This window comes from Grampus griseus (genome assembly GCF_964374135.1).
Source record: "Grampus griseus genome assembly, chromosome: 8".
In the NCBI taxonomy this organism is placed as follows: domain Eukaryota; kingdom Metazoa; phylum Chordata; class Mammalia; order Artiodactyla; family Delphinidae; genus Grampus; species Grampus griseus.
In genome coordinates this window covers 31,920,130-32,208,487 of record NC_139002.1, presented here as the reverse complement: position 1 = coordinate 32,208,487, position 288,358 = coordinate 31,920,130, and the positions used below count along the sequence as shown (strand labels likewise).

The window sequence follows — 288,358 nt, the reverse complement described above, 5'->3', positions numbered from 1 at the left end:
ATTTATAGCTGGGGTCAGCAAACTATAGTTAGTGGACCAGCAACTATTTTTGTAAATAAAGTTTTGGGGGGAATATGCAGAGTGATATCTGTTTCATGGCAACATAATATGTCCTTCCTATTAGTGCCCCATTTTTAACAACTAAATTTTGGCATCCATCCATGAACAAAAGTACCTCTGTGGGAGTTGTGGGATCCAGCACCATATGCCAAGGGACCCAGGAGAAGTCTCTTCCACCTATGAATTGGCAGACAGATCTCTCTACAGGTTGTGAAACCAGCAAGATCTGACAAATGGGTCCAGTCCCTTTCAGGCTTGGTTGGAGAAAACCTAGAGAGTGCTGCTTTGGGCAGACACCCATGGATGAGAGAACCTTTGTAGAAAAGTCCAGCCTTCCCAAATAGAGATTCCAACACTCCACTAGAGCAAAAAGAAAAAGGGGGGCGACCCAAGTTTGGACATATTGGAGAAGGTAAGAGGAACTTTGCAAGCACCACTCCTCTCCCAAGGCAACACAGCATGGGGACCTCTCTTTCAGAGGGGAAAGCAGCTACTCCAGTTGTGTGGGGCACTGCTAGAGTAACACATTTCTCTCCTGCAGCACCCAAAGTACTGCATTGAGCCTCCCTGATGTGGATGGAGGGGGAGGTCAGGAAAGAGTCAGATAAGAATATGAAGGGGCATTAAAAGGATGCCATTCCTGCTGTCTGCTTTCAAGACTCCAGCAAGAAGCCTACCCAAGAGCTGCTGGGAGAACACTTTAAGATTCCCCTACCTCACATCCCCAATCTCCTGAGTTGTAGGCCTATATTTCCACCAACTCTGGAACTGGATCCTGTACACATACCTGAGTTTGGTGGCCAAGCTCTGCTAGACAGAGTACCCTCAGAAAACTAAGCCAAAGTATCAGCAAGGGAGAAACCACAAACGTGAGCTATAGCACCACATTTTGAAAAACAACAGAGAGATTTCCTGAAGCTGGCCTGGTGAGCTGTAAGAGCCAGATAAGACATAAGACCTCTGCCACAGAGTGAACAAGAAGTATGGAGCAGGTGTATCCATACAAGGTTGGATAAAGTCCCAGATAAAAGCAGGCCAATAAAAAGTATCTCCCAACTGAGGATAACTGGTAAAGATTTGAGGAGGTGATACATCTAGTGCAAAAACAGCAATGCAAAATTCCAGGAAACATGAAGAATGAAGGAAACATGTTATCACCAAAAGCAATGATAGTCCTCTAGTAACTGAATTCAAAGACACACAATTTTGCAATATAAATGAAAAAAAATCAAAACAGCTGTTTTGAGGAAACTCAACAAACTACAAGAAAACAGAAAGCCATTTAACAAAATCAGGAAAACAATACATGAACAAAATGGGAAATCAACAGAGATAGGAATCATAAAAAGGAACTAAATAGGAATTCTAGAGCTTAAGAATTCAACGAATGAAGTGAAGAATGCAATATAGACCATCTACAGCAGAATAGACCAAACAGAATAGAATCAGTGATATATAGGATAGGAACTTTGAAACACCAAGTCAGAGGAGAACAATTAAAAAAGAGAGATATTCCATGCAAGTGAAAACCAAAAGAAAGTGGAGGTAGCTATACTTATATCTGATAAAGTAAACATTAAGCCAAAAATAATAACAAAGACAGTCATTATATAATGATAAAGGGGGTCAATTCATTAAGAAGACAAAACAATTGTAAATATATACACACTCTACATCAGAGCACCCAAATGTATTAAACAAATACTAACAGATCTGAAGGAAGAAAGAGACAATAAATACAATAATAGAGGATTCAATACCCCACTTTTAGCAATGGATGGATATCCAGACAGAATGTAAATCAGGGAAACATTGAACCTGAATCATATATTTCACGAAGCTGACCAAGAAATTCCATCCGACAGTAGCAGAATACACATTCCTCTCAAGTACACATGGATCTATCTCCAGGATAGATCATTTTATAGGCCAGAAGCAAGTCTCAGCAGATTTTTAAAGACTTAAAGTATACCAAATATCATGAAACTAGAAATCAACAGCAAGAGGAAAGCTAGAAATTTTACAAACATGTGGAAACTAAAAAGCACACTCCTGAACAAGTAATGGGTCAGGGAAGAAATTAAAAAAAAAACACTCAAAACAAATGAAAATGGAAACACAACACACCAAAACTTGTGGAAGTTGCAAAAGCAGTTCTTTGAGGGAAGTTTATAGTGAAAAATGCATATAGTAAGAAAATAGAAATATCCCAAATAAACAACCTTATTTATACCTCAAGGAACTAGAAAAAGAAGAAGAAACTAAGCCCTAAGTAAGAAGAAGGAGGGAAATGACAAAGATCGGGAAGAAATTAATAAAATAGGGACCAGAAAAAATAATAGGAAAGGTCAAAAAAATTAACAGCTATTTTTTTGAAAAGATAAAATTGACAAACCTTTAGCTAGATGAATGAAGAAAAAAGAGAAAAGACTTAAGTAAATTAAGTATTTAAATGAATGAGTCATCACAACTGATATTACAGAAATATAGAGGATCATAAGAGACAACTATAATCAATTATATGCCAAGAAATTGGATAAACTAGAAGAAATTTTAAAATTTCTAGGAGGAGACCCTCAAGATGGCAGAGGAGTAAGATGTGGAGATCACCTACTCCCCACAGATACATCAAAAATACATGTGGAATGACTCCTACAGAACACAACCTGAATGCTGGCAGAAAACCTCAGAATTCCAAAAAGGCAAGAAAATCTCCAGGAAACTGGGTAGGGCAAAATAAAAAATTTTTTAAAAAGGAGAGAGGGCTTCCCTGGTGGTGCAGTGGTTGCGAGTCCACCTGCTGATGCAGGGGACATGGGTTGGTGCCCCAGTCCAGGAAGATCTCACAGGCCGTGGAGCAGTTAGGCCCATGAGCCATGGCCGCTGAGCCTGTGCATCCGGAGCCTGTGCTCCGCAACGGGAGAGGCCACAACAGTGAGAGGCCCACCTACCACAAATAGAAAAAAAAAAAAAGGAGAGAAAAAAGAATCGGGACCAGACCTGTGCCTCTGGGAGAGAGCTGTGAAAGAGGAAAAGTTTCTGCACCCTAGGAAGACCCCTCACTGGCAGGGATCAGGGGAGGGCTTTGGAGCCTCAAAGAAGCAACAGGGCAAAGCAGAGAGAATCCCACAGAGATGATTGGTGCTGACCAGCAATCCCCATCCTGAGATGCTACTCTTCCCACTGGGGCAGGAGGGGGCTGGATGCTGAGGCTTGGGATTCAGAGGTCAGACCCCAGGGAGAAGACTGGGGTTGGCTGCATTAAGACAGCCTGAGGGGGCTAGTGTGGCACAGCTGAGGGAGTCCAGGAAATAGCCTTGGCCAGCCAGAGAGGCAAGGGACTGCTCTTGTGGGGTGTGCAAGGAGAGGGCCGGGCCCATCATAGGAACTTTTAGTTCTGTGTGTTCACAGACAACAGAGCACCACATATGCAAGCTCCAGAGGTGGAAGCAAGCCGCCACTGTTATCTCAGAACCCAGAGGTGGGTGATGGTTGCCACCACTGCAAGCAAAGGTCCTATGTGCAAGTGCAGGTCACTGCACACACCTTCCTGGGAGCCTGCACAGTCCACCACTGCCGAGGGTCCCACGATCTGGGGAAATTCCCCAGAAGAATGCACAGTGTCCCTCAGACTGCAGCAACATCCTGCCAGCCTCTGCTGCTACAGGCACTCCCTGCACATACCAATTGTGGCTGTCGAATCCCTCCCTCTCCCCAGCCTGAGTGAGCAAGTGAGACCTAATCAGCCGCTATTTTCAACCCCTCTTGCCTGGCCTGGAAACAGATGGCTGAGGGTGGCCGACAAGCAGGAGCAGGGCCAAAAGCAAAGCTGAACTCCAGGGGCGGTGCAACCAAAGAAGACGGAGGGAAGTGTCTCCATGCAGCCACAGGAGCAGTGGATTAAAACCCTGTAATCAGCTTGGTAAACCCTGCACCTGTGAAATATGTGAATAGACAATGAGTGTTCCCACAATCGAAGCTGTGGACTTTGGGGACAGTTGTGGAATTTGGAGGCAAGTACAAGTGGGAGTAAGGCCAGATCACAGTCTAAACTGGCCCCACAGTGCCCACAGCAGGTCCAGAGACCTACCTAGAAGTATTGGAGGACTTCCTGGGTAGGCAGGGAATAGCAGTGGCCAACTGTGAGGGCAAGGGCACTAACAGCTGAGGCCAGAGGAAGATATTACTATCATTACTATTATATATCTTTTTCTTTTTTTGCCATTTTGTTCTATTGTTGTTCTTTTTCAATTATTCTTTTAATTTTTATTTCTTTATTTACTTTTGATTTTCTTTTATTTTTAATATATTTTTAATCTTATTTTTTCCTATTTCTACTGTACTTTTTCATTATATTGTGTTTTTTCCCTGTTTTGATATTTTCCTTTGTTTTGCTTTGTTTTTATTTTTTTAACTGTATTTTATATTTTTCTATTTTTACTCTACCTTTTTTTTGTTTTGTGTTTTTTCCTTTTGTTTTCTTCTTTCTTTTGTTCTTACCTTTTTTCTTTCTTTTTTTCTGTTTTTGTTTTTTGCTTTCTTTGCCTTTTTCTAGCTTGCTTTCTGCTTTCGATTTCTTTTTGGTTTTTTTTGTTTTGTTACTTTAGTTTTTAGTGTTGTTTTCAATTTTGGTTTTGTTTATTTATTTGGTTTCTGTCTTCTTTTTAGTTTTCTCTTGTCTATGTGTCTGTGTGTTTCTTTGTGTGTTTTTGTCTGTCTAGTTTTGGTTTGACCATTTGTCTTGGAGTAGTGTTGTCTGTTCGTTCTTTTCTTTTCTTTTCTTTTCTTGTCTTGTCTTGTCTTGTCTTGTTTTCCATGTCGTGCAGCTTGTGGGGTCTTGGTGTTCTGGGCAGGGGTCAGGCCTAAGCCTCTGATGTGGGAGAGCTGAGTCCAGGATGTTGGACCACCAGAGAACTCCTGGCCCCAGGGAATATTAATTGGTGAGAATTCTCCCAGAGGTCTCCATCTCAACACTAAGACCCAGCTACACCCAACAACCAGCAAGCCACAGTGCTGGACGCCTCATGCCAAAAACTAGGAAGACAGGAACATAAGGCTACTCATTAGCAGACAGGCTGCCTAAAGTCATACTAAGCTCACAGACACCCCAAAACACACCACCAGACACTGCCCTGCCCATCAGAAGGACAAGATCCAGCTCCACCCACAAGAATGCAGGCACCAGTTCCTCCCACTAGGAAACCTACACAAGCCATTGGACTAACCTCACCCACTGGGGGCAGACACCAGAAGCAAGAGGAACAAAGACACTGGAGCCTGAGGAAAGGAGACCTGAAACACACTAAGTTAAATAAAATGAGAAGACAGATAAATATCTTGCAGACAAAGGAGCAAGATAAAAACCCAGAAGACCAGAAAAATGAAGAGGAAATAGGCAGTCTACCTGAAAAACAATTCAGAGTAGTGATAGTAAAGATGATCCAAACTCTCAGAAATAGAATGGATAAAATACGAGAAACGTTTAACAAGGGCCTAGAAGCACTACAAAGCAAACAGTGATGAACAACACAATAACTGAAACTGAAAATACTCTGGAAGGAATCAATAGCAGAAGAACTGAAGCAGAACAGATAAGTGAGCTGGAAGATAGAATGGTGGAAATAACTACCAAGGAGCAGAGTAAAGAAAAAAAATAAAAATAATTCAGGACTGTCTCAGAGACCTCTGGGAAATAATTAAACAAAACAGCATTCAAATTATAGGGGTCCCAGAAGAAGAAGACGAGAGAAAGGGTCTGAGAAAATACTTGAAGAGATTATAGTCGAAAACTTCCCTAACATGGAAAAGGAAATGGTCAATCAAGTCAAGAAGCACAGAGAGTCCCATATGGAATAAACCAAGGAGAAACATGCTGAGAAACATTTATCAAACTATCACAAATTAAATACAAAGAAAAACTATTAAAAGTAGCAAGGGAAAAGCAAAAAATAACATACAGAGAATCACCATAAGATTATCAGCTGGTTTTTCAGAAGAAACTCTGCAGGCCAGAAGGGAGTGGCAGGATATAAGTAAAGTGATGAAAGGGAAAAACCTACAACCAACATTACTCTACCCAGCAAGGCTCTCATTCAGATTTGATGGAGGAATCAAAAGCCTTACAGACAAACAACAGCTAAGAGAATTCAGCACCACCAAACGAGCTCTACAACCAATGAGAAAGGAACTTCTCTAAGTGGGAAACACAGGAGAAGAAAAAACACCTACAAAAACAAAGCCAAAACAATTAAGAAGATGGTAATAGGAACATACATATTGAAAATTACCTTACATGTGAATGGATTAGAAGTCCCAGCCAAAACATACAGACTAGCTGAATGGATACAAAAACAAGACCCATATATATGCTGCCTACAAGAGACCCACTTAAGACTTAGGGACACATACAGACTGAGTGAGTGGATGGAAAAAGATATTCCATACAAAAGGAAATCAAAATAAAGCTGGAGTAGCAATACACATATCACATTAAATAAATTTTTAAATAAAGACTGTTGCAACAGAAAAGAAAGGACACTACATAATGATCAAGGATCAATCCAAGAAGAAGATACAACAATTATAAATATATATGCACCCAACATAGGAGCACCTCAGTACGTAAGGCAAAGGCTAACAGCCATAAAAGGGGAAATCGAAAGGAACACAAAAATAGTGGGGGACTTTACACCTCACTTACACCAATGGACAGATCATTCAGACAGAAAATTACTAAGGAAACACAACTTTAAATGACACATTAGACCAGATAGATTTAATTGATATTTATAGGACATTCCATCCAAAAAAGGAGAATACACATTCTTTTCAAGTGCACAGGGAACATTCTGCAGGATAGACCACATCTTGGTTCACAAATCAAGCTCTGGTAAATTTAAGAAAATTGAAATCATATCAAGGATCTATTCCAACCCCAATGCTATGAGATTAGAAATCAATTACAGGAAAAAAAACTGTAAAAAGCACAAACACATGGAGGCTAAACAACATGCCAATAAATAACCAAGACATCACTGAAGAAATCAAAGGGGAAATAAAAAAATACCTAGAGACAAGTGACAATGAAAACACAGTGACCGAAAACCTTTGGGATGCAACAAAATCACTTCTAAGAGGGAAGTTTATAACAATACAATCCCTGCTCAAGAAACAATAAAAATCTCAAAAAAACAATCTAACATCACACCTAAATGAACTAGAGAAAGAAGAACAAACAAAACACAAAGTTAGTAGAAGGAAAGAAATCATAAAGATCAGAGCAGAAATAAATGAAAAAGAAATGAGGGAAACGATAGCAAAGATCAATAAAACTAAAAGCTGGTTGTTTGAGAAGATAAAAAAATTTGATAAACCATTAGCCAAACTCATCAAGAAAAAGAGGGAGAGAACTCAAATCATTAAAATTAGAAATGAAAAAAAAGAAGCTACAATGGGCACCACAGAAATAAAAGCATCATAAGAGACTACTACAAGCAACTCTATGCCAATAAAATGGACAACCTGGAAGAAATGGACAAATTCTTAGAAAAGCACAATCTTCCAAGACTGAACCAGGAAGAAAAAGAAAATATGAACAGACCAATTACAAGTAATGAAATTGAAACTGTGGTCAAAAATCTTCCAGCAAACAAAAGTCCAGGACCAAATGGCTTCACAGATTAATTTTATCAAACATTTAGAGAAGAGCTAATACCCATCTTCCTCAAAATCTTCCAATAAATTGCAGAGGAAGGAACATTCCCAAACTCATTCTATGAGGCCACCATCAACCTGATACCAAAACCAGGCAAAGATATCACACAAAAAAAGAAAATTACAGACCAATATCACCAATGAATATAGACGCAAAATCCTCAACAAAATACTAGTAAACAGAAACACATTGAAAGGATTGTACACCCTGATCAAGTGGGATTTATCCCAGGGATGCAAGGATTCTTCAAAATATGCAAATCAATCAATGTGATACACCATATTAACAAATTGAAGAGTGAAAACTATAGGATCATCTCAATAGAGGCAGAAAAAACTTTTAACAAAATGCAACACCCATTTATGACAGAAACTCTCCAAAAGTGGGCATAAAGAGGAGGGAACCTACCTCAACGTAATAAAGTCCATATATGACAAACCCACAGCAAACATCATTCTCAATGGTGAAAAACTGAAAACATTTCCTCCAAAATCAGGAACCAGACAAGGGTGCCCACTCTCATCACTATTATTCAACATACTTTTGGAAGTCCTACCCACAGCAATCAGAGAAAAAAAAGAAATAAAAGGAATCCATACTGGAAAGAAGAAGTAAAACTATAACTGTTTGCATATGACATGATACTGTACATAGACAATCCTAAAGATGCCACCAGAAAACTCCTAGAACTAATCACTTAATTTGGTAAAGTAGCAGAATGCAAAATTAATGCCAAGAAATCTCTTACATTCCTATGCACTAATGATGAAAAATCTGAAAGAGAATTTAAGGAAACACTCCCATTTACCATTGGAACAAAAAGAATAAAATACCTAGGAATAAACCTAAGGAGAAAAAAGACCTGTATGCAGAAAACAATAAGACACTGATGAAACATATAAAAGATGATACAAACAGATGGAGAGATATACCATGTCACTGGATTGGAAGAATCAATATTCTGAAAATGACTATACTGCTCAAGGTAATCTACAGATTCAATGCAATCCCTATCAAATTACCAGTGACATTTTTTACAAAACTAGAACAAAAAACTCTTAAAATTTTTATGGAGAAAAAAAAGACCCCGAATAACCAAAGCAGTCTTGAGGGAAAGAAATGGAGCTGGAGGAATCAGACTCCCTGACTTCAGACTATACTACAAATCTACAGTAATCAAGACAGTATGATACTGGCACAAAAATAGGGATACAGATCAATGGAACAGGATAGAAAGCCCAGAGATAAACCCACTCACCTATGGTCACCTTATCTTTGATAAAGGAGGCAAGAATATACAATGGAGAAAAGACAGCCTCTTCAATAAGTGGTGCTGGGAAAACTGGACAGCTATATGTAAGAGAATGAAATTAGAACACTCCCTAACACCATACACAAAAATAACTTCAAAATGGATTAAAGACCTAAATATAAGGTCAGACACTCTAAAACTCTTAGAGGAAAACATAGGAAGAACACTCTCTTTTTTTGCGGTACACGGGCTTCTCACTGTTGTGGCCTCCCCCCTTGCGGAGCACAGGCTCTGGACGCACAGGTCCAGCAGCCATGGCCCACGGGCCCAGCCGCTCCGTGGTATGTGGGATCTTCCCGGACTGGGGCACGAACCCCTGTCCCTTGCATTGGCAGGTGGACTCTCAACCACTGTGCTACCAGGGAAACCCAGGAAGAACATTCTTTGACATAAATTGCAGCAAGATCTTTTTTGACACACCTCATAGATTAATGGAAATAGAAACAAAAACAAACAAATGGGACCTAATGAAAATAGCTTTTGCACAGCAAAGGAAACCATAAACAAGATGAAAAGTCAACCATCAGAATGGGGGATATTATTTGCAAATGAAGCAACAGGTAAAGGATTAATCTCCAATATATATAAACAGCTCATGTAGCTCAATATCAAAAAAACAAAAAACCCAATTAAAAAAATGGGCAGAAGACCTAAATAGACATTTCTCTGAAGAAGACATACAGATGGCCAAGAGGCAGGTGAAAGATGTTCAACATCACTAATTATTAGAGAAATGCAAATCAAAACTCCAATGAGGTATCACCTCACACTGGTCAGAATGGCCATCATCAGAAAATCTACAAACAATAAATGCTGGAGAGGGTATGTAGAAAAGGGAACCCTCTTGCACTGTTGGTGGGAAGGTAAATTGATACAGCTACTATGGAGAACAATATGGAGGTCCCTTAAAAAACTAAAAATAGAATTACCATATGACCCAGCAATCTCACTACTGGGCATATAACCAGTGAAAACCATAATTCAAAAAGACACATGCACCCCAATGTTCATTGCAATACTATTTACAATAGCCATGTCATGAAAACAACCTAAATGTCCATCAACAGAGAATGGGTAAAGAAGATGTGGTAGATATATACAATGGAATATTACTCAACAATAAAAAGGAAGGAAATTGGGTCATTTGTAGAGATGTGGATGGACCTAGAGACTGTCATACAGAGTGAAGTAAGTCACAAAGAAAAAAACAAATATCGTATATTAAAACATATTTGTGGAATCTAGAAAAATGGTAGAGATGAACCATTTTACAGGGCAGGAATAAACACTCAGACATAGAAATCAAATGTATGGACAACAAGGGGAGAAGGGGGGGTGGGATGAATTGGGATTAACATATATATACTAATATATATAATATAGATAACTAATGAAAACCTGCTGTATACCACAGGAACCTCCACTTCGCTGTACAGTAGAAACTAACACAACATTGTAAAACAACTATACCCCAATTAAAAATTTTTTTAAAAATTAAAAATAAAACTGGATACATGGAAAAATAAAAAGATTAATAATCTGTTTAGAAAAAAAGAAATGCAATTGATTTTTTGCCTATTTACCTTACATTATAAAACATTGTTAAATTCACCCATAAATTCTAGCAATTTTTCTGTTGACTCCTTAGGATTTTCTATATAAGAAACTGCATGGAGCCAGGTCTTAGTGTTGAGATGGAGACCTGGGGCAGAACTCTCACTGATTAATATTCCATGGGGCCAGGAGTTCTCTTGTTGTCGAGCAACCTCAACTTGGCTCTCCCACCTCAGAAACTCTGTCCCAACCCCTGGCCTGAGCACCAAGACCCCACAGGCCGCACAGCACAGAAGAAAAGGGAAAAAAGAAAACAGACGAACAAAACCAAAAAAGAGAAGAATGGTAAAAGCAAAACTAAACGGACAAAACACACAAAGAAACACACACACACACACTCACAAAAAAAAAAGGTGAAAACAAAAAGAAGAGAGCAACCAAACCAATGAACTAACCCCCAAACGAAAACAAACCCTAAAAATTAAGTAACAAAAACAAAAGCAAATCAAATACAGAAAGCAAACTAAAAAAACGAAAAGCACAAAAACAAACACACAAAAATGATCCAAAAAAGTACAAACTGAAAGATTAAAACAAAAGGAGAAAAATGCAAAACAACAAAGACATAAAGTAAAAATAGGAAATATAGTTAAAAATAAGATAAAAACACAGCAAAGCAAAGGAAAAAAAAACACAATATAATGAAAAAGTACAGTAGAAACAGGAAAAAATAAGATAAAAAATATATTAAAAATAAAAGAAAATCAAAAGTAAATAAAGAAATAAAAATTAAAAGAATAATTGAAAAAGAACAACAATAGAACAAAATGGCAAAAAAAGAAAAAGATATATAATAGTAATGATAGTAATATCTTCCTCTGGCCTCAGCTGTTAGTGCCCTTGCCCTCACAGTTGGCCACTGCTATTCCCTGCCTACCCAGGAAGTCCTCCAATACTTCTAGGTAGGTCTCTGGACCTGCTGTGGGCACTGTGGGGCCAGCTTAGACTGTGATCTGGCCTTACTCCCACTTGTACTTGCCTCCAAATTCCACAACTGTCCCCAAAGTCCACAGCTTCGATTGTGGGAACACTCATTGTCTATTCACATATTTCACAGGTGCAGGGTTTACCAAGCTGATTACAGGGTTTTAATCCACTGCTCCTGTGGCTGCATGGAGACACTTCCCTCCGTCTTCTTTGGTTGCACCGCCCCTGGAGTTCAGCTTTGCTTTTGGCCCTGCTCCTGCTTGTCGGCCACCCTCAGCCATCTGTTTCCAGGCCAGGCAAGAGGGGTTGAAAATAGCGGCTGATTAGGTCTCACTTGCTCACTCAGGCTGGGGAGAGGGAGGGATTCGACAGCCACAATTGGTATGTGCAGGGAGTGCCTGTAGCAGCAGAGGCTGGCAGGATGTTGCTGCAGTCTGAGGGGCACTGTGCATTCTTCTGGGGAATTTCCCCAGATCGTGGGACCCTCGGCAGTGGTGGGCTGTGCAGGCTCCCAGGAGGGTGTGTGCAGTGACCTGAGCTTGCACACAGGACCCTTGGGGACAGTAGTGGCAGCCATTGTCTACCTCTGGGTTCCAAGATAACAGCGGCAGCTCAGGCCCACCTCTGGAGCTCACATAGATGGTGCTCTGCAGTCCACGAGTGCACAGAGCTAGAAGCTCCTATGATGGGCCTGCCCCTCTCCTCGCACACCCTGCAACAGTGGTCTCTTATCTCTCTGGCAGGCCCAGGCTTTTTCCTGGACCCCCTCCCTTCTAGCTGTGGCATACTAGCCCCCTCAGGCTGTCTTAATGCAGCCAACCCCAGTCCTCTCCCTGGGGTCTGACCTCCAAACCCAAGCCTCAGTATCCAGCCCCCACCCACCCTGGTGGGTGAGCCAACATGTATCTCAGACCGGTGAGTGCTGGTTGGCCCTAATCCTCTGTGTGGGATTCTCTCCACTTTGCCCTCTACACCGCTGTTGCTGCCCTCTCCTCTGAGGCTCTGAAGCTCCCTACCGTTCCCGCCAGTGAGGGAACTGCCTAGAATGTGGACACTTTTCCTCCTTCACAGCTCCTACCCAGAGGCTCAGATCCCATTCTGATTCCTTTTTCTCTTTTTTTATTTTTCTTTTTTCTTTTGCCCTACCCAGTTATGTGGAGAATTTCTTGGCTTTTTGGAAGTCTGAGGTCTTCTGCCAGCGTTCAGTAGGAGTTGTTCCACATGTAGATGTATTTTTTTTATTTATTTGTATTTTGTGTGTGTTACGCAGGCCTCTCACTGTTGTGGTCTCTCCTGTTGCGGAGCACAGGCTCCGGGTGCGCAGGCTCAGCAGCCATGGCTCACGAGCCCAGCCACTCCGTGGCATGTGGGATCCTCCCGGACCGGGGCACAAACCCGTGTCCCCTGGATTGGCAGGTGGACTCTCAACCACTGCGCCACCAGGGAAGCCCTGTAGATGTATTTTTGATGTATTTGTTCAGAGGAAGGTGTTCTCCATGTCTTACTCCTCCGCCGTCTTGAAGCTCCCCTCAATTGCATTTCTGTATGCTGGCAGCAAGCAACTGGAATATAAATGTAAAACAATACAACTTGCAAAACTTCAAAAAACATAAAATATGTAGGAATAAACGTAATCCAAAAATGTGCAAAATCTCTCTATTCTAAAAACTAGAAAATATTGCAGGGAGAAATTTAAAAGAAATTTAATAAATGAGAGATACACCATGTTCATGAATTGAAAACTCATGAACTAAGATATTAATTCTCCCAAAGTTGATCTATACATGCACAAGCCAAATCAAGATCCCAGGGGCATTTTTTTGTAGAAATAAGCAGGTTGATTACAAAATATTATAGAGAAATGCAAAGAAGCTGGAATAGCCAAAATAATCTTTTAGAAGAACAAAGCTGAAAGACACAACCTGATTTCAAGACATATTATAAAACTACAGTAACCAAGATAGTGTGGTATAGTCACAAAGACGGGCATATAAATCAATATAATAGGATAGAGAGTCTAGAAATCTATCCCTATATTATCCAAATGTATATATGGACAATATATACTTATCCATATATGATTCATTGGCTTTTGAACTATTTTTTAACAAATGGTGCTGAAACAATTGGTTACCTATATGAAAAAAAAGTGAACCTCAATCCCTATCTCACACCATATAAAATTAACTTGAGAAAATCATACATCTAAATTAAAAAGATCCATAAACCTTCTAGAAGAAAACAAAGGAGAATATCTTCGCAATCTTGAGAAAAGCAAATATTTTATAGGACACAAGAATCAGTAACCGTAAAAGAAAAAATAGTGATAAATTAAAGTCTAACAAAGTTTTTAAAAATACTTCTGCTTTTTACAGAAATCATTAAGAAAGCAAAAAGCCAAACTATACATATACATGTATATATATGGCAAAGTACTTGTATCAACTTTTTATCCTACAAAACAAAATTTTTTTAGTGGAAAATATGGACAACAGAATCTTTGAAAAAGAAGATGTATGCACAATCAACAAATATATGAAAAGATGTCAACATAAGGAAATACAAGTTTAAAACCACCATGAAATATAATTTCAAACTCATGGGTAAAATTAAAAGCCTAATAATATTGGAAAGAATTTAAAGCAACTGGAACTCTCATACATTGCTGGTGAAAATATAAACTGATGCAATCACTTGAAAACAGTTTAGCAGTTTCTTTATGAGGTTAAATTTGCATTTACAACATGATACAGTAATACTGCTCTCAGATGTTTACCCAAAAGAAATGAAAACACATGTGCACAAAACACTTAGACAAGTCTATTCATAACCACTTTATTGATACGAGTTAAAAAGAAAAACAGAAACAACCCACATATTCTACCAACTCTAGAATGGACAGATTTTGGTGCATTCTTTCAATGGAAAACTACTCAACAGCAAAAATAAACAAACTACCAAAACACACAAGTGTATAAATCTCAAAAATATCATATTGAAATTAAGAAACCATGTACAAAAGAGAAAGGATTGAATAGAAAGAGGAAAGGAAATTTTATAGAGGTGATGAAAGTGTCTGTTATCTTAAGTGGGGTGGTTTTGTTGCATGGGTGCTTACATTTATCAGATCATATTGAACTGCAGGCTTATAATTTATATACAATAAAATGAACAAATTTTAACTCAAAAAAAAAAAACTGGCAGCTTTAATACTACCATCATTTCACATGTATGTTTTGTACACAAAGAGATAAACCACCCAGATTCCCCTTGGAAAAAGAAATTGCTACCTAGCTGTGGAGAGTACACCTTCAGATAGTCTCCCAGCCCTCGGCAACCAGCCGCCTGAAGGATCTAACTTGCCCAAAGTACTGTGCTTTCTGAGGCAGCCTGCATTCCGTGACAGAGGCCAAAATATAAAGGCCCAATCATTTTGGCCTGACCTGAGCCTCATCCCACCCCCTCATACCCCCCCACCCATGGACCCCCCTCACTTGACTGTGTTGGCCACTACTTTGCTAACTGTGCTGCAGGCTTTACTTCTCCCTCCACCCAATCCTGCTTCTTCACCCTTCCTTTTGCAGGTGTTGATCTCTGATACCTATCTTACACCCTAAACTCCATCTCCTTATCTACTTCCAGAGAACCCAACTTGTGACAACTCATGACACCTTGGCACCGCATTCCTGTGGAGTTTCTCCAGGAAGTTTCTTGGCCACATGCCTCAAAATCCTTACTTTGGGTATGTTCCACCTAGCTTCCCTTAGCAGAATGTGAACAGTCCTTCAAGAGGGACTTCCTAAAACTGATGCATAACAATTTATCTTTTCTGATGGCACATTTGAATCTTTTCTGGCTGCTCTGCTTCTATTCAGTCAAGTCAAGATAGCAGGAAATACATGGCACACTCAAACTGGGTAATTGGGAAAAAGAAGGAAATAAAGTTAATTTATAAAGGTTGGGCAGGCTGTAGGGAAATCAGTGAGGGATAATTCAGTACCTTGAACCTAACACTAACAGGATGTCATAAAAAAACCCCACTGGGCCTGAAATTGTGGAAAAGAGGCATGGTAATTGGAACCAGAGACAAATAGATTTGTGTGAGAAGGGCTGCTGAGATAATTTTGCTGGGAATTACCACAATTTGTTAATAACAATTTATAATTATTATATAATTTCAGTAAAATAATGAAAATAATTTCTAAATTTAATTCTACATTAACACTCCTAAATAATTACTTGGCCAGCAGTTTTATGCCAATTATTTTATTCATTCATTCAACAAATATTTATTGAATACCTACTGTGCCAGGCATACATATAACCAAAAATTTATATTTATATTCAAACTACATTGAGACTACATTTAAAGTTTCCTTAAGGTATTCTGTAATTACTGGATATTTTTACCACTTGACACATCCATACCACCTATATACATCATAGAATGAAGGCACATTTACCTAGTAAGAACTTATATCATAATTAATTACTTGTGGAATTGTTATACTAAGTCACTATTCTTGACACATTCAAATATATTTTTGTGAATGATTTGTGTGAGTACTCAAGTACATTTCAGATATAAGGTGAGAAAAAGTACTATGTAATAAAATACTCAATGCAAAGAGGCAAACAACAAGGAACAGAACTATTCAAACGTGTACTTTGAAAATCAAAGTCATTATTACAATAATGAAAAACTGAAAAACCTCTGCCATCTATTGGGTCTTCTAGGAAGCAGATGACCAGGAGAAGGTAGACAAGCAAAAGGCTTACTGGAGACAGTGTCCATGAAAATAAAGGGGAAAGGAAGCAGAAGTAGACAAGAAAAGTCTTCAGACTGTGATGTAGTTCTGAAACTTGTGAAGAGATGGGGAAGGGCTGAGCAGTGAGTAAGAAAAGCCTCAGACTGAGGTGTGGCTCTGCAAAAGTCTCACTTTGCCCACTAAGAGCTCTAGAGCAGAGATTGCTGGTAGAAGAGTCCAGTGTTGGGCAGAAAGGGTCAAGCCATGTTACCCCCACTGGGTTCAGCCATCACCTGGGGCTGCCTGGGAAGACGGAGTGGCTGCAGTTCAAATGCTGTGATAGATTCAGAAGGTGCTACAGTTGGAAACTGTCAGCTAACTACGCTCTTCACAACTGATCTGCACATTTTTCTCTTAAAGGAATATCTAAGCAGTGGAACTCCATGGCCACCACTTTCTATTCCACTCATGGAGTAATTGGTAAATGGGTTTCATGCTATTGATCTCACCTGAAGCCACATCCCTGCCCCACGACCACTCTATTTCAGTTCAGGGTGACCAGTGGCAAGGCTGGCTAACATCAAAACATTTTATCAACTCTATTAGTCATTGCCTCACCCATGATGGGTACTTGCTTCCTGGTGGGCATTATCTATGATATAAAATCTTCATAATTTATACCCACTCCCATATATCCATTCACAATTCTATCTCAAACTTCCTTGTATACAATCTTTCAGTTCTTTTCCCTTTGGGCTTTTGACCATCCAGCCAGATCATTCACCACTGTCCAGATTTTCCCTGCCACTGTCTTTCAAGTTCACCCTTCGGTGTGGCTATGGTGTACCAGGCATCTGTTTTTGTATTGTACCCACATACCACACCAATCAATCCATAAACCAAGCTTGGGCTCCTTTAACTAGTTGTACATGATTCCCAACATGGCCACAAGTGCAAGCTAACAAATGATGCTAACACCAACCTTGAAAGTGACATGGGGTCTGGGCTACTGTTGATTCACAAATTGACCCCCATATATGAAGGGCAAAGAGAGACCAAAGAAAGAGGCAGCAACTCCAGATTGATAGGTGGCAGGGCTGGTTTTTTTTTTTTAAGATTTATTTCTTATTTATTTTTGGCTGCATCGGGTCTCAGTTGTGGTGCACAGGATCTTCGTTGAGGCACGCAGGATCTTTCGTTTTTGTGCATGGGCTTCTCTCTAGTTGTGGTGTGTGGGTTTTCTCTTCTCTATTTGTGGCGCGCGTGTTCCAGAGCGTGTGGGCTCTGTAGTTTGTGGCATGCAGACTCTCCAGTTGAGGCACGCGAGCTCAGTTTTTTAAAATTTTTTGGCTGTGCCTCGAGGCATGTGGGATATTAGTTCCCCAACCAGGGATCAAACCCATGTCCCCTGCATTGGAAGCACAGAGTCTTAACTACTAGACCACCAGGGAAGTTCTGATAGGTGGCAGCAAAGGAACTAACATACGAGGCTTGTCTTGGGCAGCCTCAAGATGGGTATATCTCCACACCTGCCTGCCAGAATCTTAAAAGTTTATATAGAGGTCTTAACTGGATTCAGTCATGTATTCTGTCCAGATAATCTCAACAACACCTAACTTTCTCAGGATTATGTCCTTGAAAGAGCTGCTACCATAGGAATAGTAGGAGGAACGTACACTCTAAGGACAGGGGAAAGGGTAAGGAACCTCTGATTTCCCAGGTCCAGCTCACAGGTCAACCAGTGGTCACGTCCTTTTGATAACCTCCTCCAAATGCTACCTGCAACTGACTCATGTGCTTTCCAGCTTAGGATCAATTCTGGAAGTGCCATTTCCATTTTAAGATAAACTGCTGCTGGGCCCACTCAATATTAAGACTTGGTAGATCCAAGAGAATCCATTATAATGGTAGATCCATTACAAGCGTACAATGGCCAGTTGTGGAAGTATGGTCATTTGATGAAAACAATAAAGTGTTTGTACTTTACCAGGGTCTAGTAATACACCAGGAGATGTTTCTTGAAAGGTGTAAAAATGTCCTGCTCCAGAAACCCAGGGGCTTGCATTTTAATTATCCTACTGGGTTTGCCATAAACTCCATGCTGCATCTTTTCCCACAACTGACATCTCCAGTATCGTAGTGTCAGACAAATCATATGGCCTAGGCAGCAAAGCTAATTACACCAGAGCCTGGTCCTACTGCAGAAACAATTCCTGCCCAGGCCCTACTCAAATCTGGCAGCCTTCTGAGTCACTCAGTGCATGGTCTAGAATACAACTACTAAGTATGGAATGTGTTGCCCTCAAAACCCGAAGAGACTCAACAGATACTATGCTTCTTTCTTTGTGGTAGAGGATGCAAGATATTCTGTAGGATGTTCCGATGGTACAGATTTCTTTTGACTATATTATGACAGAGAGCCCTATGGCAAAACTCATGTAAATTTTTGCCCATTCCATATGAATGCAAATAGTTTCTGATACTTTTTCCTGACTGGGATAGAAAAGAACACATTCGCCAATTCAGTGTCTACATACCATATGCAGCAGGCCTTATTAACATACTCTAGCAATGATTCCACACCCAGTACAGCAGCCACAATAGGGAATAATACTTAGTTGAGCTTTTAGCAACCTATAATCTCTTTTGAGGATCCATCCAGCTGCTGCAGGAAAGAAACAGGTGAATTAAAGACATAGATGATGGGAACCACCACCCCTGCATCCTTATGATCCTTAGTGGTGGGAATAATCTCTGTTATATTTCCTGACATGTGAGATGTAATATTGTTTTTATTTACTATCTTGGCAGAAACTAGAGGTCAGAGAGGAATGTATGCAGTTTTAGAGGCTCCCACTTGGCCTTCCTCACTGCAGGCCAAGGCCTAGTCTGGTAGTTACACCAGCTGCTATGTATATCAATGCCATTAATACACTCCTGAACCAAGGAAATGGTCATGAGATTCCTCAGTCTTGGACTCAGTAGACCTACTGCAAGCTGAAACTTGGCCACTACTCCATTTATTACCCAATAGGGAACCACAGTGGAGCTTCTGGTCTCCAGGTATCAATGTCAACTCAAATTCTGTGTCCAAGATTCCTCAGAACATCTAGTGCACTGTCATCCAAGTAAATAGCCATAGGTCCCTTCAGGAAAAGATCAATCAAATGAAGAATCAACATAGTTTATATGTTATTGTGGTATTGCAGATCCTTTTCTGGGAGTAGGGTGGCCAGATTTAGCAAATAAAATACAGGACACTCAAGTAAATTTGAATTTCAGATAAACAATGGATAACATTTAGCCTAAGTATTCCCCAAGTATCGTATGGGACATATTTATACTATTCGTTGTTTATCTGAAATTCAAATTTAACTGGGCATCCACTATTTTAGCTAGCAACTCTGTCCTGACCACCTCTTCAGTCAACAGATTCCAGGTCTGAGAAATGGATTAGGTCCAGGTCTTGGACAAGATATTATGTTGGAGCAGGGGGTGACTGACTTCAGTCTCCTGCTGATGTATTCTTGCCTGCTTCTGCTTTCAGCATGTAGGGCAAAACCTGTTTTGCCCTTGGTGACACCATGTTCTTTAATCATCTCCACAATTCCCTCAAGGTCAAGCCATTTTGATGACTGCTCTTCAACCTTACTGACCCTTATGGTAATTGTGACCACTCAGCTTCTGGAAGCTAAGCACCACCAACCTCTATTGCTTTGTGGCCCCGTCATTTCCACTGCAATTAATAAGTCCAGCTGTATGACCACTTTTCCTACTGTCAACTCTGGCCTGCAGAGAAGTCACTGCAACACTTTTACATGATGCTGATTTCCTCTCATCAGTAGCTTCCTGATTGTGAATGCATCCCTTGGGCCCTTCAGTGAAATAAAATAATTCTCTGTCGGATCTTCTGGCCTCACATGACATATCCATTTGAGCATGTCTCTTTTCCTGCATCTTTTAATGCTTTCCTACAGATAGTCAATTACAAAATTGTATATTATGTATTCTATTATAAAACTGGGTAAACAGGTACATATATTTGCACTTCAAAGTTACTTAGAGTATGTTACCAAAGGTTGGCACTGAGCGATGAGATTATGGGCGACTTTTTTTCCTTTATGCTTTTACATATTTTATAAGACCTTTTTTCAGAATAAGGAAAATAAGTTTTTTAACACTTAAGTTTACCAGTTTATTATAAAGGATATTATAAAAGATACAAATGATCAGCTAGACGAAAAGGCACATAGGGTGAGGTCTAAAAGGGTCCTGAGCACAGAAACTTCTGTCTCTATGGAGTTAGGGTGCACCAACCTCGCAGCATATGGGTGTATTCACCAACCGAGAAGCTCTATAGTTTAAAAATTTTTACAGAGGCTTTGTCACATGTAGGCATGATAGTTTACTAACTCACTCTCCAGCCCCTCTCCCCTCCCCTGAGGGTAGGGATAAGGCTGAAATTTCACACCTTGTTCTTGCCAGTGACCAGCCCTTTTGCTGACACTAACTAGGGGCCCCCAGTCACCAGTCATTTCATTAGCTTACAAAAAGACATTCTTATCACTATGGTGATAAGAAAAATAACTTTTAAACAATAAAGGTGATGACAAAATTAAGAGCATTGGAAAGGATACAGAATATCCTTGAGCAGCATGAAGCATTTCTTTCCATTGTCAGTTTCCATGACTATGCTGAGTTTCAGGTACTATATAGACTGAAGCAGTTTGATGGGCATAAATACAATAGATGTCCAAAAAATTAAAAAAACCTAGGAGACCATTTGTGGCACTGTTGTATAGGAGCTAAAAAATTAAAAGCCCACCAAACCGAAGTAGTATTTTTAAAATTAGAGCCAGGCTATAATTCTCAGAAAATTCAATCAGTTTTCATTCTTATCTGGAATTACATCATGGCTTCTCCCACTTTAACAGGACTAAATTGGACTATGCAAGTAAAAAGTAGGTAGAGCTTTTTCAATTTTATGCAATATGAACAGATTCCCTATTATTGATTTTTTTTCAAATTGCAGCTCTAAATTCATGATTTGAAAACGTACTGGCAGGCACAAGTATTGACTGCATTCTTCTTAATACACTGTATTTAATTGTTTCAGAAAAATGGAGGAGTCACAAGACTCATACACCAAATATCAGCAGAAGCTCTTTTATTCCAGCCACTCATCTTTATTTTATAATGTGTCCGAGATACCAGAAAATTACTCTAAGAGAACCAGAAAAACAATGAAGGGACCTGCACCAGATTCATATATAGCCACTGGATTCTCTATATTTCTCCTGGGTCATTCTTCCTGGGAGTTTGTAACCAAGATCTCACATAGCCAGACCCGATCACATCAGCCTTCACCACATAATGGAATTCATTATCACAGCTGACACCAAAATGCATATAATCATGGTAATGCTACACAATATTATTTCTTCCTGCCTCACCTGGTTTTCAGAAACCTGAATCAGTCACCACAGTGAGTTAGTTCTCCTCAAAATAAAAATGTCTCCAGAACTTGCCCTCTTTGCTCCAGCCACATCATTACTATTACTGCAGTGTAAGACTTTGGAGTTGGACAGTTTGGGGTTCAAGTTCTAGCTCTCATGTCTGACTTTTGACAAGTTACTTAACCTCTTTGAGAAGATACTTAGCCTGGATTTCATCATCTATGAAATGAGAATATCTCCTATATGGCATATTTATAAAGATAAAAGATTATGTATAGTAAGTACTTAGCATTATGAGTAGTACAAAGTAGCTTCTCAATAAAATGGTGGTTAACTTTGTTTCCTACCTTAATGTCTAATCCAGCCTTTATTATATGATATCCTCCTAATGGGACTCTCTGTCTTCAGTCTTTTTTCTCTTCATCCTCATCCTCTCTGTTTTTGCCAAAACTTCTATATTTATGTTTGTAAGATCAACTCTCAAATCCTTAGGTTACCATAAAATGTCTTTATGGTTTGACTCTCATTTTTTCCACTCCTATCATTCTTTGAGCCAAAGGCAACATTTGAACATTCACTATATGCTAGGTATAGTGGATATGGTGGGAAGCAAGACCCACATTCACCCGTATTCACAGAGCATATTTAATAGCCACTATCAAGTATTAACTCTTTACTGAACAGAATATTTATCCACCACATTTTTTACCCCATTCAAGGAGGTATAAATATTCATGCCTTCAAGTATCAAATAGGAGATACCCCCATACAGTCAAAGATGAGGAAAGGGATCAAATCTGATTGAGGGAGAACTCAGAGGAAAGGAAGACAAAAATTAAAATGTTAAATTTAGCCTCTGGTTTAAGTTTTAATACTAACAGGAGAGAAAAGGAGCCAATAGAGCTATGCACAGCTGGAGGAAAGTTCAAGTCCATTAGAGGTGATTATCAGACAGACCTTCTAGACAAATTGTCATTAGTGCAGGGTCTTAAATGTGGGTAGAATTTCTGCAACTAGAGGAGGTAGAAGGACTTTTCAACCAGTGGGAAGAGCATCAAGCCAGGCCAATCACCTTGCCAGCCAAGTTTAAAATTACTATCAGAGAAACAGATTGTTCAAGTAATAATCTTTGGGATAACTCAGCTACAAGAATTCTAATTGTCTTAAAACAGCCATCCTCAAACTTTGGTGTGAGTCAGCATCACCTGGGTTCATTGACGTATACTAAGGTCTGAGCCTGTTTTTACCAATTTTCCCAGGTAATTCTGATACACACAAAAATATTGAGAACTACTGTCTTTAAAGAGCTAAGCCAATTCTTTTCAAAGTGTGATCTATGATCAGCAGCAGCATCACCTGGAGGTTGGTTATAAATGCAAGAAATGAGAACCCACTTTAGACCTACTGAATGAAAATTTGTGTATTAACAAGATCCTCATGTGATTCATATGAACATTTAACTTTAAGAAAAACCGGTCTAAACCAGTGACTCTTAACCCTAGCTTCACATCAGAAGTTGGTACTAGGAACTTTAAAAATTACTGATACCTGGATCTCACCCTCAGGTTTTTATTTAATTTGTATAGATGAGACCTGGATGTGAGTTTTAGGTGCTTCCTAGGTGATCCTAATAGGCAGTAAAATTTGCAAATCACTGATCTAAGCAATTTCCAGGTGTTCCTGATTCTTTGTAAGTATACTAAACTAACATGGGCTCCTTGATAATTTTTATAATTAGCCCCATAAAACCAAAGGAAAACTAACTTAAGAAATTTTAGTTAAATTATAAAATATTAGAATAAATTAATCTTTTCACTAACCTCATTTTACAAATACATACACATGCTTAGTTTATATGTTATAGAAGGAAGCAATAGAATACAACCATGTATCATAAATGGAAGCTCTTCAAGTTATAGAAGTCTTCAGGTCCAAAATTCAGCAGCTCATTGCAAAAGTTTCTGTTGCTTAATTAGTTGGGGATATTGGGGGAAAAAAATAGAAGGGCTCCCCTAACTAATAAGGTTCTGACATTTAAAGGACAGTATTTTGAACCTTAGAAGTCAATAATACTTGCGTATAGACCATGTCTAAATTCTCATAAAATTAGAACTAGCACATATAATTTAGTTTGATTTTACAATTAAAGACTCATTCTAATGATACCATATACTTTAAAAGTCATAAGACTTATCATTACAATATTGAGTCTATCATTGATTAACATGGTTTCTAACAGTTTAGGGTTTTTTAATGTATTTAAATAAATTTTAAATTTTATTTAAAAATAAAATAAAAGTCATAAAATTAATGACTTTTTATAGCTCTGAAATAGACATAAAAAGACCAAAAAAAAGTCTTGGTGCAAGAAAATTATATGGGTGAAATTGAATTTAATCTATGGGTTTAATATGCTATTTCCGTCTTTTATAAATTATTTAATTACCTATGACCAGTAATATTTATGATTATATTGCCATCTGCTGGTGAATAATTTAAGCTTATCCTATAATGATGTTTTAAAGTAAACTTGACTTTTTGCTATTGTTTTCAGTGAATGTATGTTTCACATTAAAATTTAAAACTTCATAAGAGAAAATCTTTGAACCATCATATAAACTGGAACATAGTTAAAGCATATTACAAAATACGCTTTGGAAAAATTCACAAACTGAGGATTTGTGAGGAGTATTGATTTACATGCAGGGTTTGGTCCATTGTCATCCTCGGTTCTAAGACTGCAGGATAGAGTGCGCCTGGGCCGTGGGTCCAGGGTCGCCCTGAGCAGGTTCTTGGGCCCACGCTACCGCAAGCTGGTCAGAAACTGAATTCCCATGGTGGGCACATGGAGCCCCTGGGCACCATGGGGTGGTGTGAGCCACCGCCTGGCAGCTGATCCTGGACTGGGTGTTCTACATCAACGGCAAGTTTAAGGATGATTAATTAAATCAATCCCCCTGAAGCCCTTCTGGTATCTGGTGGTGCTGCCTCTTTCCATCTGCCTCTGGAACAGCCCAACCTCTCAGGATGGACCTTGATGAAACCCACAGCGCGACTTAGACTTTCGAGGTTTTTGACAATAGCTTTGGTTTGTGAATGCACACAGCATTAAACCTCGCTCTGAAACTTGAAAAAAAAAAAAGAAAGAAAAGACTTCAGGATACTTAAGCATGCCACTAAAGCCAAGGTTAGGTTATCAACAACCAGGAATAGAGATGTGTTATTTGGCAAAGGCATTAAAATCAGAGAAAGCAGACGCGTCCAGAATTCTTGGGAATCTTGAAAGTGCAATGCGCACATAATTATAACTGGTGGCAAAAGAGAAAGAAGGCAGAGAGAAAAGGCATGTGATTACACATATGATACACCTATATTAAGAGGAATGTTAAGACGTGTAAAGAAAAATATAGGTCATTCTACCCCTCTGGATGTGGTTGGACTTCTGCTTCTAAAGAAATAAGTATGTGGAATCCCTTCCAGTCCACTGTGGCTCTGGTGAAGAGCAACCTAATTCTTGAAATGGGAATGGCTTTGGGAGTGTGCTCTGACTTTTCTCCCTGGAGAACACCTTGGGTGTTTCTCCAGTTTCTGCCCTAACCCACAGAGGAGAGAGAACCTTAGCCAAGGCTTTAGGCTCAGGGCAGGGGTGCTGGGCTCCAGCTGGGTGATGGCCCTTCTGTACCAGAAGATGGTTGCCTGCAGAGGGGACACTGCTGCCTCTCTCTCCCTCTCCATACTGCATCAAGAAAGCGCTGTACACTCTATGCCTTCTCCTTTACCTGCCTCTTCCTTCCTGACCAAAAAAAAAAAAAAAAAAACTGTATGTGGAACCCAAAGAAGGGGCCAACATGTGTCTCAGCTTCCTAAAAATAGGATCACTCTTTTAGACCTCCACTTATCTCTTAGACAAGGCAGTTCCAGCATTGCTAGTGGTACAGAGACACCTACACAGACTATATTGCATACCAAATGGCACCAGTGTAACATTATGAATAACGAATTTTCTTTAGAAACAAAGCATGGGCAGCTTCTAGTGTTTATGACCAGTTTTTATACCAATAGTATGCAGTATAGTCTGATGCAAGTCACTTCATCTGTTTTCTCTCTATAAAATTAAGGAGTTGACCAGACTAAGAAAGGCAACTAGGTTTCATGGTGTGATGGTTAATTTTATGTGTCAACTTGGCTAGGTCACAGTACCCAAATATTTGGTCAAACTTTATCCTAGATATTTGTGTGAAGGTATTTTTTAGATGATATTAACATTTAGATCATTCAAACATTTTGGGTAAAGCTCATTACCCTCCATAATGTGGGTGGGCCTCATCCAATCAGTTGAAGGCCTTAATAGAAAGCGAGGGAGGTCTCCTAATGGCTCTGTTTCTCTGGGGAACCCTGAGTAATACACATGGTAATGGATTTATTTTAACTTAGGTTATAAAGAATGTTCATTTATATGTTAAAATGAGACATATTAATCCTTAATACTATTCCCCCATCAAGGGGGAATGACAAGCCAAATTAGTCATCAGAAAGGTAGATTGATGGCTTTGAAGAATAAAATATTCTTGGCACTTGATATTATGCTGAAGTTATTCTGCTATATAGTACACATTTGCCCTTTTTTTGTTACTTGATCAGCATCTGAGAGGTTGTGGCCAAGAACCCTAAAAGTCACCCTAAAAGTCATACTCTTGTAGCCCTGCTATAGTCTTAACCAGCTGAGGGTAGTCATGACTCACACTTTTTTTAAAAAATTTATTTTATTCTTTTTATACAGCAGATTCTTATTAGTTATCTATTTTAAACATATTAGTGTATATATGCCAATCCCAAACTCTCAACTCATCCCACCACCACCACTGCCCCCCGCTTTCCCCCCTTGGTGTCCATACATTTGTTCTCTACATCTGTGTCTCTATTTCTGCCTTGCAAACTGGTACATCTGTAACATTTTTCTAGATTCCACATATATGCCTTAATATATGATATTTGTTTTTCTCTTTCTGACTTACTTCACTTTATATGATGGTCTCTAGGTCCATCCACATCTCTACAAATGACCCAATTTCGTTCCTTTTTATGGCTAATATTCCACTGTCTATATGTACCACATCTTCTTTATCCATTTGTCTGTCAGTGGACATTTAGGATGATTCCATGACGTGGCTATTGCAAATGGTGCTGCAATGAACATTGGAGTGCATGTGCCTTTTTGAATTATGGTTTTCTCTGGTTATATGCCCAGTAGTAGGATTGCTGGGTCATATGGTAATTCTATTTTTAGTTTTTTAAGGAACCTCCATACTGTTCTCCATAGTGGCTGTATCAGTTTACATTCCCACCAACAGTGCAAGAGGGTTCCCTTTTCTCCACACCCTCTCCAGCATTTGTTGTTTGTAGATTTTCTGATGATGCCCATTCTAATTGGTGTGAGGTGATACCTCATTGTAGTTTTGATTTGCATTTGTCTAATAATTAGTGATGTTGAGAAGATTTTCATGTGCTTCTTGGCCATCTGTATGTCTTCTTTGTAGAAATGTCTGTTTACGTCTTCTGCCCATTTTTTGATTGGGTTTTTTTTTTTAAATATTGAGCTGCATGAGCTGTTTGTATATTTTGAAGATCAATCCTTTGCCTGTTGATTCATTTGCAAATATTTACTCCCATTCTGAGGGTTGTCTTTTCGTCTTGTTTATAGTTTCCTTAATTTTTCTTTCTGGTCTTTTGTTGTTAGTGTATAGGAATGCAAGGGGTTTCTATGCATTAATTTTCTATACTGCAATTTTACCAAACTCATTGATTAGTTCTAGTAGTTTTCTGGTGGCATCTTTAAGCTTTTCTATGTATGTGACCATGTCATCTACAAACAGTGACAGTTTTACTTCTTCTTTTCCAATTTGTATTCCTTTATTTCTTTTTCTTCTCTGATTGCCTTGGCTAAAACTTCCAAAACTATGTTGAAAAATAGTGGTGAGACTGACACCCTTGTCTTGTTCTGATCTTAGAAGAAATGCTTTCAGTTTTTCACCATTGAGAATGATGTTGGCTGTGGGGCTGTAATATATGGCCTTTATTATGTTGAGGTAGGTTCCCTCTATGCTCACTTTCTGGAGAGTTTTTATCATAAATGGGTGTTGAATTTTGTCAAAAGCTTTTTCTGCATCTATTGAGAAGATCACATGGTTTTTATTCTTCAATATGTTAATATGGTGTGTCACATTGATTGCTTTGCGTATATTGAAGAATCCTTGCATCCCTGGGATAAATCCCACTTGATCATGGTGTATGATCTTTTTAATCATTTGTTGGATTCTGTTTGCTAGTATTTTGTTGAGGAATTTTGCTTCTATGTTCATCAGTGATATTAGCCTGTCTAGTTTTGGTATCAGGGTGATGGTGGCCTCGTAGAATGAGTTTGGGAGTGTTCCTTCCCCTGCAATTTTTTGGAAGAATTTGAGAAAGATGGGTGTTAGCTCTTTTCTAAATATTTGATAGAATTCACCTGGGAAGCCATCTGGACCTGGACTTTTGTTTGTTGGAAGATTTTTAATCACAGTTTCAATTTCATTACTTGTGACAGGTCTGTTCATATTTTGTATTTTTTCCTGGTTCAGTCTTGGAAGCTTATACCTTTCTAAGAACTTGTCCATTTCTTCCAGGTAGTCCATTTTATTGGCACAGAATTGCTTGTAGTAGTCTTTTATGATCCTTTGTATTTCTGCAGTGTCCATTGTAGCTTCTCCTTTACATTTCTAATTGTATTGATTTGAGTCCTCTCCCTCTTTTTCTTGATGAGTCTGGCTAAATGTTTGTCAATTTTGTTTGCCTTCTCAAAGAACCAGCTTTTAGTTTTATTGATCTTTACTATTGTTTTCTTTGTTTCTATTTCATTTATTTCTGCTCTGATCTTTATGATTTCTTTCCTTCTTCTAACTTTGAGTTTTGTTTGTTCTTCTCTCTCTAGTTCCTTTAGGTGTAAGTTTAGATTGCTTATTTGAGATTTTTCTTGTTTCTTGAGCTGGGATTGTATTGCTATAAACTTCCCTCTTAGAACTGCTTTTGCTGCATCCCATAGGTTTTGGATTGTCATGTTTTTATTGTCATTTGTCTCTAGATACTTTTTTACTTCTTCTCTCATTTCTTCAGTGATCCCTTGGTTATTTAGTAACGTACTGTTTAGCCTCCATATGTTTGTGTTTTTTACGTTTCTTTCCCTGTAATTGATTTATAATCCCATAGTGTTGTGGTCTGAAAAGATGCTTGATATGATTTCAACTCTCTTAACTTTACTGAGGCTTGGTTTGTGACCCAAGATGTGAGCTATCCTGAAGAATGTTCCATGTGCACTTGAGAAAAAAGTGTAATCTGCTGCTTCCAGATGGAATGTCCTATAAATATCAATTAAATCTATCTGGTCTATTGTGTCATTAAAGCTTGTGTTTCCTAATTAATTTTCTGTCTGGATGATCTGTCCATTGTTGTAAGTGAGGTGTTAAAGTCCCCCACTATTATTGTGTTACTGTCAATTTCCTCTTTTATAGCTGTTAGCAGTTCCTTATATATTGTGGTACTCCTATGTTGGGTGAATATAGATTTATAATTATTATATCTTCTTCTTGGATTGATCCCTTGATCATTATGTAGTGTCCTTCCTTGTCTCTTGTAACATTCTTTTTCAAAAGTCTATTTTATCTAATATGGGTAATGCTCCTCCAGCTTTCTTTTGATTTCCATTTGCATGGAATATCTTTTTCCGTCCCCTCACTTTCAGTCTGTATGTGTCCCTAGTCTGAAGTGGGTCTCTTGTAGACAGCATATATATGAGTCTTGTTTTTGTGTCCATTCAACGAGCCTGTATCTTTTGGTTGGAGTGTTTAATCCATTTACACTTAAGGTAATTGCCGATATGTATGTTCCTATTGCCGTTTTCTTAATTGTTTTGGGTTCGTTTTTGTAGGTCCTGTTCTTCTCTTGTGTTTCCCACTTAGAGAAGTTCCTTTAGCATTTGTTGTAGAGCTGGTTTGGTGGTGCTGAAGTCTCTTAGCTTTTGCTTGTCTGTAAATCTTTTGATTTCTCCATTGAACTGAGTGAGATCCTTGCCAGGTAGAGTAATCTTGGTTGTAGTTTCTTCCTTTTCATCACTTTAAATATATCATGCCACTCCCTTCTGGCTTGTAGAGTTTCTGCTGAGAAATCAGCTGTTAACCTTATGAGAGTTCCTTTATACATTATTTGTTGTTTTTCCCTTGATGCTTTCAGTAATTTTTCTTTGTCTCTAATTTTTGTCAGTTTGATTACTGTGTGTCTTGGCATGTTTCTCCTTGGGTTTATCCTACCTGGGACTCTCTGTGCTTCCTGAACTTGGGTGGCTCTTTCCTTTCCCATGTTAGTGAAGTTTTCAACTCTAATCTCTTCAAATCATTTCTCTGATCCTTTCTCTTTCTCGTCTCCTTCTCAGACCCCTATAATGCAAACGGTGGTGCATTTAATGTTGTCCCAGAGGTCTGTTAGGCTGTCTTCATTTCTTTTCATTCTTTTTTCTTTATTCTGTTCCACAGCAGTGAATTCCACCATTCTATCTTCCAGATCACTTACCGTTCTTCTGCCTCAGTTATTCTGCTATTGATTCCTTCTAGTGTGGTTTTCATTTAAGTTATTGTATTGTTCATCTCTGTTTGTTTGTTATTTAATTCTTCTAGGTCTTTGTTAAACATTTCTTACATCTTCTCGATCTTTGCCTCCATTCTCTTTCCAAGGTCCTGGATCATCTTTACTATCATTATTCTGAATTCTTTTTCTGTAAGGTTGCTTATCTCCACTTCATTTAATGTTTTTTCTAGGGTTTTGTCTTGTTCCTTCATCTGGTACATAGTCACCTGCCTTTTCATTTTGTCTATTTTTCTGTGAATGTGGTTTTTGTTCCACAATCTGCAGGACTGTAGTTCTTCTTGCTTCTGCTGTCCACCTTCTGGTAGATGAGACTATCTCATGACTCACTCTTATACCAATAGAATATGGCAAAGGTGTTGGGAAGTCACTCTCTTGATTAGCTTAAATTATATAAGACTCAGAATCAGCAAACTGGAGAGATTCTCCAGCTGACCTGAAAGAAACACCTTTTCCAGTCCAGCACCTCTCAAACTTGATTATTCTGTGATTTAATAATGATAGGCCTACTGGCCAGGACAAGGGTTTGGGAGCAGGTTCTGAGGGGATGTTACTTTGCAGCAGAAATGCCTATGTATTGTCTTTCAACACAAGAAACCACTAGCTCATAATAAGAAGACATGGGCCATTTCGGCAGATTCAGAAAATTCTGGGAAGCCAAAATTTAGGGGACATCTACCCAGATAGCCCCATCTCAAGTGTTAGGGTCCAGATTCTCTCAACCAGGGCCCTCAACTTGATATAACAGATCTACTTTGATTGGGCTCTTTAACCATCTTTCACATTCTATTACTCAGACAATTGGATTCTGTTTTGGGTCATCTTTTTCTGCCTTCCTGATGCAGGAAATAGGAATTTCTTCATATACAATTAAATAGGCCCTCTGGCTTTCACACATCTTTTCAATTGCCCATTTATTATCTTTCTGAAGCATGAAGATGTTTAGCAATAACCATCCAATTCATTCATTCGTATAGCTTCTATTTCTTCCATGTCTCAAACACCTGACACATTGCACCCACTAGTGCTATCCTTCCACATAGTAGACCATCACCATACACCACCAGTGAAAGTTTGCATGTGCTCCTCCTACCAACAGTGATGGGGTCCTCTTTACCTGTGGGGCAGTGAGTAACCCAGATCCAAAACCCCAACTTATCACCTATTTATCAGTCCATACCACTTCTGGTACCAATTGTTGCAGGTTGTATTTTCCAGAAGCGAAATCTGAGACTGAATATAGGGTGCAAGCCCAGCAAATTTTCTAACAAAACAGGAGGGAAGCTCAAGAGTGAGTACTGCTCACCAGAGTTGTCCTGCTTCAAGCTACAATTCCCAGCCTTTTTACCCTGCCCGATTCAGTCACTGGACATGAGTTTCCCCAACAAGAGAGTGACATTGAGTGAGGAAAGTGACCACTGAGACAGACCCTGAAGTATCTGGCAGCTAGAAGCTGTCTGTGCCCTGAACTCCCCACACTGGGGCTGGAAACCCCTACATCAAGTGATCTGGGCAGCACATCTCTACATCTACCACATGGTGGCAGTAGAGGAAGAACTGGGCTGAGATTATGAAAGGAAAGCTTATCTGCCAAAACAATTGCAGAATATTGCTGCCTAAAGTTGGCTAAATATGTGGAACACGTAACAGACTGGTTTGGAAAATGTGAAGCTGCTAGACCAAGCAAGTTCTAAATTTTACCTTGAGGTTTATTTAGTGATATGGATATAATTACCAGATTATGGATTTAACTATAAAAGCTGAAGTAGCCAGGAGTTGCTCTCTTGCTTCTGAAATAACTCATAGAAATTTGAACTCAAAGGTGGTCCTAGCTAGGTTCTGGCTTCTATATTGTAAACAAAGAATTTCTGTCAGTTAAGGACTTCACAAGATAGAAATCCAGTGTGGTTTATAATATATGAAGTAGAGAATCACTGTCTATTCAATTATATCCTACTAAAGGATGCAGAAGGCATACCCTCTCCATCAAGACTTAGGAAAGGAGCATGCCAGCATCTTTAAAGTTCTAGAGTGGTGGTTCTCTGTAGATCAGATATGCTGATGGAAGATGCTGTAAATTAAATGACCTCTCTAATTTCAATGTTAAGAAAGTCATTCTGAAGTGGCAAAATCAGGTAAAAATACTTCACCAGACAGCCCTATAGTGCAAACCATTCTGTATCAGAAAACTCAGCTTTTTTTTATAAAAATTATGCTATTTTGACTCTGCTAATTGTTATTTAAATATGAGATCACTAGGATCAAAATATATGGGTAGCCTAGTAATGTTCAACTCTTTTGTATAACAAAAATTCTTTTAACAAAAATTCTATGTCTTGAGAACAAGGGTCTAATTTAAGCCTTCAATGTGGAGAGCCATGGGCCTTCACCGAATTCCTAGAACTGTTAGTTCACAGACCAAGAACCTTTCGAATACAAGGCAGGCCAGCAGGAACCACCACATACATTCAGACAAATTGTGCGTTGCTCAACTTTAGAGGATACCATTCACAGTTATAATGATTTTGCAGCATAAGGCAATAAGGTATCTTGAGGACCAAGTGTTGTTTTCCAACCTATCCAAAGTCAGTACTGAAAGAGAGATATGCCTGATGGCAAATTCTATCTCAACATCATAAACAGATATGATATTGCATCCTCCTAGCTCTCTCCAATGGAAACTGCTGAAATTTTCAAGACTAAACTGCATTGGAGAAAGGAAAATACCCAAACCTTTGAGGAATTATTGGACATTAGCCCTGATGATTACTTCCTGGGAAACCAAAATGCTACTATGGTCTTCTTTCCATAATGGAGACTTATAGGAATAAAAATATAAGTGGATATTTGACTGGGCCTGCGCGTCCAGAGCCTGCTCTATTATAAGCCCACTGGGACCCAAAGGCACCACATGGTTATTTCCCCAGTTCGCTAATGTTTTATTGAATAGATATCTTCAGCAGCTAGTAGAATTTGCACAATAATTTAGTAGGAAAAGCCAAAAAGAAGCCCATTTAGCTCTCCAATTCTATCAAGAATAAATCAAAAGCAATGCTTCATCCATATTAGCATCTCTAAAATCTTGAAGAAATTCAGGGTGAGGATTCATACCACATCCCTACCTGGTTTCCTAGTTTGGCCACTGTTGAATGTAGATAATTCTTAGAAAATGAGGGAGAAATATTTTAAGCGTAATCAGGTTGAGACTCCTTTTACCATTCCTGTGCATGAAAATCTGATTGAACTGCAAGTGTCTGCAACTCTTTGTCTAAGGCCTTTCTTGACTGAGTACACAACAGGCCAGAAGTACCAAGAAGTAGCCACCAATCAATGACTTATGGGAGTCCTTGGTTGGGTTAAGTCTTAGAGGATTTCTTCACTGCTTCCCAGAGTTTCCCAGAAGGATTAAGACTCAGTTGATCGTAGAAGTAACCTGCTTAAAAACACATCCCATTTGGCTTCCATTCTTTTCCTGTATCATTCACATCTCTACTCCTTTATTGGTGCTTTCTGAGATTATCTCCTAAATAACCATTTATGTGCAAGTCCTGGTCTCAGGGTTTTCTTCTGAGGGAACCCAGTGTAAGATAAATCTATGTCAGGAACAATGGATTGTAAGTTAGTTCTGTTATAATTAAAGGAAACTTTATTTAGAGGGAGAACACTCAGGAAAACCCTCAAGATTTCATTTACAAAATCAGTCTGTGACAGAAATCCAAAAATACTGACATCAAGGAAAAAAGCATAGGAAGATATCCTTAGTTTGTGAACCCTCATTCCCAATTTGTAGTCTTAGGACTGTTTTCAGCTTCCAATCCTCCCAGAACTTATCAGTGCTACCATGGCCTCTGGGGTCCACAGTATCTGAACTTTGCTCCCAGCTGATCTCAGGTTCTTACAGGACTATTCTTTCTGTCAGCTTCCCTTCCTGGACAAAAATGCTGACACACCCCAAAGGTTGACTTCTACCAAAGTACTATGTGACCCTTTCTGTCTCTTCCCCTTAATCACCTCTGCTTCTCCTCTGTTCAAACCCAGACATCTTATGACACTAGTCACTCCATAACAGGCCCAAATTTCATTGGCCAATTTGGGGAAGCTAGATGCTCTGATATTGAAGATAATTGAAAGTCTAGGAAAACCCTTATATCCACTTCCTTCTAGGGCAGGGAGATGGACATAATATATATAGGCCCTGAGCAACTAATAGAGGAAGCAAAAATTAAGCTGCAACATGGATTAGCTTTAATGGGATGTTAAGAATGGCGACTGCATTTCATCAGCATCTACTATCTGGACAAATTAAATGCTTGCTCTCTGCTCCACCAGGGCGCAGGAGCATGGTACAGTGATATTGGGGGAGTGTTAAATAACCTTGTCCATCTATAGTAATAGGCTTAGAGATCACCAACATGAGGGGTGAAACTTGAATTCTTATTTAAAAGTAATAAAAACTCAAACTCATCTACGCTAAATGGGGCATTTATTTTAATGATAGTTTCTATGAGCTCTGAAGGGAGATCAAGAATCTTGTGATAATTGAAATTTCTGCTGCCCATCTTCAAGAGGAAAACTGAAAGCCTATGGTCTTTACATACACATGCTCCTGAAGGTCAGACTCCAGCAGTGCAGTCCTATCAAAGAGGATGGGTTCATTACAAAGAGATACAAATCTGTCCCTGGCCCTTAATGACATATTAAAATGGACTCTCCATTACAAGCTTGTACTTTAATGTTTGTAACTATGTCATCATAACTCCACCCAACTGATAAAGCAGCCCTCTTACAAGGAGTGAAGACAATAAAGCCTAGACAAGTATTAGAAACAACCCTTTGAGCACAAGGAGATCTTCTCATTAACCTCAACCTTTTTCTCTAAAACTCCAAATTCAGGATGCATTTCTATTACCTGAACAATTTCCTAGGGAAAACATGGTGATGAGGAAGGACACAAGGCTAGCTGGAGTCTGCAAGAGAAAAGAAAATAAGCATTCTCCAGCCTGTGATGCAATTCCAGGCCAAACCACCTATGGACAGGGACTACTAAACAGGCTCTGGGGAAAATTTAGACTGTCAGAGGCAGATGTGACACAGGGTCCAGCCTGAAGGGAACTGAGCCCAAGGTACCTTGGCCTCCAGGAAAAGAGTGCTTACATAGAACCATCATAATGGAAACTCAGGAATGATAATAAAGAACAGAAAAGAAGAGTCCTAGCAATAACTGGGGATCAGAGCTCTTTCCCTCACTACAGTAGCAGAATATTGCTTCAATACAATGAGGCATGGGTTCCAGAGTTCATTACTGTTTGATTTCCTGTTCTGTAAGAATATTTGATTGAGGGAATGAGACATGCGACATTCATCAGGGAGGATCAGGGAGTCTATCTCCAAGTAAATAAGACTTGGAAGTCCCAGGAATGTTTTTTTGTTGTTGTTTTTGTTTTGTTTTGTTTTTTGCGGTACACGGGCCTCTCACTGCCACGGCCTCTTCCCGTTGCGGAGCAAAGGCTCCGGACGCGCAGGCCCAGCGGCCATAGCTCACGGGCCCAGCCGCTCTGCGGCACGCGGGATCCTCCCAGACCAGGGCACAAACCCGTGCCCCCCGCATTGGCAGGCGGACTCCCAACCATTGCGCCACCAGGGAAGCCCCCAGGAATGGTTTTGAAATCAAAAATAAATGGCTAGGAATGACCATCATTAAAAACTCTACAAATAATAAATGCTGATGAGTATGTAGACAAAATGGAACTCTTTTGCTCTATTGATGAGAATGTAAATTGGTAGAGCCACTATGGAAAACAGCATGGAGGTTCCTCAAAAAATTAAAAATAGATCATATGGTCCAGCAATCCCACTTCTGGGTATATATCAAAAGGAAATGAAAACACTATTTCAAAGAGATATCTGCACCCCATGTTCACTACAGCAACCTCAATGTCCATTGACAGATGAATGGATAAAGAGAAAGAAAAGAAATGTACATAATGGAATAATATTCATCCATAAAAGAAAAGAAGGAAAAACTGCCACTTGCAACAACATAGATGAACCTTGAGGGCATTACACTAAGTGAAATAAGTCAGAGAAAACCAAATACTGTATGATCTCACTGTGGAACCTAAAAAAAACCCAAACAAACAAACAAAAGAAGCCAAGCTCATGAAAACATAAAGTAGAATAGTGATTGACAGGGGATGGGGACTGGGGGAAGTGAGGACATGTTGGTCAAAGGTACAAACTTCCAGTTAGAATATAAATAAGTTCTGGGAATCTAATGCAAAGCATCATGACTATAGTTAACAATAGTGTATTGTATACTTGAAAGTTGCTAAAAGATTAGATCTTAAATTTCTCACAATAACCAGAAAAAAATATAATTACATGAGGAGAAGGATGTGCTAACTAACTTCATGGTGGTAATCATTTTGCAATGCATATATTTATCACATAATTATGTTGTACACCTTAAGTTTGCACATTATATTTCAATTTTTTCTCAAAAACTGCAGAAAAAAGCAATGGCTAGAGTGACATCAGCAAAATGATGAAGTAATAAGCCAAAAAAATTGATATAAAACTGAATTATATATTTTAAAAAAAAACTGAATTATAAAAAAGAGTCGATTAATCCAAAAATGGAGAGGTAGAAAAAACAAAGAACACATGAGACAAATACAAACAAAGAGCAAGATAACTAACTAATCATATCAATAATTACATTAAGTGTATATGGTTGAAAATCCTCAATTTAAAGGTGGAGATTTTAAGATTGGATAAGAAAGCAAAACTGAACCATACACTACCTACAATAAACACATTTTAAATATAAAAATACATATTTTAAGCATGGTATATCTTTTTCCATTCCAACACTAATCAAGCAAAAGCTGGAGTGGCTACCTTAATAACCAACACAGTACCCTTCAGAGAAAAGAGTATTTTCAGAAATAAAGAGGGTCCATTTTTTATAATAGAGTAGTTAATTTATCAAAGGACATAAGCCTTTATCTGCCTAATAATCTAGTTCATAAATTATCTCAGCAAAATAGAAATAGAAGGGAATATTTTCAACCTTATAAAGGGAATCCACAAAAACTTACAGCAAACATCATACTTAATGGTGAAAGATTGAAGGCTTTCCCTAAGATTATTGCCTAAGGCTCCAAATTGGGAAGAAATAAAATTATCTTTATTCATAAACAATGTGATCATTGATGTAGGAAATCTAATCAAATATATTTAAAAATTACTAGAACTAATAAGTAAGTTTGTCAAAGTTACAGGAAACAAGATCAATACGAAAATCAATTTTAGAATGGTAAAAGAAATGGTGGTAGATCCAACCATGGAATACCACTTAGCAAGAAAGAGTAAGAAATGACTGATATACACAAAAATTTGGATGAAACTCAAGGAAATTATGATGAGTGAAAAAAGCCAACTTCAAAATTTCAAAAGAATACACTGTAGTGTTTCATTTATACAACATTCTTTAAATAACGTAATTAAAGATGTGGAGAGCAGACTAGCAGTTGGGAAGAGAGAGAGAGCCTGCTGCAGGGAGCACAGTCAGGAAACCAAGAGGCTTCAATGCTAATTCTTTCAGGATCCTTCAATGTTTGACTTGAAGCCACAGTCTTCCTGGGAAGCTCCTGCCAGTGATTGACCACGTGGGGAATAATAAGGCCTGGTAATTTCTGCCCAATATTGGACACTTCTAATAGAGAATCTTTGCTCTAGAGTTCCCTGATAAGCTAGCCAAATCTTTCTCAAACCTAAGAAATCTGAACCACAATCTGAGGTTCTTCTTATCTAATCTTCCTTCTTTTCCTTTCATGGGTGTCAGTCATATATCACATTCTTATTCCATTTTTTATTTATTTATTTTTGCGGTATGTGGGCCTCTCACTGTTGTGGCCTCTCCTGTTGCAGAGCACAGGCTCCAGACGCACAGGCTCAGCAGCCATGGCTCATGGACCCAGTCGTTCTGCGGCATGTGAGATCCTCCCGGACCGGGGCATGAACCCGTGTCCCCTGCATCGGCAGGCGGACTTTCAACCACTGCACCACCAGGGAAGCCCTCTTATTCCATTTTTATTCCTGCTCTGCTCCCATTCCCTTTACCTTTCACAAGTATTGCCCCCAATTAATTTATTACAGAAGACCCTTTCAGAGGTGACAAGGGGGAACTACTGCCCCTCAAATGCCAAAGAAAGACTTTGTTCAATAACAGAACCACAGGTCACTGTATAAGTATTACCTTATTTGATGAATTATATAGAAAAGTGTCCAGATATAATGGCTTGGCTACATGCCCAATTTATCATTGTATCATGTGCCCTAATGCCTGTAGACCATGTTTTTGTGGATGAAGGACAATAATCAAGGTAAAGAATGATAGGCAAACAAACCAATGTCAGTTGAGGTGACTTGGTGGGCTTATATAACTACTACCAATAGCCCATTGTCTGCCAAAAACATCTATGGGAAGCTCTTGGCATAATCACACTATATTTTGGCCCACTGCTACCCATGTGGCATTGTTCTGTGGAACTGAACATTTTGGAGTCCAAACTATACAGTCAAAACTACCCAAGAAATAAGTACTCTATGGTAACAACACTTTGGGTGACTAAACCAACATTGGTCAAAACATCGTATAAGAGCCCTGGGTTCAAATGGTCTAGTAGTCATAGAACAAGCCAAATTTATATTTAAAGAAGAGAATCATACTGAGGAAAAAACTTATTGGCCCATGTTTTATGCTTAGCAGAGATGTTATTTCAGGAGGAACGGAAAGAGTGAAAGGAGCCTGGACAGGTAGTACAGATTTTCAGAAGCAAATCGGAGGCTCAACAGATAGAGAGAAAGAGATAGATAGATAGAGATAGCCTCACACTGACCCAAGATGGACGAGTAAGCATGTTCTTCCAGATGGAAGGAGAAGGAGGGGCATTTGTTGAAAACAATTAGAAGCAATTGTTTAACATTGCAGCTGTCTAAAGTAATAGATAAGAATTGGGAAAAACAATAGATTAATCAGAAAACTTAAAAGGAAAAGCTGGCAAATAAAATGTCAACAGAGGTTTTAAAAAGCTGCATATCTTTTAGTATAAAGCATAGGAATCTTCCTGGGATTTTTCTAGATTCCTGAGAATCAAGAAGGCCATTTGCATGTGTAGAGCTGTGTGAACTCACAGGACTATGTGCATGCTCAGGAAAGACCTAAGAAGGCCCTAAACTCTTGCCTCTGGCTGACCTTAAGTTTCTGCACAAGGAGCAAGTGAAGGCTAAACCAGTGTTGTCAAATGCCTGACTGAGTGTTGAAGGCATGTCCCCAACACACATACAGAGGCACTTAGTAGAGACTGGAAGCCTTATTGATTCCAGGCAGTTAAGGAAATCTGTGTCCAATCATTAATTGACCGCTAAGCTAACCAAGTAGACACTTCAGTGGCCACCCAGGAAAAAGAATAAGGACTTTACAAAATTAGTTCTGAAAACTCACTAAACAAAAATGCAAATAACAATAGAAGCATCAAAAACAGAAAGCCCTGAAGAATGGAGAAGAATCTGAATTCCAGAGCTGCCACATTATATTATTTTAAATATCCAGTTTTCCACAAAATATTATAAGACATGCAAAGAAACAAAATAGTATGGCCAACACACAGGACAAAAACTGAATAAAACCAACAAATAAAAAAAAACAATCAATAGAAACTGGCCCTGAGGAAGCCCAGCTATTGGACTTAGTAAACAAAAACTTTAAATTCACTGTTTAAATAAAGAAAAATAACCATATCTAAAGACTCATAGTATAAGAATGATGTCTCATCAAATAGAGATTATCAATTTAAAAATAGAAATTATTTAAAAGAACCAAATATAAATTCTGGAGCTAAAGAATATAATAACTGGAGTAAAAAACTCATTTGAGGAACCCAACAGCAGATTTGAGCAGGCAGAAGAAAGAACTAGAGAACTTGAATATAGGTCAACTGAGATTACCTAGTCTGAGGATAGAAAGAAAAGGGAATAAAGAAAAATGAATAGAGCCTCAGAGTCCTGTGGGACACTATCAACTGTACCAACATATTGCATAGTGTGAATCCAAGAAGGAGAGGAGAGAAAGAAAGAAGCATTAAAAAATCTGAAGAAATAATGACCAAAAACTTCCCAAATTTGATGAAAATCATTAATTTACATATTCAAGGATCTTAAGAAACTCTAAATAAGATACACTCAAAGATTGGATAAAAATATTCTACCATTGATTGTGGTGAAGGTTGTACAACTCTGAGCATACTAAATGTCACTGAATTGTACTCTTTAAATGTGTGAATTTGGGTAGTATGTGAATTATAGTCTCAATAAAGCTGTTTTTTAAATGAGGTACTGATACATGTTACAATGTAGATGAAACTTGAAAATATCATGCTAAGTGAAAGAAGCCAGTTACAAAAAGTCACGTATTGTCACATTTATATGAAATGTTCATAATAAGCAGTTCCATAGAGAGAGAAAGTAGATTCGTGGTTTTGCAGGGGCTTGGGGAGAAGGCAAATGAAGAATGACTGCTAATGCATACAGGATTTCTTTTGGGAATGATGAAAATTTCCTTCAATTACATAGAGGAAATGGTTACACAATCTTGTGAATATACTAAAAATCGCTGAACTATATACTTCTAAGGGGTGACATTTGTGGTTTGTAAATTATGTCTCAATTCTTAAAAAAGCAGCTCCCTCTCCTCCAAATATTTCAGTGGTGGAAGGAGATAAAATTATTGTTAAGTTTGTACATGATTATGCTGGAAATTTAGCAAACTTGGTTTAAAAAGGCATTTAAGCAATACCTATTTAAAACAATATTCATTGGGAAACAGTTATTATTTTGGAAAATGTCCTTTTTTGTTTTATGTTCTGTAAATAGCCCAAGTTTCAGGGAAGAGAATAATACGCAATATACAATTTAAAAGGCATGACCAGTAGTCAGAGTGTAGATTATATAGGATACTTATGTCACACCTGGACCAGAACAACACTGCTTATCTCTGGGAATGCCTGGGATTCTGGCACTGACTCTTAGCCAAGATAAGGGCAGTGAGCTAATGATTTATGATGTGCTATTTAAAGTTTGAACTCTCCTGGTGTCAGCCAGGACCAGCTTTTTTATTGATTGCTTGTACCCAGTGTAACCAGTTGGACAGCCTGGTTTGGCTATGTGACCAAGAGACTCATAAAAGTCCAAGATGGAAACTTAAATTCCTCTCCCAAAACAAAAATCTATCATCACACAATTCTTGGTAATTCAATCTGGAAACAAAATACATCCTTGTGCAAATAAGAACACTGGGGAGCTACACTGGGATGTTTCTTGGGCTCCAGATGCTTGCTTGCACTCTCTTTCTCCTGCTGTTCTATATCTTTTGCCTTTATTGATCATGATCTGTGAGGCCTTGTAAGTCTTTCAATTATCCAACCTAATATACTCTGTACTAGTAATGCATTCCATAGGCAAATCTTTTTTATAAAAAGTAAAGGAGTGCAAGCTGCAGAAATTCTATTCCAGTGAAGCTCTTACAGTGTGAACAAATATAAGTAGACTGTAGTCCCATTCTTAGGGCAGTGCCAACGTATCCAGCAGTTGTTCATGAAAAGAGAGGCCAAAGAGAATTTAGCTCCTTCCATACCTCAAAACTCAAACCTGGTTGCCGAATTCAAACCACCAAAATTGGTGCATTTGATAGGCACCAGTACAGGAATTATATATGTGAAAGAGGAACTTATGCTTCTGAAGATCTTTCTCAGTGAGTCAAAGATCTAAGGGTCAGGCAACCAACCCCTGAATCTAAGAATCTATGTTTAAGTACCAACCCACATCATATCATCTAGCATCTAAAATATGGTCTAAGTCAAAGACTCTCATAACCTTCCAGAGTACTTCAGCACACTTATTACAAACATCCTCTGATCATGTCTAGGTTGGAAAAGGGTTGGGGTTAAAATTTACCAGAACAATCCTGGAACCCAAACATCCAGTTCAGGAGGACAAGATCCCCAAAAATCCCACACACAATTCACTGTCAGGTCCTCTAGACCCACCAGAGCCTTCCTCACATACAATCCTATCTCTCTGGCACAGGTGTTCAAATTTCTCCAAATTCCACCATTGATAAAGTATCAGAGGCACATGGTTCCTTATCCTCACAGCTTTGGAGTAAGCTTTAGATGCTTCCCTCTGCTTTTCCTGAGTTCACACTGTCAAGAAAGTACCCAGGGAAAGGCCTGACTCACCGATTCTAATTACCAGACCCACACCCTTTGGGTTGCTATTTAACCACTCTCATTAATTCTATCATGATGATCTGTCATCCTTTTCACCCAAAGTGTAACGAACGAGTGTACAGCCTGACTTGATGCCACCCCAGAGGATTTCAACAATATGCTGGTTCTCAAGATACTGGCTTGCATTTGTCACTCACTCTCATGGTCATATCCTAGACCTCACCATCTGGAACCATATGGCTCTAAGATCCATACATTCAGACAGAATTCTGATCCCAGCAGCCAGTTCTTCCCACTTACTTAGGTGATAAAAAGGACTCCCATGGCCTGCAAGAGCCCTAATGCAGGAATTCTTTCCAGGGAATAATCAAGGCCAGCATAAACCCCTCTGAGCCATGGATTCACTTGTCCTCTTTGAGATACCTTTGAGTATTTCTTTGAAAGCTGACAGCACAGGGAGGAAATGGGTTGTTTTTGTTTGTTAATTTTGGGGTGTGAAGGAAGCCAGTTAACCTTTCCTTCAGGACCACCTATTTCCTAGGGGAGAGAGTGAACACTGAGGAACAATTCTCTAAAGACTCTCCCAGAAGAAGGCTCTGATCTTAGTCCTAGCTCCAAGGAGAATGACTCTACCTCCCAAGGCAAATTGAAAAACAGTGAAGGACTTTTTTTAAACACACACACACACACACACACACACACACACACTACAAACTGCTGACTTTATTGTTCCTCACACATTTGCTTAAGGCAAAACATAAATCATTATTCTGTCTAAACTGTTTCCATTTTAAGCTCAGTGTTGGCTCTGTTAGTTCAGTACATCACCAGCTGAGCACCTAAAAAGAACAATGTGCAGCCTAAGCCATGAGGTGTCATCTGGCTGCTCTTATAAGTGTCTGCCCTCAGTGCCCAGAACACTTATAAACACCCATGGGACACAGACACCTAGCAGGGAACTAACAGAATTGGAAACATTTGACCTGAGACAAGACAATGGTTCACATATACAACAGTTGCACTATAAAGAAATTTATAACTGTTTATATTCATACTCATTTAGAATTAATAGTTAAATTTAAGCACTGCTGTCCAGATGATAGACTTGTCAGATTATCAGCTGTTTTAACATTTTTAATTTAGGATACTAAGTCTGTTTACTTCTTGCATATCTGGCAGATTTTAGGTGTCTTATTTGAGATATTTATGAAGTTTTACCACCCCCAAAAATGTATTTTTGAATCAAAATACTCCAAGTGTGAAATTATAGTATTGTTAAGATATAAATTAATTGTGTTTTCAAATGTGTTTCTAAGAAATCTGTATAACTTATAAGAAATCAAAGTTCTCCTTAAACCATTTGTTTCAGTTTCAAAAGACTAGCCTTCCTGAAATACAAAATGCCTTGGGCATTAGTGGAAAATGAAATACTTTGTCTTATTCTGGGCTGTTTAATGCATTAGATTCTTAAATGCCACGTAACAAGTATTTGATTTCTTAAACTCTGCTTTTATAGAAAACAAAAAGCATGACTATATTAATTATAATACTAGGAACCATAAAATGAAAATAGCCTTTTATATGCTTCAATATTACCAATTTTTCTCATTTCTGTTTCTCAACATTTCTAGTTATGCTTGTTTATTTGAGTTGAAAGCACAGGTCCTGTGAAGCTCTTACATCATTTCTTGGATTGTAAGCAACCACTATGAGACTGATGGCAAGCCTGGTTGTGGCTGATTTCAATAGAAAATATAGTTCTGTTTTTGTTTTCTCCTATCTACCTTCATATCTCCTATTACATCAACAAATGGCTTTCCAAGCTTTTCTTTATAAATCACTGAAAATTTATTTCAGATTAGCAAAGGGATTGACTTGTCCTTAGTTATAAGAACATTCACTGCACAGTAGTACAATGTGGACAAGAAATATATTGGGGGCAGGGCCAGACGTATGTAAGCCTCCATATGTCACTACATCCAGCTGTTTCATCATGGTGGAAGGGGTTCAGAAGACCTGTGTTCAGGGGGGAGTGGCCAAGATGGTGGAGTAGAAAGACCCTGAGCTCACCTCCTCCTACAGACACATCAAAATTACAACTATTTAAAAGGAACTATTGATGAGAAAGCCTGGAAGACTAGCAGAAAAATCTTCTATACATAAAGATATAAAGAAGGAACAACTACTAGATGGTTAGGAGGGGTAAAGACACAGAATAGTCAAGACCTATATCCCCACGTGGGCAGCCCACAAACTGAAAGATAATTACAATTGCAGAGGCTTTCCCCAAAGAGTGAGAGGTCTGAGCCCCACATTGGGCTCTGTAACCCAGGACTCCTGCACTGGGAAGGCAAGCCCCCAGAACATTTGGATTTGAAGATCAGCAGGGCTTACTTTAGGGAGATCCCGAGTGCTGTGTGAAATAGAGACTCCACTCTTAAAATGTGCACACAAAAATTTCACATGCTTTGGGATCCAGAGCAGAAGCAGTAATTTGAAAGGAGCCTGGGTCAAACCCATCTGCTGATCTTAGAGACTCTTCAGCATAGGTAAGAAAAAACTGGAGATCACCCTGGGGACATAAACACTGGAGACAGCCATCTGGGGGAGCTTGTTCTACCACAAGGACACTGGCACTGACAAGTGCCATTTTGGAATCCTCCCTCTCGTTTATTAGCACCAGAACCCGGCCCTACCAACAAGCCTATCAGCATCAGTACTGGGATACCTCAGGCCAAGCAGCTAGCCACAAGAGAGCCCCATCCACCAGCAGGCCAGCTTCCTTAAGACCCCCTAAGGCCACAGCAGCCCCAGGACCCAGCCCTGCACACCAGTGCATCAGCACTAGCCCCAGGACCTCCAGGGCCCTGCGGCCAGAGACTCCGGGACCCAGATCCACTCAACAGTGGACCAGCACTAGCTCTGAGACAAGCTTTATTCACCAGTGGGCATACACCTGCCCCAAGACACACAGGGCCCCAGCCCCACCCACCAGCATGCTGACATACCAACTGTGGGACCCCCAAGGCCCCACAGCCAGAGACCTTGGGACACGGCTCTGCCCACAAATAGACCAGCACTATCCTCAGATCCCAGCTTCAATCACCAGTGGGCAGCCCCAGCCCTGAGATTCCTTGAGCATCAGTCCTGCCCAAGAGTGGGCAGACATCAGCCCCAGGATCACTGCAGCCCCACAGACTGCAATGTTAGGATGCAGCCCACCCACTAACAAGCCAACACCAGTTCTGGGACACCATAGGCCCCTCAACCAGAAGCACAGGAATCCAGCCCCATGCATGAGTGGGCTGACACACCAACTCTGGGACCATGAGGGCCCTATAGCCAGAGATCCCAGGACCTGGCTATGCCCACCAATGGGTTGCTACCAGACCTGGAACCCCAGTTTGCCCTGACCCCACCCACAAACAGGCCAACAATAGCTCCCAGCTGCCTTGGCCCCTCAGCCTGCTGCCGCAAAATCCAGCTCCACTCAACAGTGGGCCAACATAAGCTTTGGAAAATCCCAGACACTATAGCCAGCTATGTCAGAAACTGGCCCCACCCACCAGCAGGCCAACACTAGGTCCAAGACCCCTGGCCTCACAATATTCACCCCAGAAGCAGGCTCCTCCAACTAGTTGGCCAGCTTTAGCCCTGGGACAACCCCTCCAGGGCTCTGCAGCCAGCTGCCTCATGACCCAGCTTGACATATCAGTGGCTGGCAGCCTCCACACAGGGCAAGCCCTGGCAACCAACCAGACTGGAGGCTAACCATGCCTACCAGACCACACACAGTAAGAAGTAATCATGCCACAACAGAAGAAAACACACAGCCCACATTAGGGGCACCTCTGGAGCATCTAGCTCTGGTGACTAGAGGAGAGTATGCTGCTGGGACACATTTGCAGGATGTCTCCTACAAATGGCCATTTCTCCAAGGTCAAGAAACCCAACCAACATACCAAATACATTAGAATAAAAACAGCAAATTAGGTAAAATTGCAGAGGAATATGTTCCAAACAAAGGAACAAGATAAAACCCAAGAAGAAGGACTAAGTGAAGTAAAGATAACAATCTATGTGATAAACAATTTAAGGTAATGATCATAAAGACACTCAAAGATCTCAGAAGAATGAATGAATGAACACAGCGAGAACTTAGAGTTTGTTAACAGAATATATAAAGAAGAAACAATAAGAAATGAAGAATGTAATCACTGAAATAAAAAGAATATACAATAAAGGGAATAAACAGTAGATTAGATAATACAGAGGAACAGATCAGTGCTGGAAGACAGAGTAGTGGAAATCATTGAAGCTGAATAGAAAAAAGAAAAGAGAATGAAAAGAAGTGAGGACAGTTTAAGAGACTTCTGGGACAACATCAAGCATACTAAGTCATATTATAGAGGTCCAAGAAAGAGAAGAGAGAGAAAATGGGGCAGAGAACATATTTGAAGACATAATAGCTGAAAACTTCCTTAACCTGGAAAAAGAAACAAACATCTAGGTCAAGGAAGTACAGAGAGTACAAAACAAGATTAACACAAAAAAGACCACACCAAGACATGCTGTAATTAAAATGGCAAAAAATTAAAGACATGAGAGTTACATACCAGGGAATTCCCATAAGGCTATCAACTGACTTTTCAGCAGAAACTCTACAGGTCAGAAAGGAGTGGCACATATATTTAAAGTGATGAAAGGGGAAAACCTACAACCAAGAATACTCTACCTGACAAGGCTTTCATTCAAATTTGAAGGAGAAATCAAAAGTTTTATAGATAAGCAAAAGCAACAGGAGTTTGGCACCACCAAACCAGCTTTACAAGATATGTTAAAGGGACTTGTCTAAGCAAAAAAGAAAAGGCCACAATTATAAATTTTAAAATTACAAAAGGAAAAAAATCTCATTAGTAAAAACAAATATAAATTCAAGTTAGTAAATCAACCATATATAAAGCTAGTATGAAGGTTAAAAGACAAAAGTAGTAAAAAAAAAAAAGTATATATCCACAATAAGTAGGTAAGGGATACACAAAACAAAATGTTGTAAAATATGATGTCACAAATAGTAAACGAGGTGGGAGGAGTAAAAATACTGGGTTGTTAAAATGCATTCAAACTAAAGAAATCAACAACTAAAAATAATCATATATAGTATGTCTATATCTATAGATACAGATATGATATTGATACATAGGCCTCATGGTAACCACCAACCAAAACTCTATAACAGATATACACACACAAAAGAGAAAGAAATCCAAACACAAAACTAAAGATAGTCCTCAAATCACAATGGATAAAAGCAAGAAAAGAAAAGAACAAAAAAGAACTACCAAAGCAATCCCCCCAAATTAATAAAATGGCAATAAGTACACACCTATCAATAATTATTTTAAATGTAAATGGATGAAATGTTCCAATCATAAGACATAGACTGGCTGAATGGAAACAAAAACAAGACCCATATAAATGCTGCTTACAAGAGACTCACTTCACATATATGAGACAAAGTCTGATTGAAAGTGAGGAGTTGGAAAAATGTATACAATGCAAATGCCAATGAAAAGCAAGCCAGGGTAGCAACACTTATATCAAACAAAATAGATTTAAAAACAAAGACTATAACAAGAGACAAAGAAGGACATTACATAATGATCAAGCAATCAATCCAAAAAGAAGATATAATAGTAAATATATGTACCAATCATAAAAACACCTAAATACATAAAGCAAATATTAACAGACATAAAGGGAGAAATTGACAGTAAAATGATAATAATAGGAGACTTTAACACCTCACTTACTTCAATGGACAGATCATCCAGGTGGAAAACCAATAAGGAAACACTGACATTAAACAACACATTAGTTCAAACAAGTTTAATAGAAATATATATAGAACACCCCATCAAACACAGCATACACATTCTCTTCAGGTGTTCATGGAACATCCTCCAAGATAGATCACATGCCAGACCACAAAATAAGTCTCAGTAAATTTAAGAATATTGAAATCATGTCAAGGAACTATTCCAAAAAACATGGTATGAGACAAGAAATCAACTACAATATTAGAACTTCAAAAACCACAAAAACATGGAGGCTAAACAATATGCTACTGAACAACTAATGGGTCACTGAAGAAATCAAGAGAAAATTTTAAAATTCCTGGAGATAAAAGAAAACAGAAACACATGCTCCAAAATCTATAAGGCACAACAAAATAGTTCTAAGAAGGTAGTTTATAGTGATACAAGTCCACTGCAGGAAACAAGAAAAATCTCAAATAAACAACCTAATCTTACACATAAAGCAACTAGAAAATAAGAACAAACAAAAGCCAAAGTTAGTAGAAGGAAAGAAATCATGAAAATCAGAGCAGAAATAAATTAAAAAGAGAAAAAAAAAACAATAGAAAAGATCAATGAAACTCAGGTTCTGGCTCTTTGAAAAGAAAAATAAAATTGATAAAAATTTAGCCAGACTCATCACGAACAAAAAAGAGAGCCCAAGTAAATAAAATCAGAAATGAAAAAGGAGAAGTAGACGTGCCTCCCCATCCCAGAGAGGGCGGGGAGGTGTCACCTTCGTCGCCTTCCTCCCTTCACCCCTTCCCTGCTGTAGGGAGATGCTGAAGAACCGTTTTGTGCGCTCCAAGCTTATCTCAATGCCTATCAACTTCAAACACCTGGTGCATGTGGGCCCTGCAGATGGAAGGCCCAGTGCCAGAGACCTGTCCCTGGTGAGTGTGAGTCCTCTGGAGCCAATCCCAAGCCTCCCTGGTGAGGCTGAGTCAATCACCAGCCTCTGCTTACTTGAGACCCGGGACCTCAGGGCATCCAGGCCGTATGCAGTTCATTTGACCTGGTTCCAGCCTTCCACACTGTCCCCAACAGGCTCAGAAGAGAAAGGCCAAGGTGCCCACAGCAGTCCCACAGCTTCTCTGAGGCCTCACGGCACCCAGCTTCCATGGGCAGTGACAGTCTCACTGGAGACACAGACCACAGTCTCAGAACAGCCCCAGAGCCTCCTCCCGGCCCCTGAATCTGATAGCTCCCCTTGACACCCTCCAGCAGGGCCCAACCCCCAATCCCAGGACTGAGAGATGCGAGAGAGCAAAGAATTTGAGGAACGTCATATTCCAGCTGGTCCAGGACGTGTGGAAATTCAGACTCAGGGAGGGCCTGGGCTGGGCAGCCATTGTCTGGGTTGCTAGGACAGGGCTGGGGGTGGGGTCTGAATCCCAGCTCTCATTCCACCCTTTGTTCTGCTCCCAGCCCCAGCCTGTACTAGTCATGGGGAATAGGTTGGCCCCCTTCTGCCCTGGGGAACCTCTGCACCAGTGTCCAGGGGTGATTTTTCCAAAGCTCTCACTTCCAGGGCCAAGCCTCAGGAGTCCTGTGAGCAAGAGTCCAGAAGAGGCACAGAGAGGGGCCGGGTTCCTGGGAGCAGTCTGATGTCTAGGCTGTGGACTGCCTAACCCCCAAGGAGGTTAACTTGGGGTATTTCCCAGTCTCTGCTCAGGGTCAGGGCAGGAAAGACAGGCTCTAATCCAGAGGAAGAAGTAGAGATGGAGGGAGAGGATGTTGGTGAAAGAGGTGAGAGAGGCAAGAGGAAGGAAAGGAAGCACAAGAGGAGGGGATAGTGATTGGAAGGAGGTGAAAGCCATCCAGAGGAGAAGGAGAGAAGGATAAAGGAGGAGAGATGGAGAAGAGAGAAGCTAGAGGAAAGGGGTGGAGGGAGAGGGAGCTGGGAGAGCACACACATAGGTGCTTTCTGTCTGGGGGGAGCCAGTGGGGGTAGGAAGAGGGAGGGGCTCCATGAGCCAACTGACATTGTCATCTAATCTGTCCAGGAGGAAGATAAGTCCGAGCCAGGGAATGGATGGGGAGGTATTTATAAGGGCTACTTGGTTGGAGATGGGCACCCTATGGGTTTCCAGGCACATTCTGGCCCTTCACAGAAAGGCCGGGGTGGAGGGGTGTCTTTTTTCTCAAAGCTTCAACCAACTGCATATTAGGGGATCATAGGGGCATTTTATTATTGATTGCAGTCATTATTATTGTTATTATATTACTATTTTTATTAAACCTCCCCCTACTGATGAGTAGGGAGCAAAATAAGTATTTATCTCCTCAAATGCCATATTCCTGGGAGGGATAGACACTGAAACCCTGTGAGGCAGTAAGAAACCAATAAAGACAACTTTGTAAGCTAAAGAAAAAAAAAAGGGAGAAATAACAGCCAATAGCCCAGAAATAAAAAATATCATATAGTATGACTATGAACAATTATATACTCATAAAATGGATAACCTAGAAGAAATGGACAAATTCCTAGATATGTACAAACTCCCAAGACAACCAGGAAGAAATAAAAAATATGAATAGACCAATTACCCGTAGTGAAATTGAAACAGTAATAAAAAAAAACTCCCAACAAACAGAAGTCCAGGACCAGATGGCTTCACAGATGAATTCTACTAAACTAGTAGAGAAGAATTAACACTCAACTCTATATCAATAAAATGGATAGGGCTTTCCTCATGGCACAGTGGTTGAGAGTCCGCCTGCCAATGCAGGGGACACAGGTTCATGCCCCAGTCCAGAAAGATCCCACATGTCACGGAGCAGCTAGGCCCATGAGCCATGGCCGCTGAGCCTGCATGTCTGGAGCCTGTGCTCCACAACAGGAGAGGCCACAACAGTGAGAGGCCCACGTACTGCAAAAATAATAATAATAAAATTAATAAAATGGACAACCTGGAAGAAATGGACAAATTCTTAGAAAGTTATAACCTTCCAAAACTGAACGAGGAAGAAATAGAAAATATGAACAGACCAATCACAAGTAATGAAATTGAAACTGTGACTTAAAATCTTCCAACAGACAAAAGTCCAGGACCAGATGGTTTCACAGGTGAATTCTATCAAACATTTAGAGAAGAGCTAATATCCGTCCTTCTCAAACTTTTCCAAAAAATTGCAGAGGAAGGAGTACTCCCAAACTCATTCTATGAGGTCACCATCACCCTGATACAAAAACCAGACAAAGACACCACAAAGAAAGAAAATTACAGACCAATATCACTGACATAAATGCAAAAATCCTCAACAAAATTCTACCAAACAGAATCCAACAACACATTAAAAGAATCATACACCATGATCAAGTGAGATTTATCCCAGGTATGCAAGGATTCTTCAATATACACAAATCAGTCAATGTGATACACCATATTAACATACTGAAGAATAAAAACTATACGATCATCTCAATAGATGCAGAAAAAGCTTTTCCAAAATTCAGCATCCATTTATGATGAAAAAAAAAAAACCTCTCCAGAAAGTGGGCATAGAGGGAACCTACCTCAACATAATAAAGGCCATATATGACAAACCCACAGAAAACATCATTCTCAATAATGAAAAACTCAATGGTGAAAGCATCTGCTCTAAGATCAGGAACAAGACAAGGATGTCCACTCTCACCACTGTTATTCAACATAGTTCTGGAAGTCCTAGCCATGGTAACAGAGAAGAAAAAGAAATAAAAGGAATCCAAATTGGAAAAAAGAAGTAAAACTATCACTGTTTGCAGATGACATGATACTGTATATAGAGAATCCTAAAGATGCCACCGGAAAACTACTAGAGTTAATCAATGAATCTGGTAAATTTGCAGGTTACAAAACTAATGCACACAAATCTCTTGCATTCCTATACACTAAAAACGAAAGATCAGATAGAGAAATTAAGGAAACAATCTCATTCACCATTGCAACAAAAAGAATAAAATACCTAGGAATAAACCTACCTAAGGAGGTAAAAGAACTGTACTCAGAAAAAGAACTATAAGACAGTGATGAAAGAAATCAAAGATGACACAAACAGATGGAGAGGTATACCATGTTCTTGGATTGGAAGAATCAATATTGTGAAAATGACTACACTGCTCAAAGTAATCTACAGATTCAATGCAATCCCTATCAAATTTCCAATGGCATTTTTTACAGTACTAGAACAAAAAACCTTAAAATTTACATGGAGACGCAAAAGATCCCGAATAGCCAAAGCAGTCTTGAGGGGAAAAAATGGAGTGGAGGAATCAGACTCCCTGACTTCAGACTATACTACAAAGCTACATTAATCAAGACAATATGGTACTGGTGCAAAAGCGGAAATATAGATCAATGGAACAGGATAGAAAGCTCAGAGATAAACGCATGCAGCTGTGGTCAACTAATCTATGACAACGGAGGCAAGGATATACAATGGAGAAAAGACAGTCTCTTCAATAAGTGGTGCTGGGCAAACAGGACAGCTACATGTAAAAGAATGAAATTATAATACTCCCTAACACCATACACAAAAATAAACTCAAAATGGCTTAAAGACCTAAATGTAAGACCAGACACTATAAAACTCTTAGAGGAAAACATAGGCAGAACACCCTATGACATAAACCACAGCAAGATCGTTTTTGATCCACCTCCCAGAGTAATGGAAATAAAAACAAAAATAAACAAATGGGACCTAATGAAATGTAAAAGCTTTGCAAAGCAAAAAAAAACTACAATCAAGATGAAAAGACAACCCTCAGAATGGGATAAAATATTTGTAAACAGATCAACGGACAAAGGATTAATCTCCAAAATATACAAACAGCTCATGCAGCTCAAATTAAAAAAACAAACAACCCAATCAAAAAATGGGAAGAAGGGCTTCCCTGGTGGCACAGTGTTTGAGAGTCCGCCTGCCGATGCAGGGGACATGGGTTCATGCCCCAGTCTGGGAGGATCCCATGTGCCACGGAGCGGCTGGGCCCATGAGCCATGGCCGCTGGACCTGCGCGTCCGGAGCCTGTGCTCCACGGTAGGAGAGACCACAGCAGTGAGAGGCCCGCGTACCACAAGAAAAAAAAAAATGGGAAGAAGACCTAAATAGACATTTCTCCAAAGAAGACATACAGATGGTCAAGAAGCACATGAAAAGCTGCTCAATATCACTAATTATTAGAGAAATGAAATCAAAACTACAGTGAGGTATCACCTCACACTAGTTACAATGAGCATCATCAGAAAATCTACTAACAACAAATGCTGAAGAAGGTGTGTAGAAAAGGGAACCCTCTTTCACTGTTAGGTGGGAAAGTAAATTGATACAGCCACTATGTTGACAGTATGGCAGTGCCTTAAAAAACTAAAATTAGAATTACCATATGACCCAGCAATCCCACTACTGGTCATATACCCTAAGAAAACCGTAATTTTAAAAGAGTCATGCACCCCAATGTTCACTGCAGCACTATTTACAATAGCCAGGTCATGGAAGCAACCTAAGTGCCCATCGACAGATGAATGGATAAAGAAGAAGTGGTACATATATACAGTAGAATATTACTCAGCCATAAAAAAGAATGAAATAGGGTCATTTGTAGAGATGTGGATTGATCTAGACAGAGTGAAGTAAGTCAGAAAGAGTAAAACAAATATCGTATATTAACACATATATATGGAACCTAGAAATATGGTACAGATGAACCAGTTTGCAGGGCAGAAATAGAGACACAGTTGTAGAGAACAAACATATGGACACCAAGGGGGGAAAGTGGAGGGGTGGTGGGGTGGTGGGATGAATTGGGAGATTGGGATTGACATATATACACTAATATGTATAAAATAGATAACTAATAAGTCTCTGCTGTATAAAAAATAAATAAAATAAAATTCAAAAAAAAAGACTTAACACCTATCCTTTTCAAGCAATTCCCAAAAAATGGCAGATGAAGTAACACTTACACATTCATTCTGCCAAGCCAGCATCACCCTGATACAAAAAACAACAACAACAACAACAAAGATATCACAAAAAAAGAAAATTACATGCCAATATCAGTGATGAATATGATGTGTATGGATGAAAAAATCCTCAACAAAATATTTGCAAACCAAATTCAACAACACATTAGAAGAATCATACACCATGAGGAAGAGGGATTTATCCCAGAGAAGCAAGGATGATTCAATATCCACATATCAATCAATGTGATACACCACATTAGTAAATTGAAGAATAAAAATTATATGACCATCTCAATAAATGTTTTAAAAAGGTTTTGATTAAATTTAATACTCATTTATGATTAAAAAAATCTCTCAATTAAATGGATATAGAAGTAACATACCTCAACATAATCAAGATCATATATGACAAGCCCACAGCTAATATCATATCAGCTGAAAGCAGTGTAGCTGAAAGCATTTACTCTAAGATTAGCAACAAGACAAGAATGCTCATTCTCACCAATTTAGTCAACATAGCATAGTCCTAGCCACAGCAATCAGACAATAAAAAGAATTAAAAGAATCCAAATTGGAAAGGAAGAAGTAAAACTGTCACTGTTTGTAGATAACATAGTATACATAGAAAATCCTAAAGATGCCACCAAAAAACTATTAAAATTCATCAATGAATTCGTTAAAGTTGCAGGATACAAAGTTAATATACAGAAATTTGTTGAATTCCTATACACTAACAATCAGAAAGATAAATTAAGAAAACAATCCCATTTACAATCACATCAAAAAGAAAGAAATACCTAGGAATAATTCTAACTGAGGTAAAAGACCTGTACTTGGAAAACCATAAGACACCGATGAAATGAATTGAAGAAGACACAAATGGATGGAAAAATATACCTTGTTCATTAATTGGAAGAATAAATATTGTTAAAATGACCATACTACCCAAAGCAATCTACAGATTCAACGCAATCTCTATGAAAATACCAATGATATTTTTTCACAGAACTCGAATAAATAATTCTAAAATACGTATGGAAATACAAAAGACCCCAAATAACCAAAATAATCTTGATAAAGAAGAAAAAGCTGGAGGTATCATACTCCCTGATTTCAAACTATACTACAAAACTACAGTAATCAATAGTATGGTACTGGTACAAAATCAGACACATAGATCAATAGAACAGAATAGAAAGCTCAGAAATGAACCCACACTTACATGGGCAATTAATCTATGACAAAGAAGGCAAGAATAAACAATGGGAAAAACAGAGCTTCTTCAATAAATGGTGTTGAAACTGGACAGCTACATGCAGAACAATCAAACTGAACTACTCTCTCACACCATGCACAAAAGTAAATTAAAAATGGTTTAAAGACTTAAACGTAAGACCTGAAACCGTAAGACTTCTAGAAGAAAACATAGACAATAGCTTTTTGACATTGGTCTTGTTAATATTTTTTGGATATTGTTCCTCAGGCAAGGGAAACAAAAGCAAAAATAAACAAATAGGACTACATCAAATGAAAAAGCTGTTGCACAGCAAGGGAAACTATCAACAAAATGAAAAGGCAACCTAATGAATGGGAGAAGATATTTGCAAATGATATGTCTGATAAGGAGTTAATACCCAAAATACACAAAGAACTCATACAACTCAACATCAAAACACAAACAACATAGTTAAAAACTGGGCAGAGGATCTGAATAGACATTTTTCTAAAGAAGACATACAGATGGCCAACAAACACATGAAAAGATGCTCAACATCACTAATCATCAGGAAAATGCAAATCAAAACCACAATGAGATATCACCTCCCACCTGTCAGAATGGCTGTTATCAAGAAGACAACAAATAAGAAGTGTTGACAAGGATATGGAGAAAAGGGAACCCTCATGCACTGTTAGTGGGAATGTAAATTGGTGCAGCCACTATGGAAAACAGTATGAAGATTTCTCAAAATTTGAAAATAGAACTACCATATGATCTAGCAGTGCCACTTCTGGGTATTTATCTGAGAAAAACAAAAACACTAACTGGAAAAGATATATGCACCCCAATGTTCATTGCAGTATTATTTATAGTAGCCAAGGTATGGAAACAACTTAAGTGCCCATCAATAGGTGAATGGATAAAGATATATATGTAATGAAATTTATACTCAACCATAAAAAAATGAAATCTTGCTATTTGGGACAACATGAGTGGACTTAGAGGGCATTATGCTAAGTGAAACATCAGACAGAGAAAGACATATACTGTGTAATTTCACTTATACGTGGAATCTAAAAAACAAACAAATGAACAAACATAACAATACAGAAACACAATTATAGATAGAGAGAACAAACAGGTGATTGCCAGAGGGGAGGGAGGTGGAGGAAGGAAAGAAATAAGTGAGGGAGATTAAAAGGTACAAACTTACAGTTACAAAATAAATGAGTCACAGGTAAGAAATGTACAGTGTGGGGAATATAGTCTATAACCATGTAATATCTTTGTATGGTGCTATAAATAGACAATCATGGTATAGAAATATTGAATCACTATGTTGTGTAACAGGAACTAACATAGTGTTTTTGACCAATTATACTTCAAAAACAAGCAAAAATTATACTTCACAAACAAGCAAACAAACTCATAGAAAAAGAGATAAGATTTGTGGTTATCAGAGGAGGAGGTTGGAGGGAGAGAGAATTGGATGAAGGCAGTCAAAAGGTACAAATTACCACTTATAAGACAAATAAGTAGTAGAGATGTAATGTACAACATGATAAAGATAATTAACACTGCTGTATGTTATATATGAAAGTTATTAAGAGTAAATCTTAAGAGTTCTCATCACAAGGATAAATTTTTTTTCTATTTCTTCAATTTTGTACCTATATGAGATGATGAATGTCCACTAATCTTATCATGATGTATGTAAGTCAAATCATTATGCTGTATACCTTAAACCTATACAGTGCTGTAGGTCAATTATATCTCAATAAAACTGGAAGAAAAAAAAGAAGCCCTTCACCCAGAAAAAGACCTGCATTCAAATTCCAGTTCACTTACACATAAGTGGTATAGTTATGGGAGGTATATACAGGATTTAAATTTCTTCATCAGTAACTCATAGGATAAGTAAATACTTAATAAGTGAGTAGATACTAAATGTTAGCTATGACTGAATATTCATAACTGTGTATGTGGATATGTTATGGAATTGGGAAAATCTGGATCCTTCTGACTATTCCTCAGCTCTAGATGAGAATTATCAAAGGTATGCTCCAACAAGTTTATGTCAATTTACACTAAAACAAAACATATGGTTAAGCCCATTTCCCAACTTCCGTACAAACACTGAGTAGTGCTACCTCATAAATGCTGACAGGTCCAACATTAGGTCTTAACTTTCATGATGATTCATGACATAATTCCATGTTTATTGACCATTTATATTCTGTGAATTGCTGTTCATGTCATTTGCCTATTCTATAAAGATTTCTGTTATTTTAGAATGCATCATACATAAGAAATAGAATTTTTCATTTGCTAAAATACTTTTTCTAGTTTTTCACTTGTCTCTAATTTTGCTTCTGTTGTTGGGGGTATATGGAACATTCAACTAATCAAATGAAATATTTATGCCAAGCCTATAGAGAGACCTTCAAGATGGCAGAGGAGTAAGATGTAGAGATCACCTTCCTCCCCACAAATATATCAGAAATACATCTACATGTGGAACAACTCCTACAGAACACCAACTGAACACTGGCAGAATACCTCAGACTTCCCAAAAGTCAAGGAACTCCCCACATAACTGGGTAGGGCAAAAGAAAAAACAGAGATAAAAGTATAGGGATGGCACCTCTGGGAGGCAGCTGTGAAGGAGGAAAAGTTTCTACACACTAGGAAGGCCTTTCATTGGCAGAGTTGGGTGGTGGCGGTGGGGTGGGGGGGGCGGGAAGCTTCGAAGCTATGGAGGAGAGCACAGCAACAGGGATGCAGAGGGCAAAGCAGAGAGATTCCTGCACAGAGGATCGGTGCTGACTAGCACTCACCAGCCTGAGAGGCTTGGCTGCTCACCCACTGGGGTAGGTGGGGCCTGGGACTGAGGCATGGGATTCAGAGGTCAGACCCCAGGTAAAGGACTGGGGTTGGCTGTGTGAACACACCCTGAAGGGGGCTAGTGCACCACAGCTAGCCAGGAGAGAGTCCAGGAAAAAGTCTGGAACTGCCTAATAGGCAAGACATCATTGTTTCGGGGTGCGTGACGAAAGGGGATTCAGAGCACCACCTAAACAAGCTCCAGAGACAGGCACAAGCCGTGGCTATCAGCGCAGACATCAGAGACGGGCATGAAACACTAAGGTTGCTGCTGCAGCTACCAAGAAGACTGTGTGCAAGCACAGGTCACTACCCACAACTCCTCTCCTGGGAGCTTGTACAGCACACCACTGCCAGGGTCCCATGATCCAGGGACAACTTTCCCAGGAGAACACACGGTGCATCTCAGGCTGTTGCAATGTCACACCAGCCTCTACCGCTGCAGCCTTGCCCCACATTCCTTACCCCACTCTCCCATGGGTCTGAGTGAGCCAGAGCCCCCTAATCAGCTGTTCCTTTAACCCTTTTTTTCTAAGCTGGAACAGATACTCTCAGGCAACCAACATGCAGAGGTGGGGCCAAATCCAAAGCTGAACCCCAGGAGCTGTGCAAACAAAAAAGAGAAAGGGAAATTTCTCCCAGCAGACTCAGGAGCAGTGGATTAAATCTCCACAATCAACTTGATGTCCCCTGCATCTCAGGAATACCTGAATAGACAACGAATCATCCCCAAATTGAGGGGGTGGACTTTGGGAGCAACTGTAGACTTGGGGTTTGCTTTCTGCAAATCTAATTTGTTTCCAGTTTTATGTTTACCTTAGTTTAATATTTAGAGTTTATTATCATTGGTAGATTTATTTACTGATTTGGTTGCTCTCATCCTTTTTTTTATATATAGATATATATTTTTTCCTTTTTCTCTTTTTGTGAGTGTGTATGTGTATGCATCTTTGTGTGATTTTGTCTGTATAGCTTTGCTTTTACCATTTGTCCCAAGGTTGTCTCTCTCCTTTTTTTTAAATTAATTTTTTACATTTTTTATTTTTAATCATTTTTTATTTTAATAACTTTATTTTATTTTTTCTTTCTCTCTTTTTTCTCCCTTTTCTTTAGAGCCGTGTGGCTGACAGGGTCTTGGTGCTATGGCTGGGTGTCAGGCCTGTGCCTCTGAGGTGGGAGAGCCGAGTTCAGGAGATTGGTCCATCAGCGACCCCCTGGCTCCAAATAATATCAAATGGCAAAAGCTCTCACAGAGATCTCCATCTGAATGCTAAAACCCAGCTCACTCAAAGACCAGTAAGCTACAGTGCTGGACACCCTATGCCAAACTAGCAAGATAAGAACACAACCACAACCATTAACAGAGAGGCTGCCTAAAATCATAACAAGGTCAGGGAAACCCCAAAACACACCACCAGACACGGTCCTGCCCAACAGAAAGACAAGATCTAGCTTCATCCAACAGAACACAGGCACCAGTCCCAAGCACCAGGAAGCCTACACAACCCACTGAACAAACCTTACCCACTGGGAGAAGACACAAAAACAAGGGAAACTGTGAATCTGCAGCCTGTGAAAAGAAGACTCCAAACACACTAAGTTAAGCAAAATGAGAAGACAGAGAAACACACAGCAGATGAAGGAGGAAGGTAAAAACCCACTGACCAAAAAATGAGGAGGAAATAGGCAGTCTACCTGAAAAAGAATTCAGAGTAATGATAATAAAGATGATCCAAAATCTTGGAAAAAGAAGGGAGAAAATACAACAAACAATTAACAAGGACCTAGAAGAACTAAAGAGCAAACAAACAATGATGAACAACACAATAAATGAAATTAAAAATTCTCTAGAAGGAATCAATAGCAGAATAACTGAGGCAGAAGAATGGATATGTGACCAGTAAGATAAAATACTGGAAATAACTACTGCAGAGCAGAGTAAAGAAAAAAAGAATGAAAAGAATTGAGGACTGTCTTAGAGACCTCTACAACAACATTAAATGCACCAACATTTGAATTATAGGTGTCCCAGAAGAAGAAGAGAAAAAGAAAGGGACTGAGAAAATATTTGAAGAGATTATAGTTGAACATTTCCCTAATATGGGAAAGGAAATAGTCAATCAAGGCCAGGAAGCACAGAGAGTCCGATACAGGATAAATCCAAGGAGAAACACGCCAAGACAAACATTAATCAAACTATCAAAAATTAAATACAAAGAAAAAATATTAAAAACAGCAAGGGAAAAACAACAAATAACATACAAGGGAATCCCCATAAGGTTAACAGCTGATCTTTCAGCAGAGACTCTGCAAGCCAGAAGGGATTGGCAGGACATAATTAAAGTGATGAAAGGGAAAAACTGACAACCAAGATTACTCTACCCAGCAAGGAACTCATTCAGATTTCACAGAGAAATTAAAACCTTTACAGAGAAGCAAAAGCTAAGAGAATTCAGCACTACCAAAGCAGCTTTACAACAAATGCTAAAGGAACTTTGCTAGGTGGGAAACACAAGAGAAGGAAAAGACCTACAATAACAAACCCAAAACAATTAAGAAAATGGGAATAGGAATATACATATCAATAATTACCTTAAATATAAATGGATTAAATGCTCCAAGCAAAAGACATAGACTGGCTGAATAGATAAAAAACAAGACCTGTACATATGTTGTCTACAAGAGACCAACTTCAGACCTAGGGACACACACAGACTGAAAGTGAGGGGATGAAAAAGATATTCCATGCAAATGGAAATCAAAAGAAAGTTTGAGTAGCAATACTCATATCAGATAAAATAGACTTTAAAATAAAGATTATTACAAGAGACAAGAACGGACACTACATAATGACCAAGGGATCAATCAAAGAAGAAGATATAACAATTATAAATACATATGCACCCAACATAGGAGCATTTCAATACATAAGGCAACTGCTAACAGCTATGAAAGAGGAAATCGAGAGTAACACAATAATAGTGGGGGATTTTAACACCCCACTTACACCAATGGACAGATTATCCAGACAGAAAGTTAATAAGGAAACATAAGCTTTAAATGACACAATAGACCAGATAGATTTAATTGATACTTATAGGACATTTCATCCAAAAACAGCAGATTACACTTTCTTCTCAAGTGTACATGGAACATTCTCCAGGATAGATCATATCTTGGGTCACAAATCAAATCTTGGTAAATTTAAGAAAATTGAAATTGTACCAACTATCTTTTCCAACCACAATGCTATAAGACTAGATATCAATTACAGCAAAAATCTGTAAAATATACAACACATGGAAGCTAAACAATACACTACTTAATTATCAAGAGATCACTGAAGAAATCAAAGAAGAAATCAAAAAAATACCTAGAAGCAAGTGACAATGAAAACACGACCACCCAAAACCTATGGGATGCAGTGAAAGCAGTTCTAAGAGGGAAGCTTAATGCAATACAATCTCAGCTCAAGAAACAAGAAACATCTCAAATAAAAGAGCTAACATTACACCTAAAGCAATTAGAGAAAGAAGAAAAAAAAAAAACCCAAAGTTAGCAGAAGGAAAGAAATCAAAAAGATCAGATCAGAAATAAATGAAAAAGAAATTAAGGAAATGATCAATAAAACTAAAAGTTGCTTCTTTGAGAAGATAAATAAAATTGATAAACCATTCACCAGACCCATCCAGAAAAAAAGGGAGAAGACTCAAATCAATAGAATTAGAAATGCAAAAGGGGAAGGAACAACTGACACTGCAGAAATACAAAAGATCATGAGAGATTACTACAAGCAACTCTATGCCAATAAAACAGACAACCTGGAAGAAATGGAAAAATTCTTCGAAAAGTACGACCTTCTGAGACTGAACCAGGAAGAAATAGAAAATAAAAACAGACCAATCACAAACACTGAAATTGAAACTGTGATTAAAACTCTTCCAGCAAACCAACGTTCGGGACCAGATGGCTTCACAGAAGAATTCTATCAAACATTTAGAGAAGAGCTAACACCTATCCTTCTCAAACTCTTCCAAAATAGAGCAGAGGGAGGAACACTCCCAACTCATTCTACGAGGCCACCATCACCCTGATACCAAAACCAGACAAAGATGTCACAAAGAAAGAAAACTACCGGCTAATATCACTGATGAACATAGATGCAAATATCCTCAACAAAATACTAGCAAACAGAATCCAACAGCACATTAAAAGGATCCTACACCATGATCAAGTGGGGTTTATCCCAGGAATGCAAGGATTCTTCACTATATGCAAATCAAACAATGTGATATACCATATTAACAAATTGAAGGAGTAAAACCATATGATGATCTCAATAGATGCAGAAATATCTTTTGACATAATTCAACTCCCATTTATCTTAAAAACCCTACAGAAAGTAGGCATAGATGGAACTTATCTCAACATAATAAAGGCCATATATGACAAACTCACAGCCAACTTCATCCTCAATGGTGAAAAACTGAAACCATTTCCTGTAAGATCATGAAAAAGACAAGGTTGTCCACTCTCACCACTATTATTCAACATAGTTTTGGAAGTTTCAACCACAGCAATCAAAGAAGAAAAAGAAATAAAAGAATCCAAATTGGAAAAGAAGAAGGAAAACTATCGTTGTTTGGAGATGACATGATACTATACATAGAGAATCCTAAAGATGCTACCAAAAAACTACTAGAGTTAATCAATGAGTTTGTCATAGTAGCAGGATACAAAATTAATGCACAGAAATCTCTTGCATTTCTGTACACTAACCATGAAACATCTTAAAGAGAAATTAAGGAAACACTCCCATTTACCATTGGAACAAAAAGAATAAAATACCTAGGAATAAACTTACCTAAGCAGACAAGAGACCTGTATGCAGAAATCTATAATACACTGATGAAAGAAATTAAAAATGATACAAACAGATGGGGAGATATGCCATGTTCTTGTATTGGAAGAATCAACATTGTGAAAATGACTATACTACCCAAAGCAATCTACAGATACAATGCAAACCCTGTCAAACTACCAACAGCATTTTTCACAGAGCTAGAACAAAACATTTCACAACTTATATGGAAACACAAAAGACCCCAAATAGCCAAAGCAATCTTGAGAAAGAAATATGGAGCTGGAGGAGTCAGGCTCCTGTACTTCAGACTATACTATAAAGCTACAGTAATCAAGACAGCATGGTACTGGCACAAAAACAGAAATATACATCAATGGAAGAGGATAGAAAGCCCAGAGATAAACCCATGCACATATGGTCACCTTATCTTTGATAAAGGAGGCAAGAATATAGAGTGGAGAAAAGACGGCCTCTTCAATAAGTGGTGCTGGGAAAACTGGACTGCTATATGTGAAAGAATGAAATTAGAACACTCCTAACACCATACACAAAAGTAAACTCGCAACGGATTAAAGACCTAAATGTAAGGCTAGACACTATAACACTCTTAGAGGAAAATTTAGGCAGCACACTCTATGACATAGATCACAGCAAGATCCTTTTTGATCCACCTCCTAGAGAAATGGAAATAAAAACAAAAGTAAACAAATGGGACCTAATGAAACAAAATCTTTTGCATAGCAAAGAAAACCATAAACTAGATGAAAAGACAACCGTCAGATTGGGAGAAAATATTTGCAAATGAAGCAACTGACAAAGGATTAATCTCCAAAATTTACAAGCAACACATGCAGCGCAATATCAAAAAAACAAGCAACCCAATCCAAAAATGGGCATAAGACCTAAACAGACATTTCTCCAAAGAAGATATACAGATTGCCAACAAACACTTGAAAGGATGCTCAACATCACTAATCATTAGAGAAATGCAAATCAAAAGTACAATGAGGTATCACCTCACCCCAGTCAGAATGGCCATCATCAAAAAATCTACAAACAATAAATGCTGGAGAGGGTGTGGAGAAACAGGAACCCTCTTGCACTGTTGGTGGGCATGCAAATTGATACAGCCACTATGGAGAACAGTATGGAGGTTCCTTAAGTAACTAAAAATAAAACTACCATATGACCCAGCAGTCCCACTACTGGGCTGAGAAAACCATAATTCAAAAAGAGGAGTCATGTACCACAATGTTCGTTGCAGCTCTACTTACAGTAACCAGGACATGGAAGCAACCTAAGTGTCCATCGACAGATGAATGGATAAAGAAAATGTGGCACGTATATACAATGGAATATTACTCAACCATAAAAAGAAACAAAATTGAGTTATTTGTAGTGAGGTGGATGGACCTAGAGTCTCTCATACAGAGCAAAGTAAGTCAGAAAGAGAAAAACAAATTCCTTATGCTAACACATATATATGGTATCTAAAAAAAAAGTTCTGAAGGACCTAGGGGCAGGGCAGGAATAAAGACACAGATGTAGGGAATGGACTTGAGGAAACGGGGATGGGTAAGGATAAGCTGGGACGAAGTGAGAGTGACATGGACTTGTATATACTACCAAATATAAAATAGAGAGCTAGTGGGAATCAGCCACATTGCCCAGGGAGATCAACTCGGTGCTTTGTGACCAAACAGAGTGGTGGGATAGGGAGGGTGGGAGGGAGACACAAGAAGGAGGGCATGTGGGGCTATATGTATATGTATACATGATTCACTTTTTTATAAAGCAGAAACTGACACATCATTGTAAAGCAATTATACTCCAATAAAGATATTTTAAAAGAAAACTGTTTATGCCTTTGAAATAAAAGATTTACTGTTAACGTTTGCCTCATATTTATCCAATAATTTGGACTTTTTAATATGTTTAATGAATCTGTAATCTATTTTTGTATAATTAGATGTTCCTTTTTATTTTCAAGTTGTTAGTAATTTTCCCTCTTTGCCATTTTTCAATGTGTCTCCTCCCCCACTAATATAAAACTCTACTTTTCCTGTATACTACCTTATATATTTTTTAATAATTGTAGAATTTGTACTCTACTGACCTTTCTGCTTTTCTCATAATAATTATTTTGTCACTTTATTGCAGTAGGCAGAGTTCTAAGATGGCCCCAAGATTTCCAGACTCCATTTTACATATACCTTCTCCTAGTTATTCAATTAAACACTAATTTATGTATGGCTTCAAAAAGATTTTGCAGACATAATTAAGGTCTCAAATCAGTTAACCTGAAGATAAGATTATTCAGGTGCATCTGACCTAATCACATGAGCTTTTTTTAAAGCAGTGAGCTTTCTGTGGCTGGTCTAGCTGGCTGCAGAATAGGAAGTTAGAGAGCTGTTCTGGCTGCCTTGGAAGAAAACAAATATCCACCCTATAAACTGCACATCGGACCACATGGCAAGGAACCACAGGCAGCCTCTATGAGCTGAGAGTGGTCCAAGCTCACAACTAGCTGGACAACTGAGGCCTCAATCCTACAACCACAGGGAAATAAATTCTACCAACAACCAATGAGTTTGGAAGAGGTTCCTGAACCCAGAGGAGAGCTCAGCCTGGATGACATCTTGATTTGAGCATCATAATACCCTGAGCAGAACAGTGAGCTGGTAAATGAGTGTCATTTAATTTAAAGTCACTAAGTTTGTGGTAAGTTGTCCCATAATAATTTTTTAAAAATATATTTACAATATCAATTCTTTTTCAAACATTATCTGTTCTCATTCAATACACTTCAAGAAGCGCTTCAAATTTTCTCAAGTAAAAAAAAATCGTACTGACAATTCATGGTGTCCTTATGTTAAATTTATGGACTACTTTGGTGACAGATCCAAATAGTCTCCCTCCCTTTGGTATAAAGGAACAGGCTCAGAGGATCTGCAGTGGCTCAATGGAAAGAACAAGCTGGTACCAGCTGCTGAGTGAGTGAGCTCCCCTTTCAAACAAAGCCACTTTCTCAACCATGAAATTGTACTGTTACAAAAATGCCCTCCCGGAATGCACTATTCATTAGCATAAGTAGGCTCTCCTACCTGCCAGCCTGTACATTTTTTCCCAATAAACCCTATTTCATATATGCCAGTGAAGCAGTGTGTCAGTGATCTCCTTGGCATGACCTAAGTCCTCCTCACATATTGTTCTTGCAACTCCAAACTGCTCTTGGTTCTCAAACCCACTACTCCATTCATACATCTGGGGATATTTGCACCAAGTCCTCTATTCAAAGAACAGGACTGTGCTGCTATTTAGAGTCATTTATGTTTCTTGGTAATGTTTTATAATTATTTTTAAATAGATTATTAGCCTACTTCTATAGCTCTCAAAGCTATTATGAATGTTAACCTTTTTATTTATAACTAATATATGCTGGTATAGAGAGAAGCTTTTGGATCTGTATAGTTTCCTTTTGATTTTTAACTGGACACAGTTTCAATTTTACTGATAATTAAATTGACAAAATAATAAATTATTTGTATTTTTAAATGGGACCATTTATCCAGAGAAGTCCTCAGATTCTGAAAGAATGAATCTACAATGATGTCATGTAGACCTTGGGTATGATACTCCAATCTTTTATGCTTACTTCTAAGAGATGTGGGCATGGTGTTGGGATAATAGAGAGCAGAAAAGGAACCGTTGTCTTGATACCATAACTTCTCCCAAGGTTAAGGTCACTTCATTTCTGGAAGTCTGAAGCTTAGGATTATTAACCAAAATATAGCTTCTCATTTGCAGTGTGGGTTAAGGCCTCTTAGTACTTTCACACCTTCTCATAAGGCATCCTGGGGGCCATTGTCTCTTACCCATTCAAAGTCAAATACATCTTCTTATTCCCAAACCCAGAGAAATTAAAATTTCTTGCTTTTGTCTGGGTCTGTCATTCCGTTAACATCCCAACATTTATTCCCACTCTGCTTTTACCCTCAGTACCTCCGTAACCTTTATGGTAGGGTAAAAATGTGAAGCCCTTAGACCTTGCAGTACAATAAAGGAGATTCCCCTGTATAGGACCAAGAATTTCAAGGTCCAGAATCCACACATTAGACGTAGCTTGCTGAGTAGCAAAATTATTTCCTTAACTGTATATAAATTTGTTTCTAGTACTCGTATCACTGCAGGCAGTGAACCTACAGTTCTCTGCTCCTGCAACCTAGTAGACATCTTACTCCAATGTAAAGACACAGAACCTCAACTGTGCTTCTATGAGATGGACAGGAAGCCATGGGGAACCATGCTCAACCATTTGCAACTGTATCCCATCTATAATCTGTACACGGTTTATTCACTGCTTGGTGAGGAGATCAAAGTGAAAGCAATCTTGAAAGGTGACCATGTCATTTTTGCTCATCCCTGAACTCAGATGAGGTTCTATGTTCTGATCAAACTAAGCCCTCTGCTGTACTCAGATAACTCACCGTGATCTCTATACCCTCATATGTATTTTTAATTCAGACCTCCTCCCACCTCACTTTTCAGTTACTTCTACCCACTGTATAGCCCTAACTCTGGACAAAGTACTTTTCCACTCAACACTAATTTTCTTAATTAACTGAATGTGGTCTAGCACATTCCTTGCTGTATTTTCCCATGGAAGCCTTACCACTCCAACTCCTTCCAACTTCCTAAAAAAAGCTTGCTCCTAGAGCCACCTCTAGACCAGTGATTCATTGTTCTTTCTCCTTCACTTAAAGCTCATACCATTCCTATTGCCTTAAAAAGAGTTAGGATATAAATGTGTTTTAGAATGCAACTGATCAGTATGCAAATGTACAGTAAGTTCATTACAAATAAGAATAAACTTATTAACCACAATAAAATAGGAAAACAAGAAGGACTTTATTTTTGCAGCAAACTCTTATTACCTGTAAAATATTATGGAATCACCTGGAAATAGTAAGGTTTTTAAATTATGTGAAGCTTATATATTAATCTGCACAAAATTATTCCTTGTAATTGTCTTCAACAGAAATTATCTGTAGATTATATATTTAGCCATTTCAAATAAATATAGAAATAAATATAACACTTTCTTTAATTTTCCTAATAATGCACTATGGTTTATATGTTTTAAAGAAAAGGGAAAATTTTTTAAAAGGACAACAGATTCCAGGTAGACAGGTTGCAATACACTCAAAACAAATTTTATTACACATTGTTAATATAATTAGTAGTAAAAGCATACATTGAACCATGTTTTCCTTTATAAAACTCTACAAAATTAAAGATTTCTATTTAGACTCATAATACCTAGATGTCACCTATGGTTAAATTTTGGCTAATATGCTTGAAACACTCAGTAAAAAGAGAAACTATATAAAATTGTTTATATATTATTAAAAATAACTGTGGAACACTCATTACAATTTAAAATGAGATTACTTAAAATATGGATTGTAAATTCTTCTAATTTTCATTGAAACAGATTTAATCTTGACAGGTGAGTTGTTTTTGGTCCATGTGCCCCATCGAATTCCAGTTGCAAGCAATTTTCCAGGGAAGTAATGAATGCCATTCAGATTTGCGAGACCACACTGGTTGAACCACCAGCCGGTATTGTTACTGAGGTGGCTGCAGCTCTTCACAGGCTGACCATTGATGAAGCATACAGGGCGACATCCATCATTATCAACATCTGATGTGCTAAAAGGCATTGCATTTTGATTATCTTCTTTTCTGAAACCCCGGAATGCATCACCTAGGTAAAATAGATTTTTTTGATGATGAAATTGAAAGGCATTTTTTGTAATTTTAATCAACCTTTACCAACCCATTATGCAAAAGCATTACATCCCAGAACTAAGGTTTAAATTATATTTTAATAGGTGTTATATTAAAATCTCTCCTCCGGGTGCAATATGCCAAAATCTCGTAATAAATTCCTCAACATGATAGGCATGTTTAAGTAGACATTTGTTGGAACAAATTATGGTGGTCTGTGATGGCCTAGGAAAACTTTGCATATTATCGGTTAATAAATTGAAAACTATTAAATCGTTGCATAATTGTATGAAAGGACCAAACAGTAGCAGTATAAATTGAATGATAGTTTCCTTCGTATGCTTTAAAAACTAAATCCCATCCCTTACCCCTGGTAACCAGGGGTAATGTGCTCTCCATTTCTACAATTTTGTCATTCCAATTATTTCATATAAATAGGCTCAGAATATGTAAACATGAATAAGTGGACATTCAATATAAAATCACAAAATGGAAGCTTGGCTGTGTAGACAGAAGCAGATAATTTAGGTCAAAAATATGGTGTATAAACCTGTCATACTTTGGGGAAGAATAATATGGTAATTGGTAATTTAGGAAAAGAAAATAATTTACACACAAATTTTTATACCAGTACCATTTTACATCACTTTAGATAGAGAGGTATGGATGAAAGTGAAACCTCTACCTTTCAGGAACAAATTTATAACTGCAAAAGTTGTTTGATTTTATTTAGTGGCCACCAAGTTTACATTAAATGCCTAATGCCCTCAAGAAAAAAATCAGCTATACCACTGAGGTATGCCTTTTCTTCATGTCTCTCCATATGATATGCATACTAATTGGATAGTAGTTAAAACACCACCATATTTTAAAGACTTACATTGGACATTCTATGTATGGTATCCCTGATAGTCACAGTAATCTTCAAAGATTAAGTATCTTGGCCAAGGCAACCTGGCTAACTAAGTAGCAGGGGTAGAAGTCATGTTTGTTTGTTTCTTTTAAAACATATAAATAAAAGATTCTAATTAGTCCCATTGTACTTAGATTTCACTTATAGATAAAATTTGCTAAGATGTTTGAAACACTAAGTAAAAGTGAAGCTATGTAAAATCTTTGAAGAATTCAAAGCCCATGTTTGTTTCATTATGTTCCAAATGTTTGGCATCTTTTGAGATGTCTTTGAGGAACCTGGAGAACTTCACTAATGGTAGTGGCCTATCCTGTACCCCAGTCCTGTCTCTGACCATGCACTTCATAGGAACAAAATGTCAAAATTGCACATATTTGCAGGGAGAATATCATTTTCAATACCACATGGTGCAAAACCTTTCAGAAGTTCATGAGAAAGACAACACTTACGGAGCATTACCTAAATTATATGATCCCTCCACAGATACTCTCCCTGGTTAAGTCCAACCATCAGAAGGATCATACATTATATGAGCTCCTCACTGGATTATATTTAATAATTTACTCTAAAAATATAATGCATAGGTCTATTTTTAAAGAAATGGCCCATTAAAACTCACTGTTACGTTTTCTGTCCGAGTGTAATTAGAAAACATGACACTTTGTTTTCGCTAAGAACCCAGAGAAATGTCTCTCAAGTTTTAGAACCAGGGCAATGTGTCCTCATGGAACAACTGTGCTCCTCAAATGTTCAAATTTCATATTTCTATTTTTGTTCTGAGCTCAAAGTCAAATGTCTGGCTCACCTCTACCAAATATCTGATCATACTTAACTATACTGCTATCTTTACATTCTTTTGACATCTTTTTCTTTATCTTGATTATATTATGTGATCAACATTTGAAAGTTACTTAACAACTTTATTGGGAAAAGGCAGAATAAGGCATGACAAAATTTGAGGCTTCCAAAATGAAAAAATTCTTGCCATTATAAATTGTATCCTCTAATGAGATCCTAGTCATCTTCTAGAGAAATCCCACATAAACTTTTCCTAACATTGTATGTTCCATATTTAGATAGTTCGTTACTCTTTTAGAGATGAAGCCTCAAAAATTATATAACTCCTTAAAATTGCCTCTATATGTCAATATTTAAGTTTCAGACTTTTACTTAATATCCTAAGTCTAAACCCCCTCAGATATCAGAGATTCCATCCATACCAGACAACCAGTAATTTTCCTTCTTCTGTGCCTTGACTCAAGCTGCTCTGTTTGCCACCATTCATTTGCCAAAAGCCTATCCATTCCTCCAAGTACAGATCAGTGATTCTCAACTATAAGGATGCCAACATATCCATCTAGTGAATACAAATACCTGGGCCCAGACTTACTGAATCAGATTCTACATGAGTATGTACTTTCACAAAGCATCCCAGGTTGACTCTACCATTAATTCTTTGTTGAAAACTACCCTTCTCTGGATGTAATCCATTGGAATCATTCTTTCTCTTTAGCCCCCAAAGCTCTATCGGTATTCTGTGTTTTCAGTTTTATTTAATCTCCCTCTCTATATTGTGATCAGTTAAAGAACTGGAAGCATAACTCATTCATTTTTGGATTTCTAACACTAAACATACCTAATGAACAAGTACAATGATGAGCAATGAACAGGAGAGCTGAATTTAGTATTAACTCAAGTTAAAAATATCAGCATCAAAATATGAATTTAATATCAAGTATTTTGAAGTTCTAAAAATTTAACTTATTTAGAAATGAGTAGATGTACCGAGATATAGCCAAAAAAAAGAAAAAACCTCACTAAACTAGTTGTTCTATCAACCTGGGTCCTTGCCCTTGCTCAGATGTGATGAGCTGGGACTCTTGGGCAAGTCACTTAATCTTTCAGGTTTCTTAACCTGCAGAGTGAGAAGAGTGAAGATCAGCTCTAACATTCTATGACTTCTAAACACCAGCCTCTCAGTACATGAAAATGTAAATAATGCCTTCCCAGCCTGCCCCACAGATTTGCTATCTAAATAATCAATTGTGATTACATATGGCAAAATTGTTTTAAAGTGTATAAAGCACTTCAAAATCACAAGGTGATGCAATCATCATAGCAGAGTTTCATAACTCAAGACTTAGCCAGTTTTCGCATTCCTAACCTATTCTGTTATCAGTTATGTGTCATATACCAAAAGAAATGCATTACTTTTATCTTCATCTAATATTGAGTCAGCTATATTTAAATCTTTTGGGTAAATTTAGGAATAAAAAACTTACCAGCATTTCCCGAATATCGTCCTAAGTGCATTTTAAAAAATCTTGTTTCATCCTCTAGCCAAAAATTATCATATGATGCATAAGCGAATGTGTCATCTTCAGATTCCAGTGCCACATACAGCATAAAACTGGTATTCTTCTGATTCACTATGTAAAAAATCTTTTTCAGCCCTAGCCAAAATTCACCTGTTTAAAAAAAATGCTTTTTTAAATATATTTTAATACAAGTTAGAATAACCCTTTGTTATTAAGTCTTTGGTTTTGCTTAGTGTTTCAATAACTCCAAGATGGCACACATAAATTATTTGAGAGACTAGATTGCCCTGGTTCAAATTATCAGTGTTTGCCTAATTTACCAAAACATATATATATGTGTATCTTCCCACTTCTACTTTACTAGACTTGGGATAACTAGTCTCTGTTTCATTTTTTTATCTCCCCAAATTAAATTCAAAAATTCATTTAAAGATCACATAAAAAGTCAAGTTTTACCTTAAGGCATGTCAACAAAAAATGAGTTCAAATATTATGACAGGTAACAAAATGATGTGTACCAGTAAATATAAGAGGTTTAGCCTCCAAATCAGCAACTCCTAAAGAACTGTTTTCTGAAAATGCTCAGTAGAAATTATTTTTTCTGTCTTTGAGAATAATGTTTTGTGAACAAATATTTCTTTGTTGTAATGAAGCTCGTCAGTTACCTATGAATGAAGACATAATGTAGCAACACTGGAGCATACTCAGGTTAAGGGTCAATATTTTCAAGATGATTATAGATCCAAGATGGATTATTGAACTCCCTAATTCAGACTGCATTCTTCTTGCATGTTCTAGCCAATGACTTTCTACCTCCCTCTACCCACTGTGGCATAACCTAAATGTAGAAACTCCTGCTCTGAAGTTTATCCCTCTGCTTGAATCATGAAATTACTGAAGGAAGTAAGGTTCCAGTCAAAACAAACTTCAAGAGCTGGGAGACAATGTGACAGAATTCAAATCTTAAAACTATAGCTAAGATACTAAGTCACTCTCCAGGCCTTACAGGGGCATTTTAGCTACATACCCACTTAGAACTGAAAAGTATTCTGAAGAAATACTGGAAGAAAGGGAGTATAGGAAGTAAAAAATAAGTACAAGAAGGAAGGTGGGCCTGCTTAGTTTCTCACAGTCTGACACTACTATTTAAGTGTCTTTGCCATCTTTCCCCTCTACCCCAACCTCAGATTTAACTGAACAATACATTTTCCTTAATCCCAAGTTTATTTTTTTAAATAGGCCAAGTACAAAGCAGTCTGCTTATGTGAAGTATACCTTCCTGAAGACATTTTTTGTCAAAACTCAGATAATTTTCCCATGGAAATAAGCATTAAGTAAGGAAGATAACAACTTAGAGCCTGCAGATCTATGACAGCTCAATTCAGAAGGCAGCCCTTACTGGAAAATTGGAGGTAATGCTGAGAAAACACAAGTATTTCAAAGGCATTCCTTAGCATGGCAGCTATTTGGCCTTACTTATGACATTTTATTACATTTCATGTCCCTTCTAACACCATTGGCATGCTGTAGGGTTTTTAGCAGTAGGACAAACACCACCACTTATTAAATCCTTGGATGACATTATTATGGGATGTTAAAGACTCTAAATTATAACAACAGTAACTTAAAATAATAGCATGAAAATGATCAAAGTCACCTGCAAATGTTCCAATTAATGTAAAATTCTGCAGGGTTCAGAAATACTGGTGCTTCTATTCACCAGCAAAAGTTGATGCTGCCATTTGGTAATAACGTGAACAGATTTTACAGTTCACCCGGGGTTTACATTTTTCAAGTTTTGAGCATAGTGATTTTTATTGACATTTACATAATTTGAATTCCTACAGCTATGGACCTCAATTCTCTATTTCATTTGCTTATGTAGACACAGCACAAATCTCAAGAATTTCAAGGTCCCTGCTCATTCAGGTTTTCATTCTACAAATAGTTATTGAGTATCTGCCAGAATTCTGCTGAGAGCATAGTCAATACTTAATAAATAACACAATTTAGAATTTTCACTCAAATCACATTTCAACTAAAAATAAAGATTTTCATATCTCAACTGAAGACCTATTTATTTTAAGTAATTTGGCATATAACCAGAGGGTAATTTGTCATATTTTTATATTCACAAGGATTTGCTATTTTTACTAACTATTTGACCAATAGAGACAGAGTCCATAGGCATATTATCAAAAAGAAGAAAAAAGAGGAGAAATAAATAAAATTTGACCTAAAAGGTCACCAAATCCATCCAGATAGTCACACCATAACCTTTGGAAGTCAATTATCCCATCGATCCTTTTCTGTATCACAGTCCATCCACCTCCTCTGTAATCCATGTCACACATTACCTAAAATAAACCCAGAAAAGACAAAAATAATGTAATATTATTTTCATTCTTTTATATAAAACTCATACTTCACCCTTAAAGCCTAGAGAAAGAGAAGATACTTCCACTGAAAGCTTCAATGCAACTGTATGTCATTAATGTATTCAGATTTTTTAAAAATCTCTAGAAATAATACTGTTTATTATAAAACAAACCTAATTGTGGTCCCTGTATCAGTCATTTTTTTAACATATGTGTTTGTAGCATTTTAAGGTTACCCTCTTATTCCTCAACTCCATAAATATTTTTCAGTTGAGTAATAACTGTACCAATCTGATATGGCAGAATGATGTATTTCTTTATAAATTAACTCTTCCTTTTAATTAAAACACTGATTTTTTAAAAGAACAGTGTTAAATGTGCCTGTCTTTGATTGCTCTTTTCCTCCAAAAGCCTGGAAAGCCTGTGTTCAGACTGGGATTTTCAGACAGAAAGGCATGATTTGTGCCCCATCTCAGCAGGCACTCATAGGTGCATCTGTGGTGCTCTGTTAAATGCCTCTAAGAGGACAACTGTAGGGGACCCATAGAAGTGACACAGCGAGAAAATCAGACCAATCCTCCCCATCAGAAACTTCCCACACACAGACAGAAAAAGGCCGTGTGGAGGAAGTTAGGGAACCAACACTTTCCCACAAAAGAGGTAATTATGCATCCCACTCTTCACAAAATTAGAAGCCTTCCCTTTTCACATCTGTTCAGGTCCATTTTTGAATCTGTAGGTGAAGTAATTTAGGTAATTTAAAATTATTTCCCACTTAATTCCCAATTTTTGACATCCTGTCAATAGATGTCAAAAAATAACGTTAGTAACTCTGAGACGAGAAACTGGTTTAGAAAAAATATTTTAATATTTTAATAAAGACTATCAATAAGGTATGATATTGGTATTATAAATTTCTTATGCACAAAAAAGTAACCAGAAAATTATATATATATAATGTTTATATATTATATATACTGTATGTAATATAGTAATATTATAATACTAATTTTAATAACACAATTTCTAGTAGAAATTTCTTCTAGAAATCATGGTATAGAACTACTAAGGATAAATATGAGTAATATATTTTATTTGATTTAAGAAATGGATCAGCTTCTCAATCTGTCTCGCAATTCAGTGAAAGGATTTTTTAATTATTAATTTTTTATACAATCACAAAATTCACTTATCATCCAAAGAAAGTATAACCAAGTGTAGGAAGAGAAACTAAAGTATTTTTAGCAAGCCCCAAGGCAAAGCACACAATTATTTTTTAATATCCATAAGCTAATTCAAGCAAGTATTTATTTTGCATAGTTCTGCCTACTGTAAGGATAATATAAGATCTTGCACCAAATGGATTTACTTTAAAGAGTGTAACCATGAACACTCAAATAGAAAAGTGAAAGACCCTCTAGTTCCTTTATTGGTTTGCGGTTTGGGCAAAGAATTCCAGAAAACAAAACTTTTGAAACTGGAACTTACACTGATTTATTTTTAAATTGTTAAGAAAAAATAAAATATTAAAACAATTAAAATTCTAATATTATTTAAATAAATTAGATGTCTATCCTATTCCATATAATAAGGGAAAACTTTACCTCAAATGGGTAACTAGATCCTTCTGGGTGGATTATATACAAACCACTTGGTGTTTTAGTGACAGAGCCAATGGTATCTTTAATATCAGTACAATCTAAACCTAGAAAAGTAAAATTAGTTATTTAGGATATTTCCACATATACACTTAAGACAATCATTTTATAAAAGAGAATTGACAGTGCTATCTGAAATTGTTATTATTAAAATGTTCAGTAATGATGATGATTTTAACTTTTTGAAAATGAAAAATTATCTCAACTTTAGAAATAAGAAGAAACTAGATAGATAGGTGGAGGAACTGGGATTGAATAAGTTATGCTGCAATAAACCTTCACTAATAACTAACTCACTGTTATTGATTAGTATTCCATTTGGTATCAACATTTATTTAATATATTTTATGATTATGCATTCTCTTGTCCAATAAATTATGCCCTTTAAGAAACCTAGGCTTACTTTGGGAACATAATATGTAACAGAAATCTGTGTGAATGAGGAGGAGAAAATCCAAATGAATAAGTAGATTAATTACTATTGACACATCCTTTCTCCACTATTTGAAATTTCAGAGATTCTGGTGTTTTGGGGCCCACCATTACAAACAGGCAAAGGGAGAGGAGGGGGGAAATCACTTTCTTCACCAGAGAAAATGATGCTGAGGCTAGAGCCTGCTCTGTTGACAATAGCTAGAACTGTAGCAGTCTATAATCACCTTCTCTTAAGCACTCCCCTTTCTAGGGGATTGTAAATATATTATGTAGATATGATATTATAGTTTACACTTTGTGTTATCTTTTATGTAGATATGTAGATATGTATGTAGATATGATGTTATAGTTTACTTTACTTTGTGTTATCTTTTATAAATGTGATAAAACAAATTCAACCCTTACAGCATCAGTTACCAGGAGAAAAAACACATGAAAGCCTGATACTTCAGAGCCAGAAGCTTGGGTTAGATTCCTAGTACTACTATTTACTAGCCAGAACCATTAACTAAGTTACTTAACTACTTTTCTTCATGTGCAATATTGTTATAATAATAATACTATCTACTTCATAGTGTTATTCTGACGATATACATAGTAAGACATTATATCAATATAAAGCACTTAGCACAGTGTCTAGCGCACAGTATTTTGTTGCCTTCTTCTGAATTGCTAAGAGACATTTTCATAATAACTTTATGCTCAGAGATATGATAATAGAAGTTTACAATGAAGGACTAATCTGAGTTGGAATATCTGCTTTGCCATCACCATCCAAATAAATATGAACAGGTTATTCAGATGTTTCTGGGCTCCATATTCCTTATCTGATGATGAAGATCATCATAGCGAATGCTTATACTGTCTTACTATGCATCAAGCAATATTTTAGGAGCTTTTGGTGTATTTATTCATTTAATTCTCATAAGAACCATATGAGGTAGGTACTATCAGTTTACTGATGAGGAAACTGATATCAAGGAAACAGTGGATGAGGGATTTGAAGACAGGTGATCTGACACCAGAGTCCATGCTCATAACCACCATGTTACACTACCTACCTACACTACTCACTTATGGGAAATAAATGAGATATAATAGAACAACAAAAAATAACATGTGAAAGTGCCTGCCATAGTACCTGACACATAGGTGATTCTCAGTAACAGTTTATTTCCTTCTCTTTGTAAGGAAAAAAGAAAGATCATTCACTAGGCTGTCAATAAATATTTACTTGCTTGGAACTTTTTGTTATTAATTCACAACTGTAAGATATATAGGGCACTTTTCTTAGAAACCCATGACTTTAGGAATTACTATATATTGTTTTAGTATAAACAGTGCTAAATTCCACTTTCTTTTGTCTTAAGTTTCTTTTTCTTTTCAAATTTTGTGTCCCAATTTGAAACATCTCAAACATGTGAAAAATAGATTTTACAGGTGGGAGGAATTCTGAGACCTTCTTTTCTTCTAGCTGAAGGTTGATTATTAATATTAAAATGCAAAAGGAGAGCCTGAATTCAGTTACATAAAACTATGCTATTTTCAACAGATTCAGAATATCTGTATACAGCCATAGCTTTCAAATGGTCAGAAAAGCTTCCCAATTCAGGAAAGTACACATTGTCTGGGTTGAAATTTGGCAGGTATTACTCCTCCAGTCTGTTAGATGATAATGAGCTGTATTTTTTAAACAAAAGTTCTAAATGCTCCAACCTGTCCAGGAAATTTTTAAGCAATAAAAGACAAGTATGAAAAGGGTGAAATACCAAAGTTCTCACCATGTGACTGAACTGGTCTGTGAGGAAAAGTATCCAGCTGTTTTCTAAAAACTTCCGTAGTCAAAATGAGAACTCGATTCATGAGCTCATTAACCTAAACACACATGCATACATTTAAGCAAATTTATATTTGAACAAAACTCTCTTAGCTGAATTTTATAAGTGATATCTCTAAGCCTCTTATAAATCCAGCTTTGAAATATATATATAATGTCCATTTTTCTTTTGAATTCCTTACTGCTCTAAGCAGTAAAGAAAGGCATTACTAAATAGCAGTCATTAAATTGAGTACTGTTTTCCTCCTACACATTGCTTTCATCTGCCCAGTTCTGCATTTGACTGCTCTTGCAGATCTGTTCTTTGTATCTTGCCTGCTCCTTTTTTGTAGTTTCTTATCTGATCTCCCTGTCTCCTCCCTCTGCTCTTCCTCAAGTCATCCTCCTCACTAGCTGTCAATCTAATCATCCTCACTAGCTGTCAATCTAATCATCGCATTTCCCTCCTTGGTGTGGCATGAGTTAGCTCCTATTTCTTTAAGTCAGTTTTCCTTATACACCTCAACCTCACCAGCCACTCCACCCCTGCACCACTTCAAGCAGTTCCCCAGAATGGAAGGTCCTACTCTTCTTACCCCACATTTGTGACCTTTGAAGCATTTATCCATCTTTCATGATTCAGTTCATAATCTCTATCATCTGGGAACACTTCTCATAGCTCAGATATTGAATTTCTTTGGTGCATCTTTCTGACAGCAGTCACAACATTTTCAATACATTTTTCTGCTCTCTTAGACTGTATAAGCTTTAAGTGAAGATCTTTTTTTGTTGTTATTGCTTTCTGTTTGCCTGAGGCTTACTATGGTGCCTCTAACATAGTAGGCACTAAATAGTTGTATGGACTTTAATGCATTAAAAAATTAAACAATTATACCTCTAGCTAAGTATATCAATGTACACATACAATAACAACACAATTCTAAAAAATCCATACCTGATTAGATAAATAATCCAAGGAAGCTTGCTGCTCATCCATCATATTTCTTAGTAGTTTTTTGGTACTTCGTGTATAAGAAACAATAGAATTTTGCAAATTTCCTTAAATCATAACAAAATGTGTTTGCTAAATATTATTTTGTTATAGAAAACAATTACAGTGAAAAATAATTTCAAAATGATTTTGGATAAATATGTAACAATAAAGCTCAATCTAATACATAGAATTGCATATTCTAGTCAGTACTTTTTTGTTTAACTCAGGATTATCCAAGAAAACAATTATTTCAATACCTCACAATGAAAGTATCCTTCCTAATAATTTAGATTACCCCCAAATAAGTTAATCTGATATAAATGCGAGACAACATTCTGAATATCAATTCTCACTTTATAAGATGAGCGGTACAGAAGCAGGAGGTCCAAGACTCATCAATTCTTACTACATAAGAAAGTAAAAGGCAATAATTCCATATCATGTAAGTTAATTTTAAAAGTAAATCTTTCTTTAAATTTTTTCTATTAATGATATATTTTTATATAAACAAATTACAAACACACATACATATATACTCATAATAAATCTTAGTCAAAAGTTTTAGCTGGTTGGTTTCTGGTTAAACTTTTACTATGTATTTTTGTTTTTATTTTAAAACAATCTTACTTATAGAATAGTTTCAAGAACAGTATGAAGAACTTTTTCTTAATTCTTTTGAGCATGCCACCATGATGCCCCTGGATACTTCAGTGTGTTTTTCTTACACCAAAGACATTCTCCCCAACACAGCCATAAAAATCAGGAAATAAACATTGACTACCATGCACTTCTCAGATTTTATCCAAGTTTATTCAGTTATACTGATGATGTCCTTTACAACAAAAGGAGTCACACATTATGGCATACATTATTCTTTTAAAAATTATTTATTTCTATGTTCCTAACTTTTACTCTAGCAGTAGAATCACATTAATAATTCATGATATTTTAAAATCTACCTCACCCAGCTTCATCTCTCATTTTTACTTTCAATCTCTCACTTTATATTAGATACTCCCTGGATTTAGACATCTGTCTTAATGGATCTAAAGCCACACTCATAGGTTTGAGAAGCCTGAGATACCTGTGTTACACATAGAATTAAACACAATAAAGTGAGCTTTTTATACTTTCTGACCTAGGAGTTACAGTCCTATAAGAACTGGATCAGAACCTCCTCCCTTTCTGATCCCCTGTCTCATTTCACCGCCTATGTACATATAAATAGATCATGAAAATTACTGCACTATTACTAGTTTTAAACAAAAATGGAGATTTAAAAACTTTTTATTTTTTATGCTTTGCTACATAAATTCGCTGTGAATTTGTATTATATCTATTGTAGCATTTACTCAATATTAGTGAATTCCTTCTCAAAACTCAGGTGAAATTTGCCATTTGTTCAGACGGAAGTAAGAAAATAGTGCTAGGCGAATTGATACCATCAGTGCGTTGTGGCTCGCCCCTTCCCTCTGTGGCTAGTTGGTGTCACTGGGCCATATTATACAAAAGAAGGATTTGTTCATTTACCAAACACTTACGAAGCACCTACTATGTGCCAAACACATAAAACTCCTGGCCTAGGATGATCAGGATATATATAAAATGACCCACACAAATGCTAATGTATATTTTTCCATCTCTACCCTAGAAATAATAAATCATATCCTTGTATAATTGCGGGTGGGGGTTTGTTTTGTTTTGTTTGCGGTACGCGGGCCTCTCACTGTTGTGGCCTGTCCCGTTGCGGAGCACAGGCTCCGGACGCACAGGCCCAGCAGCCATGGCTCACGGGCCCAGCCACTCCGCGGCATGTGGGATCTTCCCGGACCGGGGCACGAACCCGTGTGCCCTGCATCGGCAGGCGGACTCTCAACCACTGCGCCACCAGGGAAGCCCAATTGTGGTTATTTTTAATACTTACTACACATGAAATGTTTTTCTTCTCGTGTAATTTTAGTTTTAACATCACATGATTCCTCACAATCTTCTTTATAAACAGTAGCATTACTTTTACTTTCACCTTTTGCATTAGATTCATCTTCTACAATGTTAACTACTGGAGAATCCTTTATATTAAAAAAATAGAAATAAGAAAAAATATATGAAATATGTTATATTACCTAATATGTCATAAATAAGAAGAGTGTAGAAAAAAAGATGAGATTTCAGGACATATACAAGGATGATCATTAGAAAAAAACATAATTAACTGGTTAGTTCAAACTTCCACAAATAAACCTTATGGGTAAATTCTAGGTATGAACAATAAATATATGTTAATTCATTATTTTTGCTCTCTTTTTTTCTTCTCCAATTCTAAAAGGAATCATTTAGGGTCTACGTTCTAGTGTGGTGGCTCTATGGCCTTGACCTTTAACTTTTACACAATTCCATGTGCGATATAGTTCTGACCATCCCTCTTCCAGAAATTGTGCAATTTGAAGTTCTTTGAATGGGTACTAAGAAGGTTCCCTGAGATGCCTACAACATTTCTATGCCAAAAACACTTTCTGCCCCTAGTTATTAGGAATCGTGGTTTGGGGAAAATGTGCAGGAGAATTGTCACTCTTGTATAAGCTAAAGTATTTACAGATTTGAAAGGTAAAGTATGCATAGATTTAAAAGGTACCGCTGAATATTTAAAAAGGATACCCAACAAGGACCTACTGTATAGCACAGAGAACTCTGTTCAATGTTATGTGGCAGACTGGATGGGAGGGGAGTCTGAGGGAGAATGGATACGTGTATATGTATGGCTGAGTCACTTTGCTGTGCAACTGAAACTATCACAATATTGTTAATCGGCTATACTCCAATATAAAATAAAAAGTTAAAAAAATTTTTTTAAAAAGGTAGCAGTGATAACAGAAAAACAGCACGGAATTTTGCTTTGCAAAATCAACAACAGATATCATTTTAAAAAGCCAGCAACCTTATATATAGAATGGATAAACAACAAGGTCCTACTGTGTAGCACAGGGAACTATATTCAATATCCTGTAATAAGCCATAATGGAAAAGAATATGAAAAAAGATATATATATATTCAGTTACATATGTATAACTGAATAACTTTGCTATACAGCAGAAATTAACACAACATTGTAAATCAACTACACTTCAATAAAATAAATTTTAAAAAAATTAAATTTAACTTAAAATAAAAAGCCAACTACAAACCTGTGATTGCTAGTGGGGAGAAGGAAGGAGAAAGGTGCAAGATGGGGTAGGAGATTAAAAAGTACTAACTACTATTCAAAAAGAAAAAAGAAAGAAAGCCAATTACAGATGTCATTCCAAAGGTATCTATTCTTGTTGGCACACTACTGTTTTTTTTAATGTTGAAACATCCTTTGGTATAAGTTATGTGATTTAGAATAACTCTGTAATTTAAAGAAAATAATAGCAAGCTTTGTCCTCTTTGACCTGGATATTGAGAGAAAGGTAAAGAGCTAATCACAATATAAAAGATATTTGCCCAAAAAGATGCTTACATTTTGTTACATAGATCTACTTTTAACTTTTTGCTCTTTCCCCTAAACTCCTATAATAATTGACATAGTAGATGTTTTCAAAAACTTAGGTTACAACTATATTTTTTAGATCTAAATAAGATTCTTAAATTTTTAGTATAGAGAATTGTTATTAATATTTCTGTAGCTTTTTTAGAATTTATTCTTGCTTCAGCTTTGGAATTTAGTATTGATACAGTGGTAAATACATTTTATAACATTTAAAAATTATAAGCCAACATTTATATGTATAGAGATTCAAATCACAATCTACTCATAGTATTGCATACACTATCTTAGCTATCAATCACTCTGACATTGTTTTGAATAAAATTTTCTAATTCTAAATTTTAACATTTCCTAGGTAACCAGTCACAAGACTATATTTGAAGTATGAAAGTTTCTAGAATAGTTTTTTTTAAGCAAAGTGAATTTTTTTACTACCTACCAGATATTTCATTATTAAAGTTAACTGGAAAGTTGTTGGCTAGTTTTTAACCAAGGCCTGCAATTTCTTTAACAATTTTTCACAAGAAATGTATTAAGAGTCAATCTTCAGTTTATGGTTTCCTAAGTTTAAAAGTCATATTATTTAAGCATAAGTCTCAGCATTTCTAAATAAACACTTTAATTTTCCCATAAATTATATTGAGTACTGTAATTAATCTTTTCAAACATCTAATATATATCTTGAAAACTATATAATCATGCTTTCCTAGATGAAATAATATTGCTGAAATTCTTACCGTAGAATGATGAACACAGTTACATTGTATAACTTCTCCACAAGTAAAAATACATAGATTTAAAAACAAGAGTGAAGCTTGGAAAAGATAAATCATATTTTTCTTGGTTGGAGAAATGAAAATTTTCTTCAAATATCAGTCAGCTCTGTGTGGAAAGAACTCTAGTACACAGAGTCTTCAGTCAAAAATTTCTGGAAGGTGTACAACAAAAACAGAAGCCAGTACTTACTAGTTTCCATGCCCTCATTTGAAACACCCTTCATATGAGAAACAAGGTAGCCTCTAGAGATCCAGTCATTTTAAGTTATACAAACCTTTTTTATCACTACATGCCTGCCTTGTAAATCCACACTTTTGGAATACAGGCAGTAGCCAGCCAGCTAGGTAGCTAAATCAAGTAAGCAAGCAAGAATTTATAGCATCATCTAATTTTTATGTCAGATTATATTTTTTTTGCCCTTAGGAAAAAATGCCTTTGATACGATATAACTCTATAATTGCGAACCAGTTTACATAAAAATAGTAAGAAAGTAGAAATGAGTGATGTAGAGGGAAGAATATTACATTGGAACTATTTCTACAAAATACTAAGTAGAAATTTAATCAGTGTGGACACCCAGAGCAGATAATTCAGACTTAAAATATGTTTGCAACTGAATTTAGCTATCAGTGATGGTCACATTAACCACATAATGCCAAATTTCTAGGACTCTAATTGATTTATATGTTTTACATCAATAGTGTCAAAACTTCAAAAATTGTGACTATAAGGGGACTATTGTTATTGAAAATTACCACTCTCTGAAAGTTGATAGATCAATGTCTGTGATGAATTTTCAAATTCTCCATGATAGTGGCTCCTGTTTTTCACCACTTAAGCATGCCTAAGTCTTCACTATCCTAAAATTAAGATTTTCCTGAGTCTTGCTTCCTATTCAAGGTATTATTTTATCCATTTCCTTTCCTAGCCCAAGAACAACAGGGCAGAGATCATAGTTTTTATGGTACTTGCATAGTGACTGGTATGGTATAGGCACTAGGATATCAATTAATGAAGTAATATCTTAAACAAATTATCTATTTTCTGACTTTACATCCTCACGCACTATTTAAATGCAAACACTCTTATCTCTTATTCTACTGAAAATTTCTCAGTTTCTCCAGTGAGGCAGCTTGGAGGGGGGGTTGGGAGTGCTGGCTCTGGTACCAGAATGCCTGGGTGAATCTTGACTCACCACTCCCTTGCTCTGGAAACTTGGGCAAAATTACCTAATATCACTATAGCTTACTTTCTTTGTAGAATGAGGATTGTTGTGTGGATTCAGTTATTTAATATATGTAAGCACTTAGCACAGTGCAAGAGACACGACAAGTACTCAAGTGTTAGGTGGTATAATTATTTTTTTTATTATTATCATCATTATTATTTGACTTGCTCTAAAATACAGTTCTAACATTGCTGGCAATATTGATGACCTTTAAAATCTATATTAGAACTAGACGAGTATGTATCTTTAATCTTAAATTTCTAGTTGACGTCTCATAAAATTGAAAAGAAGATGGCAGAACTTTAGCAATTTTAAATCAATCAGACATTAATATACTTTATTCTTTCACAGCATGCCCAGAGACAAATTCAGGAAATTCTTACTTGAGCAAGAAAATACTTCAGCAGAAAAAGTAATAGCCTCAGCAAGAAAATACTTCAGCAGAAGAAAAAATAGCCTCAGCCAAGATGAAAGTGAAAGCTCAAGAAATTGTCCATCACATGCTGCCTCACATAATTCACAATGTTATTTATAATGGTATCCAAATTAGATAAATTACGTGAACATGTTTTGTAACCATAAATTGGTTATTATATTTTCTTTTGTAAACAAACATCATTAACAATTTCTGAAACCATGTTAATGAAGTTGGGTGTCTAATAGGCATCTCACATTTAACATATTTGAAACCTAAATCTTATTCTTTCTCCCACCCTCAACCTACTCCTCCCCATTTTAGGAAATGGCAATACCCTTTAGGCAGTTGGTTCCAGCTCCAAATCTGAGAGTCACATTTGACTCTTTTTTAAAAAATTCCACTCACTTGCCACAACCATGCACCAACACATCTTACTGGCTCAAGTTTAAAATCTGGAAGACTTCTTGCCACCTCTATTACTACCATCCTAGTCCAAGCCGCCATAATCTCTCACCCAGCCTACCATTACAACATTCAATCTAGTCTCGTTTCTAGCCTTATCGACTGTAGCCTAGTTTCTCCATAGCCACTAGAGTGATCCTTTTGAAAGATTAAATTAGATCTTACTCTCCTACTCAAAAGTCTCCAATGGCTTTCCCTCCACTGGAAGCTGGATTTTATATTAATCCCTTGTATACTACATAAGTCTCCACTGCACTAGAAGGATATCCCCCATGCACTGTTCCAATTTCAAGTCCTAGCACACTTCCCCTACCCCACTCTTTTCTAGATACAGTGATCTTCTTGCTGTTCCTTGAACATATCAAATAAAATTCTGCCCTCAGAGCCTTTTGTATTTAAAGTATCCACTGCTTCTAGATAATATTCTTCACCCAAATATTTGAGTGGCAACCTTCTTTCTTCATTCAGACCTCTGCCCTAATTTCCCTCCTTGGAGGCCTTCCCTGAGCACCGGATCTAAAATAGAACTGACATCAGTCTCTATCCCTCTATACTACTCCATTTTTCCTCATAGCACTTTTCACTACCTCATATATTCTAGTAGGAAAGAAAAATAAATGTAAGCTTAATGAGCATAGGGACTTTGAAGTTTTGCTCACTACTGTATCCCAGCACCTAGAAAGTGCTTGGCACATAGTAGGTGCTCAATATTTATTTCCTTCATAAAAGAATGAATTATTTTATGGTTTTTGAAGTGTGAAAAGTTAACCATTATATTTAATTCATATGTCTCTTTTAACAAAATAGAGAGACTTTAACGTAATACTCTTTTTTATTGCTTAAATCATACTCATCTTTCCTGCCAAGAGAAAAAACTTATAAATGTCTCAAATTATCTTTCTATTATCCAAATATCTAACCTTAAAGCCTTTTTTTTTAGAATCAATACAACTTAATAAAGGACTGTACAACTTAAATAAAACATGAAAAACCTGCTTAAAATTTTGAAGAAAGAAATAAATAATTTAAAGGTGAAAAAATAGATCTGTAATTTTTTAAAAAGTTGGTAACATTGTGTTTAAATTTTCTTTTTTCTTGGGTATCATTGTAAAGCAACATTTGAATGAAGAATGATTATAAGAGTAAACATCTGTAAGCAACTAAGAAACCAAGTTATGCTTCTTAATGCTAATACACCATGTGACAAAGCAATAAGGTGCCTATGAGTGATGAGATATCAAACTAATAATACAGAAAACACTAGACTTTCAGGAAGGCTAACCAGGCCCAAATACTTCAAACAGTAAGCACAACCTTCTCATTTTTATTTGCACTTTACACTGCCCTACTTTGCTTACTCTCTCTCAAATTGGCCCTGGAGAAACAGACTTTTGATGATAGCAGTGGGAATAGAATCAACTTAAATTCCTGTGACTAGGCCAGTTAAAAATTTGCAAAGATAGCTAATCGTCCCAGTATACACATTTAGCCTTTCTTTGTGAAGATCATCTATTCTACCCTCTTGGCATGGTCCTGAAGGGGGCTTATGTGTTTTGTGTTTTAACTCAAAACTGGATTCGTTGTGGCACTTTTGAATCTCAGTCACCAGAACACATTCCAATTTGAGTCATTGTATCCAACTTTGCAAAAACTCTGTTTTAAATAGCTTCAACTGGAAAAGTTTATTATTTGAACTCTAAAAATGAACAAATTGATTCACAAAGACAGAGGCATTTGAATGGTGGGCGAGTGATTTTTATTCTGTTTGTACATTCTGCTTCCAATCTGGGAGTTTTTTCCACACAAAAAGAAAGAAAGAAAGAAAGAAAAAAAACCTGGCTGAAATACAGTCAGAATTTATATGTACTTTTAAAATGAACTCCAACAAGGAGTTTCAGCCTTTGTTCAAATTTTTACTTGCAAAACCACTAAACCTGGTGGCTAAAATATCCAATTTTCCATAAGAGCTTGAAACAATTTCAATATGATGATCTCTTTTGGCATATCTTCCCAGGAGATTACTGAATTAAATCTGCACTACTTTCCTGGCCGCCGATGATCTATTTCCAGAATCTGGCAGCAAGGCTGGCACCATTAAAAGCCTTTGAAATGCGACGTTATAAGTAGGGAAATGGCAAGGAGGACGACTTGCAGACGGAATGGCAGAAGCGTCAGGGAGTGGGTGAGAGAATGTAGAGAAAGGAAATTTCCACTCCACAAAGCCTTTTAAAAGAGATGGTGTTTGGGGATACTGATGCTCCAGAAAGACACAACTCAAACCCCACAGCAGGACTCGGTAGTTAAACCAAAAATCCTACCCTGAATTATCCCCGAGGCAATCATTTCAGAATCCCCACGGTGGCGTTTGCCTGTATCTGAAGATTCTGCGTCTCACTGTCTTTCATCACTCTCAATACCCTCACGAAAACATCATCATAAAAAGGGAGGTAGAACGGAGTCAGGCTCCGAGGAACAAGTCAGCTTCGCATTCCTGCGAAGACTTGCGTCCCTGAGGAAGCTAGGCTTCCAGGCCGCCGCCAGCAGTCAGCTCAGAGGGGTGGGGGGAGTAGGCGGTAGTCCGCTCCTCCTATTGGCTGCCTCTGGCGCCCCGCCCCCACACCCTGGTAGCCGTCGCGAAGGACGCGGTGTCGGTTGGCTGTCAACATGGCGGAGGCGTTGGGGTCGCGGCCGCCACCTCTGCCATTGCCAGGCAAGGTCGCCGCTGCTGCAGCTGCCGTCGCCACCACAGCCAAGAGCGCCACTGTGCGGGAACCAGAGCTGCCGCGGCCAACCTTCCCGCCGCAGTGACGCGGGGCCTGAGAGACGGAGTGCAGGGAGGGGCGGAGGAGGAGGAAGCCGGAGCTGCCATGAGGGAGGCTGTGGGGACGAGCCGAGAGGCGACGCTGAGGTGAATGAAGGATGATGACCGGGAGGCCCGGAGCCCGGAGCGCGGTCTCGAGACAGGGCACTGAATCCTCTGACACCCGCGTCAGAGCCCCCCTCAGCCCTCGGTTGAGCGACGGGCGTCACCGACCTGGCGCTTACCTGTATCCTTCCAGCCGTGGCTGCCGGCGTAGCGATGTTGGAAGCGGGGCCCATCTTTTTTCCCATTAGATTCCCATTATCACAGATGCAAGGTGATAGAAACTAGCTAGTCATCTTAGTGCGGATATTTGATTCAGTAACTGTCGTTGCTCCCCTTAAACCTGAAATACCATTTTATCCTATTCTAGGACCGCTTTCCCGTCCACCTTGTTATCTCACCCCCATTCAACTTTGGTGTAAATTTTTTGTGAGTTTTCAAATAGATCAACCGTGTGTTCTGTGGGGATTGTTTTGTCTTCTAGAGTTATGCCATTATGCTCTTTACTTCATATTATCCACACCCTGATTAATCATGCTGCTTGGAGAAAAGAATTCCACAAACAGGTAAAATGTTTTGCTCTCCTGAAACAGTCCGTTTTAACAGTTAACCTAGCACTTCCCTAATTTATTTACCAGAGCTGCTAAAGCCTAACACAGTTGGTTAATTTGTTTTGTTTTCCATCCTCTGCCCAGGCTGTTGTCAGAGAGACAACAGACAGAAAATTAGAAGCAAAGGACTCGGAGGCTTCACACTGGATTATCTCTGACTTGTCCCTAAGAATTGGTCTAGCCCACCTTTGAGATTGCTGTTGGTTGCATTGTAGAAAATTGAAAGAGTGAAAAAGTTTTGTTTTCAAAATATGTAAACCATGTTTATTCCTTCAGAGAATGTTATGATAATTAGAGTGTAACCTTTGTATTCTCAAAGGACTTGGTTGGTAGTGATGGTGCTGTATAATCATCTTCATTCTTGTGAGAGAATGGAGTGTCTTCACTTTTCAAGTTAAACCCCATTTTCTTATCCTTATTGTCTTCCACTTCTGGGATGTTGCACTTTTAAAAGCAAGTCAATCAATTTTCATTTAGTGCCTGCTCTTTAACTAGGTGCTTGGGATACAACTCTAGTGAGGAAGACAGATATGTACAAAGCTTAACTGATGGTAAAATATCCCCCCCTCTGATCATGCTTTCCTCAAGCTTTTAACCCTTCTGTCTTTTCTTTCTTTAGTCAACTTCTCAGAAACCCTAACCGCAATAGCAGCTTCTAATTCTTTTCATCTATTCATTATTAACTCCATTCACTTTGGCTTTTGCCCTTACTACTCCTCAAAACTGTCCTCGCTCAAGAAGTAATCTGAAATAAACTGTATTGCTTTCTGTATGGATTTGATTCTGTCCCCTTGACATTGTATTTTCTTGGACCCCGAACTCCTATTACACCGACCCTGATTTATAGCTAAATCAGAAAATAGGGAAGCACTGTAAGTGGCTCATTGACAAAGTGTATCTTTCCATCATTTTCATTAGTGAAATGGTCATAAACTTAATATTTTTAAATTTATGAGGTATGAATATTGATACAACAAAGGAAATATTTGTAAATAAATTCAGCAGTACCTCAAATGAACAAAACCAAATAGACATAATTCCAGAATTATGTTGGTTTCCTATAAAGAAATGCATTACTAAAAATATACTTGAATTATAAATATATAGTTAAAATTAAGAAAGTTGTAGATGATTATTTCAATAGATGCCCAGGGCTTTGCTAAAATCCAACAACTTTTGCTAGTATGTGTGTATATATATGCATCTGTATGTATGTATAAGTATATATACTTTTTGCTAGTTTATGTATATATATATTTGCTAGTATATATAAAATTAGTATATATATTTAAATTGGGATAGAGGAATTCTTTTGAACGTAATAAAGACTATGACACTAAATCAAGAATATCATTATGTTACTAGTTGGAGAAACACTTAAGCACCTTTTGTATTATTTTGGATGTTCTTAGTATCTGTAATGTTTCATATTGGATACCTGGTACAAAGTAGGTATGCAAATTTATTGAATTAATGACTGAATTTAAAAAATGAACTGCAGACTTAAAATAAGCAAGTGGCTTGGTAAAATTTCTACATGTGATTTCCAAATATGAATTCAATACTCAGAGGCCATCCAGCTTTCTGTTGAAGTTCTCTCACTCAAGTTAGAATTCCCTGACTCTAAAGGCAAGGAACAAAACCTTATGAAGTTCATCTAATTAAAATTAGCTGAAGTTCTATAATTTCAATTTCTTAAAATAATTCAAATATATATAGAAATAGAATAAAAAAGTGAAGTTTTCATGTCCCCTTCACACTATGCCTCTTATTTTCTCATAAATATCTCCAGTCTTTTCCCCTTCCATTTTATCCTAGCCCCCACTTTGCCTCTCTTTATTCCCTACCCAGTTTACACCCTATTCTTAATTATCTACACATATTCTCTCACCAACATCCTTGGTTCTTTGCACTCCTATTCTTCCTCAACCACCCAGTAACTACTACAACCCTATTTCTCTACTCCTTCACTCAACAATAAAAATGCTGTCAGAGAAAAAATCACAAAACCGCTACAGCTTGATGGTTTCCAGCTTCACCAGAACAAGAACAGGGTTCTCTCTTGTTCCTCTTAATTAGTTTCTGTGCCGGATCTTGATCACCTCCCGTCACTCGCAGTAGACTGTCTTACTACAATACTTCATAAGAGAATGGATGCCATGAACTCCCTCAGGTCCCTCCCAACAAACAACACAAACCTTCTTACTTCCATCACCACCCTCAATCCCCTACCCTGTTTTTATTCCAGGCTTACTGATGGGATATCACTTTTACTGTAGAAGGTGAATCCATTCACTTGTGCCCTATTTTCATCACCTCTCTTCTCAGTAACCCTGGATTGTAAATTATCCTAACTCTCTCTTACAATTTACTTACAACTTTTTTCAAATAGCCTTCTTTCCCTACAGCCTGTAAACATGCTCTGGTCTTAACTATCCTTAAAACTAACAATCAAACCCTTTTAACTGTGTTCTAATATCTCCTGTCTCCTTAGTCAAACCTCTAAAAAAGCATAGTCTAAATTCACCATCTCTATCTTGAGTCACATTTTACACTAAATTCCAAAATATGCTTGAACTGATAAAAAGGGTAAATATAAAAATAAATACAAAATCATAAAGGAAAACTGACAGAAAATAGAACTTCAACACTTTCATAGTTTGAAGGTATAGTAACTTTACCTTTTGAAAAGAAAGAATCAATTTCAAGTGAAAAATGTCTCAAAAATAACATTAATTTAAAACTTCAGTGTAAGGAGAAATTGTATAATTAAATAAAACAAATTATCTGGGGAAAATACTTGTAGTAACTATGATAGAGTGTTAATATTTACACTATTCTATCTCTATTGAATTTACTGAAATTGATTTTTTAAATGACATTCTCAATAGATAAATGTCCAGTGACTCTGAACTAACGATTCACCAAAAAGGAAAATAAAAATTAGTTGCCCAACGTGGCAGTTATTCTATTTTGCTAATACATACATAATAAAACATGACTTTCCATTCGGTCTTTCTATAAAAAAAAGTACTACCTTATGCTTGTGAGGTGTAGAAACTCATGGTCATATATTTCTAATGACATGTAGATTTATAGAACCCTTTTAGAAACCAATTTGTCTGTGAGGCACTAAAAGCTATAAAAATGTGTATACCTTTTTTCCTAGTTTATCTACTGAGAATTTTCTCCAAGGAAGTCATTCAGTAAGCTTTTATTAAGCCATTACCATATTCTAAGCACCATGCCAGGCATTGGAGTTACAGAAATACAGAGGAGACACATATGACGTACCCATGAGGGTGTTAAGTCATCCAGTGAGGGTTAGAAGAAGCTTCACAGGGGAGGAACTTCTTGAGGTGTCCCTGAAAGGATGAGTAGAATTAGCCAGCAAGTGCCAAAAGATAATGGCATACTACATCATGGCTTGTTCTGTTAATAAGTATCTTAGTGTGGCTGAGCATCGGAGACATGCAGGAAAATGTTGAAAAATGAAGTTGAAAAAACAGACCAGATTATAAAATGCTGTATATTCCAAGAAATTTTTAATGCATCATGAAGGTGATAGGGAGATTTTAGAGAATAACAAAGAATGAGAAACCCAATTAGATTTCTGTTTAGCTGGTTTTGTGGAGGTTCAAATGGAGGACGGCAAGTTTAGGAGTACTGTAATAAGATGAGTTAGAAGACTACTGAAGTAGTCCAGGCAAGGGATTTAGAACATCTGAGCCAAGTCTGTGGAGAGGTACAGAGAAGAAGAAAAAGAATCTGGATGGCTCTAATAAACTTGACAAGAGTATGGGTTATATGATTCATAGTTATTAGTGATGGTAACATATTTAAAACAACCTAAATAAGCTACAATTAGAAAAAGACTAAATTGGGAGAAGAAGAGATGAGGATGAAGTGGGGTAGATTAGGCTATGCTTTTAAATTATAATCATTATGTATTACGTGCCCGTAGTATTCTTGGGTTTGTTGTTGGTTGGTTATTTTACTGTTAAATATATAAAAATTACCTTCCTTTGAACAAGTATTTAACAGTGATTCTTATGGAAATATCTTACCTTTACAACACAGCTTGTATGAAAAATAAAAGTTTAACCAACCATCTAATATTTTTTAAATTTGGATACCATACTTTGAAGAGATGCAAAGGCAGCAGTATATTTTACAACTCGGCAGGCAATATTATACATATATTATATATAATACATGTGTATATTATATAGAGTAAGAGACATTTAATTAAATCTAACAATATATAGTTGTCAGAACATTATTACAAACGTTACATTTGTGATTTTCTTTATGTTCCTGTGGTGAGACTTCAAGCATGTTAAACAGAGAACAGAATTATCTCCACATGCATCTTAGTCCTGCATATTTCTCACCTGAGCCAAAGCAACGTCTCCCTTTTCTCCCGACAATGTTGCTCTTGGGTACCCTGAAAGGAAGTTGCACTTTCCTCCACTGCCATGTTGTGACTTCGTAGTTAGCTATCTTGTTAAAGTCTGACTCCTTCTAATAAAGTACTCTATTAGAAAAGAACAAGCTAAATCTTTAGCTGTTTCTATGCTAACAAAAAACAAAAACAAAAACAGGTTGCTTCCCTTTCTGTTTCACTTTTATAAATCCTTCAAAAGAAACTTTAAGTAAAAATATTGTGTGTGAGTGCGTGTATTTGTTTATGGTGAGGTAGTGCAAAATTTTTAATACAGGTAAATTAATTATGAGCAATGGCATAAAAATGGTTAAACAGCAACATAATTGAAAGCCTCTATTAGCAAAGTTTCAAATGACCAAAAAGTTCAAATAGACGTGCTTGTTTTGAAATATATAAGGTTTTTTTTACTATGTTGATGCTGAAGCACTGCAGGATCCTAAAATTAACATATTTTGAATTAACAACTTATGTATAGCATAATTTATTATTTAATGTATTTCTTATATTCTGTTTTACCATTAATATTTATGACATATAAAAAAACTTGATTAAATAGAACTCTTAAAGAGAATTTCATACCTTTATTTTGAGGGGAGAAAATTTAAACACACTGTTTATTCTAAAAAGACAAATAGGCATGCCCTGCAATAAATAACTTCAGTACAATCTTGTATGCATCTACCTCTAATGATGAGGTACTGAAAATGGTAATTGAATGACCACTTTTTAAAACTTCAAAATCATTAAAAACAGAAAAATACTGTGATAAATTTGGTAAAGGCATTCATTAATGCCAGTTGAAATGTAACTAAATAAGCTCGGACATCAATTAACCATATCAATTCAACTTATTTAAAGAAAGTTTAATTTTATACAGTAAATTTCAAATGAATGGATAATTAGGATAACTAAAATACTCCATATTTGGCAAAATTCTGAGTAAACATTACTGTGTATGGTTTTCCTAATGGTTTGTTTTTTAACTTATGAGTAAATCACTAAGTAAACTATATTGCCAAACTTCCCAGTTATATTGCTATTTGATTTTTAATATTTGAATATGACTTTCATGCTATGGATTAAAGGATCTACTGAAACGTTTAATTCATCGGCTTTCTATTAATGAGATATAACCTTCTTTCATTTTTCTATGTACATGCCTAAGATAGTAACTTGTTAATAAGTACTCAAATATCTGTATAATGAATGAAAAGATATGTAGTCTCCTTATCTGGGCTCATGATGTCTAAAAGTAATTAATTTTTTTCCCCAAAGAAAGTAAAATATATCTTCAGTTCTAATACCAAGCCAAGAGTTTTTTTTATATAAAACATGTGCCGGTCATACACTAACAGTGATGTGTACACATACTAATTGTTCCACAAAAAATCATTACATCATTAGTATGAGGCTGTAATTGTACTTATCAGATAGCACTGATACTCATCCAGTAAAGACATAAACCACTGTCCTTAACTTTATGCTACCATTAGAGATATGAAAATCCATTTTGAGAAAAATTTAGAAGAAGAGCGCCAAATCTTACTGCAGCAACAAAAAATATGTCGAAATCAAGCACGTAAATATTTTGTGGAGTCAAACCGGAGAAAAAAGTAAGTAACTGTATTTTATTCAGAAGCATAGAAACTCAAAGTCATAAATTAATCATTTCTCTACTTTGTAGCATTTTATGAACCTAAGTCATGACAGTGTTTTATCTATAAAATTGATCAAGATTTTTGTGGCTTTTAAATTTTATTGTTTTTCTGCCACAGCACAAAGATAGTGATGTATCATCTAGTTTACTGACCATGACTGTAGCAGTCTTTTCTTGTCATAGAACTTATTAGTGTCATATTCACTTCTTAAAATGACTATAAAAAGTATTCTTCATTTTTTGTAACATTTTATGATAAAAGGTTACCAATTAGCATTTAGGCTCTAATAGAACATATTTCATTTTAATTCGTTATTCACTTATATATAATTTTTCTATATGTGCTACCCTCATTCATCCAGTCAGAAAAATGGGGAAAATATGAATAGTTGTGGAAATATGATAAAAAAAATTTTATAAATGATTACCATGAAAAAAGATGCTTTCTAATATAAACTGGAAACTAAATAAAGTAAAAATGCAAACCATCCTATCCCTGCTTGACATTTTTCAAGAGTGTTTGAATTATTAGATTTTTTTAATACAGAGTGGTTATGCCATTTTTATTGTTGTTTTTGCTACCTTGTTCATAGTTCTACAATAGGTGAATAGTAGAAAAGCCCTAGAATTTATTACTACATCATTGGGCATATGTTGCAAATCCCATTTGGGGAATACAAAATTGTTTATCTGTAATTTTTTTCTGGCGCTGAATTATCTTTAGACTAACTCTATATTGCCTGGCGTAGTTGAAAGTATTTAATGAAGCTTGTTTTTGTTTTTGTTTTATATTTGTGTATTTCTGTTTTTCTCCTACCTTTCAGCTCCTGAAGCTTATAAGAGGCACATGATAGGAGTTCAATAAAAATGAATAATCATATGTTGAAAGGGTCATGGGCTTTGGAATCAGAGATCTAGGTTTAAATCCTAGCTCCATGAGTTAGAGCAAGTTATTTAATCTCTTTGAGCTTCAGTTTCTTATTTATGATTGGAATTAATACAATATTTTTCAAGGAATTGTTACATAGAGCAAAAAAGGTAATATTAGAGATGAATATTTGAGAACGCATGTAGAAGTATTTGTCTGTCACATAGTGCTCTTCATTAAGCTTATTTTATTGATTAATAAATAAATATTTGTCAGTTGTATATTTTCTAATAATTGTCTTGCTGTATGAAATAGCAGGCTTTACATGTGGAATTTGATTCATAAAGTTCCAACCTGTCTTCTCTTATCAAACACCCATAAGAATTCTGATGTAGAAAATATAGAAGAAAATTTTTGGTTTAAAATTCTAAGAGGCAGAACATTTTCCAATACAATTTGATTATATTTTATTTTTCTGTCACCCTACAGCGGTGTAAAAAAAAAAACAAACCCTTTTTGTTTTTGTAAAGCCACATAAAAATTTATTTTAAAACACTAATCTTTTGTTTCTATATTTCACCTTTTAAAAGGGAACCAAATTATTTGTACGCTTCTGAATTTCAGAATATGTCTATCATTATGGATTTTTTGGCCTATCTATGCTTAACCTCATCTAAGTTTATGCTGTCTATTCATATTATGGTCATAGAATTTAGAAAAAAATATTTTTCCTACAAGTAGAGATATTCTCCTAACACTGTTTTTTTCTACAGAAAGAGACAAATTTATACTTTGACATTGTCAGTACTGTTTCCCCAATAGTACTCAAAAGATGTTCATAGCACCAAGTGCTCTTTGTTTACTTGCATTAATCACTTAAAATCACACACTTTTTAATTTTCTTGTTATGTATTATTTTTTGAATTTCTATTGCCAGTATTTTTCTTGTATGTTTTTATCACATTCTTAAGTTTTCCATTCTGTCACTCAGTGTCCATACAGTGGAGTCCCCTTTGTTTCCCTCCAAGTCCTCCTCCTTTCATCACTAGGTACTGCTACAACAGATACAGGTTACCTTTTAGACCTAATGCACAACGGGCATCTGAGACTTCCCTTTATTGGTCTCAGGAACTGGAGCCACAGTTTCTTGCCTCATAGCATCCCTTTTTTTGTTTTGTTTTATAACATTAGATTGCTGGATTACATCCTCAGGTAACTTTCTAGTAGGCTGCTTTGTGGACCAAGTAATTTTAATATATACACACATAAAGAAAATTAAATTATTTCCTACATTGTTTTTAATTTTCAACTTTAGAACTGTCTTTTGATAAATTAGTGAATAAGCATTTATTCATTAGCAAGCATAACTAATTGAGTACCAATTATTAAACATCATATTGGAAGAAAAAAATAATTTTGGTTAACCTATTTTATCACTAAACATTAGAAATGTCAATAATCTGATTTAACGTGACTTCATGAGGAAAATAAATTGAAATAAATTTTAGGAAGTAAAGAACTCAAAAGGAACCTTCAGATAGTTTTAAAATAATATAAGCATGTAGGCTTAAAAGTTCAGATGATCAGACTATATAACTAACTGGCAGAATAAGAAAGAAAAGGACAGAATGGGGAAAACTGCCCAAAAAAAGAGAAGAGGAAACACTACCAAGTGGTGAGAGACAAGCACTTAGGAAGAATCACTAAAATCTATAATTAAAAAAGATTCCTTACATATCCTATAGGCAGAAAAAAAAATTACCTAGAGAATCACGGAATGAATTACTTGGTGAACATGAAGTATGGGGTAGCTGCATTATCTATTCGTGAGAATGATGGAGTTTGGAGTTCCCCATGAAGCAGGAAAAATGTACCTTAGAATAAATAAGAAGGAATTATACTTTAAGCAATAAGTCATATTAATCAAACCTGCATATATAGAAGTTTGGTATAAGCTAAAAAATATAAACAGATTCAAATAAATCCAGGTATCAGTAGGTTTAAATATCCATGGGTATATTATCCATAATATATTCATAATGTATTAAAGGAAAATTAAAGGAATTTAGTATATTTAGAAGTTATCTTTGCCCATTTAAAATGTCATACAGGACAGCACTTATTCATTCAACTAACATTTACTGGGTTTCATATACTAGAGGATAAAAATAAAATGCATGATTCTTGCCCTCAATTTACTAATAGTGAAGTAATAAAGGATGACAATGCTATGCAATAAATACTATGATTGAGTCACCTACAAGGTGCTGTAGAAGTACATCTCATATACTGCAGGACAAGGAAGAACTCTTGGAAGAGTAAAGTCTTATTAGATAACCAGGAGTTAGGGTACTTGAGAGATAAAGGAGAACAATAGGTGAAAAAGCTTAATGTTATGAAATAAAAGACAAAAGTTTTATGTGATTTAGGCACAGGAAAATGTGGAAGGGTATCAGGAAAGGAAGCTATAGAGATGATAGGAGTCATTTCATAAAATAACTTTTGTGTCAATCTGAAGAAATTAAACCCTATCCTTAGGACTCTGAGAGGTTGTTGAAAGAGTTAAATCATAAAAGTATCATGATTATGTTTATATTTTATCTCATTGTAGCAGAGGGGTAGAGGATGAATTGAAAGCGCACGCTGGAGGCAAAGAAGACAGGTAGAAAGCTGTTACAGTGATCTAAGCCAGAGAAGGTATGAAGGTAGAGTATGAAGGTAGAGTCGGGATTGAGTAGGTAGGGTCAGTAGGAGTCAAAGGTCAGTTATGTGTGGTGCATGAAGAGCATTGTCAGAAATGGAATACTTATCAATTATGCAAATGTTATTGACATTATTAATATAAATCCTTCTAAATTGCAATGCATATTTCTGTAATCTTTTATACAAATTATGATAAATGCAGTTTGATCTATTCTTTATGCCTTAGAATCATTATTATGGGCATCAAATATTCTATTCTGTTATATTACTGTATTGTCCTTGAGCTATTAAGCTTTATTTAGTTTACAGTACTAGCCTCAACTGGTAAGCTTGGTGAATTTTTTTTAATTTAATTTTTATTGAAGTATAACTGTTTTACAATGTTGTATTAGTTTCTACTGTACAGCAAAGTGAATCAGCTATATGTATACATATATCTCCTCTTTTTGGATTTCCTTCCCATTTAGGTCACCACAGAGCATTTAGTAGAGTTCTCTGTGCTATACAGTAGGTTCTTATTAGTTATCTATTTTATATGTAGTATCAATACTGTATATAATCAATCCCAATCTCCCAATTCATCCCCCCCCCCCCGCTTTCCACCTTGGTATCCATACGTTTGTTCTCTACATCTGTGTCTCTATTTCTGCTTTGTAAATAAGATCATCTATACCAGTTTTCTAGATTCCACATATATGCGTTAATATACGATATTTTTTTTTCTCTTTCTGACTTACTTCACTGTGTATGACTCTCTAGGTCCATCCACAATTCTACAACTGACCCAATTTCATTCTTTTTTATGGTTGAGTAATATCCCGTTGTATATATGTACCAGATCTTCTTTAACCAGTCCTCTGTTGATGGACATTTAACTTGCTTCCATATCCTGGCTATTGTAAATAGTGCAGCAATGAACATTGGGGCACATGTGTCTTTCTTAATTATGTTTTTCTCTGGGTATATGCCCAGTAGTGGGATCACTGGGTCATATGGTAGCTCTGTTTTTAGTTTTTTAAGGAACCTCCTTACTGTTCTCCATAGTGGCTGTACCAATCTACATTCCCAACAACAGTGTAACAGGATTCCCTTTTCTCTACACCCTCTTCAGCATTTATTATTTGTAGATTTTTTTGATGATGGCCATTCTGACTGATGAGAAGTGATACCTCACTGTACTTGTGATTTGCATTTCTCTCATAATTAGTGATGTTGAGCATCTTTTCATGTGTTTGTTGGCCATCAGTATGTCTTCTTTGGAGAAATGTCTGTATAGGTCTTCCACCCATTTTTTGATTGGGTTGTTGTTTTCTGGGGGTTTTTTTTTTTTGACATTGAGCTGCATGAGCTATTTGTGTATATTGGAGATTAATACCTTGTCAGTTGCTTCATTTGCAAATATTTTCTCCCATTCTGAGGGTTGTCTTTTCATCTTGTTTATGGTTTCCTTTGCCGTGCAAAAGCTAATAAGTTTAATTAGATCCCATTTGTTTATTTTTCTTTTTATTTTCATTACTCTAGGAGGTGGGTCAAAAAAGATCTTGCTGCAATTTATGTCAAAGAGTGTTTTGCCTATGTTTTCCTCTAAGACTTTTATAGTGTCCAGCCTTACATTTAGGTCTTTAGCCCATTTTGAGTTTATTTTTGTGTATGGTGTTAGGGAGTGTTCTAATTTCATTCTTTTACATGTAGTCGTCCAGTTTTCCCAGCACCACTTATAGAAGAGAGCATCTTTTCTCCATTATATATTCTTGCCTCCTTTATCAGAGATTAGGTGACCATAGGTGCCTGGGTTTATCTCTGGGCTTTCCATCCTGTTCCCTTGATCTATATTTCTGTTTTTGTGCGAGTACCATACTGTTTTAATGACTTAGTAGTATAGTCTGAAGTCCGGGAGCCTGATTCCTCCAGCTCTGTTTTTCTTTTTCAAGATTGTTTGGGCTATTCGGGGTCTTTTGTATTTCCATACAAATTGTAAATTTTTTATTCTAATTCTTTATAAAATGCCATTGGTAATTTGATAAGGATTACAGTGAATCTGTAGATTGCTTTGGGTAGTATAGTCATTTTCACAATATTGATTCTTCCAGTCCAGGAACATGGTATATCTCTCCATCTGTTTGTGTCGTCTTTGATTTCTTTCATCAGTATCTCATAGCTTTCTGATTACAGGTCTTTTGCCTCCTAGGTAGGTTTATCCCTAGGTATTTTACTCTTTTTGTTGCAATGGTAAATAGGATAGTTTTCTTAATTTCTCTTTCTGATTTTTTTGTTATTAGTGTATAGGAATGCAAGAGATTTCTGTGTATTAATTTTGTATCCTGCAACTTTACCGAATTCATTGATTAGCTCTAGTAGTTTTCAGGCGGCATCTTTAGGATTTTCTATGCAAAGTATCATGTCATCTGCAAACAGTGACAGTTTTACTTCTTTCCAATTTGGAATCCTTTTATATCTTTTCCGTCTTTGATTGTTGTGGCTAGGACTTCCAAAACAATGTTGAATAAAAGTGGTGAGAGTGGTCATCCTTGCCTTGTTCCTGAATTTAGGGAAAATGCTTTCAGTTTTTTACCATTGAGAATGATGTTTGCTGTGGGTTTGTCATATATGGCCTTTATTATGTTGAGGCTGGTTCCCTCTATGCCCATTTTCTGGTGAGTTTTTTAATCATAAATGGGTGTTGAATTTTGTCAAAAGCTTTTTCTGCATCTATTGAGATGATCATATGGCTTTTATTTCTCTATTTGTTAATATAGTGTATCACATTGATTGATTTGCATATATTGAAGGATCCTTGCATCCCAGGGATAAATCCCACTTGATCAGGGTGTATGATCCTTTTAATGTATTGTTGGATTCTGCTTGCTAGTATTTTGTTGAGGATTTTTGCTTCTATTTTTATCAGTGATATTGGCCTGTAATTTTCTTTTTTGTGATATCTTTGTCACCTCTGGGTATCAGGGTGAAGGTGGCCTCATAGAATGAGGTTGGGGGTGGTCCTCCATCTGCAATTTTTTGTAAGAGTTTGAGAAGGATAGCTGTTAGCTCTTCTCTAAATGTTTGATAGAATTCACCTGTGAAGCCATCTGGTTCTGGACTTTTGTCTGTTGGAAGATTTTAATCACAGTTTCAATTTCATTACTTGTGATTGGTCTGTTTATAGTTTCTATTTCTTCCTGGTTCAGTCTCAGAAGGTTGTGCTTTTCTAAGAATTTGTCCATTTCTTCCACATTGTCCATTTTATTGGCATATAGATGTTTGTAGTAATCTCTCATGATCCTCTGTATTTCTGCACTGTCAGTTGTTACTTCTCCTTTTTCATTTCTAATTCTGTTGATTTGAGTCTGCTCCCTTTTTTTCTTGATGAGTTTGGCTAAAGGGTTATCAGTTTTGTTTATCATCTCAAAGAACCAGCTTTTAGTTTCATTGATCTTTGCTATTGTTTTCTTTGTTTCTATTTCATTTATTTCTGCTCTGATCTTTATGATTTCTTTCCTTCTACTAACTTTGGGTTTTGTTTGTTCTTCTTTCTCTTGTTGTTTCAAGGGTAATGTTAGGTTGTTTATTTGAGATTTTTTTTTGTTGCTTGAGGTCGGATTGTATTGCTACAAGCTTCCCTCTCAGAACTGCTTTTGCTGAGTCCCATGGCATTTGGGTCATCATCTTTTTGTTATCATTTGTTTATAGGTATTTTTTAATTTTCTCTTTGATTTCTTCAGTGATCCATTGGTTATTTAGTAGCATATTGTTTAGCCTCCATGTGTTTGTGATTTTTATAGTTTATTTTCTGTAATTGATTTCTAATCTCATTGCATTGTGGTCAGAAAAGATGCTTGATATGATTTTGATTTTCTTCAATTTACCAAGGCTTGATTTGTGACCCAAGATGTGACCTATCCTGAAGGATGATCCATGTGCACTTGAGAAGAAAGTGTATCTGCCGCTTTCGGATGGAATGTCTTATAGATATCAATTAAGTCTATCTGGTCTAATGTGTGATTTAAGGCTTGTGTTTCCTTATTAATTTTCTGTTTGGATGATCTCTCCATTGGTGTGAGTAGAGTGTTAACGTTTCCCACTATTATTGTATTACTGTCAATTGCTTTTATGGCTGTTAGCATTTGCCTTATGTATTGAAGTGCTCCTATGTGGGTGTATAAATATTTACAATTGTTATATCTTCTTCTTGGATTGATCCCTTTATTCTTTATTCTTATGTAGTGTCCTTCCTTGTCTCTTATTACAGTCTTTATTTTAAAGTCTATTTTTTTTCTTATTCTTATGTACTGTCCTTCCTTGTCTCTTATAACAGTCTTTATTTTAAAGTCTATTTTTTTTCTGATGTGAGTATTGCTACTCCAGCTTTCTTTTGATTTCCATTTGCATAGAATATCTTTTTCCTTCCCCTCACTTTCAGTCTGTATGTTTTCCTAGGTCTGAAGTGCATCTCTTATAGACAGCATATATATGGATGTTGTTTTTGTATTTATTCAGCCAGTCTGTGTCTTTTGGTTGGAGCATTTAATCCATTTACATTTAAGGTAACTCTCGATATGTATGTTCCTATTCCCATTTTCTTAATTGTTTTGGTTTTGTTTTTGTAGGTGTTTTTCTTCTCCTGTGTTTCCTGCCTAGAGAAGTTTCTTTAGCATATGTTGTAAAGCTGTTTGGTGGTTCTGAATTCTCTTAGCTTTTGCTTGTCTATAAAGCTTTTGATGTCTCTGTAGAATCTGAATGAGAACGTTACTGGGTACAGTGTTCTTGGCTGTAGGTTTTTCCTTTTCATCACTTTAAATATATCCTGCCATTGCCTTCTGGCCTGTAGAGTTTCTGCTGAAAAATCAGCTGATAACCTTATGGGGATTCCCTTGTATGTTATTTTTTTTTTCCTTTGCTGCTTTTAATTTTTTTCTTTGTATTTAATTTTTGTTAGTTTGATTAATATGTGTCTTGGTGTGTTCCTCCTAGGGTTTATCCTGTATGGGATTCTCTGGGCTTCTTGCACTTGGGTGACTATTTCCTTTCCCATGTTTGGGAAGTTTTCCACTTTAATCTCTTCAAATATTTTCTCAGACCCTTTCTCTTTCTCTTTTTCTTCTGGGACCCCTGTAATTTGAATATTGGTGGGGTTAATGTTGTCCCAGAGGTCTCTGAGACTGATCTTATTTCTTTTCATCCTTTTTTTTCTTTATTCTGTTCTGTGGCATTTATTTCCACTATTCTATATTCCAGTTCACTTATCCATTCTTCTGCCTCAGTTATTCTGCTATTGATTTCTTCTTGTGTATTTTTCATTTAAGTTATTGTGTTGTTCATCACTGTTTGTTTGTTCTTTAGTTCTTCTAGGTCCTTGTTAAACATTTCTTGTATCTTCTCGATCCATGCCTGCATTCTATTTCTGAGATCTTGAATCATCTTAACTATCATTACTCTGAATCCTTTTTCAGGTAAATTGCCTATTTCCTCTTCATTTATTTAGTCTTGTGGATTTTTACCTTGCTTCTTCATCCGAAACCTATTTCTCTGTCGTCTCATTTTATCTAATTTACTGTGTTTGTGGTCTCCTTTCCACAGGCTGCAGTGTTGTAGTTCCTCTTGTTTCTGGTGTCTGCTCCCTGGTGGGTGAAGTTGGTCCAGGGGCTTTTGTAGGTTTCCTGTTGGAAGGGACTGGTGCCTGAACTGGTGGCTGGAGCTGAGTCTTGTCCCTCTGATTGGCAGGGCCTCATCAGGTAGTGTGTTTTGTGGTGTCTGTGAGTTTAGTACAACTTTAGGCAGCCTGTCTGCTAATGGATGGGGCTGTGTTATTGTCTTGCTGGTTGTTTGGTGTGGGGTGTCCAACACTGGTGCCTGCAGGCAGTTGGGTGGAGCCAGGTCTTGCCGTTGAGATGAAGACCTCCAGGAGAGCTCACATCGTTTAATATTCCCTGGGGCCGGAAATTCTCTGGCATTCCAGCATCTTGGACTTGGTGCTCTTACCCGTGAGTCTCAGGCCTGACCCCTCGTTAGGGAACCATGACCCTGCAAGCTGTGTGGCACAGCCAGGAAAAAGAAAAGAAGACCAACAAAACCCAAGACAAATGATAAAAACAAAATGAAAGAAACAAGGAAAGAAAGATAGAAAAGAAAACCAAAAAAAGAAAACAAAAATCCAGAGAACAACCTAACAAACAAAAGAAAACAAAAACAAACAATAAAAACAAAATTAACAATAAAAACAAAACTAACAAAAACCAAGAACAGAACAAAAACAGTAAACAAGCTGAAAAAAAGAAAACATTAAACACACAAAAATGATAAAAACAAAACAAGAAAAATCACAAAACAATAAAGTAAAAATTTTAAATTTAAAAATATATTTTGAAAATTTTTAAATTAAAGCAAAAAAAGAAATAAGTAAAGAAAAAGTAAGTAACAAATAAAATATAATTAAAAAACAGAAAACAACAACAGAACAAAATGAAACAAAAAGGAAAAAGAGAGAAAAAAAATAATACTAGTAATAATATTTTCCTGAGTCCTTCACTGTCAGTGTCCTTGCCCCCCACTGACAGCAAGCCACAGTCAACCCCCACCTCCCCAGGAGGCCCTCCTGTACCTCTAGGTAGGTCTCTGGACCTGCCATGGGCACTGTGGGGGCAGCTCAGACTCTGACCTGGCCCAACTCCCACATGCACTTGCCCCCAAAGTCCACAGCTGCCAAAGTTAGACCGGTCTAAGTTGTGGGAGTACTCAGTGTCCATTCAGATATTCCACAGGTGCAGGGTTTACCAAGAAGATCACTGGGATTTAATCTGTGGCTTGTGCAGCTGCACAGAGAGATTTCCGTTCCTCTTCCTTAGTCAGACAGCCCCTGGGGCTCAGCTTTGGTTTTGGCCCCACCTCTGCATGTGGGCCACCCTCAGGTTTCTGTTCGCCATCCAGGTGAGAGAGAGGCAAAAGCAGTGGCCAGTTGGGTCCCTCAGTCTGATTGGGGCACTTATTCACTCAGGCCAGGGAGGGAGAAGGAGACCACAACTGTGGCACATGCAAAGTGCTTGTGGCAGAGACCAGCAGGAAGATGCAACAGACTGGGACATGTGTCTGGTGGGAGTCCCTCCCAGTACCCATGGAGGCAGGGATCAGCAGGTGGGGAAGGGTTTTGCAGTGGTGACCCTGCCCCTTGTGCACCACTCAACAATGGCACCTTGTTTCCAAGGCAGACCATGCTTCCTCTAGCAGCATTTCCAGCCATGGAGCCCCTCACTCCCGTCTCCTCAAGTTGTCTCTGCACAGCCAACAGCAGTCCTCTCCCCACATCCACTCTTCTAACACCACACTTTAGCACTCAGCTTCTGCCAGCATTGGCGTCTTTCTATCTCAGTCTGGGGTGCCCAGGGCTGATTCTGGATGAGGCTTTGGCATGGGCATGATGAGCAGGCCCCATGTGCACTCAAAGGAGGCTTTGGCAGTGGTGGAGCTCAGGACTCTGGAGCCTGTGCACCAAAGAGACCTTGGCTTGAGGAGCAGGTGGGCCTGCACAGACAGGTGCCCCTCCCAGTGCCCACAGAGGCAGGGGGCTGGCAGGTGGGGAAGGGAGTTGCAGTGGCGGCCCCGCCCCTTGCATGCCACTCAACAATGGCGACTTGTTTCTATAGTGCTCCAGGATTCTTCAGAAAACTTTCCAGGTTGTGAAGCTCCTTACTCCGGTCCCTTCAGGCTGTCTCTTCACAGCCAGCAGCTGTCCCCTCCCTGGGTCCACTCTCCAAACCCCACTTTCCAGCACCCAGCCTCCCTCCACACCTGGAGACACACAACTCAGGCTGGGGTGTGCAGAGCAGCAGCATGGGCCATACACACAGTTCTTACTTTGTCCTGCCTTCCACAGACCAGTTGCTGCATTTCCCTTCAAACCCCTGAAGGTCCCTTTCTGCCCCAGCTGATTTCCCTGCCGTGAATGGGCTTTTGTGAGTGCGGGAACCTCTCCTCACCTTCAGTTCCCTGCCAGGGGTGATGCTTCCTTCCTGTTTCCTTTTTTTTCTTTCTTTCTTTCATCTGTCCTGGTTGTGTGGGGATTTATCTTGTCCTTTTAGGTGTCCAGGGGCTTCCACTAGTGTTCAGCAGATGCTCTGTGAGAATTGATCCATTTGTAGATGTATTCTTAATGTACTTGTGAGGAGAGGCAAATTCTGAATCCTCCTATTCTGCCATCTGACTCCTCCCCACCAAATTTATTCCTTTTTGATTTTAGTCTTTCTCTTTCTAGAAGTTCCCTCACCTTTCTTCTTTTATATTTCTAATACATTATTACCTAAGTAAACAAAGGATTTTGTTGGAACTGAATCCAATAAGAATTCATGTGAATAAGGACCTAAGAGACTCTTATGATTAAAATTTATGGGCTTCAGTTAATTGATATTGACATGTTTATTTTGGCTGACACCTCAGCTTTTAGAGAAATGAGGTGCTATTATATTTTGCCTTTGTAGTATGTACATTACTAATTCTCTGTGTTAAATCAGAATATGGATCTTTGTTGTTTGGGTATTTTCCATTCCAATAGTCTGTTAAGGGTCATTTTTAATTTTTTATTTGTTTTCTTTTCCAGCAAAGTGACAGACAATAAGTTGGAAATATGATATTCAACATAGATTGGGGGATTTCAAATAAGTTTAAGTCTTGGCAAGTACAGGATTAATAACCACTGGGACATATGTGTTTCTTTGCCAAGCAGTGAAAACTGACAGTATATTCTTCAGTTGTTTTATTTCTTATAGGATGTTGACATTATCGTTTGTTTAAAATGTTATTCTTTATTTTTAAAAACTATATTTCTCCAATTGCATTTTTTAATTTAAAAGAATAATATTTTATCCTATTTTAAATGTCTTTAGTTTCTATCTAAAATAGTGCTGAGTTTTAAACTTAAATGTGATCATGTCTCTAGAAAGTTATATTTACATAAGTCTGAATTATGGTTCCAAACAGGAAAAAGAAATACATCACAAATGGCTGGTCTCCAGTTCTAGTGGTGTCCCTTGTGACCTCAGTTACTCTTTCTTCTTTTTATTAACATCTTTATTGGAGTATAATTGCTTTACAATGATGTGTTAGTTTCTGCTTTATAACAAAGTGAATCAGCTATGCATATACATATATCTCCATATCCCCTCCCTCTTGCATTTCCCTCCCTCCCTCCCTATCCCACCCTTCTAGGTGGTCAGAAAGCACCGAGCTGATCCTCCTGTACTATGCAGCTGCTTCCCACTAGCTATCTATTTTACATTTGGTAGTGTATATATGTCCATACCAATCTCTCACTTCGTCCCAGTTTACCCTTCCCCCTACCCGTGTCCTCAAGTCCATTCTCTACGTCTGCGTCTTTACTCCTGTCCTGCCCCTAGCTTCTTGAGAACCTTTTTTTTTAGATTCCATATATATGTGTTAGCATACGGTATTTTTCTCTTTCTGACTTACTTCACTCTGTATGACAGACTATAGGTCCATCCATCTCACTACAAAAAACTCAATTTCGTTTCTTTTAATGGCTGAGTAATATTCCATTGTATATATGTGCCACCTCTTCTTTATTCATTCATCTGTTGATGGACACATAGGTTGCTTCCATGTCCTAGCTATTGTAAATAGAATTACAATGAACATTATGGTACATGACTGTTTCTGAATTATGGGTTTCTCTGCCTATATGCACAGTAGTGGGATTGCTGGGTCATATGGTACTTCTATTTTTAGTTTTCTAAGGAACCTCCATACTGTTCTCCATAGTGCCTGTATCAATTTACATTCCCACCAACAGTGCAAGAGGGTTCCCTTTTCTCCACACCCTCTCCAGCATTTATTGTTTGTAGATTTTTTGATGTTGGCCATTCTGACTGGTGAGAGGTGATACCTCACTGTACTTTTCTTTGCATTTTTCTCATAATTAGTGATGTTTAGCATCTTTTCATGTGTTTGTTGGCCATCTGTATGTCTTCTTTGGAGAAATGGCTATTTAGGTCTTCTGCCCATTTTTGGATTGGGTTGCTTGTTTTATTGATATTGCGCTGCATGAGCTGCTTGTAAATTTTGGAGATTAATCCGTTGTCAGTTTCTTCATTTGCAAATATTTTCTCCCATTCTGAGGGTTGTCTTCTCATCTTGTTTATGGTTTCCTTTGCTGTGCAAAAGCTTTTAAGTTTCATTAGATCCCATTCGTTTATTTTCATTTTTGTTTCCATTTTTCTAGGAGGTGGGTCAAAAAGAATCTTGCTGTGATTTATGTCATAGAGTGTTCTGCCTATGTTTTCCTCTAAGAGTTTTATACTGTGTGGCCTTACATTTTGGTCTTTAATCCATTTTGAGTTTATTTTTGTGTATGGTGTTAGGGAGTGTTCTAATTTCACTCTTTTATAGGTAGCTGTCCAATTTTCCCAGCCCCACTTATTGAAGAGGCTGTCTTTTTTCCATTTTATATTCTTGCCTCCTTTATGAAAAATAAGGTGGCCATATGTGCATGGGCTTATCTCTCGGCTTTCTAACCTGTTCCATTGATATATTTCTGTTTTTGTGCCAGTACCATACTGTCTTGATTACTGTAGCTTTCTAGTATAGTCTGAAGTCAGGGAGCTTGATTTCCTCCAGCTCCATTTATCTTTCTCAAGATTGCTTTGGTTATTCAGGGTCTTTCGAGTTTCCATACAAATTGTGAAATGTTTTGTTCTAGTTCTGTAAAAAATGTCATTTGTAATTTAATAGGGATTGCATTGAATCTGTAGATTGCTTTGGGTAGTATAGTCATTTTCACAATATTGATTCTTCCAATCCAAGGATGTCGTATATCTCTCCATCTGTTTGTATCATCTTTAATTTCTTTCATGAGTGTCTTATAGTTTTCTGCATAGAGGTCTTTCACCTCCTTAGGTAGGTTTATTCCTAGGTATTTTATTGTTTTTGTTGCAATGGTAAATGGGAGTGTTTCCTTAATTTTGCTTTCAGATTTTTCATCATTAGTGTATAGGAATGCAAGAGATTTATGTGCATTAATTTTGTATCCTGCTACTTTACCAAATTCATTGATTATCTCTAGTAGTTTTCTGGTAGCATCTTTAGGATTCTCTATATATAGTATCATGTCATCTGCAAACAGTGACAGCTTTACTTCTTCTTTTCTGATTTGGATTCCTTTTATTTCTTTTTCTTCTCTGATTGCTGTGGCTAAAACTTCCAAAACTTTGTTTAATAATAGTGGTGAGAGTGGACAACTTTGTCTTGTTCCTGATGTTAGAGGAAATGGTTGAAGTTTTTCACCATTAAGAACTATATTGGCTGTGGGTTTGTCATATATGGCCTTTATTATATTGAGGTAACTTCCCTCTATGCCTAATTTCTGGTGGGTTTCTATCATAAATGGGTGTTGAATATTGTTGAAAGCTTTTTCTGCATCTATTCAGATGACCATATGGTTTTTCTCCTTCAGTTTGTTAATATGTTTTATTACACTGATTGATTTGCCTATATTGAAGAATCCTTGCATTCCTGGGATAAACCCCACTTGATCATGGTGTATCATACTTTAAATGTGCTGTTGGATTCCGTTTGCTAGTATTTTATTGAGGATTTTTGCATCTATGTTCATCAGGCATACTGGCCTGTAGTCTTCTTTCTTTGTGACATCTTTGTCTGGTTTTGGTATCAGGGTGATGGTGGCCTCATAGAATGAGTTTGGGAGTGTTCCTCCCTCTGCTATATTTTGGAAAAGTTTCAAAACGATCGATGTTAACTCTTCTCTAAATGTTTGATCGAATTCGCCTGTGAAGCCATCTGGTCCTGCAGTTTTGTTTGTTAGAAGAATTTTAATCACAGTTTCAACTTCAGTGCTTGTGATTGGTCTGTTTATAGTTTCTATTTCTTCCTGGTTCAGTCTCAGAAGGTTGTGCTTTTCTACGAATTTGTCCATTTCTTCCACGTTGTCCATTTTATTGGCATGTAGTTGCTTGTAGTAATCTCCCATGATCCTTTGTATTTCTGCACTGTCAGTTGTTCTTTTTCATTTCTAGTTCTGTTGATTTGAGTCTGCTCCCTTTTTTTCTTGATGAGTCTGGCTAATGGTTTATCAATTTTGTTTATCTTCTCAAAGAACCAGCTTTTAGTTTTATTGATCTTTGCTCTTGTTTCCTTCTTTTCTTTTTCATTTATTTCTGATCTGATCTTTATGATTTCTTTTCTTCTGCTAACTTTGGGGGTTTTTGTTATTCTTCTTTCTCTAATTGCTTTAGGTGCAAGATTAGGTTATTTGAGATGTTTCTGATTTCTTCAGGTAGGATTGTATTGCTCTAAACTTCCATCTTAGAACTGCTTTTGCTGCATCCCATGGGTTTTTGGGTTGTCATGTTTTCATTGTCATTTGTTTCTAGGTATTTTTTGATCACCCCTTTGGTTTCTTCAGTGATCTCTTGGTTACTTAATAGTGTATTGTTTAGCCTCCATGTGTTTGTATTTTTTACAGATTTTTTCCTGTAACTGATATCTAGTCTCATAGTGTGGTGGTCAGAAAAGACACTTGATATGATTTCAATTTTCTTAAATTTACCAAGGCTTGATTTGTGACCCAGGATATGATCTGACCTGGAGAATGTTCCATAGGCACTTGAGAAGAAAGTGTATTCTGTTGTTTTGGGATGGTATGTCCTATAAATATCAATTACATCCATCTTGTTTAATGTATCATTTAAAGTTTGTGTTTCCTTATTTATTTTCATTTTGGATGATCTGTCCATTGGTGAAAGTGCAGTGTTAAAGTCCCCTACTATGATTGTGTTACTGTCAATTTCCCCTTTTATGGGTGTTAGCATTTGCCTTATGTATTGAGGTGCTCCTATGTTGAGTGCATAAATATTTACACTTGTTATATCTTCTTCTTTGATTGATCCCTTGATCATTATGTAGTGTCCTTCTTTGTCTCTTGTAATAGTCTTTATTTTAAAGTCTATTTTTGTCTGATATCAGAATTGCTACTCCAGCTTTCTTTTGATTTCCATTTGCATGTAATATCTTTTTCCATCCCCTCACTTTCAGTCTGTATGTGTCCCTAGCTCTGAAGTGGGACTCTTGTAGACAGCATATATAAGGGTCTTGTCTTTGTACCCATTCAGCCAGTCTATGTCTTTTTGCTGGAGTATTTAATCCATTTACATTTAAGGTAATTATCAATATGTATGTTCCTATTACTATTTTATTAATTTATGGGGGTTTTGTTATTGTAGGTATTTTCCTACTCCTGAGTTTCCTGCCTAGAGAAGTTCCTTTAGAATTTGTGGTAAAGCTGGTTTTGTGGTGCTGAATTCTCATAGCTTGCTTGTCTGTATAGGTTTTGATTTCTCCATCGAATCTGAAAGACATCCTTGCCAGGTAGAGTAATCTTGATTGTAGGTTTTTCCTTTTCATCCCTTTAAATATGTCCTGCCACTCCTTTCTGGCTTGCAGAGTTTCTGCTGAAATATCAGCTGTTAGCCTGATGGGGATTCCCTTGTATGTTATTTGTTGTTTGTCCCTTGCTGCTTTTAATACTTTTTCTTTGTATTTAATTTTTGATGTTTTGATTAATATGTGTCTTGGCATGTTTCTTCTTGGATTTATCCTCTATGGGACTCTCTGGGATTCCTGGACTTGATTGACTATTTCTTCTCCCTTATTAGTGGAGTTTTCAACTATAATCTTTTCAAATATTTCTCAGTCCCTTTCTTTTTGTCTTCTTCTTCTGGGAACCCTATAATTTGAATGTTGCTGCATTTAATGTTGTCCCAGAGGTCTCTGAGACTGTCCTCAATTCTTTTCATTCTTTTATCTTTATCCTGCTCTCTGGTAGTTATTTCCACAATTTTATCTTCCTGGTCACTTATCTGTTCTTCTGCCTCAGTTATTGTGCTATTGGTTCCTTGTAGAGAATTTTTAATTTCAATTTATTTTGTTGTTCATCATTGTTTGTTTACTCTTTAGTTCTTCTAGGTCCTTGTTAAACGTTTCTTGTATTTTCTCCATTCTATTTCCAAGATTTTGGATCAGCTTTACTATCATTACTCTGAATTCTTTTTCAGGTAGACCGCCTATTTCCTCTTCCTTTGTTTGGTCTAGTGGGTTTCTACCTTGCTCCTTCATCTGCTGTGTGTTTCTCTGTCTTCTTATTTTGCTTAACTTATTGTGTTTGGGGTCTCCTTTTCTCAGGCTGAAAGTTTGTAGTTCCGTTGTTTTTGGTGTCTGCCCCCAGTGGGTAAGGTTGTTTCATTGGGTTGTGTAAGCTGGGTCTTAGCCTTGAGATGGAGATCTCTGGGAGAGCTTCTTTTGCCACTTGATATTATGGGGAAGTGGGAGGTCTCTGGTGGACCAATGTCCTGAACTTGGCTCTCCCACCTCAGAGGCATAGGCCTGACACCCAGCCAGAGCACCAAGACCCTGTCAACCACATGGCTCAGAAGAAATGGGAGAAACAAACAAAGAAAGAAAAAAAGACAACAAAATAAAGTTATTAAAATTTTAAAAATATATTAAAAATTTTTAAATATTTAAAAGTAATTTAATAAAAGACAGACAGAACCTTGGGACAAATTGTAAAGGCAAAGCTATACAGACAAAATCACACAAAGAAGCATACACATACACACTCACAAAAAGAGAAAAAGGAAAAATATATATATGTATATATTTTTAAAAAAAGGAAAAGAGCAACCAAATCAATAAACAAATCTACCAATGATAATAAACTGTAAATACTAAACTGAGATAAACATAAAACCAGAAACAAATTAGATACAGAAAGCAAACCCCAAGTCTACTGTTGCTCCCAAAGTCCAACACCTCAATTTTTGGATGATTTGTTGTCTATTCAGGTATTCCGGAGATGCAGGGTACATCAAGTTGATTGTTGACATTTAATCCACTGCTCCTGAGGCTGCTGAGAGAAATTTTCCTTTCTCTTCTTTGTTCACACAGCTCCTGGGGTTCAGCTTTGCATTTGGCCCTGCCACTGCATGTAGGTCGCCTGGGGGCATGTGTTCTTCCCTCAGACAGGATGGGGTTAAAGGAGCATCTTATTAGGGGGCTCTGGCTCACTCAGGCCAGGGAGAGGGAGGGGTACAGAATGCAGGGCAAGCCTGCGGTGGCAGAGGCTGGCGTGATGTTGCAACAGCCTGAGGTGTGCTGTGTGTTCTCCCGGCAAAGTTGTCCTTGGTTCATGGGACCCTGGCAGTGGTGGGTTTGCCAGGCTCCCGGGAGGGGAGTTGTGGATAGTGACCTGTGCTTGCACACAGGCTTCTTGGTGGCTGCAGCAGCAGCCTTAGCATTTCATGCCCATCTCTGGTGTCTGTGCTGATAGCCACAGCTTGCACCCATCTCTGGAGCTCATTTAGGAGGTGCTCTGAATCCCCTCTCCTTGCACACCCCAAAACAATGGTCTCTTGCCTCTTAGGCAGTTCCAGACTTTTTCCTGGACTCCCTCCAGCTAGCTGTGGCACACTAGCCCCCTTCAGGCTGTGTTCACACAGCCAACCCCAGTCCTGTCCCCGGGATCTGAACTCTGAAGCCAGAGCCTTAGCTCCCAACCCCCTCCAGTCCCGGTGGGTGAGTAGACAAGCCTCTCGGGCTGGTGAGTGCTGGTCAGCATTGATTCTCTGTGCGGGAATCTCTGTGCTTTGCCATCTGCACCCCTGTTGCTGCGCTGTCCTCCATGGTTCTGAAGCTTCCCCCCGACCACATGCCGTCTCCACCAGTGAAGGGCCTTCCTAGTGTGTGGAAACATTTCCTCCTTCACAGCTCCCTCCCAGAAGTGCAGGTCCTGTACCTATTCTTTTGTCTCTGTTTTTTCTTTTTTCTTTTTCCCTACCCAGGTATGTGGGGAGTTTCTTGCCTTTTGGGAAGTCTGAGGTCTTCTGCCAGCATTCAGTAGGTGTTCTGTAGGAGTTGTTCCAAATGTAGATGTATTTCTGATGTATTTCTGGAGAGGAAGGTCATCTCCACGTCTTACTCTTCCACCATCTTGAAGGTCTCCCCCTCAGTTACTCTTAATTACTACAGCTTGGGTTCTATTGTTAAAGAAAGTTATTGCAATGGTGGTTATTTGTTCTCTTCTTAAGAATATTTCCAACAGAAGAAAATTATATGTCATAGCTGTAAATTCCCAGGAAACCAGAACAAACAGTTTAGTATATGGCCATCATTTTATGAGGTGTCTCGCTTTGAGCCAAGGTGGTCTACATCTTTCATGAGGCAAATTGTACATGTTAAATAGACCCTTTTAATGTTTGTAAGGCACATTATTCACAATACACAATCTAAAAGTCTGTTAATGGATGAATGGATAAAGAAAATGTGGAATATATATACCATGGAATATTACTCAGCCTTAAAAAAAAAGGAAATCCTGTCATTTGCAACAACATGAATGAATCTGGAGGACATTATACTAAGTGAAATAAGCCAGACACAGAAAGACAAGTATTACCTGATCTTTCACTTATATGTAGACTCTAAAAAAAAAAGTTGACTTCATAGTAACAGAGTGGAATTGTGGTTTATGGAGGCTGGTGGGAGGGTGTGGGCTAAAAGGAAAGAGATTGATTAAAGGATACAGACTTTCATTTATAAGATGAGTAAGTTCTGGAAATCTAATGCACAGTGACTGTAGTTAGTAATAATGTATTATATATTGGAAATTTGCTAAGAGAGTAGAGCTCAAGTGATCTCACCACACACACAAAAGAAGTAACTATGAGAGGTGATCGATATGTTAATTATTTTGCTTGTTGTAATCATTTCATAATGTATACATATATATCAAAATATGTTGTAAACCTTTAATATATATACTTTTTATTTATCAAAAAAAATGTTTTTCTGTTGCCAAGACAGACCATGTTTCTTCTGTGAAAAAGGCTAATCCCAGGGTTAATGGGATGCAGCAACATACTCTTCCAACTCTGCATTCTACAATGGTAGAGAAGCTGTCTTTCTCATTTTTATCACCAGATCCTTCTATTCCCACAGCACTTACGACAGTGCCTGGCACTTATTAGCATAAAAGAAAATCAGTAACTAGTCATTAACTGAATAACGAAGGAACTACAGTAATCATCACTACAATTGCTTATCAAAACTTTTTATTATTGGGCCTGTTAGTTTAGGAGTGGAAACGTCTGCTTTTTGATCACATTCCATCTCTGGTTTAATTTGATTCAGTCTATCACAGGCTTTATTTCCTATGGTCCAAGAAAGGGCTGTGTGAAATTATTATTACTATCTATATATGTTTTATCCCAGAGAACAGGGCCACTGTGGAACAATATAAAAATTGTTGAGGATGAGGTATAAGGAATCATTATTGCTACTCATTATCACTTCTAATAATTTCTCTCTCTTTTCTTTAAAATTCCCCAGTTCTTCTGAAGCAAATCCCATCAAACTATGTTGCTCACCACTTCCTCTCTGATTGTAGCCACTTATAGATCCTCTATGTCATCCCTTGAAAGTTTTAGCACCTGGCTCTTTTTGTCTCCCTACCACTATTACAGTGATTGTTCTTTGTAATTTTAATATTTGCCTAGACCACCCATCCAACCTGGTGACCTGTTATTTTCTTGAACTTCACCCAGTCAATGGCACCTCACCTCAGCTATTACCAATTACTCCTCCACCTCCAAAACCTAAATTTCAAGCATCTCAGTCTCTAATCTATACCTCCTATCTTTCCATATCACCTCCTCCTAGTACTCTGAATTCAGCAATTCTAAGACTACACCCCAGTCCACTTATCCTATCACCCATTCTCTGTTCACTCCATGCCTCATATCTGCACTTTTATTCAAACTGAGCTTCTCACTCCATGATCTGTCATTATCATTCCCTTGCATATACCCTCAAATCCCTTGTAGTTAATTTCTACCTTTATAACAACCACTGCTCTGATTTCTGTCATCAGAATTCGTTTTGCCTGTTTTTGCACTTTTGTTTCTGGCTTCTTTTTCTTAATGTTGAGAGTCATCCATGTCATTACATATATCAGTAGTTCATTCTTTTTTATTGCTGAGTGACATTACATTGTAAGAAAATACCATAATTTGTTTATCCATTTTCCTATTGATGGACATTATGTTTTTTCAATTTATGACTATTAATAAAGCTGCTGACTGAAAGATAATTCACATGAAAGAATCAATAATTAAGAAAATTTTTTTGTGGACGTGTGTTTCATTTCTCCCAATAAATACCTAAAAGTAGAATTGCTGGGTCTTAGGGTATGTGTGTGTTTATCCATATATGAAGCTGTGAAACAGTTTTACAAAAGGGCTAACCATTTACACACCCACCAGCAATGTACATGAGCCCCAGTGGCTTTTATAACCTTCCAATCCAATCTGTTTCATTTTAGCCATATAATAGGTTTTAAATGGTTATATTTTGCAATTCCTTGACTAGCCATTCCTGTATGGTTTTTGTGAAGTTTCTCTTCTAATATTTTGTTCATTTTTTAATTGGGTTGTCATTTTCTTCTTGTAAGTTTTTTAATGTATTCTGGATACAATTTCTTCATATCATAAACATAAATCCCCTAATTCAAAGACAAAGAGTTTCCACAGGAAAAGCAGTAGCCAAAGCAATATCTTGTGTCAATTCCCCAACCCCCAGTCCCCAAAGGGCAGTGTACTGAAGGCCAGACAGCAGTTATACATGCAGTGGGGTTCATTACAGAGTCGGAACCACAGAATTGGGAAACTGATCTTATGCATGGCTACTGCCCATCCTCCCCTCCAGAGAGGGAGAGAGAGGCATCCTATCTTTACTCTGGAATGTAAGCAAGGAGAGATCTCTATCTTTACTACCCCAGGTTGTCTCCAGGAAGAGAAACCTCTCTAAGCTTTACTATCCTGGAATGTCTCCTTATACAAACATTTTGAACTGGGCTGTAAATGCCTTCACACAGAGGACCCGGACTGTGTGGAAACATGAAATATTCATAGAGAATTATCTCCCAAAACCAAGACTCTGCCTTTTAAATGGAGTGTTTCATCCATTTCCATTTAATAATTATTGAAATGGTTTGATTTAGGTCTATCATTTAACTTCGTTTTCTATTAATTCTGTATTTTTTCTACTGTTTGTCTTTTCCTCCTTCCCTGTCTTACTTTGGCTTAGTAAAAAAAATTTTTTTTCAATTTTCCTTTATTCAGTGGCACCTCTAGGAATTAAAAAATCCATTCTTAACTATTTAGAGTTAATATTGGATCATTTCACATAAAATATGAGGATCTTTTAACATTATAATTCTGTCTACCCCACCCCAACTCTGGCATCGTTTGTGCTATTATTGTCATTTCTTTTACATCTTTACATGTTATAAACCCAAAATACAATGTTGTATTTTTTTGTATTAAACCCTCAGTAGTCTTTTTAACAGTTAGAGAAGAGAGAATTAACATACTGTTTTCCATTTACCCACAAATTTATTTTTCCAGTGTTCTTCATTCCTTTATGGAGATCCATGTTTCCATCTGGTGTAATTTCCCTTTAGCCTGAAGAACTTCCTTTGGCATTTCTTGTAGTGGAGGACATCTGGCAACAAACACTCTCAGCTTTTGTTTATCTGAAGATAACTTTAGTTTGCTTTCATTTTTGAAAGAGAGTTGCACTGAATACACAATTCTGAGTTAAGAGCTATTTTCTTTTAGCACTATAAAAATGCCACTCTCTTGCCTTCTGACCTTCATGTTTCTCACTGAGAATTAGCTGTCATTCATATTGTTGCTCCCCTATATGTAATGTGTCTTTTTTCTGTAACTACCTTTAAGATTTTTTTAAATCATGCAAGTAATATATGTTTAATATAGAAATTTTTTTAATTTAACTTTTATATTAGAGTATAGTTTATCTACAATGATGTGATAGATTCAGGTCTACAGCAAAGTGAATCCATTATAAACATATATCCATTCTTTTTCAGATTCTTTTCCCATAGCAGATGTTACAGAATGTTGAATAGAGTTCCCTGAGTTATGCAGTAGGTCCTTGTTGATTATCTGTCTTATATATAGTAGTGTTTGTGTTAAACCCAAACTCCTAATTTATCCCTCCCCTGCACCTTTCCCCTTTAGTAAACATAAGTTTGTTTACTAAGTCTGTGAGTCTGTTTCTGTTTTGTAAATAAGTTCATTTGTACCATTTTTGAAGATTCCACATATAAGTGATATGTATGATATTTGTCTTTATCTGTCTGGCTTACTTCACTTAGTATGATAATCTCTAGGTCCGTCCATGCTGCTGCAAATGGCATTATTTCATTCTTTTTATGGCTGAGTAATATTCCATTGTATATTTGCACCACATCTTCTTTATCCATTCCTCTGTTGATGAACATTTAGCTTGCTTCCATGTCTTGGCTATTGTAAATAGTGCTGCAATGAACATTGGGGTGCATATAACTTTTCAAATCATGTTTTCTCTGGACATATGCCCCAGAGTGGGATTGCAGGATCATATGGTAGCTCTATTTTTAGTTTTTTAAGGAACTGCCATACTGTTCATAATAGCTGTACCAATTTACATTCCCACCAACAATGTAGGAGGGTTCCCTTTTCTCCACACCCTCTCCAGCATTTGTTATTTGTAGGCTTTTTGATGATGACCATTCTGACCAGTGTGAGGTGATACCTCATTGTAGTTTTGACCTGCGTTTCTCTAATAATTAGTGATGTTGAGCATCTTTTCATGTGTTTATTAACCATCTGTATGTCTTCTTTGGAGAAATGTCTAGTTAGATCTTCCGCCTATTTTTTGATTGTTTTTTTTTTTTAATTGAGCTGCATGAGCTGTTAGTATATTTTGGAGATTAATCCCTTGTCAGTTGCTTCATTTGCAAATATTTTCTCCCATTCTGAGGGTTGTTTTTTCGTTTTGTTTGTGGTTTCCTTTGTCATGCAAAAGCTTTTAAGTTTAATTAGGTTCCATTTGTTTATTTTTGTTTTTATTTTCATTACTCTATAAGAAGTGGGTCAAAATATCTTGCTGTGATTTATGTCAGAAAGTGTTCTGCCTATGTTTTCCTCTAAGAGTTTTATGGTATCTGGCCTTACATTTAGGTCTTTAATCCATTTGGAGTTTATTTTTGTGTATGGTGTTAGGGAGTGTTCTAATTTCATTCTTTTACATGTAGTTGTCCAGTTTTCCCAGCACCACTTATTGAAGAGACTGTCTTTTCTCCATTGTATATTCTTCCCTCCTTTGTCATAGATTAGGTGACCATAAGTGTGTGGGTTTACCTCTAGGGTTTCTATCCTGTTCCACTGATCTATATTTCTGTTTTTGAACCAGTATCATACTGTTTTGGTGGCTGTAGCTTTGTAGTATAGTGTGAAGTCAAGGAGCCAGATTCCTCCAGCTCTGTTTTTCTTTCTCAAGATTACTTTGGCTATTAGGGGTATTCTGTGTTTTCATACAAATTATAAAATTTTTTGTTCTAATTCTGTGAAAAATGCCATTGGTAATTAGATAGGGATTGCATTGAATCTGTAGATTGCTTTGGGTAGTATAGTCATTTTCACAATATTGATTCTTCCAATCTGTCTGGTTTTGGTATCAGGGTGATGGGGACCTCATAGAATGAGTTTGGGAGTTTTTCTTCCTCTGCAAATTTTTGGAAGAGTTTTAGAAGAATAGGTGTTAGCTCTTCTCTAAACATTTGATCGAATTCGCCTGTGAAGCTATCTGGTCCTGGACTTTTGATTGTTGGAAGATTTTTTATCATAGTTTCAATTTCATTACTTGTGATTTGTCTGTTCATATTTTCTGTTTCTTCCTGGTTCAGTCTTGGAAGGTTGTACCTTTCTAAGAAGTTGTCCATTTGTTCCAGGTTGACCATGTTTCGCCATGTAGTTGCTTGTAGTAGTCTCTTATGATCCTTTGTATTTCTGTGGTGTCAGTTGTAACTTCTTTTTCATTTCTAGTTTTCTTGATTTGATTCCACTCCCTTTTTTTCTTGATGAGTCTGGCTAAAGGTTTATCAATTTTGTTTATCTTTTCAAAGAACCAGCTTTAGTTTTATTGATCTTTTCTATTTTCTTCACCTCTATTTCATTTATTTCTAGTCTGATCTTTATGATTTCTTTTGTTCTGCTAACTTTGGGTTCTGTTTGTTCTTTCTCTAATTGATTTAGGTGTAAGGTTAAGTTGTTTATTTGAGATTTTTCTTGTTTCTTGAGCTGGGATTGTATTGGTATAAATTTCCCTCTTAGAACTACTTTTGCTGAGTCCCGTAGGTTTTGGATTGTCATATTTTCATTGTCATTTGTCTCCAGGTACTTTTTAAAATTTTCTCTTTGATTTCTTCAGTGAGCCATTGTTTATTTAGTAACATATTGTTTAGCCTCCAAGTGTTTGTATTTTTTATGGTGTATTTTCTATAATTGATTTCTAGTCTATAGCGTTGTGGTTGGAAAAGACGCTTGATATGATTTCAGTTTTCTTAAATTTACCGAGGCTTTATTTTTGACTGACCATATGATCCATCCTGAAGAATTTCTATGTACATTTGAGAAGAAAGTGTATTCTGTTGCTTTTGGATGGAATGTCCTATAAATATCAATTAAGTCTACCTGGTCTAATGTGTCATTTAAGGCTTGTGTTTCCTTATTAATTTTCTGTCTGAATGATCTGTCCATTGCTGTAAGTGGGGTGTTAAAGTCCCCCACTATTATTATGTTACTGTCAATTTCCCCTTTTATGGCTGTTACATTTGCCTTATATATTGTGGAGCACCTATGTTGAGTGCATATATATTTACAATTGTTATGTTTTCTTCTTGGATTGATCCCTTGATCATTATGTAGTGTCCTTCCTAGTCTCTTGCAACAGTCTTTATTTTAAGGTCTATTTTATCTGATGTGAGTATTGCTACTCCAGCTTTCTTTTGATTTCCATTTGCATAGAATATCTTTTTCCAACCCCTCAGTTTCAGTCTGTATGTGTCCCTAGGTCTGAAGTGGGTCTCTTGTAGACAGCATATATATGGGTCCAGTTTTTGTATCCATTCAGCCAGTCTGTGTCTTTTGGTTGGAGCATTTAATCCATTTACATTTAAGGTAATTATCAATGTGTGTGTTCCTATTCCCATTTTCTTAATTGTTTTGAGTGTGTTTTTGTAGGTCTTTTCCTTCTCTTGTGTTCCTTGCCTAGAGAAGTTCCATTAGCATTTATTGTAAAGCTGGTTTTGTCATGCTGAATTCTCTTAACGTTTGCTTGTCTGTAAAGCTTTTGATGTCTCTGTAGAATCTGAATGAGATCCTTGCCGGGTAGACTAATCTTGGTTGTAGGTTTTTCCCTTTCATCACTTTAAATATATCCTGCCACTGCCTTCTGGCCTGCAGAGTGTCTGCTGAAAGATCAGCTGTTAACCTTATGGGGATTACCCTGTGTGTTATTTGTTCCATTTCCCTTGCTGCTTTTAATATTTTTTCTTTGTGTTTAGTTTTTGTTAGTTTGATTAATATGTGTCTTGGTGTGTTCCTCCTTGGATTTATCCTGTATGGGACTCTCTGGGCTTCCTGGACCTGGGTGACTCTTTCTTTTCCCATGTTAAGAAAGTTTTGGACTATAATCTCTTCACATATTTTCTCAGACCCTTTCTCTTTTTCTTCTTCTTCAAGGACCCCTATAATTCAAATATTGCCACGTTTAATGTTGCCCCAGAAGTTCTGAGACTGCCCTCATTTCTTTTCATTCTTTTTTCTTTATTTTGTTCTGTGGCAGTTATTTCCACCATTCTATATTCCAGCACATGTATCCATTCTTCTGTGTCAGTTATTCTGCTATTGATTCCTTCTAGTGTACGTTTCATTTAAGTTATTGTATTGTTCATCTCTGTTTATTTGTTCTTTAGTTCTTCTAGGTCCTTGTTAAACATTTCTTGTCTTTTCTCGATTTATGCTTGTATTCTATTTCTTAGATCTTGCATCATCTTTACTATCATTACTCTGAATTCTTTTTCAGGTAGATTGCCTATTTCCTCTTCATTTATTTGGTCTTGTCTATTTTTACCTTGCTCCTTCATCTGTAACTTATTTTTCTGTCATCTCATTTTGTCTAACTTTCTGTGTTTGTGGTCTCCTTTCTGCAGGCTACAGTGTTGTAGTTCCTCTTGTTTCTGGTGTCTGCCCCCTGTTGGGAGAGGTTGGTCCAGAGGCTTGTGCTGTTATCCCCTTGATAGGGGCTTTGATTTGTGTTGTGGTGATCAGATATTGCCCTAGATATTGAGCAGGGGCTCCCCTTTGCTCTGTGGTTGTCACTGCCCTGTCAGGGGTGGAGTCTGCTCCCTAGTTGTTGGAGTAGAGGCCCCCAGATCTGTTTCTTCACTGTGATTCTGATCTATGGTGCAAGGTAGGAAGAATTGGAGCATTCCCACTAGGAGAGAAGCCACTGAGTTTTCCTCCTTTAGAGCTGTTCACCTGTGTATATGCTCTGTTGTGTCCCCTTTCACCCACTGTGTGGGGTCAGAAAGTATCTGTTGTTGGCACTGCTCTCAGTCCCACCTTAACTGTGGGTATGCTGGTAATTGGCCCTGGTAACTCTCGGACATTCTTTTCACCCAGCCACCAGTGCAGGTCTACTGAGGTTAGGTCCCAGTACTGCAGTAATCATGCACCTGGACCCACTGTGGGGACTATGGAGGCAGCTCAAACTCGGTCTGGCCCTACTCCCACATGTACATGCCCACAGAGCCCACAGCTGGTAAAGCCAAACCCATCCCAGATGCAAGAGCACTTGTCCTTTCAGATGTTTCGCAGACACTGAATTTAGGAAGCTGTCAACCGAGGTGTAAGTCCACAGTTTGTGCAGCCACGAGGAGAGATTTAAGCTCTTATTTCTTAGTCACATAGCCCCTGGGGCTCAGCTGTGGTTTCAGCCCCTCCTCTGGGTGAATTTCCTAGTGCAGGGAACTATCTGCACCCTCCTGGGACACCATGGAAAGTCCTGGCACCCACTAGCAAATTTCCTAGTGGGAGGCGTTATCCACACACTCCCAGGACACCTGGCTGGTCCTGGAAGCCACTGGTGGATTTCCTAGTAGTGAAAGGTTTCCGTGCACTCCTGGGACAGCAGGGCCGGTTCAAGTACCCACTGATGGATTCTGGGGTAATTCTTGAAGGATATTGTTTTGAGAAGTAAAAATATCCTCTCCCACCTGTGGCACCACACCACTACCTCATACCTACCACAGAGATTGAACCACTTGAAGATCTATGGCCCTACTGCCCAGAATTATAGTTCCTAAAATCTGAGTTATTAAACTAGAATAATGCTCCAGCCAGTGGAGGTCTTTGGAAGGATGGTTAATAGTAACCTATGGCACTGAAAAATTTAAAGAGTTCTTACCAACCACCTCCCAACCCCATGTATTCCAAAGAGGTACTTGGAGGTTTCTCTACCAGTGAGTTGTAAACTTGCTTCTTCATTTTTCTCATTATCCAGAAGATAATTATTGAATCACTCAAACACACACATTCTTATGAACATAATTAATTCTTTGAAATTAATTCTTTGAATATAAACTCAAATGCCTAGGGACAATCAGAAATAAATGAAACAGGAAGGTTAAGAAAAATAGAGATGGTAAGAATTATGGGCAGGTGTTTATAACCATGTGTGAATAAGAGTCCAGGGTTGCCAAATCTTTCATATTTTCAAGAGAAGTCGAGAATCAAGATTTTTATGTAAATTGTCCAGATTTTTAGCACAGTTCAGACTCAACATGACTGCCAATTTTGAACTTTTGGCTAAAAGAAAAAGAGAAATATACAATATTTTCCTGGTTACTCCATAATTTGCAAGACTGATTTTTTTACCAATGAGTTAGTTCTTCACATTATAGAAAATAGTGTAGCTTTTTAGAAAAGACTTTTTCCACAGCAGGGCTTGGGAAGTGGAAGGGGGACGTGTGTGCAGGCCTGCCCAAAATTAGAAAGAGCTTCATTAAAGGCCTTCTCTTAGTTGCAAAAGACCTAGATAAGGTTCTGAAATTACTATTTGCAAAGGTATTTAAATTCTTAGCAAAGGGCCTTTTTTTATTTAAAACTTGTTTTTTCTAAGTAATTAAACTTTTGAAATATGAAAACACTCATATAATAAATGTATTGTTTTGGAACTATTTTCTGTGTTGTGATTTTATAAACTTATTGTCAGTTCTGTTGTCTACCTTGTGTTTTAAATACAGAGCTTTTGAAGAGAAACGAAAACAACAAGAAGAAAGAGAACACCAAATCAGAGAACAAATACTTCAACAACGAAAAAAAAAGTTTGAAGAAGTTACTGAAAAATTCCAGCGGGCCCATATTCCTCTTTCACAGCGGAAGAGAACAGGTGCCTTAATTTCTAGAACAATATAAAAACAAAAAATGAAAGTTATAATCACATTCAGCTTGAGTAGACAATAAAATAAATTAAGAAACAAAGTGGAAATTCAGACTAAAAAGGCTACTATGCCTTTTGAATAACAGGACTAAAGTGAAATGAAATGAAAAATTGCAATTTGATATAGGTTTAATTTGGAGAATTAATATTTTGTTGGCTCTATTTGTAAATTTGGAAAGCACACAAGTTTGATTCTACTTAATACTGGCTTACAGTGTTTTGTCTTTTTAAAACTGATTTAATAAATAGCTTAACATAAAAAGAAAATTTAGCATTTAGGTTTAGTAAATTTGTATATATATACATATATATATATATATACACATATCCTTTCTTTTTTTTTTTTTTTTTTTGGCTGCACCACACGGCATGTGGAATCTTAATTCCCTGACCAGGGATCAAGCCCGTGCCCCCTGCAGTGGAAGCATGAAGTCTTAACCACTGGACCAGCAGAGAAGTCGTTAGGTTTAGTAAATTAATGTCAGATTCATTTTGTCCACATTTTTGCTCAAATTCATATTTGAGAGACTGGCAAAATAAAACAAAAGTACAGAGTGACATAATCCAACAATCTAAGACTGAAACCAATTCAGAATTTTTAAATGATTATGTTTGATTCTTCAATATCACATCTATATTTTTTTATGCCTTACATAGTAACACAGAATTAGCAACAAAATGTCAAAGCTTCAAAAAAATAGGAGAAGCAGAACCTTTATGTATTCAGGAAACATATGTTGTGCTCCATTGTACACAGCCCTGGGCTAAGCTGAGATGCTGAGATACAGAGAAATCTAATTGTACTCTACCATTAAAGACCTCACAGTTTATTTTGGAGATGAGAGTGATATAAACAATTAATGTCAATAAATATAATTGCTATGGTAGCAGAATGTGTAAAGTACTATGAGAGCACAGAGGAAAGAACACTAAACTTATACAGGGATATGAGGGATATCATCCCTGGAAAATTTTGAATCTTAAAGAATAAGCATTTTGCCAAGCAAAGAGACAATTTAAAAACATCCCAGACGTAAGGAACAGCTTTTACAAGTAAATTATACATTGCAAATACAAAGTGTATCCAAAGCATAGGATGGGGAAAAAAATGGATATAAGGCTAGAAAAATGAGTTGGAACAATTCTCTAAGAACTTTGTATCCCATGCTAGGAATTTTGTCTTTATCCAATATGCAGTCCACTTAAAGTTTTTTAACTGGAAAGAAGCCAGTTAACTGGGTCAATAAAAGATCTTACTGAAAGTAAGGGCAGCTAGTAACACTGCTAAAAATAATAATATCTTAAACATCATAGGGGTTTATTTTTCTCTAGTGTAATATGAAGTCCTCAGTTCGGCAGTCAGGAGCTGGTTTGATGATTATGCAAAGTCACTGGGAACACAGACTCCTTCTGTCTCTCAGCTCAGCTGCCCTCAGTATGTGATTTACATAGCTTTACCCTCATGTTCATATGGTAGCAGCTGAAGCTCCAGACATAATGTCAGTGTTGTAGACAGGAAGAAGGAAGAAATGGAAAGGACAGAAGGGTATACCTCTGAGCTCCCTTTAAATTGTTTTCATAGAAGCCCCCATCTATCTGCTTATATCTAATTGGCAACTCCATCTGCAAGGGAGACTGGAAAATATAGTTGTTTTTTTTTTTAATGTGGCTGTATTGCCACCCCTAACAATATAGGGTGTGTCACCAAGGAACAAAGGGAAAATGGATATTAGGTAGGAAACTAAGAGTCTGTGCTAAAATTAGATTTGTTGGAAAGATAATTATCCATACAACATGGAAGGTGAATTGAAGTAGAGACATATTAAAGTAGGTAGACTAGTAGTAGACTATTTCAGTATTTGTGGCAAGAAGTGTTAAGCTGCTAAATTAAAGCACTGCACTGGATATAGAGACAGGAGGTAATATGTTCAAGAGATATAATCAATAGATTCAGTTACTAATTTATCAAGATGGCGGGAAGAAAGACTAGGAGAACAGTGCCCCTAGGAACTAGCGCATAGCCTCACAAATTTTTAGCACTTGGTAAGGACTTGGTTAATGAATCAATTATTTTGGTGGATGATGATATTAATCAAGGTTGCAAGTAAAGAAGAAGAATCAGGTTAGAGATAAAGATTATTAAGTTTTAAATGCATTGATTTTGAGCTTCCCATGACTCATGCAAATAGGGAAATCAAATCAACAACTAGAAATATGTATCTGAAACTTAAGAAAAAGATATGGAATAGAAATTACATTTAAGAGTCACTGATGAATAGATATATAGTTGGTAAAGGAAGCCACGTGGAAAGGTAAGGTAAATATTGGATATAGATGCAGACTGAAGATAGGGCCTAAAATAGAACCTTAGTGCACAGTAGCATTTATTATAAGTAGAGAAATGAAAACTAAAAATGGATTTTGAAAAGTAGTTATCAAGAAAGTAGAATGGGAAACAAAAGCAAAAAAAGAAAATTGTTATAAGAGGCAAAAGAAAAGGTAGTTTTAAGAAAGCGGATGTGGTCAGTTGTATTAAATGCCTCAGAGTACTCACCACTCATGAGTATCATTTGCCCCAGAGGGGGTGCTGACTACCCAAGGGCCTACGTACAGAAAGTGAGGAGTTTTAGTAAAAACAAATGACGTACACATTCACTCAATGGAATATAATGCAGCTATTAAAAAACTGGGAAATTCTTTATGGACTTATATGGAACAAACTCCAGCGGAGATAGATTTACCATAAAGCCAATAAGGTTTCAGTTTCACTGTCATGGCCTCTACATCTAATTTTATATTAGTAGTTTTGCAGTATTTTTTCTTAATGAAGCCCCCCAAATTGCATAGATTCATATCAGTATACATAATATTCTACCTTCTGTGTAAGACAAGAGGGAAATTAGAATATATATTAAGGGAGGAGATCAAGATGGTGGAGTAGGAGGACATAGAACTCACCTCCCCCAACAAACACATCAAAAATACATCTACATGTGAAACAGTTCTCACTGGAAACTGGTAGAAAGACTCCTGTGCAGCCAAGGCTGAAAGAAAGATCCACATGGAATAGGGTAGGAAAGAAAGAGAAGCGATCAGGTTGGGACCTGTGCTCCAGGAAGGGTACTCAGAGGAAAAGGGAGATTACACAGGCAGAAATCCTCCCTGGGGAGTGAGTGATTCTGTTCCAGCCACATATTGGGCGCCCCAGTCCTGGGCTCCAACACAGGGAAGATGAGCCCCTAGGCTGGTTGGAGGGCTGGTGGGACTAACAGGAGGGCTGTGGGAAGCCTGTACTCGAGTTTGGGGGGAGTACACGCACACTTGCTTACTCCCAAAAGAGGGCAGAGAGGCATATTGAAACTGCGCAGGTGGCTGACTGGTTTCCTGAAACTGCTCTGGAGCACACCGCAGCCTGAGCCAAGTGAATGCTCAATCCCTGCTTACTTCATGTCACAGCTCCACACTGGAACTAGGGCTGCCACAACCAAAGAAACAGCTCAGCCATGAGACACAGAGGCAATTCAGAACCAAAGTGGTATCCTTTGGGTGAGGGCAGCCATTATGGACACTTGCACAGGCAGCACATCAAAAGCAGCCCAAACTCTGTATGTGGCCAAACTGTTGCAGCCTGCACCTGGTCACACACCAAGAGCTCACACTGGCCCCTCTTGTTTCAGCACTGGTTACGTCAGGGGCAAGAGTGCTGGTGCTGGGAGAGGGGAAGCTCACACTTAAATGGAACAGAGCTAGCTCAGACCCAACCCTTCTGGGCTTCTGCTCCAGCAACTTGGGACCCGACCCTGGCCCCAATAAGGCGGTGACAGTCCCTGAGCAGAGAGGAAGCCCCAGCTCACTCCTGGCTCTGGCCCTCCCCCACCCCCTTCTTCAGCCCCACGTCCTTCCAAAGTGATAGCTGCCAGCACACCCTGAGGAAATACATGACTTGTGTTCATGTCAAATCCAGCCCTCCCACCAAAACCACTGGACACACAGGCTGTATAGGGATGCTCCCACATAAGGACACCCCTTCAAGACAGCAATAGGTAGCTGTTTCACCTAATTTCATAGAGACAGAGACTGTTAAGCAAAATGAGAAGACAGAAGAATTTGTCTCCATTGAAAGAGCAAGAGAAAAAAACAAATAATGAAACAGAAATAATTTACCAGGTAAAGAACTCAAAGCAATAGTAATAAGAATTCTAACTGAATTAGGGAAAATATATACAATGGAATATTAGCCGCAAAAAAGAATGAAATTCTGCCATTTGCAACAATGTGGATGGCCCTATAGAGTATTATCCTTATTGCAATAAGTCAGAGAAAGACAAGCTCTGTTATCACTTATGCAAAATCAAAAAAAGAAAACAAATGAATGTATATTTAAAAACAGAAATAACCTTACAGATACAAAGAACAAACTAGTGGTTACCAGTGTGGAGGGTGAAAGGGTGGAACAAATAGGGGTATGGGTTAAAACAGGGGTCCCCAACCCCTGGACCGTGGACCACTACTGGTCTGTAGCCTGTTAGGAACAGGGCCGCACAGGAGGAGGTGAGCAGTGGGCAAGTGAGTGAAGCTTCATCTGCCACTCCTCATTGCTCCCCATCACTCACATTACTGCCTGAACCATACCCCCCAACCCCATCTGTGGAAAAATTGTCTTCCACAAAACCAGTCCCTGGTGCCAAAAAGGTTGGGGACTGCTGGGTTAAAAGACACAAACTACTATGTATAAAATAGACAAGCAGCAAGGATATACTGTACAGCACAGGGAAATATAGCCATTATTTTTTAATAATGTTAAATGGAGTATAATCTATAAAAATATTGAATATCTGTGTTGTACACCTGAAACTAATATAGTGTTGTAAATGAACTATACTTCAACTTTTTAAAATAGAATATATACTTATGTATGTTTGTATTCGCATAAACAGTGATAGAATACACAAATGACCAATAAGAGCAAGACTTCCAAATGTGTATTTTATTTTTTTGATTTCTGAACATGAATATATTACCTGTACAAAATATTAGATTAAAATTTTAAGAAAATGTAATGCCATGAGTGAAGAGCAATAACAAAGCTATGATAAATAACTGTTTATTTAATTGTCTATTGGTTTAGTTTATTCCCAGATTATGAGAGTTAAACCAAAGGTTCACCCTATGTGCATGATAGCTGATGCTTCCCCTTGCTTCGAAAAAGGGATTGGGAGTTCCGATGAGGTCAGAAAATTTTTGGAGTCAGAGAATGTTGGAGTTAGAATATTAGAGCAAAAGAACTGGAAGGAGGAGCCTAGTGGTTTAAATGAAATAATAAAGCCCGAATACACCATAAGTACACAAAAAATGTAAACTTAAATTTTCATCAGTGAGTATGAGGTAGTGACTAGAAGGTCATTAGACAACAGCAACAAGAAAGAGTAATGAGTGTTTGTAAACTGTTTGTAAAACTACCTTAGTTTTAAAGGTAGTTTTTAAGTTCTCTTTGATAGACAGTAAGTGGTGAGTGTTAATAAAAGCAAAGTCTCAGACTATAGTCTAGCACAACTAAACATTTTTTAGCAAAGCAGACAAAAAACGATTGGTACTACTTGTTCGCTAAGCTCAATAAAGTCCCAGTTCTGTGTCCTTTTAGGTGCTTTGACTACACTTTATATGAAAGGTTCACTCAGACTTACACAGTCACATTCCAGAGACAAAATTTACGTGCCTTCTGGTATTGGACCATCAGAAATATTCCTGTTTAACAGCTGGAGCCAAGACTAATCAGAGATCAAACCTCAATACCATCTGTAAGGGTATAGGGTATAGACCTCCCTAGATTCTTATTCTCTGTTCATGCAAGGGTAGAGAGTGATTAAAATATTTTAGGAAAGTCCACTTAAGTATCTTAAATTTCAACAAAGAAAATCCATTTTTAACATTCATCAGGCTGTACAACTGGCCATTAGTTTTTCCAATAAGGAACCATTTGAGACATTGATTATGCTAATTAGAAAAACAATCAAAATCTAAAGCTTGATAGTTTCTGCCTCAAGAGGATTGGCCCTTTATGATTAGAATATCCAGCAAACCATCTTGTAACTGTGCATTTTTCACTGGTATTTTATGCAATCACCCCTTGACTCTAGAGTTCAAGTTTGAACTAACCCATTCATAAAAATATACTGGTTTTGCTTAAACATTTTAAGGTAAATAACAAACACTATAATAGTGGAAAAGTCTGAGGACATGGGTTTTTTAAAGAAGAAAGGAGGAAACAGTTTGGTAGTGTCATTGGAGAGCTAGAAAGTCACCTATTCTACCTTCAGACGTTGAGTTATTTTTAGTTATTTGTGCCTCCCCATAAGAGGGCTGAAGGAAAAGCAATATCCTTTAAAAAGAAGCTATGTTTCAACTGAAACAAGAAGGTGTGTACCAAAGTGCACAATGGAAATTCTTGGGAAAGTGGATACTTATGGGATCTAGGGTTGGATTAGAGGTTGTGCAGAGTGGTATGTGGAGGAGTGTCCATATAATGTATGACCTTGAACAAGTTACTTAGCTTCTCTATGCTTCAGTTTCCTCAGATGCAAAATGGAGATTCAAATAGCATCTGCCTCAAAGGCCTTAGTAAGAATTAAATTAGTTAATACTTATACAGTGCTTAAAAATAATGTCTTTAACAGTAAATGCTCAATAAATGTTAAATGGTGTTTTTATATCTTCCCCTTTTCTTCATAAGAATATTTATAAATTTTGTCAGAAGTTTATGGAACTATGAAATCAGATATCATGGAGTTTGCATGCCACACTAAAAAGGCTGGACATTTCTCAATGTTTCATTTTTCCAAATAAATATTCTTAAAATTGGTGATGATAATTTTGAGGTAACTGTTTCTTATTGGGGAATTGGGTGTCTACATTTAAAATATTTACACTATTCTAAAAAATATTTTTTACAAAAATTTTAAGGTAGTATTTTATCATTGACCAATTAAGTTATATATAAAGAGAGTGTTGAAGATGAAGTGCTTCTGTACTATTTGACCTTTATTATCCCCTTAGTTTTTCAAAAACCAGTTCCTCCATTAGAAGAGGCCCTCAAACAAATTCAGGAATCCAACTTAAAATCAGAGGTAAACCTTCCCTCTTCCCACAGACCAATAATAGGCTGGAGGTAAGTAATTTATGATTATCATGTGTAATTTACTAATATATAATAATTAAATAGTTCTCTAGTTGCTGAGTTTGTAGGCCTTTTCATCAGTTACTCCTTACCTCTGTTTTAGAGTTTACTATTTTATTTTCACACATTGAATTGAGGTAGAGTACAATATAAGCTGCTTCAAGAGTAAGGAATTTTAATTTGTTGTCTTTGGTATTACAATGCTGCCTATGTTAGTACTTTTCTATGGGAATTATCATAAAACCCATTTAAAAATATTGATATTGGTTTTACTGAGAGAAAAAAAAAATTTGAGTTGTAATGATATAAATTTAGGTAAGAGGAGTAACTTTATGGTAGAAATGGGTTTTTCCTCACTGAAAATCTTTCCTGGATATCTTTAAAAAGCTACAGTCCCTCCTGGTTCCTCTCCAGGTTAGTTTAAATGAATTATCTTGAAGCAATAGGATGGACCAACCAACCAGAGAGTACCCTCTGACATCCTGTATTTTCCATTTATTTATTATAAATGTTTCTTGAACCTACTATGTACATAGCATTATATCAGGCATTGAGAAGGGGATATGGAGAAGTGTAATATTCAAAAATATAATCCCAAGAGTATAATCTAGGAGAGAAGTAAAATAATGCTTCAAAAAGTATAGAACAGTACCAAATGGGTAATGATAATAATATTTAATATTAATTTATGTAATGATGTCTACAATTCATATGTAATTTATGTTAATATTTTACCTGTTTATAATGTTATTTACTAAAGTACTTCCATTTTTAGAATACCTGTGGCAAATAGTTCCCTTGATCAGATCTAAGAACGATTAAATTCATTCAGTCTTTATTATAGTTCAAGAAAGACTTCATGGAATAAAAAACTCTTCAGCAAAACTTTGAAGAAAATAGGAGTTAATCATGAAACAAGTGGATAGTTGGTATTCCAGACAGAGGGATGAGCATGTGGAAAGGCCAAGAGTAACAGAAGGAATGATGTGTTCTAGGAGTCAGAGATGGCTGAATAATAGAATGCAGAATACCAATAGCTCACTAGATGTGAGATTGGAGAGGTAAATGACCTACATGCTAAGGAATATAAACTTTATCCTGAGCATTTAGGAGAAGTTAAGGATTTGAGCAGATGGGAGATAAGATCAACTTTTCTTTTTTAACATATCTTTCCAATCTATTGTGAACAAGTGTTGATAACTGATTGAAAGAGGACAAAACAGGAGGCTATTTCAATATGTGTAATTGAAATTATATGGGTCTAGAGCTCAAGAGAAAGATCTAGGCTTAAGACATTTGAAGCCAAAACAATGGATGAGATCACCTGTGGAGATCATATACTATGACAACAGAACTAGGTTAGAACACGAAAGAACAGTAACATTTAAGGAAGTGAAAAAAAGAGAAGCCTACAGATAGGAACAGAATGATTGATACAGGACTATATAGTGAGAGAAGGTAGAACTAAGGAAATACAGACTTTCATGGGGAAAAAAGCAGTTTACAGAGATCAAATGGCTTCTAGGGAATCAGTAAAATAAAAAGTTTGAAAAAAAAAAGTTTGTATCAGGATACTGGCAGAAAACATGTAATGTTTAAAAGGGGTAATGAAAAAAGGTTAGTAAGGAGACTGGGAAGCCAACAGTGGATGATGAAGCAACCCTAGAACTGACAACAAAGTCAGTATTACCACCACAGACCTGAACTGAAAAGAGCTATAGCTATACGAGAGGGCTGCTAGGTAGAGTAACATTGCCACTACTAAACCAAGCCCAGAAGAGAGGAAGCCAGAGGAACAAAGTCAGCCATAAATCAAAAGGCAAGGGATCATTTGATCTCTGCCTAGCAGAGACAAGTAGAGAAGGATGGGAAGTGAATCAGGAGGGGCAAAGAAAAAATATCCAGCTTAGAGGCAATGTGTCCACTATACTTCACAACAAAAAAGTCACACTGGCAACTTTTGTCAGAGAAATTTCAGTGGAGGGATAGGGACAGAAAAGAGATTGTGATGAGTTGGAAAGAAATGGAGAGCAAGAAAGAAAAAATACCAAGTGTAGCTTGGCTGTGAAAGGAAAAGAACTGTAGAACAATAGCCAGAGGGGATATAGGGCCAAGATATGGCTTTTTCCCTTAAGATGGAAGAGATGTTATCATGTTTAAATATGGATGTCAAACTGATGAGTAACAGAATTGCAATCTAGAAAAGTAGAGAATAAAAATGTTAAGTGTCTTAAGTACCTATTATTTGGACATTGATTAGCAAGGGTTATACATATGAAAGAGATATGGTCCTCTGCCCAAGAAGGGTTTGCAGTTACATTATAATACTCTTTAATGGTAGTTACAGTTACAGAAATACTAGCAAAATGATAAAGAATTATGAAATTTGACGTTGGAGAGGAGACTTAAAGAATGAGTACCCATTGTCTTCTAAAGTAGCATAGGTTGATTTTAGGCATGTTCAGGCCTACATTGTTGTAAAAGACAAAGACACCTAAGGAAATAGAACTTGTTCAGAGTGGCAGGACTGTAGTATGTGTTGCTGGTAGGACAGGAGATTATCTAGAAATGTAGATTGAGATCAGATATGAAATGCTTGTATGTCTAGGAACTTTTAATTTCTATCCTATAACTAGTAGAGAATCAGTGGAGGTTTTTAAGCATGAAGTGATATAATCCTCTTTATTATTATTGAAAGATAATTGGTATGAATGTTGGAGAATGAAAAGAGTGGAAAGAAATTGGAAGCAAGGAGACTAAAAAAACTTAATGGGCTAATCCAAGGGATAGATCATTACTGCCTAAACTAAAATAGTACTATTTTGTATAGTGAGAAAAGGATAAATCTGACAAAGAATAAAAATATTTTCAGTGGTTAGAAGGAAAAGATGAGAGAAGAAAAAATGAAAATGCCTTTTCACAGCAGAGAAGAGACATAAATAAGAGTTTAAGAATATTGATCAAATAGAAGTGTAAGAATTGGAGTAGGGAAGGTGGGAGATGAAGAGGATGTGAGCTTACCTCCCCTGACAAAGAATTCAAAAATACATCCACATGTGGAACAATTCTAATGGAAAACTAACTGGAAACATGTAGAAGGACTCCTATACAACCAAGGCTGTAAGAAAGATACACATGTAATTGGCTAGGATGGCAAGAAAAGCATCAGGTAAGAGGCCTGTGCCTCTGGGAGAGGACTAAGAGGAAAATGGAGATCACACAGGCAGACATTCACCCTGGGAAGTGAGTGGGTCAAGCCACAGACTGGACGTCCCCCTCCTGGGGTCCTACATATAGGAGACAAGCCCCTTTGGCTGCTTGGAGAACCACTGAAAGGCTAGAGAAGCCTAGACTCCACTCATGAGGAGTGTGCAAGTGTTAGCTTACCACCAGACAGGGCAGAGAAAGGTGTGCCCTCATGGCTGCTGCCTTGCCACACCCCCCAATCTGAGCCGAGTGAATGTCAAGCCCTGCTCACTCCAAGCCACAGCTTGGCCCTGGATCTAGGCCAGACAGGACCTGGGAAAAGACTCAATCTAAAGATGCAGAGGCTACCTAGGGTCTGGGGTGTGGTCTAAGTGGAACAGTGTCCATTGTTGGCAGTTACTTAAACAGCACCCCAGAAGCAGCCCAGATTTCTGATGGCAGTGCAGGTGCTTGAACTCCCATGACCACCATTCCATGCTCCCCAGTTCCAGACAAGCAAACGCTCCAACCCCTCCCACTCCATGCCATAGCCTTACACTAGATCTGGGACAATCACAACAGGGGAAAAGATGCAAACTTAGGCTACATCTGAGTGGAGTCACAGATGCCTACAGGGCAGCATATCAGCCCTCTATAAGCACCTGAGCCCCATTTGCTTCAGCACTCCCCACCTTTGGGTCAAAGGCCCAGTGCAAGAAGAAGGAAAAACACACACTTAAAGGAAGCAGAACCAGCTTGAGCCGAAATCTCAGGGCCTCTGCTTCAGCAACTTCAGAGCAGATCTCACCCCTGACAGGGCAGTGATGGCCACTAAGCAGAGTGGAAGTACATCTCATGCCCCACACAGGCTCTAACTCCTCCATTACTAGCCACATTCCCTACCAAGGTGATAGAGGCCAGCATACCATGAGGAAAGATATGACTGGCATCCACATCAAATCCACCAAATGCACTGGGCACACACAGTCTGCATAGGGACACACCCACATAAGAACACCCCTTCAAGACCACAATAGGTAACTGTTTCACCCAAAATCATAGAGATACAGAAAGTTAAATACAGTAAAAAGGCAGAGGAACCTGCAACCTAAGATTGTCTACCCAGCAAGATTATCATTTAGAATAGAAGGTGAGATAAAGAACTTCTCAGACAAGCAAAAACTAAAAGAATTCAGCAATACTAAACCTACCCTAAAAGAAATGTTGATGGGTCTTCTCAAAATGGAAAAGAAGTAAGAATCTATCAGAAAGGGAAAAATCCCAATAGGAAAGACATATGTATGGGGATTGAAGATCACTTAAATAAGCCAGTACATAGATTAAAAGACAAAAAGTTGTAAAAGCAACTCCTACTACAATAAATACTTATGGGATAAACATGAAGCTGTAAAAAATACATCAAAAACAAAATATGGGGGAGGGGAGTAAAAAAAGTAGATCTTTTAGAATGTGTTCAAAGTTAAATGACTATGAGTTCAAAGCAAGTAGATATAATTATGAGTTAACATATATGAACCCCATGGTAACCACAAAGCAAAAACCTACAATAGATACACAACAACCAAAAAGAAAGAAACTCAAGCATACTACAAAAGAATATCATCAAACCATAATGGGAGAAACAAAAAGAAGAAATCAACAGAGGAAAAAATACAAAACAACTGGAAAACAAGTAATAAAATGGCAATAAGTACATACCTATCAATAAATTACTCTAAATATCAATGGATTAATGCTTTAATCAAAAGAAATAGGATAGCTGATTGGTTAAAAAAAAAAAGAACAAGACCCTTCAATATGCTGCCTACAAGAGACTCACTTCAGGGCAAAAGACACAAACAAACAGAAAGTAAGGGGATAGAAAAGGATATTTCATGCAAATGGAAATGACAAGAAAGCAGGGCTAGCAATACTCTTATCAGACAAAATAAAACAGAGGCTATAATGAAAGACAAAAAGAGCATTATATAATGATTTAAAGGGATCAATACAAGAAGAGGATATATACTCTTTAACATATACACACCCAATACAGGAGCAACTAAATGTATAAAGAAAATACTAACAGACATAAAGGGAGAAATTGACAATAGTACAATAATTGTAGGAGACTTTAACACCCCATGGATATCAATGGACAAATCATCTAGAAAGAAAATCAATAAGGCAATAGTGGTCCTAAATGACACAGCATGACTAGTTGGACTTAACTGATATCTTCAGGACATTTCATCCAAAACCAGCAGAATACACATTCTTTTCAAGTGCACATGCAATGTTCTCCAGGATATATCACATACTAGGTCACAAAACAAGCCTCAACAAATTTAAGAGGATAGACATTATATCAAGCATTTCTTTCAACCTCAGTGGTATCAATTAGAAATCAACTACAGAAAGAAAAACAGAAAAGAACAAACACATGGAGACTAAACAACATGCAACTAAATACCAAGGGTCAATGATGAAATCAAAGAGTAAATCAGAAAATACCTCAAAACAAATGAAAGTAGAAAACAACTTTCCAAAATTTGGGGGATACAGCAAAAGCAGTTCTAAGAAGGAAATTCATAGCAAAACAGGCCTTCCTCGAGAAATAAGGAAAATCTCAAACAACCTAACCTACCATGTAAAAGAATTAGACAAAGAACAAACAAGGCCCAAAGTCAGCAGAAGGAAGGAAATAATGATATCACATACACATGGAATCTAAAAAATAATGCAAATGAATCTACATACAAAAAAGAAACTGACAGAAAGATTGGTTCAAGATGGCGGAGTAGAAGGACGTGTGCTCACTCCTTCTTGTGAGAGCACCGGAATCACAGCTAACTGCTGAACAATCATTGACAGGAAGACATTGGAACTCACCGAAAAAATACCCCACATTGAAAGTCAAAGGAGAAGTTACAATGAGACAGTAGGAGGTGCTCAATCACAATAAAATCAAATCCCATATCTGCTGGGCGGGTGACCCACAAACTGGAGAACACTCATACCACAGAGGTCCACCCACTGGAATGAAGGTTCTAAGCCCAACGTCAAGCTTCCCGACCTGGGAGTCTGGCAATGGGAGGAGGAATTCCTAGAGAATCAGACTTTGACAGCTAGAGAGATTTGATTGCAGGATTTCGACAGGACTGGGGGAAACAGAGACTCCTCTCATGGAGGGCACACACAAAGTAGTGTGCACACTGGGACCAAGGGGAAGGAGCAGTGACCGCATAGGAGACTGAACGAGACCTGCTACTGTTGGAGGGTCTTCTGCAGAGGTGGGGGGTGGCTGTGGCTCACCGTGAGGAAAAGGACACTGGCAGTAGAAGTTCTGGGAAGTACTCCTTCGCGTGAGCCCTCCCAGAGTCCACCATTAGCCCCACCAAAGAGCCGGGTAGGCTCCAGTGTTGGATCGCCTCAGGCCAAACAACCAACAGGGAGGGAACCCAGCCCCACCCATCAGCAGACAAGCTGATTAAAGTTTTACTGAGCTCTGCCCAGCACAGCAACCCCCAGCTCTACCCATCATCAGTCCCTCCCATCAGGAAACTTACACAAGCCTCTTCGATATCCTCATCCACTAGAGGGCAGACAGCAGAAGCAAGAAGAACTACAGTCCTGCAGGCTATGGAACAAAAACCACATTCACAGAAAGATAGACAAGATGAAAAGGCAGAGAGCTATGTACCAGATAAAGGAACAATATAAAACCCCAGAAAAACAAAAAAAAATGAAGTGGAGATAGGCAACCTTCCAGAAAAAGAATGCAAAAAAATGATAGTGAAGATGATCAAGGACCTCAGAAAAAGAATGGAGGCAAAGATCGAGAAGATGCAAGAAATGTTTAACAAAGACCTAGAAAAATTAAAGAAAAAACACCTACAAGAATTAAAGAACAAACAAACAGAGATGAACAATGCAATAACTGAAATGAAAAATACACTAGAAGGAATCAATAGCAGAATAACTGAGACAGAAGTATGGGTGAGTGACCTGGAAGATAAAATAGTGGAAATAACTACCGCAGAGCAGAATAAAGAAAAAAGAATGAAAAGAAATGAAGACAGCCTAAGAGACTTTGGGGACAACATTAAATACACCACCATTCTAATTACAGGGGTCCAAGAAGGAGAAGAGAGAGAGAAAGGACCCAGGAAAATATTTGAAGAGATTATAGTCGAAAACTTCCCTAACATGGGAAAGGAAATAACCACCCAAGTCCAGGAAGCACTGAGAGTCCCAAGGAGGATAAACCCAAGGAGAAACACGCAAAGACACATAGTAATCAAATTTACAAAAAATTAAAGACAAAGGAAACTTATTGAAAGCAACAAGGGAAAAATGAAAAATAACATACAAGGGAACTCCCATAAGGTTAACAGCTGATTTCTCAGCAGAAACTCTACAAGCCAGAAGGGAGTGGCATGATACACTTAAAGTGATGAAAGGGAAAAATCTGAAACCAAGATTACTCTCCCCAGCAAGGATCTCATTGAGATTCAAAGGAGAAATCAAAAGCTTTACAGACAGGCAACAGCTAAGACAATTCAGCACCACCAGACGAGCTTTGAAACAAATACTAAAGGAAATTCTCTAAGTGGGAAACACAAAAGAAGAAAAGGACCTACAAAAACAAACCCATAACAATTAAGAAAATGGTAATATGAACATATGTATGGATAATTACTTTTAACGTGAATGGATTAATGCTGCAACCAAAAGACACAGGCTCACTGAATGGATACAAAAACAAGACCCATATATATGCTGTCTAAAAGAGACCCACTTCAGACCTAGGGACACATACAGATTGAAAGTGAAGGGATGGAAAAAGATATTGCATGCAAATGGAAGTCAAAAGAAAGCTGTAGTAGCAATACTCATTTCAGATAAAATAGGCTTTAAAACAAAGAATGTTACAAGAGACAATGAAGGACACTACATAATGTTCAAGTGATGAATCCAAGAAGAAGATAGAACAACTGTAAATATATATACACCCAACATAGAAGCACCTCAATACATAAGGCAACTGCTAACAGCTATAAAAGAGGAAAACAACAGTAACACAATAATAGTGGGGGACGTTAACACCTCACTTACACCAATGGAGAGATCATCCAGACAGACAATTAATAAGGAAACACAAGCTTTAAATGACACAATAGACCAGATAGATTTAATTGCTATTTATATGACATTCCATCCAAAAAAAACATATTACACTTTCTTCTCAAATGCACATGGAACATTCTCGAAGATAGATCACATCTTGGGTAACAGATCAAGCCTCAGTAAATTTGAGAAAACTGAAATCATATCAAGCATCTTTTCTGACCACAATGTTATGAGATTACAAGTCAATTTCATGAGAAAAACTGTAAAAAACACAAACACATGGAAGCTAAACAATACGTTACTAAATAACCAAGAGATTACTGAAGAAATCAAAGAGGAAATTAAAAAATATCTAGTGACAAATTACAACAAAAACACGATGATTCAAAACCTATGGGATGCAGCAAAAGCAGTTCTAAGAGGGAAGTTTATAGCAATGAAAGCCTACCTCAAGAAACAAGAAAAATCTCAAATAAACAATCTAACCTTACACCTAAAGGAACTAGAGAAAGAAGAACAAACAAAACCCATAGTTAGTAAAAGGAAAGAAATCCTAAAGATCAGAGCAGAAATAAATGAAATAGAAGCAAAGAAAACAATAACAAAGATCAATAAAACTAAAAGCTGATTCTTTGAGAAGATAAACAAAATTGATAAACCATTAGCCACACTCATCAAGAAAAAGAGGGAGAGGACTCAAATCAATAAAATTAGAAATGGAAAAGGAGAAGTTACAACAGACACCGCAGAAATACAAAGCATCCTAAGAGACTGCTACAAGCAACTCTATGCCAGTAAAATGGACAACGTGGAGGAAATGGACAAATTCTTAGAAAGGTACAAACTTCCAAGACTGAACCAGGAAGAAATAGAAAATATAAACAGACCAATCACTAGTAATGAAATTGAAACTGTGATTAAAAATCTTCCAAACAACAGTCCAGGACCCAGATGACTTCACAGGTGAATTCTATCAGTTAGAGAAGAGCTAACCCCTATTCTTCTCAAACTCTTCACAAAACTTGCAGAAGAAGGAACACTCCCAAACTCATTCTATGAGAACACCATCACCCTGATACCAAAAACAGACAAAGATACTACCAAAAAAAAAAAAAATTACAGACCAATATCACTGATGAATATAGATGCAAAAATCCTCAACTAAACACTAGCAAACAGAATCCAACAACACATTAAAAGGATCATACACCATGATCATGTGGGATTTATCCCAGGGATGCAAGGATTCTTCAATATACACAAATCAATCAATGTGATACACCATATTAACAAATTGAAGAATAAAAACCATATGATCGTCTCAGTAGATGCAGAAAAAGCTTTTGACAAAATTCAACACCGATATATAATAAAAAAACTCTCCAGAAAGTAGGCATACAGGGGACCTACCACAGCATAATAAAGGCCATATATGACAAACCCACAGAAAACATCATTCTCAATGGTGAAAACTGTAAGCATTTCCTCTAAGATCAGGAATAAGACAAGAATGTCCACTCTTGCCACTATTATTCAACATAGTTTTGGAAGTCCTAGCCACGGCAATCAGAGAGGAAAAAGAAATAAAAGGAATACAAATTGGAAAAGAAGAAGTAAAAGTGTCACTGTTTGCAGATGACATAATAGTATACACAGAGCATCCTAAAGATGCCACCAGAAAACTACTAGAGCTAATCAATGAATTTGGTAAAGTTGCAGGATACAAAATTAATGCACAGAAATCTCTTGCATTCCTATACACTAACGATGAAAAATCTGAAAGAGAAATTAAGGAAACACTCACATTTACCATTACAACACAAAAAATAAAATACCTAGGAATAAACCTACCTAAGGAGGTAAAAGACCTGTATGCAGAAAACTATAAGACACTCATGAAAGAAATTAAAGATGATAAAAACAGATGGAGAGATAAACCATGCTCTTGGATTGGAAGAATCAACATCGTGAAAATGACTATACTACCCAAAGCCATCTACAGATTGAACGCAATCCCTATCAAATTACCAATGGCATTTATTACAGAACTAGAACAAAAAATCTTAAAATTTGTATGAAGACACAAAAGACCCCGAATAGCCAAAGCAGCCTTGAGGAAAAACACTGGAGCTGGAGGAATCAGACTCCCTGACTTCATACTATACTACAAAGCTACAGTAATCAAGACAATATGGTACTGGCACAAAAACAGAAATATAGATCAATGGAACCGGATAGAAAGATGAGAGATAAACCCATGCACATATGGTCACCTTATCTTTGATAAAGGAGGCAGGAATATACAGTGGAGAAAAGACAGCCTCTTCAATAAGTGGTGCTGGGAAAACTGGACAGGTACATGTAAAAGTATGAGATTAGATCACTCCCTAACACCATACACAAAAATAAGCTAAAAATGGATTAAAGACCTAAATGTAAGGCCAGAAACTATCAAACTCTTAGAGGAAAACATAGACAGAACACTCTATGACATAAATCACAGCAAGATCCTTTTTGACTCACCTCCTAGAGAAATGGAAATAAAAACAAAAATAAACAAATGGGACCTAATGAAACTTCAAAGCTTTTGCACAGCAAAGGAAACCATAAACAAGACCAAAAGACAACCCTCAGAATGGGAGAAAATATTTGCAAATGAAGCAACCGACAAAGGATTAATCTCCAAAATTTACAAGCAGCTCATGCAGCTCAATAACAAAAAAACAACCCAATCCAAAAATGGGCAGAAGACCTAAACAGACATTTCTCCAAAGAAGATATACAGACTGCCAACAAACACATGAAAGAATGCTCAACATCATTAATCATTAGGGAAATGCAAATCAAAACTACAATGAGATATCATCTCACACTGGTCAGAATGGCCATCATCAAAAAATCTAGAAACAATAAATCCTGGAGAGTGTGTGGAAAAAAGGGAACACTGCTGGTGGAAATGTGAATTGGTACAGCCACTATGGAGAACAGTATGGAGGTCCCTTAAAAAACTAAAAGTAGAACTACCATAGGACCCAGCAATCCCACTACTGGGCATATACCCTGAGAAAACCATAATTCAAAAAGAGTCATGTACCAAAATGTTCATTGCAGCTCTATTTACAATAGCCAGGAGATGGAAACAACCTAAGTGTCCATCAATGGATGAATGGATAAAGAAGATGTGGCACATATATACAATGGAATATTACTCAGCCATAAAAAGAAACGAAATTGTTATTTATAGTGAGGTGGATGGACCTAGAGTCTGTCATACAGAGTGAAGTAAGTCAGAAAAAGGAAAAGAAATACCGTATGCTAACACATATATATGGAATCTAAGAAAAAAAATTAAAAAGGTCATGAAGAACCTGGGGCAAGAAGGGAATAAAGACACAGATCTACTAGAGAATGGACTTGAGGATATGCAGATGGGGAAGGGTAAGCTGTGCCAAAGAGAGTGGCATGGACATATATACACTACCAAACGTAAAATAGATAGCTAGTGGGAAGCAGCCACATAGCACAGGGAGATCAGCTCGGTGCTTTGTGACCACCTAGAGTGTTTGGATAGGGAGGGTGAGAGAGAGAGGGACGCAAGAGGGAAGATATATGGGAACATATGTATATGTATAACTGATTCACTTTGTTATAAAGCAGAAACTAACACACCATTGTAGAGCAATAATACTTCAATAAAGATGTTAAAAAAAATAAAACCATAAGAGAATACTATGATCAGTTATAGCCAACAAACTGGACAACCTAGAAGAAATGGACAAATTTCTACAAACATAGAGCTTACAAAAACTGAGTCAAGAAGAAACAGACAATTTGAACAGACCAGTCACTAGATGTGAAATAAAATTTGCAATTAAAAAAAGACTCCCAGCAATCAAAATTCCAGGATGGGACAGCTCCACAGGGGAATTCTATCAAATGTATAAAGAAGAACTAATAACTGTCCTAATCAAACTATTCCAAAACTTTAAGAGGATAGAACACTCCCAGATTCATTCTACAAGGCCACACTTACTGTGATACCAAAACCATGCAAAGACACTACAAAGAAATTAAATTACAGGCCAGTATTTTTGATGAATATAGATGCAGAAATCTTCAACAAAATATTCACAAACTGAATCCAACAATACATAAAAAGGATCATATATCATGATCAAGTTGGATTTATTCCAGGGTCACAAGAGTTGTTCACATTCACAAATCAATCACTAGGATCCACCACATTTAGAAAAGGAAAGATAAAAATTATGATTGTCTCTATAGATACAGAAAAAATATTTAACAAAATTCAATATTTATCATAAAAACTCTCATCAAAGTTTGTATGGAGGGAACATATCTCAACATAATAAAGTTCATTTATGACAAACCCACAGCCAAATCATACTCAATTATGAAAAATGAAAGTTTTTCTTTAAAATCAGGAACAAGACAAGAATGCCCACTTTTGCTACTTCTGTTTAACATAGTGTTGGAAGTCCTAACCACAGCAATCAGACAAGAAAAAGTAATAAAATATATGCAGATTTTAAGAGGAAGAGGTAAAACTGTCACTATTTGCAGATGACATGACACTCTATATAGAGAACCCTAAAGTCTCCACCGAAGAACTATTAGAACTGATGTATTCAGAAAGGTTGCAGGATACAAGAATAATATACAGAAATCTGTTGTCTTTCTATACACTAGTAATGAAATATCAGAAAGAGAAAGTAAACAATCCTGTTTATAATCACATAAGAAAATAAAATACTTAGGAATAAACTTAACCAAGGAGGTGAGAGACCTGTACTCTGAAAAGTATAAAACACTGATAAAGGAAATTGAAGATGATCCAAAAAAATGGAAAGATATCCCATGCTCTTGGGTTGGAGGGAGTGATATTATTAAAATAGACATACTACCCAAAGCAATCTACAGATTTAAGCACTCTCTATCAAAATACCCATGACATTTTTCATAGAACTAGAACAAATAATCCTAAAACTTATATAGAATCACAAAAGATGCTGAATTGCCAAAGCAATCCTGAGTAAAAAGAACAAAGCTAGAGGCATAACCCTCCCAGACTTCAGACTATACTACAAAGCTACAGTAATCAAAACAACGTGGTATTGGCACAACAACAGACACATAGATTAATGGAATGGAACAGAACAGAGAGCCCAGAAATAAACCCACACACTTATGGTCAATTAACCAATGACAAAGGAGGCAAGAATATACAACGGAGAAAAGACACATAGTCCAGGGAAAACTGGACAGCTACATGTAAAAGAATGAAATTAAAACATTCTCTAACACTGTATGCAAAAATAAACTCTTAATGGATTAAAGACCTAAATGTAAGACTGGAAACCATAAAACTAGAAGAAAACGTAAGGGTAATGCTCTTTGATGTAAATTATAGCAATATTTTTTTGGATCTGTCTCCTAAAGCAAAGGAAATAAGAGCAAAAATAAACAGATTGGATCTAATTAAACATAAAACCCTTTGCACAACAAAGGAAACCATAGACAAAGCAAAAAGACAACCTACTCAATGGGAGAAAATATTTGTAAATATTTTTTACAAGGGGTAAGGGGTTAATAGCAAAAATATATAAACAGCTCATACAACTCAACTCAATACAGCAAAAAGAAACAACCCAATCAAAAAACAGACAGAAGACCTGAATGGATGTTTTTCCAAAGAAGACATACAGATGGCCAACAGGCATATGAAAAGATGCTCAACATCACTTTCGACTTAGTAGAGAAATGCAAATCAAAACCACAATGACGTATCACCTTACACCTGTCAGAATGGCCATCATCAAAATGTATACAAATAACAAATATTGAAGAGGATGTGGAGAAAAGGGAACCCTAGTACACTATTGGTGGGAATGTAAACTGGTGCAACCACCATGGGAAACAGTATGGAGATTCCTCAAAAAACTAAAAATAGAACTACCGTATGATCCAGTAATTCCACTCATGGGTATATATCTGGAAAAAATGAAATCACTAATTCAAAAACATACACGCACCCCAATGTTCATAGCAGCACCGTTTACAATAGCCAAGACATGGAAGCATCCCAGGTTCCCAGATGATTGGATTAAGAAGATGTGTTTTATATATGTGGTGGAATATTACTCAGCCATAAAAAAGAATGAAATTCTGCCATTTGCAGCAACATGGATGGACCTAGAGGATACAATGCTTAATGAAGTAAGTCAGACAAAGACAAAATACTGTATGATATTACCTACATGTGAAATCTAAATAATAATACGTATGGATGTCCATGCAAAACATAAAGACACACAGATAGAGAAACAAACTTATGGTTGCCAGAGGAGAGGGGGGGAAGGACAAGTTAGGGATATGAGATTAGCTGATACAAACTACTATATATAAAATAGATAAACAATAAGAATATACTGTATAGCATAGGAAATTGTGCCCATTATCTTACCTGTAATGGAGCATAATCTGCAAAAATACTGAATCAGTTGCCATATACCTGAATTTAACACAATATTATAGATCAACAAAAAATAAATTAATTTTAAAAAATAAGAGTAATGTGATAGGTTTCATATAGAATAAAATGTCCCTTGATAGTAAAAAAAAAACAACTGGAGTTTGGATAAAACAGTGCAGGAAAATCAAGAGGTATCCAGCCATGAGTTTAAAAGGACCTATGTTAAAAGGGTGGTAGTGAAATAGAAAAGAAAGACAGAAGGAAAAGGTATTTCATGGAAAGACTAGATTATGACTTTGGTGTATGGTGGAATAATGAAAATGAAAAAAACAGAAAAATCAAAAGAACCTGAAATTTTGAGTCTTTGATAATTGAGGGAACTTGATGAATTTAAAAATTAAAAAGAATGTAATGAAAACGTACAGGTTTGGCAAGATATTATTAAACGTCATTTGAGCCTTCTGAGTTTAGGGAGTAAATATCCAAGTAGAAATGTATAAAACCAGTTTGACCTAAGATGAAACAAGAGGTCAAGGCTATGGAAATAAATTTTAAAGTCCTGATTGTGTATGTTGCTCAATTTTTATGTGTACTTATGTCTCCCCAACCAGATTGTAGTATTGTAGAGAACAATGGCTAAATCTTACACTGCTTAGCTCAGTGCTATGCATGTTGGAGGTATTCAATAAATACTTTGAATACAGAAACATCACTGGCATAATGAAAACTTCTCAGAGGATATAAACTTGACCTGAAGTTTAATAGATGAGAAAGATATTCATCAGAGACATTGAGAGGGAACTTCAGAAAGAGGGAACTCCAGAAAGAGGGAACAAGTAGTGCATGAAAAGGAAAGAAGCTATGAAAGGACATGTTGTATTAAGGGAGCTGAAAGTAGGTCGTTCATTTTGTGGGGTTTTTTGTTTGTTTTTAATTTTATTTTATTTTATATTGGAGCATAGTTGATTAACATTGTTGTGTTAGTTTCAGATGTACAGCAAAGTGATTCAGTCATGCATATACATGTATCTATTCTTTTGCAATTTATTTTCCCATTTAGGTTATTACAGAATATTGAGCAGTGTTCCCTGTGCTATACAGTAGGTCCTTGTTGGTTATCTATTTTAAATAAAGTAGTGCATACATGTCAATCCCAAGTCTATCCCTCCACCCCACCCTTCCCCGCTGGTAACCATAAGTTCATAGGTAGTTCATTTTGTCTAGTGTGTACAGTGAGAAATTGTAGGCAGTTAGGTTGTTTAGAAAGGAAACCATGAGTTAAATCATGAAGAGCCTTGTTAAGGAGTTTGTCCTAAAAACAATTGCTGAAAAATTTGAAGAAAGCATATAACATTTACATTTTAGAAATATTGCCAGAATGAGAAAGAGTAAGGTAAGACTAAAAGTGGGAAAATCAGATAAAATGGTACTTTATTTAATGAAAACAATGGCTTCTTAAGACCTGTTTAGGAGGTAGAATCAATGTGATTTGGTAATTTTTTAAGAACTGAAAAGTGAATGGGAGGAATCAAGGATGACTCTGGAGATGGAGTTTGGTCAGTTAATGGATAGTGAAACCATGTAACAAAATAAGGACCATTCAGTACAAAGAGGTTTAAGGGAGAGAGTAACTGGAAGAATGATGATAAACTGTGAGTTTGAGTTACTTATGGGCTACTCTGGAGTCAATTTCTCATTTGTAAGATGTCTGGGCCGTGAATATAGATATGATAGCTGTCAATGAATGGATAAAGTTAAAGCCATGGTTCAATACCAACCAGTGGGGGTCTTGGTTCAGCTAAACAATCAAACTCCCATGACTACAATAGACCAGGTTTGCCTCAATTAGAAGACATAAAACATTGCATGTCGATAGGCAACATTCTTCAACAGGAGGACTTCTCATGGCATGCCACAAAACAGTCAAAGTGCTGATCTTTGCTGTGCCCCTATTCCCACAAGTGATGACATCACAATGAGCAGACAGCCACCCTGGGTTAGAAATCCCATGTTCCAAACAGAAGCCAATATTTCTTGTAATGGCTCTATATGAATAGTTTCCATGCAAGAGATATGTCCAGTTATAAGAATTACCACACTCAGGGAAACCTAAAGCTATAGCTTCCTACCAGGTATCTATGATTTATTCACAGTTGTCCGAGTACAGATAGAGTTTACCAATAAAGGGTCATTTTTTACATAGTCAATGTGCCTGAAACACAGTTCAAGTCCTGCTAGTAATCCAGGGAACAGAGTTAGAAAATTAACCCAAAGTTGAATTGGTCCACAGAGGATGGATTTTGTTAACCCTTCACTCAGATACAGATACAGATAAGATCACACAGACAGTATAAATAAGATTACACAGAGTATGGATATATAAGCAAAGAAGAGGATGACATAACTCTCAAAAATTCCAGCATATCCAAGCAAAGAAAGAAGAGCTCAAAAAGACCCTGAGAAGAAACAACCAGAGAAGTCAGAAAATAACCAGAAATGTATGATGATATGGAAATAAAGGGAACTAAAGTCAGGAAAGATAGTGGTCAAGAAGTGTCTAGGTCTGCAATTAGGTCAATTAGTTAATCGCTAGCAAAAGCAGTACATTGGAACAGTAGAGGTAGAAGCCAGATAGCAGTAAGTTAAGGATCAAATGGAAGTTGTGGCAGTGAACACAGTATAATTTTAGAGTACTCTGTGGAAAGTTTTATCTGAAAAGGAAGATGACAGACAATTAGTGGGGATGGGGGGTTAGGGTCAAGGGGAATTTAGAGTGATAAAAAATTCCAAATCATTTAGTATAGAAGTAATGTGCATTTTTGTATACAGGTTTTCTTCACTATTAGATTTCTTTTTCTGTGCATTATTACCCTTTGTGTTATCAGACATTTTCAATTAAAAAAGCTCTTTTGCATTATGAATGAAAAGATAGACTTTTTTGTTCAACAATGTCTCTTCTAAGACTTCCTTAAAGTCTTAGAAGAGATAACGCGTCAGACAATTTTGATTTCCCTGTAGCAAACAAACATATAGTTATTATACCAAATCTTGCTAGGACCATTATATCAACTTTGTTTTATGAGAAATTATCTCCATTCTAAATTAGAATACATAGTTTTCAGTTGTTATTGTAATATACTATTATGACTATGACTTCATGATATTTATATCTACCTATACATACACACACATAAATTTTATGTGTTTGGAAAACAAATGTATATAATTTATAGAGAGAACACTATTGTTTACTTATTTAAAAGTTGAACTCCTCTCCACAGATAACTAACAGTATTAAATCATGTATGTGAAAATGCTTTGTAAACTATAAAATGCTATACTATAAATATGACAGCTTGGAATATTAAAGATCAAGTATTAGGTTAATAGAAATATTTATATGTACTGTTATTGAAAATATAATTAAACTACAAATACTTATAAGCTATTGTCACATTAAAAATACATTTTCTGTACAATATAAGCCTAAAATGTGTTAGAGAATAAAGTAATGTCAAGAAACAGGGAGCTTCCAAAGAAGGGGAGGTATATCAGTACTCACAAATGATTGTTCTAATGTAGAAAATATTAGTTGTAGATTAAAATAATTTAAGATGTTGTAATGTGATAATCTAAAGGAGAAAAAAAGTTGTATGAAAAAAATGGAGGGCATTCAATGCTTAAGCCTCAAGAAAAATCAGAGACTTATGTCCATATGAAAATAAAAGCTACTTAGGAAATAATGAGATATAAGAATATTAATAAATGACTAATAAAATAAAAGCCTTCCATCACAACCAAATCCTTATCACAAAGATAATGTACTTGACCGTTCTTCTGGTAGATGTAGGGTAAAATAAGCTATATTTTCCCCATATTTTTATACTTTAAAATGATGTTATTAGATATCTATCTCCAATATCCATGTATTTGTGGTGAGACAGTTGATCCTGAACCACAGGCTACCCTGAGAAATCTGACCAGAGCTAAGCAGTAATCTATTTGACCTCTTTTTGCCCTTTGTACCAGTACTTTAAACCAGATTTTCTAGCCCATATTCATTATCTGTATGACTATCAGACTTCTGAGAGGTGAAAATACTCTAAGAGCAAGGAATGAGAAAGAGGAACCTGAATAAGTAGGCTATGTACATTTCTCAGCTCATGAGAGGACACTGGGTGATCAGAAGAACATCATGCATGGACCCTCAGAACAAAACATAATATGAATTGAAAGCCTCGAGGCAGCCCAATAAATCAAAAAACCATCTTAATAAGGCTGTCTCTCTACTTCCTGTTCAAATGCTTTTCCACCTGTGCAGATCCATTCCTGCCTGTCCAGCTGTCTCCATACCTGATCCCCTCTTACCTAATCAGCTGTCTCCTTTAAGAGCCCCATTGCTGTCCCACCATTCCCAAATTCTTCCTAGCTATCCAACTGTTTCTCCCACCCACCAGCCCCATACCCTGCCTATCTGTCCATCTGTCCCTTCTACTCTTCCAAAGAACTTCTTACCAGCCCCATTACTGTCCTACCCAATCAAATATCTTCCTCGCCCTCCAGCCCCAGTTACTTCCAGCTTTTCTAGCAGTTTCCCTCGTCTACCAGCCCCAATTCCTTCTGCCCAATTCCTATTTACCCCACCCACCCCGAGGTTCACCAGTCATTCCTGATTCTGACTCACAGAGTAAGTTATTTTACAAAACTTTCAGACCCAAACATTTCCTTCCAGCACAACGTTCTACCCCAACCACTCTAATGCCGGCCCTTGTTCATCATTCCCTTCCAGCTCAACTGATTGTTTCCCCAAACCCTTTGGAAGGTCTCCCAGTTTTGAAGCCTTCCTGTTTGTCCAGTCATCCCCCTCATCAACCTATCCCCACTCTTTCTTCTATCACTCCATTGCCTGAATATCCTGCTAGCTTAGATCATTTTCAGTCAGTCCAGCAATCTGTTCCACAAACCATAACATTATCAAATCTGCCCCAGGCCTTTGTAGATCATCCACCTACAACAGTTTTCTCCCATCCACCTCCCTGTCATTCTCCATCCTCTTCTTTGTCTTCATCTTCTACTTCCATATCCTCTTCTTCATCCTCTGTACAGTTTCCTTCCTCCTCATCTGTTTTTTCCTCTCCTTCACCTTCCACTTCTACCTCTCCATTCTTACCGCTTTCATTTATCCCTTTTTCCTCTCCTTTGCATTCATCTCCCTCTCTGTATTTGCCTCCAACAAATTTAGATTTCCCGCCTCTAATTCCTCCTGTTTCTTCTTCCTTTATGATTTCTTCTTCCCATGCTTCACTCTTCCTCTCTTTCTACCTCCCCATCTCCTTTTATTCCTATCCATTCCTTCAACCCTCCTCACGAATTGAAAGTAGAGAAGAGAAGAGAAGCAAGTGGAGTAGAGAAGAAAGAAATAGAGAAGAAAAAGTTGACAGATGACAACCTTAAAGGTAAAAAAAAATTAGTTTATTAGGTATTTTGTAGATTTAGCAATACTTCATTTGGGAAGGGTGACTGAAGAGGAAGGAATATGTAAGAGTATAAGAGTAGGAAACCTAAAACCAAGAGAGAGAAACATATTCTCAGTGTTCAGGAACTTGTGTTAGGTACCTTTTTGCTCTTGTTGATCCCTCTGTGGTCACAAAAATGATAGTCAGGAATCTAGTAATCATTGACTTTGACTATTCCAGTCTGTCCAAATAAAGATATATATGGGTATTGGAGATAGATATATGTCACATGTGGCCAAGTGTCACCTTCCAAAACATTTGAATCCTCATTGAACTGGGAATAATTCCAATGAATTGGGAATAAATACCCTTGGGGTTCTCACTACTGCCCCTAATGCAACAGCAGTCAGCTATTTGATATACTTCACCCCCAAAAAAGAAATTATTCCTTTGTTCTTTTCTTTTCACTTTGTACATATATTGAAATGTTACATGCTATAAGTTTCCAGAAGATGTGAAATTCTAAAAGAAGATGATGTCATCCACTAATAATTTGCGGATGGCACTTTAACACACTAAAAATAAAGGTAGCCCCCTCTGTGGCATGAAAACCATGCTTATATTTGTGGTACAACTGAAAATAAATATGTACACTCTTCTCCATGCAATAAAATCCAAGCTTCCAAAACTAGTAAAGTTAGATGGAAATTCCTGTCTACCCTAACAAGAAATTTTATTTTCTATCTGCTTGAATCTTCAACCAACTCTATTAGGGTTATAGGGATACCTACCATCCATGACATCAACTCAGAACTAAGGGTATGCAGCATATCATTATCCAGATAGGAATTCTCTTAAAGAGCTGAGGACTAACTCTATACATCTACAGGAATTACTTCTATATCTATCCCAAACAGTAGATAGAGGAATAGGATTTAATAATCAGAGCCATGAATAATTGGATATTCCTACATGAAGACGGAGTGCTTTATTGGCACTGTAATCTCACATCCACTTTTATTCTACTGTTGACTCCTTGAAATTCCCATTCTAATATGTCTATATATTTCTCCAATATCCTTATATGTGATTATCTGGACACACACACACACACACACACACACACACACACATACATATGAATATATCATATGTATGCTAACTTTATTTAAATGTACTAAACATTTTTTATGTATGGTTCACAGAGTCATAGATAATTCCTTGCCTTCATCATTGTCAAAAAATGATCACAAGCATCAGAAACATCTATCCAAAATCAATTCTGATAAAGAAATGAAGGAAAACAGCAAGGCAAACTTGACTACTAACAAAGATGCATTCCAGCTTAAACTGGAGGAAACTCAGAAACTCCTAGAAGATCAGCATCTAAGCAGTTTGCAAGTATGAAACTCTAAATACATTATTAATATTTTAATATCTAGCAATAATTCTGTCCCATTTTTGCAGTGTTCTCCACTAAAGAAATGTATACCACTAGCCAAGGGTGTGTTTAGATGAATCAGCACAAATTCATCACAGATACTAATGAAATAAGTTTTTAATATTTTTTTAACCTTTTACTCCATTTTTCTCTCTGCTTTTATTCTTATTTTTCCATCTCTCATATTTAGAAAAATATGCTTTATGGATGCTATTTTCTGAAAAACATGAAAGCTATTTGAAAGTATAATGTAATATAAGTAACATTATTAAAGACTGGATTATAAAAAGCAACTTGAAAATTATAATACATATGGACATAAGGTTCTTAATGAAAATATGGCACAATTAGCTAGAAATGGCGTCTCTATTCTGACTCTAATATGGTATTTACTTTGGTTTTTCCCACAAATGAGCATGGAGTTCATACTACATTTCCTGAAATATTCATGCACTTTATTTTTTATGAGTAATTACACACAGTTATGAGATTCTTAGTAGGCTGATATCAAGATTAAATTCATAACCTTGGCCTAATTTATCCAATAACTGAGCAATTATGGCAAGACTAGAAAAGCGAAGCAGGAGACTTCTGGCTATGATGAAGTGCCTTCCTGCCTATAATTCTATAATTCTGAATAAATAATATGAAACAATTATTTTTAGACAGTATAGAACAGGTAGTATAAGATATGATCACTAAAAATAAGGGAAACAAATGAGGTAAGCCCTAAGATTACATAAGCTTTTTACCTGTACATGTCCTCTGGAAAAGCCTAAAAAAATTCCACAGGTATTCCAACTACCTGTCAAAAAAAAACCCAACCCTTTCTAAAGAAGATTGACATCTAAACATTCAGCATAATGTTCACAACGTCCAACACTCAATCAGAACTTACTAGACATATGAAAAAGCAGAAACCTGTATGGCCCATAACCAGGAGAAAAATTAGCCAATATAATCAGACACATAAATGACAGAGATAACAGAATTATTAGGCAAGAATTTAAAATAACTTTTTAAATATTTTCAAGGAATTAAAGAAAAATGAACATAATGAAAATGGAATTTTTGGAAGAACCAAATAGAACTTCTAGATCTGAAAACATATTATCTGAGATTAAAATTACACTGGATGGACTTAACAGAGCAGGCATTATGGACAAAAAGATCAGTGGACCGAAATCATCCAAACTGAAGCATTGGGAGAAAAAAGACGGAAAAAATATATAACAAAATGTTAGTGACCTGAGGAACAATATCTAAATCTAACATACATTTAATTTAAATCTCACAAGGGGTAGAGGGAACCTTTAAAGAAAACAGTGGCTGAAAATGTTTCAAACTTGATGAAACTATGAATCCACAAATCAAAGAAGCTCAACAAACTCCAAGAAGGATAAGTGTGCACCCATGTGCATGTGCGCACACACCCTTCATAAAAGCACATGAAAATTAGATTAAGCTGGGGGGGGGGGAAGATGTATTATGTGCAGGTGAACAAAGATAAGATGGACCATACTAATTTCAAGCCAGAAGACAGTGAAACAATATTTTTAAAGTTCTGAGAAAAAAACATATGACCAACTTATAATCTATATCTAACTAAAATGTCCTTCTAAATGTCCTTCTAAAATGAAGGCAAAATAGGCATTTTCAAACAAACATCAGCTGAACACCACCACCAGTATCTGCACTATAAGAAATGCTCCCAGAAATTTTTCAGGCAGAATGAAAATGATAACAGATGAAAACTCAGATCTATAGTGACAGAAAACAGATTAGTGGTTGTTAATGGGTAAGTATTGACTACAAAGAAGCATGATGGAAATTTCAACAGATGGAAAGGTTCTAAAATATTTCAGTATGATGGTTTCGAACTATACATTTTAAATGAGTGCATTTTATTGTAGATAAGTATATCTCAATAAAGTTGATTTAAAGACTAAAACACAAGGCATGTTAAGTCTAGTACAGTTTTTATCAGTAACTTACAAGCAAAACTTGAAGCTGATCATAATGTTTCACTTTTTAGTATAAGAAAATTTCTGAGGGAAAAAATAGTATAATTTAGTGAAATCAGAAGTTGATGAATTTCTTCTGAGGTGCTTTGGGAAATGAAGCCATCACAGACATATGCGAAGAGAAATCTTAAAGCCATGAACATCACACTTACAGCTAGAAGGACCTTCTAACCCAGATTTCTATATCTCATTAGATGCAATCTCAAAGAAATTCATATTAGAGTCATAGAGGTTTTAGGAGCCTCATTATCAATTAATACAACTCAATTCCAAAAACAGGCACTGAAGAAGCTGTGCTTTGATTTGTTCTAGTTAGGTAGAGTGACAATCTCTTTAAAAAGATATCACAGTACTGAAGGATGTGACAGGCAGGGAGTAAATGCTAGTAATAACAAACTCTTATGAATCATTTTCTAAACATTTCACAATAATATATCAATAAGCATGAACTATACAAAGTAAAATATTTTATATGTAACTGATTTCGTTGGTTTCTCAGTTTATTTGGGGGGCTATAAAAATAATAAATTTTTGTTTAATACCAAAATATTTAAATTTTCTAAAATTTTAAGGGAACTAATTTTCTTTGAGTCTTCTTGACTAGATTAACAATTTAAAGTCTTCTTGAATTTATTTCTACATATGTGATACAGATTAATGCATTCTAAACATATGTCATATATGTGAGAAATTAGAAATAGTTTTAAACATTGACTATACTTTGAAGTGATCATGAAATTTTATTAAAAACTGATAATTTCCATGAAATTTCATTGAAGTAGCGATAAGAACATGTAAGGAATTCATAGAAATTATTACTGTGCTAAATCTCCAAAAACGAGTCATTAAAATCAATCCTAAATCCACATTAGAGTTACCTGGGGAATTTAAAAATAATAATAATACCACCAGTACCTGGACCCCATCCAAGTATTCAATCAGCAGGACCTGGCATGTTTTTACAAAGCTTCTTATGTGGTTCTAATATGCAGCCAGAGTTGAGAACGCTATTATACAGACCATGAGATTAACTTTTATAAAAAGATGTAGCCTGACCAATAGGAAGCTCATATTAGAGTCATAGGGCTTTTAGGAGCCTCGTTCACGTCCAGTGAAGGTTTCAGGAAAAACATACCATTTGTAAATTACTATTTTTCAGAATTTCACATGCCATTATGAAATCTTCAAGAAACTCCATTCTCTGAATGGAATAGCAATAGCAAAATTATTTTTTAAGCTATAACTATGGCTAGGATAATTAAGTAATTATCAATACTTTAAGGTGAAGAAATTAAGGCACACACACTTTATTGTAAGTCTTTGTTGGCTCCCTCTTTTTCACTCTGAGGACTACTCCAGGGATATAGATTATTTATATACCTATACGGTTTGTAGTCGTACTACTCTATTTTATATGCCAAATAGAATTGGGCTCAGTAACAATGGTGTGTTGAATCATTAATTTTGGCACTTAAAATTTTCTAAGCTATAAAACAATGTTCTTTTTTTTCTTTCAGAAATTTTGTGATGAAGTTAATCATATAACAAATTCTGAAACCCTCTCAAGTATAGACAGTCTTGAGGCTAGGGAATGTGAAGAAATATATTTAAAACTTAATAAGGAGCCTTCTACATCAATCCAGCAGCAGAATTCTATTTCCCTCAAATCCGCAAATCTTCAATCAACTAATCTAAGCTGCTTTGATGAAGATAAGCTGTCATTCTCTAAAACTCAATATATAAATAATTGGCTTATAAATTTAGATGATCCAAACACTCAGACTGTCACACCTTTCTCAGATATTTTAAGTAAACCTAATGTTCTACCTTCACGTAAATGTCTTAATAGTGAAGAACAAAATTCATCTGCTCTGAGTAGAACTGTGGAAAGAGCCACAAATACTGCTAACAATTCAGTAGCCTTTGTATATAGTCCACCCATATTTGTAAAAGATATAAAAAGCAAAAAGACCTCTGAAACTAGTGCTATGAGGACAACTGACACCAATCCTGGATCATTCAAAAGGGAGAGACCATTAGTTACTGAGAGCCCAACATTTAAATTCAGCAAAGCCCAGGCCAATCCAGATTCTCCAACCCAGGAAATGGCAACAATTTCAGACCAAGAGAAATATTCTGAATTGACTCAAGAAAATAGAACTACTTCAGTACCCACTTCATTTGTACCTGTGGCAAAACCTTTAGTTTTGCCATCGAATACACAATCAGCTAGGCCTTTACCCAAAAAAAGTATACATATAAAAGAAATTGACCCAGTGCAGTGTTCTGATAAGTTAGGGGAAATGAAAGACATTAAAGATGAAAAGATAAGATATTCTAACTGTGATGAGGAAGAGTTGTCTTTATTTTCAGATAATTTTCAAGCTGGCTGTATACCTTACAACTCTGACTCAAAAGATAAAAAACAGAAAATAGCTGAAGCATCAACATCATTGTATAGTATAATTTCTAATTGTGACTTAGTTGGTCAGCACAAGAAAATGAAATGCAATATTCATGAGAGAAATGGTGTGAGGTTTCTTAAAAGTATTTTAAAGAAAGAATCTAAATATGAACATGATTATTTTAAGGCACTGGTTACAAACCAAGGCTTTAAGTTAGGAAATCAAAAAGCAGCAGATATCAGAGATAGTATTGAATTAACAAAAGAAAAAGGGAAAAGTGCAGAAATTCCAAAGATTATTAAAAAACTGAGATGGATTGATGAAACTGAAGATACAGAAAAACATGTTGAAGATAATCATTCACTGAAAAATAGAATAGGAATAACTCAACAGTGGTCTCAACAATTCCACATTCAAACTAAAAGTGTTGCTGCCAGCAACATTACTAGTATTATTCCTGCTTCTTCTGTGAATTCTGCTGATAAGAAAAAGCCCAAGGATGATTTTATCTCTGAAAATGTCACTGCTTTAGGAGGATCTGGAATAGACCATGTGCCTTTGAACTGCTTTATACCTTCAGGTTATAACATTGCTAAACAAGCCTGGCCAGACTCAAAAGAAGAGGAAAGTAAATCCCCTGTAAATAGTGGTGGTTCTAAAACTCAGAAAACTAATCCACAAAAGGGTGGAGCAAAAGTAATTAGAAGAACAAGATCTGCTAAAGTTCAATCAGGCTTTATATATACGAACAGAAAAGGCGCTGTTATTCGACCACAGTCTGCGAGCAAAGCCAACACATTTTTACAAGCTCAGGGTAAATTAATTGTGCCTCATCCTCCTCCTAAATCTCAATTAAATATTAGAAGTTGTAAAAATATACAAGTATCTCAGTATCAAACTGTAATGCCTGAAAATTCTCAAAACATCAGTACATGTGACTATGTTAATTCAAAACATGTGCTTCCAACAGAACACAAGTTAAATCAGTGGAATCAAGAAAGTAGTCTTCCACTCTCACATGTTTGTCCTGACTTAGTCACTGCGATGCCATCTCTACCATATTGTTCTTCTGAGTGCCAAACTTTAGCAAAAATAAATCATTCAAATGGCAATCAAATGGTTGCCCAGCAAGATGGGACATTATATTACACCCAAAGATGTCCAGCATATGAAGAAAGTCATTCCTCTGTGACTCTTAAAACTACTAAAGAAGAATTTGTTCCCTTGTGGAAAATACAGCATAATATTCTGGGTCAAAATGAAAAGGCCGCTGGTAAGAATAAATTTATATATTTTTATAGGTAAAAAGTACAAGTTTTTAAATTCATGTGAACTTTCTCTTCTTGAGATATGGCAATATGCACCTTATAAGATATTAATATTAAATAATAACAGCTTTATAGAAATAACTTATCACCCTTAATATTGTACCCTTGTCTATCTAGTAGCTATTGCTTTTAAGCGAATGACCCAACCTTTGCTCAACTAAAACTAGAAACTTTTGCCAACCTCCATTTTTTCCATGACTTTTCTTGTTAGTTTAAAAATAAATTCTGTTATTATCCCAATATTACAGTCAAAATTTCTGTCAAGTAAGCACAGTGAAAAATGTTGTTTAAAATATTCTAAATAGGTGAATAAATGTGATTATAATACTTTTCTTTATTATTCTTTAAAATGTTTGTTAAATTTAATTGTTATAAGCTAATAATAGGTGTGCCTACCCCTCTCATTCTCTTTCCAAAAGAGTGGCAACTTTACTTTTATCTGTTATGTATGTAGGGTTTCATATGGAGAAAAAATGATAGCATTCCTTTAAACATTTTTGAAAATTAATTCTCTATATTATGCCTTTGCCCTTAGTAGCTGGTTGATGCCTCATGAAGCTACTTTCCTCTAAGCAAATGGACTATAGGCCCATAAATTTTCCTACCAGTAGAAATCAATTGCCTATTCAGAAATAGATAAGACTTGGGAAACATCAGAAAAGCAACCCTTTTCTTCTCCCAAAGGTATAAATAAATATAAAGAGGATATAATGAGGTAGTTAGTTTAAATTTAAACTATTTAAAGCCTTCTTCAATTAGACCATGAAATTTTAAGGACAAGGGACTATTTTTATAATTCTTCACCTTATCCCCAGGTTTTAACACTGCCTGGCACTTAGTAGGCATCCAGTCTTTTCTTGAATTGAATGGACACAAGCCAGATTAGCAGATGGGAAGCTAAATGCAAAGACCTTAATCTAAACCTAGATTTTTAACTATTATTTCTCTCACTAAAAGGTTTCATTTTCTTTTTATCCAGCCACTTCACAATGTAACTTCAGTTTTCACACTCCTTCCAGAAAATGAAAGCATCATGTAGATTTGATATTTTAAAGGAAATTATGGTAAATAAATTATAATGGTTGCCTTTCTTGAATTCCTACTCTGTGCCAGTTATAGTGCTAAGTGCTTTACAATTATTGTCTCATTTAAACCTCACAGCAACCCTGACAAATAAGTATTTTTTAAAACCCCATTTTGCAAAGAAGGAAATAGAATTGCCCAAGGTCATGAGCTAGGAAATAGCAAAAATGGTACTTTCATTCAAATATCTATGGCTCCAAGTCCCATAGTTTTTCTACTAAAACTATGAAATAAATATAATTATTAAGTGAACATGTATCAGAGTCTGAGCTGATCAGGAAAAATATTAGGAAATATAGTTTCCCAATAGCTCAAGCATAAAAGGGTAACATATGAAAATTATGATCTCCTTCTCTGCTAAAAGAAATATATATATATATATATATATATATAAAATCTAAAACACCAATATTTTTCTAACATTTAACCAAAGTAGGTAATAGTTCTTAGGGGTCTTTGTATGATGAACACTGGAAAATGTAATGAATTTTAACATTTTTTGCCATGTTTTTAAAGAGATAGAAATATTGAAATTGTTATATATGTCTATACTTATTTTTTTGTTCATTGTTTTGCTTTTATTGAAGTATAGTTGATTTACAATATATTAGTTTCAGGTGTACATCATAGTGATTCAATATTTTTATAGATTATACTTTAAAGTTATTGAATATGATGGCTATATTTTCCTGTGCTGTACAATATATCCTTGTTGCTTATCTATTTTATACATAGTAGTTTGTATCTCTTAATTCCATACCCCTGTCTTGCCTCTCCCCCATTCCCTCTTCCCTCAAACCACTAGTTTGTTCTCTACATCTGTGAGTCTGTTTTGTTATATAGATTCATTTGTTTTATTTTTTAGATTCCGCATATAAATGATAACAGAGTATCTGACTTTCTCTGTCTGGCTTATTTCACTAAGTATAATACTCTCTAGGTCCATCCATGTTATTGCAAATGACAGAATCTCATTCTTTTTTGTGGCTGAGTAATATTCCATTATGCACTGCTTCCATATCCTGGCTATTGTAAATAATGCTGCTATGAACATTGGGGTGAAGTAGCTTTTCAAATTCGTGTCTTCGCTTTCATCAGACATATATCGAGGAGTGAAAGTAGTTCTATTTTTAGTTTTTTGAGGAAGCTTCATGCTGTTTTCCATAGTGACTGCAGCAATTTACATTCCCACCAACAGTGTATGAGGGTTCCCTTTTCTCCACATCCTCTCCAACATTTGTTATTTGTAGACTTTTCGGTGATAGCCATTCTGACAGATGTGAGGTCATATTTCATTGTGGTTTTGATGTGCATTTCTCTACTAATTCTAAAGTGATGTTGAGCATCTTTTCACATGCCTGTTGGCCATCCATATGTCTTCTTTGGAAAAATATCTGTGCAGGTCTTCTGCTTTTTTTTTTTTTTTTGATTGGGTTTTTTGCTGTTGAGTTGTATGAGCTATTTATATATTTTAGATATTAATCCCTTATTGGTCATATCATTTACAAGTATTTTCTCCCATTCATGAGGTTGTCTTTTCATTTTGTTGATGGTTTCCTTTGCTGTGCAAAAGCTTTTAAGTTTAATTAGATTCCATTTGTTTATTTTTGCTCTTATTTCCTTTGCTTTAGGAGACAAAGCCAAAAAAATATTTCAATGATTTCTGTCAAAGAGTATTATGCCTATGTTTTCTTCTAGGAGTTTCCAGTCTTACATTTAGGTCTTTAATCCATTTTGATTTTATTTTTGTATACGGTATTAGAGAATGTTCTAATTTCATTCTTTAACATGTAGCAGTCCAGTTTTCCCAGTGCCACTTATGGAAGAGACAGTCTTTTCTCCATTGTACATTCTTGCCTCCTTTGAAGTAGGTTAATAGACCATAAGTGCATGGGTTTATTTCTGGGCTCTCTATTCTGTTCCATTGTTCTATGTGTCTGTTTTTGTGCCAATACCACTCTGTTTTGTTGTACATGTCTATACTTCTTAATACTGTAATTGTACTTGGAAAATCTAATACTAACAGGATTACATCTGTTCAGTATTACATTACTGAACATCTTTGTATGTTCAGTCATTCAAGCTTTTTTTTTTCAAAACTATTTAAATATTAAACATTTCAAATGAACCCTTTGCTAATACTGGATTATAGTTCAGTGAGCATCTATTCATTTTTTTTGTACTCTCCTATTTGCCAGGTCACTTTTATTCTCACAGTGTACCCAGAGTTGACAATTGTGGAGGGCATCTTGCTCTCCATTAGCCAGAACTCTCCAGCAAAACTCTCAGTAAAAACTCTATTTCCGTGAGACCCAAGTCATTCAACTATGCCAACTCCTGATCTCTCAAGTAATTTTTCCCCTGAAAGAGGACTTTGGCATCTGGTTCACAGTCATTCTTTATTGGAAAAGTCTTTGCCAATATACTGGTGATTCAGTATTGATGTGAATGAACAATCCAATGCCCTGATCTCTCTCAATCCTTTCTCACCTCTAATGAATTTCTCTACCATTCTGCCTCAAGTACCCATTCCTTTTGTCATACTCTGGACCAGGTCAACATCAATAACTTATTTCTAAAATCAGTAATTATTTACATCCTTCTCTCTGACTACAATATGCTTTTTGCACCAGGATATTTACACCAATGGAACAGAATAGAGTCTAGAAACAGACCCACATATTTGAATGCTTGATTTTTGGCAAAGGTGGTACTGCATAGCAGGGAGAAAAGATTTGTCTTTTTTTTTTTTTTTTTTTTTTTTTGCAGTACACGGGCTTCTCACTGTTGTGGCCTCTCCCGTTGCAGAGCACAGGCTCCGGATGCGCAGGCTCAGCGGCCATGGCTCACGGGCCTAGCCACTGCACGGCATGTGGGATCTTCCTGGACCGGGTCACGAACCCGTGTCCCCTGCAACGGCAGGTGGACTCTCAACCACTGTGCCACCAGGGAAGCCCAATATTTGTCTTTTTATTAAATGGTGCTGAGTCAATTGAATGATTATATGGAATTAGTAAAATGACCCTTACCTCACACCATACACAAAAGTCAATTCCAAGTGAACTGTATATATGAATATGGAAAGTGAAAAAGAAATGCTTCTAGAAGATAACATAGGGAATATGCTTATGACTTTGGGATGGGCAGGGATTTTTTACACAGACATAAAAGCACTAACCATTAAGGAGAAGATTGAAACTTTTTCATCCAAAACACCATTAAGATATTAAAAAAGCAAACTATAGATTGAAAGAAGATAGTTATAATGCATAATACCAACAAAGAGCTCATATCCAGAATCTATAAAGAACTCCTACAATCAATAAGAAAAAGACAACCTAATTATATCAGTCAGGTTTGAACCAGAGAAACAGAACCAGTAAGATATATTAAGATTTAGTTCAATAGGTTGGCTTACATAAATGTGTGTGGAGTCGGGGGAGGAGGGTATCTAGGCAAGTCTGAAATTTTTAGGGCAGGCCAAGAGGAAAGGCAGGAACTCATAGGAATAGACAAACGTTGCCATTCACAGGCAGAATTTTGTATTCTCTCAAGAAAGCTTGCTTCTGAGGTCTTTGAATTGATTGACTCAGGTACACTAAGATTATCTAGGATAATCCCCTTTACTTAAAGCAAACTGATTATAGACTTTAATAACATCTACAAAATACCTTCACAGCAACACATTAGTGTTTGATTGAATAACTGGGGACAGTAGACAGATGACACATCCAAAAGACCATCACACCGATTTATTTTAAAGGCAAAATATTTGAATTAGCTTCTCATAAAGGAGGATAGCCAAATGGTCAATAAACATGGAAAGATCTCAGCTTCAGTCCTCAGAAAAATTCACATTAAAACAATTAGATACAACTACACACACATTATCAGAATGGCTAAAATTTTTAAAATACAATACTAAGTATTAACAAAGATGTGTAACACCTGGAAACTCAATGTCTACTAAATTTGAATATACGCATATCCTTTGACCTGGCAATTCCAGACCAAGAGGTGTGTGTGTGTGTGTGTGTGTGTGTGTCAGAAATTCATTCATATGTAAAACAGAAGACATGTACAAGAACTTTCTAAAGTTCTAAAACTTTAGCAGCTTTATAGCCATAATCTAGAATGATCTCAAATGTTCTTCAACACTACAATATATAAAGTGAAATTTATTCATTCAGAGAAATACCGTAATAAAAAATGAATTGGCCACTGCTAAGAAACAGTAACATGGATGAATCACCATGATATTGTGCAAAAGAAGCCAGTCATTAAAATGCATATTATATTCCATTTCTATCATGTTGAAGAATAGGTACAACTATGGATGGGGGTATATGGAAACAGGTTATAAGGAAAGCTTTTTCAGTGGGTGTCTGTGCAATCTGGGTGTGTCTACATAACCTGTATACTTATAATTTGCACATGTTTCTATAGGTGGTTATACTTCACTTTTTTAAAAAGCCAAATGATGTTGGCCTATCAAATACTTCGAAACCTGATTTCAGAAAGAATGTATTTTTTTTCTTTTCTAGGAAGTATTAAAAATACCTTCAAGGAATCAAAATTTTGATTGCTAGAAAAGATCAAAGATGCAATTGAGCTTAACTCCCATATTTTATGGATGAGGAAATTGACACATGTAACAGTGAGATTATATAGCTCAAGATGACACAGGTAGTTCAAAACAAAGCCAGGATTTTGTATTGCAGCTCCAGTGTTCTTACCTTAGAATAAATCTAGTTTTCATGGAATCAGAAATGTAATCAGAGACACTGAAGCAAATTATTTTAGGTAAAAATTAGATAGCATCTACTGTGTGCCAATCACTATTCTGAGCACTTTACATATGGAAACAAATTTAATTCTCTCAATAACTCTGTGAGTAAATAATATTACCCCCATTTCATAAATGAGGAAACTGAAACAGTGAGAGGGCTAATAACTTGTGTAAGTCACATAACTAGTATAAATGGCAGAGCCAGGACTAAAATGCAGGCATTCTTTCTCTAGCATCTGTTGTCTTAATTACTTAGCTATTATGCTTGTTTGAAAAAAAAACTCTCTCTGTGAGGAGATGGAGATAACCTTATTGTGGTGATTATTTTGAAATATATATGTGTATCTACTAATCACATTGTATAACTTGTAAACAAAATATGTTGTATTGTCAATATTTCAATAAAGCTGGAGAATATAAATTAATTTAATTTTTAAAATGCTGAATAACTAGATTTTTCAGTGATACACATTTTAAAAATAGTACATTCATCTATACAGTTTGTGGAAAGTACAGAGTAACCAAGGAAGTCATTAATAAAATGAAGAATGGCATGAAGATTTAAAATCATCTTTACTAACTGAAATGATAAACAAAAACTAATAAAGTTTGGTTTAGCAGAGATAACTATAGTCATGTATTTGCACTCAATATACTTTTTAAAATTTCTCAATTGAGAAATACGTCTTACATACAAATAATGTACATAATGTACAAGAACAAGTTAAAGACTAATAATAAAAGAACCCTGTGCCCAATGCCCAGTTTCAGAAATAGAAAATCACTAGTATTGTTGAAATCTCACATGCCTCTCCTTAATTGCATCCCCCTCCTATCTTACAAAATGACACTACATAGAATTGTGTTAATTATTCTATGCTTTTCTTTATAATTTTACCATGTGTAAATGTATCTCAAACAATATATTGTTTAGTTTTGCCTAGTTTTGTAACTCATATAAATGGAGCCATTTCATCTATATACCTCTATGATTTGCTTTTCTCAATAGATTTGTTTTTTGGATCCATTATTCATTAGTTTAACTGTATTTCATTTGTATTCATTTTTGTATTACATTTCATTAAAATTGCTATATTCTACAAAAATTTTTCATTCTCCTATTACTGGACATTGGGTTGCTTTCAGTTTCTTGCTTTTATGAATAATGCTTCTGGGAACAGTTTTGCACATCTACTGATAAACATGTTGCTGGGTCATAGAGTATGTGTATTTTTAAGTAGGTTAAGTGTATTTCAATAGGTAATGCCAAATTATTTTCCAGAGCAATATATGAAAGTCCCATTTACTACATGCTCACCAAAACTCCGATAATCAGACTTTCAATCATATGGGTGAGAAATGGTGTCTAATTATAACGATTTGCATTGCCCTGGTTACTAATGAACTGAGCATTTTTCATATGTTTATGCACTATTTGCATTTCCTCTTTTGTGAAATGTCTGCTCTTGGATTCTGGGGCGGGAAGGTGTTTCCCTTATTGATATAAGTTCCTTGTATACTCTAGGATTCTGCATCAGTTATATGTGTTGCATATATTTTCTGCCAATTTGTGATTTGTAGTTTCTCTCTTCTTGGTAAATAAAACTCATTTTTTTTTTTTTTTTTTTTTTTTTTTTTTTGTGGTACGCGGACCTCTTACTGCTATGGCCTCTCCCGTTGTGGAGCACAGGCTCCGGACGCACAGGCTTAGCGACCATGGATCACGGGCCCAGTCGCTCCGCGACATGTAGGATCTTCCCGGACCGGGGCACGAACCCATGTCCCCTGCATCGGCAGGCGGACTCTCAAACACTGCACCACCAGGGAAGCCCAAAACTCACACATTTTAATGTGTTTTTTGGGTTTTTTTTTTTGCATTTTGCATTTTGCTTGTATCTATTTAGTTGGGGGGGTTTTTTCTTTTAATTTTACAGAAGAAGAAAGATATCCATCTTGACAACTGTTCTTTAAAAAAAAGAAAAAATTCACACAAAACTAAACCAAAAAAAAAAGTTTATATATGTTACATATATACATATATATGTACATACATATAACATATGTATATACATATAACATATATATATATGTTAAAAACTTAATATAATTTTAGGCTATAATAACCAGATCTTTGGAAGTACTGTTATACTCTACATTATTTTAGGCTATATATTTTAAGAGCTGCATATAAAAATTGGGCTCACCCTCACTGGGGTGAGTCACGACTCTGGAAGGAGGGGTTCGGTCTGATGACCAATTAAAGGAGCTCAAGCCTAAGAGACATGATAGCTCTGTACAAATGTTTGAAGGTTTATTATGTAAAAGAAGGAGAAAATAGAAAAAGATGAAGTGGTAAAAAGTGCAAGGATGTTTTCAGCTCAGCATAAGTAAGGGTTTGAGCTTAAACCACCAACAACTGAGGAGGGCACCACATGGGGTAATGGCTCCCCATCACTAAGCATTCAAGTTCACCTCTGAGTGATTTAGATCTATGAGTAAGTGGTTGAACTAGTTAATGTCTAAGATCTCATCTGAATATATAATTCCGTGAATGTCTCCAGATTTTTCCCTCGTTTATAATTAAGAATATTGCAAATTTTAAAATATGTAATACTTGGGCTTCCCTGGTGGCACAGTGGTTGAGAGTCCGCCTGCCAATGCAGGGGACACGGGTCCGTGCCCCGGTCTGGGAAGATCCCACATGCCGCGGAGTGGCTGGGCCCGTGAGCCATGGCCACTGAGCCTGTGCGTCCGGAGCCTGTGCTCCACAACGGGAGAGGCCACAACAGTGAGAGGCCTGTGTACCACCAAAAAAAAAAAAAAATGTAATACTTTACTAAAGAATAGTAGCATTATTTTGAGTTTTAGTAGTAAAACTACCATATTTAGAATTTTCATTGAGACTAGAAATTTGGCCAGAGATGCCATTACAAGCTATATTATTTTTGCAAAAATACCAAGGTTGTCAGCTATTATATTAATTAGTAAATAGTATTTAAGTGCATGTATGTGAGTGGAACAGTTTTAAGCATAAACTTGTATCTTAGCTTTTGCTTGTCTGTAAAGCTTTTCATTTTTCTATCGAATCTGACTGAGATTCTTGCTGGTAGAGTAATCTTGGTTGTAGGTTCTTCCCCTTCATCTGTTCCTGGGATCAGTCTATAATCCACAAAACTGAACATCTACACAAAGAACAATCAAAAACAATTATGCTACAAATAAAGAAAGTACAAAAGTATTGGTAGATCTTGCCTCCAGAAGATTTATGAACAGGGCTAAAGGAAGGGAAAAATTATTGATACAGCACTCATGTGGCCAAGTTAATTTTCATTTATTTAATATATTTTTAAAGCTGTTCAAAAATAGAAAGAGACTTTATAAGGTTTAGGGGAAGACAATTCCAAGCATACAAAACAGTATAAAAACTTTATACTGCCCAAATGATCTCACTATAAACTATAACATTTAGCATATCTATCATTTAACATATTTAGCATTCCCATATAGGTGAGAATAAACATAATACAGTACTTTTTAAACTACTGGTCATGATTCATTAGCGGATTATAAAATTGATTTAATGAGTAGTGACCAGGATTTTTTAATGAAATATAATTGTAGAATGTTCTAGAATAGAAACTACCAGAGGGCATTATATAAGAGTATGTTTCACAAAACTATGTATACATCCTAATTCACAATGCAAAATATCTTTCTATGAGACACAGTCAAATCAGAATGAAAGTTACTAACATAGAGGGTAAGAGCTAGAATTTTAGATTTTAAAGACTGTTTGGAGCTAAATCCCAGCTTTGCTCTTTACTGGCTCTTTGCCCTTGGGCAAGTTACTTACCGTCTCCTGTGCCTTAATTTCTTTATCTGTAAATATGGTGATGATAATAGTGCCTATAGTTTAGAACAATGCCTGGGCAATTACAAGTGCTCAACACATTAGCTAGAATTATGTTATTATTTCTTATTTTAAAAGGTCAGGTGTTCAATTACTAGCCAAGTTTCTTGAAAGTTGGAAGCTTTTGTGTCTTTGTTGTTATATAGACATAAATATTTAATTATAGTGTATGTGTATAGCTATATATGTATAGTTATGTAGAGAAAATATACATGTATATTAGCTATGGTAACATAAATTAGATACAGTACTCATGTTCTTTCAGTACTTAATTTCAGGGCTAAAAATATTTGTATCATTTTTTCCTACCTGAACTCATATCACAAAAGCACATATACACACTCCCATGTAATTCCCAAGACATTTGTGTCCTTACATGCATATTCATATTCTATGTCCCAGACTAATTGAATTTTCCACATTTCAGCCCCAAGAATCTTAAACTATGTGTCACTGTTACTTTGTGCTTTAGAACATAGTGTTCCTTTTGACTCAAAGATCCTTTTATTTGGGACCTATTACGCCTTTAAGACCAAGCTTAAACATAACCTCTATGAAGCCTTTTTTTTTTTTTTAACATCTTTATTGGAGTATAATTGCTTTACAATGGTGTGTTAGTTTCTGCTTTATAACAAAGTGAATCAGTTGTACATATACATATGTCCCCATATCTCTTCCCTCTTGCATCTCCCTCTCTCCCATCCTCCCTATCCCACCCCTCTAGGTGGTCACAAAGCACCGAGCTGATCTCCCTGTGGTATGCGGCTGCTTCCCACTAGCTATCTATTTTACATTTGGTAGTGTATATATGTCGATGCCACTCTCTCGCTTTGTCACAGCTTACCCTTCCCCCTCCCCATATCCTCAAGTCCATTCTCTAGTAGGTCTGTGTCTTTATTCCCTTCTTGCCCCTAGGTTCTTCATGACGTTTTTTGTTTTTTTTCTTAGATTCCATATATATGTGTTAGCATACGGTATTTGTTTTTCTCTTGCTGACTTACTTCACTCTGTATGACAGACTCTAAGACCATCCACCTCACTACAAATAACTCGATTTCGTTTCTTTTTATGGCTGAGTAATATTCCATTGTATATATGTGCCACATCTTCTTTATCCATTCATCTGTCAATGGATACTTGGGTTGATTCCATGTCCTGGTTATTGTAAATAGTGCTGCAATGAACATTGTGGTACATGACACTTTTTGAATTATGGTTTTCTTAGGGTATATGCCCAGTAGTGGGATTGCTGGGTCGTATGGTAGTTCTATTTTTAGTTTTTTAAGAAACCTCCATACTGTTCTCCATAGTGGCTGTATCAATTTACATTCCCACCAGCAGTGCAAGAGGGTTCCCTTTTCTCCACACCCTCTCTAGCATTTAATGTTTGTAGATTTTTTGATGATGGCCATTCTGACTGGTGTGAGACGATATCTCATTGTAGTTTTGATTTGCATTTCTCTAACGATTAATAATGTTGAGCATTCTTTCATATGTTTGTTGGCAATCTGTATATCTTATTTAGAGAAATGTCTATTTAGGTCTTCTGCGCATTTTTGGATTGGGTTGTTTGTTTTTTTGTTATTGAGCTGCATGAGCTGCTTGTAAATTTTGGAGATTAATCCTTTGTGCATTGCTTCATTTGCAAATATTTTCTCCCATTCTGAGGGTTGTCTTTTGGTCTTGTTTATGGTTTCCTTTGCTGTGCAAAAGCTTTGAAGTTTCATTAGGTCCCATTTGTTTATTTTTGTTTTTATTTCCATTTCTCTAGGAGGTGGGTCAAAAAGGATCTTGCTGTCATTTATGTCATAGAGTGTTTTGCCTATATTTTCCTCTAAGAGTTTTATAGTTTCTGGCCTTACGTTTAGGTCTTTAATCCATTTTTAGCTTATTTTTGTGTATGGTGTTAGGGAGTGATCTAATCTCATACTTTTACATGTACCTGTCCAGTTTTCCCAGCACCACTTATTGAAGAGGCTGTCTTTTCCCCACTTATATTCTTGTCTCCTTTATCAAAGATAAGGGGACCATATGTGTGTGGGTTTATCTCTGGGCTTTCTATCCTGTTCCATTGATCTATATTTCTGTTTTTGTGCCAGTACCATACTGTCTTGATTACTGTAGCTTTGTAGTATAGTCTGAAGTCAGGGAGCCTGATTCCTCCAGCTCCATTTTTTGTTCTCAAGATTGCTTTGGCTATTCGGGGTCTTTTGTGTCTCCATACAAATTGTGAAATTTTTTGTTCAATTCTGTGAAAAATGCCAGTGGTAGTTTGATAGAGATTGCATTAAATCTGTAGATTGTTTTGGGTAGTAGAGTCATTTTCACAATGTTGATTCTTCCAATCCAAGAACATGGTATAACTCTCCATCTATTTGTATCATCTTTAATTTCTTTCATGAGTGTCTTATAATTTTCTGCATACAGTTCTTTTGTCTCCTTAGGTAGGTTTATTCCTAGATGTTTTATTCTTTTTGTTGCAGTGGTAAATGGTAGTGTTTTCTTAATTTCACTTTCAGATTTTTCATCATTAGTGTATAGGAATGCCAGAGATTTCTGTGCATTAATTTTGTATCCTGCTACTTTGCCAAATTCATTGATTAGCTCTAGTAGTTTTCTGGTAGCATCTTTAGGATTCTCTATATATAGTATCATGTCATCTGCAAACAGTGACAGCTTTACTTCTTCTTTTCCAATTTGGATTCCTTTTATTTCTTTTTTTCTCTGATTGCTGTTGCTAAAACTTCCAAAACTATGTTGAATAAGAGTGGTGAGAGAGCACAACCTTGTCTTGTTCCTAATCTTAGTGGAAATGCTTTCAGTGTTTCACCATTGAGGATGATGTTGGCTGTGGGTTTGTCATACATGGCCTTTATTATGTTGAGGAAAGTTCCCTCTATGCCTACTTTCTGCCTACTTTTTATCATAAATGGGTGTTCAATTTTCTCAAAAGCTTTCTCTGCATTGATTGAGATTATCATATGGTTCTTCTCCTTCAATTTGTTAATATGGTGTATCACACTAATTGATTTGCGTATATTGAAGAATCCTTGCATTCCTTGGACAAACCCCACTTGATCATGCTGTATGATCCTCTTAATGTGCTGTTGGATTCTGTTTGCTAGTATTTTGTTGAGGATTTTTGCATCTATGTTCATCAGTGATATTGGCCTGTAGTTTTCTTTCTTTGTGACATCTTTGGTTTTGGTATCAGGGTGATGGTGGTCTCATAGAATGAGTTTGGGAGTGTTCCTCCCTCTGCTATATTTTGGAAGAGTTTGAGAAGGATAGGTGTTAGCTCTTGTCTAAATGCTTTATAGAATTTGCCTCTGAAGCCATCTGGTCCTGGGCTTTTGTTTGTTGGAAGATTTTTAATCAGTTTCAATTTCAATGCTTGTGACTGATTTGTTCATATTTTCTATTCTTCCTGGTTCAGTGTGAAGCCTTTCTTATTTCTTACAAATACACTGTAGCCTCTGTGCTTTCGCTTAATTCTGTTTATTGCTCCACATAGAATTTATTCACTTTACTGTAATCATTTAAATTTATATCCATTCTTCTGGACCACTGGACTCCAAGAGTTTTTATTGTACCACTGTTAAAAGTAGTACAATAAACTATTAAAAGCAAATATCATATATATGCCATATATGTACATATATGGATATATACACATATATGTATGGCATATATATAATGTATATGCCATATATTAGTACAGTATTACTGTACTAATACATATATTAAGGACCTTAGCCAGAATTAGAAATTTTTTTTAATGAGGTAAAGATGAAGTACAAGCTTTTTAAATAATTTTTCAATTTTGTATTTATAAATCATACATTTTAAGATAATTATAAAAATAATTTTATGTATTAATATACAAAAAAATCTCATGTATTATAAGTAATTTTCTGAATGCTTAGTTTCAAATGTCTTATCAATTTTGATGACTTCGTTCCATATACCATCCTTAGATAATATCTCAAGGAACAATATGCATTTAGGGTGAGGTTTATTGTTTTTTTTTTTCATTTTTAAATTTGTGATTCTTTGTTACAATATAACTATACTGTCATTGTTATTATGTGGCAAAGAGTTTGTAATGAGAATAAGATGTGTGTCAGCTCTGTCTTTTTCTTATTAACCTGTGCTTGCATTATTAGTATTATCTTTATGATTTTGCAAGACTATGTTTTTGGTTAGTCGTAGAGAAAGCATAGGAAATAATATAATTATCCATGTACCCACCACTCAGCTTAAATAATAAAACATTGCACGTACAATGGAAGCCCTACAAACATCATTTTTATTCTCTTTTCCATTTTGTGAGGACTCATTCAGATACTAGGAGTTATCCATAAATCGAGGGCACACATAAAATTTAGTGCATTGAAGGACACAAAAGAACACTAATGAATGATAACACTGCCAACCTTATACACTTAGAACCTCCACTGTTCCTCCAAGATAACTTTGTTTACTGTATGCAGTGTATGACCATCTACCTTGCAAACTGACAAAGGTGCCAGTGTCAATCATATATTACCATAGTAAAGTTTAAATTTCTAATTTTTAGATAATAAATTTAAACTGGAATTTTAATATGTTCTTCCTGTGCAGCAGTGATTTATTCTGGTGCTCTACCACCACCTTTAGAGGTCACTGCTCTAAACTATAAACCCCTCAAAAACAGAGATTTTGTTCTTTATTGTAACTGTGCCATGCACAGTACATAAAAGAGAAGCTCAATAGAAATTTGCCAACTGAATGAAAGAAACAGGGTTTTCTGTGATGTTTGAAGGTAACTTGGAAGTTTACAGTGGGTATATACTGTCTACTCAGCTTGTGTAAATTTTGACATTGTCCTGGCATTTGTTTAAGATTCTACTGTTACAAGAAGAAAACAAATTGTTGAAAATAAGCACAGAAGTCTTTTAGAGCAAAAAAGACAAAACCCTGGATCTGTAGGACAGAAGTACAGTGAGCAGATGAATGTAAGTACAGTGTTAGTAAAAATCTTTATTCAATAGTGAAAAATTGCTTGGAAAACAGAATATTCTTACAGGATTGTGCTTTTCCTGTAAACTGTGCACCACAACATAAATGATATAGCCAAAGCCATTGTGAAGCAGTGCAGACTCTATGCTAGGGGCTTACTGCACTGTACTAATACACTATATTCTAGTTAGCCTAAATGATCAGTTACTAATGAATATTTTAAACTAACTTTAAGAAATCACATTATTTTACTTGTTATTTATACTCAACTCTGGGAAAAAACAGGTTATTCACAACAGTTATTTAAATATACATTAAAAAATGAAAAAAAAAGAAGAGTAAATTAGAGCCATGGAAACAGGAAGCAAGTATGCTTATCATGAAGACTAATATAGTTCCATGTGTTTAAATATCCTATTGGTATCTAAGCTTCCTGGAAGACATGGCAAGAAGGAAAATAACGTGTTGCATAGTTACCAGGGGATATCAATAATGATTTCATATGAGGTATACTGTATTAAAAGCCATTTTCCATTGAGAATCCTCTATAGGGAACCTTGAAGTTCATAATAGATATATCCCTATTAACAGTCAACAACAAATAAATAAGGAGTTTCATGTGCTGTTTCAAATAGAGATCTTCAATAAAGGTCCATAGCATAATAATGTTGATTTAAAAATTAGTGGATGTAATTCTGTAAGAGCTAAGTAAATGTGACCTAAATATGACATTTTCTAGAGGTCTAGCATGATCCAAGGGTTGAATTTAAAATATTAAAAAATCTTGGGGACTTCCCTGGTGGCACAGTGGTTAAGAATCCGCCTGCCAATGCAGGGGACACGAGTTCGAGCCCTGGTCTGGGAAGATCCCACATGCCACAGAGCCACTCAGCCCGTGCGCCACAACTACTGAGCCTGCACTCTAGAACCTGCGAGCCACAACTACTGAGGCTGAGTGCTGCAACTACTGAAGCCCCACACCTAGATCCCATGCTGTGCAGCAAGAGAAGCCACTGCAATGAGAAGCCCACTCACTGCAATGAAGAGAAGCCCCGGCTCGATGCAACTAGAGAAAGCCTGCATGCAACAATGAAGACCCAATGCAGCCATAAATAAATAAATAAATTTTACAAATATTAAAAAATCTAGATGGATAAGTGAATAGCATTTCACTTGAAGTTTCTACCTTAAATACCACTTCTGATTTTTAATAGAACTGGAAATAGAGTGTTTTATGAGGAATTTATATTCCACGTCAAAGGTTGAGGGTCCTATTATTTGCATACTGTAGAAACTATTGATTTTTATATAGATGATTATTAATATGAAGAATTATCAACAGTGATTTAATTTTATCAGCAAAACAAGTCATTTAGTTTTTTATTTATGTAAATATTGTCTCATTACCAATATATTTTTACTGTTTAATAACAAACTTAATTACAAACATAACTTCCTGATTACAAATAGAATAATGCCTAAGTCCTTCCTTTTAATTTCCATGTTGTCCACATCGAACATCTCAAAATCTATAAAGTGAACAAATTTTATCTTTATTTTTTCTTTATTTTTATTAATATACATTAAATTTAAAAGTAATGTGTAGTTGTTATAACAAAAATAGAACAAATTAAATTTTAAATGCCATTATTAGTGCCCTTTCTAAATTCATCTTTATTTTTCTGTGTCTTATTCTGTTCTTCTGTGTCTTGCTTCTTTGCATTCTATCTTGCTGTCTTTAGAGTCCATTTATATTCTTTCCAGAAGCTTCACTTTCACTTTCACATAATACACATCTTCCACTCACACACCACTTATACATCTACCAAAGTCTTGTTAGCTTTAAAATAGGTCAGTGTTCCTGAATCAAAACAAAGTTTTGAAGTTTATTTGTTTTTCATCCTTGTTTTGTTTTGATATTTGGTTTTGGGTTGGGTTTGATTTTGTTTTTACTCAAGAGCTTAAACAAGCATTCAATTACTATAGCACCGGCCCTGTCACCTTGTATTAGGAAATATATTTTATCAAAGTGGATATTTTCCCAGCCACTACTTCTACATGGAGAGAATCTAAAAGAGGTTAGTGAAAGATAGATAAAGCACAATTGCCACTTTGTGCCAGGGTCTCAGTCCAGGTTGTCTCAAGTCTATAATGGAGTTTAGGTGAGGCTATGAGAGCTATCGAAGCAGGGCTGTTGAAGAAACCTGCATCGGTTACTCTTCAAATTAGACTGAACAAAAGCTAGGTATAGTCATAGCCAGGCAATTTTATCTAAGAGAAACAGTCAGTTCTTAAGAGTGGAACAGAATGGGGGTAAAGAATCAAAGTAGACCATATCCAAGGAAGGAGAGTTGGTATCACTCATAGTATTGAATGGGAGTGCTAATTGCCAGTGCTCTGATATTTTTCATTTCCTAGTACTGTGCAACATCGAGGCAGCTATTTCTGTTTTAAGTTTTGTCACCTAAGACACTTACCTGTCCTTTGCATTAGCCATAATCAGAGGCTTTTTGCTACTATCAATAATTGTGACTTACCCTTACAAGGATAAACCAGCCTTAAGGTAATTTTTTACCTTTCCTTTAGTTAGCACTTCTGATTGCCACCCAACTTACTTCCTTCTTTCAAATGTCCAAGACAATATTGCAAACTGAAAATTTACCAAACTCTACGTAAAACATTTTTCTAATCTTTAGGCATCATAGAAAGGTCTTATTCCCATAATTCTTGATTTCTGCTCCAAAAAAAAAGAAAATATATATTATATGAACAGAGATAGCTGAAAATATAAACAGCAAGTAAAAGTCTGCTAAGTCAATATATCATTAATTTTAAATATGGAATTATATTCTGATTCAATATTCTACTTTTATAGAATTTTGGACAAAGTGTCCAACTAAGTTCAAGTGAGCCAAAACAAACCACAAGGGCTACTTCTAATATTGAAGAAGGTATGTTTTAGTTTAAACATTTTCCTCTTAGCTTTGTTCCCAATGATTTCTTTTTTGTTGTTGTTATACATATTTTCCCAAGTACTTACAGATTACATGACTGTTAAATGACCATTTGGGGACCTGAGTTCTCCACACCCTGCACATTTAGATTGTTGCCAGTTTTTTTATTTATTCTAAATAGTAATGTACTGAACATCTATCTACATTGTTTTTTCGGACTTTTCAATTATTTCCATATTTAGATTCCCAGAATTAAAATTACAGTACTTGGCATTAATTGGCACCCAATTAATATTTGTTGAATTAAACTCTGTATTAAATGAGTACTGGATCAAAGGAAATAAACATTGTTAGAGGTTATTATACATATTCCTATAGCATTTTCCTGAAAAGTATTATCATTCAAAATTCTTCTGGGGTGTATGCCAACTTGAGGTAGAATCACTTCTATTATTTACTTATAAGACAGACAAATAAATGATATATTATTAGTTTTTATTTGTACATCTTTTATTAATAATAGGCTTAATTGTTTTTTGTTTGTTTGTTTGTTTTTTGGTTTTTTTGCGGTACGCGGGCCTCTCACTGTTGTGGCCTCTCCCGTTGCAGAGCACAAGCTCCGGACACGCAGGCTCAGCGGCCATGGCTCACAGGCCCAGCCACTCTGCAGCATGTGGGATCTTCCCGGACCAGGGCACGATCCCATGTCCCCTGCATCGGCAGGTGGACTCTCAACCACTGTGCCACCAGGGAAGCCCTGTATATTTATTTTGATGAATTATTTCTTCATATTATTTTTCCCTGTAAATACTGGAGTTTTAGTATTTTCTTAATCATTTCTGAGAACTCTAAATATCAAGGATTCTGATCCTTATGTTAGTTACAAATGTTTTTACCACTTTACTATGTGCATTTTATTCCACTTAATGTTTTATTTTTACATATAGAAGTTTTACTTTACATTTTTTCATTCAATAAATAATTATTGAGAGCCAATCTCCTGCCTGCAACTAAATATTTTGGATATTCAATAATTAACAAAATGTACAAAATTCTTGGCCTTCAGAATTTAAAATCTATTAGGGAAGTCTGACCTTAAATAAACATGTTTTTAGTCTTTTCTTAGTGATTTGTCCATTACTCAAAGAAATTTCCCAATGCAGAAAATTAGAAATGTTTCTTTTCCTCTAGATTATTTTAATGGTTTGATTCATTAAATTTAATTCTTTAATGTCTTTGGAATTTGTTTAAATAGATGATGTGAAGTGATACTCCAAATTGATTATTTTATAAACAACAAACTAATTTATTGAGTCATCTTTCCCTTCTCTCAAGTCTTTGATACTTCTTTGATCATATATTCTTTTATTGAATTTGGTCAGTTTCTAGGCTTTCAATTCTGTTCAGCTGATCATCTAATTTTCTAAAATTTCCATAAGTTCCTTTTCTCTTACTTTTATTTATAACTCATCATAATTGCTATTATAAAGACAATCTACTTCACCTTCTCCTTGAACTACCAATGAATAACAAAAGCAAAACAGAAATAATATACGTAATGTATTTTTTTTTCCTTAGTTCAGGTAACACTCTAGAAATTATTACCTCACTGCCATCATTTTGAGTATTTTTTTTTAAATTAGAGATGGGGAAATGGTAGCTATAGAAGATCCTGGTAAATAAAATGCAAAGTAACAAAAGATTTACTAGGTTTCTGTTTGTGAAATGAATACATACAGACATATGTCAGTTAAGTATGTATAAGGGCTAATCCCAAAGACAAAAAGGGATCAAAGAATAGTTAATGTAAAGTTTCTATAGTTTCAGGCAGTACTTCTGAATTTTTGATGGCTGAAAACCTAGTGAAAGCTTCAGTGCCTGAGGATGAAATTCTAACTGTCATGAATAGCAAGCAGCTACAGAAATCAAATCTGACTTTAAATAAAACCCAGCAATTTAACATCTGTGCACTATCAGCTGAAGAACAAAAGATCCTACAGTCCCTTAATCATCTCAATGCAAGGTTACACTGTAAGTATGGAAGAACACCTTTTGTAAGAAATGTTGAATTTTATACTTAAACAGTTTTAATTTAAAATTTAATTTAAAAATTGAAAATAAAAATACAAAATGTATCCAGATTATCACCTACTTGAATCAAGTATATAACAAAAATTTATTTGAATATACCATACTATTTCGGGTATACTGTACTCATTTCATTTATGCTGATGCCAATTTCATTGGCAGGCTTAACAGTCTTTTGGGAATGTTTGAATAGACTTCATTTCAGCAGTGTGACAGGCTATCTGTACTGACCATCCATCAAAAACAACCATAAATTCAGGATTAAGTACTTTAAAAATCTTAAATATAGCAATGAGCTGGTAAGAATATAAGAAATTCTTAAGACCAGGAAGTAAATATAAATAAGAACCTAGAATGATAAGGAGAGTGCTGCTGCTAGCTTTTCTCTTGAGAACATTTAACCCATAGAGTGAAATTGAGCTTTGCTTTTCATGGCCTCACAGAAAAATGGGAACAGAAGACAAAAGCCGTGGCCTACTTAAGATGAGTAGCCTCGTAGAAGATCCTCCCACCCTAAAGTTGGGCCTCCCAAAGAGCTACATCTTATACAGACTTACACTGCCAGAGAAACAGAGAGAGGGGTAAAAAGAAAAAAAAGAAAGCTTACATAACTTAAGTTTCAGTATTAAGCAGATGAGGGGAGATGACATGCAAGCTTTTTTCACCTCTCTGCATGTATGTCTGTGTAGGATGTAACTCTTTAAGAGGTTTTGTCAACAGCAGTCTCTTACTAAAGGAAATTCTAAAGAATGTACTTCAGCAAACCAAAAATAATCTCAGATGGACAGTCTGAGAGGGTAAATTTGAACATTGTATAAAACAATAAATGTAATTTAAAAGTTGTATGTGGTTCAAAGAGAAAACAGAATTTAAATACCTATCAAAAATAATACATAAGTTGGAGAATATAAATGGTGTTAAAGTGTGCTAGGATTCTTGTATTATTAAGGAATTGAGTAAAGATACAGGTTAACTTTAGATGTTGATAAATGAAGCATGTCTATGGTAATTACTAAGGTCACAACTAAAGAGTCAGAAATAGAGTATACAAATTCCAGACTCTTAGAGAAAGAAAGTGACATGCAAAAGAAAAAAATCAAATCAAACCAAGTTAACACAAGAAAGGAGATAAAAATAATCATAGAAGAGATAGGACAAAAGGACAAATACAAATACTATACTATAAGATGGTGTATACAAATGTATATAATAAATGTAAAAATATATGTGTATTTTCATATATACAGTATTCATATATAATGCATATATATAAATGTGTATTTACTGTGTGTGTGTATATTCCACTTCTGCCTAAAATGTAGAAAATTGGAATATAGCAATCGCACACTAAGAATAAGAAAAAGCAGATAAACAACACAAGTATAGATTTTCTTAAACCCATTAGAGAGCTGAGGTTCCAGCAAAACCAAGTAGGCTGACATCCAAGGAAAGACAGGAACTTCCAAGGAGAGACATGACATGACAATTGGCTCAACTGTGGCTGAATAAGGGAGAAAAAAAAATGCCAGGCTCCATACAAGTTGATATTAGGAATTATACATATATTTTTAGCAAATTGCTCAAGGATAAATGTGAACTATTGTGAGAACATAAAATCCCCAGGAGCCTAGACACTCTTCTTGTTCACACCACTCACAGATTCTTCTTTATGAACCCACACTGTGTGTTCATGAGAAAAAGAGGGGGCAGAACAAGAATCCAGAGAAATCCTCTCTCAGTTGTGCAGGCTTGGAAAAGGGGAACAGCCACCACTGTAGGAATGGTATGAAGCCCCATGCAGAACCTTCTCTCCTACAGAATAAAGGTCATAAAGTACTGAGACAGAGGCAGCAAACTTCGTTGATTGCCCCCAGGGCACAAATGAAGACTTACTCCGGATAGGGGAAAGGTAAAAGAAGTAAGCTTCTACTTCTGGAGAAGGGGCAAGAAAGAGGCATGGGCCCAGATTATTAGAGGTATCCTGCTATAGGAGGAGGGACGCAAAATTGTCTTGCGCAAAACCTGCCAAAGATACAAGGCAAAGTTGACTGCCATGGGAAGGAGGAGCAGGATGACTAAGAAGGAATAGAGGACATGCCTAAGACAGCCTCGACCAGGACAACAGAAAAATCTCCCTACTCCCCGACCACAAGGCCAGCAAGCACCAAAATACAAGCCATAGAAATCAGCTGGAGAAAGGTAAGGGCATAGAGAGAATCTAGTGATATTGTGCAGACACACAGGAAGGCCAAAAGCTGAAAGTAGAGCAGGAAAATTGGAGGAAAAAAACCTCCATGACTCCTGCAGAAGCACAAAATAACACCAGAGGATTTTGAAACCATTGGTGTACTGAAGGTCACCATAGCAACAATAAAACCCAAACCTAGCTCAATTCCTAAGTTGATTAACTACACACAGACACACACACACAGAAACACATATACACACACACGTACACATACATACACACATCAATTGCCTAACAGAAAAGACATGCCCATTTCCAGGCACAAACACTATTTACCTCAGTATCCACTATTCTAAACAAGAAGTCCAACATTCAATGAAAACTTACAAGACACAAAGAAGCAAGGAAAAAATCTCTGTCAAGGGACAAAGCAATTAACAGATTGAGACACAGAGATGACCCAGATGTTGGAACTATCAGATAGGTAATTTTAAATAACTATGACTAATATGTTAAAAGGTTATAGTGGAAAACGTGGACAACATGGGAAAGAGTCTACAAAAATGGACAGATACAGAATTTCAGCAGAGAGATGGAACCCATACAAAAGACTCAAATAGAAATATGAAAAATAAGAACACTGTAACAGAAATGAATAATGTATTCTATGGGCTTGTCAGATTCAACAGAGATGAGGAAAGAATCAATGAATTTGAGAACAGGTGAGAGAAAATTTCCAAACTGAAACACCAAGAGAAAAAAAAAGATTGAGGGAAAATACAAGAACTGAGGATCTAAGAGCTGTGGGACAATATAAATCAGTCTCACAAATATGTGATTGGGATCCCAAAGTGAGAAATTGCAGCCTTTTTTGCTGGGAGAAGGAGCTACTGATTGGGTATAGGTAAAGCCCCTCTGACATGAGGTGAGAACATGTTTGTGGGTCCCAGGTAACTATGAAGAACTTCTGGGGTCATTTTGAGACTTCATATTGTAACAATTGGATACCAGATAGAAAGAAATTAAATTGAACCCCTACCAAATAACATACATAAAAGTCAGTTACAAGGTGATTAAAGATTAAATATGAAAGAAAATATATAAAGCTTTTAGGAGATACTATAAGAAAGTATTTTCTAACCTCAGGGTAAGGTAGGATTTCTTAAGTAGAGTACAAGGATCAAAATCCGTAGAGGAGAAAAATAATAAATTTAACTATATTAAAATTACAAACTTTTCTTCATATCAAAACATCATTAAAATAATGAGAAAACAGGCCACAAAATAAGAGAATATATCTATAATATATAGGAAAAAGACCCTTGTCCAAAATATATAAAGAACTCCTACAGGGGAAGAGGGGGAAGATGGCGGAAGAGTAAGACACGGAGATCAGCTTCCTCCCCACAGATACATCAGAAATACATCTACACGTGGAACAACTCCTACAGAACACCCACTGAATGCTGGCAGAAGACCTCAGACCTCCCAAAAGGCAAGAAACTCCCCATGTACCTAGGTAGGTCAAAAGAAAAAAGAATAAACAGAGACAAAAGAATACGGACGGGACCTGCACAAGTGGGAGGGAGCTGTGAAGGAGGAAAGGTTTCCGCATACTGGGAAGCCCCTTTGCGGGCAGAGACTGGGGGTGGCGGAGGGGGGAGTCTTCAGAGCCGTGGAGGAGAGCGCAGCAACAGGAGTGCAGAGGACAAAGCGGAGAGATTCCCGCACAGAGGATCGGTGCCAACCAGCACTCAGCCCCAGAGGATTGTCTGCTCATCCGCTGGGGTAGGAGGGGGCTGGGAGTTGATGAGGCTTGGGCTTCAGTCTGAGTGCAGGGAGAGGACTGGGGTTGGCTGCGTGAACACAGCCTGAAGGGGTTAGTGCACCACGGCTAGCAGGGAGGGTGTTCGGGAAAAAGTCTGGACCTGCTGAAGAGGCAAGAGACATTTTCTTCCCCCTTTGTTTCCTGGTGCATGAGGATTAAGAGCACTGCTTAAAGGAGCTCCAGAGATGGGCGTGAGCTGCGGCTAACAGTGTGGACCCCAGAGAAGGGCATTGGATGCTAAGGCTGCTGCTGCAGCCAACAAGAAACCTGTGTGCGAGCACAGGTCACTATCCACACCTCCCTTCCGGGGAGCCTGTGCAGCCCGCCACTGCCAGGGTCCTGTGATCCAGGGATAACTTCCCCGGGGAGAATGCACGGCACGCCTCAGGCTGGTGCAACATCACACCGTCCTCTGCCGCAGGCTCGCCCTGCATCCGTACCCCTCCCTCCCCACCCCCCCACCCCCGGCCTGAGTGATCCAGAGCCACCAAATCAGCTGCTCCTTTAACCCTGTCCTGTCTGGGCGAAGAACAGACACCCTAACGCGACCTACACGCAGAGGCGGGGCCACATCCAAAGCTGAACCCCGGGAGCTGAGCGAACAAAGAAGAGAAAAGGAAATTACTCCCAGCAGCCTCAAGAGCAGCACATTAAATCTCCACAAACAACTTGATGTACCCTGCATTGGTGGAACACCTGAATAGACAACGAATCAACCCAAATTGAGGAGGTGGACTTTGAGAGAAAGATTTATGATTTTTTCCCCTTTTCCTCTTTTTGTGAGTGTGTATGTGTATGCTTCCGTGTGAGATTTTATCTGTATAGCTTTGCTTTCACCATTTGTCCTAGGGTTCTGTCCGCCCGTTTTGTTTTTTGTTTTTTTTTGCGGTACGCGGCACTCTCACTGTTGTGGCCTCTCCCGTTGCGGAGCACAGGCTCCGGACGTGCAGGCTCAGCAGCCATGGCTCACGGGCCCAGCCGCTCCGCAGCATGTGGGATCTTCTCAGACCGGGGCACGAACCAGTGTCCCCTGCATCGGCAGGTGGGCTCTCAACCACCGCAACACGAGGGAAGCACTTTTTTAAAAAAAAATTTTCTAAATTATTTTTTATTTTAATAACTTTTATTTTATCTTTATTTTATTTTATCCTCTTTCTTTCTACTTTTTCTCCCTTTTATTCTGAGCCGTGTGGATGAAAGGCTCTTCGTGCTCCAGCCAGGAGTCACTGCTGTGCCTCTGAGGTGGGAGAGCCAACTTCAGGACACCGGTCCACAAGAGACCTCCCAGCTTTACGTAATATCAAACGGTGAAGATCTCCATCTCAACACCAAGACCCAGCTTCACTCAAAGACCAGCAAGTTACAGTGCTGGACACCCTATGCCAAACAACTAGCAAGACAGGAACACAACCCCACCCATTAGCAGAGAGGCTGTGTGAAATCATAATAAGGCCACAGACACCACAGAACACACCACCAGACGTGGACCTGCCCACCAGAAAGACAAGATCCAGCCTCATCCACCAGAACACAAGCACTAGTCCCCTCCACCAGTAAGCCTACACAACCCACTGAACCAACCTTAGCCACTGGGGACAGACACCAAAAACAACAGGAACTACGAACCTGCAGCCTGCAAAAAGGAGACCCCAAACACAGTAAGATAAGCAAAATGAGAAGGCAGAAAAACATATAGCAGATGAAGGAGCAAGATAAAAACCCACCAGACCTAACAAAAGAAGAGGAAATAGGCAGTCTACCTGAAAAAGAATTCAGAATAATGATAGTAAAGATGATCCAAAGTCTTGGAAATAGAATAGAGAAAATGCAAGAAACATTTAACAAGGAACTAGAAGAACTAAAGAGGAAACAAGCAACGATGAACAACACAATAAATGAAATTAAAATTAATCTAGAAGGGATCAATAGCAGAATAACTGAGGCAGAAGAACGGATAAGTGACCTGGAAGATAAAATAGTGGAAATAACTACTGCAGAGCAGAATAAAGAAAAAAGAATGAAAAGAACTGAGGACAGTCTCAGAGGCCTCTGGGACAACATTAAATGCACCAACATTCGAATTATAGGGGTCCCAGAAGAAGAAGAGAAAAAGAAAGAGACTGAGAAAATATTTGAAGAGATTAGAGTTGAAAACTTCTCTAATATGGGAAAGGAAATAGTTAATGAAGTCCAGGAAGCACAGAGAGTCCCATACAGGATAAATCCAAGGAGAAACATACCAAGACACATATTAATCAAACTGTCAAAAATTAAATACAAAGAAAACATATTAAAAGTAGCAAGGGAAAAACAACAAATAATACACAAGGGAATCCCCATAAGGTTAACAGCTGATATTTCAGCAGAAACTCTGCAAGCCAGAAGGGAATGGCAGGACATATTTAAAGTGATAAAGCAGAAAAACCTACAACCAAGATTACTCTACCCAGCAAGGATCTCATTCAGATTTGATGGAGAAATTAAAACCTTTAATACAAGCAAGAGCTGAGAGAGTTCAGCACTACCAAACCAGCTTTACAACAAATGCTAAAGGAACTTCTCTAGGCAAGAAACACAAGAGAAGGAAAAGACCTACAATAACCAACCCAAAACAATTAAGAAAATGGGAATAGGAACATACATATCGATAATTACCTTAACTGTAAATGGAATAAATACTCCCACCAAAAGACACAGACTGGCTGAATGGATACAAAAACAGGACCTGTATATATGCTGTCTACAAGAGACCCACTTCAGACCTAGGGACACATACAGACTGAAAGTGAGGGGATGGAGAAAACATTCCATGCAAATGGAAATCAAAAGAAAGCTGGAGTAGCAATTCTCATATCAGACAAAATAGACATTAAAATAAAGACTATTAGAAGAGACAAAGAAGGACACTACATAATGATCAAGGGATCGATCCAAGAAGAAGATATAACAATTGTAAATATTTATGCACCCAACATAGGAGCACCTCAATACATAAGGCAAATACTAACAGCCATAAAAGGGGAAATTGACAGTAACACATTCATAGTAGGGGAATTGAACACCCCACTTTCACCAATGGACAGATCATCCAAAATGAAAATAAATAAGGAAACACAAGCTTTAAATGATACATTAAACAAGATGAAATTAATTGATATTTATTGGACATTCCATCCAAAAACAACAGAATACACATTTTTCTCAAGTACTCATGGAACATTCTCCAGGATAGACCATATCTTGGGTCACAAATCAAGCCTTGGTAAATTTAAGAAAATTGAAATTGTATCAAGTACCTTTTCCGACCACAGCGCTATTAGACTAGATATCAATTACAGGAAAAGATCTGTAAATATTACAAACATACAGAGGCTAAACAATATACTATTTAATAACGAAGTGATCACTGAAGAAATCAAAGAGGAAATCCAAAAATACCTAGAAACAGGGCTTCCCTGGTGGCACAGTGGTTGAGAGTCTGCCTGCTGATGCAGGGGACACAAGTTCATGCCTTGGTCCGGGAAGATCCCATATGCCACGGAGCAGCTGGGCCCGTGAGCCATGGCCGCTTAGCCTGTGAGTCCAGAGCCTTTGCTCCGCAATGGGAGAGGCTACAACAGTGAGAGGCCCGCGTACTACAAAAAACCAAAAATACCTAGAAACAAATGACAATGGAGACACGATGACCAAAAACCTATGGGATGCTGCAAAAGCAGTTCTAAGAGGGAAGTTTATAGCAATACAATCCTACCTTAGAAACAGGAAGCATCTCAAATAAACAACCTAACCTTGCACCTAAAGCAATTAGAGAAAGAAGAACAAAAAAACTGCAAATTTAGCAGAAGGAAAGAAATCATAAAGATCAGATCAGAAATAAATGATAAAGAAATGAAGGAAACGATAGCAAAGATCAATAAAAATAAAAGCTGATTCTTTGAGAAGATAAACAAAATTGATAAACCATTAGCCACACTCATCAAGAAAAAAAGGGAAAAGACTCAAATCAATAGAATTAGAAATGAAAAAGGAGAAGTAACACCAGACACTGCAGAAATACAAAAGATCATGAGAGATTATTACAAGCAACTCTATGCCAATAAAATGGACAACCGGGAAGAAATGGACAAATTCTTAGATATGCACAACCTGACAAGACTGAACCAGGAAGAAATAGAAAATATGAACAGACCAATCACAAGCACTGAAATTGAGACTATGATTAAAAATCTTCCAGAAAACAAAAGCCCGGGACCAAATTGCTTCACAGGCAAATTCTTTCAAACATTCAGAGAAGAGCTAACACTATCTTTCTCTAACTCTTCCAAAATATAGCAGAGGGAGGAACACTCCCAAACACATTCTATGAGACCACCATCACCCTGATACCAAAATCAGACAAGGATGTCACAAAGAAAGAAAACTACAGGCCAATATCACTGATGAACATACATGCAAAAATCCTCAACAAAATACTAGCAAACAGAATCCAACAGCACATTAAAAGGATCATACACTATGATCAACTGGGGTTTATTCCAGGAATGCAAGGATTCTTCAATATACGCAAATCAATCAACGTGATACACCATATTAACAAATTGAAGGAGAAAAACCATATGGTCATCTCAATAGATGCAGAGAAAGCGTTTGACAAAATTCAACACCCATTTATGATACAAACCCTGCAGAAAGTAGGCATAGAGGGAAATTTCCTCAACATAATAAAGGCCATATATGACACACCCACAGCCAACATCGTCCTCAATGGTGAAAAACTGAAAGCATTTCCACTAAAATCAGGAATAAGACAACGTTGCCCACTCTCACCACTCTTACTCAACGTAGTTTTGGAAGTTTTAGCCACAGCAATCAGAGAAAAAAAGAAATTAAAAGAATCCAAATTGGAAAAGAAGTAAAGCTGTCACTGTTTGCAGATAAGAAGATACTATACATAGAGAATCCCAAAGATGCTACCAGAAAACTACTAGAGCTAATCAAAAAATTTGGTAAAGTAGCAGGATACAAAATTAATGCACAGAAATCTCTGGCATTCCTATACAATAATGATGAAAAATCTGAAGGTGAAATCAAGAAAACACTCCCATTTACCATTGCAACAAAAAGAATTAAATATCTAGGAATAAACCTACCTAAGGAGACAGAAGATGTGTATGCAGAAAATTATAAGACACTGATGAAAGAAATTAAGATGATACAAATAGATGGAGAGATATACCATGTTCTTGGATTGGAAGAATCAACATTGTGAAAATGAATCTACTACCCAAAGCAATCTACAGATTCAATGCAATCCCTACCAAACTACCACTGGCATTTTTCATAGAACTAGAACAAAAAAATTCACAATTTGTATGGAAACACAAAAGACCTCGAATAGCCAAAGCAATCTTCAGAACGAAAAATGGAGCTGGAGGAATCAGGCTCCCTGACTTCAGACTATACTACAAAGCTACAGTAATCAAGGCAGTATGGTACTGGCACAAAAACAGAAAGATAGATCAATGGAACAAGATAGAAAGTCCAGAGATAAACCCACACACTTATGGTCCCCTTATCTTTGATAAAGGAGACAAGAATATACAGTGGAGAAAAGACAGCCTCTTCAATAAGTGGTGCTGGGATAAATGGGCAGGTACATGTAAAAGTATGAGATTTGAACACTCCCTAACACCATACACAAAAATGAAATCAAAATGGGTTAAAGACCTAATGTAAGGCCAGACACTGTCAAACTCTTAGAGGAAAACATGGAACACTCTATGACATAAATCACAGCAAGATCCTTTTTGATCCACCTCCTAGAGAAATGGAAATAAAAACAAAAATAAACAAATGGGACCTAATGAAACTTCAAAGCTTTTGCACAGCAAAGGAAACCATAACACCAAAAGCCAGCCCTCAGAATGGGAGAAAATATTTGCAAAGGAAGCAACGGACAAAGGATTAATCTCCAAAATTTACAAGCAGCACATGCAGCTCAATAACAAAACAATAAACAACCCAATCCAAAAATGGGCAGAATATCTAAATAGACATTTCTCCAAAGAAGATATACAGACTGCCAACAAACATATGAAAGAATGCTCAACATCATTAATCATTAGAGAAATGAAAATCAAAACTACAATGAGATATCATCTCACACTGGTCAGAATGGCCAATATCAAAAAATCTAGAAAAAATAAAAGCTGGAGAGTGTGTGGAGAAAAGGGAACACTCTTGCACTGCTGGTGGGAATGTAACTTGATACAGCCACTATGGAGAACAGTATGGAGGTTCCTTAAAAAACTACAAATAGAACTACCATATGACCCAGCAATCCCACTACTGGGCGTATACCCTGAGGAAACCATAATTCAAAAAGAGTCATGTACCAAAATGTTCATTGCAGCTCTATTTACAAGAGCCAGGAGATGGAAGCAACCTAAGTGTCCATCATTGTATGAATAGATAAAGAAGATGTGGCACATATATACAATGGAATATTACTCAGCCATAAAGAGAAACGAAATTGAGTTATTTGTAGTGAGGTGGATGGACCTAGAGTCTGTCATACAGAGTGAAGTAAGTGAGAAAGAAAAACAAATACTGTATGCTAACACATATATATGTAATTTAAGGGAAAAAAAATATCATGAAGAACCTTCTGGTAAGACGGGAATAAAGACACAGTCCTACTAGAGAATGGACTTGAGGATATGGGGAGGGGAAAGGGTAAGCTGGGACAAAGTGAGAGAGTGGCATGGACATATATACACTACCAAATATAAAATAGCTAGTGGGAAGCAGCTGCATAGCACAGGGATCAGCTTGGTACTTTGTGACCATCTAGAGGGGTGGGATAGGGAGGGTGGGAGGGAGGTAGATGCAAGAGGGAAGAGACATGGGAACATATGTACATGTATAACTGATTCACTTTGTTATAAAGCAGAAACTAATACACCATTGTAAAGCAATTATACTCCAATAAAGATGTTAAAAAAAAAAAACTACAAATCAATAAGGGAAAAGGCAACTTAGCAGAAAAATTGAGGGGCGGGGGGAAGACTTGAACAGGAACTTCACAACAAAGGAAATGAAAATGACAATAAACATTGATAGATATTCAACATTATTAGTAATGCAAAATAAAACAATGCGATATAGTTATATACACATCAGAAATACATGACTTTATTATTTTTTTTTTCGTCACCATGTGGCATGTGGGATCTTAATTCTCCAACCAGGGATCGAAGCCGGGCCTCCTGCAGTGGAAGCATGGAGTCTTAACCACTGGACTGCTAGGTAAGAAGTCCCAAGACATGACTTTAAAAGCCTGGCAATGCTCAGGGTTGGCAAAGACGTACAGTTATTAGAGCTCTCTTATAATGCTGGTGGGAATGTAAACTGAGGCAATCTTTTAGGAAATTTTTTGCCACCACCTAATAAGTTGAACATGAACATACCCTACAATCCAGCAATTTTACTTCTACATGCATACCTAGTGAAAACCCTGCACATGTGTATCAGGAGACATGTATAAGTATATAGAGATCATCATTGTTACAAAATCCAAAAATTAAAAATATGTAAATGTGGTATATTCATGTGCTGGAATACTAATCAGCAAGGAAAATTAATAAACTATGGCTACACATAACATCATGGATGAATCCAAATAACATATAATTTTGAGCAAAATAAGAAAAATCACAGGAGAATAAAGACAGTTCAATACTATTTATGTAAAATCAGAAACATGCAAAACTAAACAATGTTGTTTGGGGGATATACACATATGTATTAAACCTATAGAGAAACAAAGTCAGTTTAGAGAGTTACCTCTGTGGAGAAGGGAAGGGAGTACAATCCACAGGGCAGTGTTGAGGTAAGGAGCTCCAGGATGCCTCCGAAGTGGTGATAATATTCCAATGTCTTAGCCTAGGTGGTTACACAAGACGTTAGCTTTATTATTATTAATTAAAATATGCATATATGTTTTATATACTCTGTGTTAATTTCAAAATTAAAATGTTTAAATAATATATTAATAAAAGGCAGGGTGCTAAAACACAAAGCAATACAGAACTAAAGCTATAAGTTTAAGATGTAAAACTATGAAGATAAAGAGTAAAAACCTCAAGTCAGTTTTTTTGGAGGGTTCTTTTTTCCATTAGATATTTCCACATATCTTAAATGCTTCATGTAAAAGATTCCACCTGAATTTTTTTCTTTTGCCCAGACCCTTGTTATTATATGGACAAAAGCCAAAAGCCAAAAACGCAAGAGCTGATCAAATTACTAAACTTTTTCGTGCCTCATTAATTAAATAAACATCTCCTACTTTTTCCTGAGATGCTCCAAGAATGAAATTCACTTTTGGTTTAAAAAGAAGAAAGAAAAATTTAACAGAAAAGATAACCTAGCATTTGAACAAAGATTGGTTTAGAATAGTCAAGGTACTAGGAATGCCTTTTTAGCAACTAAATTTTATGTAATTGTTTTTAATCAAATTAACTCTATTTCCTCACCTAATATAAGTATAAAGACTGTTTCTGGGGACAACAGGAAAATAAGTCTCTTACTCGATTTTGAATATTTTGACATATCAGAATTTAATATTTGATTCTTTAGTCATTCTTCTCTTTCAATATACATAACTAAATTATTTGTATATCATGGTATAATTATTTCAGATGTACAAGAAACCATTTATAAAAATCCATCCATCTAAAAGTACTTTAGGGCTTCCCTGGTGGCGCAGTGGTTGAGAGTGCGCCTGCCGATGCAGGGGACACGGGTTCGTGCCCGGGTCCGGGAAGATCCCACATGCCGCAGAGCGGCTGGGCCCGTGAGCCGTGGCCACTGAGCCTGCGCGTCCGGAGCCTGTGCTCTGCAACGGGAGAGGCCACAACAGTGAGAGGTCCGCGTACCGCAAAAAGAAAATAAAAATAAGTAAAACTAGAAATAAAAAATCATAATATAAAGATTTCTACATTGAGAGTATTTCATCAGTCATGGGAACAGAAACAAGCATCAGTGCACTATTCTTCAAATAATTTTAGATATGTAGCCTAATTAGAAGATTGTTAAGGAGTTTACATTTATAATGAGCGCATCCTTGCTCATATCCCTTCCATGTCTTCAGATTTCAAAACTGGACATTACTAGTTTGATTTTTTTTTTTTTTTAAGTTTTGCCTTGACTCTGGATTCTGGCAGAGATATACATATAAATGAAAAACAGTCATTGCATTCAGGAATTTTCAGTCCAACAGGGATAAAGACATAAATGCATAGTATAAACAAATAGCTGTAATGTAAGGTAAGATAAGACTATGTGATGCACAATCTTAGGAAATCACAAAAGGAAAAAATCATATCTGGCCAGATGTGATCAGGAGACATTCAGGTCTATGGAAAGGGCATCCTCAAATTAAGATATTATCTGTACTCTCACAATCCTCAATTTAAATGTTCAACAAAGAAATGTTATTTTAGAGAATTAATTGGATGCTTGTTCAATTGATTTTCATCGTGTGCCCTCAGTTATGAAATCTCGACAGGAGAAAGTAAGTTTATGCAAATACACTTCATTTCTTGTTATTTGGTTTTACATAAATAAAGTTATACTTGTCTTACTTACGTTTCATATTTTTGCTATGCTCTGGGTATAGTAGTGAATAATAGTAAGTAAGAAAGAGGCTGTCCCTGCTCTCATGCAGTTTATTATTTACCTCTGAGCACATGGTTCTTAGAAGTGACCTTTTCGGTGTGGCATTTTTAATGCTACAATTTTTAGACGGAACTCTTGGCAAAGGTCATTTCAATTCCTGATGTATTTTTTCATGGTTACTTTTTACATCCTAGTTGTGGTTTTTGCTCAATTTTTCATCTCCAGCAATTTAAGTAATTTTTGCAGTGTTAATTTTTCTGGGTCTGAATTTTGATTGTGACAATTTTTTGTCATTTATGATATCTATGATTCTTACTTCACTTAAGTGAGATAATACCTACAGTGACTGAGATCACTCTTCTATACACTTCAAATTAAGTTGAAAACAGTTCACTAAACACAAATGACTGAGCATGAATTGTAAATACTACTCAACAGGAAGAGAAAGTTACCTACTCAGCAAATTACTATCTTGTGCACATTGGTGCACTGTGTCATGTTGCTAGAGTATCTACTAACTGAAAAGTTAATGGTGTGGATTAGGGTCTGGTAGGATTGAAATCATTTTTATCTCATATCTTTTTCATTCTTTTTGACAGGTGGTAACCATTAGCTTTCTTAGTCTCTTTATCTCCAACATGTTACTCTTCCGTATTTTAACATCACTAACATAGGTCAGGAACCTTCTTTTTTTTCAGGGAAAATGGTATAAATTCACAGAATTATTAACTCCCTGTTTAAGCAGCTGGCATCAAAATTACTTGATCCCCCTCCTCCATCAATACTGCTTCATTTGTCATATTCTGCATAGGGATTTGAACATTTTATTCTTGTTTGCCCTTTTGTCTGCTATTTTTATTTTGTGTTACTTTACTATTTACTTAGATTCACCAATTGTTGACATTTTGCCACACTTGATTTATCTGATAGAGGGATGGATGGATGGATGGACGGATAGATGAAAGAGTAGAAAAAAATACATAGAATAGGATAGGATAAGACATACTTACACACACACAAACATACATTTTAACGAACTGCTTAAAACTAAATAACAGACATGATGATACTTCCCCTATAAATACTTCAGCATACATCTTGTCCTAAGAACAGATACTCTCCTACATAACCACAATACTATCATCACACCCAAGAAATTTAATATCAGATATGATATTATCTGATACCCATTCCATATTCAGAGTTCTTCAGTTGTCTATAAAAAAGTCTTCTGTGGCTATTTTATTTCTCTGATCCAGGATCAAACCCAGGATTATACATTGCAATTAGTTGTCATGTCTTTTAACCTAGAAAAGTCTCTTTGCTCTTTTTCAATCTTTCATACACATTGACACTTTCAAAGAATCCAGACCAGTTATCTTGTTGAATATCCTGTAATCTGAATTTGTCTGATTGTTTTCTCATTATTAGATTCAGTTTAATATTTATGGTAAATGCAGAGTTTCAAAGTTTATGCTTTTATAGCCTGTTTGTTTTCTTTTAATCACCTGGACTTACTCCTACCTATATATTGCCTTCAAGTCTTCTATTTAACTGCTTGTTATTTAGAGTCCAGAAAACAGATATGCAAGCTTTTCGAGTTACGTTAAAGCAAATAAATAGGTACTTATTGCCTCCCCTGGGAATAAAGTGCATGGGCTTTAGATATACTTTGGTCTTCTAAAAGATTTCGAAATTTGTTCCTGGATCTCCATTGTATTTTATATACATAAAATTATTTAATATGCAAGTTCTAGAAAGGCAATATATAACCATATTCTTACACTTTCTGTATGTATGACACGAGACCATTAAAACTGTATTGTATTTACCAGGACAACTGTGGTATAGCCTATTTCTAGTCAATAGAGATTTTTCTAAAACAGATTTCCATCTCTTCAAACAATGGCAAAAATAGCTACTGAGGAGTATTTGTTATTTTGGAGATGTTGCAGGTAAGCTTTTTATCAATGTTTTTTATTATACATTTCAGTTCCAATGTTTTCATACCCATATGAACTTAACAAGAATTTTGTTTTTAAATTATACTGTCTTATATAACAACTTTACAATGTACAAGTATTATGTAGTTAATTCAGAAACTGAATTTCTCAGCCTAGCAACATTAATTATATAATATCAGGTGCCCCAATACTGAAAACCCAAATGTCCTTGGTTTAAGATTTGAGAATTGTGCTTCCCTGGTGGCGCAGTGGTTAAGAATCTGCCTGCCAATGCAGGGGACACGGGTTTGAGCCCTGTTCCGAGAAGATCCCACATGCCGCGAAGCAACTCAGCCCATGCACCACAACTACTGAGCCTGTGCTCTAGAGCCCATGAGCCACAACTACTGAGCCTGCCTGTCACAACTGCTGAAGCCCGTACACTTAGAGCCCATACTTCGCAACAAGAGAAACCACCTCAGTGAGAAGACTGCACACCACAACGAAGAGTAGCCCCCACTCACCACAACTAGAGAAAGCCCGCACGCAGCAACGAAGACCCAATGCAGCCGAAAATAAAAATAAATAAATAAGTAAATACACTAAAAGAAAAAAAAGATTTGAGAATTGATGCTTAATTCCCAGAAATTGTATCTATCTCTGGAAAATTCACAACTTGGGTGAAGTTTATATATTAATCCACTACTTCCCACCCCACACATGCGTGGTTTTGTCGTTGTTGCTGTTTGTGTATTTACCCCTTCTATTGCCCTTTGCAGTTTGTTCCCCCACACGAGTGATTGATGGTGTTGATTTGGGTTTATCTCAGGCATAGAAGTAAGCTGATGTATTCATTCTTGTTAAGGTGTTTAGCATGAATCTTAAAAGACACTTTACCATTTCAAAAAATCATTTTAAAAGATCTAAAACAATTTCAATCATTTAAAACCATTATATGGAAAGAACAATAATGAATTTCTAATAGTGGGATTTCAGGCACTTTAACACTTGAGTGAGAGGAATAATTTTGAGCAGGAAGCCTTCTCAGTATCTTTCATAGCACAGGCAATCTTCTGCTATTTCTTAGAGCAAGTGCAGTTCTGAGATTTCCAGAAGAAAAGTATTCAACCCACTCTTTCCTGTATCCCTTCACTGAACACTCATAATCAACTTAATAATTATAGTATCTATCCCCATGGAGCACCTGTGAGGATTATGTGAGATAATCACCCATGTAAAACATTTAAAACAGAGCCTGTAACATAATATATGCTAAATACATGTTAAGCTAAATTATTAGTATTATTGCCACCATAATGATTATCTTAATAAGTTTAAATTGTCTCAAAAAAAAGTAACATTCCAGAAAGTACTTACATGAAATTTACATGCAAAGTATAACTTTCCCTTCAAAAAAATAAGAATTATTCTAACAATTTGTAGTCCCACTTGCCTTTCCTCTTACAGTATCAATCTTCCATTCCAGCCAAACACATTTAGAGTGTTTCACTTAGGTTCATGCCCTCTTCACTTATGTTCATGCCCTCTTCACTTATGTTCATGCCCAATTCCTATCTACATTATATTTTTGCTCTGCTCTTCAGGTACAACCATCAAAGCTCCAACTTAATGTTAGTTCTCCCATGAAGTCTGTGATCGATCCAGCTATGATATTCTCACCCTCCTCTGAACTTATCTGTTTGTATACATATACTCCATATGCACTTTTTTTAAACATCGTTATTGGAGTATAATTGCTTTACAATGTTGTGTTAGTTTCTGCTGTATAACAAAGTGAATCAGCTATATGTAAACATATATCCCCATATCTCCTCCCACTAGCATCTCCCTCCCAGCTTCCCTATCCCACCCCTCTAGGTGGGATAAGTTTACAAAGCTCAGTCACAAAGCACCGAGCTGATCTCCCTGTGCTATGCAGCTACTTCCCACTAGCTATCTATTTTACACGTGGCAGTGTATATGTGTCAATGTTACTCTCTAATTTTGTCCCAAATTACTCTTCCCCCTCCCCGTGTCCTCAAGTCCATTCTCAACATCTGTGTCTTTATTCCTGTCCTGGCTCCTAGGTTCATCACAACCATTTTTTTTTTAGATTCCATATATATGTGTTAGCATTTGGTATTTGCTTTTCTCTTTCTGACTCACTTCACTCTGTATGACAGACTCTAGGTCCATCCACCTCATTACAAATAACTCAATTTCATTTTTTTTTCTTTTCTTTTTTTCTTTTTGCAGTACACGGGCTTCTAACTGTTGTGGCCTCTCCCGTTGTGGAGCACAGGCTCCAGACGCGCAGGCTCAGCGGCCATGGCTCACGGGCCTAGCCGCTCCGCGGCATGTGGGATCTTCCCGGACCGGGGCACAAACCCGTGTCCCCTGCATCAGCAGGCAGACTCTCAACCACTGCGCCACCAGGGAAGCCCTCAATTTCATTTCTTTTTATGGCTGAGTAATATTCCATTGTATATATGTACCACTTCTTTATCCATTCATCTGTCAATGGACACTTAGTTGCTTCCCTGTCCTGGCTATCATAAACAGAGCTGCAATGAACATTGTGGTACATGACTCTTTTAGAATTATGGTTTTCTCAGTGTATATGCCCAGTAGTGGGATTGCTGGGTCATATGGTAGTTCTATTTTTAGTTACTTAAGGAACCTCCATACTGTTCTCCATAGAGGCTTATCAATTTACATTCCCACCAACAGTGCAAGGGGATTCCCTTTTCTCCACATCCTCTCCACAATTTATTGTTTGTAGATTTTTTGATGGTAGCCATTCTGACGGGTGTGAGGTGATACCGCATTGTAGTTTTGATTTGCATTTCTCTAATGATTAGTGATGTTGAGCATTCTTTCATGTGCTTGTTGGCAGTCTGTATATCTTCTTTGGAGAAATGTCTATTTAGATCTTCTGCCCCTTTCTGGATTGGGTTGTTTGTTTTTTTGATACTGAGTTGCATGAGCTGCTTGCAAATTTTGAACGTTAATCCTTTGTCAGTTGCTTCATTTGCAAATATTTTCTCCCATTCTGAGAGATGGCTTTTGGTCTTGTTTATGGTTTCCTTTGCTGTGCAAAAGCTTTGAAGTTTCATTAGGTCCCATTTGTTTATTTTTGTTTTTATTTACATTTCTCTAGGAGGTGGGTCAAAAAGGATCTTGCTGTCATTTATGTCATAGAGTGTTCTGCCTATGTTTTCCTCTAAAAGTTTTAGAGTGTCTGCCTTTACATTAAGTCTTTAATCCATTTTGAGTTTATTTTTGTGTATGGTGTTAGGGAGTGTTTTAATTTCATTCTTTTACATGTAGCTGTCCAGTTTTCCCAGAACCACTTATTGAAGAGGCTGTCTTTTCTCCACTGTATATTCTTGCCTCCTTAATCAAAGATAAGGTGACCATATGTGCGTGGGTTTATCTCTGGACTTTCTATGCTGTTCCATTGATCTATATTTCTGTTTTTGTGCCAGTACCATACTGTCTTGATTACAGTAGCTTTGTAGTATAGTATGAAGTCAGGGAGCCTGATTCCTCCAGCTCCGTTTTTCTTTCTCAAGATTGCTTTGGCTATTCGGGGTCTTTTGTGTTTCCATACAAATTGAGAAATGTTTTGTTCTAGTTCTGTGAAAAGTGCCATTCATAGTTTGATAGGGATTGCATTGAATCTGTAGATTACTTTGGGTAGTATAGTCATTTTCACAATGTTGGCTCTTCCAATCCAAGAACATGGTATATATCTCCATGTGTTTGTATCATCTTTAATTTCTTTCATCAGTGTCTTATAGTTTTCTGCATACAGGTCTTTTGTCTCCTTAGGTAGGTTTATTCCTAGGTATTTTATTCTTTCTGTTGAAATAGTAAATGGGAGTGTTTCCATAATTTCTCTTTCAGATTTTTCATACTTAGTGCATAGGAATGCAAGAGATTTCTGTGCATTAATTTTCTATCCTGCTACTTTAACAAATTCACTAATTAGCTCTAGTACTTTTCTGCTAGCATCGTTAGGATTCTCTATGTGTAATATCATGTCATCTGCGAACAGTGACAGCTTTACTTCCTCTTTTCTAATTTGGATTCTTTTTATTTCTTTTTTTTCTCTGATTGCTGTGGCTAAAACTTTCAAAAACTATGTTGAATAATAATGGTGAGAATGGACAACCTGGTCTTGGTCCTGATCTTAGTGGAAATGGTTTCAGTTTTTCACCATTGAGAATGATGTTGGCTGTGTGTCTGTCATATATGGCCTTTATTATGTAGACATAAGTTCCCTCTATGCCTACTTCCAGTAGAGTTTTTATTATACATGGGTGTTGAATTTTGTCAAAAGCTTTTTCTGTATCTATTGACATGATCACATGATCCTTCATTTTGTTAATATGGTTTATCACATTGATTGATTTGCGCATATTGAAGAATCCTTGCATTCCTGGGATAAACCCCAGTTGATCATGGTGTATGATCCTTTTAATGTGCCATTGGATTCTGTTTGCTAGTATTGTGTTGAGGATTTTTGCATCTATGTTCATCAGTGATATTGGCCTGTAGTTTTCTTTCTTTGTGACATCTTTGTCTGATTTTGGTATCAGGGTGATGGTGGCCTCGTAGAATGAGTTTGGGAGTGTTCCTCCCTCCGTTATATTTTGGAAGAGTTTGAGAAGGATAGGTGTTAGCTCTTTTCTAAATGTTTGATAGAATTCGCCTGTGAAGCCATCTGGTCCTGGGCTTTTGTTTTCTGGAAGATTTTTAATCACAGTCTCAATTTCAGTGCTTGTGATTGGTCTGTTCATATTTTCTCTTTCTTCCTGGTTCAGTCTCAGAAGGTTGTACTTTTCTAAGAATTTGTCCATTTCTTCCAGGTTGTCCATTTTATTGTCATAGAGTTGCTTGTAGTAATCTCTCATGATCCTTTGTATTTCTGCAGTGTCAGTTGTAACTTCTCCTTTTTGATTTCTAACTCTATTGATTTGAATATTTCTGTTTTTTTCTTGATGAGTCTGGCTAATGGTTTACCAACATTGTTTATCTTCTCAATGAACCAGGTTTTAGTTTTATTGATCTTTGCTATTTTTTCCTTCATTTCTTTTTCGTTTATTTCTTATCTGATATTTATGATTTCTTTCCTTCTGCTAAATTTGCAGTTTTTTTGTTCTTCTTTCCCTAATTGTTTTAGGTGTAAGGTTATGTTGTTTATTTGAGATGTTTCTTGTTTCTTGAGGTAGGATTGTATTGCTATAAATTTCCCTCTTAGTACTGCTTTTGCTGCATCCCACAGGTTTTGGGTCATCGTGTTTTCACTGTCATTTGTTTCTAGGTATTTTTTGATTTCCTCTTTGATTTCTTCAATGATCTCTTGGTTATTAAGTAGTGTATTGTTTAGCCTCCATGTGTTTGTATTTTTTTTTTTTACAGATTTTTACCTTTAATTGATATCTAGTCTCATAGCATGTGGTAAGAAAAGTTACTTGATATGATTTCAATTTTCTTAAATTTTCCAAGGCTTGATTTGTGACCCAAGTTATGGTCTATCCCAGAGAATGTCCATGAGCACTTGAAAAGAAAGTGTATTCTGGTTTTTTGGATGGAATGTCCTATAAATATCAATTAAGTCCATCTGGTTTAATGTGTCATTTAAAGTTTGTGTTTCCTTATTTATTTTCATTTTGGTTGATCTGTCCACTGGTGAAAGGGGGTGTTAAAGTCCCCTACTATGATTGTGTTACTGTCAATTTCCTCTTTTATGGCTGTTAGCATTTGCCTTAGGTATTGAGGTGCTCCTATGTTGGGTGCATAAATATTTACAACTGTTTTGTCTTCTTCTTGGATTGATCCCTTGATCATTATGTAGTGTCCTTCTTTGTCTCTTGTAATAGTCTTTATTTTAAAGTGTATTTTGTCTGATATGAGAATTGCTACTCCAGTTTTCTTTTGATTTCCATTTGCATGGAATATCTTTTTCCATCCCCTCATTTTCAGTCTGTATGTGTCCCTAGCTCTGAAGTGGGTCTCTTGTAGACAGCATATGTATGGGTCTTGTTTTTGTATTCATTCAGCCAGTCTATCTCTTTTGGTTGGAGCATGTAATCCATTTACATTCAAGGTAATCATTGATATGTATGTTCCTATTACCATTTTCTTAATTGTTTGGGGTTGTTGTTGTGGGTCTTTTCCTTCTCTTGTGTTTCCTGCCTAAAGAAGTTCCTTTAGCATTTGTTGTAAAGCTGGTTTGGTGGTGCCTAATTCTCTTAACTTTTGCTTATCTGTAAAGGTTTCAATTTCTCCATTGAATCTGAATGAGATCCTTGCTGGGTAGAGTAATCTTGCTTGTAGGTTTTCCCCCTTCATCACTTTAAATATGTCCTGCCACTCCTTTCTGGCTTGCAGAGTTTCTGCTGAAAAATCAGCTGTTAACCTTATGGGGATTCCCTTGTATGTTATTTGTTGTTTTTCCCTTGCTGCTTTTAATATTTTTTCTTTGTATTTAATTTTTGATAGTTTGATTACTATGTGTCTTGGCATGTTTCTCTTTGGGTTTATCCTGTATAGGACTCTCTGCGCTTCCTGGACTTGACTGATTATTTCCTTTCCCATGTTAGGGAAGTTTTCGACTATAATCTCTTCAAATATGTTCTCAGACCCTTTCTTTTTCTCCTCTTCTCCTGGGACCCCTGTAATTCGAATGTTGGTGCATTTAATGTTGTCCCAGAAGTCTCTGAGAGTGTCCTCAATTTTCATTCTTTTTTCTTTATTCTGCTCCCTGACAGTTATTTCTACCATTTTTTCTTCCAGGTCACTTATCCGTTCTTCTGCCTCTGTTATTCTGCTATTGATTCCTTCTAGAGTATTTTTAATTTCAGTAATTGTGTTGTTCATCACTGTTTGTTTGTTCTTTAGTTCTCCTAGATCCTTGTTAAATTTTTCTTTTATTTTCTCTATTCTGTTTCTGAGATTTTGGATCATCTTTACTATCATTACTCTGAATTCTTTTTCAGGTAGGTTGCTTCTTTCATCTTCATTTATTTGGTATTGTAGGTTTTTACCTTGCTCCTTCATCTGTAACATATTTTTTGTTGTTTCTTTTGTTTTGTTTTGTTTTGTTTTGATGGGTGGTGCTGTATTCCTTTCTTACTGTTTGTTTGGCCTGTGACGTCTAGCACTGGAGTTTGCAGGCAGTTGGATAGAGCCAGGTCTTGGTGCTGAGTTGAGGACCTCCGGGAGGCCTCACTCTGATTGATATTCTCTGGGGTCTGAGGTTCTGTTAGTCCAGCAGTTTGGACTTGGAGTTCCCACCACAGGAGTTCGGGCTCGACCTCCGGCCTGGGAACTAAGATCCCTCAAGCTTTGTGGAGCAGTAAAAGAAAAAAAAAAAGAAAGAAAGAAAGAAAAAAAAAAGGAGCAGTACAATATCAAAGAATAAAAAACAAAATAAATTTAGAAAGATAAAAAATATATTAGGAGAAATTAAACTATAATTGAAACAACCAGTCACTGGGGGTTCCTCCCATCCCCTTAGGTGTCCATGGTCCCCCATCAGTGCCTGGTAGGTTCCCTAGTTGTGAGAAGACGCGAATTCTGCATCCTCCTGGTATGCCATCTTGACTCTGCCCTCTCCGTATGCACTTTTATTAGTTGTCTTTATATGTGAATAATCTTCTTTAGAACTATAATCTGAGAGGCTATTTTTCACTTATCTGCCTACTTCACAGAAACTTGCACATACTAAATACTTGAAAATATTGGTTGAGAGTTTATGATTTTTTATACATGGGCTTTGAATATATAAATTATCCACATTTTTCAGACTGCAATAAAATGCAGAGATTTATTTGAAACTGAAACTTTTTTTTAATATTCTGACCATTTTATACTCCATAAAAGTACAACTGTTTCTAGAGTTCTTCCAAAGCCCTTTACTGAGTGTTAATATTTATTCAATTAATATTCTTTGTGACAACTGAATATTGTTGAGATATAATTAGAAGAAAGGAAACTCACACTTACTGGGTTCCTATCCTTGAAAAGCACTATGCCAAATGGTGTCACGCATATTCTTCTGTTTAATCTTCTCAGCTAAAGACATCAAGTAATTTTCTCAAGTCTCAGAACTCTTCAGTGGCGAACTAGGGTTTACAGTTTCCCATCTTCCCCCCAAAATCTGTTCCTTTTACAATTTTTATTTTAATTAATGACACCATCATATACCAAATTTCCCAGAGAGAAATTTGTATCTCATCCAGGCTTCTTATTCTCCCTTACCCCTAGTCAATAAATCCTGTTAATAATAAAGTGCATCTCAAATCCATTCACTCCTCTCCATTTCTACTGATAGTATCTTAGTTTAAGAATTCATCATGTCTCATCTAGACCATTTCAACAGCCTCCCTGTTTGCTCGCTCCACTGCCTCTTTCACACCACCACCAGAGTAATCTTTTTAAAGCACAAATGTGAACATATCACTCTCTCTCTTAAAACCCAACCTCAGTAGTTACACATCACCTAAAAGATAAAATTATATCTCCAGAGAACTACATTCAAGACCTTTTCACCCTCATCTCCAGTTGCTCCACAGCTCATAATTTACACACTCTTGAATAACAGGCAGGTCTCCCTGGAACTTCTTGCAGCTTCCAAGGCCCACACTGCTCCCACTGCCTCACAGGACTTGCTCGTAAATGTCTCTCTCCTACTCTTCTTTAAGACTTGACTTTAGTGTCATCCCCTTTAGATGGGCTTATTCAGCCCAAATTTTGTCCCATCCAAAATTTAGAATTTCTTCTTTTTGGCAAACCATAGCAGCCTGATTTTTTTTTTCTTTTTTTCTTTTTGTAAAACCTATGATATTTGTCTCTTTTTATTTGTTGAACAGATATTACCTGAGTTCTTACCATGTGCCAGGCTGGGACTAGAAAGAGGAAAACACTTTCCTTTCCTGAAGTAGTGTGCATTATAATAGAGACAAAATGCAAACAATATAGGATAATAGGGTTACTGCAGGGCATCCTCAAGACACCCACCATGATTTTTCAATGTAAAAACTAGGAATCTTAGAAGCAGAATTTTTAGTTTGGAAAATTGTATTTACTTTTTTAAATAAAATAAATTTAATGAATTTTTAACAGTTACCTTCCCAAGCAACTTCTTTAGCCCAATATGTTGTTAAACTATTCCTAGGGTATTATAGCGGCTCCAAGTGTCTCCTGTAGAAAACGAAATTATTAAGTTTTGACCATTTACACAGCAGATTATGATTTTAAAAAGCACCTCTTAAGCAAATCTTACCAAAGAGTAAAGATTATGGACTATTATGATTAGTATGATGCCTTATGTAAAGTGGTAGTCACTATGTTGAGACTGATGTATATGTAGCATTTGAGAAATTGAATTGTGAGTTTAGTTTTATTAAAGTCTGTATTTTGTAAGGAGATCCACCTTACAGATTTTACCTTAAAGTCTATGAATACTACAGTTAAAGAATATTCTGAAATTATGTTACAGAACAGCCAGCCAAGGACCAATCCATCCTGATGTTGGATCCGGATCACAGAGAAAACACTGATGAAGTATAACAGTAACATCATTATTTTTGAGAATCTCCTGTAAATATATCATATATTTATGCATTTGTTAATTAGTAAAACACTATAACCATAAAATAAAGGTAAATCATAACATGGGCAATGTAGATAAATTGACTAGTTTACATTAATGCTACAAATTATACTTTGTTATGTTTTTATTGATAAATACATTTTTAATAAATGAAAATACTTCGTTGTTTTTAATGAGTATGCTACTGGAAATAAAGTCATTGTATTTAAAAATAAAATAAGGCATTTTATTATTCAAATTATGTATTAGCTATAGTACTGAAGCTTGTTTTTCTGAAATTCCTAATAAATTCTACAGAATTTTTGTACAGCAGTGTAAAAAGTTTATGATTAATAATTCCTCTCATAAATAGTAATGCTATTTATTTAAGACTTTGAAGGATCTCTGTACTCAGAGATGTTACCAAGGGGTCTTGTTCTCAATTATGCAGGTTCAGAAATTAAAGTTATCACTTTATCCAGGGCTGATGGGTCTCTAAAAAACTGACTTTACTAGCAAAGCTCACAAGGTAAATGGTAAATATAAAAAATAAACTGCAATCTCAACTGGATTACTTGAATTGCCTGATCGGTATGTTCTTTTCCCAATAAGAATGTCTGCTGGAGAAACCAGATATATATTAGAAGTTTGTTTTTTTCAGTATAGAAACAAAGCCAAAAGTTGTATGATCATAAAAATTTTTTTTCATAGAATTATGACAGTCTCATACATCCTTTTATTTTCCATCAACTATTTCTACTTCATGTTCTCATCACCTCTCATCTGGACTATCTCAAGATGAATTTCTTACCTCTGGCACCAATAAGGCTGCTAGAATGGCATTTCTAAAGTGTGAGTGAAATGACCAGAATGAAAATTATATCAATCCAATCTTAAATGTTTTTAGAGCTTCCTCTCTGGCTACTAGAGAAAATTTACACTCCTGAGTGTGGCATGTAAGGCTCTTCATATTATGAGTCCTCCCTCCTTACCTACATCATCTTTAACACCTTTCTCACCACACCACTTATTCCAATATACTGAACTCTTTATAGACTCTCAAATACAACCTGCTATTTCATACCGCTCTGCTTGTACATATACTACTATCTTGGAATGCCTTCCCTTTCACTCTACTTACATCTGCCTAATAAAATTTAATTCATTCTTTTAAATTCTGTTTAGGTTGAATTTTCTCCAGTTTTTCCTAATAATCATCTCTACTGCCTCCTGTATATAAATTAGGTACTTTGTACCCCAAACTGTAATTATTTGTGTGTATAAATGTCTCCTTCTAAATCAAGAGCTCCTAGAAACTAAAGATTGTCATTCATTTGTGCCCTTAGGAATTAAAATAGGGTACATAGTGGCAGATCAAAATAACAAATAAAGGAAAAAATATTCAATTGTTCAACTTATCGAGCCCCTACTATGTGCTAGGTACTGCTCTGTGTGTTAGAGATACAATAAAAGACAAAACTTATTATTTGCCATTATAGAACTTAAATTTTAGTGAGGATTACAGATTTTAAAACATAAAACTATAACATCAGATAGTTATACAGTATACCAAATGAAAACCAGAGCATGGTAAGGGACAGAGAATGATGGGAGTACTATTTTAGAGACAGAGGTAGAGTGCTCAGAGAAGGGGTCTGAGAAGGTGACATTTGAGCAAATATCTGAGTGAGTAGGTGAGCTAAACTTGGTGGTAGTAGAATAGAATTCTACATAGAGGGGACCTTCCACAAGAGTGTGCTTAACATATTTAAGGAATAGAAAGGCTAGCATGGCTACTGAGCGGCGAGCAAGGCAGAATTGCTGGGAAATAATGTAAGAGAGGTAGCCACAGGCAGGACCATCTAGGGCTTGTAGGCCATGGGATTTCAGTCTAGATTTATGTGAATGAATCCTTTGCAGGGTTTAGGGTAAGGGAGGAACATGATCCTTTTAAAGGATCACCCCGGTGTCTGGAACATATATTTAGGAGAGGAAAGAAGGTAGCAAGTATTTAAGGAGGGGAGCAATTAAAGAAGTTTTGCAATAGCCTAAGTGAGAGACGTTTATGGCTTGGATCAGGTTAACAATGGTGGCAGTAATAAGCGGTCAGATAAAGAATATATTTTGAAATATTTTATGATGGAATGGATGTGAAATAAAGAAAAGGAGCAATCAAGGATGATTCCAATGTTTTTGGGCCTGAGTACCTGTGTGAATGATGGAACCATTTCCTGAGATGAAGAATACAGAAGGAGAGGCAGGTTTTGGCTGAAAATCCATTTTTAGGTTTAAGATGCTTATTATCTATCCAAGTGGTGATACTAAATAGGCAGTTAAATACACAAGTCTGGAATTTGGGTGTGTGGCCCTGAGTCAACATGTAATTTGGGAATTGCCAGTGTGCAGATGATATTTACAGCCGTGAAATTAGTTGAAATCACCTGCAGAGAGAATGTAGCTAGAGAAGAGATCTGAGCAGAGAAGAAAGAAATTGTCTCAAGAAGGAGAGAGGAATCAACTGGGTCAAAGCTGGTAATAAGTTTGGGTTAAATTAAGACTGAAAAACTCCCACTGGATTTGGCTACCTGGAGGTCACTGGTGGTTTTTTTTTTTTTTTTTTTTTTGCGGTACGCGGGCCTCTCACTTCTGTGGCCTCTCCCATTGCGGAGCACAGGCTCCGGACGCGCAGGCTCAGCGGCCATGGCTCATGGGCCCAGCCGCTCCGCAGCATGTGGGATCTTCCCAGACCGGGGCACGAACCTGTATACCCTGCATCAGCAGGCGGACTCTCAACCACTGCGCCACCAGGGAAGCCCCTCACTGGTGGTTTTGACAAAAATGATTCAGCAGAGTTTTGGAACAAAAATCTAATTGGAATGGGTTCAAGAGGGAGTAAAAAAAAAAAAAAAAAAAAAAAGATAATAAGGTATTACCAGAAATTTTATAGGAATAAACTTAAAAGTTAGGCAAAATGGAACTGGTTAGCAGAATTATGGTCCCCCAAGATGTTCACATCCTCCTCTTCAGGACACGTGAAGATATGACCTTAGATGGCAAAAGGAACTTTGCAGATATGACTAAGTTAAGGATATTAAGATGGGGATGTTATCCTGGGTTATCTGGGTGGATTCAGTGTAATCATAAGGGTCCAGATAAGTAAAAGAGGAAGGCAGGAGGGTCAGTGTTAAAGTCAGAGAGAGATATGCATATTATGCTAAACTGCAGGTTTTGAAGATGGAGGAGGGGACCACACCCTTAGGGATACAGGTGGCCTCTAAAAGCAAGAAAAGGTAAGGAAACAAATTCTGCTCTAGAGCCTACAGAAGTAACAGTCCTATCAACACCTTGATTCTAGCCCACAGAAACCCATTTTAGATTTCTGATCTTTAAGTAACAAATTTATATTGTCTTAAGACACTAAGTTTGTGGTATTTTGTTACATCACAATAGGAAACTAATACACCATTTTACATAACATAGTCCTGGGTTATGGGGATTAGAATGTGACTTTTTTTTTTTTTTTTTTTTTTTTTTTGCGGTAGGCGGGCCTCTCACTGTTGTGGCCTCTGCCGTTGCGGAGCACAGGCTCCGGACACGCAGGCTCAGCGGCCATGGCTCACGGGCCCAGCCGCTCCACGGCATGTGGGATCTTCCCACACCGGGGCACGAACCCGTGTCCCCTGCATCGGCAGGCGGACTCTCAACCACTGCGCCACCAGGGAAGCCCAGAATGTGACTGTTTTTGGTGAACCATTATTCTGTTACCATAATCCAGAGACAGTTAAACCCACCCAAGGTCATGACCAACTGAAAGAAGAAGCATTTTGTACCATCTTATTTGGGGTGTATAAGAGCAGAATTTAGGAAGGCAAGAGTAAATTTAGAGCTTAGATTTTAAAAAATAGAAAGTTGTATGCCTCTACTAGTAAATATTTTGGGACTTTTTTTTATGCCATCAATACAATTTTGTGAATTTTGATGTCATTTATTAAATGACATTCCTCTCGGTCCCAGTAATGTATGGAGGTCGAGGGAAAGGGCTCTGGCCTTCCCAGTGTCACATCTTCGGCATGGAAGGCTTCCATTCCATAGGTTCTAACCTCAAGTGCCCAGACACTGGGCTCCAAGGAGCAGGGCAAAACCAGGGTTCAGCAGGCTCCTTCCTGGGGTACTCACGCCTTCTTTGATTTCAGGCCTGTGGAGCTGCCCTAGGAGCCAGAGTTGTGGTATCCCCTCCTCTTCCACATTGCATTGCAAACTATAAAGGCTGTTCTACAGTAAATAAATAAATAAACAAACAAATAAATAAATAATGATATTCCAATGGGGTAAGCAGGTCAAATGGGTGTGCCATGATGTTTGTGAAGTATTCCAAACATCTCAAATGAAAATTTGTGGGTTTTCTTAAAGACAAAGATTTATATTTATATGCTACTGTAGATGTATTCAACAGCATCCTACATGCCAAACCAGCTCCACATTTAATAATCCCTAACTTTAATTCCTTTCATTTGTGCATCAAAGAATGCCTCTACAAACAAGGATAGTTAAAAATAGTTAAAATCCAAAGTCAGCCTAGGCCAAAACAGCCTCACTAGTGAGCTGGTAAAGCAGGATAAGATTTGTACTTTACTAATACATTATGACATTGTCCACTACTAGAATCACTGTGCAATATTGGCCATAACTCCCCCAAAAATAAATGTTAGAATTTTAGATCCAGAGGGGGTTCATTAAAAGTGAGAAAAGTAGAAAGACAAAGAGTAGAGGTTCCTTTTGAATTAAAGTGAAAGAGAATAGCATTTTGCATGCTACAAAAGTGAAGACTAAGTGAGAATGTGATAGTATATATATTTTTAAATAATGTAAGAAAGAAAAATGCCTTATCACACTGAGTTTTAAGTTTTAGGGAAAAAGGATTCTCTTTCGAATTGAGAAAGTAAATTTAGAAGAATCAAAGAAAGCATCACTTTCCTCAATGAATAAACTAATAAAACTCACTACAAGATATGGTAATCTCTTAGGCAAAGGATATCAAAAAAATCAGAAGAGGGACTTCTGGGCTTCCCTGGTGGCACAGTGGTTAAGAATCCACCTGCCAATGCAAAGGACACGGGTTTGAGCCCTGGTCCAGGAAGATCCCACATGCCATGGAGCAACTAAGCCTGTGTGCCACAACTACTGAGCCTGTATGCTGCAACTACTGAAGCCCACAGGCCTAGAGCCCGTGCTCCACAACAAGAGAAGCCACCATGATGAGAAGCCCATGCACCGCATCGAAGAGCAGCCCGCTCACCGCAACTAGAGAAAGCCCGCGTGCAGCAACAAAGACCCAACACAGACAAATAATTTTTAAATAACTAAATTAATTAATTAATTAAAGAAATAGAAAAAAAAATTATAAAAAGAAAAAAGAGGGACTTCCTTAGTGGTGCAGTGGTTAAGAATCCGCCTGCCAGTGCAGGGGACACAGTTGGGATCCCTGGTCCAGGAAGATCCCACATGCTGTGGAGCAACTAAGCCTGTGCACCACAACTACTGAGCCTGTGCATTAGAGCCCACAAGCCACAACTACTGATCCTGCATGCTGTAACTACTGAAGCCTGCGTGTCTAGAGCCCATGCTCCACAACAAGAGAAGCCACCGCAATGAGAAGCCTACACACCGCAACGAAGAGTAGCCCCTGCTCGCCACAACTAGAGAAAGCCTGCATGCAGCAAAGAAGACCCAATGCAGCCAAATAAATAAATAAATTTAAATAAATAAAGGGATTTGAAAAAAATAATCAAAAGAAAATTTAGACCCCCTTGTAGGAGGCAGAGCTTCTAATAACTGATAAGAGAAATTTAGACAGGTTTATCTAAAATCACTGTCAGAGAGGATCACTTGCTTACAACAGCATGGAAACACATTTGGATATTTGAACTGTCCAAGCATGAGTCTGGAAATATTTTAAGCAAATGTTTTAATTAAAATATAACACATATATAAAGGGGAAACAAATCATGTATATATCATATATATCTTGATAAAATTTTATGAAGTAACCACCTAGATTAAGATATGGAACATTACTAGCACCCCAGAAGTATTACACATTACCCCTCAAAAATAATTGCTATTCTGACTTCTGTCACCAGAGATTTAATTAGTCCATTTTGGGCATTTATATAAATAAAATCATACTGAAGTATATATATGTAATATTAAAATAAAATTGGCATCAAAGAGGATTACCATAACCTCATTTTAAATCCATGTTGGCAAAGCACATGAAGAGATGCTCAACATCACTAATTATTAGAGAAATGCAAATCAAAACTACAATGAGGTATCACCTCACACTGGTCAGAATGGCCATCATCAAAAAATCTACAAACAATAAATGCTGGAGAGAGTTTGGAGAAAATGGGACCCTCCTACACTGTTGGTGAGAATGTAAATTGGTACAGCCATTATGGAGAACAGTATGGAGGTTCCTTAAAAAACTAAAAATAGAACTACCAAATGATCCAGCAATCCCATTCCTGGAGAAAATCATAATTCAAAAAGATACATGCTTGACCACCTAGAGGGGTGGGGTAGGGAGGGTGGGAGGGAGATACAAGAGGGAGGAGATATGGGGATACATGTATATGTATAGCTGATTCACTTTGTTATAAAGCAGAAACTAACACACCATTGTAAAGCAATTATACTACAATAAAGATATTTAAAATATATATATATACATGTACCCCAATGTTCATTTCAACACTACTTACAATAGCCAGGACATAAAAGCAACCTTAATGTCCATCAACAGAAGAATAGATAAAGAAGATTGGTGTATATATATATATATATATATACATATATATATATATACATATATATATACACACACACACACACACACACACACACACAAAATGGAATATTACTCAGCCATAAAAAAGAATGAAAATGCTATTTGCAGCAACATGGATGGACCTAGAGATTGTCATACTGAGCAAAGTTAAGTCAGACAGAGAAAGACAAATATATGATATCACTTATATGTGGAATCTAAAAAAAATGGTACAAATGAACTTATTTACAAAACAGAAATAGAGTCACAGATGTAGAAGCAATCTTGTGGTTACCAGAGGGGAAAGCGGGGGAGGGATAAATTGGGAGATTGGGATTGACATATACATGCTATTATATATAAAATAGATAACTAATAAGGAACTACTGTATAGCACAGGGAACTCTACTCAATACTCTGTGATGACCTATATGGGAAAAGAATCTAAAAAAGAATGATATATGTATATGTATAACTGATTCGCTTTGCTATACAGCAGAAACTAACACAACATTATAAATCAACTATACTCCAGTAAAAATTTTAAAAATAGATAAATCACATTGGCAATAAAATACACCAACACCACTCAATTCAAGAAACATAGAGGTAAATTTTTGTTTCTAATAAGAACAAAACCTCATTAGTTTGAGTCAGAATGGCAATGCCTGTGTTCCTACAAATGTTGATGCTTTTAGAGAAAACTACATTGTATACATATACAAATACACACACACTTGCATATATTTTAATAGCTTGTAACATGTACCAGATTTTCTCAATTTCATGTAATTTTATCCTTTTCAATTAAAAAAATTCTTTAAATGTGTAACTAAATATGACAGTTTTTATATCTCTATAAATATTTTATATAAAAATTCCAAAAATGTTTATTCTTTTATTTATTCAAAAATGTTTATTTCTTTCTTCTTTCTTTGGCATTAAGAAATCTGGCTCTCATTATCCACAATGAGTGCATTAATTTGTTTAACCCTGGTACACAATGAAAAGTAGTTTCATAACTGCTAACCCATATACCTATGAGAAACAAATTTACCAACTAAAGTTCAGTGTTTATACCATTCCTTTTGACTTTAGTCTTACTGATTCACTCAATATACTGTTTTCCAAAGTTTTGTAGGTCAGCTCCTTTCTTCCCCATCCCCTTCAGTGTGGTTATGTCGTTAATTTTAATAGATTTATTCGTCATGATCTGCATTCCATGTTGAGTTCTTACAATGTTCTGGCTAAAGTTTTTTCTAATTTGCACACAGTAAAATTCACTTTTTATGGTATACAATTCTATGAATGTTGACAAATGCAGAGAGTTGTGCATCTACCACCACTGAACCATGAAGATTTGTCAAGCCAAAATTTCCCTTGTACAGCCTTGAGCAACCGCTGACCCATTTTTTGTTCTTATGGTTTTGCCTTTTCCAGAAAAGGGGAAAGCTAGAATAAAACCTCTGGTGCTGGGTGGGAGTCAGAGTCAGCATGAATTCATGCTGTTTTAAAATATATATACAGATAGATGGATACAAAAATATAGATATGTATGTGTACATCAGTCAGCACACATATGCATATTTCCTTGCTCTGTCTGCTTAGAGAAACTGGCACTCAGATCTTGGTTTCTAACAACTATTCTCTGGGCTCCCCTGGTGGCACAGTGGTTGGGAGTCCGCCTGCCAATGCGAGGACATGGGTTCGTGCCCCGGTCTGGGAAGATCCCACATGTCGTGGAGCGGCTGGGCCCGTGAGCCATGGCCGCTGGGCCTCCGCGTCCGGAGCCTGTGCTCCGCAACGGGAGAGGCCACAACAGTGGGAGGCCTGCGTACCGCAAAAAAAAAAAAGAAAGAAAGAAAACGAAAAAACTATTCTCTAATAGAAGGAACCAGGGCTTTGGGGGAAGTAATTGATTCTAGAGCTGGTACAGGGAAAATACAAGATAGGCCTGGAGCAAATTAAAATGGAAGTATTTTAAAAGGACACAGGAACTAACCTAAAAGTGCTTCCAGTAGCCAAAACTGGAACAATTTGACCAAAAAAATAATGATAATATTGTATTATAACCCAAAGAATAAGACAAATATCTGTAAGTCCATACTGACATAAATGATTGAATAAATAGATGAGAGGGAAGAAACAACTCTTCTTTACAAAAGAATTCCAATTAATAAACGTAGAAGAAATGAGGGAAATAGAAGAATCACCATTAGAAAATTGTTACAAGCAAGATCCACAAATGAATGCTAAAATCAGCTGGAAAGTTTAAGGAGAAGCAGAATATTTACATAGCCTCAAAGTATCTCACCCAAAGTATTTATTCATCTCAAAGGGAAAAAAGTAATCTTATAGGAAAGGAGACCCTGGCTGCTATCACTTGAACCACATGATGAAGATTAAAATTACTAGTAAGAGAATATGTCAATATGTTGTACCCCCCTAATATATCACACTGAGAAGGGTACATTACTTCTGTGGCACCCTTCCCCAAAATCTATAAACTCAATAATCTGGAGAAACACATCACACAAACTCAGACAAATTGAGGACATACTGCAAAATGCCTGACCAGTACTTTACAAAATTATCAAGGTCATGAAAGGAAAGGAAAAACAAAGGAACTGTGACAGATTAGAAGAGACTAAAGGACAGAACAAAATGTAACATTATTATCTTGGGTTGGACCCTGAAACAGAATAAGGACATTAACGAAAGGAAAAATTAAGGAAAAAACTGTTGAAATCCTAATAAAATCTGTGGTTTAGTTAATAGTATTTTACAAACGTTTGTTTCTAAGTTTTAACAACTCTACCATGGTGATATGAGATGTTAACATTAGGGAAAGCTGAGTAATGGGTATGTAGGAACTCTCTGTACTGTCATGACCACTTTTCTGTAAGTCTAAAATGATCTCAAAATTAAAAGTTAAAATGTTTTAAACTCTTAAAACGTTTAAAAATTTTTGTTGTACCATACATCCCAATTTTTGGTTCAGAACAAATGTCACTATAATTATATAAAACAGTAAAACATATGTTTAATAGTTTGCTTAAAAATATATTAATCACGTATGTGTGCCATTTGGATATGGATTATACAGAGTAACATTCCTACCCATAGGAACTGATCATTTAGATAATCTGTTTGAAAGCCATATTACAAGCCCAACATCAGTGACTCTGTAGAAGAAAAATCTCACTCTTGCCAAAGTAGTAGAAGACCCTCAAGGTGCTTAATAACAAGGCTGTATTCCCCACTGCATCTGCAGGGGCAACAAAGGTAAGAACTCTTTGGACGGGAAATACTGTGAGAGGCTTTTTTTTTTTTCGGTACGCGGGCCTCTCACCGCTGCGGCCCCTCCCGCCGCGGAGCACAGGCTCCGGACGTGCAGGCCCAGCGGCCACGGCCCACGGGCCCAGCAGCTCCGCGGCATGCGGGACCCCCCCGGACCGGGGCACGAACCCGCGTCCCCTGCATCGGCAGGCGGACTCCCAACCACTGCACCACCAGGGAAGCCCTGTGAGAGACTTTTTGAGGCCCATGGAGTCTGATCCCCACCAGCCCAGGCTATCGCATCGCACAGCAGGGGCTTCACTTTACCTTCACCAAGGTCCTCATGCTCTCAAGCCCCCATTTGCTTATGCCATATGTCTTATCAAAATGGCAAGAATAAACTTCTTACAGCCATAGTGGGGGGAAAAAATCCATTAAGCGCTGGTTTTTTGAAAGAAAAAGAAAAGTCTACACGCCAAGAAAAAAATGCTTTTATCTTGCAGTAAAGATCTTTATCTAGTAATAATAGCTAACATTTATTGAAAGCTCACAATACGCCAAATCTTGTGCAAAGCTCTTTACATGCAGGACCTCATCTAATCCTCCTAGCAACCCAGTGAGGGAAGTACTGTTGCTGTGTCCATATTTCAAATGAGGGAACTGAAGTGAAGTGAGGTTGAGTAGTATGCCCAAGGTCACAAAGCCAGAAAAAGACATACCCAGGACTCAAACCAAAGTCTATTTGATTTTAGACCTTACTTAACCCTTGTAATGTACAACCAGGTCTCTTTACAGAGCAGAATTTCCTAGATGACTATGAGTATGGGCATATCTATAAGATTTAAAACAAGCTAAAAATACTTTTTAATTTTTTTGCAAGCATATCTAAAGTGAACATATAACAAAAACTTTTATAAAAAACTACGTATACCACTTGGATGGAGAATTGTTTAATTTGCCACATGAGTACTTGGGGCATGTTGAAACTTGACTGATTTCTTTAGCTTTTGTAGATCACAATGGAATGTACTAGGCATCCTGTCTTCTTAATGCTAAAGGTGTCAGGGTTGTTAACTGCTAGCCAAATGACAAACATAACCACTTTGCCTACTTGGCTACTGTAAGATAGGGACAGAAGAACAAAGATTATTTAGTCTCAGCTGTGTATTGCTAAAATGAAGATCATTCCCCAAGGTGTCATGGGGGAAATATCAGGGAAAACTAAATTATCCTCCAAAATTCATTACCATTTCCTTTTCTTATTTGGCAAAGCCTAACTCTCCCTCACCATCAGCAAGTCAAAGCATCCTGTCTTTCGTTTAGATGCTTTTTAGTGGCATGTACAGAAGGAGAGCGTAGAAGGATCAATGGAGAGACTATAGAGGAAATTATCTCATTACAGCATCTATTCATAGCACTTTTATTTGCTCATTTATTAAATATGCATTTTAAGCACTGTCTATGTGATAGGCACAACCACAGCAAGAGAAACAAAAATGAACAACACATCCCTTGCCTTCCAGCAGTTCAGTTTCCTAGGGAAAAGAGACATAAGTCATCAACTCTACGAGGACTAGACTTGGTTCCAAAGGAGTGGAATGGAGAAAGCACATGCTTGCACTTAACTTTGCCTGGGAAAGTCAGGATTTTGGAGTTTGAGGTGTAAATTGGGGTTCACCAGGCAGAGAGAAGCACAAACAATATCCCAGGAAGAGAGAACAGCATGTCCAAGACAATTAGGAGTAGTCAGCATGACCACAGCTCAGCTCGAAATCTGGGGAGTGGCAGGATATGAGGCTGGAAAGGCAGACACAAGCCAAACCGAAGTGAATAACTGACTGCCTTGTGTTATCACCCTTGTCTTCTTACTAAATTATAGAACATGTCTTATTCATCAGTATATCCCTAACTCAGTGTATGCCATGTGATAGGTCCTCACATACCATTAAACTAACAGTCCAACATAAAATTACGTGTAATTTTATGTTTATCATAATCAGTTGTAAAACTAGGTCGAGTTGTATTAAGTTGTACTGTCTGAGATTTTTTTTTTAAAACTAATGTAATATACTGCCCTCTAGTGGTTAGGAGACAATGGGCTTTCTATCACAACGAATGCCAGTAGCTTTTACCCTTTAAAATCGGGTGCTGGTTGTTTTCACGTCTTGGCTATTGTAAATAATGCTGCAGTGAACATGCGGGTGCAGATATTGTTTTGAGATAGTGATTTCATTTCCTTCACATAAATACCCAGAAGTAGAATTGCCAGATTGTTTGGTAGTTCTACTTTTTATTTTTTGAGGAATTTAACAGTTGCTTGGAAGTTAACTAAATTTATTGTCGTAATCATTTTGCAATATATACATTATTTTGTACACCTAAAACTAATACAATGTTATATGTCAATTATATCTCAATTAAAAAAACAAAACAATGCTGGTTACAACCAATAAAATATCTTCACTCACTGATAACTTGCAACCTAGTTTGAAGATCAGTGATTTCTGACAACACTTGTTTTATGTTAATATATTGCTTTATATAGAGAAAGAAAAACCAGGAAATCTATGCAACAGAATATTAGCAGTGGTGGTTTCTCAGTAGTATATTTTTCACACTATATTTTTCACACTACTTGATACATTTATTTTTTTATCAGATAAGCCAGAAAATTAAGAGCAAATGAGAATGTCTTCTTTGATAAAAGTGTACACATGAGAGGCTAAAGAATGCCCCTTAAAGTCTGCCTTTCCAGAGTTCCGATGAAGCTGAATTATAGATCCTATAACAGTTTTTCCACATTGGAGACTGAGTTTGCTTGTCACATAAGCAACTTCCAGGGCATTCTTTAAACAAATATTCCTGAAAGGGGCTCCTGTAGCTTCAGAATCAGAAGAGGAGTAACTAATCATAAACTTGCTTTATTTCTTCCTGTATATGATCATCAATGAAATAAACTGTCCAAGGACTTCCTTGAAAAGATTACATTAGAATAACTTTTGTTCTGTGGTTGGTGCTTTTGAAAACAAAGTATAATAAAGCACTATTAATACTGTACTACAGAGTGGTAAACTATGTAAGCAAAAATACAATATTGAAGGGTTGCCTTAATGATTGTTATTGCTTATATTTCCTAAAAGTTGGGTTATGAGCCAAAAAATACTTATTAAACACTTAAAATATTTTTTAAATCTCTTCTACATTTTTAATATTTTATCCTCATACTTTATTGCTTATGTAGTAGTTGTCATAATGCCTTTCTTCTAGAGATTTTTATAATGCCTAGATACTAAAATTAGAAGTTTGAGTAGTAAACATTTAAAGAACTTAAAAGAAAGAGAGAAAGAACTTTACACATCCTCTACTCCTAACCCGTATTAGTGATAAACTCAAGTACCTTTAAAATGGCATTGGTTAAGACATTAACATCTATGAGTCTAATAACCATCAAAATAAAACTAGTATTGCCTTTTTGGTTTCTAGAGTCCAGCAAATAAAGAAAAGAAAAAATATTTATCTACAGAAAAGTGAGAGCTTTGTAAGTTACTGCATTTATTGGAAATCAACTCAAAGCTGTGTGATTTATTTATGTATCAATATATATTCACTCAGTACAACTCTGTTGAATACCTCTTAAATCACCTCTGTGCTTGGGACTGGGGACTCCAATAGAGATCAAATACAATCCCCGTCAATAAACGTGTAGCCTATGAGATGTTAAAAGCTGGTAAACAAGGATTTAGCACAAAGTGTGATAAATGTTACAATAAGAGGAACAAAGTTTATACTGCAATCACATAGAAGGAGTATCTAACCCAAACTTGGGCTGTGAAGGCAGGCATCCTGGAGAATGTGACTACTACTTTGAGACCTGAAGGGTGGGTTAGGCAAGCAAAGATGAAGAAGAAAGAAGGGGTAATTCGGGCCTTCTTGAGAAACAGCCTATGTCAAACTCCACCCACTTTACCTTTGTTTCATAAATCTCCAAATCCAGATACTGAGAGAGCTTCCAGGCAAGAACAATTGAACACACAATTTACCTCTGTTCCTTCCTGAACCCAATTTAAATGACAATTAAGGGATTAAAAAAGAGAGAGACCAGGGGAGAAGACAGCATCAGACCTTTGAAGGTCAGAAAGCAGGTAGTCAAGTGGTAACTGACTTGGATGACCAAAGAAAGCTAAAACGTATGCTGCAGTGGGAGAAGCCTAAGAGCAAGCCAGTCTGTCCTGCAAAACCACAGAGAAAGCTCGGGTTACCTGGGGTAAAGGTGAGGCGGATGCAGGATGAGTTGAAAGTCTGTTTAAGAAGCAGTCAGGGCTTCCCTGGTGGCGCAGTGGTTGACAGTCCGCCTGCCGATGCAGGGGACACGGGTTCGTGCCCCGGTCCTGGAGGATCCCACAAGCCACGGAGCGGCTAGGCCAGTGAGCCATGGCCGCTGAGCCTGCGCGTCTGGAGCCTGTGCTCCGCAGCGGGAGAGGCCACGACAGTGAGAGGCCCGCGTACCGCAAAAAACAAAAAGAAGCAGTCAGACCCCACATCCAATTCCCCACACCGTACAGGTAGGCACCTCCTCTCCCTTTGCAAAAGCAGGAGCATTTAACAAAACTAAGGATATAAAAGAGAGCTCTTCAATCTGTTAAAGGACATTTAATAGTTGCTCTGATAGTCGGCTGAGACTCCCCCTTCAGGCCTAAGTAGTACTTCCTAGCTGGTGGGAGTGTCGACAGCTGGCAGCTCTCATTTGAGTCATTCTCCAGACAATGGCCTCAGGCCAAGAGACTCCTCACATAGGGTCACACCCAGTCCCTGAGGGCAGCCCTTAGCCAGTAACTGGTAGATGTGGGATATAAAGGCCAGGCCTCTTTGCCTCAAAGTAGGACAATTCTGAAAGGCATGACTATACTCCAGCAAGAAACAGAAAATACAACTTTTTTGAAGAAAAGATGCCATTTACAACAACGACAAAAATTTAAAGTACCAATGATGAATCTTTTAAAAGATAAGCAATGGGGCTTCCCTGGTGGCGCAGTGGTTGAGAGTCCACCTGCCGATGCAGGGGACATGTGTTCGTGCCCCGGTCTGGGAAGATCCCACATGCCGCGGAGCGGCTAGGCCCGTGAGCCATGGCCACTGAGCCTGCGCGTCCGGAGCCTGTGCTCCGCAACGGGAGAGGCCACAACAGTGAGAGGCCCGCGTACCGCAAAACAAACAAACAAATAAAAAGATATGCAAGACTTTTCTGGAAAAATATATATGTATAATATTGAAAGACATTTAAAAAGAAATAAACAGAAGGATATACCATGTCATTGGATTTGAAAACACACTACCATACAGATGTCAGTTCTTCCCAATGATCTTAAATATTCAATGCAATTCCAGTCAAAACACTAAAGGGCTGCTTCTGGAACTTGACAAGCTGATCGGAAAATTTATGTGAATGAGGAAAGGCACAAGAATAGCTCAGATACACCTGTATAAGTAGAAAAACATGGAGATACTTGCTTTACAAATAACAAGACGTAATAGAAAGTTCTTATAATTAAGACAATATGGTATTGGCACAGGGATACATACAAAATCAGTGTAACAGAATAGAGAGCCCCAAAATAAACCCATGCAAACAAAGAGGCCTGATTTATGACAAAGCAGGCATTGCAGATCAGTGGGGGAAGGATAGAAATGACAATCATGGGTGTGCAGTGTTTAGATTTCCCTTTGTAAGTAAAAAGAACAAAGACTGTCGCTCATCATCATACAAAGGGTTAAGATGCAACACAGCAACAGTGCACCCGAGGGGAATTCAGGATGGGAAAATCAAGAGGAAAGTTCTGTGCTTTGGATATTTGGACTCCTAGATAGTTAAGGTGCATATCTAAGGGAGAATTTCAATGACCCCAGATTCTTGCATCGTCCTACAGTAGAAAAGCACTAAAATCATTAACTTGAGATGTCTGTATTTGTGAATAGCAGTAATGTTTTATCAAGATGTATGCATGACTACATGTACTTTCCAGCCAAAAACTTCATGCGTATACTAACTGGCTCCTCCCCTACCTCTTTGGAGCAGTCCCCTCAGACCTACTGAGAGGCTGTTTCCCGGGCTATAGTTCTCAGTAAGATCCTTGAATAAAACTTAACTCACAACTTCGTTTTTCTTTAAGTTGACACCTTTGACCCAGGGAGGATATTGGCTGAAGCCTCTACCTGTGGTAGCTTCAGCATCCCCACAGTGTTCAAACCAATGCCTCACTCCCCCAGGCTCTTCCCTGTGACTGAGTAGTGAGTGGACTAAAAGAGGACTGTTCTGGCCCAATGGGGACTCGTCCAGTGGGCAGTCTTTGCTGACAAGTGACTCATTAGCGTGGGCAAGACTTTCTTAAAGCTGCTTCTTCCTTCCTTCTTTCCACATCATAATATCAAAACTTTCCTAGCTAACCCCTGCTCTTACCCCACATTAGCCTTCACAGGTGTTTCATCCTAATAAATCTCGTACGTCTCCAATTCCATCATGGTATCTGCTTCTCAGAGGAACTGAACTGAATAGTTGGTACTGAGAAATGGTCCAAGAAAGCAGCCTGTAGAGGGAAGGCCAGATCACTCACTGGCTGGCAAGGAAAACCCCAACCTGAGTGGAATGTTGGCCGCAGATCATCCCTGGCACAAGATGGTGGCTTAACTGCTGAATATTTCACAGATAATGGCCTGGGGAAACATACCCAGTGGAGAAAAACAGGCTTACCAATGCAATAATTCAGGCCTTTAAAAGGCACAGGAGGGACCATACCTGCAAGGACAGTGACTAGTTTTTACTAAGTGAATGGAAGCCCTTCAGAGGGTTAATGCAAAACTTAGGACAGCTGGCAAACAGTTAAAGGCTAAGTGTGAGAACCAACGTGTGATTGTTGTGATACTTCTTTCAAAGAGGTCCTTCTCTTCCTGCAGTGGAAGAGGACACAGCTAAGGAGCAATCACAGGACTTAATATGTAGAATGGGGTGCTGCAGAGGTGATTAAATGCTATGTTACACTAAGGTATCAGAGCATTTAGTGAAACATGGGATGGGGGACATCTGGGTAGATGTCCCCCAGTACTGAGGCTCAACAGACACCCAGCTCTGTGCCCATTCTCTTACCATCAGCCCCAGACTACAGAGGGGAACCAGCACTGCAGTTCTTAGTGATGCTGGTCCCTCTCTCACCAGACAGATTCTTCTGGCATATCCTTCAGTCCTAGCACTTCCCTAGCAATATTGTGCTGGGATTTTGTAAGAGTTATCTGCCTGGCAGCCAGAAGAGGAAGTGGGGACAACTCTGAGGCATATTCATTGCTTTGTGGTGGAGAGGCCTCAGTAGGGTCTTACAAGGGGTAAGTGCTAGCGCTTACAGAGGCAGGTGCTATCACTAAGAACTTCAGCGCCAGTTCTCCTCTGTAGTCCAGGCCTAAATGTAGAAGAGGATGTCACAGAGCAGGGCTCATTAATAGTGATGGACATGATGAGCCCCCAAAGTAAGAGAAACCAGGTAGCAGCACTTAACTGTCAGAAGTCAGGGGGCCACAGTTACCATGAAACCAGCAAGGTTAAAGAGGCAGCTGAGAGAACTTAACTGGCAGAGAGAATTAATAGAAATTTGGAGTTCCTAAGGACAAAATACCCAGGCACCCTTCAAGGGTACTACTTAACATCTTCAACTAGGGGTAAGAATGCAGGAGCAGGAGGCTGAGGACAGTGGTCCCAATAAAAAGTCACAATGCCTTGCTCAGTTCCCAAACCTGAGCCAATTTTCAGATCTGGAACCACTAAGTGAAAAGACGGCCAGGTCCCCAGGAAGAAGGACCCTGCAATACATTCAACAAATATACTGTAAATATACTGTAAAGATTCCCTCAGTCCTTGCCTAAAGGGACCATTTCAGTGAATATATACTGAGAAAAGGGGAATAAACCAAATATTAAGGAATATTGCACAGGATATGAGTGTACCATGATCTTAAGCTACTAGAGTATATGATCTACTAAAACAAAGGAGTAAACGAAAGAAAAAAAGATATTAAATCTAAGAAACAGGTGGCTATGGTGGCCATGAGAATGCACCTGACAGCCCTCCAACTATAGGAGGATATTGACCAAGGGCCCTAGGTGCTGTGCTCGGAAATCCAGCCCAGCCCACACTTTCCATGCGGTGATCCCAGTGAATGACTCCATTACTAAGGCAGGCTTATTCCTGGGAGACACAGGACTCTTCTGATGGGCCACTTGAAGGCTGGTTTAACCTTCCTTCCATCTACCCATCCTTCCCTGAGGGTCAGACTTGTCTTCTGTTTTGATGGATTCCCTCAGCCTCTCCCAGTTCCCTCTCTGTTTTTGCTCACAGGCATTTCATTAATAAATTATTGCTTATTTATTTATTTATTTTAGGCTGTGTTGGGTCTTCATTTCTGTGCGAGGGCTTTCTCTAGTTGTGGCAAGTGGGGGCCACTCTTCATCGCAGTGCGCAGGCCTCTCACTATGGCAGTCTCTCGTTGCAGAGCAGAGGCTCCAGACGCACAGGCTCAGTAGTTGTGGCTCACGGGCCTAGTCGCTCCGCGGCATGTGGGGTCCTCCCAGACCAGGACACGAACCTGTGTCCTCTGCATTAGCAGGCAGATTCTCAACCACTGCGCCACCAGGGAAGCCCCAAATTATTGCTTATTTAACCCCATCTTGGCATTTAGTTCTTGGAAGACCCAGTGCCAATACAAGAAAAGTCTAAAAAAAAAAAACCCTAGGATGATGGTAAAGGAAGATTCCAGCTGTGCACCAAGCATAGAAAGCAACCATTAAGACAAATGCAAAAGAGATGGCTACAAAAACATAAACAGAATGGAAAATCTACTATGTTTGATGTTATTTATTACTCTTCACTCTGGCAGAGTTAGAATTAGCAATAAATTACATTAAAAACTGAACAGAAAGTCATGATTTTTTAATGACAACCAAAACAAAAAGTTGAATAAGAAATAAATATGTTCATAGTATGCTACATAACAGCAGCAAATTATATTTACATAGTTATTTATTAAATATTAATATAAAAATTATAATATATTGGTAAGTACTTTACAGGCTGAAAGGAAAGGTGGTATGGGGAGAAGGGTAGAGAATGCGATAAGAACTACCATAGGAAGTGAATATATCACATATAAAACTGAAATATCAAGAATGACAGTATAGGCATGTGGCTTAGAAATATTGAGGGAAATACTGAAAGAGCTAAAAGAATTAAAAGTGATTATCACTGGGAAGAAAGAATGGAGATGGGTGCTGGTAATTATTTCATAATAACACTTGTAGATTTTTAAGCTATGTGTAGCTTTGGTAAAGTTTAAATTAAAAATAATTATTAAAAATCAACAATTTGACAATTATATGTGGAATATATAAAGAGTTATTAGAAATCAACAAAAGGCAAGCACCACTATGTGAATAAATAAGCGATTCATAAAAAAACTGAAAATGTGAATTAAATGTAAAAACATTTTATTTAAGAATTAATTTAATTAATTAAAGTTTAACAAAGGTTATGAAATGACTTCTAGATTTATACCCAAGAGAATGTAAAGCATATGTCCACATAAAAACATGTACACAAATATTTGTATCAGCCTTATTCATAATAGCTAAAAAAAAAAGTTGATGGACCCAAATGTCCATCAGCTGATGGATAAATCAAATGTGATATATCCAAATAACAGACTATTATTCTGCAATTAAAAAAAGAATGAAGTACTGATGCAAGCTACAACACGGATTATGCTAAGTGAAAGAAGCCAGTCAAAAAAGGTCACATATCATATGATTCCATTTATATGAAATGTCCAGAATAGTCAAATCCACAGAAGCAGAAAATAGTTTAGTGGTTGCCAGAGACTAGTGGAGGGGGAAATAGAGATTTTCTGCTAATGGGTATGGAGTGTTTTTATGGGATTGCGAAAATATTCTAAAATTGGATAGTGGTGATGATTGCACAACTCTATTAAAAACCACTGAATTGTACACTTTATAAGGGCAAATGTTATGGTATGAGAATATATCTCAATAAAGCTGTTTTAAAATTAAAATCACAAACCCCCCCCCCCAAAAAAACAAAGAGAAATGTACAGCAGAAAATAGTAAGACTGAAAGAGAAAGAAACAAGAAAAGCTGAAAGCCACAATTCAAGCAAATGTGTTTCATGGTTAAATGAGTGAGTGATAAATTATAGAGATCCTCAGTCATGGAATCACACATGGAAATTTGTGTCTCAAATTTGGACACAATAAATAATATTCTTTCGGATGTGTCATTTCTGTGTACAAAATATTTTATTTTACATACTGATTACCACAAATAAATGTTCAAATAGCTCAAGATACTTTTTTAAACATCTTGACAGGCTAAGGATTAGAATAAAAACCTATGACAGAATCTATTTCATCAACAAAGAGAAGTAAGACTGTTTTTTTCTTGGCCTGAGAAGAAAACCAAAGAATAAATGGATTTTTAAAATAAACTGTTAAAGCCACAGGCTTAGCAAGGAGATACCGCATTTCTAGAAAAATCTAGTTGAACTACCCCAATGCAAAATATTCCATTGTGTTTACTTAGGTTGCTTTCCAAGTGTGCATATTGCCTGAAGTGGGTAAGGTTTTCAAATGGCTTTTTGCCAAATGAATTGGGAAGGCAAAAATATCATCAAAGACCCAGAGATGCTATCAGAGCATTACAAGAAAAGACCTAGAAGGAGTGCCTGACCAGGAAGCCAATAATTCATTCATCCAAATGAATCATAAACCAAAAGCATCATTTTCAATGGGAAAGTTTCTTCCATAAAACCATCTCCTCACTTCCCAGCTTATTTTCATGACAAACAAGCTAGAAATACATGGGATTTAATTGGCAAGGTTAGTTTTTAATCATTTGAGGCATATTTATAAGTTTGATATAAACAGAAGGTAATCTCCTCCCAGAAACATCTGCTAGAGTATTTCTCATACACAGAGCTTCAGTGACACATATTCTCTGCCAGTCAAATCAATTCTTAAATAATTCATGTAACTTCATCTTTCATCTTGGGTACCTAAATAAACCAGATAAAACACAAACACTTTGGATTTTTTTAAAGAAAATATAACAAAAAAAGAATCATTTTAAGGAATAGGGTATTCAAGCACAGCATTTCCTGCCTTTGGAAGGCAGGAGTGTATGTAAGCCTTCTGAATAAGCCTAGCTAATATATCTGTCAAGATCATGAGTCTGTTTTTTATTCCTATGAATTAGAAATGCTATAGCAATATTAAAATCTATATATTATGACTACACTACTATTAAAATCTTAAAATAATTTTAAATATTTATATTCAGGTATGTTATTTTGAGACTATCATTTTCAAAAATACTGATTGTTTTCATGTCCCACAACTTCCAGGATATATTTAATTTTAAGGTAAAATTCAAACTTTCTAGTATTGAAATATTTTGATATGCCTTCTTTTAAGATTAAAGGAATCAAATAAAAATAATTCAAGTGCAAGTTGGTTTAACATATATGACCCGACAATAGATTCATATACCCCATAAATGGAAAGGCAGGAAAGCTCCAACTACATTTTCAGTCAGCTTTTATTTAGGACCCACTTTATGTCAAGCCCTCATAAAACTAAGGTACTCTAGATAATTTTTCAGGCATAAACAGTGGTGTGCAGTCATGGGCAGCTTTTGGATGAGTTACTGCAATGATAATTTATTGACATTTACAACTGATGTCAATTGATATTGCCAATGATAATCTAAGGACAATTTATCATGCACTTACAACGTGCCAGGCATTTTGCTAGACACAGTACATGATAATTTCATTTAATGCTCTCAAAACCTTATAATGTAGCTGGGACACTTTTACCCCTTTTAACAGATGGAACAGTGAAGCACAGAGAAGTTAAGAAACTTTTCCAAAGCCACACAGGATGTGAGACAAGCTGGAATTCTAAACCACGTGATCTGACCCCAGAACCTACACTCTTAGCTACTATACTATCTCTTGAAATTCAGAATGAATTTTCCTTTGGAACTATATTGTAACTGTAATTAGTTTCACAAGCTAGGCTATAAAAGCCTAGAAACATATCTAGACAACAGACTATACACACATAACTGGACTGTTCTGACTGATAAGCCAATTCAGATGGAGAAGGAATTGATAGCAAAAGGGGTGTTTTAGCTCTACTTTTAGCAATAGTCATTACCTTGGGGGAAAAAAAAGGATTTTGAACATTTTAAAGCCAAAGAATCCTCTTTGCAAATGAGATCTTACCCAGCACTTCAGTTTCTAAAACAGATAAAAGTAGGGCTGCTCTAACTGAAGCAGGAAAGGAAAAACCATACTCTCCTTCCTCCACTCCCCAAAATAAACTCCAAGCACTTCCCCAAAATTTCAGGGCTCCAAGGAATACAGCCTGAAAAACCACTGAAGGAGATGAGACTGCTACAGACCCAATGGATTTTATTTTCCAGAAATCACTGGAGAAAGTAACATGATATTCTCATAGACAAAACAGATAAGTGTAAGTTGTAAGATAGCTATAGTTATTAACAGTAGATCTGCCCATCTAATGGAAAGTCTTTCTTTAGTGTCATGCCAGAGGATTTTGTATCTGGTCCTATTTCTGTTCAACATTTTTCGTCAATAACTTGGATGAAGTCACAAGAGGTATATGCCTATGAAACAAAATAGAAAACAGTTGTAAATTATCACCAAACATAATCAAAGAGAGTGTAAGCTGCAAGCAGTTCAGGAATACACATTTTAAAACGCTGAACATTTTACACAGAATTCTTTTTACGAGAGACCTAGTGTAGGAGCAGACCCTTGAAGGAGTCAAAGCATTCAAGACTCCATCTTAAACCTAAACCCCAAGGTGAACTCAATCCTTGCAGAGCTAACTTTCCAGTTGTATGAATTCCAGCCCTCCTCCCCAGGCTACAGGAATGGATTGTCCACAAGAACATAGGCAATGCCAAAATCAAAGAACAGAAAACTAAACTTCAAGGAGACAGAGTGATGTATAAATTAACTGATCCAGAAACAGATTCTAAAACCAGTGTAAGAAGCCAAGAATACAAAAACCAGGGAGACTAGCAATAACAGATCCATGTATCACAAGGATCGGTCTGGGTCAAATGTTGTTCTTTTGTTTTGCTTGTGTAAACTGGCCGGGGTGTGGAGCGGGGGCTGACAGCCAAGTTTAAAGGTCCAGAGTCGAAACAGACACAATTCTCTCCAAGGTAGGGTGGAATAAGTATTTTCCTGGTTCACCCAATGGGAAGTTATGATAAGTTCCAGGCTATTCTTGAGGTGAATGCATATATACATGACCTCTTGCAACCCCAAAGCACTCTTACAGATATACTAAGTATTTGAACTGAATTGGTCTCAAAAGTAATCTAATGCTTTTGTAATTAGTTCCCTGTCTCAGATAACAGAGTGTGGGGTAGAGGGCAGCATTTCAGCTCACCAGGTGAAGCAAGGAAGTGGTAGAAGATGGGGCAGATAACCATGGAACCGTGTAATGACTGGGAATATCATAGCATTAGTGAATTCCACAAAGATGAAAAGCCCAGTCTCTGGTCATTTACTGTCTTTGTCACTGTTTTATAGGAAGGCAATGCATGTATGTTGGAAAGAGAGATAAACAGTGTCTCCCTTATTGCGCAGTAAAAATAGGTCTATGCTTTGTACTACTATAATACCCACATAACAGTGTTTCTGAGAGAATTAAAGGAAAACCCATAGAGAATGTTTAGAACAATACCTGTTAAAACAGTACATGCTTGAAAATATTAGCTATTCTTTTACCATTATATTACTCATCACTATAATTATCATCCTGGCATCTATCAGTCCTCTTCAACTGTCTATAAATCCCCCAGGTACTGACCAGCTGCTTCGGGTAGCGGTATAGAGACATCATGAAATTGGGAGTGTTTTAGCCCAGATCTGGGATAAGGGAAAGGCTAATTCTAGCCTTGTTTCAACAGTCTCCAGTGTATCTTCTGTTAATTGCCCTCTCTGGACCAGATGAGTGGTGATGCTTCCTGTAGGCTAGGCTCCAGGGAGTTTGCCTAGGTTGGAAATCAGAAAAAGTAAGAACAGATAATGATCTAGAACGCTCATTAAACTAGTGCTCAGTAATGGTGACACAAAAAGAGCACTAAGGGGTTTCCCTGGTGGCACAGTGGTTGAGAGTCCGCCTGCCGATGCAGGGGACGCGGGTTCGTGCCCCGACCCGGGAGGATCCCACATGCAGCGGAGCAGTTGGGCCCGCGGGCCATGGCCGCTGAGCCTGCGCGTCCGGAGCCTGTGCTCCGCAATGGGAGAGGCCACGGCAGTGAGAGGCCCGTGTACCGCAAAAAAATAAATAAATAAAGAGCACTAAGGAGGTAGAGAGTCTGATGAAATCTCTACAAGTTGGCAACTACATAAGTGTGGAGAAAGTTTTGTTTTGGACTTGAATAGGGAATATAAAACTCGGATCCCGGCCATAAATTCTGTTTTGAAATGACATCAATTTAGGGGATCCCTTCCACTCCCAGGCAAAGTCTGAAAATAACCTCTGGGAGGTAACCTTTGATGAGGATTCAAGACCCATGTGGGACAGGAAGCTGGGAGGAGGGAGGTTTTGTATGGAAGGACTTTGTGGAGGTCATAGATAATGGTATGACAGAATTCAGAGGTAAAGGAAGTTGCAGAGTGTGGGTTTCCAGGCAAAAGAGACTGAGAGCTAGAGAGAAACACATGTAACACATGAGCAAAACTATCGGTCCGCAGAATCCAACCGCAGGTGTAATTCATGGGACAGTTTTACAGATCACCATGATGCCTAGTAGAAAGTGTCCACCACAAAGGCTACCTCTTCCAGAGAAGATTTTGGTTTGATGAGCAGTTGGACCAAGACTTGAAGTATATTCTAACCTTTTTTTCTTATGTATGTATATGTTTTGTAAATAATGGGCTCATCATTACACAGCTTTTTTTAGCTGCTCTTTTTTGCCTAAAAATATAACAAGAAGCTCTTTTCAAATAATGTTTTATCAACTCTTTCATTCAGCAAATGTTTACTGAGCACATACTACGTGTCAGGTGCTGTCCTTGGCACCAAGGATACAGTGGTGACTATGACAGATTAAGTCCTCAGTCTCAGGAGATTTCAGCCTGGTGGAGGAGAAAATAAATAAATGATAAAGGGAGACTGAGAATGTCAGGGCTTGATAGGAGCTACATAAAGAATTCAGCAGGGTGATGTGATTGAGTGTCTGAGTCTACTTTCCATTGGATGGTTAGAGAAGGCCTCAGTGAAGAGGTCTTACACTGAGAATAGCAAAAGCCAGCTATGCAAAACGAGGGTAAGGAATCACAGACAAATGGAAAGCTAGTGCAAAGGCTTAAGGCATAAAGAAGCTCAGACCATGTAAGAAACAGCAAGAAGGCCAGTGACTGAGTGTAGTGGGGAAGAGAGACGAGGTCACAGCAGTTAGGAAGGCCTAGATCTCCCGACAGAAGTGAGAGGGGTTTGGAGTTCTATTCCAAATGTGAAGGGAAGCCATTGGAGATTATTTTATACAAAATGTGTATGTGTATGTGTACCAGCTTTTCTGAGGTATAATTTACTTACAATAGAATTTCCCAATTTTAAATCTACAACTTGACTACTTTTCATAAATATGTACAGTTGTATAATCAATACCACAATCTACTGGGTTAGCCAAAATTTCGTTCAGGTTTTCCCATAACATATTACTGAAAAACCTGAATTAAATTTTTCATCAACCCAATGTGATATAAAACCTTTTCATCACTCCAAAATGTTTCTTCTGTCTCTTTGCAGTCAATCCCCTCTCTCCTAACAACCACTGATCTGCTGTCACCAGAATTTTAACTTCCCTAGAATCTCATATCAAAGGAATCATGCAATGAAGACAATTACATTAAAAAAATTATTAAGAATTTCAAGGCAGCAAAAACAGAGCATTAAACCAAGCACAGGGCCTTTCTGAGCATGGAGCCCATGTGACTACACAGGTCAAACACCCCTGAAGCCTACCCTACATTCACTGTGTAATTTTTTGGTGTCTGGCTCCTTTCATTTAGCATTGAGATTAATTCATGTTGTTGCATGGACCTGTGGTTTATCCCTTTCTGATGCTGAGTAGTATTCCATTGCTTGAGCATGCCACAATTTATTTATCTACCAATGAAAGAACATTTGTACTGTTTCCAGTTTAAACTGCTATAAACATTTAAATACAAGTATTTATGTGAAGTCTTTTGAAAAGAAGTTTTTAATTTTAATGAAGTCTAAATTGTGAACCTTTTTCTTTTATGATTCATACTTTCTATCCCCAATCTAAGAAATATTTACCTAACCCAAGATAACAAAGATGTTCTCCCAACTTCTTTCAGAAGTTTCACAATTTTAGATTTTAAATTTAGGTCTATGCTCCATTTTGAGTTAGTTTTGTATGTGGTGCAAAGTATGATTCAAAGTCCTTTTTTAAAAAATTTAATTGATTTATTGGCTAGCTATGAGAAAGGAACTAACAATTTGCAAATATCCTTGGAGTCCTAAATTCGGTTAGTTGTTTTTTCTTTTTTTGGCTTTTTTCTTTCAATTTATTTAAACTAAAACAAAACAAAAACAGTTCACCCATTTCTCCCACCTCCTTCATCCCCCACCTCTTGTCAACTGTTCTCTGCATCTATGAGCTTGGGGTTTTTTGTTTTTTGTTTTTTTTAAGATTCCACATATACGAGATCATACAGTATTTGTCTTTTTCTTTCTAACTTATTTCACTTGGCATAATGCCCTTGCATTTTCATTTTTCATTTTTTGAGAAACATCTATACTGTTTTCCACAGTGACTGCAACAGTTTACACCCCCACCAACAGTGCACAAGTGTTTCCTTTTCTCCACATCCTTGCCAACACTTCTTCTTTTGTATCTTTTTTTATACTCACCATTTTAACAGGTATAAGGTGATATCTCATTGCTGTTTTGATTTGCATTTTCCTGATGATGATTTCCTGATTTGCATCCTTTCATGTACCTGTTAGATATCTGCATGTCTTCTGTGGAAAAATCTCCATTCAGATCTATTGCCCACTTTTTAATAGGATTGTTTGCTTTTTGATATTGAGTTGTGTAAGGTATCTATATGTTTTGCTGAAGGTTGAGGTGGCTGTAGCAATTTCTTACAATTAAACAACAATAAAGTTTGCCACATAGACTGATTCTTTCACAAATAATTTCTCTGTGAAATGCAATGTTGTTAGATAGCATTTTACCCACGGTAAAACTTCTTTCAAAATTGGATTCAATCCTCTCAAACCCTGCCACTGCTTTAGCAACTAGGTGAATGTAGTATTCTCAGTACTTTGTTGTCATTTCAACAATCGTCATACCTTCTTCCCTAGGAGTAGATTCCATCTTAAGAAACCACTTTCTTTGCTCATCCATAAGAAGCAACCACTCACCCACTAAAGTTTTATCATGAGATTGCAGCAATTCAGTTACATCTTCAGTCTCCACCTCTAATTCTAGTTCTTTTGCTATTTCCACCACGTCTGCAGTTACTTCCTCCACTGAAGTCCTCAAAGTCCCTCAGAGTCATCCATGAGGGTTGGATTCAACTTCTTCCAAACTCCTGTTAATATTGCTATTTTTACCTCTTCCTACGAATCATGAATGTTCTTAATGGTATCTAGAATGGTGAATCCTTTCCAGATGGTTTTCAGTTTACCTTGCCCAGATCCATCAGAGAAATCACTTTCTGTGGTGGCTGTAGCCTTATGAAATGTATTTCTTAAATAACAAGACTTGACATTCAAAATTACTTCTTGATCTATGAGCTGCAGAATGGATGTTGTGTTAGCAGGCATGAAAACAACATTAATCTCATTGTACAAGTCCACAAATCCATCAAAGCTCTTGGGTGGCCAAGTACATTGTCAATGGGCAGTAATTTTTTTTTTTTTTTTTTGAGCTGTAGTTCTCAACAGTGGGCTTAAAATATCCAGTAAACCATGTTGTAAATAGATGTTCTGACACCCAGGCTTTGTTGTTCCATTTCTAGAGCACAGGCAGAGTAGATTTAGCATAATTCTTAAGGACCCTAGGATTTTCGGAATGGTAAATGGGGATTGGCTTCAACTTTTAGTCACCAGCTGCACTAGACCCTAACAAGAGAGTCAGCCTGTCCTTCAAAGCTTTTGAAGCCAGGCATTGCCTTCTCCTCTCTAGCTATGAAAGCCCAAGATGACATCTTCTTCCAATAGAAGGCTGTTATGTCTACATTGAAAATCTGTTGTTTAGTGGAACCACCTTCATTAATTATCTTAGCTAGATCTTCTTGATAATTTGCTGCAGCTTCTCTATCAGCACTTGCTGCTTCACCTCGCACTTTTAGGTTATAGAGATGGCTTCTTTCCTTAAAGCTCATGAACCAACCTCTGCTAGCTTCAAATTTTTCTTCTGTAGCTTCTTCACCTCTGTCAGCCTTCAGAGAATTGAAGAGAGTTAGGACCTTGGTGTGGATTAGGCTTCGCCTTAAAGGAATGTTGTGTTTGGCTTGATCTTTTATCCCAAACACTAAAACTCTTTCCATATCAGCAATAAGGCTATTTGGCTTTCTTATCATTCCTGTGTTCACTGGAGTAGCACTTTTAATTTCCTTCAGGAACTTTTCCTTTGTATTCACAACTTGGCTAGAGGCCTAGCTTTGAGCCTATCTCAGCTTTTGACATGCCTTCCTCACTAAGCTTAATCATTTCTAGCTTTTGATTTAAAGTAAGAATTCCTATCACTTGAACTCTTGGACGTCATTGTAGGGTTATTAATTGGCCTAATTTCAATATTGTTGTGTCTCAGGAAATAAGGAGGCCCAAGGAGAGGGAGAGAGATGGGGGAATGGCTGGTCCCTGGAGCAGTCAGAACACGTACAACATTTATCAGTTAAGTTTGAAGTCTTATGTGGGTGCGGTTTATGGTTCTCCAAAATAATTACAATAGTAACATCAAAGATCACTGATAACAGATCACCACAACAAATACAAGAATAATTAAAAAGGTTGAAATATTGTAAGAATTTCCAAAATGAGACACAGAGTCATGAAGTGAGCAAATGCTGTTGGAAAATGGCACCGATAGACTTACTTGATGCAGGGCCACCACAAACCTTCAATTTGTAAAAAATGCAGTATCCGTGAAGTGCAATAAAATGAAGCGAAGTAAAACAAGGTATAATGGAAGCAAAAGTGGAAGCAGAGAGATCAGCTGGAAGACTATAGTACAAGTGAGAAATGATGGAAGCTGGGACTGGTTTTGAGCAGTGAAATGACAAGATCTCACTCTGGTTTTGGTTGTCGTTTTCCTAATGGCTAATGATACTGAGCATTTTTCATGGGCTTATTTGCCATTTATTAACCATCTTTGGTGAGTGTCCATTTAAACCATTTACCATTTTGTTTTTGTTGTTGTTTTACATTTAAGTTCAATGCTCACTACAGGGTTTTAAGCAGAGGAGTGACAAGATCTCATTGTAGTTTTAGTTGGCATTTCCCTAATATCTAATGATGTCAAGCATTTCTTTGCCATCCATTGAACATCTTTGGTGAACTGCCCATTCAAATCTTTTGTCTATTTTGCTTTTACATTTAAGTCTATGATCCATTGGAGGATTTTATTTATTTATTTATTTTTAGTATTTATTTATTTGGCTTGCTGGGTCTTAGTTGTGGCATGCAGGATCTTTGTTGTAGAATGTGGGATCTTTTAGCTGTGGTGTGCAGACTTCTTAGTCACAACATTGGAGGATTTTAAAACAGAGGAGTGACAAGATCTATTTACAAGATCATTTAGCTACTATGAGAATGGATTATAATGAAGCAAAAGTAGAATCAGAAAGATCAATTAGGAAGCTATTGTCCAAGGGAGAAAAAAGGGAGACTTGTACTGGCCTGAGAATAGAAATGGACAGATTTGGAAAATTTTAGAAGTAGGATTGATAGAAACTGCTGGTACATTGGTTGTGGAAGATGGGGGAAAGACAGGAATTCTTATATTTGGGGCTTGAACTACAAAGAAGATGGAGAGGCTATTGACTAAGATGGAAAAAATTAGAAAGTGGTGGAAGAAGCAGGAGAGGGAGGGGGCCTGTTTTGGCCATGTTAAATGTAGGTGCTTTTAGATATCCATGCAAGATGTTAAGGAGGCATTTGGAGATAAAAGTCCAGCATTTCAGAGAGAGATCAGAGTCAGGGAATTTTTTTTCTTATGGCCTGTAGATGGTATTTAAAACTAAAATAACTCTTATGTACAAAATTTTGTGTCCCACTCCAAATTTCATAGGTTAAAGCCCTAACCCACAATGAGATTGTAATTGGAGATAGAGCCTTTACGGAAGTAATTAAGGTTAAATGAGGTCATAAGTGTGGAACTCTAACCCACAGGACTGGTGTATTTATAAGGAAAGGAAGAGACACCAGGAATACACAGCTACTAAAAGATCAAGTAAAGAATAAAAAAGAAACAATAAGATTTAGAAACACTGGCAGTCACTAATAACATTGACAAGACAGTCTTAATGGATTAGTGCAGACCCAAGATTAACTAGAGCAGCTGGAGGAGAAAATGTGAAGTAAAACAGTGACTAAGACAAGTTTTCAAGATGTTTTGCTGTGAAGGGGAGCTAAGAAATGGGGTGGTAGCCAGAAGGTCATATGGAGTCCAAAGAAGTTTTTATGGGTTTGTTTTTGTGTTGTTTTTAGGATGGGAGATAATGGTGTACATTTGTGTGGAAGGTCAAGTAAAGAATCAAGTAGAAAAAAAAAAGAATCAAGTAGAGTGAAAGAGCTAATACAGGAGAGAAGGAAACAAATGCAGGAGGTAAGTCCTTGAGGAAGTCGAAGGGGTAGAATCCAAGTGAAGGGTTTGAAGTTTGATGGGGGACAAGGCAATGGTGCTTCTATTAGGTTGACAGAGTTGATGGTGTGAAAATGAAGAGATTCTCTCTGATTGATTCTTTTTTTCTCATTCAAATACAAGGCAAGTTCACAAGCTCATGTGGGAATGCAAATGTAGAATTTAGGGGCTATCGGGGAAGGTGTGGTATAATTGTCTTAGAAAGTGGGAAAGTGAACATACTGGAGAAATTTCATAGGAATGCTCAGCAATGTTGAAAGTCCAGGGAGGAGTTTTTCCTGGAAGTCTTCTAGCTGACTTACCCTTCTATTTCAACAACCTAAATAGACTTCAGATTTACGCTTAAACTAGGGACTGGAAGTGCCTTAATTGAAAACGTTAAACCTCTACCCAATTTGAAAACATAGCTATGATTCTGTTAGCAAGTAAGAAGGCAGGGTGGTGACTTTGGGGTAAGCAACCAACAGTATCTGCCATACATTGCCAGGTTGATAAGTGAAAAAAAAGGACATCATTGTTTTAATTATACTTATTTCTTTGATTATTAGAATTCTTTTTTTAATTTTGGTTGGTCATTTAATATTTTTTCTTTTGTGAATTAGTTGTTCATATAATTTACCCAATTTTTCTATATTTAAGTTGATCTTTATGAGCATTTTGTGTATTTTTTAAAACATTTTTTCATGTGGACCATTTTTTTAAAGTCTTTATTAAATTTTTTATGATATTGCTTCTGTTTTATGCTTTGGTTTTTTGGCCACAAGGCATGTGGGATCTTAGCTCTCCAACCAGGGATCGAACCCGCACCCCCTGCAATGGAAAGTGAAGTCTTAACCACTGGACCACCAGAGAAGTCCCATGAGTCTTTTATGTATTCAGGATAGTAATCCATAATCTATTTTATTTATTTCAAAATATATTTTCCAATTGTCATTTGGCTTTCTTTCTTACATGTACAGATGTTTCTAATTTTTCATATAAATCTGTCAATCTTTTTCTTTCTTTCTTGAGTATCATACTTAAAAAGAATGCCCCCACATTGGTTCAACATGGCAGAGTAGAAGGACGTGTGATCACTCCCTCTTGTGAGAGGACTGGAATCACAACTAACTGCTGAACAGTCATCGACAGGAAGACACTGGTAATCACCAAAAAAGATACCCCACATCCAAAGACAAAGGAGAAGCCACAGTGAGATGGGAGGAGCTTCCACAATAAAATCAAATCCCATAGCTGCTGGGTGGGTGACTCACAAACTAGAGAACAATTATATCACAGAAGTCCAACAACTGGAGTGAAGGTTCTGAGCCCCACATCAGGCTTCCCAACCTGGGGGTCTGGCAAGGGGAGGAGGAATTCCCAGAGAATCAGACATTGAAGGCTACCGGGATTTGATTGCACAACTTTGACAGGTCTGGGGGAAACAGAGATTCCACTCTTGAAGGGCACACACAAAGTAGTGTGCACATCAGGACCTGGGAGAAGGAGCAGTGACCCCATAGGAGAGTGAACCAGACCTACATGCTAGTGTTGGAGGGTTTCCTAAAGAGGTGGGGAGCAGCTGTGGCCCACTGCAGGGCCAAGGACACAGGAAGCAGAAGTTCCAGGAAGTACTCCTTGGCGGGGGGGGGGCGGGGGGGGCGGGGGGGGGCTCACAGAGTCAGCCAATAGCCTCACCAAAGGGCCTGTAGGCTCCAGTGCTGGTTTGCCTCAGGACAAACAACCTACAGGGAAGGAACTCAGCCCCACCCATCAGCAGACAAGTGGATTAAAGTTTTACTGAGCTCTGCCCACCAGATCAACACCCAGCTCTACTCACCATCAGCCCCTCCCATCAGGAAGCTTGCACAAGCCTCTTAGATAGCCTCACCCACCAGAGGACAGACAACAGAAGCAAGAAAAACTACAATCTTGCATCCTGTGGAATGAAAACCACATTCACAGAAACATAGACAAGATGAAAAGGCAGAGGACTGTGTACCAGATGAAGGAACAAGATAAAACCCAAGAAAAACAACTAAATGAAGTGGACATAGGCAACCATCCAGAAAAAGAATTCAGAATGACAGTGAAGATGATCCAGACCTCCGAAAAAGAATGGAGGCAAAGATGGAGAATATGCAAGAAATGTTTAACAAAGACCTAGAAGAATTAAAGAACAAACACCTAGAAGATTTAAAGAACAAACAAACAGAGATGAACAATACAATAACTGAAATGAAAAATACACTAGAAGGAATCAAGAGCATAATAACTGAGGCAGAAGAGTGGATAAGTGACCTGGAAGACAGAATGGTGGAATTAACTGCTGTGGAACACAATAAAGAAAAAAGAATGAAAAGAAATGAAGACAGCCTAAGAGACCTCTGGGACAACATTAAATGCACCAACATTCACATTGCAGGGGTCCCAGCAGGAGAACAGAGAGAGAAAGGACCCGAGAAAATATTTGAAGAGATTATAGTCAAAAATTTCCCTAACATGGGAAAGGAAATAGCCACCCAAGTCCAGGAAATGCAGAGAGTCCCAGGCAGGATGAACCCAAGGAGAAACACACTAAGACACATAGTAATCAAATTGACAAAAATTAAAGACAAAGAAAAATTATTAAAAACAAGAAGGGAAAAATGATAAATAACATACAAAGGAACTCCCATAAGGTTAACAGCTGATTTCTCAGCAGAAACTCTACAAGCCAGAAGGGAGTGGCATGATATACTTACAGTGATGAAAGGGAAGAACCGACAACCAAGATTACTCTACCAGGCAAAGGTCTCATTCAGATTTGATGGAGAAATCAAAAGCTTTACAGACAAGCAAAAGCTAAGAGAATTCAGCATCACCAAACCAGCTCTACAACAAGTGCTAAAGGAAATTCTCTAAGTGGGAAACACAAGAGAAGAAAAGGATCTACAAAAACAAACATAAAACAATTAAGAAAATGGTAATAGGAACATACATATCGGTAATTACCTTAAATGTAAATGGATTAAATGCTCCCACCAAAAGTCACAGGCTCTCTGAAAGGATACAAAAACAAGATCCGTATGTATGCTGTCTACAAGACACCAGCTTCAGACCTAGGGACACATACAGACTGAAAATGAGGGGATGGAAAAAGATATTCCATGCAAATGGAAATCAAAAGAAAGCTGGAGGAGCAATACTCATATCAGATAAAATGGACTTTAAAATAAAGACTGTTGCCAGAGACAAGGAAGCACACTACATAATGATCAAGGGATCAATCCAAAAAGACGATAGAACAATTATAAATATATATGCACCCAACATAGGAGCACCTCAATACATAAGGCAAATGCTAACAGCTATAAGAAAGGAAATTGACAGTAACACAATAATAGTGGGGGACTTTAAAACCTCACTTACACCAACGGACGGATCATCCAGCCAGAAAATTAATAAGGAAACACAAGCTTTAAATGACACATTAAACCAGATGAAATTAATTGATATCTATAGGACATTCCATCCAAAAACAGCAGATTACACTTTCTTCTCAAGTACACGTGGAACATTCTCCAGGATAGATCATATTTTGGGTCACAAATCAAGCCTTGGTAAATTTAAGAAAATTGAAATCATATCAAGCATCTTTTCCAACCAGAACGCTATGAGATTAACAATAAGTTACAGGGAAAAAAATGTAAAAACACAAACACATGGACGCTAAACAATACATTACTAAACAACCAAAAGATCACTGAAGAAATCAAAGGGGAAATCAAAATATACCTAGAGACAAATGACAATGAAAACACAACAATCCAAACCTTTGGGAGGCAGCAAAAGCAGCTCTAAGAGGGAAGTTTATAGCAATACAATCCTACCTCAAGAAACAAGAAAAATCTCAAATAAACAATCTAACCTTACACCTAAAGGAACCAGAGAAAGAAGAACAAACAAAACCCAAAGTTAGTAGAAGGAAAGAAATCATAAGTATTAGAGCAGAAATAAATGAAATAGAAACAAAGAAAACAATAGCAAAGATCAATAAAACTAAAAGGTGGTTCTCTGAGAAGATAAACAAGCTTCATAAAACCTTAGCCAGACTCATCAAGAAAAAGAGGGAGAAGCCTCAAATTAATAAAGTTAGAAATTAAAAAGAAGTTACAATGGACACCGCAGAAATACAAAGCATCTTAAGAGACTACTACAAGCAACTCTACGCCAATAAAATGGACAACCTGGAAGAAATGGACAAATTCTTAGAAAGGTATAACCTTCCAAGACTGAACCAGGAAGAAATAGAAAATATGAACAGACCAATCACAAGTAATGAAATCGAAACTCTGATTAAAAATCTTTCAACAAATGAAAGTCCAGGACCAGATGGCTTCACAGGTGAATTCTATCAAACAGTTAGTGAAGAGCTAACACCTATTCTCAAACTCTTCCAAAAAACTGCAGAAGAAGGAACACTCCCAAATTCATTCTATGAGGACACCATCACCCTGATACCAAAACCAGACAAAGATACTACCAAAAAAAAAAAATTACAGACCAATATCACTGATGAATATAGATTAAAAAATCCTCAACTAAACACTAGCAAACAGAATCCAACAACACATTAAAAGGATTATACACCATGATAACATGGAATTTATCCCAGGGATGCAAGGATTCTTCAATATACACAAATCAATCAATGTGATACACCATATTAACAAACTGAAGGATAAAAACGATATGGTCATCTCCATAGATGCAGAAAAAGCTTTTGACAAAATTCAACACCCACTGATGATAAAACCTCTCCAGAAAGTTAGCATACAGGGATCCTACCTCAACATAATAAAGGCCATATATGACAAACCCACAGCAAACATCATTCTCAATGGTGAAAAAACTGCAAGGATTTCATCTAAGATCAGGAAGAAGGCAAGGATGTCCACTCTCGCCACTATTATTCAACATAGTTTTGGAAGTCCTAGCCATGGCAGTCAGAGAAGAAAAAGAAATAAAAGTATACAAGTTTGAAAAGAAGAAGTGAAACTTTCACTGTTCACAGATGACATGATACTATACATAGAAAATCCTAAAGATGCCACCAGAAATGTACCAGAGCTAATCAATGAATTTGGTAAAGTTGCAGGATACAAAATTAATGCATAGAAATCTCTTGAATTCCTATACACCAACAATGAAAGATCAGAAAGAGAAATTAAGGAAACAATTCCATTCACCATTGCAACAAAAAGAATAAAATACCTAGGAATAAACCTACCTAAGGACGTAAAAGACCTGTACTCAGAAAACTATAAGACACTGATGAAAGAAATCATAAATGACACAAAGAGATGGAGAGATATACCATGTTCTTGGGCTGGAAGACTCAATATTGTGAAAATGCCTTTTCTACCCAAAGCAATCTACAGATTCAATGCAATCCCTATCAAATTGCCAGTGGTATTTTTTACAGAACTGAAACAAAAAATCTTAAAATTTGTATGGAGACACAGAAGATCCTGAATAACCAAAGCAACCTTGAGAGGAAAAAAAAAAAACAGGGCTGGACGAATCAGACTCCCTGATTTCAGACTATACTACAAAGCTACAGTAATCAAGACAATATGGTACTGGCACAAAAACAGAAATATAGATCAATGGAACAGGACAGAAAGCCCAGAGATAAACCCATGCACCTTTGGTCAACTAATCTTTGACAAAGGAGGCAAGGATATACAATGGAGAAAAGACAGTCTCTTCAATAAGTGCTGCTGGAACAACTGGACAACTACATGTAAAAGAATGAAATAGAACACTTCCTAACACCATACACAAAAATAAACTCAAAATGGATTAGAGACCTAAATGTAAGACCAGACATTATAAAACTCTTAGAGGAAAACATAGGAAGAACACTGTTTGACATAAATCACAGCACGATCTTTTTCAACCCACCTCCCAGAGTAATGGAAATAAAAGCAAAAATAAACAACTGGGACCTAATGAAACTTAAAAGATTTTGCACAGCAAAGGAAACTGTAAACAAGACGAAAGGACAACCTTCAGAATAGGAGAAAATATATGCAAATGAATCAACGGACAAAGGATTAATCTCCAAAATATATAAACAGCTCACACAGCTCAATATTAAAAAAAACAAACAACCCAATCCAAAAATGGGCAGAAGACCTAAATAGACATTTCTCCAAAGAAGACATACAGATGGCCAAGAAGTACATGAAAAGCTGCTCAACATCACTAATTATTAGAGAAATGCAACTCAAAACTACAATGAGGTATCACCTCACACCAGTTAGAACGGACATCATCAGAAAATCTACAAACAACAAATGCTGGAGAGGGTGTGGAGAAAAGGGAACCCTCTTGCACTGTTGGTGGGAATGTAAATTGATACAGCCACTATGGAGAACATTATGGATGTTCCTTAAAAAACTAAAAATAGACTTACCATATGACTCAGCAATCCCACTACTGGGCATATACCCAGAGAAAACCATAATTCAAATAGACACATGCACCCCAATGTTCAGTGCAGCACTATTTACAATAGCCAGGTCATGCAAGCAACCTAAATGCGCATCAACAGATGAATGGATAAAGAAGATGTGGTACATATATACAATGGAATACTACTCAGCCATAAAAAGGAATGAAATTGGGTCATTTGTAGAGATGTGGATGGACCTAAAGACTGTCATACCGCATGAAGTAAGTCAGAAGGAGAAAAACAAATATCGTATATTAACGCATATATGTGGAACCTAGAAAATGGTACAGATGAACTGGTTGGCAGGGCAGAAATTGAGACACAGATGTAGAGAACAAAGTTATGGACAAAAGGGGGTAAGGGGGGTGGGACGAACTGGCAGATTGGGATTGAAATATATACATTAATATGTATAAAATAGATAACCAATAAGAACGTGCTGTATAAAAAAAGTAAATAAATAAAAATTAGATGTAAAAAAAAAAAGAAAAGACTGCCCCCAGGTAACTCCTGTGGTATCATGTTTTTAAGGAAAACCCCAAGATTGTGTAAATATTTGTATATTTTATAGGAATTTTATGACTTCATTACATGTATGTATTTATTCCACCTGAGAATTGTTGTGTAACGTGAGGTAGAGATTTCTTTTTTTCCCCTTATGTTTAGCCATTTGCCTCAATGCAGTTCTGATCATGTTAGCCCCTTAATTAGATACTGTCAAAACTCTCCATACCCTCCTACTCTCACCTCCAGAATAATGTTCAGATTTCCTGTCCTGACATCCAAAGCACTCAATGGCCTGGCCCTGTTTTCTTTCCTACCCTGTTTCATGGATTCTGTGATTTTCCTACTGCTTTTTGAACTGTACAGAGACGAGACCCAGTGGGTGTGTAAAGCCCTCTGAGAACCATTTTGGCATAGAATAAGGGAGTCAAAACAGACAAAGACAGTATCGCTCACTCCCACTTCAAGTACAGAAACTCCCCTTTCACCAGATTTACATGATGATGCTTCCAGACAAGAATTTTATTGAAGATATTTAATTGCTTTAAAAGGAAAAATAAAAAACCAAAAAACCCACTCTCTAAACCAACTGATCCTCCTGTGTGAGCCTCACAATATCTGCTTCTTATAGATCAAAATCCCCAGGAAACAGACTTTGAGGCAGAGATCTGTGCACAAGAGTTTTATCGAGGAGTGATCTCCTGTAAAGGAGTGAAGGAAGTAGGATGAAATAGAAAGAGATGTTAGAACTCTGAAACAGTTACAATAGAGATTCCAGACAAAGCTAGGAGGACCTCTGAAGCTTGAATGAGATGTCCCAAATTGAGGTAAGGGGCAGTGTTGTCCAGCCGTTGGATTATGGCTGCCCTGAGGAAGTAAACTTGGGTGAAGAACTCTCTTGGGTTGTGGGCCTTTCCTGGAGAAAGACTCAGATATTAGCCACCCACAGACCACAATTCCACCAGTTGGGGGAATGAGTGCCTCAGTTCTGCAAGGGTTTCTGGGCGGTACACACGTCTACACCATTTCCATGCACTGGCTCAGGCTATTTTGTCAAGGGTGACATTTCTAACCACCTCCAAATCCTACCTATCCATTAAGCCTGGCTCTATAGCCTCCATTGAACATTCCCTGATTCTTGTCATTGTTAATAATATTTTTCTCCTCTAAGTTTCAAGCACTTTATCTATATTCCTCTTCTGGCACTATAGCATTTATCTTGGTCTACCTTCCATTAGAGCCAATTTTTACTTCAATTAATTAAGAACTTTCAACGATCCAGGCAATAAACTAGGACCTGGGGATATAGCGTGAATAAAACAGATATGATTCTCTCCATACTTTAAACAAATAATTAGAAGTTTTAAAGTTCACAGTAGTAAAAGAACATGTAGCACAAAACAATTCAAACAAGGGTGTCAGGGAATGACTCTCTAAAGAAGTGATGTTAAACACAGGGCAAAAGCATAAGGAGAGAGTAGTTTAGTGAAAGAAGGTGATGGGGATAAGAAGTGGGTTGTATTCAAGTAAGAGAGAGTAGCAAATGCTAACACTGACATTTATTCAACAAATATATATATATATCTTCCTGTGTGCCAGACATCATTTTAGGTGCTGGAGTTCCATCACTAAACAAAACAGAAGAAAATTCCTTCCTCTCATGGACTTTGCATTCTAGGAAATGAAACAATCCAATATAGCTAGAGTTTAGAGAACAAAGGAGAAAGTGGTACGAGAGGTGCAAGATCTGACTGTATTGGTAGGTAGAGACAGACTACTAGAAGCCTGATAAGAATTTGAAAATATTTATACGATAGGATATGGTCAGATTTTTTTAAAAACAATAACTCTAGCTGCTATGTACATGTCCTGTCTCTCCTACGATACTGAAAGCTTTTAGAAGACTGCTCTCTAAGAAGCACATAAAGCCCCTTTGTAAATAATGGGCACCTAATAAACAATAACAATAACTAACACTTGAGTGCTTTCTGTGTGCACGAGACTGGTCTAAGCACATACCATGTGTTAAATCATTAATCCTCACAATCCACCATCTCAGCTGACTGGCTGAATGAGAGGAGGTATGCTTATTCCTTTGCAACACTGGAACATGGATACACCTGAAAATCTACAGATATGTGCAAGGTAAGGGGAGAAGGAAGTGACAGAGGAGAAAAAAAGTCAAAATGCCACATGCACAGCTCCATACGCCTTAGCATCTTATTCAAACCAAATCATTTTAAAACATTCACAGTGAACTACAAAGATAAGAATACGTGGACAAGAAAACAGCATGATCTTACGGCCAAGAAAGACTGGTGTACACACTGGCACATCTCTAGGGCCCTCATCGTATCCTGTGTATTAATAACTGTTTAAACACGTGTCTAAAGAACATGATAAACTGGTTTAACAAAATTATTGTGCTTTCTGAGGAGGCGTTTTTTACAAATCATAATAATCTCTTAAAGCATCAACAGTAGCCCATCCCTCTTGTAAAAAAGTTTAATTTTTTTTTTAAATCTCCTGGGGAGATTTAAATTTGTCAATTAATTTAACTTTGTCTCCTGGGGTCTGCAAAGAGACCTGCCCTGACTGGGAGACATGCCCTGATTGGGAGACCCCTACCCACCCACCCCCATCCCTGGAGTTCCCTGACATTGCAACACACTAAATGAAAGCATCTCCTGTAGCCTTGGAAGAGAGGCCGCACCTGCCTGCCTGAAAAGCTAGATAAATATTACCCTTACGAAGAGGCACCCAGGAACAGAGCCTCACAAGTATGTTCCTATTTCCAAATAGGAAACAACACAACGAGCCAGGCTATCTCAGAAGATGAGGAAAGGCAATTCAGGTGGGAGGATACAGTTGTGTGGCGAAGGGTGGTCACGTTTAATAGGTTTACAGGAGGATCTTTGACCAGAATTCCATTCACATACAAAACAAATGTGAAACAGTTCAGCGGTCCTTTCCTTCAAGCAATCCCGAGTTCTTGGATTAAGTGTAGGTTTATCTATGTAGGTTTATCTGTAGATTTACCCATAAAGAATGTATAAATAATAATCAAGAGCCACACCCTCCCCGATCGGAGCTTTATTTCTGTGTGCCAATTTCCCGAAGATTGGATCTCCTGCTTGACTTCTTTAGCGTTTTCCTCCATTGCAGGCAAGAGTTTCAGCCCCTCGCTGGCCCTTGTCCCTCTCGCAGTGCTGGAGGCATGGCGGACTGATCTGAGTAGGAAATCAAGACACCTTAACTTTATAACATTTCATAAATTTTGTTTAAACAAGTGCAAACCAAAACCAGGATTTTGCAATAAAAAGTATTTTTTATAGAAACCAAACAAGACTAACAGCCATTAGAAAGGCAGAGGAACTGCTTTTTTTTGACAGCCCTGAAAAGCTTTAATGTCAAAGACAGGAGCCCTGTCACAGAACAGAGAGACAAGTTCTACCCCCTACTTGTTTATATCTTCTTGAGGCCCTAACTCCACTCCAGCCCACCCCACTCCCAGAGGTCTTCCAGAAACAGAAGGCGTCAGGTTTAACCCTTTCCTTTACCACAGGGCCTTTTAACTGCCCGGAGACGTATGACTTGATGAACTACAGGCTGCAGCTGTGCTAAACGTAGTCCAAATCAATACATAAGCAAATAACGATAACGTTCTGTTAGCACATACAGGCACAGTGTTAAGCGTATATATTATTGCAGCAATCCAGACGAGGAAACTGAGGCTTAGAGATTAGCACCTGGCAGAATAAAGAGCAGATTGCTTGATCTAAAAAATCTATGCTTGGGCTTCCCTGGTGGCGCAGTGGTTGAGAATCTGCCTGCTAATGCAGGGGACACGGGTTTGAGCCCTGGTCTGGGAGGATCCCACATGCCGTGGAGCGACTAGGCCCGTGAGCCACAACTACTGAGCGTGCGCGTCTGGAGCCTGTGCTCCGCAACAAGAGAGGCCGCGATAGTGAGAGGCCCGCGCACCGTGATGAAGAGTGGCCCCCGCTTGCCACAACTAGAGAAAGCCCTTGCACGGAAACGAAGACCCAACACAGCAAAAATAAATAAAAATAAATTAATAAACTAAAAAAAAAAAAAACCTCGCTGTGAGCACTCTTTAAAAAAAAAAAATCTATGCTTTACCCACAGTACTACACTACCTATAAATTAAATTTATAAAATGTTATCTTTAAATAGACTTCTTAATCCTTAAGTACTCAAAATTGTTTTAAATTAAATAAATATAGCTGGGCAGCAAGTCTGCCTGTGGCTAAATTTAATGCTTAGGACAAAAATACAACTCAAATTATTTGTCTTTTTCATATATAATATGATATAGCTCAGAAAAATCAGAATCATTGATTCATTTACTCAACAGATTTTTTGGAATTTCCTTCTGTGCGCCAGTGACCAAGAACACGTGTTGAACAGTCTCTGACCTCTTGAATTTTACTGGCTAGTGAGGGAGACAAACATTAACTACGGAAGCACACAAATATTTAAATAACTACATTGTTATAAGCGTTGTGAGGGACAAGTATGTGTTATGAGAGGATAACCAGGAAAACCAGTATTAACTGGGCTGTCAGAAAGGTCCCTCTGGGGAAGCAATTAATAATTTGAAATGTGAAGGATGCATAGAAAGTAGTTTGGCTGAAAGTAAAAGGAAGGAAGGTGTTCCAGGCAAAGGATATACTTTTACCAAGGCCCTGAGCAAGAAAAGAGCTTGGCTCTTTCCAGACTAGGGATCCCTGAGTAGGGATCCCAAGAAGAAGGTAGGAAATGAGGCTGAAAATGAAGAATATAGACCATCAGGAGTTGGATTTTACCCTATGTGCAACAGAAACCCATTAAAGGATTCTCAACAGGATAGTTTTAGAATCTGATTTATTATTTTTAAAAGCTCAAATCTGGCTGCTGTGTACAAAATGGATGTCAGGAGGGCAAAAGTGAAAGAGGGAGATGAGGTAGGAAGTTTTGCTTACAGTCTTCCAAGCAAAAAGACTGGGGCTTCCCTGGTGGCGCAGTGGTTGAGAGTCCTCCTGCCGATGCAGGGGACACAGGTTCGTGACCCGGTCCGGGAGGATCCCACATGCCGCAGAGCAGCTGGGTCCGTGAGCCATGGCCGCTGGGCCTGCGCGTCCGGAGCCTGTGCTCCGCAACGGGAGAGGCCACAACAGTGAGAGGCCCGCGTACCGCAAGAAAAAAAAAAAAAAAAAAAAGATTGGTGGTGGCTTGGACTAAAGTGTCAACACTGGAACCTGAAGAGTTGTAAACAGTTTGTAGTATATACATTTAGAAGATTATAAGATTTAATGATGAGTTTTATATGGGAGAGGATAAGGGAGGGGTGAGATAAGGTAGGGTCAAAGATAAGTCCCAGGTTTCTGAACTGAGCAATTGGGTAGATGGAAGTATAGAATAACTTGAAAATAAGAGTAAAAGGGGGTAGGGCTGGTAGACGGGTATCATCTAGACCAGCGTCTCTAATTTAAGGTATATACGAATCACCTGCAGAATCTGATTCAGTAGGTCTGGGGTGGGGTCAGAGATACTGCATTTCTACAAGCTCTCAAATGATGTCAATACTGTTTGTCCATCGACCACACTTCGAGTAGCAAGGCTCTACTCTACCAACCCAACATAGGGTTATAAAATTTTTATTTAATTATGATGATTTCCTAAGGAAAGGAGATTTTAATTACAAAAAAGAGAGCATAATTTAAAAATAAAGTTCTTTAATACGAAGTGATTTAATTTTATGAAAAAGTACACCACCCTTAGTTTGTCCATTTGGCCACAGATGAAATGAAATTTTTATTATGAACTGACTTTGAATAGCCACTGATCTAAACAAAATAACTTATTGATGAACAACATTTTTCAAATTTCAACTACTTGTGATCACAGCTACTATTTCATTCCTCTATAAAGTAAAAAGCTTATTCTTATCTATCAGGAACACACAACCACTGGAATCAGCTTAATATTGTTCTTGGCTTCTAACTGTGTTCAGTAAATCTTTTTCAAATCATTAGAATCATAGAAAATTTATACCAAGTAGAACCACAGAAAGAAAATAAGTGCTATTTTGACACATTGATATAAGTCAATATTAGAATTAGCTCCCTCCTCACTTTATTGAATGTTTTTAGTCAGACTTACTTTAGGTAAAATATATGTGTATTTTAAATTATCAGATAAAAGCTGGTAGTTTGGCAACTTTAAACAGTGACTAGAGAGCAATTAAATGGTCAATAAGATTAGACTGAATTTTAGAAGGATGAGAGGAAGCAAGTAGAGTTTAAATACATGAAATAGCAAGATGACAAGTATTGTTCAATAATTTCCAAATAATTTGTAAAGGCTTTGAAGGCAGGATCGATATTTTATACATTTTGGAATTCCCACAGTGCCTAGCGACATGCAAGGTGCTAACTAGCCAAATGAAAGGAATGTAAAACCTGAAAGAATAATAACAGTTAATGACCAAATATTAGAACAACGGTAATGTACCACTTGGTAAACTTTTACAGTTAAATGAAGCGAATGGGAGCCAGTAGTAATAATTAACACCTTCATCTTGTAGCAACAACTTACAATCCAATGAGGCAAAGTCCATATTTTAAGGATGTAAAATTGAGATTCATAGCAATTAGGTGATGAAAAACTAGAAGAAGCTAAAGGAGAGAAAACAATAATTTCTAACCCAGCGAGTCTCTAGGAGAGAGCCATAAATTAAAATATGTCAAATCAAACCTTATTTCCTATATACACAAACTATATATTGAGATTCTGTTCCTAGAAGCCCACATGAAAATAGCCATTAATATTAAGAACAACCATACATTAGAATTTTAAGTGTCAATCATTGTGATAAGCACTTCACACAACTTAACTAATTTAATCTTTATGATAACCCTATAAAGTAAAAAAAAAAAAAATTATGTTCTATTTACAGATGAGGAAACCTAGACACTAGAGCTAGAGTTGGATTTCTGATCTGACTTCACTGTCCATGCTGTTAAACATAGCTGTACTGAGACAGGCTGGGACCTGGGGCCTGGGACCGTTTGCTGCAGTGCTTGCATGTGAACATGCATCTCCTAGAGCAATAGAATATAAAGAAACTGTAACTGCCCTGTTGTGACAAATTATGAACAGCAAGATACAAAGGGGCCAAAAACCACATGCCACTTCTGAGGTGCAGGGAGCAATAGCACGGTACTGAACATCATCCCTGCACACAGCACCACCAAGGGGGTATGCAGACCATCTAAGCCACCCTTCCAGCCCAATCCACCAATCGACCCTCACCCTCACCCCTTTTAAGGGATCAGCTAGCAGCCCCTCAGGGGGTGAGCAAGGGAACCTGTTACTTGTTTTTGCTCCCTCATTGCTGCAGCACGAATCCCAGTAAAGCCTTGTCTGAATTCCTCATCTGGCCTCTTACCAATTTCTTTTGATTAAAGAGTCCAAGGGGGTTTCCCTGGTGGTGCAGTGTTTAAGAACCTGCCTGCCAATGCAAGGGGCATGGGTTCAAGCCCTAGTCCAGGAAGATCCCACATGCCGCGGAGCAACTAAGCCCGTGCACCACAACTACTGAGCCTGTGCTCTACAGCCCACGCACCACAACAAACTGAAGCCCACACGTGCCCTAGAGCCTGTGCTCCGCAACAAGAGAAGCCACCGCAATGAGGAGCCCGCGCACCGCAAGGAAGAGTACCTCCCGCTCGCCGCAACTAGAGGAAGTCCGCGCGCAGCAGCAAAGACCCAACACAGCCAAAAATAAATAAATAAATTTTTTAATAAAAAAGTCCAAGGACCCTGATCAATAACAATACTGTACTGTGAAAATAATGAAACTGATCATAAAAATAAAGATTAAAAACAACATAAACATACACAAAATTAAACACAATATGAGAACTGTTTTGTAAATGTGGGAGGGTTTTTTTCCACATATACTTGTCCGGCCAAGACTCCTTAAAGTGTGAGTCAATGAAAGTTAGACTGAAAACATCTTTTTTCTGGAAAATCTCCCTATGGAAAATGTTTTTCTTTGCTCCAAGAAGTTGAAAAATCATAGTTCTGAGATTATGGGTATTTTTATTCTTTTTGCTTACTTGTTTCTTTCCTGTGTTAAACATGTGTTACTTATGCAATTTTTAAAAAAAAAGAAAAACTTAAAGATAATTGGGAGATAAAAATAAAAAACTATTGTCAGGACCGAATTAATAAAGGTTGTATAGAAAATATACCAATCATGCATATTTAAGTGACAAATAACAACTAGAAAACTATCAATTTCCAAGTAAATATTGAACTTAAGACTATATAGTCAAAGTATAATCACTGATTATAGGGTTGAAAAAAAGAGGATGAATTTCATCAACAACACAATAAAAATGATTACTTTTGAGTAATGCAAAACATAAGCAAAAAATTCCTAATTTAAATTAGCATCCTAGGTCCAAAATAAGTATAATTATATCTTTATTTTTAATGGGGGATTTTTTTTTTAATTTAAGGAACATTATAGAGGTTCCTTAAAAAACTAAAAATAGAATTAACATATGACCCAGCAATCCCACTACTGGGCATATACCCAGAGAAAACCATAATTCAAAATGACACGTGCACCCAATGTTCATTGTAGTAATATTTACAATAGCCAGGTCATGGAAGCAACCTAAATGCCCATCGACAGATGAATGGATAAAGAAGATGTTGTACATATATACAATGGAATATTATTCAGCCATAAAAAGGAACGAAATTGGGTTATTTGTAGAGATGTGGATGGACCTAGAGACTGTCATACAGAGTGAAGTAAGTCAGAAAGAGAAAAACAAATATCGTATATTAATGCATATATGTGGAACCTAGAAAAATGGTACAGATGAACCAGTTTGCAAGGCAGAAATTGAGACACAGATGTAGAAAACAAACGTATGGACACCAAGGGGGGAAAGCGGTGGGGGGAGGGGTTGGTGGTGTGATGAATTGGGTGATTGGGATTGACATGTATACACTGATGTGTATAAAATTTATGACTAATAAGAAAAAAAACCCCACAAATATCACATATAGCAAATCTCATGACATTGTACACTTCAAATATGTGCAGTTTATTGTATGTTGGTTATACCACAATAAAACCAGAAAAACCTAGAAAAAAATTAACTAAACAAATACTATGTGCTTAGATCATGTGGAAAATGTTTTTATAAAATGTCAAGCAAATTCCCCCATGTTGAACAGTATGTAATCTATTTGGAAAGATGTTCACAAAAAATCAGAAAAATAAAAGTACAGTATAGTATATGATCAAATATTTGATTGTCTAGCAAAAACTAAATGTATACAAAGTCAGACAGAAGTATTGGAATAAATTTCTTCATGAGATGGGATTTAAGATAAATTGTAAAGAAAGTGTGGGAAAGTTTTTCTCAATGAATAGTGTAGAAAACCTGCATCGAATTCATCTAAAGAGCATATTAAAAATACAAGTTCCTAGGCACCATCCAGGACCTGTGGAATCTCAATCTCTGGTCTCTGAAATCTCTCGATCTCAATCTCTGAAATCAAGGAATCTGCATTCTAATACTTCCCTCAGAAAATCCTTCCAAGATGAGCTGATGTTTACAAGACCTTTCTTTCAATAGTTTCATTTACTGGCTGATATGCAAAGTAAAGATTGAATGACTTTTGGTGGTCATGCAAGGAAGTCTGAAGGGTCAAACACGGCTACACTTCCAAAGAAAATTTGCTGAGTTTGGGTACTACGTGTAGGATGCTGAGTTGCTCTACAAAGGCCTCTAAAGCACAGAGTGAGATCTTCCATAATGTCATGGTGCTTAGAAAACAAAGTCCTACTGGAAGGATGGGGCCTGCCTCAAACACACATTCAGTCTCCCCATTAAGACATTTGCTAGATTTCAGTGCTGTAGGATGTGGGAAGCTAAAGAGCAAGCTCAACACCTCTGAAAGGAAAACCTGAATTTTCTCATCTTTGGGGGCCAAGAAGATAGAGATCTGTTAGATTTTTAGTCAGGCCTGCTCAAGTTATAGGAGAAAAGAGATGGACTGCGGTTCTGTCCTACTAAAACTAAAACTCAGCCTTGACCCATTGAATCCCTGATTGTATTAAAGTTGTCGGCTATTCACCTTCAAATAGTGAATACTTTCCAGTGGAAGATAATGTCTTCTGAATCTCTTACACTTTTCAAACACACAATGTTGTACCTAAAACAAAAAGTTGTTAAATGTGTGAGAAGACAGAGAAACATGATTTATAATCAAGAAATAAACAGGGAAAAGAAGCAGATCCAAAAATAATTCTCCTATTGAAGAACTCAAAGATTTAAAAATAACTTTAACCTGTTAAATAAAGAAAAATGTATACTAAATGAATGAAAAAATGGAGATTTAAATAGAATATATTAAACAAGATTAAGATGGACATTCAAGAACTAAAAAATAAAATATCTGAAATTAAGAGTTAAGCAGAAAAGATTAGTGAATTCAAAGTCAGGTCAATAAAGAATGGAAAAGATGAAGCACAAGAAGAAACAAAGAATTGAAAAAGATATAACAGAGAAATATGGGAAATTGTTAAAAGTTCTAATATACATGTAATTGGAGTCCAAGAAAAAGAGAAGAGTGAGAACAAAGTGGAAGAACTATTTGAAGAGATAATAGCTGAGTTTTTAAAAACTGGTTAAAAGGCATCAGTGAAAGAATTCAAGAAGCTCAGCAAATCCCAAACAGGATGAAAACAGAAGACACACACAAAAGCACACATACACAAGAATACATACACACACACACATGACAGATGGAAGAGGATTGCCAAACTACTGAAACCAAAGGCAAAGAAAAAAATTTTAAGCAGGAAGAGGAAAAAAAGACATATGACTTTGAACGGAGCAACACTAAAACTAATGTTTGACCTTTCAACAAAAATTTGGAATCCAGAAGACAACAGAATACATTTTTAAAGTGCTGGAAAAAAGTTGTCAACTTACAATTCTGTACAGTCTGTTGTAAGATATCATTTAAAAATGACGATAAGGACATTTTCAGATAACAAACTCTGAGAAACTTACTCATCAGGAGACCTGAATTATAGGAAATACCAACAGAAGATGTTCAAACTCAATGAAAATAATCCCAGATTATAAATTCAGAACTGCTGGAAGGAATAAGAAAAATGTAAAGGGTAAATATACTAGCAAATATGAAATATTACTGGCTGTTTAAAATAACAGTAACAAAATAATGTATTTTGGACCTATGTAGAAGTAAAATATTGACCAAAAAAACCCGAAAGGTGAAAAATGAATAAATAGATTTTACCTGTTGTAAGGTTCTTGTTTGAAACATAGTGTAAGTGATGGGTTAAGGTGCTATGTAATAAATCAAGGAGTCATATTTTATCTTGAGTAACCAATAAAAATTATACTAAAATGTATAACCAAAAAGCTAAAAAGGAGAAAAATGGAATAATAAAAATACTCTATTATTCCTTTCTTGCCTACTTTTGGATTAAAGGAAAAAAGAACAGAATTAGAAAACAACAAACAAGATGGTAAGCTTAAACCCAACCATGTCCATAACATAAAAGGACTAAATCTACTTAGAAGACCAAGGCTTGATGAAAAACTAAAATCAACAACGAAAACGAATATTCTGTGTGTTTGCGTTTCCCTCCCTCTTTCTCCTACTGCTGTTGGCTGAATATGGAATAATCAAGATCAGTTTTTGGAGGACTAGGGAAAAAGGAAAGGGAGTTAGCAAGGAGGTGGAAAAGAACGACATCCCTCTCTCCCCCTTCTGAAGCTCAGATACACAGCTATTAGACAAAACAAAACGACAACAAAACTATAGATACGAAAGGTCATTTTCAATAGGAAATAAGAAATATGTGTTTCTATTAAACAGCACGTTGTACTGTAGTGTATATGGAAAATTACTTTAGCCTTCAGATGTAACTTTTGAAGAAAAAAAAAAAAAGCCGGATGGTAAAAGAATAGTTTCCCAAGTAGTCATGATAGTTAAACCTAATTAATTAACCTAAGTAATTCAGAGTAACTTTTTATTCAGAAATGTTTGAGTCACTAAACTTAGATAGCTATAAATCTAAGATTACACCGTTTGAGACTAAGAAATTAACCCACGCGGCGTAATTATTATCGAGTTAATTTCAACAAGTATGTACTGGCAATTTTTCTCCGCCCCCGACCCCTAGTTTCCAGCACCGCTAACATGGCGTGAAGGAGCGAAAGTGACGGTAATTGAGGCAGAAGCTGCGGTAGCGGCGCCCCGAAACCCCAAGGGGGATTCTTCCTCCGCTAGCTGCAGCCGGGCCGGGAGGCGAGTCTCCTCTGCCTAGGTAGACCCGTGGCCCCGCCCCACTCTGCCCCCGCCCCCGAAGCGTCGGGCCCGCCCGACGGCCGCCGCGTTGCTATGGAAACCACCCCGCGTTGCTATGGAAACGACCGTCGCTCCGCGCAGCCTATACAGAGATGGCGGCTGGGGAGCTGGTGCCTTTGGGCGGCTACTACTTCAGATTCCTGCCTCAGAAAACCTTCAAGTCTCTGAGCACGCCGGAGACCACCAGCCGGCTCCGCCAGTGGTGAGAGGCCGAGGGGCAGGAAGAGAAGAGCCCCTCGGTCTTCGCGCCTGCGGAGACGCGAGTCGGGCGGCGAGGCGGCCCCTTCCTGAGTGAAACCGGGAGGCAGCAGTAACAGGGGCGAGGGGCGGACTACGTGGGTGGGACGGGCTGAATGTGCTCCCCCAGAGGATGCTACCCCTAGTCGACTGTCTTTCTCTTCTCTGCCCCAGGTCCATGCTGGGTAGAATCAAGGCGCAGGCGTTCGGATTTGACCAGACGTTTCAGGTTTATCGGAAGGATGATTTCGTTATGGTTGGTATGGGGGTTGGAGAGTCCCTTGGACCACTGCTGATTTTACATTTTTTCCCACTTCGGCATAAATTCTTGTGAAGACGCCATTACTTAATGACGTCGTTTTCTTGGAGTTTGAGAATAATAAAAAGGTTCAAATGATCAGTTTTAAGAGGAACTTTTATATTTCGTATCACCATAAATTAGCTCATCTTCAGTATCCTGCCATATAGAACTTTTCTATTTTGAAAAGTCAATCTCTCGCTAGAAAATTGGGTCTCTCTTTTAGTAGGTACACCTAATATTATCCAGCTTTATCACCAGCTTTATTTACTAGGGTTAGCTTCAAAGTACTTCTGGTTGTTTCTCGAAATCAAGTCTACCCTGTGAGTACAGGCTCTATTAGCAGTTCCAATGAAGAATTCCAGAAAAAGTCTTAAGCAGTGGCAGAGTTATTGGAATAAGTCTTTAGCTGGTAGAGGTAGCTGCTTTGAAAAGGGAAAAACTCATTTGAAGGTGCAAATTCTGGTGTGTTTGTTAAATTTCATTCACGTTATTTAAAATCCGGAAGTTTTTTAATCCTCAATTAAATGGAAAATACTGTTATGGTTTGTGATATTATTTTTGCCATTCATGCCCTTCAGGCATTGACTGTAGCATAGTTGACATAGTTTATTTACTCATTCACAAACACTTCCTGAGAGCTACCATGTGCTAGGAATTCTGTCAAGTGGTGGGGTTGCTAGAAGGAACAAGACAGACAGGAGCCTGGCTTTCAAGGATCTTACAGACCCGTGGCAAGACTGCCAACAAATAAAAAAAATCAGATCATCTCATACAGAATGATAGTGCAGTGAAGAAAATATTAGCCTAGTTAAGAAACCAAAATATTTACTGTGAGGGAAATTAGTTTCCCAGGGCTGCTGTAGCAAAGTACCACAAATTGGGTGGCTTAAAACAACAGAAATGTATTGTCTTACAGTTTTGCAGGCTAGAAGTCCAAAAGCAGGGTTATGCTCTCTCTGAAATCTATAGGGACAAATCCTTCCTTACCTCTTCCTAGCTTCTCATGGTTGCCAGCAGTCCTTGGCACTCCTTGGCTTGCAGAACTTGAATCTCTACCTCTGTCAAAGTCCCGTAGCGCTCTCTCATCATGTGTCCATGACTGTGTCTCTTCTCTTTTTATAACAACACCAGTCATTTCGAATTAAGAGCCCACCCTACTCCAGTATAACCTCATTTTAACTAATTTTATCTGCAACAACCCTGTTTCCAACTAAGGTCACTTTCTGAGGTTCCAAGAAGGACATGAATTTTGGGTAGAGGGTTGAGGGTGGAATACTCTTCAACCCTGAACAGAGGGTAAATTGGTTAAATGTCTATTTCCCTTTACCTAAGTTAGTGTTATAATGTTAATATAATATGCCACTGACGATGGCATTAGTGACATTTCTCAAATATTCATGGTAAGATTTGTATAGTTTTTAATATTTTTCATTTATGCCAGTACTGGCTCTCAAATTAATATTTTTTTAAAAGGAGATCAGGATTTTAATTTGCTGAATTTTAGAGTTCTGTACAATTTTTAATATAAGCCATTTACTCAATAAATATTTGTTGGATACTTACTGTATCCCTGCTGGGAGGTATTAAAAAGATGAAGAGACCTGATCCCAGCTTGTAAGTGATGTGTACAGTTTTGGAAGCTAGAAATGTAAAGAACTCTCTACAAGACAAAATAATTTCTATACTGGAGGATATATAAGGTGCCCTAGGCACAAGGAAAACAAAAGATCACTCAATTGGAGGGTCGTTGGTGTCAGAAAAATTTCATGGAGAAGGGTGTAGAATTAATTTGAGTTTTAATAGACACAAAGTTCTTCAACAAAATCAAAATTCATCCATAAAGCACAACAAATTTCCAAATAGCAGGCAATTTTTTTCAAACTAATTTTCAATATCTTCATGTTTATTTATCCTAATTTTTTCCTGTGAGGTAGACAGTATTATTCCCATATTTCAATTTAAAGAACTGTATTCATACAATCATTATTTTTACTCATGTAACTAATTTGGAGGAAATAAAGCACTGTGGCTAAGAGCATGGCCCAGAAGGAGATTTACCTTGAAGCTAATGAATCTTCAGGGCCCCTCACTAGCTAAAGCTCCTCAGTTAGAGAATCCCCTTCCAAGGAACTCAGAGATACTCCAGCAGTATGTTCACATGTTTTTGGAGTTTTTCAAAAGTAGATGTTTTGTATTCTTAGAGTCCCTAAAATCATTTATGCTTAGAGCCCTACAAAACCTGAATCCCCCGCTCATTTGGCCTCAAGTTAGCTGTCTCTGTTCAAATTCCAACTCTTGCCACTTGCTGGCTGTATGACATTGGGCAAGTTACTTAACCTTCTTCAGCCTCTGTTTACTTTTCTGCAAAATGATCACAGTGCTTGTCTTTTTGAAAATGAAAATAATGCTGAATATCTGATGGGATTATTATGAAGATTCAATGAATCATATAAAATATTTAGCAAAATGCCTGGCTCATAATAAGTGCTGTTATTGTTATTAACATTTGTATACTACTTTACAAAGTGTTTTCCCAAAGCAGTAGTGACTCCTGTGTGCCAGATTTAGCTTTCAGCACTTTTTATCCATTTATCACTAATCTTTACAACAATCTGGTAAATTTGGTGTTTTGACCCCCGTTTTACAGCTGAGGAAACTGAAGCTCAGAATGGTTAAATAATTTGTGCAGGCTTGCCCAGCAAATGGCAAAACCCAGGCCTTTGACTCCAACTTTCATTTCATTTCTACTACAAAAACTATAACTGAACAAAGGGCACTGCTTAAACTAGGATTCCAGATTATGAATTTTCCCTTTCAACTTAAAAACAAATTATGTTCCAAAAGTTTATTTGTGAGGTAGTAAGTGGATGGAAGGAAGGAAGGAAATATTCATCCAGCAAATATTTCTTTAGTTCCTAAGTCTGTACAGATGAACAATACACAGTTAAAGAGAAGGAAACAGACCAAAAATTGCATTGCAGAATGAGAAGTGATATAAAATATAACATGCACAAGGTACTGTAGTGGCACAAAAGAGAAAGTGGTCATTTTTGACTGAGGTGGTTAAAGGAGGGTTTCCAAAAGACAGGGCACTTGAGCTAGGGCCTGAAAGATGAGTAGGAGTTTGTCAGGTAGACAAAGTGGAATTATTTTAGACAGACGGGTGGGATGATATTGTATAAGACTTTATGTGCCATACAAAGGAGTTTAGACTTTATCTAGCTGCTGAGGAGTTGCTGAAAGGTTTTCAGCAAGACAGTAATATTTAAAGTACTGAGATCACCTGGCAGAAGTATGGAAGGTAGATTGTTAGGACTGAGTCTGGAAGCAGTGAGAACAAATTGGAAACTGTTATCCTCCAGACAGTATATGGTGATACCCTGAATTAAGACAGGGGCACCGGGATAGCCTGGAGAGACGTTTATGAGAAACGTAGTACTCAAGGGCTGATAAGATAATTGAGAGTTAGGCAAAGGGCAACATGTAGGATGACCAAGTTTTTGATTTGGTTGATTAGAGTGGCCAATTTAAATACACAGAAAGTGGAAAAGAGTATATAATGAAAATGAATTCAGTTTCAGGCATGCTAAATTTGAGGTGCATACAAGTGGAAATATCCTAGATAGTTCAATATATTATCTCACTTTGAGTCTCAAGAGAAAGCTCTGGGCTTAGTATATAGTGTTGGCATCCTCACCATGGACTAGGGATAATGACAGGAATCTTCCATATGTCCTGCAAGGGACCTCCTTAATTTACAGAGTTTTCTGAAGATCCGCACAACACATTATATCTCATGACCAGACTCTGCTTACATCTCAGGACCACATACCACAGAGACTGCTAGGAACTGCAAATGTTTAGCTGAGCACATTGCTGTCCCAAATAAAATTGGGATTCCTTAAGGAAGAAGGAGAGATTTGATATTGGATCAGAAATCAGCAGTCTGCCAGATAGATGATAAAGTCAAACATCTACTTATATTTCATATTTGTGACATATAATAAACATACATTTAAACTGTGTTATATAAAATATTAGTTTAGAAATATGTTTCTACTCTAACATTTTATGAAACAAGTTTATGCAAATCTTCACATGCATTTGACTTCAGTATCTTTGTTATCACTGGAACTAGTTTGTGAATCAAATATTTTTCCAAAGGATATCAGCTTTCCTAAAGCTATCTGAGATTCAGAGAATCCCTTCTAATGTCTCACTGGAAATTCTATAACGCAAAATACCATTTGTACACATTAGGGCAGGGTTTTTTGTTTTCTTTAAAAAAATTCATTCTTCAGGTATATAATTGTGATTTCAATAACAACTTGCTTTGAGGGGCCTTTATGAAGACTTATTTCCATTGGCTCCAGGCCAATTCACTGCAGGCCACTTAACCTACTTCCTTTCATTATGACATTTAAAATGTAATTGTAAGTGGATACCCCCCAGGGATAATTACTAAAACTGAATTAAATTCCCCCTTTTGCTGATTCTTCAGAAGACCTCTAAAAAGCATTCAGAACGAGTATTAATTGGGGTTAATTCCAGCATATGTGTATCTTTTCAAGATATGTATTACATAAATTAAAACAATTGCACAAACACTCTTTATTTGACTTTTTAAAGTTATAAGGCAACTTCCCTTTTTTCTGAAGAATAATTTGGGGGAAGACTTTTGTAATTGGGCATATATGATACCTGTAAATTGTTTACCTTTAACCTCCACCATTAGAATGTGGAGACATGAGAACAGAGACTTTGTCTTGCTTGGCATAATGTAGACATTCACAAATATTTGTTGAATGTACTAATTTTCACCCACATACCTGGTCCTCTCCACTTTTGCCTCTCATTAAACAACATTCATTCTGCCTTATTATTCATGCAAAAATTGTAAGAGTCATCTTTGATTCCTCCTTCTCCCTTTGTCCCTTCTTCTAAATATTCATTGAATCCATCCACTTCTCTCCCTCCCACTTGCTATCATTTTGACATGATAGCATTCTCATGGGAACATCAGACCTTTCTGGATTACAGTAGTACCATCCCTCCTAATCAGTCTCTTTACAGCCCCTCAATTCATCTCCACATTGCAGCAGGAATGAGCTTTTAAAAATATGACTCTAATCACATCTTTCCTCTGTTTACATCTCTTCAGGGTCTTCCAACTGCCCTTAAGCTCAAAATATTGATCAATCTAGATCAATATTAGATTAAGATAAAAAATTTTGATTTGACCTACAAGGTCCTATTTAACTCCCCAACCTCATCAGACCATCAGCCCATCAACTCTGGTCACACTGAACCTCATTACTTGTCTTCAGTGGGAAGTCCCCCTTCCATTCTCCCCTTACAGACTTGACATTTTCTTCATCTTGAAAAATAGTCTTGCCAGTGTCATGCTGGAACCAGCTCAGGACAGCCTAACTGCTAAATTTTCAGGAAGCTTTGCTGGTTGTTAAGCTTTTGGCAACTTGAAATCCACCCTGGAAATCAGCAAGTGCTACAAATCAGGGCTTTTGGCTGGGAGGAAGGGGTATTTAAGAATTTGTTAAGAATTTACCAGTATACCTTTTGCCCAGCTGACTCCTACTCACCTTTTAGATCTAAACCTAAATGTTCTTTCTGCATTAACCTTTCTTCCCAAAACCAGTAGAGTAGATCTACCTATTACGTACTCGCATTATAGCACCCTGCATTTCTTCATAACACTCATAGCGTGTTACTTAATATCTTCCCTTTTAGTCTGTAAACTCTATGAGAGCAGGGACTGCGTCCATTTGATTTTTGGAATTGTGATGTCAAGTGTACTTTCAATTGAGTGATGGGAGCAAGAGCCAGATACAGAAGAATAACTGGTAGACAGAGAAGTGAAACAAGATAGACTCCTCTTTCAAAAAGCTATTTAGGAAAAGAGAGTGACAGCTTAAAGGGAGTGTCAGAATAAGATAAATATTTACTGCAGCAATCTAAACAACAAAGAACAAAGAGTCAACAATCTTTATCAAATCCAACCCTCTCAACCCCTCTCTTCCCACAAGCCTACACAACCACCACTTCTTAGGTGACTTGTTAATGTTTGGTATATATACTTCCATACTTTTGTTTATGTTCATATAAATAGAGGTTTTATTTTGTTTTGTTTTTTCAAACATATTACTTTTAAACTACTCTTTTTACTCAAAATACTTACGGCTTTCCTTCAAATTCAATACAGTAAACGTTTATTGAGTAACTGCTAAATGCCAGGCCCTGGGGATATAGCAGTGAATAAGAAAAAAAGGATATGGAGCTTACATTCTATTCTAATACTTGCTTTTCAATAACTGCATACCATCTAGCATAGATATACTGTGTTCAACCACTTTTATTTTATTATTATTCAGCCATTTTATTCAGTCATTCTACTGATGGGCACTGAAGTTTCCAGGTTTTGACACCACAAACAATACTATTAAAAAAATTCCTTGCACATAAATCTTATCTATTGGTGGTTTCATTTTTATATGACACACACATAAAAGAGGAATTTCTTGGCTCATAAGCTATACATGTTTTTAAAGTTCAAGATAGTATCCAATACTTCCCCAAAGGTGGTAAAAATTCACACTTCCACCAGCAGTATGTAAGAGTGCATATCTTCTGGTACTCTGACCAAAACTCTTTTTATTTTTTTATCTTTTTGGCTGCACTGTGCAGCATGTGGGATCTTAGTTCCCCAACCAGGGATCAAACCCGTGTCCCCTGCAGTGGAAGCACGGAGTCTTAACCACTTGACCACCAGGGAAGTCTGTTACTAGTCTTTTAAAATCTTGCCAATATAATGAGTAAAAATGATATCTTCTGGTTTTTATTTTCATTTCTCTCACTGCTCTTGAAGTTGAGCATCTTTTCATAAGTTTATTGGCTATTTGTAATTTTTACATGACTTTTTGTAGCCTTTGGCTATGTTTAAATCAGGCTGTCAGTTTTTCTTATAAATATTGGGCTTTTTTTAAGCCATTGATGTCATCCTCCCCCACCTTTTTTTTTTTTTTTTTAATTTATTTTTGGCTGCGTTGGGTCTTCATTGCTGCACGGGCTTTCTCTAGTTGTGGCAAGCAGGAGCTACTCTTTGTTGTGGCGCGCTGGCTTCTCATTGCAGTGGTTTCTCTTGTTGCAAAGCACGGGCTCTAGGCACGCAGGCTTCAGTAGTTGTGGCACGTGGGCTCAGTAGTTGTGGCTCGCGGGCTCTAGAGCGCAGGCTCAGTAGTTGTGGCGCACGGGCTGAGTTGCTTCACTGCATGTGCGATCTTCCTGGACCAGGGTTTGAACCCGTGTCCCCTGCATTGGCAGGTGGATTCTTAACCATTGCACCACCAGGGAAGTCCCCTCCCCCACCTTTTAAATCATATTTGTTGCAAATATTTCCTCCCAGTCTATTGTTTTTTTTTTTCTTTACTACTCATCATGGACATCATTATGTTTTCTGACTGCCCAACACTTCTTGAACATACATGTGATTTGGAGTGATTTCCACCTTTCATTTTTTAGGAAGTCCGAAGTGGAATCCAAAACACTTGCCTGTTTTTAGGTATAATTGACATGATATTATATTAGTTTCAGGTATACAACATAATGATTTGATATTAGTATGTACTGCGAAATGATCACCACAGTAAGTCTAGTTATCATCTGTCACCATACAGAGTTACAAAATTTCTTGTGATGAGAACTTTTAAATTTTATTCTCTTAGCAATTTTCAAATATGCAGTACAGGGCTTCCCTGGTGGCGCAGTGGTTGAGAGTCTGCCTGCCGATGCAGGGGACACGGGTTCGTGCCCCGGTCCGGGAAGATCCCACATGCCGCAGAGTGGCTGGGCCCATGAGCCATGGCCGCTGAGCCTGCACATCCGGAGCCTGTGCTCCACAATGGGAAAGGCCACAACAGTGAGAGGCCCGTGTACCATCAAAAAATATATATATATATATATATATTTTATATATATATATATATATATGCAGTACAGTATTATTAATTATAGTCACCATGCTGTCCATTACATACCTATAACTTACTTATTTTGTAACTGGAAGTTTGTACCTCTTCAACCCCTTTCACCCGTTTCATTCACCTCCCAGCCCTTCTCTCTGGCAACAACCAGTGTACTTTCTGTATCTATTTGTTTGGTTTGGTTTGTTCTGTTTTTTTAGATTCTACATATAAGTGAAACGATGGAGTATTTGTCTTTCTCTGTCTGACATTTCATTAACATAATACCCTCAAGGTCCATCTATGTTGTTGCAAATGGCAAGTTTTCATTCTTTTTTATGACTAAGTAGTATTCCTGTGTGTGTGTGTGTGTGTGTGTACACCACAACTTCTTTATCCATTCATTCACCTATGGACATTTAGGTCATTTAGGTTGTTTCCATATCTTGGCTATTGTGAATAATGCTGCAATGAAATAGGGATGCATATAGCTTTTTTGATGTGGACCATTTTTAAAGTCTTTATTGAATTTGTTACCATATTGCTTCTGTTTTATGTTTTGGTTTTTTGGCCCTGAGGCATGTGGTATCTTAGTTCCCCGACCAGGGATCGAACCCACACCCCCTGCATTGGAAGGTGAAGTCTTAACCACTAGACTGACAGGGAAGTCCCTATAGCTTTTTGAATTAGAGTTTTGTATTCTTTGGATAAATACTCAGAAGTGGAGTTGCTGGATAATATGGTAGTTCTATTTTTTTATTTTTTGAGGAACCTCCATACTGTTTTCCGTAGTAGATGCACAAATTCATATTCCCACCAACAGTGCATGAGGGTTCCCTTTTCTTCACATCCTTGCTAACACTTGTTATTTCTTGTCTTTTTGTTGATAGCTATTCTAACAGGTGTGAAGTGATACCTCATTGTGGTTTTGATTTGCATTTCCCTGATGATTAATGTTGAGCATCTTTTCATGTGCCTGTTCACCATCTGTTTGTCTTCTTTGGAAAAATGTCTATTCAGATTCTCTGCCCATTTTTTAAACAGATTTTTAGGAGTTTTGTTGTTGTTATTGAGCTGTATGAGTTCCTTATGTACTTTGGATATTAACCCCTTATCAGATATATGATTTGCAAATATTTTGCCTGTTCAGTAGGTTGCCTTTTCATTTTGTTGATGGTTTCCTTCACTGTGTAATACTTGCCTCTTTTGCACTCAGAGCACAAACCTGGGATCTAGGGCTACCAACCAGATTTATCAGTGCAAAACAAGTTTTTGAAAAGTGAGCAACTTAAGGAAAGAGGTACACACAGAATCCTGAATTTTTATGGCAAAGGTGGTAGCAAAGGCATCCAGCTTTCAGTTAGGGCAGTCCTGGAACAGCAGTAGCCTTGGTGAGGAAAGGATCATGGTAGCTCTTTTTAGTGCTTGATGGGACTATAGCAAGGATGACTGTTTCCTCATCAGGGCAGTTCTACATATGATTTTGTGTTATTCTGAGGGCCCAGCACTTAACCCACTTAACCTGATTCTCTACATCTCCTGATAATTAGGCAGTAGACTGCCTAAGATACTTTTAATAAGTTTCTCTTCAGATCTTTTCAGCCAGAGTCAACTGCTGGTGCCTGGAAATAAAACTCTTGGCTACTTTTATTTCTTTTGCCATACAGAAAGTTTTCATTTTTTAAGAAGTGAAATTTATCACTTTTCTATGTGCCCTTGGATAGAATTAAATTGACAATTACGTTTAGATTTAGATTTAGTTGGGGAGAGTGGAAGCAGTGATTACTTACTTAAGTGGTGCTGGGAAAACTGGACAGCTACATGTAAAAGAATGAAATTAGAATACTCCCTAACACCATACACAAAGATAAATTCAAAATGCATTACAGACCTAGATGTAAGACTGGACACTATAAAACTCTTAGAGGAAAACATAGGAAGAACACACTTTGACATAAATCACAGCAAGATCTTTTTTGATCCACCTCCTATAGTAATGGAAATAAAAACAAAAATAAACAAATGGGACCTAATGAAACTTAAAAGCTTTTGCACAGTAAAGGAAACCATAAACAAGACGAAAAGACAACCCTCAGAATGGGAGAAAATATTTGCAAACGAATCAACAGACAAAGGATTAATCTCCAAAATATAGAAACAGCTCATGCAACTCAATATTAAAAAACAAACAACCCAATCCAAAAATGGGCAGAAGACCTAAATAGACATTTCTCCAAAGAAGATATACAGATGACCAAGAAGCACATGAGAAGCTGCTCAACATCATTAATTATTACAGAAATGCAAATCAAAACTACAATGAGGTCTCACCTCACACCAGTTAGAATGGGCATCATCAGAAAATCTACAAACAACAAATGCTGGAGAAGGTATGGAGAAAAGGGAACCCTCTTGCACTGTTGGTGGGAATGTAAATTGATACAGCCACTATGGAGAACAGTATGAAGGTTCCTTAAAAATCTAAAAATAGAATTACCATATGACCCAGCAATCCCACTACTGGGCATATACCCAGAGAAAACCATAATTCAAAAAGACACATGCTCCCCAATGTTCATTGCAGCACTATTTACAATAGTCAGGTCATGGAAGCAACCTAAATGCCTATTGACAGACGAATGGATAAAGAAGATGTGGTATATATATACAATGGAATATTACTCAGCCATGAAAAGGAACGAAATTGGGTCATTTGTAGAGATGTGGATGCATCTAGAGACCGTCATACAGAGTGAAGTAAGTCAGAAAGAGAAAAACAAATATCATATATTAACACATATATGTGGAACTTAGAAAATGGTACAGATGAACTGGTTTGCAGGGCAGAAATAGAGACACAGATGTAGAGAACAAACGTATGGACACCAAGCAGGGAAAGCACTGGGGGTTTGGGGTGGTGGTGTGATGAATTGGGAGAATTGGACTGACATGTATACACTGATGTGTATAAAATGGATGACTTATAAGAACCTGCTGTGTAAAAATATTTAAAAAATTTTAAAAAGAAGTGAAATTTATCACTTTTCTATGTGCCCCTTGGATAGAATTAAATTGACAATTAGATTTAGATTTAGTTGGGGGGAGTGGAAGCAGTGATTACTTACATCAGCTAATTGGGAGAACAAGGTTGAAAGAAAACAAAATTTTCAAACATTATATAACCTCTTACTTTTCACTGTAAATCATTACTTTCTATTTATTAAATTAGTCCCAAAGGTATCTACTTGGACATAACAGTATTGTTCATACTGTTCCAACTTGAAGGTAACAGAACTTCATTTCTTTATGAAACATTTATTGCTTAAGACATTTTAGCAATTTAAAATTATCCTTCCCCAATTTAAATTAAATGAGATTTTACTATAGTTATTTAAGAAGTTAATTCTTATTACTGTTTATAATAATATATCTAACTTGTTCCCCTCAAATTTGTATTTTAGGCTTTTTTTAAAGATCCAAATGTTATTCCCAATTTGAAGTTACTTTCAGATTCTTCTGGACAGTGGATTACATTAGGTAAACAAAATTTATTTTCATCTCTTCAGATTACTATTTTACTATTATAACAAAATTTTACCTCAGGAATTTTCATTATTAAAATATAAATTGTGAATAATGACTCATTTGCTTGACAACATCAAAGTCAAATATTATCAACTGTGCCAGGCCTGCCCTGCATCATTCTCCTGGTAGTGCACTGCTGCTATCCTGGCTTAACACTTAAGAGCAACTTTTCACTCTTTACATTTGTTTGGAAAGTATTTATTGTGCACCTTTCATGGACTCTGACAGATGCAGGGAACATAAAGGTGAGTAAGAGAAAATGTGTACTCAAGGAACTCACTGATATATTTTAAAATATGTGCAATAGTGTATCAAAGGTGCTAACATAGCAATGGGAGCAAAAGGAAGGGATTGGTCAATTCTACCCAGTGGGAAAAGCTCAGGTAAGATTCCACAGATGTGCGGATGCGTGGGCAAAATCTCAGCTGGGTCAGGGGAATGAATTTCTGGCAGCCACCATGGAACAGTCTTTAAAAATAATATATTAAATCATGGAGGAGAGAGTCTTAAATTCTCAAAAGGAGAACTTCATATAGATAATATTTTCATAGTACGTTGAAACACAGCTAGAAATCTTTAAAGAAAATTACCCAAACATTTAAACACTTAATAACACTCAAATCTCTTAAATAACTCTCAGGTCAAGGAATAAATTGGAGTTAACAGAAAACTATTTTGAAAACAGAAACATGAACACTGTATTTGAAAATTTAGGTTGAGCCCTCTTAACAGAATAAGTTATCATTCCAATTAGAAGAAGAATCTGGTTGGTAATGTGAATATGTGCTCAAGAAAATGTAAGTTGATTTTAAATTAGATGGGGTTGTTTTGGTAAATTCTTACAACGTATTTTCATGGAACTCTAGTGGCCTTACACAAAAATAACTTTTCATGAAGTATTAGTCAAGCACAAGTTTACAAACAGTTCATGATGTTGGACTTAGTAGGTCAAATTTTATTGATCTTGGCTAAAGACCACTGCAAAATTTATAGAACAAAATGTTAGTACAGTGTGATCTTCAGACTACTTACAAAGTTAAACTGAGTACCTAAGCAAATATATTTACCATTTCCAAATCTTCAAAAGGAAATAATCAGAGTCACGTATCATAGTGTTTACAAACCATGTTTACAATAACTTCAGTAAACTCATTTACAAAAGATAACGTTCATTGAAATAGGCATTCTACCTTCCCCCATTTTGGTACATACTTCACAAAACAGCACTGACTTTTTTCTAATTTTTGTAAAAGGCACTGCAAAAAGAAACGTTCTAAAATTCCACATGTACTTGACAGAACCAATTAGAAGTACTCTGAAAAATAGAAGAAGAGGTAGCACTCCATTTCAGGAACAGAAGTTTCTAGTGGATTGCTTGTACTCTTCCATTAACTTGTTTTTAATCTCCTCCTATTTGCTTTTCTTCTTCTTTTTCTCATATATCGGTCATCTTCTCTCTAATTTTACTCTAGGGGCCTTTATAAGCATAAGAAATAGCTTTTGTTTAATGAGAGAAAAGACATTTTTCAAGCAAGTGAACCAGGTTTAAAGAGAATGATGATGGAATCTCCTTCACTACTGGCTACACTGCCTACGTTGCCAATTGTTGGTGCTGATATATCCTTTCAGCCAGCTGCCACGGCCCCCTTCTTTTAGACATACTTTGCCCTTCTTTGGCTGACGTGTAATGGGTGTTTCCTATGTGCTCAGCTAAGGGCATTATGCACATTTACCTCCTTTAATTCTCAAAACAACTCTGAGAGAGGTATTATTGTATGTTCCTATTTCAAAAATGAGGGGTCAGAGGCATGAGCTAAGTAACTTGTGCAGTTTTACATAGCTGGCCAGGTGGAGTTGAGATTCAAATCCAGGCTCTAGAACTCATCTTGCCTCTGTCACTTCCACATTAACGGGGTTTCCAGAAAAGCACCGACTTGGACACTAAATAAAAAGGAGCTATCCAGTGTATTGTAATGCTAGTATTGAGGGGGAAAAAACAATACATTCTTAACTTTCTGTGTGATCTTAGTGATGCATTGTAAAACTTATAAATGCTGGAGACACAATTTAACCAAATTTCTACATAACAGAGAGTGTGTGCTATGCACTGGATTGTGTCCCCTCCCAAATTCTTATATTGAAGCCTTAACTCCTGATGTGACAGTATTTGGAGATGAGGTCTTTGGGAGATTTCAGGTTTAGATAAGGTCTTGAGAGGCCCTCATGATGGGATTAGTGTTCTTATAAGAGTCTGTCACATGTGGACACAGCTAGAAGGCAGCCATTTGCAAGCCAGGAAGAGAGTCCTCACCAGGAACTAAATCAGCTGACATCTTGATTCTAGACTTCCCACCCTATAGAACTGTGGAAAAATAAATGTCTGTTGTTTAAACTACCCAGTCTATAGTATTTTGTGATAGCAGCCCAAGCAGACTAATACAGATTTTGGTACCAAGTGGAGTGCTCCTGTAAAAAGCACCTAAAAATGTGGAAGTAGCATTGAAATTGTGTAATGGTTATAGTCTGTAAGAGTCTTGAGGTGCATGCTAGAATATGGATGTTAAGGTTGATTCTGGTGAGGTCTCAGATGGAAATGAGGAACATGGCATTCGAAACTGGAAGGAAAGCAGTCCTTGTTATAAAATGGCAGAGAACTTGGCTGAACTGTGTTCTAGTGCTTTTGTGGAAAATAGAACTTGTAAGTGGTAAAATTAATATTTGCTGAGGAGATTTCTAAGCAAAGTATTGATGGAGTGGCTTGTTTCCTCCTGAATGGTTATAGTAAAATATGGAAGGAGAGAGATGAATTGAAGAAGGAATTGTTAAGCGGAATGGAACCAGAACTTGAAGATTTGGAAAATTCTCAGCATATCCATATTGCAGAAAATGAGAAAGCTTGTTCTGAAGAGAACACTAAGCGTGTCCTTGAGCAACCATTTGATAAAGAGATCATGGGTGCAACTTATTGGCTTAATCAGCCATTTCAGCAGAAGCCAGATATAGAGATGGGATTGTACCAGCAAAGACACTGCCAGCTTGAACTAAAGGGGACAGAAAAAAATGAGACAAAATGAAGGCTATCAGACTTTTTAGATCCTACAGGCCCAGACCATGGAGCCACTCAACTGTAAGCATGTGCTATTCTTCAAGAAAAGAGAAGGACTGAGAAGGCAATTTAGAGATCATCAGGGTCACCCCCTCAGTTTCAGCAGCACACTTCCTTGGAGGAAGAACCGCCCCAGTAGGTATGGAAAGCAGAACATTGAACCAAAGAGGATTATTCTTGAGGCTTAAAGTCTAATGGAATTTGCCTTGCCAAGTTCTAGGCTTGCTTGGGACCATCACCCCTATCTTCTTTCCTATTTCTCCCTTTCGGAATGTAAACGTCTATCCTATGCCTATCTCACCACTGTATTTTGGAAGCATGTAACTTGTCTTGTTTTGCAGGTTCTTAGCTGGAGAGGAATTTTGCCTCAGGATGAATTGTACCTCAACTCTCACCCATATCTGATTTAGATGATATTTAGATGAGACTTTGGACTTTAGGGTTGATGCTGGAATGAGTTAAGACTTTTGGGGCTGTTGGGATAGAATCAATGTATTTTTCATGTGAGAAGGACATGAATTTGGGGGTCCAGGAGCAGAAGGCTGTGGACTGGATTGTGTCCCTTCAAAATTCATATGTTGAGGTCCTCCTAACCCCACCCATGACCTCATCTAACCCTAATTACTTCCCCAAAGACTCCATCTCAAAATACCATCACTTTGAGGGTTAGGGCTTTAACATATGAATTTTGGAAGGACACAATTCAGTCCACAGCAAGTTCTGTTTCTATGTTTCAGATTAAGTGGTTTAAATTCAATTACCTTCTCTCACCATCCACACCCTCCTGCCACTCCCCAAATCAGACCTAGGGTAGATTTATTAAAATGGCATGTTGCCCAATGTCAGTCCCTCATCCTATGGCCAACAACCCATCTTTGAAAATTGTCTGGCTTTATACGGCTCTTGTTCTTTGGTCTTCCAATATTACTCAGACCTACTCTGTCATTTTCTAGGGTCTTCTTTTTACTTTAATCTTCCAAAGGATTTTGCTTCTAGAACAAAAGGAGCTTTTCTTAGCAGCATATCTTTTGCAATAACTGAGGCATGCACAGTTCTTGGCTCCAGGCATTCTTCTTGCCTCCACACTAGCCCAGCTCAGGATCAGAATGAGAGCGACAGGTCCTAGCAAGACTCTGGGTGGACAGCCAGAGGAAGGAAGTGCAAATAATCACCAACATTACTCTTCTCAAGCTCAAATTGCTTCTCAGGTCAGAGATCCAGCAAATATATTGGGGAGAGGACACACCATATCTAAGTCTGCAATCGTCCTAGAACTTTGAACAAGGAGAACTCTACCCCTTTATATCTGAGTGAGTGCGTGTGCGTATCTAGGTGCATAAAGGAGAGAAACCGATTGAGTGACTCACTGAGGCAATAATAAAAGTATTCACCTTAATCTTTATGTCTTTTTGCAATTTAATAGAACCTCTAGTAACAGAAAATCCATTCCTGAAAGACACATTCAGGAAATAAATGGGGGGGGGGTGTTGGTGTGGAAATGGGAAGAACTAGAGCTACAAGAGAAAAATAGAACACCATGATTTCAAATTTCTCTAACACTTGTAATAACTTGATTAGGGCCTGGTTTGAAATTTACCTTGATTTGGAAAACCTTTTTTTTGTAATAAACACTATAAGTGAGATCACAAGGGAGAAATTTTTAAATGGAGAGAAACATTTTCAGAATACCCTCAGTGACTTTAGAAACATCCTTACTTATGTTAATTAAAATTTTTGTAATATGAATTATTAAGCATAATACAAATCCAAAATCATATGAAGCAATTTCTATGTTTTATAGGCAATTCTGATATATACATTAAAACTGATCTAAGAACCTCCTACTACACAATAAATATTTCATTTTCAAGTATTTTTTAATTTACATATCCTTCATCTAGGCCTGAAATGGTAAAATTTTGTTATCAACTTTTAATAATTAATAAAAATAAACAACCTGCAAAATAAGAATTTAATAAAATCCCTAAACTAATGTGTCTTTTAAATATATCAAAACATACGTTGTATTTGATTACTTCTTAGAATCTCTGCAGAGTGATATTTGTTTTGGCAATAATTGAGAGTACTAAATTAATTTTTATATCTCTTTATTCAGGAACTGAAGTGAAAAAAATTGAAGCTATAAACGTTCCTTGCACACAGCTTTCAATGTCATTTTTTAATCCGTTATATGATGAAGATATTGTACGAGAGAATGGACATATTGTTAAATGTTTAGATTCTTTTTGTGATCCCTTCCTTATTTCTGATGAATTACGAAAAGTAAGTACAGAATTTTAAATTTTCACAATAGAATTTCATTTCAGGAAATGCTTAATGTCAAAAACTTTTGCCTGCCTGAAACCCATAAATTACCTCTTATCAATGAATAATGATCAGTCATAATCATTACCCGGGTAGGTTTCTTCTTGGATGGCACTTTTCTTACCAACTTGATTATGTGTGTATTTCATTAGTTGTCAGTGGGCTTCTACTGACATCTAATGGGTAGAGGCCAGGGATGCTGCTAAGCATCATGCCATGCACAGGACAGTCCCTACAGCAAAGTTATCTGGCCCAAAATGTAGTGCTGAGGTCAAGAAACTCTGGCCGATTTAATTGATGACTATTTTTCTTCAATATTTTCTCTTAACATATCAAATGAATATTTAAAAACATCCCTGGAGGGAAATAATCTTTTAATCTCATTGCTGAGATCAAAAAGGCATTTGATTAACTAAGTTAACTTTTGTTTTAATGAGAGGCATACTGAACTTGGCATCAGAAGACATGGATTATTTTCCTAATTCCTGATTTATTATTTACAAGATAATAATAACCTTAGGCAAGTCATTCAATATCTTGAGCCTCAAGATCTTATCTGTACAATATGGAAATTAAAATGCCCATTCTACCTTCTTCCTAAAATTGTTGAGAAAGCATTTTATGAAATGCTGTTAAAATGAAATATCATCATTATTATTATTTTAATTGATGAGAAAGAGTATTTACAAAACGGTCAAAAATTAGGGCTATCAAATAGATGTACGTTCAAATCTAGGCTCTGTCACTTTAATAACTGTCATACTTAACCTCTCTAAGCTTTAGTTTCTTCATATATGAAATAGGAATAATGTAAGAATTATGTGACATAATGCATTTAAAGTGCTTTACTGAATACTCAGCACTTAGTAAGATTTCAATAATATGAACTACTACTAATTACTATTATTATTATTATACATTAAGAGAGAAGGAAGATGTACAAGTCTAATGTATTACAAATGCAGATAGAAATGAAACAGGGAGGCTACTGATATATCGTTCTGGACACAGGAATCTTGTCTGTAGGGGACGAGGGAGCATCCAGCCAGTCCATACATTGATCTTCACTAAGACAGTACCTAAAAGGACTCACTCCTACACCATCACTTCTACAGAGAGAGCCTCAGCAATGACGTTTGTTTGTTTGTTTGTTTGTGTTACGCGGGCCTCTCACTGTTGTGGCCTCTCCCATTGCGGAGCACAGGCTCCGGACGCGCAGGCTCAGCGGCCATGGTTCACGGGCCCAGCCGCTCCGCGGAATGTGGGATCTTCCTGGAACGGGGCACGAACCCGTGTCCCCTGCAGCGGCAGACAAACTCTCAACCACTGCGCCACCAGGGAAGCCCAGCAATGACGTTTTAAAAGGAGGATTTGTGGGACTTCCCTGGCTGTCCGGTGGTTGAGACTCCGTGCTTCCAATGCAGCGGGCACGACTTCGATTCCTGGTTGGGGAACTAGGATGCGGCGCGGCCAAAAAATAAAAATAAAAGGAGGGTTTGCTCTTCACCAGAATACCCTGCAAAACTGCCTCCCGCTTATTTATTGCCATGAGTAGCACCTCTATTCAGGAAGGGCCGGGGCTCGGTGTTTTTTGCTGATTGCCTGTATGTTTTGCTCTTGTGTTCTTTGCCGCTCTGTGGCAACAGAGCGGGCTTTAACTTGGTTGCTTTCCGGCTGAAAAAAATATAAATAACTTTTAGCTTTAGCCTGAACTAGAAAGGGCCCTCCCATTGTGTAGCAACACAGATTCTGTTGGCACACTGTGTAATTAAGTTCTGATAATAGCCTCTTTCCTGACCACTGCTCAGAAGTTGGACTCATTAACCATTGCCTATCTCCTCTCTGAGGGCTACACAACTAAACAGATCTGTATGTGAATAGAGAGGGAGATCAGACATAAAATGCTATTGTTTTAACATTCACTCCAAAAATGTTTTTAATTATAATTTTTTAATTGCACAGCCTAATCAATTCAATATATGAGTCCTTGTGTAAGGAATGTGTAAACTATTCATCCCTAAGGGCTTTTGTCACCCTTGTATTAAGCCAAATCTTTAGGTGGCTGCAAACTTGGGTTTTAATATCACATTATTTCCTTATAGAGAGAGAGGGAGGGAGGGAGAGGAGATGTTACAGGTCTTATATGTGGCACACAGAGAGCAATAAACTGTGGACCACTTCCTCTTACATTTTACTACATATAACTTCAGCTTTCATCAAGTCATTATAAGTAAACTACATATAGACAACACCATAGAGTTTATTGCTTTTTAATGCCTCTTATATAATGACCTTGTAATGATTTTCATTTGAGATTGAGGTAAATAAAATGTGAAGTTTAATCAATTTTCCTAATAAACAGTGTACTTCTTACTGCTAGACAGTGATTGTTATATGACTCATATATCCTTCCTTTACCTATGTGATAGCATTAAGTGTTATGCACAATTTTTATAGCTTTTTTCCATCTAGAGTTTCTTATGTGTATTTATGTTTGTGTTAAGTGTATGGTAAGGTTAAATGTCATGCACAATTTTTAAAACTTTTCTCCATGTAGAGTTCCTTATGTGTTTTTATTTTCTCTTCCCACTTTATATCTTGGTTACATTCTCTTGTCTTTTATTATTTTTATCTTACTGTATCCATATTTTATTATTAGCTATTTCACATTCTTTTTTCAAGTAAATGGGCTATAAGCAATTCAATAAAAGGAATATATTTTGTAGTATACATCCATCACCTGTTCATGTCCACTACAGTCAACAAATTAAGCAATTGTCTGTAATGCCCAATGGTGTAAGAAAATCCCCCACATCAGACCTAGTCAAACTATTTTCTGAAAGAGGTAGCAAGGTGTCAAGAGAGCAAGCATCCATGTAGCTTGGTGATGTGTAAGGTGATATTATTAGAGGAGAACAGAAGAAGAGGTGATTATGAGGCTCCAGCTACCGGAATAGTTCAAAATGGTGTAACTGTGGGCATAAGGAAAATAGTAATCCAAACACTATGAAAGGGCTTAGAAAATGACCATTTGTGTTTAACCTCTTGATGGAAGCAAAGACTATGGACCTTATGGGATGGAGAAGTTTCTCCATTTATTTATACTCCCATTGTTTCCAAATGAGATTCACAGTGACTCAACTCTAAAATTTCAGTAGCACTGAAACAATTACTAAAGATATAAACTAGAACAAAGAAAGCAGAAGAGAAGGCTTATGTTTAGATTTATTCCTTTCACTGTCTGTACCTGATAAAATGATAGAATGGAGGGACAATAAGCACAGGTCTCGCAGATCATTTTCTCCATTGCTTCAGGATTGGTTCTGAAAATAGGTCTAAAATTACTTTTAAACATATAAACTGGAACTTTTGAAAACATAAAAATTAGAACCTCAAATTATGTTACATTGAGATGAATTTTATCATCTTACATAGGTTTTGCTAGTGGAAGACTCAGAAAAATATGAAGTATTCAGCCAACCAGATAGAGAAGAGTTCCTGTTTTGTCTTTTCAAACATCTTTGCCTTGGTGGAGCCCTTTGTCAATATGAAGATGTACTTAATCCATATCTGGAAACAACAAAGCTTATCTATAAGGATCTAGTGAGGTAATGTTGCTTGATTACAATATGTAAATCTCTGGTTAATAGAGCAAATTATTTATTTAACTCTGGTAGGATTACCCAGCAACTATTTGTGGATCTATTAACAACCAAAGTGAGTAAAAATAGTGCCACCCTGACCCCCTCGTCAGAGCCTCCTTATTCTCTTCCAGGCTACAAAATTTCTAGATTTCCCTGACCCTATTTTAGTCCTCAGTCCTCTCAGCTGCCTCTTGTCCTTGTTTTCTCATCCAGACCTGTCACCCACTCCATCCCTTACTAGCAACTGCCTTCTTCCAGGTCTCCCTTTTATCCCTAGGCCTTCTTTTAAATCTCAAGGGGACATGAGCTCCCTCAGGGTGTTTGAACTTGCTTGACTAATATTGATGAATATAATAGTAAAAAAAATTATTACCTTTGTTCTAAAGAGGTAGAAGAATTTTCACCTAAGTGTTAATCTTTTCAAAATTAATCCTAAATTTGTTTTAGGTATTCCACTAGGGCTTTTTTTTTTTTTTCCTTTTTGAAGACCAAGTGAGGATAAAGACTTTACAAATCTTTTATTTATGCTTTTATTTTAACTGGAGTGAACATTCTTTAGTTGGGTTTTTCAGTGATGAAGATATTGGATCATCTTTATAGGCAAAGGGGATAGGAACAAGTAAAAGCAAAAGTTCCCAGAGTTTAGTTACACAATTTTACTTTTTAAAAAATATTTATTTATTTATTTATTTATTTATTTATTTATTTATTTATTTTATTCTTGGCTGCGTTGAGTCTTCGTTGCTGCGTGCAGGCTTTCTCTAGTTGCAGCAACCGGGGGCTACTCTTTGTTGCAGTGCACGGGCTTCTCATTACGGTAGCTTCTCTTGTTGCGGAGCACGGGCTCTAGGTGCGTAGGCTTCAGTAGTTGCGGCACGCAGGCTCAGTAGTCGTGGCTCGCGTGCTCTAGAGCGCAGGCTCAGTAGTTGTGGCTCATGGGCTTAGTTGCTCCGCGGCATGTGGGATCTTCCTGGACCAGGGCTTGAACCTGTGTCCCCTGCATTGGCAGGCGGATTCTTAACCGCTGTGCCATCAGGGAAGCCCCACAATTTTACTTTAATAGGAAAACAACAGAATTAGATTCTCATCAAACTCTTTTTTTTTTTTTTCTTTTTTGCGCTACGCGGGCCTCTCACTGTTGTGACCTCTCCCGTTGCGGAGCACAGGCTCCGGACGTGCAGGCTCAGCGGCCATGGCTCACAGGCCCAGCCGCTCTGCGGCATGTGTGATCCTCCCAGACCGGGGCATGAACCCATGTCCCCTGCATCGGCAGGCGGACCCTCAACCACTGCACCACCAGGGAAGCCCCTCTCATCAAACTCTTGATTGTTACTTTACTTATCCTCAACACCTCAATTCTCATATCCATTGCATGTGTCATACAGCTATACAACAAACTGCATGATTCAGTTATTCTACTGAGTTTATTTTTGATATAGTTTTAAAAACAGAAAAGTATTTCTATAATCTGTCTCTGATATTTATGAAAAAGTTATTGTGTCAATACAAAAAGATTGTTGGAAGAGAAATTATAGAAACAGAATTTCAGAAATAACATGCACATACCTACATCAAACATATTCTGTTCTTATCATTTGCAGCTCATGAAAACTTACAAGACTGCTTCTAGCACTCCTGCTAGATACTCCTCGGTGTACCCTAAACACACACACACACACCACACACACACACACACACCCCACACACACACACAAACACACACACCACAGCCACCACAGTGTTGTACCTCATCAACCACATGAACCTGTGGAATTCCTCACTACCATGTGCTGTAGAGGAAGAGATTCTATTAGAGATATTTGAAACAGAAATAACTTTAGAACCTAAACATTGAAGAAACTGCTATTTTTTACAACATTCCCTTCCCTGAATTCTCACTTGTGATACTCTTCTATACTTTTTGGGTGCTAAGAAAAAGTATGACTCAAAGAGTATGACCACTCATAAAATGAGTATCCAAAATTCATGACATCTTACAGAAAGGATAAGAATTGTGTCCATGGAATCACTTAATCAGGCAACCAGCAAGTGTTAACATTGGGCACTGAACTCGACCAAGCACTAAAGAGTGCAAGAGGAGGCATCAGGCAGTCTCTGACCTTAAGGAAATTACAAGTTAACATAGTAAATAATAGTAAAGTAATTGTTTAAAATATTTTATAAGTAAACATTTTTTTATATAATCAAATGTTCAGTTATTATAGGCAAATATTTACAGCTCTTTATACTGTAATAAAAACCCTGGAAGTTCAAAAGAAAAAATTGTCAGTGTGGGTGTGAGCAATCAGGGACGTCTTGATAGAGTCAGGTCCACAAGGGCCAGCAAAGAGAGGGGCAGTCTTTTCCCAATTCAGGGACGATGCATCACAAGTCTGTCATTCTAGGGGAGACTGGGAAGGAGACCAGCCCAGTTACAGCATTACTTTTCTCTGAGACCCATTAAATATTTCTCTCGATGATCCAAGTTAAGCATGCTTATGAATTTCCTTGCTGAATGAGGAGAGGATGTGAAATTGTCTTCCCAAAGCAACTTCAGTAGAAAATTATTAGAATAAATATTTGCTTGAGATGGCTTAGGTGCCAACACAAAGCAACTAAATGCGTTAAATGACCTCAAAATCCCTTAGGAGCTATGTTGGTTTGCTTATCATATGCACTACATGGGGCTTTTCTAATATTAGTCGTGCTGATTTGGGTCAGATGCTGTGTCAGTTGGTTAAGGTAAAGATACAGGTTGGTTCAACATACCATTTATCAAGGGGTGTATAAGTAGAGGAAGCACAAGTGGAACTTGAAGTATCATCAGTAATTTCTCAGAATTCTGAGCCATGTATCTAATAAAGTCATTTGTACAAGCTAACTTAACCAAGACGGATGTTTTTTCCTGTTCCTTTACTTGAGTTTTAGGTGTTTTTACATGCTTTAGAAAAATGTTTGCTATCTTTCTAATTAAACATGCAGTAGCTACCTTACATTATCTAACCTGCACTTGCAGATAAACATTGTCCCTGATTCATTCTAGCAAAGAAGTCCATCCCTTATGTTTGTAGATGTTGAGGGCACATTTCAGAGCCTGATTTTAGGGGTCTCTGACTCAAACAAAAAGGTAAAAACATTCTTAAGATATTTTCTCCCTCATCCATTATTACAAGTCCTATAAAAGACATCTTTTAAAGGTTTTGGAAAATGCCTTATTTTCAAGGATTATGGTCCCTTTAAATTGCATAAGCAATACTTCAAAACCATTTTCTTGGAGAGCAAATGATCAATTGTTTCATTGCATCTCAAAAATAATTCTATAGTTACTAATGGTGCCTGTGTCTTTCCTACTTTAGACATTAAACACATGCTTTTGCCAAAGTTTTAGGAGACGTTCTCCGAAATACATATCTGCCCCAGATTTTATGATTTGAACTGAGAGTCTTAGATTATGCCCTTCAGATGCTAATTAAACGGTGGGGCCCTTGTGTCTTAAAATGAGCAGAGTTAGTTAGAATGGTCTGTACACCATAACGTTTAGAGTCAATATGGGACTGATGCTCAGAAATTAGCACAAATGATATTGATAAGAAACCAATCATTACACTATTTCTAAACCATTAATACAATCATACTTTTTAAAAGCACTACATGGAAATTATGTTCCAGCATCCTTAAAAACTATGGTTACCTGAAGAGTGAATTAGTGACTGCCAAAAATCTGTTATAATGCAATTATTAGTAGAACACCCTAGGGCACAAATGAATATCACTTCACATTTCCTTTTCTTTTTTTCTTATGAGATATAGGACAGGTGATAATATACTTTGCTTGACCTATAAAAAATTAGACAAATTGTCTTAGAGATATTTTAAAGTAACAGTAATACAGGATCAGCAGTAATAAAATGGAATAATATGATTTATTTCCATTAGGAACCAACTCCTAATAATGTACAAATGTAGTTTCTTTTTAAAAATAATACACCTATGGTATGTGTTTGTATGTGTTAAGTGATTACTATGTGAAGTATCAAATACTAAATTTCCTCTAAGTTTATTTGATAAGCACAAACTTTTACAGGGGCTCTTTTTTTTTAAACTGAGGAGTAATTTACATACAGTAAACTGAACAAATCGTAGTGTACATAAGTTCAGTGAATTTTTATATATGTTTACACCCATATAACCACCTCCAGATCAGTATTTAAAATTAGATATAACCATAGATATGTTCTGTATTTTGATCTGGGTGGTCATACAGGTGTATGCAAACGTTTTATATGTAGTGGTGATAGTCTTCTCTCAGATAAGCATGAAATTTTAAATGTAGTCTCCAACTTTCCAGCAGTGTATCTTACACATTAGAGAAATAAAGGAAAATGACCTCAACTTATGTTATAGAAATATATGGAAATCAATTTAATTGCATGATTCCTGGGTTTAAATTTGAATGAAATGTTTTAAAGATGAAAACTGCCTAAGAATCTTGAACCCTAAACCCTGAAATGGCTTGCATCTGGTCATCTCTAACAGGTGCACAAGCTCAAACACACATGCATGCACACCCTCCCACAGAGTCCCCCTTCTTCCTCCTCCTCTCTCTTTCTCCCCATTTCTTTACATATGTAGTGAAGGGAAAGAAGTACTTTTACCTGATAAAGTGAAGAAGAGGGATATCTTCCTTTAAATTTAACCTTCACATGTAACACATGGACAATACCTTTGATGTATATGAATTTAGAGTAGGTATAAGATAAACAGGTGAGGTGTAGGGAAAGAAAACTGGACTCTATATCACCTAAATTCTATTCCCAGACATACCACTTTTAGTTGGAATGTCTGAAATGTATCATTTAACTGCTCTATTTCTATTATCTGTAAAATTGGCAAAATAATGCCTACCTCACTGAGTTGTGTGATCTTTACATGAGGTAAAGTATATAAAGGTATTTTGCAAATTGTAAAGCATTATAAATATGTGCATATATTTATATATGAATTAATGTATAAATATATATCTGTAGATTATTTCCTCAATCCTCAGTTTGCTTCCTCACTATATATTGCTACAGATTATCTTTTGTAGGGAGAGTAACTGAAAGAGAGCTATGAGAGAAAGTGATTTTAATAGAATATAATTTAGTAATAAATAATTTAATAAATAGTTTTCATATACATTACTCCACCTAATTCTCATATAATCCTAAAGGGAACCATATCCTACCCAGTCTGCATATGAGAAAGTTGAGGTTCAGAAAGGTTAATCTTGCCTAAAGTGAAATAACAAATCAGTGGCAGAACTGTCATTTATGTTCAGCCTGTTTAATTCTTCAAGTTTAGTATGTTTTTATCTACCCCTTACGGCTGTTTACACTTCAGTCTGACTTTAACCAATTCTCGTTTTTCCAGTAATTGTCTCTGGCCTAGGAGTCTTTTCATCATCTGAGTCTCAAACTGACCTCAAACCCTCTAACTGTAAAATTCAATTTTTTGCAATTTCAATTCAGTTAACGTTGCCCTATCCTTTGATGAAACCACAGATGCCATTCTTTTCAAACTACTTAATTGGATATTCTGTATTTCCATGTTATATATGGATAAGAACACCTGAATACTAAAAGGGATCAACATCTTAAATGTATTATGCCAGTGCTTGTTATATTTTAAAATGTTCCCTTTTCCTCCCTATTTTAGTGTTCGAAAGAATCCTCAAACCAAGAAAATACAAATTACCTCTTCTGTCTTTAAAGTTACAGCATATGTAAGTGTTGAGGGAAAATGTGCAACCAACCCATCTAATTATTTGTTATTAAGAGGACTGTAATAACTGGAGATAGCAACTAGGACGATGTTAAACCTCAGAGAGGAATAGCTAACAGAACATATACCTGTATATACAGAACATAGTTAACATAAACTAAATAGTTTTCTGTTAAAATTAAAAGTTGATAAGGTATGCTTTTATTTGGAGAAAGTATGAACATTTTTCCCCGGCTTCTTTTCTGTTATCCATGTCTAATAATAGTTCTTTCTTATTTTAGAGCTAAATCTGTGGCTCAGATGAGGTAGAACACAGTTCTTTAGCCTGTCAAATGATAATTTGGGGGCAAATAAGTAAGAATGACATAAATGTCTTTATATCACAGAATCTGATACTTGAATTTTAGTATCACACAAAAGATTGTTAATACATATGAAGCAGTTCCTAAGTATCTGTATTCAATCATTTAACAATTATCTTTTGAATACCTACTGTGTATCAGCTACTGTGCGGGACTAGAGCCCAGTGATAAACAAAAGAAACATAGTCCCAGCCCGCATAGTATGTATAGACCATGTTCTGAAAAAAGCAAAGATAGAGGAAAAATGCAAAATAAATTTTTGCAATATTAGGACTTTTTTCAAAGATAGAATTTACTTTGGACTATAAATTCCTTAAGGTCAAGAATTATGCATGTTTGCATAGTACATATGTATTGTTAGCATAGTAAGTAGACTGTGCTGCCCACAAATATTTTAAAATAGTAGTTAACTGCCAATTTATTGTCAAAGATTTGATATGTTTCATGACATTTTACCACAAAATATATAATAGCTAAATATGTTGATTATTATTTAAATGTAGTTGTATACTAAATAATTTGGGTTTATCTTTTTCAGGATTCTGTTGGTATGTGTTACCCTTCAACAAAGAGTCACGAACAAACATTTTCTTACTTTATTGTGGATCCTATCATGCGTCATGTTCATGTTTTATACCACTGTTATGGCGTGGGGGAAATGTCTTAATGTTTTTTTCAGATTATCTATATTTAGATAACTTTTTATTACCTATTTACCAGTTTTTAATTTTAATACTGATTTATGGATAAACATTTACTTTGCAAGTTAATTCAAGTAAAATGTAAAGAAGCTGCTTAGAGCAAAAGAAAACAAATACCAAGATGCCTTTCTTTAAATTTATCTGGAATACTAACACAGGAACCAAATTTCATCCCTAGCATAATCTACACCAATACAGTTATGGAATTTTTACAGAAAATTACAAAGAACTAAAAATCTAGTTCATATTTGTTGCGTTAAGATTCAAGTGAGTCCTCAGTTTTCCATTTATTTTATTTTAGAACCAAATTAATTCTGGATTGAAATTGTGACAGAAAACTAAACATCTCTAACCACTGATCATTAATATGAATCATTAGCTTTTAAAATTTGAGTTTCACTTAGTCACGTTTCTTCACTGCATAAAGGTTTACATCTCTGGAGCTGTGGAAAACATAACAATTCCTTTAATTCATTTGTCCCACTTAAAATCCTCAATAAAAAAATAATGTTCTGAACATAATTGTAAACTCTTTTATCACGTAATAAATTAAAACTGAGCTGCCCCCACAGCTAATACAAGAACTACATGTAAACAAAGAGGGTTGTCCTGATGGTATTATTAAGTTGGCAAAAGAGTAAAGCACAGGATGCCTTAGTACTGTCTCCTTGTTACCCTAGTAAAATGAATATATAACTTATATTTTTTTAATGGAAAAAGTGATTGACATGTATGCCCAAAATGATGATGGAGACCCTAAAAGAAATGTTGAAACCTTGAGGAAGGGGCAAGTTTGGAATATGTGTTTCTGAGTTGCAGGGGTAAGGATGATGATCTTGGATTTGAACCTGTGATTGTATCTGGAAGGCGGCTGGAAATTTAGGTATACAGCTCAGGAGAGAGAGTTTGTTTTACTTCTAATACTTAGCACAATGCTTTGGCACATTAATTGTTTATTGAATGAATATTTTCCAGACATGGTCATAACATAGATTTTTTGTTAACTCATATAAAAAACATAAAATCAAAAACTAAAATGTTCATTTGCTACCAGTTTGGCCGCCTACCACACAGACCCCTACAAGCTGGGGACCCTCTCTTAATCAATAATTCTTTCTGAGTACCAGTTCTGTACAAGGCACTGTGTGATTTACTTTGGGGAAACATACACTCCCTATAAACCTAGTAGAGAACGTAATCTGTAAGAGTTTTTATAGACAGTGATTGTAACATGAATTCAGAGATGGAAGTGATCACTGTGAACTAGGCCTAGGAAGGGTTTCATCTGGCTTCTATAGAAGAACTAGTGGGGTTTCAACAACTAAGAAGGAAAGCAGTCCAGCCGAGTGGAGAAGCATGATGTGGCAGAGTGCTCTGAGCCTGGCCCTGGGATGAACGTTCAGAGGCAAAAGATGGGAATGCACCTTTGAAGAAAGATTATGCAATTCTCTGTATTGAGAGGTATAATGGCATAGTAACAAAGACTTTGGGTTGCAGTCAGATTGCCTGAATTTTTAATTCTGCCATTACTTTCTGTGTGACTTTGAGCTAGTTATAATCTTTCGGTGCCTTAGTTGCCTCATCTGTGAAATGGGGAAAATAATAGGACTCCTTCATAGGTTATTGTGAAAATTATATAAATTAATATGTACATTGGGCTTAGAATGGTGTCAAGCACACAGTTTAAGTGTTCATTCATTTTGGCTCTTTTCATTCTCTGTGGAGGAAATATTAAAAACAAAAAAAAACGTAGGAGCTAAACTGTCTGCATAATAATGTAAAATGGTGTCTTCCTAAAGGTCAAAATTGCTTTTCTACAGATTATACCATTATTAATGTGGTTAGATATCTGTAAGAGATGGGAACACTGTTTTTCCCCCCTCTTCCTGAGCCACAGAGAATGTAGAGGACCTAAAATTGTACTCCAGGTATTTCTTTGGCAGCATTTTGCATACTTAGAATTATTTGCTCAACTATTTGTAGTAATTTATTTTATGTCTGTCTGGAAAACAGGAACTGTGTGTATTTGGTTCATCCCCAGTGCCTAGCACACTGCCTGGCACTTAATTGACACTCAGTATCTGTTCCCTGACTGAATGAGCCCACTTGCTGGAAAAAAGCCGGCCCTTGAAGTGTGACTGCAGGTGTGGAGAAAAAGAGAGGGAGTGGGGAAGGGTGGGCGACTAAGGTCCAAGAGTATCAGTAGTGCAGTAGTTTCTCTAGCTATCCCTAAGCCTGGTGTAAAATTTTGCAAACTATTATACTGTAATCTGAATTTAGCTGGACTGTGTGGGATAAGATATACAGCCTGGGAACATGCCTGGCACAAAATTGTCTCTGGAGAGCAGCAGCAGCCTGTGAATCCAACTTTGAAAGAGCAAGCTGTGATCAACTGAGGGTGAGGATTTTTCTGGGGTGAAAGATCAACCATGGTGACAAGTGACAACAGAATGGTTTTATGGAATTTGAGAGCATTCTTCAGAAATTCTGATAGTTACTTAAGGAGAGAAGGCTCACTGAATTATAATTTGGACATCCAAAAAAGGGACTTAGGCTGGAGACCAGAGAACTTGGAACTTTTAGGACCCATGAGCAAGAAAATAAATACAGAGGCATAGAAACACAAGGTGGTTTGGGGAAGACATAAGTACACCTGACTAGTTGGAACTGAAGAGTTCTGTCCAAGAGTTCTGGGTAATAACACAGGGAAGACAGATGAATGGGGTCCTGGTTACCGAGGGTTATAGATACAAAGCTAAGATATTTAAATCTTTTAAGTAGATGATGTATAGGAGTCAAAAACTTTTGAGCAGGGTAGTAGCATCATAAAAGTGATATTCTGGAAAGATTAGACTGGCAGTGATAAATTGGAGTGAAGAAAGACCAAGGTCCAGAGATTAAATAGAAGATTAGAGTAATTGTCAAAGCACAAAATTGAGTAATCTGAGTTAATAACAATGGAAACCTTTCTGGGCATCATGAAGTATGTGACAATGGAGTGCTCATTAGGAAAAAATCAAATATGGCCCCCCAAATGGTTAGCTACTGGGTAAATTATGAAGTGTTGGCCATTTGAGGTACTTAGAACAGGGAAGTGGGAACTGTGGTAGGAAGCTGTGGTCAGAGAGGGGAAATCCCTCGTTCTTCCTTTCATCCCTATCCCAGCCCATGCTCAACCAACTTTGATCCTTACAACTTTGAAAACCTAGGTCTGAAGTTTCTGAAAACTGACTGAAGGCTTCTCAGTCATCCAATTAATCAGCAAGTATTGCTAAGAACTAATATCCTTCATTTTTCTGCAAATATTTATTAATTACCTACTATGAATGTGCTGGGTGGGCACTTTCTAGGTACTGCAGATACAGTGATGAACATAAAAGACAAAAATGTCTTTATTGGGGAGTTTACATTCTAGAGCCCATAATACTTATTAGGCATAGTGAAAGATAGAAAGAAGTACCCAATTACTCTTAAGAAACTTGAAGTTTTGTTGGAGAATGAAACACTCATAATTTTTAATTTTTTTCAGTCTGACGGGTATGAAATGATATTTGTTATTTTAATTGTTCTGACTTTTTTATGAGGTAGAGCATTATTTTGCATATTTCCTCAAACATATATATTAATTCTAGTGGGCAACTCCACAGTTGGGAACAACTGCTTTGCTCTCTACTTCTCTAGTTTAAAAAAAAGAGAGAGAAAGAAAGAATAGATGAAAACAAAAGAACAAAGGGAAGAATAAAAGACAGGGAAGTATGTTGTGTCTTACAGTAAAAGCTGCATTAATTAGCACTAAAAAGCCGCATTTAGAGACACATTTAGCAGTGTCCAACTGGCAAACTCTAGCAGCTGGTATACCTGATATCCTCTAATGTAAGTCTTCAATCTCCTGACTTGGCACACATGTTAAAGTTCATTGGGATAGGCAGGCTGAACTGGGTTTCAATAAGGTTGAAACTTATCATTCCTGTTTATCTTCTTTTTTTGTGCCTGTAAAAAGAAAAAAATGTCACTAGGCTTTAACAAACACTAAGAATCTGTAAATTTTTGTTACCAGAAGGGTGTGTGAGAGAAAGTAAAATAGAAACCACCTATAACAATATAAATTAACTTTTATTCAACAAAATTTTTGATCAGGTGTCACCTTTCATCCCTTTAACATGTAGAATAAAACGCTTATTTTCCTTAAAACTACTTACTTCCTACATATAAAATAACTGCTTACTTCATACATATAAAATATAAAACTTAACCTCTGAAGTTCTGAGGGAACCTAG

The 288,358-nt window shown here is 37.0% G+C and overlaps 3 protein-coding genes across 5 annotated transcripts; 2 read left to right on the top strand and 1 right to left on the bottom strand.

Moving 5' to 3' along the window:
• Positions 1-68,900: 68,900 nt before the first annotated feature.
• ANGPTL5 (angiopoietin like 5) lies at positions 68,901-84,265 on the bottom strand. The gene is made up of 8 exons (XM_082660559.1): positions 84,133-84,265; positions 81,796-81,940; positions 79,833-79,936; positions 78,843-78,936; positions 76,573-76,673; positions 74,827-74,947; positions 72,555-72,740; positions 68,901-69,336 (listed from the first exon to the last, which is right to left on the bottom strand). The coding sequence occupies exons 1-8, from the start codon at positions 84,226-84,228 to the stop codon at positions 69,017-69,019; spliced, it is 1,167 nt and encodes a 388-aa protein (XP_082516685.1). The 5' UTR covers positions 84,229-84,265; the 3' UTR covers positions 68,901-69,016.
• Positions 84,266-89,199: 4,934 nt separating this feature from the next.
• Positions 89,200-193,065, top strand: CEP126 (centrosomal protein 126; the record flags this gene model as incomplete). Its single annotated transcript, XM_082660336.1, has 10 exons — positions 89,200-89,327; positions 95,695-95,814; positions 125,651-125,796; positions 132,901-133,012; positions 154,495-154,690; positions 158,272-160,432; positions 175,154-175,266; positions 178,146-178,221; positions 180,046-180,255; positions 193,028-193,065. 10 exons carry the CDS (start codon positions 89,200-89,202, stop codon positions 193,063-193,065), a joined length of 3,300 nt encoding a protein of 1,099 aa, XP_082516462.1.
• A 63,108-nt stretch (positions 193,066-256,173) lies between these two features.
• CFAP300 (cilia and flagella associated protein 300) lies at positions 256,174-284,047 on the top strand (the record flags this gene model as incomplete). 3 transcript variants are annotated; one of them, XM_082661078.1, is made up of 7 exons in its annotated part: positions 256,174-256,283; positions 256,493-256,574; positions 268,057-268,132; positions 273,403-273,569; positions 277,047-277,219; positions 282,953-283,019; positions 283,919-284,047. In XM_082661078.1, the coding sequence occupies 7 exons, from the start codon at positions 256,174-256,176 to the stop codon at positions 284,045-284,047; spliced, it is 804 nt and encodes a 267-aa protein (XP_082517204.1). The 3 variants fall into 3 exon arrangements, with proteins under 3 accessions (XP_082517204.1, XP_082517205.1, XP_082517206.1); XM_082661079.1 differs by lacking the exon at positions 282,953-283,019 and having other exon boundaries at positions 277,047-277,214; XM_082661080.1 differs by lacking the exons at positions 273,403-273,569; positions 282,953-283,019; positions 283,919-284,047 and having other exon boundaries at positions 277,047-277,078.
• Positions 284,048-288,358: the final 4,311 nt, after the last annotated feature.

Excerpts from the sequence above, each read along its gene's own strand:
- ANGPTL5 (XM_082660559.1), bottom strand. The coding sequence starts at position 84,228 with ATGATTTATCTTTTCCAAGCTTCACTCTTGTTTTTAAATCTATGTATT. Across the intron at positions 74,948-76,572 it reads GATCTAGTTACCCATTTGAG|GTAATGTGTGACATGGATTA; the intron begins GTAAAGTTTTCC and ends GGTTTATTTTAG. Across the intron at positions 69,337-72,554 it reads ACGATATTCGGGAAATGCTG|GTGATGCATTCCGGGGTTTC; the intron begins GTAAGTTTTTTA and ends TATTTTACCTAG.